This window comes from Pieris napi, chromosome 13, assembly GCF_905475465.1.
Source record: "Pieris napi chromosome 13, ilPieNapi1.2, whole genome shotgun sequence".
In the NCBI taxonomy this organism is placed as follows: Eukaryota; Metazoa; Arthropoda; class Insecta; order Lepidoptera; family Pieridae; genus Pieris; species Pieris napi.
Window position 1 is genome coordinate 2,742,222 of NC_062246.1, and position 229,067 is coordinate 2,971,288.

The 229,067-nt window shown below is 33.6% G+C and overlaps 10 protein-coding genes, 1 long non-coding RNA gene and 1 other non-coding gene across 14 annotated transcripts; 3 read left to right on the top strand and 9 right to left on the bottom strand.

Annotated features, from left to right (window-relative positions):
- Positions 1 to 4,397: 4,397 nt before the first annotated feature.
- Positions 4,398 to 4,470, bottom strand: Trnak-uuu. The gene has a single exon. It is a non-coding gene; the product is annotated as a tRNA-Lys (tRNA).
- A 31,363-nt stretch (positions 4,471 to 35,833) lies between these two features.
- On the bottom strand, positions 35,834 to 49,476 carry LOC125055243 (aldo-keto reductase AKR2E4-like). The gene is made up of 7 exons (XM_047657617.1): positions 49,346 to 49,476; positions 43,153 to 43,245; positions 42,567 to 42,749; positions 41,878 to 41,994; positions 38,647 to 38,814; positions 37,552 to 37,749; positions 35,834 to 36,321 (listed from the first exon to the last, which is right to left on the bottom strand). Exons 1-7 carry the CDS (start codon positions 49,394 to 49,396, stop codon positions 36,082 to 36,084), a joined length of 1,050 nt encoding a protein of 349 aa, XP_047513573.1. The 5' UTR covers positions 49,397 to 49,476; the 3' UTR covers positions 35,834 to 36,081.
- A 1,993-nt stretch (positions 49,477 to 51,469) lies between these two features.
- Positions 51,470 to 52,884, bottom strand: LOC125055629. The gene is made up of 3 exons (XR_007117935.1): positions 52,149 to 52,884; positions 52,001 to 52,069; positions 51,470 to 51,684 (listed from the first exon to the last, which is right to left on the bottom strand). It is a non-coding gene; the product is annotated as an uncharacterized LOC125055629 (long non-coding RNA).
- A 19,118-nt stretch (positions 52,885 to 72,002) lies between these two features.
- Positions 72,003 to 131,837, bottom strand: LOC125055214. Its single transcript, XM_047657557.1, has 8 exons — positions 131,377 to 131,837; positions 115,742 to 115,842; positions 79,719 to 79,872; positions 77,419 to 77,604; positions 75,468 to 75,691; positions 74,256 to 74,472; positions 72,728 to 72,931; positions 72,003 to 72,207 (listed from the first exon to the last, which is right to left on the bottom strand). The coding sequence occupies exons 1-8, from the start codon at positions 131,548 to 131,550 to the stop codon at positions 72,070 to 72,072; spliced, it is 1,398 nt and encodes a 465-aa protein (XP_047513513.1). The 5' UTR covers positions 131,551 to 131,837; the 3' UTR covers positions 72,003 to 72,069.
- Positions 131,838 to 133,498: 1,661 nt separating this feature from the next.
- On the top strand, positions 133,499 to 134,821 carry LOC125055492 (NADH dehydrogenase [ubiquinone] 1 beta subcomplex subunit 10). The gene is made up of 4 exons (XM_047657955.1): positions 133,499 to 133,681; positions 133,753 to 133,888; positions 134,144 to 134,283; positions 134,650 to 134,821. Exons 1-4 carry the CDS (start codon positions 133,597 to 133,599, stop codon positions 134,754 to 134,756), a joined length of 468 nt encoding a protein of 155 aa, XP_047513911.1. The 5' UTR covers positions 133,499 to 133,596; the 3' UTR covers positions 134,757 to 134,821.
- Positions 134,822 to 135,073: 252 nt separating this feature from the next.
- LOC125055488 (meiosis regulator and mRNA stability factor 1) lies at positions 135,074 to 163,329 on the bottom strand. Of its 3 annotated transcripts, none has more exons than XM_047657950.1 (17): positions 162,924 to 163,329; positions 162,635 to 162,792; positions 162,087 to 162,230; positions 160,973 to 161,133; positions 160,185 to 160,302; positions 155,115 to 155,302; positions 151,750 to 151,918; positions 150,746 to 150,878; positions 149,762 to 149,952; positions 148,486 to 148,700; positions 147,853 to 148,022; positions 145,767 to 145,887; positions 144,414 to 144,519; positions 143,143 to 144,175; positions 142,368 to 142,549; positions 137,706 to 137,808; positions 135,074 to 136,938 (listed from the first exon to the last, which is right to left on the bottom strand). In XM_047657950.1, the coding sequence occupies exons 1-17, from the start codon at positions 163,072 to 163,074 to the stop codon at positions 136,901 to 136,903; spliced, it is 3,381 nt and encodes a 1,126-aa protein (XP_047513906.1). In that variant the 5' UTR covers positions 163,075 to 163,329; the 3' UTR covers positions 135,074 to 136,900. The 3 variants fall into 3 exon arrangements, with proteins under 3 accessions (XP_047513906.1, XP_047513905.1, XP_047513907.1); XM_047657949.1 differs by having other exon boundaries at positions 148,486 to 149,066; XM_047657951.1 differs by lacking the exons at positions 155,115 to 155,302; positions 160,185 to 160,302; positions 160,973 to 161,133; ... (1 more) ...; positions 162,635 to 162,792; positions 162,924 to 163,329 and adding an exon at positions 154,158 to 154,333 and having other exon boundaries at positions 148,486 to 149,066.
- Positions 138,690 to 142,160, bottom strand: LOC125055490. The gene is made up of 2 exons (XM_047657953.1): positions 141,763 to 142,160; positions 138,690 to 141,478 (listed from the first exon to the last, which is right to left on the bottom strand). Exon 2 carries the CDS (start codon positions 141,476 to 141,478, stop codon positions 139,223 to 139,225), a length of 2,256 nt encoding a protein of 751 aa, XP_047513909.1. The 5' UTR covers positions 141,763 to 142,160; the 3' UTR covers positions 138,690 to 139,222.
- Positions 163,330 to 163,901: 572 nt separating the features above from the next.
- LOC125055491 (26S proteasome non-ATPase regulatory subunit 12) lies at positions 163,902 to 168,970 on the top strand. Its single transcript, XM_047657954.1, has 10 exons — positions 163,902 to 163,952; positions 164,054 to 164,128; positions 164,258 to 164,374; positions 164,636 to 164,748; positions 165,114 to 165,342; positions 165,600 to 165,749; positions 166,382 to 166,605; positions 167,194 to 167,350; positions 168,186 to 168,349; positions 168,792 to 168,970. The coding sequence occupies exons 2-10, from the start codon at positions 164,069 to 164,071 to the stop codon at positions 168,928 to 168,930; spliced, it is 1,353 nt and encodes a 450-aa protein (XP_047513910.1). The 5' UTR covers positions 163,902 to 163,952; positions 164,054 to 164,068; the 3' UTR covers positions 168,931 to 168,970.
- Positions 168,971 to 170,381: 1,411 nt separating this feature from the next.
- On the top strand, positions 170,382 to 176,598 carry LOC125055537. The gene is made up of 9 exons (XM_047658000.1): positions 170,382 to 170,609; positions 171,231 to 171,344; positions 171,752 to 171,859; positions 172,868 to 173,022; positions 173,934 to 174,092; positions 174,300 to 174,406; positions 175,233 to 175,344; positions 175,760 to 175,890; positions 176,416 to 176,598. Exons 1-9 carry the CDS (start codon positions 170,454 to 170,456, stop codon positions 176,580 to 176,582), a joined length of 1,209 nt encoding a protein of 402 aa, XP_047513956.1. The 5' UTR covers positions 170,382 to 170,453; the 3' UTR covers positions 176,583 to 176,598.
- An 8,909-nt stretch (positions 176,599 to 185,507) lies between these two features.
- On the bottom strand, positions 185,508 to 194,406 carry LOC125055581 (inositol polyphosphate 5-phosphatase E). Its single transcript, XM_047658037.1, has 10 exons — positions 193,633 to 194,406; positions 193,448 to 193,564; positions 193,006 to 193,134; positions 192,367 to 192,524; positions 191,305 to 191,577; positions 190,883 to 190,983; positions 190,660 to 190,785; positions 189,372 to 189,489; positions 188,182 to 188,320; positions 185,508 to 186,117 (listed from the first exon to the last, which is right to left on the bottom strand). Exons 1-10 carry the CDS (start codon positions 194,286 to 194,288, stop codon positions 186,003 to 186,005), a joined length of 1,932 nt encoding a protein of 643 aa, XP_047513993.1. The 5' UTR covers positions 194,289 to 194,406; the 3' UTR covers positions 185,508 to 186,002.
- A 4,755-nt stretch (positions 194,407 to 199,161) lies between these two features.
- LOC125055094 (ionotropic receptor 75a-like) lies at positions 199,162 to 203,682 on the bottom strand. The gene is made up of 6 exons (XM_047657333.1): positions 203,398 to 203,682; positions 202,691 to 202,784; positions 201,852 to 202,039; positions 201,194 to 201,304; positions 200,173 to 200,339; positions 199,162 to 199,525 (listed from the first exon to the last, which is right to left on the bottom strand). The coding sequence occupies exons 1-6, from the start codon at positions 203,629 to 203,631 to the stop codon at positions 199,282 to 199,284; spliced, it is 1,038 nt and encodes a 345-aa protein (XP_047513289.1). The 5' UTR covers positions 203,632 to 203,682; the 3' UTR covers positions 199,162 to 199,281.
- A 14,740-nt stretch (positions 203,683 to 218,422) lies between these two features.
- LOC125055093 (ionotropic receptor 75a-like) lies at positions 218,423 to 225,546 on the bottom strand. The gene is made up of 7 exons (XM_047657332.1): positions 225,365 to 225,546; positions 223,600 to 223,772; positions 222,716 to 222,957; positions 221,917 to 222,013; positions 219,507 to 219,694; positions 218,949 to 219,056; positions 218,423 to 218,593 (listed from the first exon to the last, which is right to left on the bottom strand). The coding sequence occupies exons 1-7, from the start codon at positions 225,538 to 225,540 to the stop codon at positions 218,423 to 218,425; spliced, it is 1,155 nt and encodes a 384-aa protein (XP_047513288.1). The 5' UTR covers positions 225,541 to 225,546.
- Between the last annotated feature and the right edge of the window lie 3,521 nt (positions 225,547 to 229,067).

Sequence of the window (229,067 nt, forward strand, 5' to 3'; positions counted from 1 at the left end):
GCCTATATAGTCTGTCTCACACTAAAGCGTATCGGCTGCACCAGCCGCGCTTACGTTACATCACCGATCTCGTCAGAGAGATGTGAATACGCAGTATGCGTTCTGTCCCGCTCTAACGCGTTTTTATTTTCGTTACGGAATTTCTTGATTCGGTCGCCGCGCTCAAAGTCCGCGATAAAATCTATGCAATAGCTTAAAAATACTTTCGTAAGAATCTTACTACTAATAAACAACTAACGTAAAATCATACATGCTTATTTGCATATATTTTTATATAGTATATAATTAACGTGACAGGACATTAAGTATTTTATCTGTGTGTGTGATTTCTAAATTAAATTAGGTACCTATAAGGAATATCAAAATTCTTAAAACCAATTTAGCAAACTTCCCCTTCCTTTTAGTAGGGTCTTCATAGCACCAGTAGCGCAATTCTTGAAGCAATATGTTCTGAAGACGGCCACCAAATCTATAACAGTACAATAAATCGGTTGTATCGCCGCCGTAACGGCTGCACGTAATGTGCGTAAAGCCTCCAAAACCTTATATCAACACTAACAAACTAGTTCAGACTCATTTGTACGTATGTCATTCGATATCTGTAGTCTTTAGGTAAATATTTGCTTGTGTGGCCACAGAATCTACATTTATCGAATGTTTGTTAGAAATTCTGATGTGTTCTGTTAAGACGTTCTATTCTGTTAACATAAAAGTACTTTAACGTACATAAACGTGAAATTTAAAAATTTACATAACTCGAGAACTACTAAATCAACTTCACATTTAACTATTTGATGATATGAGGTTATTGAAATGTTTCAAAATTAGCGCCATCTATTGTCGTGTCCTTAATATAAACAAAAAAAGGGCAGGAACGAAAGCGGTGGAGGAAAATTATTCGCGCCCGACACCATGATATTGTAATGAGTTACCGACTCAGGGATTGTCTCGAAGTTTGTCTTATGAGTCCTTCTATACGGATAAACCAGGGCAAATTGATATTGGAATGGTGAAACATGACATTTTACAAAGCTGAATTTCTTCTTGGATCTTTATCTGGTCCGCGTGTCCTTTAAGACCAGTTTCTGGGTATCGAATTCGGGTTTGTTCTTGAAAAAATTAACGAACAAACAAAGGGTTGGATAAAATGTTACTTTTTAAAATATGAAATACATATTGTCTCGTTTTCTTTGCAACCCGCAAACAAAACCGGAAATGCAGATAAGGCAGATGAGATAAAGAGAGCCGGAAAGACTTGGATCGGAATACGAAACTCAAGACCGAACGCGATGTAGACTCACTGTAGACTATACAATCAAGTTGGCCACGATTCCGAGATATATATATATATATCCTATAATAGACAATTATAGATTTTATTCATAGACAAGCCTACTTAGAATGAAACCTAACCTTATATTTATCAGTATTTGACAGATAGATTAAAATCCCTTAGTCTATTCACTAGGCAGTCACGTTCGAAATTCGAACAGAAAAACACCCCTCTTATAACTTGAAAGGCAATAAGGGGCGCACAGCGAGGGCTGTCACCAACGTCGTTTATATACTCGTGTCCAACGTTTCAAGTGTCATCCTTAATGTGGATCTTGACGGAGTGGATAAATTATATGTCCAACTGTTTCGCTATTTTCTGAATATAATGTGGGTGACATTGATAATAATGCAGGTGGTTTTAATTTCCAGCTGCGACTTCGTAATATAATTGAATTGTTGACAAATGTAATAATTTTCTGTTTTTTTTGTAACAACCTGAGATAAAAAAAAATTTATCCTATTTTATCGCCCACAAAAATTTTTGGCTCACTTATTAAATGTTCAGTACATTAAATACGTATTTTCTGTAAACTTTATAAATACAAGCGTAGTAATCCGGTAAACACGCTTTCCTACAAATTTCTACATCTTCCAATAAAGTACTCACCTGTCCCTTTTCATCACGGTGTTAATATAATTTGACAGAATGAGACGATGTGCTTTAGTTAAAAGAGTGCAATTAGATTCTTTTTTAAGTCAACTATTTTACATGAGTTAGTACTTTTTACCATAAAGTCTCTTGAAAGAAACAACAACGAATAATTTAAAATTCTAACAAAATCTTAGTAGATGTAATCTAATGTAGAAATTACGACCGCAAAAACGATACCATTTGTCACGATATATCATTGAAACACACCTGAACAGTAATAACAAAGAATGATTGTTACGTTTTTATTTCCTCTTCATTGTCGCATTTTATGTGTATTTTGCTTTGATTTAAGGCGGCCCAAGTGCTGTAACTAATGTTTGGTCGGATTTTATTAATTTTTAAAGGACCTCGGTATTTTATGATGATTTGTTCAGAGTAGTTCAGATTAAAATCTACAAATTCCGTATCACCTCGACGTTTTTATGACAGTTTTTACAGCGCACCACAACTGTGTGAAACCAGCTATCCACTGAAGTATCTCCGAACCAATTTGACTTAGGGTGCTTAAAGAATAGAGCGTACCAATTCTTTAAAGGCCGGAAACACTTGCGAGCTCTCTGCCATTGAGAGTGTCCATGAACAGGTATAACTTAACATCATGTGAGCATCCTGCCCGTTTAACACTAGAATTTACGTGATGGCAGCAGAGATCAATTACTAGCAATTAGTTCATTAAAAGATACCGCAGGTCCAGGCGAGGAAGGCAGAACAATCACTGGAATGCATTGGCACCGGTTTCTGTCAGAAGGCGCATCGACGTTGTTTATAAATAAGTCTAATTTATATAAAGTTACTAGCTGACCCGAAACGTTATTTTTTAGTTCAATATAAATAACTATCTACAATAATAAAAAATAGGGGTTGATTGTAGATAGATGAAACAAAAACAAAAATAAAAAATTATATATTTATATGGGTTGGACAATGAACACCCCTTATCACTTAGTTAGGGGTTTGAAAGATAGATAGTAGCCGATTCTCAGATTTACTGAATATGCATAAAAAATTTATAAGAATGGGTCGAGCCTTTTCAGAGGAGTATGGGAACGAACATTGTGATACGAGAATTTTATATATTAGATTTACCTATTACGCCGCTGACGCAGAGACCCAAAGTGAGCCTTAGCTTCCAAAACTAGAGAACATCACCTTTGCTGATCACACAATGATCAGCAAAGGTGATGTTTGCCAATCAGCCACTTGGAGCTTGCATTTAACCCATCATCGCGCATTGGCCGGCCCAGAAAATTAGTAAACTCAAACTCAAAATAACTTTATATATATAATATATAATACCTATTATATATATAATAAAAAAATAGGTAACAACAAGTACACTTATGAACATCAACAGAAAAGATGTTAAATTGGTTCTAAATTTACATTTACTACCAGTTGGCAAATCAAGGGCGTAGAGCGGGCAAGAAGAACTGGCAATAAACTCTCCGCCACTCTTTTCTCTCAAGCTAAAGCCCAAAGACGGACTGGTCATGCTGAAAGAAGCGTATAGTTTGTCAAAAGTCAGATTACCATTATTTTATTAGTTACGATAAAAGTTTTCAACGATTTTATTTATAAGGTTAGAATATTTTTATATGGATAGATAAATTGGGCATATTGTTCCGATGGCTTAGCTGAATCTAAAATTATTACCGGGCTCTCGTATGTATGTAAAATAAAATGTGCATGGAATTTGCGTTAGTTTTACGTTCTTGTATATTGTTTTTTACTATAAAGAGGTAGTTTATTTGTGTAAAATCTCAAAAACTACTGATTGTATAAAATATTCGTGCATTTTAAAAATAATTTACGAAAGTTCTTAGAAGATTGAAACTGCTTATGCCTACTACGTATTAAGTTCTATTTCACCATATTTTGCAATGTAAATTTTACTTACAAAATTTTAAGAATTCCCTTTAATTTGTAAAGGCCGTTCCTGACCTCACCATCGGGAAGGGCCGGCTGGGAAGTATACAAAAAGTCGAAATTGATCTAGGCGTCTTTTAGTAGTTCAGTTAGTAACATAAAAATGTTCCGGTAATTGAGAAACTCCTTTTTGGAATCGGCTAAAAATATGTAATGACTATGGAGTTTATAAATTACTACATTTTTTAATTGAATACAAATATAAAATAATGTAACATGTATAGATACTATCAACACATAACTAATTTTGAACTCTGGAGAAGACATTATAATATATTTCATTTATTATTTAAAAGTTAAAACTAAGGATACACAATATGGTAATTACCAATTTAAATGACTAAACGCTTTTTACATAACAACTGACAACCTTCAAAAATATTTAGGTCGATTCTTCGAAAATCGTTTTAGTAAAACATCGTATTTCATTAATATTGTAATATTAAAAACATGTTTATTTACAATTATTAAATTAAAAAAATAACGCCCGAACAGGGACTTGAACCCTGGACCCTTGGATTAAAAGTCCAATGCTCTACCGACTGAGCTATCCGGGCTCTGATAATTATGTTTTATTTATCAAAATGTATAGAAATTTGACCTTCAGCGCCACACACACACACATTGACATAGTCAAACAATCTTATTGAAGTTTTATTTCTGATGAAAAGAATATTTGTTTAATAATTGTAAGCTAACCAACTCCATAGACGCAGAAATGTGTTATAATTCCCTAATTAGGGGTAAAAACTTACCATTATATTCATAAAACTAAATCAATCAAATTGTACTCTCGTAACTAAACTCTGTCTCTTTTCGTCACGGCATAAACATATTTTTATAAAAAGAGACAAAAGGGTACAATTACAATTAATGTAAAAGATATTTTTAAATAAATGAGAAATTAACTATTCAAAAATAATGCAATGCAAAGGACAATCCGCCATCTTGTTTATACATTATGATACGCCATTTCAAGTATTAAATTAATACGTGCACTTCCCAGAAGATCCCACAAAGATTAAAATATTTCGCATAGAACAGAATCGAAATCTGAGATAACTTTAATTCCGTTTTATACCGACGTCACTATTCCATTCATTTTAGATTTTCATTACTGTATTTTATAGAGCTGAAATTTAATCTGCTTTTTGTTGAAATAACAAAAGAATTGAGGTAAAGGACGGAATAATGTCGATATAACTAACTATCTCACCATTTAAAGCAGCTATACTATCACTATAGTATACCATACAGTACCATAAATACACCATAACACTTCATATGTCTATGGTTGTTATCCGGTCTTGAATAATAACTGCCAAATTACGTCTAACCGTTATCTCGCTTAGGACCGTGTTTCCTACCACAAAAAAGATATATAAGCTTGGAAGGGAATTTGACGACTCATTGGTCTAGTGGTTAGTACCCCTGACTGTGAATCCATGGGTCCCGGGTTCGATCCCCGGCTGAGACGAACATGGATGTGATGAGTATTTGGTGTTGTGCTTAGGTCTTGGGTGTTTAAATATTTATTTATATGTCTATCTATCTATAATATGTATGTATATCCGTTGCCTAGTACCCATAACACAAGCTTCACCAGCTTAGCATGGGACTAGGTCAATTGGTGTGAATTGTCTTTAAAAAAAATAAATCATTTCATAGATACAAAATCTATGAATCATAATTGATTGAGCGTGCTCCATCCATTTTACGCGATCGACATAGTCTTTATAATCCAACTTTCATAATAATCGAGTTTAATTAAATATCGAAGCATACGAGAAAACATTATTATACTATAAATGAAATTATCGTCGTAAAAGAAGTGTGTGGCAACATTTTTCATTAATAATACATACCTTTGATCAGCGCCTTGTCAAACGCTTGTCAAAACACGTCAATTTCTTCCCCCGATAGATATTCCGTTGTTATTGGATTGCGAGAGACATTCCGTTTCAATAAAACCTCTTTGCTTCGTGTCTTAATAGTTATGAGCCTACTTTTTATTTCCTGTTATCATAATGTGATACCTGTATTGTATGTGTATAAAGCATGAAACATGAAAAAATCACCTATGTAACATTAAAACAATTTTATTACAAAAGTAGTAATTTTTCATCTATAGTCATCCTACTAGGCTAGTTTTAAAAACTATTTAAATATGGTGTGTAATATTAATTACAAATATATTAATAGAACATAAGAATCTTTAATTGGGACTCAATAAAGTGGGTAACCACCGAAATGTATACAGGTACCCATTGTGTAAAATATTATGGGGTTATGTATAAAATAATGTCAGGCATGAAGAAAACGTGTAGAATTATCACAAGTTTGCATTTATTTGTTTAGAGTTATTACGATTCCCGAGTGCTCTCTGTAAAATATGCGAACAGAAAATATTTCTGATAAACAATAAACTACAAGCTCCCACCTTTTCAGAATGCCAAATCATAAAATGACTGCTTCACGACTGATTTGAGAGCGACCGCCGATGCGAAAACCGCTGCGTGAGTTCGAAAAGTGAGTTACAGAATCGCTGGGCAGACAGTTAAAATTGTTCTCATTACACAAATAAAAGACAACCTAACAAATACTTATCCGATTCCACGCAATGCTTTAATCTTAAGAATGTTATAAATTACAATTTACAAGCCAAACTCACCGCCTTTAAAAGTTTAGCTGAGGTCAGCATTAGCACGTCGGTTTATTCCTTCTTTAAACACCGGTAATTCCCTTTGACGCAAAACGCGGACTGCAGACAGTCCAAAATTGCACTGCCAGCAGTAACCGCCAGAGACAACGCGAAATCTAAGTGACAATTACGGGCCACTGTCTCCTAAATAAACATCTCTTTATCCTTGGCGCATAAAATCTATCAGCGCAGAATAATCAGTCACCCATGTAGTCCTGAAATGCGTGGCCTTTTCAATGAGTAGAAATTCTTGGAGCATTGAGGTCCCTCCGTCATGTGTATTGTGTAGTGCTCAGGAAATTTCGGAGCGTCTGGAAGTTGCTATGCTGGCTAAATTAGCCAAGACGCACAACGGACCAAATGGGCATCCAAGTACGGAAACTGTGAACTACTATAACACCGATTGACTGGCTGTTATCAATTATGGGCGACTTATAGGCTCGTTTCCCTCCGATAAAAGTCTAGAGAAATGATTACAAAATCCGTTTACTCATGCTTCAATTTTTCGATAAGCTCCACTGAATGTAATCATTATGGAATTTGAAATATATCGATATTGTTCAAGTGGATTATGGCTTTAATATCCCGAGGGATTTAACTGAATTCTCTCTATCCGTATTACATCCCTTATTCTATTTCGCTATGGATTTGCAAATGCAATCCAATAAACTGGACTGCGCTACACATGCGACTTAAGATTCATTCCGATGCTCATGAAATTAAATTATTCTATTGAGACGTGCGTTTACTTACTACAAATCAATTCTTTCTGATATGTAATTGTATGAAATTTTTCCTCATGTGTGATGATGAGAAACAAATTTCTGTTTGTTTCCTTAAGCCTTTCACGAAGTTTTTATAAAAACTAGCTGACCCGTTGTTTTGCCATGTTTATAATATTCTAGGAAACATTTTTTTAGTTCAATAAAAATAACTATCTACTATAATAAAAATTGGGGTTGATCGTAGAGGGGTGAAAATAAGGGGTGGTATGTATTGTTATATGATGTATCATAAAAAAATAAAAATATTTTTTTTGGGGTGGACACACCTTATCACTTAGTTTGAAAGATAGATAGTAGCCAATTCTCAGACTTACTGAATATGTATAAAAAATTCATTTGATTCGGAGGAGTATGGGAACGAACATTGTGACACGAGAATTTTATATATTAGATAGACCGACATGCCGCTATTACGAGTATACATACCATATGATATATGTTTTACGTACTATATCTTTTTGTTATATTAAGTTCTTCTTTATTATTGTGTTAATTTGTGAATGGATGTTTCTTTCTTTTATTACGTTATTTTTTATCACCTTACTAGTCTTATCATTGCGTATATAGAGATAACATTGGAGCGTTTATTGCCCTGCAAGGGTTAAAATGCTTAATTCACAATATTAAAATTAAGCTGTCACTTTCAATTAGGTTCTAGACAAGTTAGAATATAAACGCAAATTTATTAAAAGACTACATGAATGAAATCTTAAATACTAGGATAACATATAGATATATTATTATAATGGTCTTGTTATAATAGTCTTTATCAAATTAATAAACACAACTGAACAAATAAAAGTATGTAATACACTGGTTCCAGGAAAAATTACATATACAGTCAAAAATACAGTTTTTGCTAACTCATTTAGATGTTGTATAAAAACAGTCAAAATTCTAACGATAAATAATTGTTCGTGTAAAATTAGTGATTCGTCTTATCAAGACCATCGCATTATTCGAACATTCAAAGCGTTCAATATTCATGAACTAACTTAAACTCGCCGTACTGCGTTTAAAACGGCTATTACTATAATGGAATCTGTGTTTGTCTATTACGAGATCGCAACTATGGTAACCAGTATTACAACAACAAACTAGCCATGTTGCGGTTGCAGCAATTTGTTAACACGTTGATAACTATTTTATTCAACATTCCCTTGGCTTGGCGTACACAAGGGATATTTAACGATACAGCTAAAAAGTCTGTCTCCTTGAATGTATCGCGTATTCAGGCATGATTTTGAATTGGTATAAGACTAATATCGTCGGTACGCATTCTTTATTCTTACATATTTGACCGTAGTTTTTGGTACCGGCAAGCTGTAGTTATGAACGTTTAGTTAATAAAGGACGCTGTTTACTATAGATAATTTACACAATGTAATTAAAAGTCTTTTAAAACCAGGAGTTGTGCTACAACCTTTTTAGGTCCGGGCCTCAGATTTATGTATCTGTTTCATGATCATTTTATAATCTATTATGCATGTAGATGATCAGCCGTCTGTGCCTGACGCACGCCCTCGACTTTTTGGGTCCAAGGCATGCCGGTTTTCTCACGATGTTTTCCTTCACCGTTCGAGCGAACAAAGAAAAACTGTCATCTATAAAACAAAAGAATGGCTATTGTTGCAAAAACGCGGTTTTGAATAGTTACAAATACAATTTGTAAGTAACTTGTTTGTCACGCTGTTTCAACTAAATTGTTCACTGTCAGTAGTAATTTTGTAAAAATTTACAAAATATTTTTTTGTTTTTAATAAAAAATTTGATGCAGTGTGATAAAATACTATAATTTTAATTATATTTGCAAGAATATGGTACAAAAATGTTATTTAATGTTATGTTCTCCGCACATAATGGCGTGCAAGGATTTTACATTTAAGTTATATAGTCATATCAATTAGTCAATTCTTATATTATTTTTAGTGATATATATAGATGTATTACAACTTCATATGATTCTCGTGTATAAATTTAATATAAATATACTGTATGGATTAGTTAATATTTAGTAAACCAGCACTGAATATGCCACTAAAATGCTGTGTACAGATGTAATTGGACTTCAGGTTTACAAATGTTGTTTAGTGTGTAACTTTATGTATTTAATCAATCTGTTTTCTGTTTCTGTTCCAAAAATGTAAAAATTACGTAAATATGCGAAGTAAAACTGTTGCCATATTTAGAGGTTTACAGAAAGTAGGTTAGGACATTTTAGAAGAAGCGCATCCCACTAAACAGTTTAAAGTGCACATGTAGCAATTTACATCCGGTACATAGATTTCACAGGAACTTTAAACATTTCGCTTTAAATCCCCTTAAACCTCTTCCTTAAAACTTTCGGTTATTTTATTTCGCAATAAATTTAGTGAATGCACGCTATCTATCCAGGTCTGTTGCTAATTAGTAATTACCTTAGCCGCCATTTACCTAAGCATAACCACGCGATTCAACAATAAGCCACGGTATTCCGCTTAATCTACTCAAACAGAACTGACAGTATAATCATTGTTATTACTAACATTACATTACAAATGCTAAATACATTTGACAATTAGGCGCTGTTAACCGAATAATTTTTGGGGTTGCCATATCAATAATTAAAGGCTATTTCGCTTATAGGCAAGCTTTTATGCATTTTTTAAAGATCTTTTTATTTATATGATTTATGGTTTTATGTAAACATAAAAAAGGTTTAATGTTGAATAGATTACAAATAATCTTGCGAAAATACATAGAATCGACGCAGCGGCGCGCGGCTTGCTGCAGACGGAAACTAGAAAGTAATATGAATCCTTAAAGAACCTTAATATTATTTTAAAAGGATAACAAAATGTGCCGAGCCGTGTTGGCTTAATGGCTTCAGCGTGCGACTCGTATCCCTGAGGTCGTAGGTTCGACCCCGGCTGCGCACCAATGGACTTGTTGTCTAAGTGCGCGTTTAACATTAGCTCGAACGGTGAAGGAAAACATCGTGAGGCGTGTGTCAGGCACAGGAGGCTGATTGCCTACATGTCTATTATATTTACAAATGATCATGAAACAGATACAGAAATCAGAGGCCCAGACCTAAACAGGTTGTAGCGCCACTGATTTATTTATTTTAACAAAATGTGCCAACAACTATGGAATTTATATAATTTATTATAAATATAACACGAAATACCAACTGTATCACCTCGACGATTCCCACTTAAGTAATTCCGAACCAATCCGAATTAGGGTGCTTCAAGAAAAGAGTGTACCAATTCTAAAAAGGCCGGCAACTCGCGAGCCCTCTGGCATTGGCAACATCTTGCCCATTTACCCTCTGTTCTTTAAAAAAACTAAATTGTATCAAAGCTAAGTGATTAAACCCATTCATTGTGTTTTTCATGGGTAATTTTACTGAGTAAGTTTTACAGCGAAACATGAATAGTTGTTTTCGATATGCACACAGAATCGATAAAGAAAGAGACACCAGCCTTGCGATTCTGTAACTCACTTTTCGAACTCTCACAGCGGCGGTCGCGCTCAAATCAGTCGTTTTATGATTTGGCATTCTGATAAGGAGGGAGCTTGTAGTTTATTGTTTACCAAATCGTAAAATGACTGTTTTACGACTGATATAAGCGCGACCGCCGCTGTGAAAACCGTTGTGAGAGTCCGAAAAGTGAGTTACAGAATCGCAAGGCAGCCCACGTATGCAAGAAAGTCGCTCGAACAAATAAATTGAACACGCATGAAAACTTAAATAGGCAACGGAACATGGAAGGTAAAATTTCCGATTTTTCGTTTTATTCTTAAGTTTATTCTATTACAGAATCGAATATAAGTTATCGTGTAACAATGTTGGCTGCACTCCCCGGGGCGTTACACTACGATGCAAACGTATTTCAATCCTTAAGACCACCTGACTTATACAACTTTCTGAATCAATTTAAAATCCACGAACTTGCTTATTTTCGTCTTCATAGAATGTTTCTTGGAAATTTCGCCTCAAGTCCCGAGAGACAACAATAAAACATTATATTTAATTCAAATCTACATGAATTTTTCGATACTTTCAGTTCTATGAGAGTCAGTTCTATGTGATTAGGTTTTTCAAGTCAAGGTGCTTCTATAGCGTAACTGAATATTTAGAACATAAGTTTAGAACATAAATTTAATAACGTATGATATGATATGTACAATAATATAATGATACAAATAATATAAAAACTGACCAATTCATATGACTAATAATGTAAAATGTAAAATTCCTTTTAATACAAATTTGCGCGCCATTGTGTGTGGCAGAATATGCGAACTTATGATTGACACATCGTCTTGCAATAAATTATTATTATTATTATTTTAGTGTGTTTGTTTTATATTCGTTTTTTTAAGTAATAGGAGGCAAACAGGCAGGAGGCTCATCTGATGTTAACTGATACCGCCGCCCATGGACACTCACACTGCCAGAAGGCTCGGATGTGCGTTGCTGGCGATTCGAGAATTGGTACGCTCTTTTCTTTTCGAATCGATATGAGATAAGACCGGGTTGCCCAGCAATAATGAAAACAATCGCACGCATTTCTAACGTTGTGGAGAAGTAGCTACTTATATTTGTGCCCACCTTTTTAATTACATTGAATTTAAAGCAGGTTTATATTTGTGTATTTTTATTAATTTTGCTTGAATATTTGCTATCTATAACACTTTTAAACCATTTTATGGAATAGACAGATTAATAAATAACATCTTAATTATAAATAAATTCATCAAGTAATTAAAATTCAACGTTATTGTACTAAAGGTAATGTAATACACCAGTATGTTAAAATATATGTATTTTGACACAAGAATACTCTTTATCTTACCCTTAGCTATATAAGCTTACTTATGTAACTAATATAAAACTGCAATGCTACAATTATTCGTCGCGTAGAATAAAATTTAGGTTGTCGGATAAATTTTACTGTATAAAAAGTTGTACGAACTTTTCAGCTTAGCATTCATTTGAATTCGGGTCTCGTGACGTGATATAACGTATGGCATTCCTAAATTAAAAATGGCTATACCACAGAAGCAGAGATTAACTAGGTATTGGAAAATGGGAATCGTGTATATCTGTATTTTTCTGTGCCTTATACAACTATATCAAAGGAGTTAAAATGTGTTCAAACTATGAAGTGACGTTCATACACGTTTAGAGACCATATCAAAACGCAAGCTGTTGTAAATGACAGGTAATAAATAGATTAATAAGTTTTTAAAACCTTCGTTTAAATAAAGAATAATTTTATTTAAGGAGGTGTTGCCATATTTTATAGATATCTGGGTTATTACAGTTAAACCCGCTTAGTACGATTAAATTAAGCAATAAAAAGATTTGGCTGAATAAACGAACTATTCTCACTTGGTAATAATTTATTAACTTCGATTTTGATGTCCAGTGTTCTCTCCATAGTATATTTTAAACTAGTTTATTTTAAAATCCGATTTTTGAAGTTATACTTCTTTAGGCGCGTTATGAAAAATTGATGAGAGTGAAATTTTACAATGCGCGCGCACCGTGACACAAAATTATCAGAATGAAGTTCACCACGGAAGATGCTACGGCATTGGACATAATTTAAAAAACAACATTCGAATAATAATATAATTTATGTTACACTTAATGTAAGAGAATAATAATAAATATTTATTTAATTTTTCAAATGTAAACTGAACTTTATTGACTATAATTACTCGTTTTCCAGTCTTTGATTATTTAATTGTAATTAATTATTTGCATGCAATCAAAAACTATTTTTAATAATGCCAAAGAAGTATAACTTCTTACACGTGTACATAAGTACACGCACCCTTTTTTAAATCTAAATTAAAATAGTCAAAATTGCTTAGAACTTTTTTTTCTCAGGCAACAAAGTGGTATGTAACGAGATTATACAATTACCCATTCAATCAAAAAATGGTGGATGTTATTTCTATTTGTAATATTATCTTCATTTTTATTCTGCTATTAAATCACATTAAAGTGTTATTTTAGATTTAACAAACCCGGAAATGAAACACAATACAACCGCTTGCCTAGAATACATAGTCATGCAACAATATATGCCACGACAAAGGGAATTTGAAGATCTGCCAAGTCGTCGATTGCTGGCTTTTCGCAATAAAAATTGTCATCTCCAATACACTTTTGCTGCCATAAGTTTCATTGTCTTCAGTTCATTAATTCGGATCCCGTATTAAAGCAAACAGTGGCACAATAACAGCTAATACACACTTATCGTTGACAGAGTAGTGGAGTCTGATGTAGTTTACGTCATACCCTTTCGATGATGCTTCTAAATTATAACCTATTCAGAATTATAGTATATATGTTAAGGAAATAGTAAACCACTGTGTGGAACCAACTGCCCACTAAAGCATTTCCGAGCTAGAGCCAGTTCTAAAGAGCCAATTCTAAAAAGGCCGGCAGCGCGCTTGCAAGTCAGAAGGCAGTGTGAGTGTCCATGGGCGGTGGAATCACTTCATCAGATGAGCCTCCTGCCCGTTTTCCCCCTGTCCTACATTAAATTTTTGAGTTTATTGCTAGTTCTTCTCTTCCGTTCTACGCCCGTTCCGTTCTACGATTTGAGAACTGGCAGTAAAGGTAAAATTAGAAGCATTTAATGTATATTTCTTTTTTGACGTCCATTGTGTTACCTACATGAATAAATGATTTTTGACTTTTGACTTTTTGACTTTCAGGATCTCCTTGATCTCGATTATCCTTGTCCATCTGGACACAAACACTGAGAGTTGAAACTTACGCTAAGTGTGACTCATATATGTCAAAAATGTAATTGATTACTACTTAGTCAAGGTATGTTAAGTAGACACGCAATGTCAACTTAACATTGCTTGACTAAGTCTGAATCAAATGTTAGATTTAGAGCTGTGTCTCAGTATTTCAATAACGTATTAGATTTGACACACAAGATTCGAACTTAACACAAAGTGTCGACTTCCAATATTATCCCCAGAGCAAGCTACGGACCGCTTCGCCTACCTCAATCGGAATGCCACGCTGAAAATCGGATTTCATTGACATAAGTATTTAAATTTGTAACTGCCAGCTTACCGGATATTGCTTCTATTTGTTGTTAATATAAATAAGTACATTTTGATTTTGCAGAAAAGCGAAGAAATTAAATTTTTTCACCAAATTTTGTAGGAATTTAGTATGAAAAATAAATTAACTCTTCAACGGCAAGGAAAGCCTGTATGTACATAAAATTACTTTTACTTATCACATACAAAACGTAATGTAAATAATATAAAAAATCTGGAACATAAATTTAAAAAATATATATTGGTAGGTATGGTTTGTGGACTCAGTTTTCGCACTGAGACGCTCAATAGGTCCCGTTGTACATAATAAGTATAATATATTTTTATGTAAACTTTTGACTGAAATACGTACAAAGCTTATTTACTTATATACGTAGTATAAGTCCCAAGCCTCAATATCCTCATGGTATTCCGCCGTGTTTCAAACAGAATATATTTATCTTCGCCTAGTTTTTACCTATACTTGATGGATTAGTCTTTGGATGGATTTCGAACGGTAAAATTTAAATTTCGAACAAAACTCAACAGTAAACCTGTGATAATATTACGTATTTGGTAACAAGCTTCATAAGTTTAACGTTCATAAGTGTACACAATACCTATATCAATAAATGATTTCTGACTCTCTTGACTTAACATGATATAAAAAATAAGCCATAGAGGTATTTTATTTATGCTGAAAGCTTCACGTAGCTTTTACTATATGCTTTCTCACTGGCATTGCCTGATAATAGCTATGAAAGCTCCCGCACAGGCGATTTAACTCAATCTGATGTTGACTCACATTGAAAATTCATTAGCCCTTCGTTATTAATTTTACGCTCGTTGAATACATTTTTGGGTAATTCGAATACAAACATTTAGTTATTGAACTATTATTATATTTGCCATAGAGGTTATTTTTATTCATGCAATATTATTGCTTGAGCAGTGTTGGCCTAGTGGCTTCAGCGTGCGACTCTCATCCCTGAGGTCGGAGGTTCGATTCCCGGCTGTGCACCAATGGACTTTCTTTCTATGTGCGCATTTAACATTCGCTCGAACGGTCAAGGAAAACATCGTTAGGAAACTGACATGTCTTAGACCCAAAAAGTCAACGGCGTGTGTCAGGCCCGGCTGATCACCTACTTGCCTGTAAGATTGAAAATTGATCATGAAACAGATTCAGAAATCTGAGGCCCAGATCTAAGGAGGTTGTAGCGCCAATGATTTATTTATTTAATATTATAGCCCACAAGCGACTTTTCTACTTACTTAATAACTTTTTCGAAGAAAACTTAGTAACAAACGAACGCACTTATTTGAGGAAAGTTAAATAATCCTAAACTTAGAACGCCACAAAGTTCGAAAATATTTGTACGCTATAGATTATTATAGACCACGGCTGATATTCCTAAATGTATTTCAACCATAACAGCGCTGCCATAAATTACATGTGCATAGATAAAACATCGTTTGACAGCTCTTGACAGTCCTTCCCTATTCTTGAATTTGTCAGATGTCATGTCTATGGAGCTTAGTAAAAATATGAAATTTCTCATATTCACAACATTTTTTTCCTAAACACATTCTCACGTAAACATTAGCAATAATCACTCAACGAAATTCCCTCGGCGGTTGTTACCAAGAATAACAAAAGAACGTAACAACTTAAACTCTTTTCAATCGATGTTTCGTCGTTTCCTACAGTCATTTGTTTCTGTCCAACTCGAAAGAAAATAAAAGTGGAAACTTATTTCTCGGTGAATACATTATTTAGGTTTCCATTCAGGTACACTATATCAAAGTCGGTGTAAATAATGCGCTCGTATGGCTGCTATTCATTGCGAAAGTCGAATCCACGTAAGAGAAATTTAATTGTCGGATTCATGAATCGAAATTAGCGGCAGATTTAAAATATTTCCTAACATAGATTATCGTGCGTAATGCGTACTTTTTATAATTTGCATTTGTTTAAGTTGTATTTTTTTTTAAAGACAATTCACACCAATTGACCTAGTCCCATGCTAAGCTGGTGAAGCTTGTGTTATGGGTACTAGGCAACGGATATACATACATACTATAGATAGATAGACATATAAATACATATTTATACACCCAAGACCTAAGCACAACACCAAATGCTCATCACATCGATGTTCGTCTCAGCCGGGGATCGAACCCGGGACCCATGGATTCGCAGTCAGGGGTACTAACCACTAGACCAATGAGACGTCTTTCATTATAGTTATTATATATTATCTGTAACTTCGTACTTCTTGCTCTTTACAGTATTTTTGTTTATGATGACCAAGATAAGCGCTTTTCAGCTATAAGCTATCTTATGTTGTATGCTCTACTATTGTTTCCGAACTAAATTTTGCATCACGTCACAATAACAAATAAAACGATGCGGTATTTGACGCGGCTCGAAATGTGTTCATAAAAACTGTATGTGTGTTTATTACTGTGTGTTTATAAAAGCTTATAATAACTGGAGTTTAAAAGAATGTTTTATAGAATGTCATATTTCGAAGCTATCATTATTTATGTACTCATTTCAAGTTCTCCCGAATTAGTTATTTTTACTTATTTATAAACTTACTGAGAGCTTATACAATTATACATACTTGATTGTACTTATCATTCTTAAAACACATTAATGTAAAACGGGACCAATATTCTTTAAATATTTGATCAGTTTATTAGCTTTTAATTTGCATAAAATAGTCCGAAATCGATACTTAAAGCAGTTTAGGGTAAATTTGTGTGCCTGTGTTTATTCTTAAACCACTTAGGATATTCTTTAATATTCCTTGAGCCCAAACCACGAAAGAACCTACTTCTTCCTCTTAACGTCCGTATTGTATTTAGAAGGACGAATTCGAAAAGGAACTGCACTTTAGTGCCTCTGTCATCTGCATTACAATTTCCATTAGAATTTGCTTCTTTGTGCCCTAAGAAACACGTCTAAGTAATCCCAACATTAACTCCAATTTGCTTGGTTTCAGTACTGTTTGTTATTTGAAACAGGAGCTTTGAGACGACACTATCAGACTACAAGGAAATGTGAATACTAGTGCAATATAGGTACGTACATAGTAATAAAAGATTAAATTTAAACTACTGCCTGTGGCATGGGTAGATATTATTTATTTATTTACATTGGGAATTAAAAATAGACTATACTCCAAAGAGAAGATAACTGTTCAGTCGCTTAGTTAAGTTCATTCGTTACATACTGACAAAAACTTATCTTTCTAATATTATAAGCGAATAAAATATTGACTTAGCCCACATAGTAATAATAATGAAAAATTGAAAATAAAAACAAATTTAAAAAGTTTGGTACCTCTGACAGTGTACCCTATAATGGTGGCAGCATTTCCTCGATTTATTGAGATACTTATTCGTTGAACGAGGAAACCAGCTCTGGGCTTACCGGTACTATCTACCAGGCGTCAACTTAAATCTTCAATAAAAGCGAATAAAACGTAGTTGATTATATAGTGTGAATGTGTGCAACTCTCTGGCCCAAAATGTATCTTGTAGGCACCGAAACCAGATATTTCCATTGCTTCCTGTCGAGATTTCCCACTAGTTACCACGGGGGAAGCAAGATAAATCTTTAAAAATATCAATCAAGCACTATGGAGTTCAGAATTACATGTATAAAGTTTCTCAAAATTATAGTCATTTATATATCATTATGTTTAAGACGCGGCATTACTACTATGCGGAGTCAGCTGCCTAATGATGTATTTCCGAACCAATTCGAATTAGGGTCCTCCAAGAAAAGAGAGTACCATTTCTTAAAAGGCATTTGCGAGCCCTTTGCCAATGTGAAGTTCTATACTACTATGCAGTTCAGAATTACATGTATAAAGTTTCTCAAAATTATAGTCATTTATATATCATTATGTTTAAGACACGGCACCATCACTATGTGGAACCAGCTGCGCACTAAAGTATTTCCGAACCAATTGGAAAAGAACGTACCATTTCTTAAAAGGGCGGCAGCGCGCTTGCGAGCATTCTGGCAGTGCGAGTGTCCATGGGCGGCGGTATCAATTAGCATCAGATGAGCCTCCTGCCCGTTTGCCCCCTGTTAAATAAAAATTGTAAAACAATTTAATATGCTTTATCTTAGTGATATAAATAAACATACTGATCAGTCTTCAATGTAAGCATATTCCTATTCCTATATTTGTATCGAGTATCATTTAAAGACAACAGATATATCTACTGTTCGCTTTACATTGCGCATTGCAATAACATCGCTTAGATATCTTTATTGACGATAAATCAGTAGAAATCTTTTTGTATAAAAGGTTACATTTTACTACAAATAAATCTGCAAATCAAAATGCTAAAATAAGGGTTGATAATGAAGGTCTCCTGCTGAAATTTTAAATCAATTGTATCTATCTGATGTAACAAATCAATTGGTTAATTTTGGTAAATTATCAATAAATAACGAAAATACGTTCAGAAAACCTAAACGTACCAGGTCTAAAGGGCAGAAACCTTTCATGTATCATTATAATAATTTTATTTTTATCGAAAATATTTCCTAAAGTAACAAAAACATTCGTCTTAATATTATCTTTTATTACCAAATTATTTATGTTGCTTACGTTATTATTACATTTCTATCTGTGCCTTTTATGAAAACCAGTTTTCGCAAGTAGATATAAAACCATCTACTGGTCACTTTTATACTTAGTTCCTATAAAATACAAAGTATTTTTTTTTATTATTTCTTTAGTTTTTAATGTTTTGAGTTTTTTTTTTGTTGATTATTTATACACTTCTAGTACTTTACCCTCTGTAGGTGTTTCTCTTTTATTGTTCCATATTAGGGTTGCCTGGAATAAATCGCTTGTTAGCGATAAGGCCGTCCGTTGCCTTATAACTTATGTAACCTGCTTTTTTATTATGTTTTTTATATGTTTGTTTTTGTATAAGGTAACAAAGTGTAAATAAATAAAAGTATCACACATGATAAAACTTTTAATATGTACCAAGGTCTTTTGCGACACTACTTATTAACACTTATTAGATCATGGTGGGTACTATGATTCTTAAATTTACTACATAATAGATGGTCTTTAATCAAGTAATAAACATTAAGACTGAATTCAAGCTTCGACCAAAAATAGCGCTTAAGAATCTTCGTAAAGGTCCTGTCAAGCGTGGGTAGATCTTGATGTTTTTACGTCTAGAATAATTATAACAAAAATATATTTAATTTATAAATAACAGTACTAAAAGTTGTTATATGTGATACGCCGTAAAGTTTTAATCCATAAAGAGATTAAAATGATTGGACCTAACAATCGTAACTTATGGTTTCAGTTATCTGTAAGAAATACAATGTGTATTTATTTTATAAACTACGGACAGAGATACATTGTAGGCATGTTATGGTTTGAGGTTTAAGAACTACACAGTTTGTATGCTCATATTATGACTCCATAATTTTTATGCATTATAATACTGTTGGACTTCCTAAATACTATGAAATACAAACTGAAATATAACTTGTGCGTCCAAACACACGCTAAGCATACTGGGCCGAGCTTGGCACATTAAACTCTACGTAATTAATGTTTGCTCCAATTATGGCATGCAAAACATTAAAATTTTTACATTCTGACCCTTTTTCTCACACTTTCACCGACAATAACCATATTGTTATAAATTATATTTATCTTTGTAATATAAACTTACTGAAACATATATATCATAAGATGTATAAAAACAGCCAAAGTGGGGGTATTTTGATGATTTAAGTTAATAGTTTAATTTTTATTATCTAAACACTCGATATCGATAAACGATATTATTTTTAGGAAAAAAATATTTTTTCCACTCGTATAAAGTGGACAGATATACGACACTTGATAGATGTTTCTAACGTAATAGGAATTCTTAATTTTTCATGATCATCATCATTAGCCTCCTCAAGTATCTTTATCCATCCCAATCTATCGCGTTCTTGTTGCGTCCAATTTCGAACACCTATTATTTCGAGGTCCTTGTTAACTCCAACACACCAACGCAGCCTCGGTTCACCGCCTTTTCTCTTGCCACCAGGTAAATTTAGTACATTTTTAGAAAGTATCATTCCAAATAGGATTGTTTTTCACAACTTTACTAATATATACCTATTGTAAAACAAAATGTCTTGACTCTAATTAGTCTAGAAGCATGTGGTACACGAGACAAATTTAAGTTGGCGTCTGATGCGGGTGCCACCAGTATATACGCATTGCATTTAATGAGGACAGTATAAAGTCAAGCCGCAGGGACCAGATTTTTTGAATTATTTTTGGTATTTTAGTTTTAACACACCAAATACTTTATGATTATTATTATGTTATAGAAATAAACTGTTACAAATTTAATTGCTAACCTTCAATTAATATATTTTGTAAAGGAAATAGTAAATAAGTAAGTTTTTCAACACGAATTTTCAATCTCATGCAGACAGTCGGTGTGCGGTACGTTTTATCGAAACATAGCATCCCGCTTAGCTTAATGGAGTTTATAGAGAGGTTTCGCTTTAAACTCCAAGAGAGTACACTTAGGAAATTTTCTCGACTTATGTAAACGTCTAGAAATTCCATTCTCAATTTACAAAAGTTTAAAGTATTTTATATTAGAGGGCTATTTTAAACAATATAAAACACAATCTACGAAGTAAGAGCTCCGTGAGTATGTTGTTGAGACTGTTATTAAAACAATGCGCTTAAGGAGTAGCTGGTGATTGTCCAATTACTGAATATGTTACAAGCTACATACATTTACGGATCTTGGCTTTAGATTTCTGCATTCATGTGCCTTAACAGTTGATCAGCCGTCTAAACTCACGTAGTCGATTTTATGGTCTTAAACGCTCACAGTCAAGATTCACCGCAAACTATGATTCTTACCTTTGGAATTAAAATACTTCGTAGTAGATTGTTATATATACCAAGCGCACTTTAATACGATTTTATATATATAGAATATCAAGTAAAAATCATACAATCTTCAATGGATACGCATTTTTGAGGTATTTGGTAGTTTTGTAAGGCAAACAGCGACAGTGTCAAAACAATGATAATTGTTTGAAACTTGGACTCTGGACTACACCTTGTGTGACAAAGCCACGGATGCGGTCAAACTATAACTATAGTACACTATTTTCTATACACACTATTATCTAAAGGCCGATTTACATTATCTTAGTGTTTAGGAGAGTGCTTTAGTACAACTTGAAAGGCAAGTTCTTTAGTGCTTTAGTGCGTTGCGAGTGAACGTTTACATTTCTTCCAGTAGAGTATCATTACAGCGCCATAATGAACGCGCAACGACGTCGGCAAATACGCTCTATTCTACGCAAAATACTAACTGTAGTTATGCAACAAATAGAAGACGAGATTTTATTCGAAATAAATAAACTAAATATAAATATTAAACAAAATAGCTTCTTTTAAGGCAGTGTATGCCGAATGTCTAGCCGGTTTGTTTTTGTATAAATTGTTTTTAACGTTCCACAAACATTCGTGAACAACATATTCAGACACAAATTTGATAGTTGTATCTTCCGACCATTTAGCCATCTTTAAAAATCAAAAAACACGCCCGCGTTTCACGGCACTTATGCACTCTCCTAAAGATTTTACTAAATTACGTGTTTACACACAACGAGGGAAGATCTCGGGGGGTGCGCGTGCGCGGGAGGGGTATCACTTGAAACAAAAATAAAAAGCGATTCTATTTTGATTCAACTTGAAAGTCAAGTAGAACTGTACTAAAGCAAGTAGCGTTTACATGTTTCAACTAAAGTACTATCCTCAAGCACTCTCCTAAACACTAAGATAATGTAAATCGGCCCTAATACACACTGTATCATAAGTGACATGAAAGCTATATTTATATCACTTATTTTAAACTCAAACCTTTGTTCCTTAAAGCCGTATTTCATTAAAACATGGCTAATTGCTCCTCCTTTAGTCAGAGTCCTTATCGGTCAAGTGTGAGTCAAGTCACGCGTGCGATAGTGCTTAGCCAAGATCTAGTTGACCTAACAAGATAGCCTATATTACTGTCTTGAAGTGGTACTAGATTCTTATAATGTTAAGAGAAGAGTCTAATGTTTAAATTAGAATCATTCAATTGAATGAAGTTTTTGTATCATTCATGCCTTGAAAAAGAGGAAAAATAGTGGCTCGGTTTTTAACCTTTTAATTCAAAAAACGTGTGTTTACTTATGTTTACGCGTTAGAAGATATACTTCTTTGGCGTAACATGATAAAAATCTTTTCGAAAATTTTATCTTTCGCCTTGTTCTAAGTTTCTAGAAAAACCACATTAACAATAGAAAAAACTCATTGGTCTAGTGGTTAGTACCCCTGACTGCGGGTCCCGGGTTCGATCCCCGGCTGAGACAAACATCGATGTGATGAGCATTTGGTGTTGTGCTTAGGTCTTGGGTGTTTAAATATCTATTTATATGTCTATCTATCTATAATATGTATGTATTTCCGTTGCCTAGTAACACAAGCTTTACCAGCTTAGCATGGGACTAGGTCAATTGGTGTGAATTGTCTTTAAAAAAAAAAATTACTCCCATAATTTTTCCCTAACGCGCCAAAAGAAGTATAACTTCAAAATAACTAAAATGTTGACTATAGCTAACTTGAGAGTGTCGGCTTTTGTGACGGTGTGCGCGCGCACCGTAAATATTCACTCTCATTTTTCCCTACCGCGCCAAAAGAAGTATAACTTCAATAACTCATTGATTGTATTGATTTTATGTCCTTTGTCGTCCTAGCTGGGCGAGGGCGTCTACAATGATTCTCCATTGCGCTGGGTTTTGAGTTTCGTGTTTTATTTCACAGTCCGGACCTCCTTGCCGCATCTGCAACTGTACGCCTAGCTTGTTAGGGATGTTTTCGCTTTCTTTGAGCAACTCATGAATTGTGGAAGACTGTATTTTAGGATAACCTATCCTATACTTGTAAATAATCATCCTAACTACATTTGCACTACTACTATTATTCGTATCTTTGTGTCACATCGTGCCTCCGTAATAAAGGAGGTAGATAGTGCTAACTTGGAAATATATGTTTATGAATATGGAATTTGTTGTTTATTGCACGTTGCCCAAAATATGTGCACACTTGCTTCAAATATCCAGAATATGCATCACAAGAAATAAAGCCAACATAATACAAAAAATACTTAAGTTACTGCCTGACTCTTACTGCGTACAAAAAACACACCAGAGCTCAGAGGCGCTACAACCCTTGATATCGGCCTCAAATTTCTGCATCTGTTTTGATAAGTTTTTTCTGAATAGACAAGTAGTTGATCAGCCTATCGCGCCTGACACTCGCAGGGATTTTTGGGCACGACGATTTCCTCGGGTCTCTTTCACCGATAGTGTTAAAAGCGCGCTTACAAAAAAAAACATTGTAGCCGAGATTCGAATGCAAGACCTCAGTGTTGAGAGTCGCTCGCTCAGGCCAACACTGCTACACATAACAATAATAAATTAAGTGTAACTATGATAAATATGTGGGGAGCTACATGTGACTCTAACAAAACTAAAATTCAAAGAACACAAAACTACATCCTTAAACAAATAAGCAACTCGCCTTGGTTCATAAGAAACTCTGAAGTACATGAACACCTAGGCATACCTACAGTCAAGGAGGAAATAAAAGTATACGCTCAGAAGTACAAGACTAGACTGGAATATCATCCTAACCACCTAGCTGTTCAACTCACCCTACCGGAGTATATAAACCGACTCAAAAGACGAAGAACCTTGGAGCTCAGCCGCATTGACTGAGCTAATATTATTATGGTAGATATTCCTAATGAGGAATATCTCCACCCGCAAACCATCCTACAACTCATCTGCTCATAGTCAGAAGACTGATTGCACGATGCGCTTCATTAAAAAAAAAATAAAAAAAAAAACTATGATAAAAAGAAAATACAGAATATTACTGCAAAGTAACCAGGGTATTATATAAGCAAAGTATTTTAAGAGATTTCGTCTAGATCGACGAAACCCGAAAACATCAAGAATTGCGTGGGCTTTCTTAATTAGGTTATATTTATAGAAAATACTTGCAAGGGGTGCTTAGCTAGCCTCAGTTTCGACAGCAGATCCATAAAAGATCCTGCTAGCAGTCAGTTTAATCTAATAAAATTATTTCTTAAGTATAATTTTATCGCAAAGAAAACTTTGTCCCTTGTTTATGAAAAATATCTTGAGAAAGCTGTTTGAAAATGGTCCATCATTGAGTAAAATTAAAAAAGACAAAAAATAAATAATACCATTCGTGGTTAACTTAAAACATTTAAAAGGGTCGATTTAAAGAGATTAATATTCTAAATACACAACCCTCTCAAAGGAAAGATCAAAGAAAACCCTTTGAACTTACACAGACACAAAGATGTTAAAATTACAATATTGGATAATTACTAAGCGAAATTTGATAACGAATTGAGTTTTACGTTATCTTTCAAGTATTAACCTAATAACAAATATGAAAACAAGAAATATCATTCTACGACAAAAACGATTTTCTGTGCGTTATTATCAATCAAGAATTTACGATAGTTTTGTATTTTTGATCCAACTGTATCATAATGACTATGTATTTGCGTGTTGATCCCACCATTCCTCCTGCTGATGACAAATCTTTGTTTTTAATTTATATTATTATTATTCATTACTTTAGATGTCATGTGGAATATGGTGTAATGGTTGCTTCTCCTTACAAACGTTGTGTAAAACAAAAAACTTGGCGATTAAAAAGAGTGGCGGAGAGTTTATTGCCAGTTCTTCTCTTCCGTTCTACGCCCTTGATTTGAGAACTGGCAGTTAATGTAAAATTAGAAGCATTTAATGTATATTTATTTTTTGACGTTCATAAGTGTACATTGTGTTACCGATATGAATAAATGATGTCTGACTTTTGACTTTAATGAGGGCAGAACATATTATGATGTCTTATTTTACAAAAATCTTCGGTGATACACGTGATCGATTTTGTGGTCTACGACATGCCGGTTTCTTCACGTTTTCGTACGAGCAAGTTTTAATTGCGCACGTAGATTTCAAATAGCTTAGCCTAGTTTCGGATACTTAGTCACTACTGTGAGGAGTGAGCTAAGCAGCTCCATACAGGAACCGCCTAACGCCTGGGGTGTGGGGTTTGATTCCCGGTCAAATTATAATTAAATGTTCTTCTTCTTGATGAGTTGTGTAGACCTTATTAGGACCTCATACAGAGAGTACATGGTATATCGGAGACCAAAGATGGATTGAGACCTTTCTCCTTGTCGGTATGACCACCACCAACGGCAGAATGACTGATGCTACCTTTGAAAGCCTCTTATAAAGTACTTGAGCTTTTTGCCTAGCCTATAATAATCTTACAGCTAGCTGCTAGACTATCTGATATAAAATAAAAATAAAGAGCAAGTGCATATCTCGAAAAGTCACAGTTAAAGCTGAAAATGTTGGGAAGTTTCTACAAGAATAATCATAGGGAAGTGAGTGAACAGTTTCGTTTTATCGAAAGCGGAGTGCTTCAGTGAATCCCGGCAAATATCTCTGTCGTACAACATACGAGTGCACAATGAAGAAACAGCGCAAGGATTTTTCCAAATGGACGCTCAGGAAGTGCATTTTAAACTCGTAAACGGTGCATTTTAGCATATATTCGAGAAGCTTTAATATATCGTAGTCTTTGGGGAGATCGCACAAATTGTGTATGGCTATTGTTTAAATTGTTCCATAATAATGATTGTATAGTGTAGAGACGTAGTACTACGTCTAACTCTTATCTAACTAATATACAGAGAGGACTTGGTTAAAGACAGCTACAACATACACATTGCCATACTTGATTCTCAGTCACTATATAATATAATATAATAATAGTATCTTTCGCGATTGTTTTCACTTAGTCCATTACATTATCATGAAAGAAATTAAATTAATTTATTGTATATTGAGTCAAGAATAATTGAAAAGTTCTATGTCTATGTCTTGATAGAAATAGCAGGAAAAGACTGGCAGACTATTGGCTAAGTTAGAGAAATTTGAAAAGGAGACCTTTACTCAAGAGGAGTCCATATCCACAGGTGACTAACATTTAGCTATAAGTAAATACTAACATGTAGTAACACTAGTAAGAACATATTTTGAAGTGTAACTTAAGGATAAGGAAATAAAAAAGGCTTCTTTATTATTATTATTAAAATGATATATTATTATTTATATTGAGTCAAGACGAAGTAAAAATCTAAAAAGTTAAAAGTGTCAAGAATCAAAAAATTATTCGGTCTTCAATACTCTTAAAAACGGACTGTTACCACATACATGTATAACGCGAAATGTAGAAACTTGTATTATATCAAAATAAAATTAAATATATGTTGAAATGGTACTTTGTCACATTGAATCGTTTAATGAACTTAAAGTGCAATTTATATTCTTTTTCTCCGATATTCTATTTTACACCAGCGTATTTCTAATATAATGCGAAATGTAAAGCTTTTTGGTAGCCGCGCGAAATTAAAATGCGAGGGCAAAATGAATTCATAATATTAATTAAATAACATCTGTACTTACTGAAATTTGCTTTCCGTATTTCACTTTGACGTACGTGCCTCACGTTTAACTTTGATTTAATTTTTAAGTCTACAAAGTCGGGGTCACCGTTCAAAAGTGTGAACCCGTACAACTTTAAGACGCCAGAAAGTTTTTCATACTTAATTTTGTTATCTAAAAGTAAGTGAGAACTCGGGTGTATTTTATAAACTTTGACACGACTTAATTAACTCTGTACCTAGCGGCATCTAGCGGATAATATCGTTTTTTATAAAAACTAGGTTAAAGAGTAACTTGCCTTTTACAGTGCTGTTGAATGTTGCCTACTTAAGACCAAAGCGTAGCCTATAAATAGGAACAGCCATTATTAAGGCCAGAAACGAGGTAAGGTTTTATATTTTTATGCATAGTCCATTGCGGTGTTGGGATCTGACCGGTTGGAAAATTGTGAGGTTTTTGTTAAGGAGAAATTGCCAATACAGAAATTTGTTATTCATTTCTTTGTTACATTTCCAATGTAAGTCAAGTAATTATAACAATACTTATACTTAAAAATACAAAATATTATGTTTGACTGTGATTAATTTTTATATAATAGGAGGCAGAAGGACAGGAGGCTCGACTGAAGTTGAGTGATACCGCCGCCGCCCATGGCAAGGGCGTTGCCGGCCTTTAAATAATTAGTACACTCTTTTCTTGTAGGAACCTAAGTCGAATTGGTTCGGGAATACTTCAGTGGGCAGCTGGTTCCACGTAGTGGTGGTGCGCGTTTCTCATAGTGTAGTCTTTCAATCTTATGAGGAAAAATATGTTATCTAATACTTTGTTTCAAAATCTGAACTCAATGTAGACGTAATCCCCTAGGATGCATCACTATGGCCACTGTGGCTACAAGGTTTCGTAAAGAAACTTCCAATCCTAGTGAATCGGTATCGATTCCCGGTCGAAGCTAGGATTATAATTAAATCTCGAACTTTCTTCCGTCTTTGGTAGATCTACCTACTTCTATTAGAAGACTGTGTGGGTTATTTTTAGGTACAAGCAAGTTAAATTAATTTTAAGTACTTAAAGTTCATAATAAGTCAAACTTTGGATTGTCTTTCTATTACAGTATCCGTATGTGTTCGAATAGCAAACATTTGCCGAACGTGATCATACTCCAAGGGCGGAGTTTAGGAATGTTACCCACTAAATTTTAAGCTTCAACACACACTATCCTTATTATCACCATTTCAGTCTATAAAGTGTCGCCAATGGGTTGTATGTTGGATTTTTTACGGTTATCAAAAAGTTTCAGCTGTTATTTTATTCATTCGGGTTTGGTACTAAATAATTCTCTTTTTTTATTTTTATGTAATGATAAAGAATACTGTTGCGCTAATGTCACACTATTAATGTTTTTTTTTGTGTATGTATAAGAATTTAAGACCTATACATACACAACAAAATACATAAATGCAAAGTATGACGCACCAGTAACATTGTTTAACGCTTTTGCGTTTACGCTATGAGAAAACAAAAATAATAATAATTTAACAGTGCAACAAAAACAGTACAACCTTTTAAGGTGGGAACTGACCAACGTTACGAGGTGTAATGTAACATGTAATGTAATGCTACACAGCGAGCATTCGTGCAGTCAGTACGTCGTGATACGTCGTGTTTCCCCGCAACACGACGTACTGACTGCACGAATGCTCGCTGTGTAACATTACATTACATGTTACATTACACCTCGTAACGTTGGTCAGTTCCCACCTTTAAGGTGGGAACTGACCAAAGTTACGAGGTGTAATGTAACATGTAATGTAATGTTACACATCGAGCATTCGTGCAGTCAGTACGTCGTGTTACGGGGAAACCAGCGAGCAACGAGCCGCTCGTTGCTCGCTTTGAGTGCTCCACCCGGCTGTCGGTTTTTTGGCGAATCCTTTGAGTGTTACGCAGTTCGGTCAGTACGCTCTTTGTCAAAAGTCGTCCCGAGCGCACGTGCGTAGCGAGTAATCACACGTCAATCAATCAATCAAACATTGAGTGGGACAAAGAAAAATCTCTGTATTTTTCTATAAAATAGAGAGGAAGAGGAAGTGTTGTGGAACCCAGCTCATCCAGAGCAAATAAATTCAACAGTTCGGAGACAATCGGAGACATGCGTACAAAGTTTTTATACTGTCTAGTAATCATTTGGTTTTTCAAAGTTGCTATCAAAGACAAACCACCACATACGCCTCTGTTTTTGAATAAGTTTAATGTCCAGTAACGTTTTTTCTTCTTCTTAATTTGTATGAAACAATAATTAAGTAGAATCAAAGATACCAACGCGTCCTCGCTGTCGGCCATCTCGTGAACACTGGCGGCGAAAGCGGAGCACAGACGTTTGACGAGCATGTTACGCCGATTTTAAAACACAGCGTCATGCTCGATGCGTTACACGCTCGATGCGAATGCTACATTACACATCGTAACTTTGGTCAGTTCCCACCTTTAGGTCTCAGATTTCTGAATCTGTTTCATGATAATTTATTTTTCTTTTATTAGGTGATCCGATTTATGTGCCTGACACTCCGTTGACTTTTCCCGTCAAAGGCATATAACATCCTTCCAGGTCTGTGCTTCAAATTACTGTATCTATTCGTGATCATTTGTTATTTTTTTCTATCAGCCCTCTGTGCCTTACAAACGCCGTCAACTTTTGGGCCTAATCCACGCCGATTTCCGCAGAATACGCAAATAGACACAAAATCCATTAGGGGTCAAACCTACGACCTCAGGGATGAGAGCCCGCTGAAGCCACTAAGCCAACACTGCTCTTAAATACAGTATTTATGCGTCACATTAAATTTTTATCAAGTACTTATTTAATTTATATAGGGATATGATTAAATGTTATTCCTTCTAAGAAATGTTCTCACAGCCTAATTAGAAATAATATGTTGCACAAGGTAGCTATTCCATTTTTAAAAGTATACGAAACCTATCTACCCAAATTTTCCTTTATTAACCTAAACGTTCTTTGGGATTTGCTACTGAACCGTACTAAAATAGACAAATATTTACGTCTGCGGATAGATTGTACCTAACTAGATGTTGTCTAGTGCCTCGTGAATCTTGAATAGAAGACGGAACAACAAAGGGCATCCTGAATTTTGAGTAGGTTCTTGACGAGCACAATGAGGGGGGAAATAAAGAGAATTCCAAAACTATTTGTACACTTGTGTATCAACAATATACGTTTAAAGATATTGCGATGATTGCATATACTATGTATGGATACGCTAAGTTACCTTCATAGTTGTACTCTTGTATTCCAAAAATGAATTGGAAATTACTTATTTATATCGGTTTTGGATATGCGTCGCGATCTTTGTCCTTCATTATACTCACAAGAGTCAATCTATAAACACTACGCTTAACCAGTGCACAAACACCAATATCGACTGAAAAGAAAATACAGTTCTAATGCACTAAAAACAAAACAAAATTTCAGCAAAACATTTAATGTTGGAAAACATTTTCTATTTCATTAGCTCAAGCGCTAGATTATCCGACGTATTCCGTAACCAGTACGGTGTATAGCGTAAGTCTCTCGTAATAAAGATAAAATATAGGAAAAGAGCTAAGCTTGATTATGTAACTATTTGAGACTGGGGGCCTTGTGTGATTTGTTAACATGGGAGTAGAAAAATCGCTATTACATGCGTGCTATTGATTGGAAATCTTTCTATCTATCTATTCTTCTTTTGTTGGCCGAAGGGCTAGTGGCTCACCTTTCAATGCCAGAGGGCTCGCTAGTCTGCCAGCCTTTTAATAATAATAATAATAATCATAATAATAATTTATTGCAACAATATGGTACAAAAATGTGTAAGGTGGTACAATCGTAAGTTCGCATATTCTGCCACACACAATGGCGCGCAAATTTTATTTTTGAAGGAATTTTACATTTTACATTATTGGTCAATTCTGATATTATATGTATCGTACATATCATATCATACGTTATTAAATTTATATCTACTACAATGTTTCATGCAAATAATCATTTAACAAGTAAGTAAGTCAATACATTTTAATAAGTAATACACCAAGTCGATTTTTAAGGACTCTAGTCGGAATATCTTTTAATTCTTTTGGTAAATTATTGTAAACCTTAATTGCCATACAAAAGGTGTTTTTCCTAAACAGTTCCAAATTGATTTTTGGCACAGTTTAAGTAATGCTACGCTCGTTTCTTAAAGGACCCTGAGTTGAATTGGTTCGGAAATGCTTCACTAAAAAGTACTTCATCTTTCGATGACAAGTCCTTTTGTAAAGTATGTCATACATCCAGTAATAATGTAAAAAGATCACGTTTATGATACGTTAAAGAAGTTTTTAATAGTCATATAACCAAATACCTGTTAACCAATCACATTGAAGGAAAACTGATATAACTCCCCCGGCAGAGTTCCTGAAAATTACCTTTTATGTAATTTTATTTTTTTACTTATTCATATATTTTTGATGTTTTGCCCTTAATACCCTTATTATTTTACACATTAAAAGTTTTACTATAGTTAATTTTAAGTGATGAGAGCGTACAGACAGATACATTTTGTGTAAAATAAATGTTTCAGGTTGATAAACCTTTAAAAATCTCCCCACACGTCAAATTATTAACCGTCTCTTTCAAAGTAAAATAATCAACATATAAACCACGATTGATACATAAATTCGTTGATACTCATTAACACAAATATATAACGCATTTATTCGTATAACAATATAGTACTAATAGAAAACAAAACTGTGTTATTGATAAAACAAGTGAATAGCTAATATATACGACGTACAATTTATACAACAGCTTAGTACAGAAGATTACAAGCTACAAGTAGGTGTATCATTTATATGAGGCCACAGTACTCCTGAGCTCCGACATTAATACGGCAGCCACGCGCCGGCAACACATTAGTTCGGCTCAACACTACATATTACGCTAGAAAACAATAGAGTACAATATTAATTAGATTAAAACAAATCTTTCGATCTTTTATTGCAAATTTATCTCATTTATTTATGTAAATTTTCAATGCTTTCAAATGCTTGCAAACCTAAGCGTTGTGGTAATTTAATCAATCCTGTAAAGTTTATCATTAAACTATTTTTTAATAAGATTTGTGCAATGTGCTTACAAAAAAATATTATTGTCTTGAACTGTGTCTCCGGAAATCGCTCGGAATAATTAAATATCATGTAAGACACGAAGGAGGGAGAAGTATTACATATCTAGTAAATGGTATATACGTGTATAAATTATTTTGTAATTTATTAACGTTATACACATATTATATTTAAAAAAAGGGTGCGTGTACTTATGTACGCGCGTAAGAAGTTATACTTCTTTGGCATTATTAAAAATAGTTTTTGATTGCATGCAAATAATTTATTACAATTAAATAATCAAAGACTGGAAAAGGAGTCATTATAGTCAATAAAGTTCAGTTTACATTTGAAAAATTAAATAAATAAATATTTATTATTATTCTCTTACATTAAGTGTAACATAAATTCTATTATTATTCGAATGTTATTTTTAAATTATGTCCAATGACGTAGCATCTTCCGTGGGCAACTTCATTCTGTTAATTTTGTGTCACGGTGCGCGCGCTTCATAAAATTTCACTCTCATCAATTTTTCATAACGCGCCTAAAGAAGTATAACTTCAAAAAATTGCTCATACCTGAAAGAAAGCTAACTTACTTGTGAGCCAACATTTTTAATGTCTAAGATTCAGAAACGTGATTTAATGCAAAGTTTGATGCCCTCAAAATGCAGTACCTACGTCTTTGACGTATGGGAGTTTAGCCCTAAGTTTCTGAATATCTCATTAAGAACAGCAATCTTCACTCACCATCCGGTAATCCTTTCTACCTTTGCCCTCGTTTATAAATAACAGTTAAACCACGTACCGTATTTAATTAAGAAAACAAATCCATAGAAGATGATCTATCACACGTCCGGCAAGTCCAAGCACCCGAATGGAAAAGAAGGCATGCAATATTCCTTCCCATCAAATATGATGATGTCAGTACGCAAAATTTCTCTAACAATTTATATTTTTATAATTACTCGTCATCGCAAAAAATATCTTATATTTAACAGATTTACGTAAATGTCGATAAAAGTAGAACATCAGAGGAGACAACAAATTAGCCAATTACATCAAAGAATCAGAAACTCCATTGATACACGCCCCACAGCCAACATTAAGACATTCAATCCGTAAAGGCATCCTCCTAATTAATACACATTAAGAATTCAGCTTGGATTTATTCGCTACGAATAAAAATGCGATCGATTCCCTTCCGAATACTAATATCCGAATGATTTTACTTTCATTAATATTCCGAGACGAATCCCGCTTCGGAAGACTAGAATCATATTGCGGTTTCTCAGAAGAGCTTATGTTACTTTAAAAGAATTGTATTTTTAGTGCTTCGCTGTGAATAAATGAAACGATAGCTCAGGGCATTATAAAGCAATTTGGAATGTGAACCTCTACGGTCGAGGGAAATATTGTTCGCCTCAAGTGTGGGACACTTACACTTATTACTTGGATTGTATTGTTTTATTATTTAATAATGACAGAGATGAGATTATTTCTAAAGCAATGAGGTTATATATTATCAAAGGTTTATCCTTGATTTTACCGGGTCAGTAACGCTCTATAAGATTATGTTAAAGATGTAGGATTAGGACTCCGGTATATCAGAAATGTACTGGATTTTGACACATGGAATCCATAGTTCACGCTAAGTCACAACTCAAATCTAAGTAAGACTCAAACCTATGACTACGATAAATATTGCTTTACGAGACTGAGCCATTTATTCTGAAATCTTAAATGAGATCTTACATATTCCAAATTTGAAACATATTTTTCGCTGAGACTCGAACCGCCAGGGTAATAAACAAAAGCATTTGACGATTGCAACGGACGCGGTAGAATATTAGAATAAACACGCGGTACCTTTTTCTAACAATTAAGCGACGAGTTTCAAAGCTTTAAAGAAAGCGGCTCTCTTTATAAGCTCGGTTAAAGGAATTCAATTAGTTTGTACATAGACTAAGAAGATTAAAAAGACTAAGTCAGCTCCTTTAAGGTAAGTATTTAATCATTCTATATTATGTCCTACCCTACTACTTCAAAGGAGCTATTTCATTTGCTATTAATTCGAAGAGACGTAGCTTTTATATACAACTAAAACATTGGTAATGTGTATCTCGTTTTACCTACGTTGTATTTTTTATCTAAAATTTTTAGTCCCGTTAGTAAAACCTCATTGAATGTATAGCCATTGTGCGTTTAGAGCACTGGCTGGTAAAAATAATGATTCGATTTTCAATTTGTTCTTGAAATACCCAGGCTGATTTAAATATAGTTTAAGGAATATGGCATTTAAAATTACCGTTCTAGACTTCGTCAATTTTCTCGCTATGCAATCCAGCCTACGTCTGACGGGATTTTATATATTTCTTTTTCATTTTCAAAATATTATAAACTACAAGAGTACTATATATATAATGTATAAAATTATCGGATAGCCACACTTGACTTACTACTATTTATTACTAATTACTAGGATATTTAGGACATAATATACTTAAAAAATCACGTTGGTTAACTGTGGTTGGTCAGTATCTTTAGGTCAAGCAAAATCAATAGACTGAAACAGTAATTCATTTTTGAAAATACAGCGGCGCTTCAATACTTGGTATTGGCGTTTTATTGGTGACCTTCTGTTCTTTTCTTTCCGCCGTGATTCGGACGCACGACTTCAGGCTTTGAGACTGACACGCTCATGAATCTTGGCCTTGGATCACTCATTCATTTTAGAATCATACACTCAAACAGTTAACAACTTCGACAATCAAAATTTTTTTACAATATGTTAGCTGACGTGAGACTGATGTGTGATGTGCACTTTTATTTTTCATGTATCCTTTTTTTTAGTTTACGCTTTTTTTGTTCCTGTTAAGTTTTGTCTTAATAACTACATATATGTATTTTTTTTAATAAACATTAAAAGTAATTATCAACGTCGCGTATATAAGGTAAATTACATACATCAGTTATTAAAATTTTCCACATACACTATAAGGTTTTGAATTTAATAAATATTTCTTTCTTATTGCTTGGAAGGTAGCTTGTAACTTAATTAATTTTCCAATAATTGAATATTGTTCAAACGCAGACGTTAGAATAGAGGGGAAAAACTGAAAGTAATTAAAAATTGATTATATTAATGAAATTACATTCTGTCAATTTTAGTGATGGATAAAATAAAATCCCGCTATTAAAACTAAATCAGTTTAATTGCACTGTGTTAACTAAAGTACCTACTGCATGTTTTTCTATTGTAATTATAAATTGATTAGCTGAGGATAATTTATTCGCCAGATTAAAAGATTATATTATATTATTATATATTATTTCCTGAATACTTCGCTATATTAGCGACGTGATTGTTCACGAAAGAGTATACGAGTTTTGCTACTTCTAAGTTAATTTATTTTTAATTAATTATATCTGAACGCACTGCGAGTCTAGTTTGGTCGCTTATATTAATCATCTGTGATTCTGTATTGCATTGATGAATTAATAAGGTCTAGAGATATTTCACTGTTCAGTATTCTTTTTTTAATCTTAGGCGTTGCGGGGAAGAGTAACAAAAACTTTAAAGTAAAACCACATAACTCAATTTAGAAAACATTAATTACCTACAAAATTAAACAGAAATCTTATTATGATAAACGTCACATAAAACAAATTCATTAAACACAAGGAAAATCTCGAAAGTACGCTAACAAAGGCAAACTTTGTAATATTTGTGCTCGTAAAATATAAGACTGCTTAATGGAAATTCCGGGTTCAATTATCACCAATCAAAACTTTTTAACCGCAATATTGTAATTCGAATGTGGAAATCAAAGATTTCTTTTATCTCAGTCATCTTTACTGTTCGCGATTATGTGCTTTATTTCAATGTCAGTAAGGTTCTTTTTCTCGAATGGGAAATGTGGGTGCGGATACCACTTAGCTGGTGTCCGGAGTCTGTAATTACTGTTAAAGCTTGACAGCTCCTCAACTTCTTCAGAAGTGAGTGAAAAATCCATTAGGTCGATGTTTTGCTTGATACGGTCTTTGTTCATCGACCGTGGAATAGCCACCAGCTTTCGGTCCAACTGAAAAAAATTAACTGTTAATGACTTGGCACTACGTTAATCTTTTGTACGTCGATTTTCTATTGAGTCGTTTATTTATTAAAAATATAATAAGAATTATATTTCTAGTGTAGGTAAGGAACCACAATACTACTATTTTTAATGAGATATTATTTTAATATCTTAGGTTGCGTGCTGTGAATTCGCTGAACGTTGAGCATAATCGTTTCGTTTTATACTAAAACTATATATTTTTTTTTTATTATACCTAGCCTATATCCGTAAGATCAGAGCTTCTTCCTGTTCCTATTTTAAAAATTCTGTTACGTCATTAGTTCTCAAATTAAAGGGGAGTTTAAGTGGGATCTTCTCATTTGATTCTTGTATAAATATATGCACCCGAGCGAAACTAGTAAACCTAATATTAAATAAATAAAAAAGCCTTTTCTAGTAAAGTAACAATACAAATACTACAAGAGTCATATTTTGAAATGTCTTTTATTTTTATTCCTCCGAATGCTTGAATTTAAAGTAGGTTGAGGCGAGTTCAAAATTCGGAAATGTGAAATTAGATTTTTAACATATTCAAGAATACGATGTAATCAAATTTAACTATAAATGTGTTAAACTCTTATGTGTGAGAGAGCACTTTGCTTAATATACTTTTAAAAAATATGAAGTGTAGTTTACCAGTTCCTTAATTTTGTAAAATAGCATACATTTTTCTCAGAATATAATTATTGGAAAATTTATTAATCGTCCAGAACATTTTTGCGTCACAAAGGTGAGGCATTATTAAGTTAAATATTAAAAACTTTCACTTAACGTGTATTTTTCATCTGATAATTAATGAATTGGACCCTGGATTGGTCGTGAATTGGTTTTCTAATGCGAAACCAGCTATTTAAGTACTAAACTTTCTCCTCTTCTAAGCATTCGTGAGTACATTGCAAATTTATAGTTATAAAAATCACCGAATGATTAATATTAATGATTTTGTCTGGTTTTCCAGAATTTGTTATTGCACTTGGTTTCAAAGTAAAAAACAAAAAAAAATAGTTAGACGTAAAATAAATTACATTTTTAGCTAACCAAGAATGATATTCAGATTGTGCGAAGAGAAGTTAAAATTTGAAATGAACATAAAATAAGAAATAGATTGTGCATCTTAAGTCATGGTGTATCATCTCCACTTGCTAAGGGCAAGATTAAAAATGAAGAAGCTTGATTATATGAAACATAAAATCTCACCAAATATCTGAGTAAAACTTGAGGGACCGTTTTATTATATTTCTCTGCAACTTTCATCAATATCGGATCATCCGCACGTGGTGGCGGGGCATCTTTCTTTCGACCCAGTATCGCACCAAATGGGCTGTAAGCCATCACCACGACTCCATGATCATTGCACCAATTTACTAATTCATTTTGGGTTATTGTAGGGTTTACCTGTAAATTTTATTAACCTGATTCTACGAAAACTTATTTTTCTACGTGCATAATTAACACTCAAATACAGAAGGCTAATCACCTACTTGCCTATAAAAAGTTATCAGATAAAGATGCTGAAATTTAAGGTCAATAAACTTTTTAATTAAACCAATTTCTTTATTAAAATCGATTATAAGCCCTTCGAGAGATGAAACATTTACCTCCTGACGACATATATGAAAGTATATGTAAGTATACAAGTTAACGTAATAATACTACTACTAATACTTTCAAGGTTTTTGAAAGTATTAGTATTAAATAATAAAGATTCGTTTAAAAAAAGTTCGTGCATGTAAATTACACATGTCAGAAGTGAAACTTCTTTGGCAAACTAATTTTTAAGTCTTGTTCATATTTATAAAAATTTAAAATATTAGATTTCCGAGACTTAGAGTGAGGGCAAAAGTAAGATATGTTTGGAATTTAATGATTTTAATTGTCATTAAAATATTAAAAGTGTCGAAAATTAATACAAATTATATATTTAATTTATTTCTTCGATAACAAATGTTCGTCATTTGAGATTTTAATAAATTATTTTGCATAAAATATAAAATACTAATATTTCATAAATTCTCTTTACGAAATTTTAATTTCAAAAAAAGAATTTCTATAAGGTAATTCGCCCTTCTCACTCTCTCTCTCAATCGGTCTCAATAGCTCTCTCCCTTTTCTTCGACAAAAACGTTGCACATCTTCGTGACGCTAATATTATCAAACGCTAAATTTCAAAAAGTTTTTGCAGTTTATTCAACTCTTGGTTACTTGAAGTGTTTAACATATGCGGAATTACCTCTATGTTAGCAAATGAATAAAAACATGTTAACAAAGAAGAAATTACTAAAGAATTCATACCTCTATTTGTAAAACGGCTGGCTTAATTCTACTACGATCCCAGAGTCGTTGCATTTGTGACAAGTTGAAATTTGACACGCCAATAGATTTGGTTAGATTAGCTTCCTTCACGTTTTCTAAGCCCTTCCACGTCTCCACGTAGTCTGTTCGACTAATATTACCGTCTTTCTGTGAATAAGAGTTAAAGTAAGCGTCATTTCATTGACTTATATTGTTTAATTTTGTTACTTCTCATGCCGCTTATATTGCTTAGCTTATAATTATGATTGCCCGTGCGGTATTTATTTATTGTAAAGACATGACTTATAGAAAAGCGTGTCAGGTGTAGAACTGATAACCTAAGAGATAAATAGAGAAACCTGAGGCCACGACCAAGGGGTTTTTTTTCTACTGCCATTTTCATGCTGATTCGTGTTATGCATCTCGCGAGATACGCCGCGGCTGTAATAATATTATTGTTTGCCTTCTTCAGATATTTAATATTTTTTTCGCTGAACAGTTCCAGGCACGGTCTGTTACGGTCTACTGTCATCTGTGTTTCGTGTCTGGACGATGCGAATATAGAGCAATGTATAACATGTTCTACAGTTTGTTCGCCATTATTGAAGATACAGGGCTTGTCTTAATTTTAAACCTATGCACGACCAAGGTTTATAGTGCCACTGGTTTGCGTTGTGTGTCTATAGTGTACAAGACTTACTTATATATAATATACACAAAACATAATAAACTTATATTTTATTAGACTTTGTTAGACTTTATCAACTAGCTCCAACATTTCTTATTATTAAAACGATAATTTTTAAACTTAAACGTAAAGATTAATAAACCAAGTTGATAAACAATATATGTACCAGGGATTGAGTGAATATTGTCTTTTAAACGCAAATTTATTACATTATTTAAATCCCTTCCAATAAAATAAAAAAAAACTTAGTCTAGTAGTAAATTTAATTAAGCATGATTATAGCAACACTAAGTATAGTCATGGCATTGAACACATTTTACATAGAATCCATTCCTTCAGACTTACTTTCCGACAAATATTTCGTTATATTATAAATAACTTTTCAAACCTGGCTTTGTATAGTTTTCGGAACTTTAACGCACTTATAATTAACAATAACACTTGAATCGGCACGACACCACACTTTGACAGATGACAATAATGACAATCAATAATGCAACCTTAAAGATTGTTGTCATTTGAAGAAATTCGTTCCACTGGTTTACCGCAATATGGCGGGGTTATTCATTTATTTTCCAGGCATTACATAACTCGACGTTTCGCTTACAGCAATCGAGGTTCTATCTCTCATTGATTAAATGTAATAAATCCGCGTTTATATGCTCTAAAGAAATTTTATTTGCTTTAATTAATTGTAATAAATTAACTGAATTACGATAAATTTGGTTCAAGACTGTTCCATAGAAAATGCTTCTCGGAAATTGACTATGATATAAATAAGAACATTATCTTCCCATATCTCAGTGCAAGACGTATAAATTTAAAAACTCTTTTAAAAGAATAAACGAACAACTTGGTAAAATTTAGTGCATCTATTTAAGAAATTTATTACGCACAATTTCAATTTTGCGGAGTGCCTTATCTAGTTGAGAACTCTTGTAGTCGCCATGAAATATACACAGTTGTGCTTCATAAATTTTTCATATGATGCAAGTATAGTATTATTATTGTGGTCTGAAAAATGTTTTAAAGTTTGCACTGAAGTTGCCGCATAGATAATGGTCTGAAGTTGCCGATTTTATAAAGTTAGTTTGGTCCAACTATTCCTATTAGAGATTTAAATTTTTTATTCATATAGTATCCACAGTTTACTATAAATTTAGTTTAACATTTTAATGCAACATTAAATATTTTATCTATATTTTTTAAAAGTGAAGCGTAAAAGTCCTAAGCATGAGGTGGTGCATTCAAATTCAGACTGTGCACCAAGACCGTTCTCTGCAAAATCCACATATGTATGTACGGTGAAGCAAAACCTAGTCGAAGGTCTAGTCCTTTGTCTATTAGACCTAAAAACTTTAACCCGTGTAAACAATTTATCAAGAAATTAAAGAAAAATTTAAAATAATCTTTAACTTTTCAACTTAAAAAAAGCTCTATTGAGGGGTTTCGGAACGGGCTCATAATTTATAGTCAGCTGTTTTTGTATTATATCTTTGTTAAAACACACTTTTAAACACATATAAGGCTACACATTTCAGCCTTATGTAAATCATTTTTCTAATCAAAATTTACACTTCTTTCGCGCTACCATTCCAGGTATATCCAAACCTTTAAGGTTTAAAGGTCTTTAAGAAAAGAGCGTACCGATTCTTTAAAGGCTGGCAACGCACTTGCAATTCTACAATTGAAGGTGCCCCCGAGCGACGGTTCGCACTTACCTCAAGTGACCGGTCTACTCGTTTGCCCTGTCCCATTACAAAAAAGATACATGAATATTATGCAGGCGTAAAATATTTAATTTCAATAAAAGTATGGAAAACAAAGAGATGTAACATTTCATATGTAGGTAAGTAAAACACGACTGACATTGAAAAACTCTTTTCATTGTCAACTGCCGCTTCCGCTCGAATGCGAAGTTTTTCATATTAATAATAGACTAGATTCTAGAAAATGTAAAAATGCTTTCACTACGTTTGTATAGTGCAATGTGTTTTTGCATTATGAATGGGAAGTAAGATGCTTAAGTAGGATTTTATCTGTATTAATATTTATGTGAATCTTAATTTACGGTTGAATTTGTTTAATAAGTAGGAATACGACGCAAAAGACGCAAAGACGATTAGAACGAAAGGAATTTCGTTCTAATCGTCTTTGCAATTAAAGTAATTATAATTGTATAATAAACTAATAAAAAAAGTAATGTTACAATACATCGCTAATATATAATATGACTATAAGACTACATACACTTCCTATATCGTGAATTTTAATTAAAAAGTTATCTACTTTTTCGATATCCAACTACGTTAAAATAACCCAATTAATATATTGAATTAATTAATTTCGACAATTTTAACCCACTAAATTAAAAATAACACTTAGAAATCATTCTTTGTTTTTTTTTTCAATATTTATTGTTCAAACGTTAATTCTCATCTTATTAAATATTACCATACAAATCGATTTTACTGCATAATTTGTACAGCACGTGAAATTTATATTGCGATAAATATAACAATATTGCATATAACATAACTTACCTTATAAGCCATCGGATAGTGCATTAAATAAAGGTCAACATATTCCAGTCCCAGCTCTTCCAAAGATTTTCTTAAAGCGGGTCTAACCTCATTGCGCTCATGGGCATCATTCCACAGCTACAACATTATTTTAATATTCCTTATTAAGCATGAACGCATGGTTTTAAAACAGTATTGATTTTAATTAAATTTAATTGTATTTGAATATAAAGATTATAATAACGAATGAAATCTCAAAGTAATAAAACGTCTGAATGGCGCCAAACGTGCAAAGCGTGCGAGTGTGGCCACAGATAAGCAAAATTGTAATTTGTCAAAGACAGTAGAAATTGCGCGCCACTAAAAATCGTGTCATAATGACGCGCGTGTGCATACACTACAGATAATATTGCTTAAATAATTAAAGTATGCATTTTTTTAAACACATTACAGAACAAATCGTTATTTTTAAAGCTTCAATGGAAATAGATTACTGAATTTTTGAAATTGTATAAAAAATACGAAATTGCCACATGAAACCAAATCAAGACATATTGGGAATCATTAGAAATGCCTGTAACAATGAATCCATTTTCTTTAACCTATGTCTGAGATAAAAATAGAGGCTTTTGTTCGTTCGTATTCAAATTATATGTAAAGAAAATAATTTACGTATATTTTAGCCGCTAGAATTTCTAGTTGTTACTCACTTTAGTAGTCACGTATATGTCTCGTCTATCGACGCGGGAATCTCTGACATAATTTCGTATGCCAAGGCCGACCTCGTCTTCAACTTTGTACAGGGACGCAGTGTCTATATGTCTATAGCCATCCTCTAGAGCCCATTGTACGGCTTGTGCCAACGAGTGATTCACAGGAAGAACTCTCGTACCCTGAATATAATAACGACTATTCACACTTTACATATATTATGTCTTTGTCCTGTGTATTTGGTCTCGTAACAAACGGTAAGGGACAAAACACAATGATATACCGATTCTTTGGTGGATCGCTTTGCTTGATAATTATTTAAAGAATTATATGGATTTACGTTGCTCTCCTATTTTTATGTAACATTTGACAGTTTTAGTAGGTTAGTAACAACAATTATGGTTCCACCGGGAATCGAACTCTAAAAGACTGGAAGATTGGAGTAGGTACCCTGATGTACAGGTCTCCCTAGACTTAGTTCGGGCTTAGGGCTCCAATATCTGTTAAAATTGTAACTAATTTAATTTAATAAATTTTTTTTTTTTTTTTAAAGACTAAGCCATCCAAGTGACGTTTGATACGTACGTCTGCCAAATGTCCTAAGCTGGTTCCCAATGCTACAGCCGGTATTTTGTTGCCATCATTTAAAGAATACAACAAAAGTTCTCTTGAGCATACCTGCAACGAAGATAGATATGTAGAATATCGTTCGCCTTTGGTGCAAGACTTATCATAACTATAACAATCAATCAAACATTATACCCCGTATCAACTGCATAACCCGTATCACCTCGTCATCCGTCGTTCCATTTTTTTTTTTTTTTTTGTGTTCTTGTTCATCTGCAATCGGCTATCAGCCATGATCAGATATTTTCCGAGGTTAAATTTGGTTGGGTGCGATTCCATTGAATGGCACCGTACGTGTTGGCAGAAACCGGACTCTTTACTTTAGGTCAGCTTCTCCGGTCCAGGTCCAGCACTTGCCATCTCCTTAGGCGAGCCACATCATCTCCCGGGGCCAACAGACTCCTAGCCAGTTCATTGGTGTGTTTGGTTAACCTTTCCCTGTATCTAGTACTGTTCTTGCGGATTACTTCCTTAATGGTTGGCATCTCCAGATATTCATGTATTTCCTTGTTTCTCACAAACCAGTGTGCACTTGAAATAGTTCTCAGTGCAATGTTTTGAAATCTTTGGAGGATTTCGATGTTAGAATTGCTTGCACAGCCCCAGAGTTCTATTCCATATGTCCACACTGGTTGTATGATAGCCTTGTAAACAAGCAATTTGTTACTCAGGGTCAACCTAGATTGCTGGCCTAGAAGCCATGATAGCTCTTTGAATTTCAAGGTGGCTTCTGTTTTCTTGGCTTTTATATGATTAGCCCAGGTCAGTCTTCTGTCCAGATGCAGTCCGAGATATTTCACGCTGTTTTTGCTTGGTAACGGTTTGTCTTCTATATGCACAGGTGGACAATCGCCCTTTCGCAGTGTAAATGTTACTTGTATTGATTTAGCTATGCTAGGCTTGATTCTCCACCTCTGCAGCCAAACGTTCACCTTGTTGAGCTGTTCCTGTAGTTTCAGTGAAGTGTTATTCGCGTTCACATCGCTTGCAAGGCAAGCAGTGTCATCTGCGTATGTTGCTGTTACGACATTTTCTGTTTCAGGCAAGTCTGCCGTATATATTGAATAAAGGACTGGGCCAAGCACTGATCCTTGTGGAACTGAGGCAGTGATGTAATAGAGCCTTGAAAGTTCTTCCTCGTACTTTACTTGGAATCTTCTTTGATCTAGATAAGATTTTAGGATCATATAGAATGAGTTTGGTAGGAGGGTTTTCAGCTTGTACAACAATCCTTTGTGCCAAACTCTATCGAATGCCTGCTGGATATCTATGAATACTGCTGAACAATATTCTTTTTTCTCTAGCGATTGTCTTATTTTGTGAACCACTCGGTGTACTTGTTCTACAGTAGCATGTTTTTCCCGGAAACCAAATTGGTGATCGGGTATAATTCTGTTTTGGTCCAGGACTGGTTTTAGTCTCCGAAGAAAAGTTTTTTCAAAAACCTTAGATATTGTTGGGAGAAGACTTATAGGCCTGTATGAGCTAGGTTCTGTTGGAGGTTTCCCTGGCTTTACAATCATAATTATTTGTGATATCTTCCATAGCTTTGGGTAGTACTGTATTCTAAAAATGCCATTAAACAACATTGTTAAGAATACTACTGCTTTTCTAGGTAGTTTTTTAAGGATTTCACCCGTTATTAGGTCGAAACCAGGAGCCTTTTTGTTTTCTAGATAGCTTATTGTGCGCATTAATTCTTGTGGAGTGACAAGTTTTAGCGGTAGTGATAACTGCTGGTCACTATTGATCATTCTATCCACTTCCTCTTCAAACTCAGTCATGGATGATAAGTTTGGTTTGAAGACTTCGCTTAGGTGTCTAGCGAAAAGTTCAGCTTTTTCACTGCCGCTCCTAGCCCACGGATCGTTTGTAGATATCCTTATAGGTGGTATATGGTTATGTGGTCTTTTAAAGTTCTTAGTTATTTTCCAGAGTGAGTAATTATCCTTCTTATGAGGCGAGAGTGTACAGAGTTTTTCTTGGAAGGTTGTGTTTTGATTTTCTTTAATTAATTCTTTTAGTTCTCTAGATATTCTATTGAATTCCGACCTGTCTACATCTGATCTGCTAGTGTGTAATCGCCTTCTTTGTCTCCGTTTTTCTTCCAACTTGTTGCGTATTTCCAGTGGTATGTTACCTAATTGATTGGAAGAGCTCAGTGTAGGGGTGGCACGCCACGCAGCTACTTGTATGAGATTCGTGATGTAGAATGTTGCCTCATCTATATCTTCTTCTGTCTTGAGCTTAACCTTTAGTTCAACTTCATCTTCTAAGTATTCAGCAAATGCGTCCCAGTCTGTTTTATGATTATATAGCGTCAGTCTCTGTGCTCTGTGTATAGCGGAAACGCTAAATGTTGCTATGATAGGGGTGTGGTCAGACCCACCATCAGACGATGATGGCACGTCAAAATACACATCAGACAGTCCCTTCACCACAAAAAAGTCCACTAGGTCGGGTATTCTGTTGACATCTGTTGGCCAATAAGTTGGTTTTCCTGTTCCCAGTGTAATAAGTTTGTGTTTATCGACACCTTTTTTTTAACTCACGTCCTTTGCTGTTTGTCAATCTTGATCCCCAATGAGTGTGTTTACAGTTCCAGTCCCCACCACTTATGTATCTGTTTCCCAAGCTTTGAAAATAGCGGTCAAACATGTGTTGTTTCGGTTTATGCTTTGGTGGACAATATACAGCGCTTACATTGATGGGGCCCATGCTTGCATTTATAGTAATGGTAGTGGCTTGCATCCAGTCTTCCCGAAACTCGCTATGGAGGTGGTGTCCGATGTTACTCTTTACAATGACTGCCGATCCTCCGTGTGATGTGGTATCGGGATGATTAGTATAATATACGTCATAGTTGTCTATCTTGATATTATTACGGTCATTTAGGTGGGTTTCAGATATTAGACCAATATCGATTTTGTTATGTTTTAACATTATTTCTAATTCTTTTTTATTTGGCGTTAGGCCATTGATATTCCAGGTGGCGATACGTAACGACATCATCGTGGAAGCCTACTGATGATTGTCATGATGAGGTTCATCATTGTGCTGAGTTGTGAAATGAGTTGGTCGATTCTTTCAGTCTGTTTCACTATAAGTGCTTCTAGACTGAATCTATTTTCTTGCCCGAGTTCAATTTTTCTCAGGTATGTTCTTTGTGACTCATGGTCAACGTGGTTTTCCGTATTTGTTCTCTGTGAATCTATATGGTCAACTTTGTCTTTCCTGTGTATCTGTTGTTTCGTTTGGTCAGTGTTATCTCTCGTGTATGATTTTTGTGTCTCTGTATGGTATGCTACAGTTTTGGTTGAATTTTTGGGAGCTTCACTATAGGGTCCCAGGGATTCTTTTACGCTTGGTAGCCGATGTTTCGGTTGGGTAGTCTTGGAGTGATTATCAGGCTCAATGACTATCACATCCGTGTCATTTGGGGGCTCATTATTTTCAGAGTTCTTAGTACGCACTTCTAGAGTGGTTCTTGATTTTGGATATGGCTGAAACTTGTTTCCAATTTTCTTTCTTGCTAGGACTTCCCTATACACCTGGCATCCTTTGTAGCTAGCAGGGTGGCTTCCTGAGCATAGTGCGCATACTGCTGGAGTGTTATCATTTATTGTGCACGTAGTAGTTTTATGTGCCCCAGCACACTTTATGTGCCCTTTATGTGCCCCCCCACAACACACCACACACACCGTCGTTCCATAACTGAGCGTTTTATAAGGCAGTTTTGCCGCGCACCATCAATATGTGGAACCAGCTGCCGACTGAAGTATTTCCGAACCAATTCGACTTAGAGTCCTTCAAGAAAAGAGCGCATCAATTCTTAAAGGGCTGGCAACGCACTCGCGAGCCCTCTGGCATTGAGAGTGTCCATGGGCACTAACATCAGATGAGCCTCCTGCCTGTTCTATAAAAAAAAATCTGCACTATTTGAGCTCTTTTTGATACTCATGAAAATACGTTACGGGTGTGAATTAATGTAACAGGTTTTGTATAGTCCTTTATTCTGAATTGATTCAAGAGGTAAACAAATGTGGCGTACTTTTATACCAGAGACAAGGTGAAGATATGGAAGTGATGTGTAATCATAAATCATAGCATGAATGAAATAGTAAGTTATGAAGGTTGTGAAGGTTGAAATGTTTATAATAATTTATTTCCAACACACAAATTTACATTGTAAATGGTTATTGAATGTTATGCAAACAATAATATATACTTAATATTTACCACACATTTTATATTATTAACATCTAGGTAGGATAGGTACTGTATTCTAAAATATACCCTAAGCTGCATAAGTACGAATCAAAGATTACTAAAAAATAATTTAAAAGTTTTAAATTATATTTTAAGAACATTCACAGATCACAAATTATTATCTACCCTTTAGTGGCTCTGTGATTACATCCTTACGATGTTTCAACGGTAATACAATATTGAACTGTCAAACTGGCAGTTTATTTTGAATCTGTGTTTTTGCATGGTCGTTTTTTTTTTAATGATTGGACAATTTACACCAATTGACCTAGTCCCATGCTAAGCTGGTGAAGCTTGTGTTATGGGTACTAGGCAACGGATATACATACATATTATAGATAGATAGACATATAAATACATATTTAAACACCCAAGACCTAAGCACAACACCAAATGCTCATCACATCGATGTTTGTCTCAGCCGGGGATCGAACCCGGGACCCATGGATTCGGAGTCAAGGGTACTAACCACTAGACCGTCATTGTTGTGGGACTAGTTTGTGATGTTTACCGTAAAAACGTTAAAATAAGTTATTTGTTAATGTATTAGATTAATATATCATTCAAGTTCCTAAATCATACGTATATAGAAGATTGTGATTAGTAATAAAATCGTAATTTTCCTTCACGCTAAAGTTTGTTTACACTTTAAATCAATTAAATGGACTTTGCGATAAGTGAGTGTAAACACATGAGGTCACATTTACTAAAATAGATAATTAATAATTAATTATATAAATATATTGAGTATAATTTTATAATAGTGGTTTTAGAAAAGTAACAATAAGGTACTTAAAAGCGTATTTTTCCAAGAATATTTTTTTTAGACTTTAAAACTCCCATATCTTTGAATCTATCCACTTCCGAGCACTAGTTTTAGGACATAACTACTTGCAAATAACCTTTACTAACCAACCAAGCAATTAACCTTTCAAGAATTTTTTTTTAGAAATGCTAAAATAGTATCGTAAAGGGAATATCAACAATGTACCAGACGTATTTATTACTATTATATAAAGTATTGTTAAAACACTGTGAAGAGTATTATTTTAAAAACATAAATATTATTCATTTATCAAGGCCAAAGTTATTATCGAATGATTTACATAGATTGCATCTGAATCTAAAGGTCAACATACAAAAAGTTAATGCGTTTTTACTACGTTTTACTTAGATTGTACGCTCTAGGTGTTTTCTTGCTGACCATGACGCTCAGACAAACTGAAGATAGGGGATCTTTTGTATTTGCAAAGTACTAATACGTACTACTAAAAAATAACGAATACTAAAAGTTGTTTAATATTAAAATTATTTATGTAGTATCGATATATAAAATAATAATAATTTATTTTCAAACCTAAATATGAGCATAGAAGTTTCATTGTTTTGAGTTGAAAAAATTAATATAATATTAGGTTAAATACACTTTAACATTTAGGAATCATCATTTGCTTGTCAGGTTTTGGTTTGTCCATCGTTGGACATAGGCCTCGTCCATCCGGTTCCACTCGTATCTGTCGTGGGCCAGGCTGCAGGCACGGCGGATGACATCAATAACGTCGCCGGGGTTTTTATATATATAGTACAGAAAAATCAAAAGTTTAAATACATGACCTCACCTATATGACAAAAAACCATGATCTACTCACCCATTACATTCAGTCAATTAGAATATAACATCTAGAATACGGTACTTAAGATAAAACAACCACTAAATTGAAGTCACTAACAAAACAGTTTACAACCAATTTAGCGCACAACTTAACTGTAGAGTTGACTCGTAAAAACGATAAACGACGAAGCAATTACACATGCTATACAAAAACACTCAACAAAGTGGCCATTTATTCACAAAACAAAGCTAAATGTGATTTATTCTCACCGAAACAAGTTTGTGAAAAACAAGCACACAGTAAAGCCAGTGTACGTCCATTTTCGTCGATAATCTTACACGAACTAAAACAATTTATTATACAATAGTATTGGTGTCAAATTCTAATTAACTCATTATCATATTGTAAGAAATGCTCAGAAAGGAATTGCGCCTACTTATTGCTATCTTGCGTCGATATTTTTATATATTCACGGAGCGTAAGAGACATGTTTTGTGTACGAGTATGTAATTATTTTTGAAGTGAAACTTGTTTAGGTGAAATTTTTAAAAAACGTCACTAAGCAGCGTGCAGCGTTTTAGTTGAAGAAAAGGGAGAGAGCGATTGAGAGTGAGTGAGAAACGTGAATTACCTTATAGAAATTCTATTTTTAAAATTAAAATTTCGTAAAGAGAATTTATGACATATTAGTATTTTATATTTTAAGGGTCTGTTTCACAATGTCCGGATAAGTTCCACATAAGTTCCAAATAAGCTATTTATTACTTATTGGTAGGATAAACACTATTGTTGCGTTTCACAACTGTCAGATAGCGCTATTCGTCACATAAAGTCCATCATAAGTTATATGTCGGATGAAGTGGCAAATAGCACAATTTATCTGAAACATAAGTGTGTTTGACTGATGTCAGACAAGAAAACGTTGTGATTCAATAATATGATGGACGTTTTTGAAACTCTTGAAGATGAGTTTGATGAATACTTTGATCGCATCACAACACCGCGCAGGAATCCCGTATTTCAGAATAGAACCAACTATATGGAGACATTGGACGAAACAGACTTTAGGACACGGTTCAGACTTACTAAAGGAGCCGTGATGTTTGTTTATTCAATGATTGAAGAAACAATTTCTGCTCCTACAGAAAGGTAAGTACATACATACATACAACCCGCAATGATTGGTTTAGCTACCAGATGAGCGCTGCTGGATCCACTTAACAATAGATTTTCTATTGTGTCTGGTTTTCCTAGACAAAATAAGTAGGAATAGGAATCTATTTACCTAACCAACGAATTCCTTATGTACCAAATCTAAGCCATGTTTGTTTCAGAAATCATGTTATAATGCCGATTACTCGTCTACTATTGACTTTGAGATATTATGCAACAGGAAGTTTTCTCACAGTAGTCGGTGATTTCTCTGGTGTCAGCAAAGCTTCTGCCAGTCGCATTGTCACCTTGATTTCACAGGCTATTGCACAGCTCCGTCCTGAGTTTATCAAATTTCCAACCGATACTCAAGAAATACAGCCAGAGTTTTACAACATAGCTAAATTTCCAAGACTCATTGGCGCTATTGATTGTACCCATGTTCCTATAAAATCTCCAGGTAAAAGATCCAATAACCATATAAAAACATAATATCTATTAAACTATGTAGTTTGTACTTTGTTATTTATTCGATTATTGTTTCTAGTTTGTATAATATAACTTTTGTCATTTTAGGTGGAGACAATGCAGAAGAATGGAGAGACAGAAAGTCACAGTTTTCTTTTAATGTTCAAACTGTAGTGAGTGCAAAGTTGAAGATTTTAGACATAGTGGCTAGATGGCCAGGAGCAGCACATGACCAAACAATTTTCAACAATTCATTCCTAAAACAAAGACTGATAAATGGAGAATTTGGAAACCTTTTGATTGTTGGTGATAAAAGCTATGAAAATACTTCATACCTTCTAACTCCACTCCAAAACCCCACGACTCCAGCAGAACATCTATATAACGAATCTCAAATTCGAAGCAGAAATGTGGTGGAAAGGACATATGGTGTTTGGAAAAACCGGTTCCCCATTTTGTCAAAAAAGATTTTACTTCATGTATCTCGTGTACAAGCCGTGATAGTGGCATGTGCGGTGTTGCACAATATTGCTATTGATATGCGAGATGAACATTTTGAACTACTGCAACAAGTAGATGAACCTGCTGATGATATTGATCAAAGCGCAATTGACAACGTGGGAAATGCAAGTGTGCGAAGTAATCTTATTAGTGATTATTTTGCTTTATTACTATAATATTTTATAAATTACAAAATTTTTGAGATAAATTAAATAAACATTCAATGCTTTTATTAAAATAAAAATACAAATTTTTATTACAATACATCCTCGCTCCAGGCACAAAATCGATTATTTTTCTAATTTATTTAACAACATATTTTTTTCTATGGCCCATAATTATCTTTTATGCTCTCTTTCTTCCTCTTCAAATGCCCATTGCTTTCTCTTATTTAGAAGCTCTACCTCCAGAATCTTCTTTTGCAGATCCGCAATCTCTAATTTTGAATCAGCAACTTTTTCGAATGGCCTTTTCATCTTCGGAGTAGCTGAAAATAGATTGATTGGTTAGCCGTGTGGTGGCAGCAAAGACGAGTAGTACCACCCAATATTTGCTTGTGGGTGTCGATGAAAGCGACTTAGGGCTTATCCGCGAGTTTTAGATATAGCGTGGTGACTATAGGCAAAACCTAATAATGAAATAAATCTACTTTAATACAAATAACTTACATAAAGCGGGATGTTTTTTGGGACGTAGAGATTTTGGCTTCCAGTTGGTCCACTTTTCAATTGACAATTTTTTTGGGGTAGCACTACCACATTCACCTGAAGTGAAACATAAAAGGTAAAGTCCGACTAACTTACCAACAACTCAATTAGAATCTTCCTTCTGTGTACAAACGTCTGCCTCAACTGAATGGATAGATTCTCTTTCTAAAATTATATCATAATATGAATGTAATATTGTTTCATTTGTGAGAGAAAATAAAGTAATTTGTATTGTATATCTTACCAATGCGATCGGAGTCAAATTGACTTTCAATTCCTTCGACAGACAACAATATCATGTCTTTGACTTTTTCCTCGATAGGGGTAAGAGGAGTAGCAGCACTAGGGCCACCTCCTTTACGTTACGTTTCAGCATGTATCAAGGCAGACTTTTTTCTTGTAGCCCTCTTTAAGCCTTCGTATTTAGCTTTCAAAGTTTTAGCGCTGCGAAAGTTTTCCCCACTTGTGCTATTAAACAGCGCCTCTAACGTCTTCCAGCACTGCTCTTTCTCCTGCCAGGTGACTGAGTCACTTTTTTATTTTCTAATATATTTTTATGATCAGCAACAAGCGAAGTTAGAAGCTCAACTTCTTCCCGGCTGAAATTGACGCTTCTTTCACGTTTTTGCGGAGACATTTTTTTAAGTTAAAGAATCCACCTCTAATCACAAAAACAACGGAAAGGTCAAGCCGAAGGCACCGAACTAAAATATGTACTAAAATACTCAATAACCTAACAAACAAAAATACCATGTGAAAATGACAGCCCGTTTCATTACAAGTAATATTAAATGACCAATAAAAAGGTTAAGGTTCTATGTTTTTCTATAGAATTTTGTAACTTTATTTGTTCGTAACAAAAAAACGGAACATACGAATTTGGTGTTGCCACCACAATCTTCTTTATGTGTCGGATAGTTATGTGCCGGATAAAATATGATTGTAAAACGCAAAGTTTCTTATTCGGAACTTTTATCTTCCAAATAATTTATCTGTTGCATAGCTATTTGTTACTTTAACCATACATTGTGAAACAGACCCTTAAGAATTGTAAATTAAAATGCCATGTGTTTTTATTATCGAAGTAAAGAAATAAATAAAAAAATTTTTTTATAATTTCTATGAATTTTTGATATTTGAAACTTTTGATATTATAATGACAATTATATTCATTAAATACCTAACATATCTTCCTTTTTCCCTCCCTCTAAGTCTCGGAAATCTAAAGTTTTAGATTTGTATAAATATGAACAAGGCTTAAAAATTAGTTTGCCAAAGAAGTTTCACTTCTGACATGTGTACTTTGTACGCACGCACTTTTTTTATTATTAATTTTACTAGCGTCACTACTGAAGTGGTAGAGAAAGGATAGTTTCGAATGTATTTAATGATTCAATATATTCTCATATGCAGGTGAATGTTATGACTCTTCGTTGTGGTTTTGTTATCATTATCATTGTTTTGAATTTATAATAAAGGCCAACTATTACACGTTCTATGAAATGACCTGGGGGTATTGAGTGTTATTAGTATTTAAATAGAACTGTTATAACAGTAAAAATAAATTAATAAAGATGACATCAAATTTCTTTGCCTACTTTAAAACAATTGTGTCCAGTTCATATTTTAATCTTATTTATTTAATTGTTTTTATATCATATCATAATAATTGGTGTAAGCTTTGTATAAAATAAATCAATGTTGCATTTGTTTTAAGCCTATTAAATGTTTTCTGCCTTTATTCACCCTGATACTACGTGTTTGCGTGTTGTTCCCAAAGTAATGTCAGTGGATGCTCCTAATTCAACGCGCCTTGCTATAAGTGAAACGTTTGCTTTTCCTAATTATTAATTGACGACTCATTGGTCTAGTGGTCCCGGGTTCGATCCCCGGCTGAGACGAACATCGATGTGATGAGCATTTGGTGTTGTGCTTAGGTCTTGGGTGTTTAAATATGTATTTATATGTCTATCTATCTATAATATGTATGTATATCCGTTACCTACCCATAACACAAGCTTCACCAGCTTAGCATGGGACTAGGTCAATTGGTGTGGATTGTCTTTAAAATATATATATATATATATATATAGAATATTGTGATTAGTAATAAAATCGTGCTTTCCTTCACGCTAAATTTGAAGTGAATTTGAGTGAATTGTCTTTAAAAAATATATATTTTTTTATTTAATTACAATAATTAACTGCGCTAACTTGTTATGAGGAGCTTGATGTATCAAAAATGGCAATTTAAAGTGACGGAGAGCTTATTGCCAGTTCTTCTCGTCCGTTTTACGCCCTTGATTGAGAACTGGCAGTAAATGTAAATTTAGAACCCTTATTTTATTGTTCATGTACATTAAGTTACCTACATGAATAAATGATTTTTGATGTGATTTGTTGTATAAAAAGGAATATTATTAATCCAGTAGCATCCAGTCCATATCCAGTAGCAAATTGCATCCGTTTCTCGATCATTTTTATAGACAAGTAAGTGATCAGTGATTTTTTGGGTTTGGGCCAGTTTCCTTACGATTTTTACGTAAGAGCAAATTCTAATTGCGCACATAGAAAGAAAATACAATTGGTGCACAGCAGTTATTCGAACGCACGATTGCTTCTTTGTTTCTGCGTACAGACCCTTGGGACTCGTATGTTTCGGGAAGACCGTGTATGTATTGTTATATAGAAGGATTTCATTTGTTTCTAAAATGTTTGTTTTTATCATTCACGAATGTCTTTGTGTTTTCTATATAGAACTGGGGGCAAACGGGCAGGAGCCTCTCCTGATGTTAAGTGATACCGCCGCCCATGGACACTCAATTCCAGAAGGCTCGCGAGTGCGTTGCCGGCCGTATAAGTCAATATGGCAACATCTCAAAATACTCTAATCATAATATCAAATAGTTATCTGTCAACTTGACGTGGCAGTTACTCGCAGCTATTATGAAAATCTTTCGAAAAGTTTAATTATGTTAATGTAAAGCATGTTTTACAAAAAGTTGCACACGAGAAGTAAACTACTTCATCTTTATAAATAATAGAGTCAAAAACTAATACAATTCGATATTAAAAACACGTGGCTTTTTAATTTACAATTCGTCATATGAGATTTCAATAAATTATTTTGCATAAAATATTTCATAAATGCTCTTTAATTAAATTTAATTTTAAAAATATAATTTCTGTAAGGTAATTCGCCCTTCTCTCTCTCAATCGGTCTTAATCGCTCTCTCCCTTTTCTTTGACAAAAACGCTGCACATATTCGTGACGTTTCCGTAAAAATGTACCCTCATGCACCTAAAGAAGTATTACTTCAAAAAATATGTTCCCTAATTTCGAAACAAACTCTTAATAAATTTTAAATTATTATATAGTTTCCATTATTGGGCACAAGAGAGCTAGTATAAGGACCTTCTATGATTACTTTGTATTTCTATTTAATAAAAACCTGCATTTAATACGTTATATGCAACCGAATAGGTATCAACCATACAATTTAACTCAACATATTTTAACATAGATGTCGCCACGACGCATAGAAAGTAGAACATCTTTTCCATTTTCTAAACTAGCAATCTCATAAATGTCATATCAAAGTTGAAATCTTCAAATGAAATGCAATTCTGTTCTGCAGCTTACGAATCCGAGCGAAATCCGTTATATTTTTGTCAAAATCGATACCAAAGCACAAATGTGTTGGTCTAATCACGGAACTAGACCGATATTGCCACTTATATCATGTGAATAATAAATTACACCCTTTCGTGGTTGAGCTTCTATTGGTTAATGTATCGTTTCGAACAGAAATTGGTCTGTTTTACATAACTAAACTATCCGGCCCAGCTCCCTCGCAATTCGTTTAAGCGAATACAAAAGTTAAAATCTATTGCTCTCCAGGGGTCACACTAAATCGTGTTCATTCAATAGTTTCTTTTATGTGCACATCTTAACTTTTGTTATTAGTTTCTCTGAAACCATATTCTCTATATACTTGTATAATGTACAATTGGATTTATTGCTTCATACACATTGGTAAGTGAATTTCTTTTCGTATCTAGTAATAAATTAATCAGCGGCACAACCTTTTTAGGTCTGGGCCTCAGATTTCTGTATCAGTTTCACGATCATTTGTCAATCTAATAGGAAATAAGGTCATTAGTCTGCTGTGCCTGAAACACGTCGACATGTTAGGTCGAAGGCAAGCCAACATCCTCACGATGTTTTCCTTCACCGTTCGAGCGAATATTAAATGCGCGCATAGAAAGAGAGTCCATTGGTGCACAGTTGGGGATCGAACCTATGACCGCAGGGATGAGAGTCGCACGCTGAAGCCACTAGGCCAACTCTGCTCATTTCGTAGTGTATACCGATTACTATAATGTAGGCTGCTGTAACTTTTACAAGATAGAAAATCGAAATTTAGCTAGTTTATTTTTTTTTAAATAAATTACATTATGCCCTAAAATAGAAGTGGAAATGGGCGGGGCATATAGCAAGATACACCGATAATAGATGGACCTTAAAGACAACTGTATGGAAAGGACCAAGAGGAAGAAGGAGAAGAGGTCGCCCAAAAATGGTGGATAGAAGAAATAGAAGCAGTAGCAGGAAACAAATGGAGAAAGAGAGCCATATACAGAATCAGTTGGAAAAAGCTGGAGGAGGCCTTTACTCGTGAAGAGGTTCCGATTGACGGTACTGAAGGAAGCTAGATTATAGAATAACAAGCAAAAGAAAAAAAATATGTATAAAAATGTAAAATAATCTAAGCTGTGTATTATAATTTGTTTTTGTCATGATTAGAAATAAAACGGGCTTTATTATTATTATTATTCATAAATAAATGCTGAAAAACCTTTAAAGGTGAGGCGCCTCAGATTTCTGTATCTGTTTTGTGAACATTAGTTTTTGTTAGCCAAGTAGGTGATTATCAATGCCTTCAAACACACGTCGACATAGAACAAAAAAATATTTATGTTAACGAATAATAATAACGAAACGAATCGAAATAAAAACTATAACCTCAATATTTTCTCTATATTGTATAAAAGATTTTCATAAGTAAACACTAAATAAAATATTTAATGAAAAACAAACGATTCAAAGACAAATAAGATTCCAACTACACTTTTAATTTACCAAATGTCTAGCTTTTTCCGCGTACTGAATTCCTGCTTGCTCCATTCATCAGGCCACTGTCACTGTCCTACGGCCAATTAGTGATGTAACACTTCACTGAACACTGGCGCAAATTACACGAACAATCTTATATGTTCATAAAATGCCCGATCACCTTTTGTTTATTTATAGGCCAAATGTATGTACAATATGGGGTATGCAAATACCCGTATCTCCTGCATTAATCACTTCTTAAGTAAGTTTTCGTTGATTTTTGTGATTTCATTTTTTTTTTGTAGGTATGTAAAGCACTAATAACTAAATGAGCTGTCTCATTTTGGCATAGCGTAAACACATTTTACCGAAAGAGACAGCGTAATTAGACTTTGTACTGAAGAATGGGCCTACAAAATATAATAATTTTAATAATAATCATACTAATAATCCAAAAACCATTACTACTTTGTCTACTGTAAATATTAAATAAAGTTTTCTCAAAATTTTTAGCTTAAACAATCATTTCATACAAAAATAGGATAGTTTGCATCATTGTGTAAATTTTAGCTATGTAAAAATCAAATACCGAAAATAACAAAATTAAATATCAACGATGTTTTTAGTAATACAATAACAATCAAATAAACAGTATTTACAATTTTCTTAACCTACAAAATAATAATAATAATAAATTATAAAAAGAAAATTAAAAAGTGTCTTTCTGTGGCAGTGTACCCTTAACGCTGGCAGCATTTCCTCGCTGTATTGCGATACTTAATCGTTGAGCGAGGAAAGCACCAGATCTGGGGTCATCGGTACTTTCTACCTGGCGGCAACTTAAATCTTTAATTAGCACCTGTGCACTTGAACCTGAGGAAAGACTCTTATATTTGAGCCGTTTATTATTTTCCTCTTAATTAATTTAATTAAATAATATATGTATCCGCCACAAACCTTCAAGCTTCATTATCAAAGTAGCTCAGCGTACATGGAAGTAAACTAAGGTTGGTTGGTTGGTTTCTGGTTGTATAAACCAAAGAGCATCTGTTGAAAACTATATCAATCAATCAATCAAAATACGTTTATTCAGTTTAGATACGTCGTAGGGCATGCTTATGAATGTCAAAAACGTTTACTAAATTCGCGAAAGAGCAAGACTACGCCATCCGTTCGCAAAACTACCAGGAGGCCTTGTTCCGAGAAGAACAGGCAAGACTCTCAACGCAAGACCTTCTACATTACAATTATTCAAAGGAAAATGTCAGAAACCATAACGTCATTAAAGTTACATAAGTCAAAAAAATAAAAATCTGTTCTGTGATTTACCGCATTCACCATTACACACATATTCACAACACTTTAAAGATAACAAAACAAATTATAACAATATAATTAGAACTATTCCCAAGCGTTTTTGTCATTAACTGTGTACTACCTTTACACATTAATGTTTTTTTTAATATGGAAAATATATAAATTAAAAATAAATGCCTATTGTTATATTCATCGCTAAACTGCAATTATCCCAGAAATAAATTCGTGCGGCCCTTTTGTCACTCAAAATCTCATCCCTCATCGGGCGTGCGATAACGAGTCCCGGGATAACAAAATATTTTTCATGAAAAATTTCTTTGATAAATACGTCATTCAATTTCAGAGGCATAAAAAAGACTGAACGCAGAGTCAACAATGTGGAACGAGTGAAACGTTCCAATAATAAAAAATGCAGAGTAAAAAGAATCGGCCAACGGATTTTCAATATCGCTTTACAGGTAAACGAGGTTGTTATTCATACGGGGCGTGCTTCTTTCTCCGAATGTATCCAATTGCTTTCCTAAGTGAATGCCATTTCAATTGAAGGAACTTTTCGCAAGTATTAAAATGTCAAAAATAGAATTCCAGATCACTTGCTTTGCCTTATAAAAATGGCACTTTAGAAAGTCAAAAATATTTAAAAGATTGTCTAGAATAAAAATGACTCTAGTTGCCCCTTCCAAAATGTAGTTTATTATGGTTATGGAGAAGAGTGGGCAAAAAACTCCATACTTTTACTAACTCTTTTAAAATAGTTTTACAATATTTTTTATATATTGATTCGATAATTATATGTAAAGACCATATACATAGAACAAAAAAAAACTACTAAAGTATAATATACGCTATCTTTTACACTATGTAATGGATTTAATGCGTTTTTCATTATAATTTAATAAAATAATCGTTAATATCAATAAGCTATTTTAATTCGGTAAACTTTTATTATATATATATATAGGGGGCAATCGGGCAAGAGACGTGTCCGACGTCCATGGATACACTCAAAGAAATAGGGCTCGCGAATGCGTTGCCGGCCTTTTTAAAAATCTCTCTTAAAAGGCCCTAAGTCGAATGAATTCGGTATACTTCAGTGAGTAGTTGGTTCCACACAGTGGTGGTGCGCGGCGGCCGAAGTCGAGGTGATACGGTGAAATTTCGAAATCTCGAGGTTCGATGACCTTTAAAAAATAATTATTATGTTTCTAATATCCCAACATATAATTAATTCTTAGTAGTTTATCACTTGGCTAACAGCCAGATCTATTAACTATTAAGTTTGAACTATATATGTGATACAAGATCAAACAGTAGTGGAAAGCGCAGTCAACTCGGTAACATCAGACTTGCATTTAACCGTGAATCGCAAACTATTTACAAATGTACCGGCAACTATGTAGAATGCAAGCTGACGATGCAATTTGCAAGATCTGGGAAAACGCTTACATTCGATGAAACTTGATACATATAGCTCGCATGTCTAGTAAAGTTAATTCTAGATTCACTTGGGACTTAGTTGAACGTGATTTCTGGAAACTAGCTTCACAATATTTATGAGGTAAAAGCATAGTCAAATTTGCTTATCAAATTATCTCCTAATTTAGTTATATGTTTATACAACGGTACAACTAGATTATGAAATGCCTAATAAATTGTACTTATTTAAATCTGACTCAAAAATTACATACATTTTGACTTTGTGCAAATTTAGTCCTAATAACCCAAGAATTTCTGTTCTAATTAGAAAACAAATGAAAAAAACCCCTCGAACCGTTTCATTGATAATTTCTTTATAGCATTTAGATATAGAAGAACTCTGGAGTTGCACACCTCCGTTGTTCACATCATCATTTCCGACAACCCCAGGAAACGCACTGCAACAGCAAAGGACTGGACGTCCTTGCTCCCTTCCATCTTCCTTAGTCAGTTTAATATGGGCTGCGGTTAAATAGCCACAGGATAGGCGTGCCCTCCAATAGGCCGCATCTCAAAGTCAAGACAAAAGTCAAAAATCATTTATTCATATAGGTAACACAATGTAAAAAATAAATTTACATTAAATGCTTCTAATTTTACATTTACTGCCAGTTCTCAAATCAAGGGCGTAGAACGGAAGAGAAGAACTGACAATAAACTCTCCGCCAGGGGGGAATGTGGCCAAACGTCTGTCCAGTTATGTATAATAAAAGATGATAAGTCTCACACAAGGTCCTTGTACGGCTTATCATCTTTTAACAAGCAAGAGATAGATATAGATAGAGAAGATATAACAAGCAACTATTGATCACTTAAAACACTACAAGAGTACCATTTTAATTTTCACACACTGTTTCTTTAGTCACATTCCTTTTGATTTGGATAATGATAACGTCATAATACAAAAGTATACCTATTCAATGTCGTTAATTGAAAAGGTACGAAATGCAACGCTATTTGGTAGAGGAATCACATTTCAGTATTGCTTTAGGGGAAAATGGCATAAGCAGTGATGTGTATTAATGGATGTGACAGGGAGGGATGGAAGGTTTTACTGAATTATAGATCTGGTATATAAAGCCAACATACGTTAATTTTAAGGTACCATGTGTAAATACAGTTTTAGTATAGTATTCTCAATGGGGTTTTCTTTATGTGCCAAATTAAACGTAGAGAATCCGACATGTCCTAGAACAAGCTTCAAAAGCTTAATTCGTTTTTTTAAGCGATATCAAACTCTTGAATCGAACATACATCTTACCTTTTGTCCCACAAATCTACCTCATGTTCATATGTAAGAAATAATATCTTTACTTGAATAATAACTTAATGTGTATAACATTATTATGTTTTGAATTAGTATTGATTATATTGCAATCACGAACAATGCTTTATATTCCCTGGAATCAAGATCTCTAAGGCTAATGTATACTTTGCTTCATACTGACTTTCGTTATGAATAATTCTTCTTCTTCTCCCTCATGTGCCAATTTATTATATTACTAAAGCTTGGGTGTTAACAACTTTAATTGCCGGGTATTTTGCGCTAGTCTTAAAGAATCTCTTTGGCAGATGCCGGTCCACTCCCGTAGGATCCGCAACCGCGACTTCTTCCTTCTACCAGCCCGTCTCTTAACTTGAATTTTGCCGCAACAAGCTGCAACAAGTCGTATCGATGATAACGCAAGACGTGTTTGAGATATGCAACTTTCCGTATTTTAACAGTCTGCAGTCTCGTGGCTACCCGTGAGTTCAATCCAAACATGAGTAGATAAAATAATCATTGATATAAATCAATATAAACACGTGTATAGACATGGAACAAAAATCCTTTGTATTACAATGTTAAAACCCGGATACGGTTATGAGAAAGCGAACGGCCTGAATCAACATTAGGAGCTGCCAGCTGAACTCGAAATAAAAAAGTATTTCACTGATTTCACAATTTTCTTTTAAATAAATGTGTTAGCTAAAACTGGCAACAAGTGAAGGAAATATTTTATAATAAATATTGACTGTATATGATGCTTAACGACACCAACTTTGTTATCAGAAAATTTGTTATCATATCATACATAAGTTTAATTTACACACCCTTACACATATTCAAACACAACCACTCATGCTTTAGTTTTATTTTGTTTATTTTATTGTTTGTTTGTTACTTAGTTTAGTCATATTTTTGTATATTTTCTGTCCGCAATGGAAGGCTGGTAATATGTTACCACAGGACTTCTACATTCCTGTTACAGGCACCAGCCTCTCACAAAGAAGATCTATGCAGCATGTGAACCCGTAAAATGCAATATTGTGAAGAGGCAAATTAAATTTTATTATTATTATTATTCATTGAAAGTCTACAATATTGTGAAGAGGCAAATTACATTTTATTATTATTATTATTCGTTGAAAGTCTACTAAATACTGGACAACACCAAGATGCTCAATCTTGGTGCTGTCCAGTGGTGGTTAGGTGGCAAACAGCTAAGGACTCAAAATTTCAAAACTGACGAATAAGAGAGGCCCATAAGAGGTGGAAATCGATTGACGATGATTATATTTATACAAATTCATAATAAAACCAAAAGTGTAATATAAAATCAGAGATGAAATCATGTCTAACTAAAGTTACTACTAAAATTTCCAATTTCTCGCGTTTATTACGAAGCCTCAGGTGAAACTGTGCATCGCGTTATGAATTTACGTTCGCATCATATAATTCAGAACGTTCACCGCATAGTAATTATCTCGTAACAATCAAAGGAATGATTGACGTATATGTTCGGTCCGCCCTGCCTTTGACCTGAGATATTGAAAACCGAGTGGACTGGTTGACCTTTTTTTATTGGCTACATATCACTTGTTCCGCATTGTTAAGCGTTACACTGAAATAAGCCGCGTTGTCAAATTGATATGATATTTCAGTGGTAGTGATGTTCTTACCCCCTTATTAAATCTCCCGTTTTATTAAAGCGAAATGTACGTACGATTAATAAAGATGCGATGAATGATACCATATTGTATGGCCAGTATTAATCCGTGGCTTTGTTCGTTTTGTATGAGTTATTATATTGCAACACTGCGAAAAAATTATCAAGCGCTCTATTTATTTTCGCAGATTCGAGAACAATGAATGTAGGTCAATTTTCAAGGATTCAATTTGATTTTCTTATATTTATGAAGGTATTTCTAAAGCAAAGTAATCACAAGTTAAGCGCTCAAAGAAAATGCAATATTAATTTTTAAACTGTATACTCATTTCAAGTAACAAATTCTCGTGGAAAGTTTTATTAAAAGCAAGGTGAGCGCAGTTAAGAGGGTCACCGATGTTTTATGGCATCAGCGCGATACTTGCGAAGTAGTTTACGAGGAATCTAGCAGACATTACTGGTGCCTGGAGGGTGCACTTCCAACTTGTCTCAGGGATATTACTTTAATCGCAGACGGCCTGCGTTATGGTCAAAGTTTCATGGACGCAACTGAAGCCACAACTTCACCGCTTATTGCTAACGAGTTATAAGGAACATTTATTTTGATTGTACGCTTGTAGTTATTATGAATCTATTATATTTCTGGAATCGTTCGAGGCAACATCTGCTTGTTATTTTCAATTCAACTACATAAGGCACAAGTTGCTCAACAATGTTTATGTTTTTCTTTAAAGTTTCGTAGAGTTTATTCGTCGTTAAATTGTATGTACGAACGATTTATTAAACACATTTTTAAGTAATTTTATACATCGTTAAAACCCCATAGCCACGCATCAGTAAGTACTTACTGCTTAATTACTTAAAGCGTAATGTTTAATGTACGCAATATTAATTTATTAACCATTAAAATAATATCTAGAATCTGATTTAAAATAATTAAAACCATGAAATCACTGCGATTAATTAAAACTTGCTCGTAAATCATAACATTTTTCATTTACAATGGATCGAATGGAAAATGTATGGAATAAGTTCCGAAAAACTTTAACGACATTTTCATTGTGAATACATTAATTAGTTACGTGTTTTTGTTGATATGTTTTTCATTTGCAGAAATAATTCCATATTTCGATTTATATGAACGGTATTCTTTTAAACAACCAATTACTATAATAGTATATTTTAAAATAATAAACTATATTTTATAAGATCATTTGTTTAACAACAACTTTTTTTTGTTAAGTTTTCTAATATATTGTCTGTCAAATTTCTAATGGACCATAGGATAATTCGACCAACGATGTTTTCTAATATTTCCACCCTCTGAGAATCTCTACTCTTAAAATAAAACAAAACCGTATTTTATTTTTAGAATGATAAAACCAATAAATGTATTGGTATTACCAGATACATAAGTCTACCTCGTGGTGAAAAAGTTGAACGAAAGAAGAAATTATAGTTTCAGTCGATTGTGATTATTAACAGCATGTCTTGATCAATCACGACCATGCGATACAATCTATAAGACTATTTGACCAATCACAATCAAACGATTTTCATAAAGTCAACGGTATCTCTAATGATATCGTAAGGTTGTAGGCAAAAATCTAAAAACAAAAACAATATTCAGATTGCAACAGAATAATAATTAGACGTATTTGTATAGTTGGAAATCCCGTTTTAATTTCGCGGCCGAAATTTTGGCTAGGCATAAAGTAATTAATTCTGAAGCGTTTGTTCAGTATATGATGTAAGTAAATATTTGACTAAAATTTAATTCGATGGCCGCGGTTAGCTGAAGTCTGTTATTGATGTGTCAGTAACACGTTCTAAACTACATTTTACATCGTGTCACGTGTGGAAAATATTATATTGAAGTAAAGTATTTTGTGCTTGCCAATGTATAAATCAATTTAGAAGTGGGTATTCGTTTATGTAATATAACTTCTTTGACAATATATTATTTATTTCATTCAGATTTAAGACAATATTATTGTTAGCATTTAAGTGAACCGGATCCTTCAGATAATATCTGCGTCGTTCTTTTGTTGTTTTAGCAAAATGTACGTAAATACAACAATTTGCTAGGGCTGCAACATATTCTTATTATAAATAATCCTTTTTTAATTATATAACGGGGCAAGCGGGCAGGAGGCTCATCTGATGTTAAGTAATAGAAACTAGCATTGCCATAGGGCTTGCAATTGCCTTGCCAGCCTTTGAAGTGTTGGTACGCTCTTTTCTTGACCCTAAGTTGAATTGGTAAATACTTTAGTGGGCAGCTGGTTCCATATAGTGATGGTGCGCTGCAAGAACTGCCTTAGACAACGCTCAGTTGTGGAACGAAGGACGTCGAGGTGATATGGGTGGAATTTTTGATGCCTTAAAAAACTCTGCTGCAGATTTTAATTAAACAACTCCTCTGAACACTCTCAGTGGTAAATGCGGTAGAATATGCAGAGAGTTCCCAATATAACATCTATGTCAGAAGATGACCTTGAAGACAAATGTTACTACTACGAAGACGCCTGTGCGACATTTCCTCTAGAATATATGTTTTTTATCAAAAACTAGCTGACCTGGCTAACTTCGTTCCGCCCTACAACCTTATAATATCGTTGTTACTTTAATTTAACTTATTTTAGGATTTTATTAATGTTAAGTATTACATTAATACAACTTTTTTGCAAATACAGAAATGTTTTATTGCTTGCCATTGCGAAAGAAGAATGGCAGTTTTACACATTAGGCATCTTCTCTCTAGCGTCAATATGGCGATACTGCATGTTAAGCACTTTCTGATATCCAACATCTTTTGATCAGGATCAAAGCATGGTTATGCATCTCCTCATTCACCTCAAGATCGGAATTTCTTGAACTGACACGAATTCGACGTAAAATGATGCGTAGTTTTGTCAACAGATGGCACCATATGGTTTTTGCATTCGTAAAATTAATTTATTTATTTATTGTTATTCGTTAACTTATCCGATATTTTATTGCTTATTCTGCTATTCGGGACGGAAACAAATCCAACAAATCAAAAACCATGGCAATCGGTCCAGCCGTTCTCGAGTTATAAGTGTTGTAACAAACACGACTTTCTTTTATATATATAGATTTAAACACATTGCATCGTAACATACCTACACATATAAATGTATGCAGTGATATCTGCATCTGTTTTATTCATAATATAAATAAATCAGTGGCGCTACAACCTCTTCAGGTCTATGCCTCAGATTTCTGAATCTGTTTCATGATCATTTTTAAATCTAATAGGCAAGTAGGTGATCAGCCAGAACCTGACACACGCCGTCGACTTTTTGGGTCTAAGTCCTAAGACATGTCGTTTTTCTCACGATGTATTCCTTCACCGTTCGAGCAAATGTTTAATACGCACATAGGAAGAAAGAATGAAGAAGAAAAAAGAATGTTTTTGTTATATCTTTTCTTTTTTTTATTAAGATTTGAAATTTGGGTGAATTTTGATATTGAATGGGATATTTTTATAATACTTCATGCAAATAATAACTGAGACAAATTTAAAGTTATAAAATACTTTCAATGTTATTCAAAATGTTCATCGAAATGTGAACATACGATAATAATTGAGGTATTTATTAATTACATAGCGTGTCACTGATAATCTAGATAGAATATTTATTGACTTTTTCCGACCTAGAAAATATATGTCGCATTGAAAACGTTTTACATTTGATTCGTATCGTAATAATACATTTTTGTTGTATGACAATTATTAACATTCAACATTAATGTTCATGGGTATTATTTCCGATACTATGTCCTCCATAAATGATATGTTAAAACTATAAAGTTCAAAGGAGTGAATGAAAGTTCAACATAAACCAATATTAAACATTTAAAAGCGAAGCGAATTCGCATAGACAATTTAATGGGTATAAAAACAGTCCATGCTCTAGCGTCAGTCAGGTATTGCCAAATATTAAAAATTAAATGCTACAATATTAATGAAAATCAGCGCATTGGCAATTTGGCAATAAAAGAGGTCTTGTGACCCAATCCCGGCCTAATTGTGTACATTACTCACGCCGGCTGTACGGTCACTTGGCCCGTTATCATATGATTTGTGACACCGCACCAACATTATTATTAATACATAATGTATATGTTATATTACAATTTATGGATCGACGATTATTTTAATATATTTTTAGCAAAACAATGGTAATATCATCTCTATAAGTAGAAAACTGGGGCACAAATATGAACATTGGATTTTGGTAAAATATTTTTTGACGTGACAACGTCTTATATGTAATTCCATGGAGCCGGCTGCTCGCACGAAAAATCATGATGCGGCGTTACCTCGTTCTGAGGCGTTCCATTTAAGGCTTGAAGTGCAAGCGAGAGCGCGAAGCGACAGAGAGGCACAATCGGACTCCGCGCTCTTCAGCGTTCGACATCTGTCTCTCTCCTACTTGAGTGAGCGATTCGTGACGTTGTCACGTTCAACTATCGTCAGTAAACCGACTTTACAGACAACCGATTTTTTTTTACAATATAAAAGAGAATATATTATATAATATGCTAAGCGTTTATCATTTTAATATTATGGCAGTTTGTTTCAATTTGTTAAGTGGAGCATGATGCTCAACGATAAGAACCTGGTGACAATAGCTGTAGTTGACTGTCCTTGTATTTGGGAACTGGTAGCAAATTTAAATTAAGAACTGCATTTTAAATATTGTTGTTCATAAATGTACATTGTTACCATATACAAATAGAATCTACCCTGAATTATTCAAATTTGATTTGATTTGAAACGACATTAAAACAACAATCGGCATCGTACGCGCTTCATTTGTTATATTTGTCGTTTTGAAATATATAACGATGTGTTTAAGGCCCTATTCCAGCCCATTGTTGCGTCAGTGTCTCGGGGTGGACTGCGGGGCGCAGTGGACAGCTGGAGCACCGAGGCGCGCCGGTCCGTAATAACAATTAGTTATGTAAAACATTAAATGAATGTAATTTTATCAATATTTTTTTCTGAAATGGATTACTTTACTTGGCTTGCTATAAAATATATCGTGTAAATTTCAAAATCATGTTCTATATAGTCATAAAATGAATTCAAAGTGTCAAAAATTGGCTATGTTTGGCGGTATATTTAAATCGTGTTTTCTTTCAAAATGGATACATAAAATACTCAACTCCACCATATATTTTTCTCCATTCCCCTTCTTCAAGAACCGACGACGAAAAATGTAAAGAAACAATGTACTTTTTTGGAATTTGGCGACCAGATAGGTCTTAATAAATATTTTTTAACTGACAGATTTACCAAACCGTTTTTACTTTTCGATATTAAGACTAAATATTTCGAATTACGTGACTTTATTGAAAGTAGACGTGAAATACACGAAAAAATCAATGTCAAGTTTGCCATCCATTATATGGGCTAGCCAAGCCACTTTAATATTGTAATGAAATTGCTAAATGATGCATGAACTGAAGTCAGCCTGAAAGTTGGAGTGGCACAGCGATCGATCAAGGACTTATCTTAAAAGCAATTAGTTTTTGTCTCAATTTAAACTATAGTAAATTTACTATTTTATTAAAAGTTATAGAAATTGCATACAGATTTTTTATGTGATATTATGCTACTTATGTAAGCGTACCTACCTTTGATATAAACTAAATCAGCCTCATTGCACTCTCTCAAGTGAGTTTAATAAACAGAGACAGATTAGTACTTTGTATAAATCGCAATAAGACATTATTTTTTTAACAATAAAAGGATTTAGAAAAACACTTTTTAACGGATTTGAAGTTATGTTTTATTATAAATTTACAATTATTTTACTTATTTTTAAATTTAACCGACGTTTCGCGTGCATTACAGCGTGCGTGGTCCAAATACTAGTAGTAGTTCCTGCGATTAGTAGATTTCTTGAGAAAAGAACCTCTGTCGTGCATGTCTACTGGATGAATCGTGACTACTGTTAGAATATATCTTATATTGCCACATATTTTATTTCCGAACCAATTCGACTTAGGGACCTTCAAGAAAAGAGCGTACCAATTCTTAAAAGGCCGCAACGCGCTCGCAAGCCATCTGGCATTGTGAGTGTCAATGGCGGTATCACTTAACATCAGATGAGCCTCCTGCACATTTTCCCCCTGTTTAAAAAAATATTTTATAAGGGAGCGTTCAAGTATTGCGTTACGCAGTTTTTGGAGATTATTGACTCCCCCCCTGCCCCTATTTAACGCGCCGTAACGTTTCGTGACCACCTAGTGACTATATGTATACCTAAGTGTAAGAGTACTGAAAAGTCGAAAATAATATTAACAATTACGGCTTAATTAAACGAATAATCGTAACGTTGTACAAAAGGACCCCCCCTGCCCCCAAAATTCGTTACGTAATACTTGAACGCTCCCTAAGGTCTTGTTTTTGATTTCACGTCTTCATTTGTTTATAAATACAATAATACATTAGCTAAAGATAGATAATCATCCTACTATGAGATCTTAAGTTCGATTCCTTTATTGTTTTGGTTGGTAAAGGGGCTAAAGTTAACTGACCGCTTTAAAAAGCTATCTGCTGCTGCCATCTATTTAACTGTTACGGAACTACAAACACCTTCCAACAGTAAACATTTCTAGTTCATCGCCTTATGAGCACAACATGTCCAGGATGTGGATAATGATACTCAACTGTATCAACCTGGTTTATAATATATATATGTAATAAGGCAAAAAAAGAGAAAGAAAAGTGGAAGAAGATCACTTGATAATAAAGATCCACTTTTTCTTCTTCATTTATCCGTAAATATGCTGCTCTTTCTCCGACCTAAAGAAAGCATCATCGACAAATCTAACCGGGGTTGATATAACGCTAACTCGTTGGAAAAGTTGCGCGCTTAGTTCGCTTTGCCTCATAAAGCAGCTTTGAGCTACCAAAGAAAGTCTAGAATAGGCCTACAATTGATCTCTGGTAAGAGTTGTAAGACCAGTAACGCTAAAGGATTAACATTTCTATAAGAAAATAGTGGATTTAAAAAAAACAAATTATTTTAATATTTTTATTTTAAAAAAGTCACCTGCCAGCGTTCAACCTACAATACATCAATTTAATTAGATAAGTTACGCTCACTTTTATATAGACATCACAGGTAAAATATAGACACAAAATATATTTACTAAAATTATGTTAAGACAGCTATTTACAATTTTAATGCCTAGAAATTTATGTATTGTAATTCTATTATAAATATTTATATTTAGTTTTTGTTTTATTGTTATTTATAAACAAATTAACAATGGCGAAAACAATTAAAACAATTGAAATAGGAACATTTGCAGCGACATCTAACGTTTCGAAAGCAAAACATTGTGAAGATTCATAATAGTTTTTACTTTTGCGCTCCGAATTTGACAGCAGTTCCATAAAAAATCGTAGGAATTATGACTAGAATTTTGAACATGGAACCCGGGTATAGACAATAACGACACTAAATAAAATTATATAAAAAAATACCTTATGAATAGTAATTTGCGCCATCTAGTTATAAAGTACCGAACTATCGCATAGGTCTTGGCATTTGATGATAGTTTTTAATATATAATTTATAATAGTTATACGTAATTACAATACTTGGCGCCGTTAATGGTATTTCAATATTACATTAACTATTGATTGTATTTACATAGAATGAAATAGCAAATTATATTTTATAATAAATAAATACATAAAAATAGTGTATAAAAAGTTTCATATAAAATTGAATTTAATACTGAACAGTTTCACGGATTGAGCAAGAAAATAGATTTACAAAAGCGATATTACCTAAAGATAGTACACGTAATTAAATAATGTTTGTGAACAAACGTTTGACGCGTTTAGCAATTAAGAATTATGTTAATTCGTATAACTGCCGTACTTGTTCTTTGTCCGTTCAGAGTTTAACAATGGAAGGCGCCGTATAGGTAGTTCCGATTAAAATAATAAAGTCAAAGTGATACTTGTTCCGATATAAAATGATCTTCCAACCTTGATGTATTTATACCGAGTATGACACTTAATAAAAAAATAAAATTATAATATTTGTGTACCCGTTTGTGTATGAAGTAGCCCGCCATTATGGAAGATGGATAAGTTTGCAAATTTGGTAATGTTTTTTTTGAGTTCCTAAAATTACTTCTAAATATCTCGAAGATTTATATAACAGTTTTACGAAATTTTTAATGTAATATATTATAATTTTGAAATGTTATGTTAGTCATAATTAATGTGTTTACCAATATTAAAATATATAAGAAAATGGGACTCATTTTAAAAACTGAAAATTTCGTTTACATTTACGCCAAATATTTGCAGTCAAATTTTGTTTTTAAACGATTATTGTATTTGCAATTGTGCGTCGTTACATTTTCTATGAAAATCCTTAACACTGGTCAACATCCCGTCACAATAATAAAATGAGAAACCTTTTTGTATTGTTGTACTTGAAAATTATTGTTGTACTGAAAAACTAAATATGGAAAATAATAGTTCTGTAATCTGCACACATTTGAAATAAAATATTTACGTATACTTATGCTAAGTTCACAACAGAGTAGGAAAATTTACACTAACATGAATATGACTACAATTTATTACAAACAATAAATTTTGTACATTTGGGTCTAGGTCTGATGCTTTGTTGAAGATTTCTTATTTATTTCGTTTAATACGTTAAAGGTCAAGGATCATGAATTTGTGGGGCTATTACGGGGAAATATTAAGGGTATTCCCCGTTCCATTCGATAGACGAGCATCGTGGCTTGATTGGTATCAGGGAATCCAACCTTATTTTTTAAATTTTCAGATTTTTTTTTTTAATTTAAAATATCGCCTATTGTTTTCAGTGACCGACCCTTGTATCCTCGGGGCCCTGGTCTGAAGCCCAAAAAGCCCTTAAGTAGATCCTCCCCTGCGTAAGGTGTAGGAAACTCTATACAATTTCAAATAGTTGACGCCTGATTTATTTTAAATATTTTCGTATGGCTACATAAAAATCTCTGTATCCTAAATATTTCATATCTCACTTAAAATATGTCCCGATACACAAAACTTCTATTTAATTAAAGAAAAACGAGTAAATTCTTAATCGTGTATCTTCTATGATACTTCTTGCATTCTAAAAGTAAATTTGTTTTCTTGCAATACGACAATGCACAGATTAAAACACAGAACACAGTTGTCAATTTTAATCTGTACATTGGAATACAGTGGAAAAATAACACTCTGTGGTCTATGATTTCTTCAACAAAGCATCCACATCTGATATGGTTTACGTGGGGCATGTCCGTGATAAAATCTCTTTTTCTGCGGAGACTCGCTGCATCAGTTCCTCAGCCCAGCGATGAGCTGTCCGGTCTACTGTTGAAGGGACTGTTAGGCATTGCATGCCTCCGTACTCACAGGCGATCTGAAAAAAGTTTTTATTTTTTCAAACAATAAAGGTACTATCCCCTTTATTCATATTTAATAAATCAAGCCTAATTGCATTCTTTTGACTAACGTACTCATCTCTTATTCACAGCAACGTAAACGCGATTTGACAGAAAGAGACGAAACAGTACTCTAGTTAATTTAAGATTTAAAATTTCTTTCAGATGTAATCTTTTAATCTATGTTAAATTCCGTTATTTAAAAAATAAAATAAATCAGTGGAGCTACAACCTCTTGAGGTCTGGGCCTCAGATTTCTGAATCTGTTTCATGATTAATGATTATTTTTAAATCTAATAGGCTAGTAGCCTTGACATGTCGGTTTCCTCACGATGTTTTCCTTCACCGTTCGAGCAAATGTTAAATGCGCACATAGAAAGAAAGAACATTGGTGCACAGCCGGGGAGCGAACCTACGACCTCAGGGATAAGTTGCACGCTGAAGCCACTAGACCAACACTGCTCTAAATTCGGTTATTTACTGCACTGTAATACTCACTCGGTAGTGATGCAACAATGCCCTTTCAGATGGGACGCCCACGGAACTGGCACCAGGAGCGAGTTCCCATAGAAAATGGTTCCCCAATTCAACTGCGTCATGAGGTCGTAACGCGTACTTGCTCCGATTCTTGAGCGCGTGTGGCGCCGCCCAGCGACGTGTTTTGCGAGATGTAACTAATGGCGCGGGGGCTTCTACGTCGTCCTGTAATTAAGACATTTGTTATAAGGAAATTTAATTTCGATTAATGAATTTTTTAACGTCAATCTCAAATACTCCGCTGTCTAATATGTATTAAGATAAGTCAGCGATTAACTTAAAGCATCGAAAAACTCTAACAACCTTGGTTTACGTAGTTCGCAAGTGCTTCTGTAATCTTTATATATATAATTCTTCTGTGAGCGTGTATGTCACTGAACTTCTCTCAAACGACTGGACCGATTTTGATGAAATTTTTTGTGTGTTTAAGGGGATCTGGGAATGGTTTAGATTCACAAATCAGCCCGCCAGATGGCGCTGCAGTCGGTACTTTCATACTTAGCTTTACTAATCGCTTGAAATATCATGCAGGACAATGTTTGTCGGGTCCACTATTCTTTTAATAAAATAAAATAAAAAAGATACTTTTATTTCTTACAATATATATACATTTTTAAGAAAATAAATTGCACTAATTTTTTTTTTTTTTCTATTTTTATATTATTTTGCAAGAACCCTTCCGCAGGTGAAGGCCTCCTCCAAGGAACTCCAGGTATCTCGGTTTTGGGTGAGTTGCATCCAACTCGAACCAGCCGTTTTACCGTTTTTAAAAAAAGTAATCTTTTATTGGAGCATAAATGATATTCTTTTCAAAATATGCTCGTAATCCGTACGCAGCATAAAGGTCATATTAATATAGTTAAAGTTCAACGCTTTCTTAGTACCCTGTAATGGTCTACACTTAAATGCTTGCCTATCGCGAATTCTTCCTTTATTCATTTAAGCTTGGTTTCTAGTACCAAGATACTAGTCGTAAATGCTACAAGTCGTATATTTTCTGTGGAGAGCGCATTTGGTCGTTCTTTTTTGAAAAAAACATTTCTCATAGTTGTAGTAGTTCCTAGATATTTACGTATCGTATTTCAGTGTAGGCCGAACGATTTCTTAAAGGTCTAAGGTTACACACTCATATGAAAACTTCTCACAACATCTTTCCTTCCAGTGGCTCCAGAGTTACTAGAAATAATTTTTTACGCCCTAAATGCCTGGTAATATATTATCTACCTATAATAATACACTCTTAAAAATTAAATAAAGATTTATTACATTTTTTAATAGAGGCAATATTAAGAAATAAGCTTTACCTAATTTAAATCTTTTTAGTACTTATTTTAGCTTGTGCTATAAATTTTTGTTATTAATGTGTATACAATACTTGTGAAAACCTTCCTACTAAAGTTCATAAGCATAATTCTTAGTATAATAAAAATAAGTTACGTGTAAAATTAAATTCTGTAAATACGATAAATGTAAGGCAATACTAAATTACCTCCCATCGTAGATAGAAGAACGCGTTCCTAAAGAGGAATGCTGAGGGCGCCTTTGAGGGAGGGTTGTACGCGGCTCGAAGGGCTGTTAGGAGGGCTACAAGAGTCCTTTCCCTTCGAGGCAAAATCACTTCATCAACATCAATCACTAACAGCCACCCCGCTGATGACATTGACCGGTAGAGACAATCGTTGAATGCGGCGAACTGGCCTTCCGTCCTGAAATTTATTAAACCTTCTTAATATCAATCAATCTATAAGAAATACATTGAAGCAATAGAGAACATTAAAATAATGTTTCTTAAGCTTTAAATGTTTCCGAAAGTATAGTGGATATATGGATTTCTGCAAGTACAGACAAACCGTTTACGACGTTACGTCGTTCGGTTCAAAGATACTTTATTTCTCAAATTACATTCACTTAGCGAGGAAATTTAGGGTAAGTTAGTTATGTACATCGTGTTATGAAATGATTTAAACAAACTATTTATAATATAAAATATTAGTTTCTAACAATATATACAATATTTTTTACAAAAGTGCAGGTAGGCCACAATGAATAGTAATAATTTCTAAGACTCGTTCACAGATAAATAAATGCTAGATTTTTGATGTTTTGTTTTACATAATATTTATTCCATTAATTTATATTCAACTTTTACGATTGTTACAGATATTCTATATATGTGTGTTTTTATTTTTGTTGTTTTATAGGTATTTTGTTAATTATAATATGTACTTTTAAAAGTTTTTTAAATTTGTAAAAAGGTTTTATTTCTTTTAAACTACCGGTTATATTGACTAAAATCAAAGGTCCTGGCTGAATTCTATTGTATTACGTACTTAATAACAACGTCATCGGCTGTTATTACTTTCGGTTTTTTACGACAATATGAGTAGTCCCTTCGATATATGATTCGATATAGTCGATAACATGATTTAGGTTTTCGTTATAAAACACACTATTACGCATAATTGACACCAGACACCATTTCTTTATATTATTATCAAACAGTTTAGGCATCGTTTAAAAAGTTAATATGTTTAATATTTATATAATATATGACAGATAAATTATTTTTTATATTTTCTGTGTCCAAGACCGACTCCAACTAAAATGCAAAGGATAAACAAAGTGTATCTATGTAAATCTTTTGTTTAAAACACTGCTTAAATATGAGTGTTGGATGAAATGAGAAATTCAAACTACGTACCTGATTTCAATTTTGGAAACAATAGGCAGTTTCCATGGCAACAGAGTGACCAATCCTTGTTTTCTATAATGCTCGAGTAGGCAAGCGACTGGTGCGCTTAACGACTCGTTGTACATATAGAAGTGACTCGCACCAAGTAGCCTGTTCAACTCAAACCATTCCATGAGCCACTCGTCCCGCGAGTATGAAAAGTGGAATGGTTTAACGCAAACGTGTAGTGTCTCCTGGAAAAAGAAAAAAATATATTCGATAAAAGTATTTTGTCGGTCGTACTACACCTGTAGCTCTACCGTATATTTAAACAGGTATTTGCGCGTTTTAAAGTGAAACTTTTATTACATCGTCTCAAACTTTTTCGTCTGTGTGTTGCATGTCGCGTGACGGTCGGCCGCGGATAAAGTGATAGGCGCTCGTCATAGCAGCCAAGGCCAATATGGCGTCGAATATAGTTCGCAGCAGCTGACCGTGTAGTGTATAGACTATTATTTAATATGTGTACATAATCTAAATAATTGTTAAGTTTTATGTATGTCGTACTCTCTAAGACACAGAGTTCAATAAAAATATTAGTTGGAGACTTAGTCTACTTTTATTATTTCCCATTATCATTCCAATTTTCCAAGTATAAATTTCCAATATCCAAATTTTTTTAGTTAAACGTCTATAATGTGAAAAAAGTTTCACTTTTACCGTGGTCTCATAAAACCACACAATCCTTTTTTCTTTATAGAAAATATGTTGTTTTGTATATTATTTTCGTCTAACATAAACTTATAATATACTTTTTTGTATGTAGTGGTTAAATCAATATTCATTAAAACAAATTTATATATATTATAGTAATTATATCAATAATAATTACTGCATATAGTATAAAACAATATTAAAGTAGATTCTTTGATAACACAGATAAAAATCATTTAGTTTTATGGCTAACAAAGGACGGAAATTTAAAAACCGTAATTAAAACTGTCAGAATAAATTGGGGTAATTAATTTGGGCTGTCACGTACTTTAGGGTTACCAAAAATTGTATTTTTTATATTTATACCTTTATAATAGAGGCATACAAAGCTCGTGTGCTAATATTCCAATGCCTTCAGACTTGCTTCAAAAATCTCCAAAGAAAAGGACTTATAAAATATGAACCAATTCGACAAAGGGTCCTATAGTCCCTGGTCGTTCTTACCTGTATAGGGGACACACACAGAAGAACTTTCAGATTTTATTAAATAACGAAGGTCTGGCCGTCGTGGGCTCTTAGGCTAGTAGACTTAAATCTTAGCAATCTTCAAATAGATGGCAATGTTTTATAGATTTTTTTGGGGTGCAAACGCGCCTATGGGACGCCCATAAACGGCATTCATCGCAGTACATGGATACCCATTCTTATTAGGCACGTTGCCAGCCTTTGAGAGGAGAAGATACACCCAATCATTCAATTAAGTTTGAATAGTTGGGTGTATCTCTCAGGGAAGATCCCCACCGAGAGTCGATTCCATAGTTCGTAATCCTAATTCAAGGCTTAATAATCGAATTAATGTCTGGCAAATTAATTTTTAGTTTTTCCTATCTTTAAATAACATAATATTAAAATTACAGACATTATAAAATACTTTGAAATTTTTATAAAAAAATACAAAAAATCGCGTATGGCACATAGCATTGTCAAAAATGTCTGGCAATAAAAAAAGTATGTCAGGTAGACTTATTTAAAAACGAAAAATTACGCTTCTTGAAATGCTTTTAAAATCCAGGATTATTATCTGGACAGGTAGAATGCGCAGTAGTGAACGCAACCGCTACCGCCATCCAGATAGCCCAGACTCTTACCGAAAGTGCAAGAAGGAAGACATATCACGAAATCAGCTGACCTGAAATTCTTTCTCGAAAACGTTGCTAGCTCCTGTACTATAAGCCCAGTACAAAACACTACTATAAACCATAATCACCTCAATCCCGCTCTTAGGCTCCGTGTCAAGTACAGTTAGAAGGTTGGTAGGAGCTCTGTTAGGAGATACGGCAGCTGCTATTGATATAGACGCGCCAACTGTTTCGTGCGGCTTCACTCCTGTATCGCGAAGAAGACAGAGCACGTACGTGGCGCTGTATTTCAGGTTCCAATTTTCTCGGATCGGCTGAAAAGACATTTCGAGAATTGATTTAACGAGCTACTTACTGATTTCGTGACAAACCCTGGGTATGAGCCAATTATCTCCGAAAGATTTTTCAATTCACTATTGCTATTTTCTCGTACGGAGAGGATTTCGTGAGAAAATAATAAAAATAAACACTTTATTTAGTGACAGTGTTGGCCTAGTGGCTTCAGGTCGTAGGTTCGATCCCCGGCTGTGCACCAATGGACTTTCATTCTATGTGCGCATTTAACATTTGCTCGAACGGTGAAGGAAAACATCGTGAGGAAACCGACATGTCTTAGACCCAAAAAGACGACGGCGTGTGTCAGGCACTGGAGATCACCTACTTGCCTATTAGATTTAAAAATGATCATGAAACAGATTCAGAAATCTGAGGCCTTGGCCTCAGATTTACCTAAAAAGGTTTTAGCGCCACTGATTATTATTATTATTATTTAGTGACACGTGAAAAAGGGAAAAGGTTATAAATGAGCGGTTATATTACTAAGAGTAGTTTCTTCCAACAACACACTTGGGCCGCGAGGTGAATTATGGTCCTCTCGATTAAAGTTGTTGCAGAAGTTCTCATAAATGCCTTTAATTATACGAATACCCTACTTGGTCTGGATCTAGTAGAACAAGGTTTCTGGACCCAATCCAGGATAAACTTAACACGCAGTAGGTCAAGAGCACTCGTTGTGTAACTTGTATATGAATTTTTGTGAGTGGAAAAAACGAAAAGGTATGTATCAAATAAAGTTAAAAGTTTAATTTGTCGAGATTTTTTTTAAATTATACATTTAACATACTGTTAATACATGGTTAAGATTTTGTGTTATATTGCTAAAAAAGTAATCTTTTAGTAGCAGCACCGGTGTCGTAAATATTGTCGCACTGGCGTCGGCAATATTGTCGGTAATGTAGTAAGCTTGTAAAGGTGGGTATTTAGTTTAAAATACATATAAGATTAGAATAAAGGGCGATAATGTTGGCGCTTATGTTGTGCTTCTAAGCCGGTGTTTATGATGACGCCTGTTTGGCTTACAGCGGCCCTTATGGATTAGTGATTATTAGTCGAAGCTCCACGGTATGTAAAATGTAGTAGCAATGTGATAGTGGGCCTTTATTTTATTAATTTATATAATCACGCATTTTTCCCGAAGGGACACACTCTTTCTACGGTCGTCACATAACTCTCGCGGTCATCCACATTCTTAACATTGACCATGCATGCTCGTGGCTTAGGGAGCGTTCAAGTATTACGTAACGAATTTGGGGTCCTTGTAAAACGTTACGATACGGGGCGGGGATTCAATTACGCGTTATTGTTAATATTATTTATTTATTTATTTACACTTTGTTGCTTAATGATATAAAAATTTAACAAAATTACAAGTAAAGGAAAGGTAACTGGCGGCCTTATCGCTTTCGAGCGATCTCTTCCAGGCAACCACTGTGAGAAAAGAAAATGGATTAAATTACATGAGGTAGGCAAAAAGTGCAAAAATACATGTATTACATATACTTGTAAAAGAAAAAGAAACTAAAAAGGAACAAAAAAAGCAAACTAAACTAATAAAGGATACATTAAAAAAAACAGATTATACTAATAATAATAAAAAGTGCACATGAATCATTTTTATTTAATTTAAGATCAGTCTATCTATCTATCAGTATTATTTTCGACTTTCCAGGTACTTTACACCACATAATGGTAATTTTTAGGTGTAAAGAGCCACTAGGTGGTCACGAAACGTTTTACTATACTTGGGTACAGAAAAACGTCACGGCGAGTTACAGGGGGGGAGGTCAATAATCTCCAAAAATTGCGTGACGTAATACTTGAACGCTCGCTTATGAGTACTTTTGACCTGTCATCTGGGTCCTCTATTACCACGATGACTAATGTATAACTAAATAGAATATAATACGTATAAAACAATTGACAATTTTCTACATATAAAAATAAAACACGCGTAAAAATCTCTGTAAAATACCGCATACAAGAAACACGTGCGAAGTAACAAACACTATATTTATGTTAATAAAATTAATGCCGGAAATGTCAACCCAGGAAAAAAACATTATGGAAAAACCGGGAAATAGGTACATACCTTAACTCTAGCTTTGAGCGTAAATGTGCGGTTGTCTGACAGCCACATTCGACAAACAACAGGATCAGCGCCGCGCGTTTTCGTAGCAGCAATGACGCGTACTGCTGGTACAGTTCGACGCTCCACGTAGGCGGAGTACACGTAGAATCTAAACCTGAAATTATTAAGGTCAAGGTCAAGGTCTAAGTAAAAACAAAAAAAAAATCAATGGCGCTACAACCTTCTTAGGCTGTTTCATGATATTTTTTTAATCTAATATGCATGTAGGTGATCAGCCTTCTGTGCCTGACGCACTTTCGACTTTTTGGGTCTAAGGCACGTCGGTTTCTTCACGATGTTTTTCTTCACCGTTCGAGCGAATTTTAATTGCACATATAGAAAGAAAATCCATTGGTGCACAGGCGGGGATCGAACCTACGACCTCAGGGATGAGAGTCGCACGTTGAATAAAATACACACTAATATTATAAAGTGGAAATATTGTATTGTCATTTGCTTTGAATCGGCTCCAAAAGTACTGGACCGGTTTAAATTCTTTAGAAACAAGTGATGTACTACAGTTTTATAGAAGACATCTATACGTCTACAAACCCACGATCCCATATGTGTGTATGAACTAAATCGTGCGTGGTAGTTAAAGTCCTTCTAAACGGCTGAACTGATTTTTATGAAGATTTTTGTATAGTACAGTACCTACACAAATAAATAACCTGTCGTGTGAAACTGGGACCGAAGTGATATCATACCTATAAAATGTAATACAGATAATTTTTTAATCAACATAAAGTAAATCTTACGTTTATTTAATGAAAACTTGAAGATTAGCGCCTTTGCTTTCTCTCTGGGTTTTTATTAAAATCCTTAATGAATTAATAATTTCATATTTTATTAAGCTTGATACTTACTACCAAATGACTACTTTAGCCTTTCTCATAATATATTATATTATCCGACCTAATTAAATAACAGTGCCCTGGTGAATTGAATTAGTCACGCCAGGGCACGTCTAAGGCTAGACCTAAATTTAATTAATAATAGAAATAATTAATGGGGTTCTGTCGTCCGCCATTCGGTGCACATGTTCCAACCACTTGAGCCTGTTGCATTTTATGAATTATACGATTTGAGCGTCGTCAAGGATGTTATAAAGTTCGTTGAAGCGTATACGCCAAACACCGTCTTCGCAAATATGGCTTAAAATTATTTGAAGAATCTTCCGCTCGAAAATAAGGAGAGCAAGCTCGTCCTTCATCCTACGGGCCCGGTAGTTACCGGGCGAGTACTTTTATCTTTGTGCCTAGTTAGGCACAAAGATAAAAGTACTCTAATCGTATGTATAAATTAATAATCTAATACCTCCATAGAATTAATTAATAACAAATTACTTGTAAGGCCTAACATCATCTATTGGAGAATCACATGTATCTAAATTGTATAAAGATACAAATATTATATAATCTGTATCGGTATTTTTTTACACTGTCAGCCTTCCGTGGCTAACAAGTTTTTATGGCGAGCCTTTTTAACATTTGTGTTTTTATGTTTTTCGCGAATTCGAAATTGATAGTGAATAAACTAATTAAACATTTGTGCATATTTTTGGAAGTATTACCATATATATAAATATTATTTAATTTCTTAAGTAGTAACTTTTTGGTGTGTTTCGTTACTGTACGATTTTGATAATAGAACAAATAATCTACATAAATGAAAATTCATCGCAAAATATGTTGCTAAGCAAAACTCGAAGACGACTGGACCAATTCGATTTTTTATTTTCTAATCCTTGAACTCTGAGGAGAAGAAGTTGGAGAGAGAAGTTGTAAACATAACTTTAAAAAAATGAATGAAATAGTAGTTAGTAGTAGTTTATATAGTACTTAGGTTTTTATTCCGGAAAAGCGAACAGTCTATTTGGTAGTACAGCAATATGTTCCATATGTTGGTGTTGGTATGTAGCTACTAAAAAGCGAGACTAAGTAAAAAAACATATTAAGACGAAACAAATTATTTAAATGAATTTGTTATAGTTAATTTATATTTGAAGATAATGCATTGGTCGCGGCAATATCGGCTACTAATAATACTACTTGCCATTTAGTGTATACTTGATGGAATAAATGTAATATGAAATAGTAAAGAAGCACGTAATTGAATTTCCCTCATGGGGTTTCAGTATAATTAGTACGCTCTGAAGTTTGATTACTTCCAATAGTATTGCATCTGCATTTGCATCTCTGATTTCTTCAAGTCTTGATATTTAGGTCCTCCAAAATTATATATAATATGCATGTCACACACCGGTTTTAATATTCAAAACACCACTCGTAATTAATAGATTTGTCTTAAATGGATTTATCAACCTTTTGTCTAAAAAACACCCTTAACTTTTAGTAATAATCAGAGCAGTGACCTCTTACAGGATATCAAAATTGTCGTCCCTTACTCATTCCCTAGGTTTAAAATCAACAATATCTTCCAAATTCCTTCTGCCGAAACCAACCTAGGAGTTCAGGCACCTCTCGTTCGAATTCTTCGCGATTTTAACAAATTGAACACAGCTTATCCGGAGCTGAATATATTCGGTAGTGGGCTGATCGGTTTTAGAGAAAGCATTGTGGGGTGCCTTTCTCGAACCTAATTTCGCTGTTTTGCTGATGATTTTTCTTTTTTTTCTGCTTAGTGCCAACAAATTTCTGTAATTTTATTTTATTTTAATGTGTGTTTGTATTATCGTATATGTTTTAATTGTATTTTTTTAATTTCTATTAAATTTTTTTTTTTGAGAAACTTATGCTAACATTAATTGTCACACATTTTTGATGTAAGATTTTGTAAAATAATTAGTAAATTTAGGACTGTGTGTGATGTCGTAAACTTAATAACTAAATAAATAAATAAATAAATAAATGGTATTTAGGAATTTGGAATCGGAAGTAAGTCGCTTCATGACTTAGTTACTAAACAATGGCATGAATCAAAGGATTTATTGTAGTTTTTAATTAAAAATCTAACCGAATATACTACAAGGTCACTGACAAATATATTAAAAACTGTGTGAAGAATAAAAATAAATAAAACAGTATTAATTTAATATATTTTTATATTACACATTCAAATGTTTTTTTTTTAAATAAATTTACGTTGTCAATCATTTGCAAGAAACCGTCATAGGTCATCGTCAGATCATTTTACGCTCCAACTATTTTCCATTAGATGACGTCAAAGCGACGGGAAATGGAAAATACGCCATCAAATGATAGGAAACTTGGAGGAAATTGTTGTTTTCAACTGAAAATGAACTTCTAAGCATAAGAAAAACATAAACGAAACTTTTCCGACGTCAGCATTTCCTAATATCCGAGTTCCATTGTTGCTTGTTGGATTCTTTCATTCAGGTCGAGAACACTTGGGTTATAATGAGACTACTGACGAATATTAAACGCGGAAAAAGACGCTGTATAGAGCTCGTTAATTCGGATGCAATTCATTCATTGGCAACAACTCAATTTCAGCAAAAACAAAAGAATGGGAACTCTATACAAATATTATATACTAAACGGCTTTATAATACGAATTATATAGTATCGCTTTTTGTTACCATGGTTACGTATAAAAAGGTAGAACCCCTAAGAGAAGATTCAGTCAAGTCTCCTAATTACACCCATCAGTCAACTCCTTGCTAAGCTCGGCTCGTTTTATAAGGCTCGAAAAAATTGTTCGGATGCGCTAATATCTTAACACAAAATATAATTATGTAATAAACCAGGCTTAGTTTTTATATAAAACTCTTATGTCTATTTCTATGAAATCTTGCCAACTCTTGGCAAACTTATACATTGATTATGAAGATTATAATAAAATTGCTACTTAAATGTCACAGGCACACAACAAGGCACAGGCAAATAAAAAATAACATTACAATGAATATAAAACCTTAAACAAGAAAATAATTAATAAATCTGAAGTTCCATAACGTATACCAAATTGAGTTTGCGTAACTGTTAATTCAACGGTATATGCCAAAATTATAATTGCGCAACTTTCTAGGTGTTCACTTTGTAGGCACCTTCGGACTTTTGTTTCACCACCAATAGGTATTTTCAAAACGGCCTTTAATAGAACAAACTTTTGTTGGTTGGGACGATATACCTCTACATAATAGCTACTCGTATAAGTATATGAATGAACTTCCTGTGAAATAAAACCAACTGATACGATCTGTATCATGTCAAAAGATAACATAAAGCGTGACAAAGTGTCATATACAATGTAATTACCTATCATTAGTTGTATGTAATTATAGATTTTTATAATTAAATAACGCACGGAGAATATGTAGCTGCCGGTAGAGGTATTTTCAAACCAATGTAACTTAGGGGCCTTCGAAAACAGCGCACACTGAAAAGTCGGCAATACAAAGACAGTCCATGGGTGGCGATTAGATCTTTATTCAAACTGCCAGCTCGTTTACATTCCCACAAAAAAATATGGCTAATGTAAAATGTTTTTAGCAAAAACGCTTAGTGTAACAACTATATATAACGCTATATATTAACCATGTGCCGTTGAACAACAATGATTACACTCCTTACAAGCGTTTTAAATATCTTGCCAGTTTTCATTTTTTCTATTGCCGTAATTTGCAGTAAATATTTAGAGTTAATTAATTAAATCTGTCGTTCATAACTTAAACTTATTGTACAATAAGCAACACACTCTAACTTTGAATATTCTTTTATACCCATAACGCAGTTATAAAATCTATTAACCACAAAATCTATTAAAAATGATGAAAAACATTTCCGTGATTTTTCAGCTTTAATAAAAGCCCCTCTCGTCACGTGTAGAGAATAGATTGATGGCTGCCCGCGTACACCGATAAATCCTTTTATAAAAAAACTCCACCGCAATATTGATTTCAGTTGAACATACGAATATAGAGTTTTTATCAAGGGCTTATAAGCTCTGTGAGCCATATCGTAGTTTTTTTCAGACTTAAAAGGCCGTGTGAAATTCCTTCGCTTGATGTTTTAACCTGTGCAATATTTAATCGACTGTTAATTCGAAATGAGGCATAGGCATATGTAATTAATGATCCTATTTTATAGGCAATTAGGTGTCGACGCTTACCACTATGATTTGGCATTCTGATAGGGAGGGAGCTTGTAGTTTATTGTTTATCAGAATGCCAAATCATAAAATGACTGCTTCACGACTGATTTGAGCGTGACCACCGCTGTGAAAACCGCTGTGTGAGTTTGAAAAGTGAGTTACAGAATCGCAAGGCTGTATGTGAAAAAGATATTGGAGTTGCAGTACGTGAGTCGTCGCGCTAATCTAACCGTATGGTTATTTCGATGAGCACTTTGTGAGAACCTCATAATTGTTGAGCACAATCGAGCACTTCATCATACATTGAAGTAGAATTTATTAATGCACAGCCGGAGTTCTAAGGCACTTCAGTATGTGAATCGTACGATTAGCCTAACACGTCCTAATTAATGACAGGGTTGTATGTGCTATTATTAGTCAGATTCATATAAAAGTTGAAAAATAAAATACACACTAACTAACCTAACCTAACCTAAAAATTTCAATAAAACAAAATAAATAATCTAACTCCAGTGAGGAATAACCAAAAGAAAGGGTCTATTTTAACACTCGCCATATATAAATTAGACATAATATAAAATACCTATTTCCTATATGTGATCTAATAACTTCAAGTGTGTTCGATTGTCTTTCGCATAGCAACGTATAAATGTAATATTTTATACATCAGAAGGGTCGGGAAACGGCATAAGCTACTTTTATCCCTGAAAATATCTCAATCCTTTGGGAACACCCACGTAGTTAATATCCGTCGGTTAAGTTCCCTAGTTCCAACACAACTAAAAATACTATTTCATTTGTATAGGGAAACGATTGTTGTCACAAAAAAATCTATCACAATATTAAATTATACACTTATAATAATAGTATTGGCCTCAGATTGCAACTGTTTCTTTGCTCATATTTATTTTATGGAAGGTGATCAGCGTTCTGTGCCCAATACATGTGGTCGGATTTTGGTTTTTCTTTAGTTGTATATTGGAACCCCGGCATCGTGTGGAAACCAGCATGTCTTAGACCCAAAAAGTCGCAGGCTTGCGTCAGACACAGAAGGCTGATCACCGACTTGCCCTTTAGAAAAAACAAATGATCCCGAACCACTGGTTTTTTCTTTCTTTTTTTATTAGTTGCATGTAATTACAGGTTTATTCTCGACCTCAGACCAACACAGCTCGCTAAAAATACTACATTATAATAATGTTCAAAATATAGCAAAGGTCCATACCTACTATTGAAATATATAAGTCCATTGAGGACGGCTAATTTCACAACGCTATGACCCAATTAACGCGGGCGAAACTGCGAGGTACATCTAGTTTGTCAATTAAATTATGGTTTACTAGATTAAGACGCCAACGTTCAACACGCGAAACAAGACATATTTAATGATTGTGTCTCGTATCGTATTTATGTTTTAATTTCCTAAAGTACACTGTAAACTCTTTATAACAAATTTCAAGGGAGCGAGCATTTTTGTTAGTTATAGGGAGCGAAGAATTAATGTGTATTGAGTTAAACCTAATAAATTTAACTCATTTTACGTTATAGAGAGTATACGTTGTAACGAATGACGTTATAAAGAGTTACTGTATTTAAATAATTATTATTATTATCTAGTGGTACAACGCTATTTGGGTCTGCTTCGGATTGCATCCGTTTCGATAGCCAACGTCGTTTCGCCTTAATATGACTTTTGCGTGAAAACTTCTTTAGGATCGTCGTTATTTGAAAGTCGATGGAAAGAAAAGGAGACAGACACATCTGTCTGTCGCTTTTTCATCAACTTTCAAAATTTAATTACTTTAGTTTTTATCAAAATTAAAGATTGATCTTCTTAATTATAAATTTGAACTTAAAAGTTTAAATTTATAATTAAAAAGAAAAGTAATACTAATACTACATTAAGATAGTGAAAAAAGTCTAATTTACATAGTATTATTTATAAAAACTTTTTAAATCATTGTAGTTTTTATCAACATTGATATAAATTAAAATTTAAAAAAAAATTGTTGTTCGTCTCATTAATTTTAAAAACCATAATTTTTGAAGGTTTCACTTCTACCACGTGTGAATTGCACACAAGTTTTTTGTATTAGTTTACTCACCTACCTTTTTAGTATACCAACATATGGAACATTTTGCAACTCTATAGAGACTAAGTTTTTTCCAGCTCTTCTCACCATAAAAACCTTCCTCAGAGTTCAAGGTATAAGTATGTCAAAGGAATAAGTCAACTTTAAGCCGTCTTCAAGTTTTGCGCTTAGCAACGTATTTTGCAATTCATTTCTATTTATAATAAACAAAGGTAATCAACCTATTGTGTCTGAGACAACGAGTCAAATTTTGTTTTAAGGCACGATTATACACTAGATGTTTTCCATCAGAAATAAGGCACATAGAAAGAAAATTCCATTGGTACACAGTGATTCAAACACCGAGAGTTGAAAGTCTCTTATAACACTAGGCCAAAACTGCTCGAATGATAATAAAAGATCAGCAACAAAATTATTTGCGTAATAAAATAATGTAGAGAATATACTGTTCCCAAAGGGTATTCCTCAACCATAACACGAATTCGTACTTAACATTGCCGAGTAATGTCATCGCTCTCACGTCAAAATGATTACACCCGGATGTAGCGAGGGAAAATTATTTTCTATTTTCTCGATATTGGACGGGGAAATTACAATAGGGATGGCAAATGTGAAGATAACGTTTGAAGGTCACACGATATTGGATTTTGAATAACCCTTTATCACATGTTTATTTTACATTGATACTTGAATTTCCGAACATAGTAGAGCCATTAAGCATGTAAGGGAGCGTTCAAGTATTGCGTTACGCAATTTTTTAAGCTTATTGACCCCCCCCCCATGTAACGCGCCGTAACGTTTTTCTGTACCTAATAGTAAAACGTTTCGTGACTACCCAGTGGCTCTTTATACCTAAAACTTACCATTATGTGGTTAGCGTACTGGAAGGTCTAAAATAATATTAACAACGCGTAATTCAATCCCCGCCCCGCATCGTAACGTCTTACAACCCCCCCCCCCCCCCCCCCCCTTCCAAATTCGTTACGTAATACTTGAACGCTCCCTAAGCCACACGATGACATTAAGCAGAACCTCGTTTTTTTTGTTTCTGGTTTGCACGTGGCGTATAGCGGTTCAGAATGTGACCAGCGCAACAATATTAATTACGCGTAGACCGCTAATGTTACCTTCAAATGCCTATGGAATACTTGTTGTTTCAAGTTGTACGGGGGCATAGCCTCTCCCTATGCAAACATTTCACCAGCATTTAAGCCCGTGTTCTAAAAGGTGAATAAAGCTTTTAATTTCAAATCCGAGGAAATGTATTTACGCATCCCCTGCCCCTGAAAGTTTCAGGGTCAGATCAGAATCTGCTATTCAGAGACTGGGTGAGCAATTTCCACTAAAACCACATGTAGTTCCTACAAGGCCACGTTACAGGGGCTCCGGGGTCGCTCTCGCATTCTACCGGGGCCTCAACGAAAGTTTGAAGAGCTGTCATACCCTTGTTTCCGTATGAAGTTTGATGTATTTGACAGCAGTGAAGACTTGATTGTTACTTGAGATACGGAATAGAATATGGACCAGAAGAATAAAAATAGATTTACCATAAAGTATAGAACTGAGCCACAGACTTGTGTCAAGTGGGTAATTAGAATGATATGACACTAAACATAACCTTTGTGGAGCAGTCTATTTTAGTACAAAAATTATTAAATCTTACGACGATTTAAATAAAATGTGGCAACGCGTTTCTCTCGAGTTATCGTCTAGGCACTTTAGATGCAGTCAGTCGAAATGCATTGAGATGTTTTCGAGAATATATTGTATATTAAAACTATGTAGTCACATATTTACATTTAAAATCTATCTCCGACTAATATAGTAAAACAATTTGGAATTAAATGTAAGTTAATTCAAAATTCAAAAGTCATTTATTCATCGAGGTACAATTTGTACACTTATGCATGTCAATTTACGCTATCTCTCTATCTTATAGCGGCATTAGTGCCTGCACATTATTATCGTCTATGTATTCTTGAACTGTGTGATATCTTTTTTTATGAGGGCTAGTTTAATGTAAAGTTTAAACTTATGTAGCGGAAGTTTGGTTACATGATCTGGAATTTATAATAATGTAATTTCAATAAACTCAAATAAAAAACTTTAATAAAATACAATAGTACGAGTACGTGTTTTATTTAAATTGTTTCTTTCACACATTTTTGTACAAATAAAAAAATAAAGTTTTTTTACAAACATTTCATAATCTTTGTACTAAAATATAATACAGTAGAACCCGATCAATCAATGTACTTACTTCGATATTGTGATTGATGGCGTATCTAAAAATATGATCCCGGTTTGCAACAAATGCGCGAACTTTCACTCACTATACAATCTAAGTTAATTAAATTCCAAAAAAAAATTGACTTTTGACATTTTTAACAGGTTTTAAGTCCAACAACGCTTTATATTTATATATATAAAATTCTTGTGTCACAATGTTCGTTCCCATACTCCTCTGAAACGGCTCAACCGATTCTTATGATTTTTTTATGCATATTTAGTAATCGTCTGAGAATCGGCTATTATCTATATATTTCAAACCCCTAAGCGGTGTCCAGCTCAAAATTAGTTTTTTTATTCTTTAGACAATTTTTTTGTTTTTATTTTTTTATGATACATCATACAAAAATACATACAACCCTTAATTTTCACCCCTCTACAATCAACCCCTATTTTTTATTTGTAAATTATGACTTGAACTCACACACTCAATTCACAGAACAACCTTAAAAGTTTTCATTCCGGAAAACCGAACAGTCTCTGGGTCATGTTGGTATGTGGGTCGTTCTTCTTTTAAACCTACAATTTGATAAAGCTTTAACTCAATTTTTAAAATAAAAATATAAAGCTTTCTTGTCAGTTTATATATATATTCTGATAGCGGATTTTCTATTCTATTGGAAAAAGTGATTTGCCGAGATGTTTACAAATTTTTGTACGATTTTCTAGGCCTGAAAGAAAAATTCGACAAAAAAATTTACTATTTCGGCACGAAATCTTTTATTTTATTCTATCGAATACTCTTTGTCAAATAACTTGTACGTTTGTAATACATTAATTAACTAAATGAGCTTTTAGAAAACATATTAATATAATACATTTGTATGTATAAAATATGTTTTATTCGTGACCTAATACGACTCCGTCACATTTTCTGCTAATATAAATGTATTTTTTGCTATAAATCAATTTTTACTATCATTTAAAAATAAATACCAATATCACAGATAGCAATATAATCAAATAATATAAATATAAATTTTAAATGTTGCACTAGTCATAACAAAATATATAAAAGACAAAAATAATTTTCCTATCAGGAGACAACATCGTGACGGAGTTTGATATTCTAGGGGATACCAGGCTGCGTTTTGGTATAAAACAGGTTTATTGTTCTAAAATAATTTATTTTGTTGTACATCTTTTCAGTCTTCATCATTGTCATATAAAATAACATGAGATCGAACTTAGATAATTATTGAAATCACATTTGAGAACCTTTAGAATAAGAGATTCATATTTTAGTAAATTAAATGACTACTCATTCGTTTTAAGTAATTAAAGTCTAGTATAGCTTAACATCAAATTAACGTTTCCAAAAACATAAAATAAAATAATCATTAAGCCATTGATAGAAAGTCTTATTTTTCGAATATTGATAGTGGCTCTTCGAACTAGAAATATTGTCTCTTCCCTTTTTATTAACATTCGGAGCCTGGAGTGTTTGGTAAGAAGTACCGCAGACAGCAGTTTGATCAGTTGGATCTTTCGTTTTAAGCGTGGCGAAAGGCTGATCTTCATTGGTTGATTCATCTGGGCTGGATTATGTATACATAATATCGTAAAATCTTTTTCGGGGCATTTTAATTGTGTTCATAATATCAGTAAGCATGAAATCTTCCACATCATGAATTATATCGTCTTCTTTTTCGTTAGATAAGAACACGCCCACAGTATATATATATATAGGCAGAGGCTGATAAATTTAGAATAAGAAAACAACGTCGTAAGAACAGAATTGTTCACAGCAACAACTAAATACCCTATGGTTTAAGACGAGTTTCCGTGAACATTTGGTGGACTTGCTTTGTTCCTTTCAGGGGCACAATATTATTTGGAATCGTTGTTGCTACCTTTTCTAAGTCTTAGTCTGTCAAAATGAACCGTTTAAATTTGTTGGCATCTTGAAAGTGGATAAGAATTGGAACATCTGCTATAGTTTCCTCTACCTACTATGGCATCACCTTGGCGTTTCATTGTCCCTCCAACCATCAGAAGCTCCTTTTCCATGCCCTGATTCAAAGAAGTTCCAGGATATTTGGCGAAACCCATAATCTTCGAAAAAATTGTTTGCCATTAGGTAAACGTGTGACAGAGTTGACATGTGACGTAGGGGTAAAAACTTGTTGCTAAGTCGATAACATTTAAAAGCTGACATATAATTTATAATTTACTCATTGACAACAAAATATTTCTTATAACGTAAGAGTAGACAACAAAAAGTAACAATAATAACTATATTTTGAATCCATTACTTACGTGACGAAGCGGTAGCCGAATAAAAACACACACCTTCTGTCACAGCTTTCGAGCGATTGACGCGCTGACTTTTGATCTCAAAGGGGAAAGTGTACCAAGGGGGGGAAAGAGGTCTAAACCTTCAATCACAGGCCACAAAGACGAGCGGCACAAACGCGTATTTCGAAGGACAACCCACGTGACAGAATTTACAAAATAAAACACCAGGCAGTAGGAGACAAGTATTTGATATTTTTTAAATATTTTATTAAAAGTGATAAAAAATAATGGTTGCTATTGCATGATAGGCAATATATTTAGGAGCTATAAGATATTTTTATGTTTTGTGTCATCATATAATTTTTTCGTAATATTATGGATTAAACGCAAGCTGAGGTAGCGGGAGACATAGGGAATTTGTATGAGATACACTTCTGTCACGCGGATTTACTACTTTGTCACGTACTTTTACAATTAAATTATTCAATATATTTGTTATTTGATCGTGCATAGCCATTATGCATATAGTACAGTGCATGTTGAAATACAATTAAGAAAAAAATAATAGTAATTTCCTTGTTTATTTTCTCACTGATTGGTGGAGACAACTAATTGTAGGTTAAAAAGAAGAATGACCCATGTACTATAGAGGTAGGATAAGTAAAATCAAACAAACGAAGTTCGCGGGAGCAGCCAGTATTATAATTATTTTCACAGTGCTGAACATATACTGTCAACCTTGGTCAACCCATAGCGTAAATAATTATTAAACGTAATTAAATTAATAATTGTATTCACGCCATATATAATATAAAACTACTCAAACTAGGTACCATTTAACCTTAATTACCTGAAGTTAATCTAAACCCAGCCCGACTTACAGCTTTAATTATAAGTTTAACTGTGTTAATTCCAATTGAACGAATACTTAAACGAAACTAAATTGTATTTATTTTCGGATCTCTTTATAAAATTAGCCACGTGCTTTGAGACGGAACAGACTTCTCCTATTAAATACTCATTATGTAAATCTGTTGACTGCTTCTTTATATATTTTAAGTAACAGCTTTAGTGTTTTATTGAAACATTCCAAATTCAAATTCCTAATTTTTAACATCTGAGAATTCTGAATAATCATTATAATTTTGTCGAACTCTTAATGTTCTTGTTGAAACTATCATCGCATCGCGCTGTACGATAAAACAAAGCAGTGACGCTACAACTTTTTAGGTCTGGACTTCAGATTTCTGTATCTGTTTCATGATCATTTGTCTAATAGGTGATCCGTCTCCTGTGCATGACACACGCTGTCGACTTTTTAGGTCAATGGCAAGCCGGTTTCCTCACAATATTTCTTTCACCGTAAGACCGAATGTTAAATGCGCACATAGAAAGAAAGTCTATTGGTGCACAGCCGGGGCTCGAACCTACGACATCAGGTATGAGAGTCGCAAGCTGAAGCCACTAGGTTAACAAAGCTCCTCAAAGTAAACAGTTATTAATTTACCGAAAATCGTACTTGGACATCCGGCATACTGTCCAAGTTTTTTCAGACACATGGCTACCGGTATAATAAAAATAGTAAAGATTTGTTGGCATCTTTATATTCACGCACACGAATTCACGATATCATTAGTATAAATTACAGTAAATAAATACGAAATAGCATGCAGTAATAGCCATATTTACCAACGTTATTAATGTTTATTCGCTTTGATAGAGTTTGTTTTATTAAATTCTGAAGTTTTTTGCTGTTACTTAGAGTATGTGTACATATATGACAAAAACATATTATGTTTATTTTTTGTGTTTTATTGCTTCGATAGTTTTGTTCACTTATTAGCGAAGTCACTAAAGCTAGTGTTATGTAATCGCGATTAAGTGTAATATCTGATCTTTGTTTGCATTTTTGTGATTGAACAAAAATGCCATTAAATTAGATCCTTGCGAAAGTCCATTCTAGAATTATTACAAAGTAATCAAATAGTCTTTACCTAATTAAAAAATGCGACCAATAACAATGTTGATCCCTTTTCTCAAACACAACAAACTATACAACGATTTTATCGATGTCCACGGTACATTTATAATAATAAAGAAATAGACTTCTTGTGGTTTTTGCTTACTCAGCTGAGATACACATCACTTTGTTTAAGATAGCCGTGACTATAAATATAATGTAAGAAAAGATGTGCTATTTTTAAACTGACGTTTTATACCAGCTTACATATTTTATACAGCCGCTGCCTTCATAAAGTAATGTGGGCTTTTGTTTGTAGCTGAGAATCGTGTTTCATTTCGTCATTCGGTCCACAAAGATTTAATATTTCGGATGCGAATTTTCGTATTGTGATAGTAAAAATACGGTTTTCTATTTTAGGGAGAGTACCATCCTTGTAGGACTTATGTAAAAAAGGGGGCTGCTTTTGAATTGTTCTGTCTCTGTTTAGTATAAGTTGGTGGTTAGCTTTCTGTAGGTATACATTTAGTCGACTTTTGGTTCTAAGGCTAGGATTCGCACTCTTAACTACGCAGATTATCACAAATTAACACTTTTTATACAGTCTTTCGATGCACTAAAGCTTAAATTAAAGCTTTAAAAAAATACCAATGAAACATACAGAAATTTTGAGGTCAAGATCTAAAGTTTGTAGCACTAGATATGAAAGTTCACGAAGAAAGTACCAAGTGGCCATGAATAATTATTACTATGCGCACACACGTTTATATCTCATGTAATAGTCAAGGGTACTTAGAGCCATAGGATGTTCAATAAGATTTGCTGTCTCAATGGAATTTAATTAGTGTCTTGGAATTTGCATTTGACTCAACGTAGTTCACTGTTGACGAATATTGCCTCTCCCTTCATAATAAACGCGTGGGGGTACAATATCAAATGTGAATTTAGAATGTACCCAGTATTATCTCTTTGAGTATTCTAAGCTGAATATTAAATGAAAGTGGTCTTTGGTGGTTGTCTAATCTGTTTTGTACATATGATACTACTATTATGCACTAATAAACTGTAACTGATAGAAATGTAAGGGTGCGTAACATATTATATAACTTGTGTTTTATAACACGTCCACATTATGTAACCTTGTTATTCAACATTAAAACATAAAACGATACTGTACACATTAGAATAACAATGCAATATAACAATGTTATATAACCATTTTAAATAACAAAAGAAAAACAAAAAAACATAGATGCTGGGTTCGTCCTAGCATACGTATCAATAACATGTTATTATAACATGTTTTATAACATTCAGTGTCCACATTATCCGAAACATGTTGTATAGCAATGTTGTATAACATGTTATGTTATATAGTCTGTACGCACCTTAATGAAGCTGTAAATGAATAGGTTATTATTAACTGCAATATAGAGAGTGATTCTGTTGTAAGCGAAATGCTTATCGAGATCTACGACCACGTAGGTAGAAAAGATTTTTAGATACTTAAATGACTTAGTATGTTCATAGCTAATTTTAAAAGCATTATCATAACTTTTTGAAATATTTTCTTTATGTTGATTCGCCCTCGGAGAATTGTTTTTTAAAAGTTATATTAAAAAAAATATTTGTATGAGAAGAGAGTTGGCCTAGTGGGTGCCTCTTTGAGGTCGTACCTTCGAATCTGATCACCAATGGATTTTCCTTTTGGAGAAAAATATCGTGAGATTCTATGTAAAGTAGTAATAGTATGAGTATCTCCGTTCAATATTATTTTCTTATTTTTATATGTAGGATACTATTCTGACACTGGAATAAAGTAGCAACATGCCTAGACCCGAAAAGTCGACAGCGTGTCAGGCACAGTACGGCACAGGCTGCTCACTTGCTTGCCTATTATAAAAACAAATTACCACAAAATATTCACTGATTAGGCCCAAAGCTGGTAGGTTGTGTCTGTGGTTGTTTCTTTATATGTATTTACTTAACAAATAATAGCAGATATCACTTCAAATATGTATTTATTATTCTGTTTTACATTACCAACATGTGAACTTCACAAATTTTATCTATGTGGGCTTAACATCGCAGATAACATTTATCATCAAAAACGTTTATTAATTCCATCACCATGAAAAACATATTTATATCATAAGGTAGACAAATGTTGTGCCTTTTATATATGGATTTTTATATATTATAATTTTGATTCAATGCCCACCTTTGTTGCTCAATTTTATTACACGCTTTATATTAGCTTCACCTGTATGTATGTATGTATGTATGTAACCGACTCCTTCGGACTCGATTTTGACCCACTTTTAACGGACAGATTTAATTCAAACTTTGCGCACCTGTCAAAGATCGATGACAATGCAATAATCCGAAAAAAAAATTAAAAATAAATAATAGTTAAAAAAAACTAAAAAACACGCTTTTAAAGCACATCAAACTAAAAGTGAAAAATAATTCCTATTTTAGGCTGAAAATGGAAATGAACAAAAAATACTGGTATTATTGTGAAAAAGCGTGGGGCGCTCTGTGCCATATTTTTCGTCTATCGAGCAACCCATAATAAATATTATATATACATACACTGCATGTCTAAATTAATTATTTGTTTAAGTAATAGATGGCGTTAGGCGTGTGTTAAAACGCGATGGCGTAACAACGTCTTGGTATTATATAGGATTTAAGGTTTATTTAATATAATGAAGTTTTTGAAGTTTTTTATAGTATAAATTAAGTGTCCCTCTCTGTAAGTAATAAATAATTAGTGAAATTGTGTTGTGTGTGTGTCATTCCGTGATAGGAATTTGTTCATGGTGCCGAAACCCGAGATGGACTTTGGACTCGTGAGTTAATGCAAAAGACTTAGAATATTTATTCATTAGTGACAACTGGACTTGTAAAATTTTATAGTAATTAGTATGGACTTAGAATAATTTCAACCAATCTTGGACTTAGAATAATTTCAACCAATCTTGGACTAATAAAAAAAAAAAAAAGTGTTGTAAATTAAAATAATTAAAACATTAGTGATTTGAAATAATAGACTTTACGTAATTTTAAATTGAAATAATGGCTTTTAACATAATAAAAAATCAAGAGGATTTACATTCAAGGCTACAAAAGGCGCATTCAAATTATAAGAAAAGTCCAAGAGTGAGAATAACAAAAGCATATGTCCAAACACGTATAAATACTTTAGATGAGTTGCTGAAGGAATTTATGGATAATCATAAGCATTTAATACAAATAGTTGTTCCAGAACAAATAAAGTCGTTTCCGTATTTTGAAGAAGACATTTGTGATTCGTTCCAAGAAATATATACTGAATATATGACAGATTTAAAAGAAAAGTTAGAACAGTTTGAGAGTTCAACATGTAGGGAAAATCAAGCAAAGGCTCATTCTGTAGATGTTATAAAATTACCACGGATACAACTACCCTCATTTTCTGGAAAATATAGTGAATGGCAGACATTTTATGATTTGTTCTGTTCTGTTATTCATAATAATGAAAAGTTATCGCCTGCGCAGAAATTGCATTATTTAAAAAGTAGTATAGTAGGAGAACCCTTAAACTTAATAGGAAATTATTCGACCACAGATCTCAACTATGAAGAAGCGTGGAATCAATTAGTAAAAAGATATAACAACAAAAGATATAATAGTAATGCAATCCTTAAGACTTTATTTTCACAGAAAACAATTAGTGAATCATCATCAGCAATTAAACAATTATTAGATACAACAACTTCTTGTTTAAAGGCTTTGGATAATATGGGCATATCTACGGCTTCTTGGGATTCCATTGTAATTTATTTGACAGTCTCGAAAATAGACTTAGAAACACATAAACAGTGGGAAAGTCACATAAATAATTTGTCAGATGATTTGCCAACATGGTCGCAATTTGTTGAGTTTCTTGAGGGAAGATTTAGGAGTCTAGAGATGGTTGAGACTGGAAAACAATTACCTAAACCTAGTTTTCAAATGAAAAAACAAGTTCCTAAAACGTTTCACGCGGCAGTTCAAGAGAATAATAAAAAAACTGAATTTAGTTGTCCTTTATGCGGAGAAAATCATTATATTAATTTATGTAAGCAATTTAGACTTCGTACTGTTCAACAAAGAAGAGATTTTGCTCAGTCGAAAGGACTTTGTTACAATTGCTTACAAACGACTCACGTAGTAAATAAATGTCGACAATCGACATGTTGTAAGAAATGTGGCAGAAGACATAATACTTTGCTGCATTTTGAGAGGGAAGGAAGTGACACACACATTAATAATGTATTGGAGGAAGTTCAAAACGGAGAAGAGAATCCGGTGCCAAGTACATCGATTGTAGCAAATTTTGCAAAACATCAAGGGCACAATCAACAAGTGCTTCTGGCAACAGCTGTCGTCAAGGCGAGGTCCAGGAGTGGAAATAGGAGCATATTGCGGGTTTTGTTAGATCAAGGCTCGCAAGCTTCGTTTATCACAGAAGCGGCTGCTCAATTATTAAATTTAAAAAAATTATCTGTTAATAGTAATGTTTCAGGTCTGGGAGATGGTCAAATGCATGTAAAATATTTAGTTATATTGTATTTAGAATCTCGCCATAATCCAGAATGTTTAATTCGAGTTAATGCTTACGTGTTACGGTCACTCACTGATATGCTGCCTTGTGACAGAATTGATTTACCTGATTGGAAGGAACTTTCTACGTTAGAATTAGCTGATCCAGGTTATACTGTACCAGGTAAAATAGATTTATTGGTAGGAGCTGAGGTATACTCAGATATATTGTTAGATGGCCTAATAAAACAACCCAAAGGAAAACTTATCGCACAAAATACGGCCTTTGGTTGGGTTTTATCGGGAAAAATGTCTGATACTTATTCCACAGCTAACATTACGAGTTTACATTTGCAAGTCAAACAGGAAGATGGTTATCTAAAACGTTTTTGGGAGATAGAGGCTGAACCTGATAGGATTCAGAAGAGACTTTCTGTGGAAGAGCAAATGTGTGAAAACCTTTATGAGGCTACGACTACTAGAAATGAGAATGGAAGGTTCATTGCTACATTACCATTTAAAAATAAGGATCCAGAATGTCAGTATGGACAATCTATGGATATTGCAATGAAAAGATTGGTGTCGTTAGAAAGAAGATTATCTAATAATTTTTGGTTACGTGAAGAGTATACAAAAGTGATTGAAGAATATTTGACACTTGGCCACATGTCTCGAGTTGCAGAAGATGATGTGGATAACAGTACTGCAGTGTATCTTCCTCACCATGCAGTGGTGAGACAAGATAAGGAAACCACTAAAGTGCGCGTGGTTTTCAATGCATCTAGTAAGGGTATGAATGATGTTTCGCTAAATGACGATCTTATGGTTGGACCGAAAATCCAGCAAGATTTAAGACATATTTTAATGAGGTGGCGAACTCATCGAATTAGTATTGTTGCTGATTTAGTTAAGATGTATAGACAAGTATTAATTGATTCTGCGCAAACTAATTTTCAGCGGATTTTATGGAGGCCACATCCAGACATGCCTGTGGAACATTATAAGTTACTTACGCTAACTTTTGGAACAGCTTGTGCTCCGTACCTAGCTGTAAAGACTTTACAACGATTGGCAGATGAAGAGAAGAGGAAGTTTCCAGTGGCAGCGTCTATTACAAATATTGATTTTTACGTTGATGATTTGATGACAGGAACTGAGACTATTGATGAAGCTAAAGAAGTATACGATGAAATGAATGCTTTAATGACATCTGGTGGCTTTCAATTGCAAAAATGGACAAGCAATAGTAAGGAGTTATTGCATTACATTGGAAAGCAAAACAATAAAGAGGAGACATCTTTGCCAATTAAAACAGATAATATGATAAAGGTCCTTGGCGTCCAATGGAATAGAGAAACTGATAGTTTTGAATACGTTGTTGCTTTACCAGAAATAACATATCCTGTTACCAAAAGACAAGTTTTGTCTAATATTGCCCGTTTGTATGACCCTCTGGGTTGGATTTCACCAGTCGTAGTATTAGCAAAGCTTTTGATCCAGCAGATTTGGAAAGCACATCTTGATTGGGACGATCCTTTGTCAAGTGAATTTTGTGAATTGTGGTTTAATTTTAGAAATGATCTTATTCATATTCAGCAATTACAAATTCCCAGATGGTTAGGTTACACCCGCAAAAGTCGAGTTGAATTACATGCATTTTCAGATGCATCTTGTTCAGCTTACTCAGCCGCAGTATACATTCGTGTAATTAGTTCAGATGATAAAATAGAAGTTCGATTAGTATCCGCGAAAACAAAGGTAGCTCCAATTGAGAAGAAAGTTTCTATTCCTCGACTAGAACTATGCGGTGCTGTACTAGCATCAAAATTAATTAACGAAATATCTCAAATTATAAAAATATCTAAAGATGAACTGTATGGATGGACGGATTCAACAATAGTTTTGGCGTGGCTTAAAGGTGGACCAAGTAAATGGATAACTTTCGTTAGTAATCGTGTCTCAGAAATACTTTCTATTATGGAATACTCTCAGTGGGGTCATGTTTCATCTGAAACAAACCCAGGTGATTGCGCGTCAAGAGGTCTGAGTCCGTTTGAGTTACTGTCTCACACTCTATGGTGGGAAGGTCCACAATGGTTAAGAAACACGAATATTCAAATTGAAGATTTAGAAATTGGTGATATAAATGAAGAAGAAAAAATAGTTTCAATGAATATCATAGAAAGGAATGAAAATTTTGAATGGATTAAATTTTCTAATTTAGTAAAAATGTTGAGAGTAAGATCATATTGTCGAAGATTTGTAATGAGAAAAGAAGATCGAAAAACCTTACCTAAATTTATAACAGTCACAGAAATCAATAAAACACTAGAAGTCTACATAAAGCAAGTGCAACAATTTGCATTTGGCGAAGAAATAACAGTTATAGCAAATGGAAAAGAAGTACCTAAAAAGAGCGTGTTACGCACTCTTTGTCCCATTTTAGACAAAAATGGGATTTTAAGGGTAGGCGGTCGAATAAGCATGGCCAACGAAAGCTATGATGCAAGACATCCCATTATTATACCTGCTAAGTCTCACCTTACTAATTTATTAATTTCGGATGCACACGAAAAGACTTTGCATGGCGGTCCTCAAATCATGCTAAACTTTCTTCGTTCAAAGTATTGGATTGTACGAGTTCGAGATCAGGTTAAGAAGTATTATCGGAAATGTATTACCTGTTTAAGGTATTCTAAAGCAGCGAGAGTACAGCTTATGGGCCAACTTCCTGATGCACGACTTAAGCCGAGTAAACCATTTTTAGCAACTGGCGTTGATTATGCAGGTCCATATCATATAAAATTTTCTCCAGGACGAGGAGCTAAGACCTACAAGAGTTATATTTGTCTCTTCGTATGTATGGTAACACGAGCTATACATATTGAATTAGTCACCGATTTGACTTCTAAGGCTTTTATTGCAGCTTTTCGAAGATTTATCGCTAGGCGTGGTTATTGTCGAGATCTGTATAGCGACAATGGCACAAATTTTGTTGGTGCCAATAAACAATTGAGAGACATGTTTGATCGGTCTAAATCAAACATACCTGATGAGATTGCAAAATTACTCACATCTGAATTAACAACGTGGCATTTTATTCCACCTCAAGCACCAAATTTTGGAGGCATTTGGGAAGCCGGAGTGCGATCTGTTAAAACACATTTGAACAAGGCAATAGGTGATAATTTAATGACATATGAAGAACTGGTTACTGTTCTATCACAGGTTGAGGCTTGCTTTAATTCCAGACCGATTTCATTGCTTAGTGACGTAGCAGATGACCCTCTTCCATTAACCCCAGGTCATTTTTTGATTGGTGAACCTCTTGTAAATATTGTTGATGACACATCAGTTATTAATTTTAATGTAAATCTTAAAGAAAGATGGAATGTCATGCAGAATATTGTTGTAAAATTTTGGAAAAAATGGTCTAAAGAATATTTGTTAACTTTAAGTCAAAGATATAAGTGGAATTCGAAACTTGAAGACCCTTGTATAAATGATATTTGTATTGTTAGGGAAGAAAACTTGCCACCGTGTAAATGGTTATTAGGTAAAATTGTAGAAAAACATACTGGTCCTGATAATATCACTAGAGTGATAACCATAAAATGTAAGAATGGCCTTATAAAGAGACCTTTAAGTAAAATAAGTATACTTCAGAAATAGATTTTAGTTTTTTTTTGTTACATCATGGTGGGCGGAAAGTTTGATTCAATTACGAATGTTATAATAATTCTTTCTTTTCATTGTTGTAGATTTTAGATTTATTATTAACGTATTTACCTAGTATAATATTCGAATTCTTTAACTTGTTTTTTCTTGATGAACTTTATGTTATGTTTAACTGAACATGTTATTTTTTTGTTTGTTATGAAAGTAATTCTATCAAAATTTTGTGCAACTCTAATGTTGAAAGGACTCGTCCTTGGTGGGCGGAATGTCTAAATTAATTATTTGTTTAAGTAATAGATGGCGTTAGGCGTGTGTTAAAACGCGATGGCGTAACAACGTCTTGGTATTATATAGGATTTAAGGTTTATTTAATATAATGAAGTTTTTGAAGTTTTTTATAGTATAAATTAAGTGTCCCTCTCTGTAAGTAATAAATAATTAGTGAAATTGTGTTGTGTGTGTCATTCCGTGATAGGTTTTTGTTCACTGCATGTTTGTAACGCCACTGATTTTATTTTTTAATAATTGTTTACGTTGTGTTTTAACCCCACCTGGGAAGATGGAATAAAAGCGATAGCGGGGAAGGATTGGAAATGGCAGCGGAGATGAGAGACAAGTGGAAGAATTTGGAGGTGGCTTTCACTTTGTCACGCGTGTTCGAGTACTAATGTTAAACATAATTTGGACTTAATGTAATTCTGATTATGTAAACCCGATGCCAGACTATTTTTTATGTACTTACTTTTAGGGCAAAGATTGTTAACCTACTTCCAAAAAAAATATTAAAGAAATAGACACAGTATAGTGCCTTTCCCATGTCCCAGTATACCCCATGCTAATCTTACCTTATACTTCATTTTATATCACATTAAAAACAAAATCGCAAAATATAAATGTTCTAACTTTGTTAATGAAGCTTTGGTGTACACATTTCCTCAATATTCTTTAAATCTTCAGAGAGTCATCATTCAGGCTCAAATAACTCAGGGCCTAATTTGAAACTTTCAGATAAGATTTCATACGTTTACTTTGATAATTTCGAACAGTAATTTTAATTATATATTTTTAAACTAAACTATTCTTTAATTTCTGCTAAATTGTGTTTACGCTGTGATTAAGAGAGAGAAATAGGGAGAAAATACTTATATTATAAACCAGTAAGATTGAGTATTAATAAATGGATAAGTTTATTTTTAATTGCATGGTTAGAAATCGTATCAAGGTATGAAAATATAAAACGAAAAATGCGATTCGTTTGATGGCAAATATACACGCTAGTCCAGTTTACAAGTCGCGAGAAATGAGAGAAAAACAAAAGACGATAAAATAATTGTTGACCATTGAATATGGCAGTCATAAAAACTTCTCATTGCTAATAAAAGCACTATATTCGATTCGAAATGTTCACAGCGTCGGAAATTTCATAATTTCGAGTGGAATTCAGATGCATTTTGAAAGAGAACGCCGGTTTCCGATGCAATTGCTGCGTCAATCGCTCTTATCCCATTTTATTAACGTGACAGAACGAAATCCTAAAAATCCGCTGAAATTCCTCTTTTCGTTATACTATTGAATTCTAGCAATTATTACTGCTTCGGTCTAGCGCTTTTTATTATGATGACGTATGATTTTTAATTGTGTTTATTGTAGTTTCAATGGTTATACGTTTATTTTAATAAAATGTGATAACCACTTACAGCAAGTTTCTTTATTTCACTGTCTCTGGATCGGAACATCTTTTTTTTTTTTAGTAAGGTATACTATACTTATAGCAGTAAGACCGGCCATTTACAGTATTGGTCTTTTTCTCTTTTTCTGCTGTTTTGTCATATGTAAATACATATACATATTATTGTCATTATTCATAGTAATCTTGTATCAATATTGCCTTGACGGTCATAATAGTTCGCATTCGGGAATCGGTTTATTTTCGCTGTTTGGACGGTTAATCAATATATAACGAAGTTAGAAATGGATGCATACATGTATTTACATACATAGGTAAAATATAAGGAGAGTTGAGTTTTACTTAAAAAATATAAGATATACAGCGCTCGCGACGTTCGACGAATTTTAATCTAAGCTTAAGCTATTTTAGTGTAAAAATGTGATCAGGCGTTGGAATGTAATGAACCGATTTCCTTGAGCTTGAACTTTCCTTGAGAAAATTTAGATTAAAATGGAGCCTGGGATATAATATTTTTATGATTAAAGAAGCAAGATTATATAAATTTTCAACTAATTTGTTTTGATGATATTTTATTACAAAGTACATATATTATTTATTTAAATTATATATAACAAGTTTAATTAGTTTTTTTCTCTTCACTAAATGTCAACACTCATTAAAAGATAGTTTTAATGTAGGTACAGATGCTATGTATTCGGTTTCTATTTTTATAATACTAAGTACTAATAATCTTTTGAAAAGATCTTAAAAACATATTTTGAAAGGATTTTCTCGTGTCTTCTGGTTAGCGTTTTGTACTATGTAACATTTTGGCAAGTTATTATTATTACCCGAACACGTAACTTAGGAAGCTTATCTGAAATTGAATGGCGGCTACAAATAGTTTGCGCGTTAAAGTTGGGAGAACTGAATATATTGTTGCGGAAACTGTTATTTTTCAAAATAAGTAGCAAAACAGTATTTTTGTCATATTTCCGGCGCGATAATTTTTATTTGAAATTTAAATGTTGGTAAAACTTTCCTAGTTTTTTCTATAGAATATTAAATGTTTCTGTTCTATTTGATTACTTAGTTTAAACTTAATAATTACCAGAATACACTACATAACTGGTTATAAACTGTGTTATTGTACCCCCCGGTAGGTACGACTAAGCAACAATATTCCCCAACCGCACTGTATACTTAATCTAATAAAAAAAATACCATAAGAAAAACTACACTTAAAATCAACAATTGATATTGTCATATCGACAAAGAGTATAAGAGTGATTTTACAGTTTTCGGACGTCAATGCAGAATACAAAAAACCATTCGTATCACCTCGACGTCCGTCGTTCCACAACTGAGCGTTTCAGTTTTTGCCGGCACCACCACAATGAGAAACAAGCTGCCTACTAAAGTATTTCCGAACATATTCAACTAAGGGTCCTTCAAGAAAAGAGGATAGCAATTCTTATAAGGCCGGCAACGCACTTGCGAGCCTTCTGGCAATGTGAGTGTCCATGGGCTGCAGTATCACCTTAAATCAGGGGAGCGTCCTGCCCGTTCGGCTTTTATTACATAAACAAAAGTGATTCCAAGTATGAATTGACCCGTCTACCGAATCCTGTTTTAAATGTGTTCTTAAACACACAGCCTCAATCGCTCGTTGTCATAGACCTCGTATTGGTAAAGTTTGATTGTAGAAGATAATTTAGAAGTTAAATTCTATGAAAATTTCAAAAACCATGTTTGTTCACTAAACACAGTGTTGCTTATTATTTTAACTTAATTTAACTAAAAAACTAATCCAGAAGCAAAATTTAATTCTCCTAGGTTTTAATATACCACCACGTTTTATTACTCTACATTTTATTATAGATATATAATCATATTACGCATGAAATAACTAGAACGACAGCCATAGTAAACAGAGTGTTGATAATGAGAGCCCTTTTGTGCCCTATGGCCTCACGGAGAGCTCTCAATATCCAAGGAGACTTGCGCAAATCAATTAACTCGTTAGCCACCATTCATCCCCCGGGAATTTCTAATTATGGCTTACTTTGTAACGATACCGGAAAATTGCGGCAAATAAAAAATCTTTAAATGGAAAAGTAAAAAGTATTTTGTACTATCAAAGTGCATCTTGAGCTATAAAACACATAACTTATAAAAAAAAAACAAGTCACATCTCAGTTTTTCTACTGTAAAAAGTCGTCCTACTTAAAGGACCTTTTGTCTATGATATTACTTAATTAGCTAATCTAATAGTGAATATATCAATATTAAAAATATTTTAAGTTTTAAATAAATAGGTTGACTTGGCAATCGCATGAATAGACAGTGTACCTCAGAAGTAGTACAAGTTATATTAAATTAGACTGTTTAGTTTAGGGGGGCCAATAATGGCCTGAACTGTTTCGAGAAAGATGGTTGGCCCGAGCCGAGTTTTCACCCGCAGATACAAACGAATAAAAGTATAACAAACGTGTAAAAATTAAAACAAGACAGAGAATTAATAAAATCATTTTGCTAATAGGCCCCTGATGCCTGAAACTTTCTCAAGTTTGTGGCATCAGATTCACGAGCATTTGAAGTAATAATGAAATAATATTATAAATAGCGGTGGTTTAGGCTCTGAATCCAGAAATTTCCAAACTTAGTTATTGGGTCTAAAACAATGTCTAATTAATTTGGAAAATTACGTAATATTACCGCTTTACCTTGCCTTAGCTATTGAATATTTTCCCTTTATCATTCTAGTGTTATTTACGAAAAAAAGTGAAAAAAAATCTATCAAATTCAGCCTTTGTTTCAATGAATACTTCATCAATATATATTGTTTTGAGTGTGCAAAAATTACAAACAAATTGAAAATATATATCTGCTATTTAGAACATATTTTTTTATTTGGCTAACGAAGGAAACATTTGCAACTGAAATAACAATCCATACTGATTGGCATTTTGGAATGTGAAAATGCATACATTGTTAAATATCTCTTTGCAAAAGTATATACGCGAATATTACATTGCAATACAAAACAAAGATTATGATTTTTTGTATAAATCAGAATATTGCAAATACTAACTTCGCGACAATACTTGGCGTCAATATAGAACTATTATTTTAACAATTTGAATTGACCAAACGTGATCATCGCGTGAAAACATTTAAAACGCCGAGTTATGTAAATAATATAATAAATTTGAATTCATTAAAAAGGCTTTATTTAAATATGTAGTCCATGAAAGGAAGATAACGTAATATACCCTTTTTGTTATTTCAACTGTTTAATTAATTTTCACGCCATTCCAAATAAATTGCTTTTCAAATAAACTCTAGCGTTATGTTGGGTAAATTCTATACAATATATATGTTAACGTAAAATTGTAAATACCGTTAGATTGTAATATATATAGTTATACGTTTATTTTAATAAAATGTGATAACCACTTACAGCAAGTTTCTTTATTTCACTGTCTCTGGATCGGAACATCTTTTTTTTTTTTAGTAAGGTATACTATACTTATAGCAGTAAGACCGGCCATTTACAGTATTGGTCTTTTTCTCTTTTTCTGCTGTTTTGTCATATGTAAATACATATACATATTATTGTCATTATTCATAGTAATCTTGTATCAATATTGCCTTGACGGTCATAATAGTTCGCATTCGGGAATCGGTTTATTTTCGCTGTTTGGACGGTTAATCAATATATAACGAAGTTAGAAATGGATGCATACATGTATTTACATACATAGGTAAAATATAAGGAGAGTTGAGTTTTACTTAAAAAATATAAGATATACAGCGCTCGCGACGTTCGACGAATTTTAATCTAAGCTTAAGCTATTTTAGTGTAAAAATGTGATCAGGCGTTGGAATGTAATGAACCGATTTCCTTGAGCTTGAACTTTCCTTGAGAAAATTTAGATTAAAATGGAGCCTGGGATATAATATTTTTATGATTAAAGAAGCAAGATTATATAAATTTTCAACTAATTTGTTTTGATGATATTTTATTACAAAGTACATATATTATTTATTTAAATTATATATAACAAGTTTAATTAGTTTTTTTCTCTTCACTAAATGTCAACACTCATTAAAAGATAGTTTTAATGTAGGTACAGATGCTATGTATTCGGTTTCTATTTTTATAATACTAAGTACTAATAATCTTTTGAAAAGATCTTAAAAACATATTTTGAAAGGATTTTCTCGTGTCTTCTGGTTAGCGTTTTGTACTATGTAACATTTTGGCAAGTTATTATTATTACCCGAACACGTAACTTAGGAAGCTTATCTGAAATTGAATGGCGGCTACAAATAGTTTGCGCGTTAAAGTTGGGAGAACTGAATATATTGTTGCGGAAACTGTTATTTTTCAAAATAAGTAGCAAAACAGTATTTTTGTCATATTTCCGGCGCGATAATTTTTATTTGAAATTTAAATGTTGGTAAAACTTTCCTAGTTTTTTCTATAGAATATTAAATGTTTCTGTTCTATTTGATTACTTAGTTTAAACTTAATAATTACCAGAATACACTACATAACTGGTTATAAACTGTGTTATTGTACCCCCCGGTAGGTACGACTAAGCAACAATATTCCCCAACCGCACTGTATACTTAATCTAATAAAAAAAATACCATAAGAAAAACTACACTTAAAATCAACAATTGATATTGTCATATCGACAAAGAGTATAAGAGTGATTTTACAGTTTTCGGACGTCAATGCAGAATACAAAAAACCATTCGTATCACCTCGACGTCCGTCGTTCCACAACTGAGCGTTTCAGTTTTTGCCGGCACCACCACAATGAGAAACAAGCTGCCTACTAAAGTATTTCCGAACATATTCAACTAAGGGTCCTTCAAGAAAAGAGGATAGCAATTCTTATAAGGCCGGCAACGCACTTGCGAGCCTTCTGGCAATGTGAGTGTCCATGGGCTGCAGTATCACCTTAAATCAGGGGAGCGTCCTGCCCGTTCGGCTTTTATTACATAAACAAAAGTGATTCCAAGTATGAATTGACCCGTCTACCGAATCCTGTTTTAAATGTGTTCTTAAACACACAGCCTCAATCGCTCGTTGTCATAGACCTCGTATTGGTAAAGTTTGATTGTAGAAGATAATTTAGAAGTTAAATTCTATGAAAATTTCAAAAACCATGTTTGTTCACTAAACACAGTGTTGCTTATTATTTTAACTTAATTTAACTAAAAAACTAATCCAGAAGCAAAATTTAATTCTCCTAGGTTTTAATATACCACCACGTTTTATTACTCTACATTTTATTATAGATATATAATCATATTACGCATGAAATAACTAGAACGACAGCCATAGTAAACAGAGTGTTGATAATGAGAGCCCTTTTGTGCCCTATGGCCTCACGGAGAGCTCTCAATATCCAAGGAGACTTGCGCAAATCAATTAACTCGTTAGCCACCATTCATCCCCCGGGAATTTCTAATTATGGCTTACTTTGTAACGATACCGGAAAATTGCGGCAAATAAAAAATCTTTAAATGGAAAAGTAAAAAGTATTTTGTACTATCAAAGTGCATCTTGAGCTATAAAACACATAACTTATAAAAAAAAAACAAGTCACATCTCAGTTTTTCTACTGTAAAAAGTCGTCCTACTTAAAGGACCTTTTGTCTATGATATTACTTAATTAGCTAATCTAATAGTGAATATATCAATATTAAAAATATTTTAAGTTTTAAATAAATAGGTTGACTTGGCAATCGCATGAATAGACAGTGTACCTCAGAAGTAGTACAAGTTATATTAAATTAGACTGTTTAGTTTAGGGGGGCCAATAATGGCCTGAACTGTTTCGAGAAAGATGGTTGGCCCGAGCCGAGTTTTCACCCGCAGATACAAACGAATAAAAGTATAACAAACGTGTAAAAATTAAAACAAGACAGAGAATTAATAAAATCATTTTGCTAATAGGCCCCTGATGCCTGAAACTTTCTCAAGTTTGTGGCATCAGATTCACGAGCATTTGAAGTAATAATGAAATAATATTATAAATAGCGGTGGTTTAGGCTCTGAATCCAGAAATTTCCAAACTTAGTTATTGGGTCTAAAACAATGTCTAATTAATTTGGAAAATTACGTAATATTACCGCTTTACCTTGCCTTAGCTATTGAATATTTTCCCTTTATCATTCTAGTGTTATTTACGAAAAAAAGTGAAAAAAAATCTATCAAATTCAGCCTTTGTTTCAATGAATACTTCATCAATATATATTGTTTTGAGTGTGCAAAAATTACAAACAAATTGAAAATATATATCTGCTATTTAGAACATATTTTTTTATTTGGCTAACGAAGGAAACATTTGCAACTGAAATAACAATCCATACTGATTGGCATTTTGGAATGTGAAAATGCATACATTGTTAAATATCTCTTTGCAAAAGTATATACGCGAATATTACATTGCAATACAAAACAAAGATTATGATTTTTTGTATAAATCAGAATATTGCAAATACTAACTTCGCGACAATACTTGGCGTCAATATAGAACTATTATTTTAACAATTTGAATTGACCAAACGTGATCATCGCGTGAAAACATTTAAAACGCCGAGTTATGTAAATAATATAATAAATTTGAATTCATTAAAAAGGCTTTATTTAAATATGTAGTCCATGAAAGGAAGATAACGTAATATACCCTTTTTGTTATTTCAACTGTTTAATTAATTTTCACGCCATTCCAAATAAATTGCTTTTCAGAAAGAATCCCACAAGAAAAGTTGAAACGTATTACGAAACATTTTTCACTTTTCTTATTAAGGCTTTAACCAACAAATTGCCGTTTTTCGTACTTTGTTTTTTAAACAGAGGTTTTTCGCAATTTTTGTCCGAGTCAAATATGGTGAAAACCACAAAAGTGAAGTTTCCACAGGTTGCGCCTCAATTCACTTGTCGATCCTAGGTCTTTTAGGTCTCGCTTCAAGCCCTTTGACATCAACATTGTATTCTACATTATTGTTGTATGCTAATAATATTTTTTCTTACAAAAATGTTAACAAAAGAGAGTACGACGTTACATGGATTACAATCTAGCCTATACAATAATTATGGCTAATATTATTATATTATATTAAATATTATGTTGACTTATTTTTCTACAATACTAGTAAATAACTTAAACTTAGGTAATGTTTATTATCAGTCTGTCTTCTATCATGTGTTGACTATGTTCGTGTATCCGAGACAACGCACTTGCACTTATATTCAATACACTTGTTTTAGTAACTCAAAAGGTTTAGTTCTCTTTAGGCGTCAGCATTCACATTTTCATGTAGCTTACGTGAGCGTATCCACATTAAAATCCTTGTAAACTTTCATTTGACATTGACAATGCCCCGAAGCTCTTTGAACTGGAACCGTATTATTTCTAAATTACTCTTTTCTGTACAGCTCCAAGTTTAGTTTTAATATAAGACATATGTTTTATTAACACTTCATTCATTTGTTTGAACTTTAGTTGAACGATTATATTAAACAGTACCTACTTAATGGTACGACAGTAGTGCCTCAGCAGTGCGTAGACTCTTAAGCCTTATAGGATTCAGTAAAAATAAAATAAAAACACTAGCGTTATGTTGGTTAAATCCTATACAATATATACAAGTTATAGAATTAAAAAAATACATTATAAAAGTTAGGAAATGCAATCTCTTAGGTTCCATCGCACTCGTTCACGTAAAATAATAAAAGTCACATACGTCCGAGTACAAAACTGGGTTAACTGGTAGCTATTGAAAACCTGAGCAAATGTACGGGATTAAATTGCATCGCGTTTTTCTATTGTCGACAAGTTTATACGCACGATAAGTTCTTTGCTGAAAACAATTGATATGTCGTTGGTTATCAAACGATTAAAACGACGAGAGAAAAATACTAGTGCCGTTTTGGGGCTGGGTCTCAGATTTCTGTATCTGTTTCATGATCATTTATTTCTCTTAATAGATAAGTAAATGATCAGCTTTCTGGGTCTGAGACAAGCCGTCGATTTTTGGGTATAAGGCACGCCGGTTGCCTCGCGATGTTTTCGTTGACCGTACGAACAAGTGTTTGGACACAGACAGAAAATCCATTGGTGCTGAACCGGTGATCGTACCTACTAACCTTAGTGAGGAGAGTCGTACGCTTAAACTAGTAGGATAACACTGCTAAAAAAGACGATTTAATACACTATGGTCTCAAACGCGTGTATCCTATCTCAAATACTAGTGATTGTAATGAAACTTGGACTATCCCTAAGTGGGTTTAAATTTAATTAAAATTGTATATCAGATGCTTGCAACTAAAGTTAATAAGAAGTTCGCTAAAAATTTAAAAAATTAAAAAAATATGATATTAGTCATGATTAAGTCATTATTAGATAATACCAATTAACACGCAAAATGGCGGGACATTTTTCCAATTTAAAATTCAAAATTGCGATAGTCTCGTACTGGGAATTCTTTAGCGATCATCACGTTTACCACCCTGTGGTCATTTTTTCGACTCCTGACTGCAGACTGATGGATGTGTCTAAATGCCTAATAGTATATAATAATAAAGAAATATTATTATCAATGGAACAAAAATAGAAGTGTGTCTGCCCAATTTCCCAATACGGGCTTTATATTCTTTAGACGCTCACTTGTTTTTTTTTTATTATTTAACTTTACATTATATTTCTGTAGTATAAAGAAGTTTGGAGGTATGCAAATAAAAACTATAAACCCCTGTCCATCGCAGTAACTAACCCACTGTACGGTTATACAAAAACTTAATTTCCCTATAAATGCAATATTTCAACTTTGCATTTAAAAGACAACCTTTCAAACAAAAAACCTTTTAATAAAATTGATCACGTCACGTTGAGCGAATTATTTTTAAAGTTTTATGAGAATGCATCCATAATCACTGCATTTTTAACACAAATCGATTTTTCGTGTAAATCGGCATTTGTAATTGAATTGTGACAATTTTCTATTCAAAGGATAATTGAACTCATCAGACTGCAAATATTTTCAATGCAACTTTGCTTTGAGTTCTATTATCAGAATGAATCAATAATTAGGCACAGAAAGTCTGATGCAAAGTTGCCGTAAATAAACCAGTAATAGGAACAAATTTTAATTATCCTATCTTTAAGCATCTTGGATTGGTTAAGCCTTCAAATATAAGATTTTTTCAACAATACTTCAACTTAAATTAGTCATATCTAAGCATGCTTGTATCTCCTAATTTTTTATAGAACAAATAGCTGACCCGCCAAATGTCGTCTTGCCATGTATATTATTTCTAGGAAACATTTTTTTAGTTCAATAAAAATAACTATCTACTATAATAAAAAATACGGGTTGATCGTAGAGGGTTGATGAAAATTAAGGGTTGTATGTATATTTATATGCTGTATCATAAAAAAATAAAAACAAAAAATGTTGTCTAAAAAATAAAAAAAAGTTTTTGGGGTGGACACCACTTATCATGCTTACTGAACATGCATAAAAAATTTAATAAGAATCGGCGACCTGTTTCGGAGGAGTATGGGAACGAACATTGTGACACGAGAATTTTATATATTAGATTTATATTTAGAGAAAAAATATAGAACACGGTTTGCCCTCAAACGGACAGCTTACAATGATATTAATTAAGTGATACCGCCACCTATTGACACATATAGACCTGCATTGCCTAAAGGCTCGGTCTCTTGAATCGGATCCCTATATTGGTGCGATATTACTTGAAGGACCCTAAGTTTAAATGTACAGAGGTACAAACACTATATTTTTGGTAGTTTTTGAATAGATACCAAATAATGCAAAAGCAAGGGCGGCCAAATCGCTGGCAACATGCCAACGCGGCTCGTTGGCGGTTTTAATAGCAATATTTAAGCTTTTCGATTTAACGCAGACACTTACGTATAAATTATTGCCTTTGTAATCTAAAGTAATTCCTAATGCGCCGGTTTGTATACAAAACTGGCTGAGCTCCGAGTATAGACGAGTTAATATAATATGTTACATATATGATATGCCTTTTTACAGTCAACGAAGTATCTAATAAAACTACATTTTCAATTCACGGGTGTGAAGTTGTTAATTAAGTTGAGTCGAGCCAATCTTAAATTTTTCATTACATTGAAGATCGATTAAAAATTTTCATTCATGCAAACCTTGTCTAGACAGTAACGAAAAAATTCAATTTAGTGCATTCGTTCGAGAGTGTTCGACGAAATGTTTAACATGCATCATAAATTAAATAGTAGCATTAAGTAAAATAAAAAAAAGCTTCACTCCTTGGTGTTGGATTTCTATGTGTTTCATATTTTCTGCGCCTGACGCGATCCGTGGATTTTTAGCTTTTGTTGTTGTTGTTGTAATGACGTTTTTTCTTCACCGTATTCATTGCTTTCCTGATGGCGTAGATTCAATCCCCAGCTGTGCATCAATGGATTTTCTGTCTATGTGCGCTTCTAACACTCGATCATATGGAAAAAACATCGTGAGGAAACCGGTATGTCTTAAATCGATAAAATGTGTCAGACAGAAGCCCGTCACTTGTCTATGAAACTAAAATAGACAAATAATAATAGGGTTGAAGCGCCATTGAATTATTATTATGATTGATAAAATTATTCGTTGGTATAAGCCAGCGTTTAACAAACATACTAAGGGCTAAGTATCGCGCACCTAGATATTAGATGAAGGGTACGATTTAAAATCGAGACTTACAGGCTGACAAGAATAACATGGCGTTCTAGCAGCACCACTTATGTATATAATGTAAATCTAAATATATGGCTGTTACTTATCATATTTTGTACACAACGTAAACAATACTCCATAGTGGTATTTCCCGTCTACACTGTAATGTGTTCACAATAATCTTAAATAATTTCTTCTTTCAACAAATTAGAAAGTCAATATTTCATAATAAGAGAAACTTTGAGAAAACGTCTGAAATTATGTAAATTAAAGATAAAAGTTGGCAACTTTGAGACGCTTAGCCAGAATAAACCAAAGTAAAAACAAAGTATTACAATAGATTTAAAGTACAAAGTATAATAAATATTTGGGATAACCCGAGACCCGGCCTGAGCCAAAATTATTTTTCGGAAGGCGTCGCGTCGTCCACTAGTTGAATTTGTATGAAAATAGTCACGTGACAATGGCAAATTTCGCCATAACTAATGAATATATTAAGGTAAGATCTAAACATCTTAGTAATTTCTTTAAATTATTAAATATCTTTTTACGTAGATAAATAAATAAACAGTTGGCGTTATGTAGCTTCGTAGGCCAAGGCTCTCTTTAGATCGCTGCGTCAGCGGAGTAAGTAAGTATGTAGGTATGATATTTCGTATTTTTAATCATAAAAAGACCATTCGATTTTTTAATAAATAAAGTTATCAGCATGACTTCACGCCAAGAAAGTAAACAAGTTAAAATTCGTAATAAATAACGATATAATCATGTAAAAACTGCATTAATTTAAATACATTAAGTATGTAAATGAACACTTAACCTCGTTTATACCTATCGCCGCAGGACCTGTTATTTCCCTTGATAAGAGAAAAATGCGTTTTCCTTTTTATTTATTAGCATTTAAACATTTTCTATTGTGCATTTAACGCAAATGATAGTCTTTGCAAAACTGTAATCTAGAATCTCTGTTCTGTGGGTATTGAATATTGCCTATTATTTATTTTTCGCTGCTTACTGCTTCATTAAAAAATAATTTAAAACAGCTATTAATGACCTAATCCTTGCATCTTTCTTCTTTATTATAGCTACTTGTATGTCTGTCGCTCTCCGGATTTATAAATTTTGTGCTGTCATGTTTTGTTTTGCATTGCTCTGTATCATATTTTTTATCGGTGAAACTTTTTGTGGATACATCCAATGTGTTTATTTTTTAACTTTTTGACGTGACAACGTCTTATAATTCGATGGAGCCGGCTGCACGCACGAAAAAACATGACTCATGCGGCGTTACCTCCCTCTGAGGCGTTACCTCGCTCTGAGGCGTTACATTTAAGGCTTGATGTGCAAAATTTACATAATTGTATTATGCGTACAAATAAATGTAACTTGATCAATTCAATTGCGATTTCCATTTACCTCCTTTTCTATATCCATACAAAATATCTATCAAACAAATAAAATTAAAATTTTCTTTTAAAAAATGCAACCATTCCATCAGTATTTTCTTATGACGTTGTCACGTTCAACTATCGTCAGTAAACCGACTTTACAGACAACCGATTTTTTTATTGTATGGAGATGTATCTGTTTTGTTTCCCAAATAAATAGTATAATATTATTGTATGTAATTAATTACATAGATGAAGGTTGTATATTTATTTACCTGGTTCCAGCAACTGGCTGCCAAACAGCGTCGAGTGGCCCGTGCGCAGGCTGTGGCGGTTCTGCTCCATCCCCACCATTATCCGTTCTTCCTTCCCAACCCTAAAACCAAATTACATATAATTAGGTGATGGATTCCACTTCTGTTGTTTATGTACTATTAGTATGTACTTGAGCATGCTACCCCGAAATGCCTTACAAATAAATTAAAAGGGTGCGTGTACTTATGTACGCGCGTAAGAAGTTATACTTCTTTGGCATTATTAAAAATAGTTTTTCATTGCAAGCAAATAATTAATTACAATTAAATAATCAAAGACAGGAAAAGGAGTCATTATAGTCAATAAAGTTCAGTTTACATTTGAAAAATTAAATAAATAAATATTTATTATTATTCTCTTACATTAAGTGTAACATAAATTCTATTATTATTCGAATGTTGTTTTTAAATTATGTCCAATGCCGTAGCATCTTCCGGGGGCAACTTCATTCTGTTAATTTTGTGTCACGGTGCGCGCTTATCGTAAAATTTCACTCTCATCAATTTTTCATAACGCGCCTAAAGAAGTATAACTTCAAAAAGGACTTTTTTATCACAAGAAACAAACAAAACACTCCTTTAATTTAAATTGATTTTCGAATATAATAAACTCATTATTTAACCACAAACAACAGACTTAACCATAAAACTGGCAAAACTGTAATCACTTCGATAGATCATTTATTATCCAGCGCATGTACGTGTCCAAAATGGATTAAGGCAATTAAAAGTCATAGTCGACGCCATCTTATGATTAAAACCAAACAAAATCAATGTGTCAACGTGTGTCACGAATGCAATTAACCTAGAACGAAATAGTCATCATCAGATCAATACCTGAATTGGTATATTTGAATTACTAATTTTGTAAGGTGGGACGTTTCTGGATTGAAAGCTTTATAATGAAATTCAAAGAAGAACAGATACATAAAAAGTAAAGCAATATTGGTTTTGGTTTTAGATTGCAATTGTTTCTTTGTTATATTTTTGCCTTTTTTAAAGCCTCCAATTCAGAGATCTCGAATTCGAGACCGTGCGCTAAGTATAACTTCCGTGTATCAAATGCAATAACCCGTTTGTTTTCTTTTCCTCTGCGAGCTATAAATTGCATGGAATCCACTAGTGCGAGACTGGGGTTGAAATTCGAATGCCTATAAACATTTATAATTTACAGAAATAGTATAAAAGGATTTATATGCAATACATAAAACAATAATGAATATAAGCTAGATAAATTAACTTTAATACAGAACAAAGTTTGAAATACACTTCGTATTCTAGAACGTAATGGAACTTCAGCTTCAAGAACTGTCAAAGCATTTCACCCTCTGAAATTTGACACTTCTGACGCAACTCGCACAGATAGTTGTGTTTTGTTTTGGTTATTGGCTTAGTAGTATTGTCGTAGGCACCTTGTATAAGATATTGTTATAGAAGCGAAGAAATATTAAAGGTGAAACTTTTTAACAGCTAAACATTTTAATTATCTTTAGTTAATGGGCGAAATCAGGTCCTTAAAAATCTCATTATTAATATTGTAACATAATCTTAAAAATAATACAAGTATATTTTGGTACAGGATATTTTTTGTTCTTTATTAAGTTTGGAATAGAGCGTCTGCTAAGATCAGCATTGTTACTTGTGAATCTTAGTGGGGATACAACCAAACGTTATGGGGATATAAACGGCCGGGGATGGAACCTATGACCTCAGGGATGAGAGTCGCACGCTGAAGCCACTAAGCTAACACTGCTCTCTGGTGTTGTTAAAATATACATAAAACTCAGGTTGTTCATCGATTTTTAAATTGTAAATTCTATGTAGTGTCGAGTCAAAGAGGTTAAGATTATAGGACTATCGTAATAACTGGCTGGTTACAACAGTTTTAAAAGGCAATATTAATAAATAACTATAAAACCTTGTTATTATCTTTCTTTTCAATTGAAAAGTCTATCTAATAGATAACATTAATCATCTCTTATAATTCAAAAATGAAATTTCCGTTGCATAATTCACTTTTCAAGCCGATTTTGGTTTAGCCCAGTGTTACCCCAACGTGGGGCCCACGCCGACAGGGGGGCAACTTGATTGTTAAGGGGGGCTATTCGAAAATTTCTTAAAATTACTTGAAATTTGAAATTCATCATAAATTTCTCTGAAAATTTACTTACAAATACAATATACCGTTAACAATATCCTAGTAATATCTTCCTCAAACTCTAAGTTACTTACGTAAACAATTATTCAATTTTTTAATATTACAAATTATGTATGGCTAAGTTGGGCTTTGGACAAAAAGGTGGTAGAGGTAAAAAACACTAGTTTAGCCATTCCCCGATAATGGCATAGATACAACACGGTTTGGCTAAGACAATCATTTTACAAATAAACGCTATCTGTTGTTATAGAGTTCGTCTACGAAAACATTATAAGCGTAATATTTTGTGATACTTAACGAGTCCTTGTACGTGTTCGTGTGGTAAAAGAAAATATAGTAAGGAAAATAAAGACTAACATATCAAATAAGTTAGATACAGAAGAAAAATAATCAGCGAATGCTAGTAGCGCAGCAACTATAATAATATTATAAATCCGAATAGTTCAAGAATAAAATAATTGTAGCAATCTTAGGATATATTTATTGAGGCAACTGTTTAGCAAGTTTTAGTGTTCATAGAAAGACAGTTGCTAAAAACGTTTCATCAATATTCCTCGCATTTCCAATTTACTCTTCAAAAACAAAAAGCGCTTGAAGCTCTATTTCGAAACTATAAGACTTTTCTGACACACGATGCCGCCATTCCTTCACGCGTTTTATCCCAGCTAAGCTGACACGACGTACAATTTCATTACCCTAGCTTTGCTGAATAATAGGTTTAGAAATTTCAAAGATACTTTGGTATGTTTTCAAAACAAGACTAGATTTTTTGTGTGGTATTTGACACAGATTCAGATGGATTTAAGATATGCCTTTAAAGATATTTTGTAGAAAATAAAATACCACCCTTTCTCGGCTTTGCAAGACTGATCATTTATTTTTTAATATATTTTGGAAAAAATAAGAGAATGTTACTATTCGATAATGTTGCATTCTAACGGTGAATGACAATATTTGAAATCGGTCCAGTATTTATGTTACTTATTGCAAACATACTAAACTAAAAATATATTACTTTAACAATATAAGCATATATATAGGCAGGAGTATATATAGATATCGACCGAGTAATATTTTGTATACCTTAAAACGATAAACATACAATTCGCAGAGGCGATGAGAACTTGGAGAAACTGATCGTGGTTGGTAACATAGAATGGAAAAGATCGGGTGGCCGTTCACCAACCAGGTGGACCTATCAAGTGACTTATCGCCCTCAAAACTATACACTGTCATAAGAGAGGCGCTGGACAGGAACCGGTGGAAATAGATAGTCCGCTCTAGATACTTCCTTGCTGACCACGACGCTCAGACATCATTAGCACGCTCAGCTGCCGATTAAAGAAAGAGAGAAAACGACAAAAACAATATGGCCGTGTGCGAAATATTTGGAGAAATAATTGCTATACATACACACTAAATTTGTTCCAAATAGTTCAAAGACAATCTTAGAAGCATTCAAACTAAGATCAAATGAATTGATCGTGAGCCTAATCAATGTCTGAAACGCTTCATTTAACGTCAAAACAACTAAGCTTATTGGATTCACAAGTTTGCAAACACTTATGCTCAGTGAGCCAAGAGCGGTTATCCGAGAATCAATACTGGGAAACTTATTCCTCTTTAACGCAGGTCCAGTTCCGTAGACGTTTTAAAAGTTTCTTATAGCTTTTTTAAAGACGACGACGTCTTATTGCTATTATTATATTCAACCCCCTAATTTGTACACGCAAAAACGGATTAATTACTTACTATTTTAAAAGAGCACCGAGAGCTTTTTACGCCGGCTTTTGAAGTGACAACGTCTTATAAATCGATGGAGCCGGCTACACGCACGAAAAAACATGACTCATGCGGCGTTACCTCGCTCTGAGGCGTTCCATTTAAGGCTTGAAGTGCAAGCGAGAGCGCGAAGCGACAGAGAGGCACAATCGGCCTCCGCGCTCTTCGGCGTTCGATATCTGTCTCTCTCCTACTTGAGTGAGCGATTCGTGACGTTGTCACGTTCAATTATCGTCAGTAAACCGACTTTACAGACAACCGATTTTTTTTCTCTAGGCCTACACCCTCTGTCTTCTTTGCCGATGAGTAGGGATGCCTACAAATTAAAATTTAATGACGTGGAATAAGTGATACATATATCTTATGTTCCATAATAAACATATTTTATTTTACTCTTTTGTCTCTGTCGCGTCGTGTTTACACTGTGATAAAAAGAGACAGATAGTACTTTAGTTAGAACTTAAATTGTGAAATTAGAATTATGTATTTAGTGGAAAAATAGGGATACTAAAAAACTGAAGCGTTTTAGGCAGAACGCGCTTGTCATATTTCATTACTTTTCAAACTAATACTTTTTCAGGGCTAGTCCTTTGTATTACGTGAGCTGAAAAAGTTAAGACACATTGAGGGCGCTACTAGTATTAAATTAATGATTTTAGGTAGGCCTTCAAAAGATACGTGTATAAATTTGATAATTGATATTTACGAAAGACATAAATGAACTTAATGTATAATTAAAGAAAACGTTCTACGAAAGGCGAACGGTATGGTCGAAAGACTATAGCCTGCCCCATGGGCGAAAACAAAAAACAATTACGATTGTCGTATCATTAGTTTGTGAGATAAAGTATTTTGAGTGAAGGAACTAATAATAACAACTTAATAACAGTAAGTATGGCAAGTGCAAGAAATAATTGACTGATAATTTTCGATTTACTCCGTGATTAAAAATGTAATTAGAAAATAATTTCATTGTGAAACATTGTAACAAGGAAAGTAATTACATACTTTGTAAAAGAAAAAACGTGTTAAAGTTAAATAAGTATTTTTGTTAATAACGAACAGATAACCACGACTTCTTTAGAATTAGAATAAAAGCCTCCTCTGTGTGTCTTTTGACTGAATTGTGGTTTTAATTAAATGATAACTACTTCGCGACATCTGATTTTGATTAAACAAAGCCTTTGTTTAAACACATTATTCTACAGAAAAATTACAACAAAGATCTTTACGTTAGAAAAATTGAAAATGTCTTCCCATTTTTCATAAATATACTCAAAATTACATTTATCTCTTTTTGTTTTAAGAAAATCCGAGATTATAATTATTTTTATAGTAAATGCATCAACTTATAGGGAACACTTTTCCATACTGGTTTTTTTTAAATTTAAAACAAAAGAAATAAAACGGCGAAAACTTATTATAAGTAGTTTCGAGCCTTCTTCGAGCTTTTTACTTGTTGTATGACTTTTCTTTATTTTTGTTTTTAATAAATATATTTTAATGTAATTCCACACGTTCACAACACAATTTCGAAACTTCAGTCATAGAGGGCATTACAAAAGCGCAAATATTGAATGTCACTTGTTTCAAAGGGCGCGGCCCAGATCGCTTTTCTAATCCAAACGTAGCAAATTGGTCACATAATATCATGCTTTGAGACATTTTAATATTAAAACTTATATTAAAGCTACGCTTTAAAAAGTGCTCATTAAACACCTTTTCCATAATTTTTCCAAGGAAAATTACTGTGTCAATAGAAAACGAAGGCTTTCACAACTCGCTCTAATTACTTAAAGAAAACACTGTACGAGCTTTTTATAAACTAAGCCGTAGTAAAAATAAAATATAACGATAAATGTATATAAATATTAAGATCTATCATGGATTTCAATGATATGCGTGTTTTATATGATAATTTCCGTCTAAATTTCGTAATATTAGCGCGTTTAACTAATTCAAAAGGGCATTTAAGGTACGTATATCAGAATGAGCCTAGTGGACTAAAATTGGGACGGCTGATGGTGACGGGTATCTGGTTCGTATATACATATTAAGTTTCTCATGTAAATAAAATTCATTTTGTAATGAGAAATAAAGTTCTTTAAACATTAATTTCCACTTAAAATTTATTTACTTTTATTTATTATTATTAAACCTTAATTTTGCACAACAGTATTATGATTTTATGAATAAAGGTTTTATTTGTCCAATATAATATATTTCACAGCAGTGTGCAGTGTTGGCCTAGTGGCTTCAGCGTGCGACTCTCATACCTGAGGTCGTAGGTTCGATCCACGGCTGTGCACCAATGGACATTCTTTCTATGTGCATTCTATGTGTCATTATTTAACATTTGCTCGGACGGTGAAGGAAAACATCGTGAGGAAACCGACATGTTTCGACCGACAATTTTGACGGCGTGTGTCAGGCACTGGAGACTGATCACCTACTTGCATATTAGATTAAAAATTATAATGAAACAGATTCAGAAATCTGAGGCCAAAACCTAAAGAGGTTGTAGTGCCACTGATTAATTAATTAATATATTTCGCAATATTTTAAACGAAAATCGTATTAGAGCTCGTTTATATTTTCCGATTCCATATATTATAAATTAGTTAATAATGTATTATATAATTCATCTTCTTGTTTAAAGGTCCTATAAGCTTTGTATAAAACTTTTAGGACAACTCTCAAACATGCTACGTTTCTTATAAAATATTAAAACTTTGTCGCTTAGGAAGAATTCTAGACATCATTAATTTACCATAAGGAGCAAGTTTATATCTTTTTCTTTTAAGTTATGGAAAGACTAAAATATTTTATGCAGTATTAAACATAAGACGACTTTCAAACTCGTAATTAGTTTTCAGATACATAAACTTAAACGTAATTACTTGAAACTTGAATATTTCTTAGTTTATAAATTGACAATTAATATACAATATATATTATCAGGCTTTATAATATTATATTTGTTTTTTTTTTTAAATCGTCTAGAGAGGAATGGAGCAAGAGGCACATTATTGTACCTATGTATGTGTTTCTTTGTTAGTAATGTCCATTTAACAGACATTTATTATTATTATTTTTATTTTATTAACGGCCTGGTATCGGACACCATATTCGTGCGTTAAATAAATATATTTATTATCCGATATAAAACTCATGATTTTTACGTTATACGCGAAAATCATTGTTAAAACTTTACGATATTCATGTGGGATAAAGCCCCATTTAGGGACCTTTAGTTTCATACTAATAAAATTAAGGTTAGTTTAAGTAATTATAATAAATCAACAAGTAAAGAAAACCCGGTGTAGGCTACATTGCTCTTACGAGGTAGTTTACTGATTGCCGATTGAGACCGGACGAAAGTTATTAAACTAGAGTATTTATTTATATATAATTTGATAATAATTGCTACACAATGAACTTTATTCATAAGATCTCAAAGAATAAACATAAGTTATTTTGTAATGAATAAACCCAAGAACGTACTTCAAATCCTTTATAAAAACTTACAGTATCCATCCGTATTTTGTAGCAGACATTTATTTACCTTGAGAGTAAAGATCAAAGAGGGAAGTTGAAACCAAACGTAGGTATCATAAGCATGCCTTTCAAAAAGGATTGATTACATAAAATAAACAATCATTGTACTCAGCGATATAAAATTTCGTAGTATGTAATAAATATGTACAAAAACCGTTTTGTCCAAATAAATTACACACGTACATTCGTAAACTGACATTACAAATATAGTAAATACATTTCACCGTATTTAGAGATTTGATTCACACCATTGTTAAAATATAATACATATTCTCATGTTTTGTATAACGATATAAAGCGAATTAGGCCTACATTTTATAGTGAGAATGTAAAAACAAAAGACGAAACGATGGCGCGTTCCTTTTGTCTGAGATGAGTCAAGCTCCACTAGTTCAATTACAGACACGCGACGCGATCTATTTGTCCTTTCGACCAATCACACGTAGCAGCATATTCCAGTTTTCATTCCCAGTTCCAGTAACTCGGTTTAATTGACTTTTTCTCCATACATAATATCTTCATACGAATTATACGTTACCCATTAAATTTTACGCATTGTTCATCTTCATCAAATATTTCCTAAACATTGTTTTTCGTATTTTTCCGAATCGAATAAGTATCTTACAGTATTTTGATAAAACAATATTTGCACACCTTTTTCCGCGAGACTTAAAGAGTTATCAGGTGTTAACGAAAACATTATTTATTATGTATAAAGAAGGGATTACAGCGCCACCGCTCAATACATTATAAGCTCACGACGTTAATAATATTTGAATTTATTTTTGTATATTAATATTAACCTTTTCCACCTGTTCCAAAATATGCAGATTAGTTAGAAAATGACCAAGGATAATTAAAGATATGTTAAGCCCTAGACTTTAATGACCCCGTAGAGGTGAACGACCCCAATTTCTGAACCTGAACAATTTTTTAATATTATACATTTTTGAAGAGTCAATATTATGTGATAGCAGAATGTGAACAATATATTTGTCTCTTCAAACCGGAAACCTCACGACGTTAAAAATACATATTTGAATTTATTTTTGTCTATTATTAAGTAGATTGCTGAGAAAATTACCCAGGATATAAAAGGATATGTGAAGCTTAAATGACGCCGTAGAGGTGAACGACCCCAATTCCTGAACCTTTTTTCTCATATTGTAAAATTTTGAGGAGTGTATATTATGTGTTAGCTGAATGTGAACAATATATTTGGCAGCTCAAAACCGGAATCCTCACTTTTTCCAGTAATATAAACAGGAAAATAATTTTAGTTGATATAAAAACATTTTTGTGTAATAAGAAGAGAACTTAAGTGATTTTATAAAAACTTTGTGAAAGTTGAGACAAGAACGCCCTAATGGGAATTTTCGTAGATTCATTTAGCACTAAATCTTTTTATAACAAAGTTGTTGTCGGAATTGCTTACTAGAGTCCCTTTACCATTGACAAACATAATTTAAATAAATAATAGTTAAAAAAAACTAAAAAACACGCTTTTAAAGCACATCTTTCACATTTTTCACAATAATACCAGTATTTTTTGTTTATTACCATTTTCAGCCTAAATTAGGAATTATTTTTCACGTTTTAGTTTGATGTGCTTTAAAAGCGTGTTTTTTATTTTTTTGTAACTATTATTTATTTTTTAGTTAAATTTAATTTATTTCTTTCTTTTTTTTTCGGATTATTGCATTGTCATCGATCTTTGACAGGTGCGCAAAGTTTGAATTAAATCTGTCCGTTAAAAGTGAGTCAAAATCGAGTCCGAAGGAGTCGGTTACATACATACATACATACATACATGCATACATACAGGTGAAGCTAATATAAAGCGTGTAAAAAGGGAATCTAAATACACAGGTCATAGTAATGATCAAATAGGTAACATACATCCGATAATGATTATTTCTATTTTTATATTTTATTATATTTACTCTTTTATTTATTAATCCTTTGAAGGCAACGGGTGATTTATGTATCTAAGTTTGGAAGAAAATCTTTTGTTAATAGTGGTTAACACATGAAACCTCGATAATTTGAGAATAACTGCTATTAATAATTGCTAGTCTGTGCGGAAAGAGAACCATCGTGAGATTTGCGGTCGCTGCAGTGCCAAAGTGTAAATTGCGCAAATTGCCTTTGTTAAATTGACAACACTGTTACGTCTATATAGTTGGACAGTAATAATTTTGATATTAAATAATTTTCGTCAATTGTCATATTTATAGTAATGCTACTTTGGTTATATAACTGTCATCTATACTAATATTATAAAGAAGAACACATTTGTGTTTTTGTATGTATGTTTGGAATGTTTTCACACAAAAACTACTGGACCGATTTCAAATTCTTTCATCATTAGAAAGCTGCATCTGCATCAGCGTTCAAGTATTACGTCACGCAATTTTTAGAGACCACCTAGTGACTCGTATAAAAGTTACCATTATGTGGTGTCAAGTACTGGAAATTCGAAAATAATATAAACAGTAACGCGTAATTCAATCCCCGCCCCGTATTCTAACGTTTTACAAGAGGACAATATAGGCTATATTACATTTTCAAAAAATAGGGATCTGTAACAAAAATGCTATAGTATAACCCAAGGTTTGAAAAAATGTTGTGTATAGGAAAATTCTAAGACACTGAAGTTCTACAAATAAATCTCTTCTCTATTATAGAATAAAGGTTTGTATTATGAATTTTTGTTTTTATTTTTAACAATTTATAATAATCAAGACAAAAATTTCTTTCAAAATCTACTTGATATCAAGAATTTTTCAATACCTGTAGAGTATATATTTAAATGTACTAATGCCGGACATTATACCTAAATGATGTTATCAATTTAAAAATGTATTTAACAATATATATATAATATGTATTAACATAAAATATATTCGTTGTCAAGTAAAATTTGTATATTGTTGTATATTGATTGATAAATTATGAATGTAAATGTGTAGCTAATAATCTGAAATGAAGTATTTAAGAACGAAGAAAACTGAATATAATAAAACTTTTATGTTAAAAAAAATATATGTATAATCCGACTTAGTAGTCTTTCCACTACCATGAGACCGTATCTACGCGAGTGAAACCGCGGGCCATTGCTAGTTCTAACATACAATTGATGTTCTGTGTTCATCGCATCAACGGCTTGAGTGTAAAATATAACTGTCTTTTACCCCATACAAAATTAAGAAATCCTTATAACCGTTAGTATAAGTAGGTATGTAGTTGTGAGCAACAGGTATTTTGCTAGTATCGCGAATTTGGTTTAAGCTTCTCACTACTTCAGTATTTCCTTTGTATGATAGGGTTGCCTTACATTCACAATGAGGTAATATTTTACCCGAATAGGCCTAACAAGTCACGAAGGCACCTTTACCTTTTCGCTCTCGCTATAATATACATGCTTCTTAACAGCGCCGTCTTCATTAAATACGCGTCATAATCATTAATGTATTTTTAAGTGAATTTAAATAGGGATTTGTCGGTATCATTACACGTGTACACCTCCTAAGTAAAAGGAAAATATGTTTATACTTTACTATCTATTGTCTGACTTCTCTGTCAGGTCAAATATTTGAAACGTTCAGTACCATATGACAACAGTTTATTTTTATGCAAATTAAAATTAAAAAAATATGTAAATTACAGTACAAGTTCCGAACATACTAAGAACCTATAAATGTATTAGAACTTCCGTTCAACTTCGACGTGCTAACTCGGCAAACTCCTACATTAGACCAGTGCAGATAGCCTTTAAAATAAATAAAAAGTGAAAAAAATTACAGTAGGATGAAACCCATTAGAAAAGCAGGGGAATATGATCAAAATGATAGGAAAAATAAATTACGGTCGATCTGAGGTCGGGAAGGGGTAGGGGGGGGAGTTTTAAGGGTAAAAAACGGTTTATCTCGATTTCCGGCAAAACTACAAGTCCTACCGAAGAAAGTTAAATGGCAAAGTTGGAGGTTATAAAAAGATCTAAAACTTTTGTATTCACACATTTTTCACATAACCTCAAAATTTATGTGAAAAATTCAAAAAACCAAGTTTTTGGTTTTTTATTTTTATCTTTAACAAAAATATTTTTTTTTTAACGAAATTTGGTGAAAACTTACCTTTCTATGTCCCAAATACACTGTAATTTATTTGATTAAAAATATTTATTTGTTCACCTTATTTTGAATTAATATCGAAAAAACACCCTAATTTTCAATCGAAAATTCTGACGTCAAAATTTCAGCTTTTTTCAAAAAGTTGGTGTGCTTTCAGTTTGTTGAAATCTCTACTTTCTTATGGTAAAAAAATATATATATATTACCATAGTAAATCTTCTCAGAAAACGTAAAAAATCGTATGCAGTAACGCCCAGACTTGTCATCCCCTTCCCTACTTCTCTATGAATCTTCTTTAAATTATAATCAGATGTCTATTTATTACTATTTTAAGATAACTTATATATACCTGAGTGACCTAAAAAAAAAATTTAGCCTTTAGATGGGCTAAAATTTTCGTATTTCATAGAGAAGTAAGGAAGGGGATGACAGGTCTGGGCGTTACTGCATACGATTTTTTGCGTTTTCTGAGAAGATTTACTATGGTAATATATATATATATTTTTTACCATAAGAAAGTAGAGATTTCAACGAACTGAAAGCACACCAACTTTTTGAAAAAAGCTGAAATTTTGACGTCAGAATTTTCGATTGAAAATTAGGGTGTTTTTTCGATATTAATTCAAAATAAGGTGAACAAATAAATATTTTTAATCAAATAAATTACAGTGTATTTGGGACATAGAAAGGTAAGTTTTCACCAAATTTCGTTAAAAAAAAAATATTTTTGTTAAAGATAAAAATAAAAAACCAAAAACTTGGTTTTTTTAATTTTTCACATAAATTTTGAGGTTATGTGAAAAATGTGTGAATACAAAAGTTTTAGATCTTTTTATTACCTCCAACTTTGCCATTTAACTTTCTTCGGTAGGACTTGTAGTTTTGCCGGAAATCGAGATAAACCGTTTTTTACCCTTAAAACTCCCCCCCCCTACCCCTTCCCGACCTCAGATCGACCGTAATTTATTTTTCCTTTCATTTTGATCATATTCCCCTGCTTTTCTACTGGGTTTCATCCTACTGTAATTTTTTTAGGTTTCAAAAATTATCGGCACTGGTCTACATGGGTCAGTACACAAATCTAGAATGTCAAACACTAAATACTGACATAAAATTAACAATTATTTCACGACACGATATTTAAGTCTACTAAAGATATTAAAAAACTAAACTAGTAGCATGCCAGAAAGCAATGGAAAGAAGCGTACTTAAAATAAAAAAAATACATAAAATTAAAAGCGAAAAATAAGACGAAGAACAAAAGTTATAGATGCCTTACATTATGCCCTAAAACAGAAGTGGCAATGGGCGGGGCATATAGCAAGATACACCAATAATAGGTGGACCTTAAAGACAACTGTATCATGTATGGAAAGGACCAAGAGGAAGAAGGAGAAGAGGTCGCCCAAAAAAAAGGTGGATAGAAGAAATAGAAGCAATAGCAGGAAACGAATGGAGAAAGAGAGCCATATACAGAGTCAGTAGGAAAAAGCTGGAGGAGGCCTTTACCCGTGAAGGGGATCCGATCGACGGTACTGAAGGAAGCTAGGATATAGAATAACAAGCAAAAGAAAAAAAAATATGTGTAGAAATTTAAAATAATCTAGGCTGTGTAGTGTGTAGCCCGTGTGTGAAGCCCGTAATCATTTATTTTAAAATGAGAACTAATGTACTGTGTTCATACATCAAAATGCATCAACATACATACCCGGGCGCTAAGAATATAAAAGAAAAGTCAAAACGACACGCATTTCTTGTGACTTTAGTTAGTCAAATGCCTAGTCCAATAACACGTGACACCTATTTTCAATTGACCAATCGTGGTCAAACGAAACCCTCCATCGTGTTGTTTTACGTGGATTAAGTTTTATTTTTCACGTCAAATGAACAAACAGGTTTATAAAAAAGCTTATACATATATTATTCACAAATCTAAATCCATTTAATAATAGGTGCGGTGTTATTTAAACTGTTTCATTAAATCAATATAAAAATACTTAGTCGTACAAATTAGTTAGGATCATTTAACTATTCGTCAACTTTATAAAAAGCTTATCTAATCAATATATTAATTTACGTTTAACGAGGGCTATGAATTTATTTACTGATAATTCTCTCATTTCGCTTGGGAGTTTGTTGTAAAAACGAAAACAATTTCCATATAAGGAGTGGTTTATCTTCTGGAGCCTGGTTGGTCGTACAAACAAATTAATTCTATTTAAATATTATACTGGTGAAAGTCACCATTTGTTTTAAAATCGTTTAAATTTTTTTGTACATTACAACAAGGCTTCAAGAATATACTCGTATTGACCAGATAGTGTCATAATATTTAATTCCTTAAACTTATTCCGTACCGACTCCCTCGGAGAAACACAACAAATACACCGAACAGCCCGCTTCTGCAGCACAAATATGGATTGAACCTCTGCAGCAGCACCCGACAGTAGAATACCGTACGACATAACGCTGTGAAAGTAGCTATGACTCACAATTTTAGCCGTGTCCTTATCAGTAGACTGTCGGATTTTCTTTACTGCATATGCTACAGAGCTCAGCCTATTCGAAAGAGTCTCTAAGTGAATGTGAAAGAGTGTGAATATCTGTCTTCTAACAACAGTGAACTGAATGTGTAAGAGTGTGAATATCTGTCTTCTAACAACAGTGAACTGAATGTGTAAGAGTGTGAATATCTGTCTTCTAACAACAGTGAACTGAAAGTGTAAGAGTGTGAATATCTGTCTTCTAACAACAGTGAACTGAAAGTGTAAGAGTGTGAATATCTGTCTTCTAACAACAGTGAACTGAAAGTGTAAGAGTGTGAATATCTGTCTTCTAACAACAGTGAACTGAAAGTGCAAGAGTGTGAATATCTGTCTTCTAACAACAGTGAACTGAATGTGTAAGAGTGTGAATATCTGTCTTCTAACAACAGTGAACTGAATGTGTAAGAGTGTGAATATCTGTCTTCTAACAACTCTGAACTAATGGTTATAGAAGACGAAGAGTGTATTTAAACTAAAAGGCGGTTGGTAGTACTCGTATACGTAATTTTTTAAATAATATTTATAAAAGGGATCTTTCTGAACGATCCAAAACTCATCCAATATTGCGTTTGGTATTCGAAGATCGAAAAATAACGCATTTTTCGTCACAGAAATACATCCAATCTGCAAAAGCTTAAAAACAAAATAAATAAACTCAATTTCATATGATAACGACGTTTTTATTATGAGTTTATCACGTAAAATGTTTTTCAGTATCTATACACTATCATACTATACGTCTTCACTATACGTCTAGTACTTCCGTCGCATTTCAAGAATTTTTATTTTTGGCGATTATTTTAGAATGCTATTGAATTCGCAAAAAGGTTTTTGCGAATTACATAGAAATAGAGCTATTTTTTATAAATCATTTTTAAATTATTGACTTAAATTGAATAGTCATAATATGTGTTAATATATTGGGTAACCTCTAACCTTTCTTGTATTTTTGTATATTGTGTAATGTTTGCGGACTAGTGTTATAAACGAATGTTTTTGAACGTATTTTAAAACAATTTCATTTTTTTTAATATATATATTGTCATGTTAGGGACATCGCGGAACAAAACAATGCATTAAAAAAATTACAGAAAAATCTTATTCTTCTGTTCTTGCCATACTTACCAGATGAAATCCTTGATAATAAAAATTTGTCTAAGTTCCCATTTATTCATTAGCCTTGGGTACTCATAAATACTTAAATTAATATCGTCAACAATGTTTAATGTTACACTTATACTCGGCGTTTAATTGTTTTACATAAATGTAATCTGTTCATAAAAACCAGTCAGGCGAAAACCTCCTTTCTTCACCTACAATATTACATTGCGGCTATATAAACAAAGGCTAGCAACAAGCGGGCTTTTGTAAATAATTTATAGTATGCATAAATAAAGCTGGAGCGTTCAATAATCTCACCTGTAAGCTTTCTATGTACCGGGATCGAGGGGCATTACTCGGGGGTCGCTCCAAAAACAGCAGTTCAGTAAGGACTATTACACCAAACACAGCGAAGAACATTATAAATATGAAAAAGCTGATGTTGGCGCGTTCTTTCGCGCGTGATGGGGCCGCTCGCGCCCGCCATCGCATCTTGCCGATTGAGCTTGCATGAGCGTCGGAATACACGACACCACTGTGTCACAAAAACAAGGAGCCACGGTCACCAAGGCTGCGGCGTCCCGCGCGAACCGCGCATCACAACAACGCACCACACCAGACACTGCTGTGACGCACTATGTAATGACAGTCTTGACACCGGGCTGGGTTGCAAGACATGGGAATTCCAAACGCCAGTATACACATAAAACTGATTACGAATTTTATCAAAAGTCTCAAATAACCGACCAAATGCAAAAGGTAAACTAATTATTGTTATTGTATTTATACTAGAAAACAGGACTGTTCATTTAAAAATAGAATTGAACTGGATGTAACATCTCGATTATAAATAGCGTGCAAGTGTGGTAAAATAGATGTAGCAACCCTCCGTATGATTCTATTGAGCATGCGCGCCGCCCGCCCTCGTTCAATGAGTGGACCAAGCGGTTTACAATCTTCGCATAATTTCCTCGTGACACCCTGATACACATTGTGATTTCGGGTTCCATTCAATAGCTTACGTCTGTTAAATATGGTAAATCATATTAAATTTATAAATATGAACGCCGAACGGTCTTTTATTGTAACTGATTTTTGATAAAACGCAATGCACGATACATGGTTAAAAATAAAGCTGGAGATTTAAGTTCCTAATTTTTATTGAAACGAATTTAGTTCTTAAAGTCCCATAACCGGCTAATGGGTATTATCCCCTGATCCCATACAATTATTGTTCTGCTGGAATTTTTTCAGGACTAAAACTGGAGTTGGACCATGTACATTGTACGGTTACTATTAAAACATGCGGTATCTAAACGAAATTGCACCTTACGTTAAATGTAATGTAATGCTTTCAAACCTAAAGCGCTGAACCCTTTTATGAAAATTTACCTATATTTAACCATAATATTTTATGAGCTTGGCTAGTTACTACTTTATATTATGTTTTATAATAAAGTTGTATTTCCACTGATAATAAATACACAGAGAAAATAAAGAGGCATTAATTATAATATCGTTTATAAGATCCAACAAAGCGTTAAGTTTTACAATATCTTAATAATTGGATACACCCACCAATATACTCAAAGAATGTATAATATGTTAAATGGGTTAGTTACACTATATATGATTATAAAAGTTGGCTTGAGAATAAAATTAAAATTAATTAAAATTTTCAAAAGTAAAACAATATCTTGAAAAATTATATCATCTACACAAATATGATACAATTTTTTTTTTCATTATTTTTTGTAATTAATAAACTATAAATAACTGAGTAAAACCAGCTACAACCATTTAGATCTGGGCCTCATACTTCTGAACTTCCGTTCGTTTGGTGAAAAAGTCTAGGTATTGGTGCACAGCTGGCGTGATTAGAACGACTGACCTCAGGATTGAAAGGCACTCGCTTACGCCACTATCAATATTCCCAAAAGGAACGGTTATTCAAGCTGGTTCCACAAACTGGTGGTGCGCGGCAAAATGTCAACGTCAAGTATTATGTATATTTATGCTTAAGTATGCAGGATTATTATTATATTATATAGTTTTAAAATTGCTATATTGTTAAAACTATAGAAAACAAGCTGATTACAAACATAAATTATTTGATGTAATTAATAAAGCTAGCTATATAAATTATACGATGAAGTCTATGTAATGTCTATTTATTTGAAATAGCTTATCTTACCATTAATGATGAATAAACAAAAAACTTAAATATTAATGTATGCTTTATTGAAATAAAGTAACTAAATTAAATATTTAATATTAATAAGTTACTATCATCATGTGCAATAGTCTGTGTGTTTGACAAAATTCATCTCACTGAACACTCACTCACGGATAGGACAATTTGACATTATCAGTCAAATTATTATATTAGTCAAATCACTGACACTGTCAAAAAAGTGAAGGATTTTTATAACTGTCAGAGTTAACTAAAGACTACAGTAAAATATGAACCCAACTGACATCGTTCCACATTAAATTCTATTTTGCATTTCCCAATTAGCTTTTTAAACTACTGCAAACATGGTCGCAGAAGATGATAACGCCTTTAGAGGTTTTTTTAGATCTTTGTATAGAACTGTAGATTCCCCAGTTACATGGTTTAGAGGTATGTTTCTTTGTAAAACAAAAATACAAATATTGTTATGTAAGCGATACATGGTTATTTTTCTGCTGCAGAAAAGATAGTCGAGCCCAACCAGAAAAAATACCCGTGGTATCATCAGCAGTTCCGTCGCGTACCAACAATAGATCAATGTTATAGCGATGATCCAGTCTGCGACTTCGAAGCAAACGCGCAATTCAAACGAGACAGGTTCACTTAAAATATTATTTTGAAACTAATGAGGGCAAGAACAGTATGTGTCTAGTTAATATTTCCTTCAGTCAAATACTCTCTTAAAGAAACAACTAAACACATCCCTAAAATTATTGCATCTTTGGATTCTGGGCTATGTTTGTTTACTTTTTGTGCCAAAAAAAATTTAGTCTAATGTTGAACCTGCAACAGAACAAAATTTAAATAGATATTGAATTCTAAACCATTATTTGAACAAACATTTATTTTTAGGATGGTGGATTCTGAAATTTTGAATATTCTTCGTATGAGATTCGAGGACTGCATGATCTATGAAGCCCCTGATCATCTTACCAAGTGCAAGCCACTTTGGGACAAATACAAGGATGCTGAAGAAGCCTGGTTCATTAAATGTATGTATATTATTAAATGGTTATTAACTAGTGTTACCTGTAACAGCTGCTTGTAATTGACAATTTCTTGGTTAGACATGCCAAATAAGATATTCCTTATGTTATAATTAGTAACAGGTGTTTTATTTGTACACTAGATACAATTTATTCAAGAACTTTTTGTTGTTTTAAAAAAGTTTTTATTTTATGTTAGCTAAAATTGATTTTCCTTTCATGTTTGGTACTACTAATGTCACATCATCATGTGCTTAACTGCTATTTCTTCATGTTTATATTATACTACCTTAAAGCTCAGACAAGATCTTCTGAAATGGCCACTTTTAAGAGTTCATATTTCATGAGGCTCATATTTCAATAAACTTCTAGATGGTGATTTGGGAGCATTTGGAGATGCCCGTAAAGCTTACATGAAGCAAAAACACCGCATGATTTGGGAGAAGCGTCATGGACCTCTGTCTGAACAGACAAAGTGATAAACAAATATATACTAAGTAGGAATGTAATATTGTGATTGCATTAATAAATTATTAAATTGCAAGTCCATTTTAATTAATAAAGCAATGTTATACACATGTAGTGATTCAAAATAATTATTTTATGGAACTAACAGGGGTATCAAGTGTTTATAAATACTAAATAGTCAGAGTTTCCAATACCCAATTAGGTTTCATACACATATTAAATTCTATAATTGGTGTATCATATAGAAATAGGACCAAAGGAAAACAGGTTTCTTGTGCTTCTTGGTTCTAAAAATTATATTGCTTGCTGCAAATAAGAACAAAATAGGTTTGTTTTTTCAAAATAAAACGCACTTTATTTAAAAATATAAGATTTTATCATGCATTATGATACACACATACACCAATGAATTTATAACAAGAAACAATAATCACAGAATATTGAAGATGTAATAAAATACAAACATCTTCTCTTGCTGTACTTGAAAAATCTAATCTAAATATTGAAATTTAAGTTTACTTGGTCATAAAATAAAAACATTGGCTTAAAACATTTTGTTCCAGTTTAAATTTTCTAACAAACTGGTATTTCGCTAATTTATAAGTACATTAATCCAAATAAGTCATGACGATAAAATCCTCGAAATTCGATTTAAAAATCTCTTCATTCATTCTCTATAAAAGAACCAGATTTAATACCCACTTACCTTGAAGAAGTTTGAGTTCATACCCATTAAAGTGGTCCAAATATTTTGAAACATTTTATTTTCTGGTTTCTTCACTTTACTTTAATGGTTATTCACTCTAAAATGCAAACTGGCAGTATACAACTTATAAAGCAAGGGCCCGCTTACAAAATAATCAAAATCCACATTTCCACCCGAAATATAATTGATGTAAATAAATGTGTAAATTACTAGTAGCAATCGAATATAGTATGTACATTTTATACATAGAGACATAAAGATGCGGTATTATAATATCACAGAATAAATTGTAGCTTCAATTCACAATTGTTACTTAATACACATTTATTTACAAAAAAACTCAAAACGTAACAAAACTGATCCTTAAATTAATTACTTATGCTAATTAGGCTAAGATGAGTCAAGAACTTATCATTATATGTACTAATTTTTTGGACGCTAACAGACAGCCATTTTGAACACATATTAGACTGTCGGCTTTCAATCACTTAAAATAACTTATTAAAAATGCTTATAAAATTAACTCAGGTGTAATGTGGAATTTTGCGTTGGATTTGTCGTAAAAATTGCACAGGTCTAAAGAGACAATCGAAACCTCAAAATGTATAATTGACTTAATTTTGTGGCAAGTGTCCAGTTCTATCCGTAGAGGCTATTAACAAAAATTATTTTCTAAGGTACAACAGAATAATTTAAATATGTACAAATTATATGGATTTTTGTGCAACAATTACCGGCCGCTAAGTCTCAAACACGCGTACAACTCATTAACAGGAAATATAAACATTTTGAACATAAAAATATAAGTTCCATCTAAAATTATAAATTCGAATGGTATTCTATATATTGGAACTTTAACAACAGTCATCGAATAAGTCATTTAAAGCCAATATTAAATAAAGCATTTATAGAAATAATCGAGATCATATTCTCAATGATTTTCTCTTATAAATAAATCATGATTATTGTACTTTTATGTGAACATTCGTTTAATGTTACCAGTGCTTATCTAAAACATTGAGCGTATGAAAGGATATGTATAGTGAGTTTAATATACAAAATATACTTAGGGTCTATCTATTAAGTCAGTGTCAAAAGGTAAAATTGATTGCCATATTTTAGAGTAGTACTTTAGACAAGTCTTTGGAACTTTAACTCGATAAAAAATTTCTTACAACTTCCTTAATTTTGCTTCTACAATTCTCAAACATTATAAATAACTATAAAATTAACAGAGTTAAGTCCAAATATGTACAGCACTGTAACACTTAGCGAATGCATTTCTTATAATTAATAAACACACAAAAATACACAATCTAAAATATTATTGTTTAACATCACATAGGAGACGTATAAGATTTGGAAATTCGTTGGAACACATGTACACTCCAGATAAAGTGTGGGAATGGAATGTGTTCTTACCCTTAATTATACATTGGGAATGATTTATCACACTGAATCAAACTGGGCTGCAAGGCGGGTGCGACCTGAAGACAAATTTAATTAAAAATATATTTTATGATATAAATAATATGTATCATGGTTGCGGCCAACGGCTTAAGCTTAGGTTTCTTATAAAAGCGGTGCCGTTATCCAACGGCCGTAATGTAACGTTGGGTAACGTCACCCAAAGGTTGTCTATAAATAACATCGGAGTAGGTTTTCTAGAGAACGTTGAGTGTCACCGTAACGTCAAATAGCGGTGCTGTCATTTGCATGACGGCCGTCATAGCGGTGATAAACATTAGTTAAACGTTAATTAATACCATGAGTGGAAACGTGACTTGGACGAGCGAAAATGATGTTTTTTTGCATTATGTTAAAAAGTTAAGATGGCCGTTAATAACAACCGTAAAATGACGGCCGTTAGTTAACGGCACCGCTTTTCAAGGAAAGCTAAGCTTTTAGGCAAAAAATAATAGGTAATAGGTTCAACTATGGTTTTAATGACTAGTCTGAGATATTATATATTGTTGTCTCTAAGACATGATATTTTTTTTAATCATCCTTCTGTGAGTTCTAACAAGTTTCTACTTGAAAACAGAAGTTCCCCGCCAACATCATTGAATAAGTGTTTTTATAATATGTAACAGGAGGCAAACGGGCAGGAGGCTCGAAAGTGTGTTGTCGGCCTTTAAGAAATGGTACACTCTGTTCTTGTAGGAAAGAAGTGAAAGGATTCAGTTATCATTTATTTTTTTTAGACACAAAGGTTTGCAATAGTAATTTAAAAAAAACTTAAATTGATACTCACGTTTGTCCTGTCCGATCAGCCCATCTGGTAGCGGCACAGAGCTGGCGGGAGGAGACCAGATGCTTCCCGCAAATCTCTTTGGCGACTCGAACACGCGAGAACCCTGAAATATATGTATTGAACTGTATCAAGGTACATCTCAAAGTACTAATCTTTACTATAGGTATCTACTTAAAAAGATGCAAAATATTTTTCTTAATAATTAAAAATGTAAAACTAGTAAACAAAAAAGTTACAAAACTCCATCACTTATAAATGTCACCGTAAAATTGTAAAAACCGTTAGATTGTAATCTATCTCGCGAGATTGTAAACTGTCGAAAGATTGTGAACCTCAACGAACTGCTTACAATTTAAGGTATTATTATTCGGTAGTTATATGAAATTGTTGGGAAGTAAAATTAATCTGTAATTGACCAAAGAAGTTTGAATGATAACTAAGTTAGTGTAGTACAATCTACCGAATAATAATACGTTAAATTGTAAGCAGTACGCTGAGGTTCACAATCTTTCGACAGTTTATAATCTCGCGAGACAGATTACAATCTAACGGTGTTTACAATTTTACGTTAACATAAACACCATATCGCACCCCCAGATCAACACTGCACTAAGTCAAAACAGGACTTATTTGAGTATCGACTAAAAACTGTTCTCTCATGTTAGATGAAAAGTTATTCCTAGGTGTTTTAGATATTGTGTGATGAATCAAATGCTTATCAGTATGGCATTAGTTAATTACTGTAAAAAGTTCACATAACGTGTTAAATCCTTACTTTTCAAGTTAATTCACTGTTGTAAAACTATTGAACCAATAAAATAAAAAATATTTCTATTTACTCCGTTCTTACTGATTGATTCTGAAATAATGCAGTGTAATCCTATCATATATTGGTTGTAAATATTCAGCAAAGAATTATCGGTTTCAATTTCAAGAATGTATCCTATATATAGAATGTATAAAACGGTAAATAAAATAACGATGTGTATGATAATCAGCATGCACTTTTATTATACACTGTTACAGTGTCATCAGCTATGTTATGAAAAAAAACAGTCTTACATGTTTGTGGTCGTAAGAGACCCATAGATCAAAGCAAAAAAAAACACAATCTTAAACCAAAGAATATACAAAGATTCAAATAAGAAAAAAAACAAAGATAAAGATTCAAAAGGTAAAAATAAAACTTTGCTAACACTCGTGAACATGGCTGCGATAATGGCTTAGCTACCCACATAAAATAATCCAAAAACTGGACTAGATGTTATTTAAATAAAAAGTTAGCCTAATAGGAACATAGAATATATATTTATTTGTACCTATGTACAAAGAACTCTAAGATCATACCTACTACTTACTTTAACAAGTCTTTTTAGTTTAACAAGTCTTATTTAAATCACAACAGTGTAACATCACAGGTTTACTTACATAATAATTATCTATGGACTGCCTTAAAATTACTATAAAAAATAAAATAATACTTAGATATCGAAATTAGGTTTCCTGTAAGTGCTGTGCTACTCTAAATTTAATGCTGTCTTGTAATAAGAGTTGACATAATTAGTAGGAATAATATTTTTTTCAATTAATTCCATTATATCTCTCTTTTTGTTTTCAGCCAGAGGTTGTTTTTCTGTATATGCTTTAAGCAATTGTGGAGAAAAGTTTTGATCTTTGTAGCGCCTTGATCGATTTCGAACACAAACTTTCTTAAAATCAGTCTCACTGTACGATGTTTTATAGAAGAAAATCAAAGGATGTTGCTTTTCAACGCGAAGTTGCTTAATGTCAATCCACTTGACTTGGTTATTGTCCTCATCCACATTAAAATTATTGCCCCAAGATTCCTGAAGGACTTTAAGGTCATAAAAGTCATTGTGTAAAAGTTCTTTTACATGATACGGCTGTCCTGTTTTTTTCGCAGTACGAATTAAAGTAGCATATTGCTGTGGGCAATAAATAGGACCAGATTTTAAGTGTCTTTTAATCTGTTTTTCTATTACACTGTGGACGTTGTCCCCTTCATTTTGAGAATGTCCGCGGATCAAAAATTTATGTGTTATGGAATTAACTCTTAGCATATTGTTAACTGCGTAAGCATAGACAGATAGTAAGTATTTGTTTTTTTGTTGCCCACAGCAATTGTCGCTATAGAATATGATATCCACGTCATTATTAGGATCACTTTTTGCAAGAATCAACTCAATGTATGCAAGGACACAACTACCGATCTCATTTGCACCACGCTTCGCTTCGGTTTCATCCCAGAAAAAACAAACAACATCCTTTGCATTTAAGTCGCTTACAGTCAAGTTAAGACAGTTAATACGTGATTTATAGAAAAACAGGGAAACTTGTCCTTTAGGAACCTGCATAACTGCTTGGAGGTCGTACACTGCTACAACGACATTTTTATTGTTTTTATCAGCCTCCTTTTCCAATCTGGCCAGTCCTTTTTCTTTCAGGTGGTTTTCATAATTTTCACTTAACCTAGCATTGTCTTCACCATCGGCATTTTTATAACTTTCGCAAAGGTCACATTGATCCTTCTTTGGAACATAAAATGAAATGTTGAACTCCTCATTGAATATCCTACTAAAAGTTGAAGCTGATGCAGGGGGTAAGTTATTTTGCTCTCTGAGGTTTTTATAATCTCGATACAAGTCTGCTAGGCATTTCTCGCATGAGATATATTCTCGTGTGGTTTGAGCTCTTAGGTAATGAGACTCTATTCTTGGGATAGAGTTTATAAAATTGAACACACTATCTTTTACTTCAGAGTCTATTTTGCGCTGATTTCCATGCTTCCCACGAGCATCAGCGTCTATAAAACCGTCATCTCGTTTCTTTGAAAGGGCTGTCTTAATGTATCTGTCACATACGCTCAGTGTAGCCTTAAAAAAATCTTTGCAGACCCTAATCTTCACACCATCTATTTCAAAATAATACGCCGAATTCAAAGCTCTTAATTTTTGAGAAGTAATGTACCTATATTTTGGTTTTATTTCTTGCGTGTGCCTGACAATGTATTCTCTTTGCCTCTCTAGATCTCCCAGAATCCAATATTTTTCGAAAATATCTTGCCTTGCCTCTTCGTTTATTTTAATTTTGCATTTTAATTTACATTTATCGCCACAAGGTGGACGGATTCGACGTTCTGCGATCTTTTTTGTGGGGTTTGATAGAGAAACATAAGATTTACCTGTATTGCGCAATGTTTTAGCAATCTTTGATTTCCAGGCAGCAGGGTTTCGTACTCGTTTTCTTCTTGGCTTGGGGTCTGTTGGAGCAGGTTCAATGGAAACAACTTGGGTATCTGCTGCAGATGGGCCTGGTCTATTGGATTCATTATCAGATGAACTGTTCGAGCTGCTAGAGCTTGATGACGATGAGCTGGAGTCTGAAGAGGTACTTGAGCAGGAAGACGAAGATACTCGTCTAGGTATTACAGGTGGCCGGGATTTTTGTCTTTTTTGGATAGAAAAAGTAGGATCCGTATCCGAATCATCTATAAAATCACTTTCATTACTCTTATCAGGTGTTAAAGACTTTTTTGAAGCTACAATAGGTGATACCTCGAGAGCTGATGCTGCAATAGGTGATACCGTGATAGCTGATGATGTGACTGGTGATACCACGAGTGATGATGGTGATGCATTTGCTTCATTTTCAGCACAAATTTTTATTTTTCTTTGTTGAGCAGTTGACCCAGCTTCTTTTGAGGTTGCTTCCATTGCTTTTTCAAGCAACAATAGACCCCGACCCTTCATCATCTGCCAAATAACATAAAATATTAAATTTAATTCATTAATACTGCATTATCTCAAAAAACATGTTAGATCTTCTTTTAAATAAATTAAAAAACAAATTTTCAAAAGTATTCTTTTAGTTTAGATAATAAGTAGTAATTCTTAGTATTAAAAAATAAAATATTGCTCTTTTTACAGAAATTATAACATTATTCAGATTTACCAACAATAGTGCATCATTGAACTAATTTTCACCTTTATCAAACAACACTGTACTATTTTGGAATAAATAAAAAAATATAACATACCTTCGTCACCAATACAGTATTATTTAGAAATACTATCAAATCAGCAGAAACAGGAAATTCACCAACACTGTATTAAAACTAAATAATTCGGAGTAATTTTCTATTTGCATTTAACAATACTTAATTATTACGAAATAATTCACTGTTTCGTAACGTCACTACATGCTGCTTCCATAGACGAACATGTCCCAACTGGAATTAGATTCATATTCGCGGTACGACTCGGTAGTTATTAATTCACTAATAGAGACTTAGCGCGACATCTGTTGGCTGTTTTTGCAAATATAGATATGGCTGTCTTAGTGGTATGCGCGGACAAAAATTGCCTATTGTTCTAAATAAATAAGTCGATTTTGGGATTTTTAGACTTAATTCAGTATTGTTCTGGGTGTGCGATATGTTAGACAAAATTTTGTTTTAGAGAAAATTATGTTAAATATTATGGAGCACTACTTACAACTGAATTACAAAATATTAAGGAAAAAAACAATCAACAACACCTCATCAAGTCGCAAGATTTTATTTTAGAAAAGTAATGAAAGCATTGTATATTTAAAAAATTTACAAATAAAATTATACGAATTTAATTTTAAAAAAAATATTACCTTCTGTCCAGGCGGAGTATCATATTTAGAGTAGTCCTCAGAGACCTTGCTATGTTTGATGAGCTCCCTCATCTGAGGAGGGAAAACCCCCTCACCGAGGTGCCATGTTGGACCCTCCACAGAGGACACTGGTTTGAATACGGCTTCGTTTTCCTTTAGGAAAGCTACTACTGCTTCAAGACCTAAAATTTAAATCCCTTGATATAATTTTTACTATTGATATTTTGATAAGTTTAGTATCTGTAAAAAGTAGGAAGAGCTGTTAAATTATTTTGAATATGGTTTTGTTTTCATAAGTTTCTGGCTTATTTGAGTTAAGCCATAATTTATGGGCTACATTATATCGACAATATAGTGTTAGAATTGTGACGTACATAATTGTAACAAAAGTAAAACACCAAGATCACATATCGATTGAATACATTATTTTTGGAACGAAGTTCCTTATCGCGCGTTGTGAAAGGGGGCTAGACGGAAAAATTCTTACGAAAAGTTGTCACGACACTTTTTTGCTATTTGCTATTCTAATACACCGGTTCTCGTCCGATCACCGAAGTTAAGCAACGTCGGACGAGGTCAGTACTTGGATGGGTGACCGCCTGGGAACACCTCGTGATGTTGGCTTTTTTTTTTTCGTCGTAAGATTGGTGTCGAGAAAATCTATCATACTGTTATGATACCAATTAACATATAAATTAATCGAAAGGAATTTCGTTTCATCCGGGTGTCCCTTGACACCTCTAAAGTTTTTTTTTTCTATTGAAAATGGTCTCACCTAACTCGGCCTTTGGGAATGTGGGTCCAAATTGCTTAGTATACTCCAAGAAGACCTCCATAGCCGGAACTGGGTGTTTGTGATCTGCGAGGATCATCACAACTCTCCATATAGTGCGCCACAAGGGAGCCAGGCGCACATAGCGGTCTGACACTTCCAATACCCCCATAACTTGGAGCTGAGCCACTTGCGGAGGTGACCCCTTCAACTGTGTATAGGCCGTAACAAAATACTCTTCGGACGACCCACGCGCCACACTACGGTCAGCAGATAAAACGTAACACGCCATCAGCGCTGCATTCACCCAAATAGCGTTATCGCCCGTGGAATAAATATACCCCCATTCGATCCGGCTCGATGCATCTAAAACCATATCTTCAATACTCTTAACTTCCAAAATGGCCGGCTGAGGGGGAGCCCCGTACTGAGCCGTATAACGCATCGGGAAATTGACCAACTCCACCGGTGTCATAGACTTCAAACGCTGCGAGAACATAGGACGGGCGATGTGCGTGCCCAATTTCAGCGTACGTTCGCCAGTTGGCCCGTTGTATACGGTCACCACTTGGGATATTATTTCGAAGAGATCCATCAATTTGGCACAACTGAAATGCGATACACGCAACTGTTTGCCATAGTACGTGTGGTACATGGGAACGAAGCGAGAGAATTCCATCTGGAAGTTCGGCGTGTGGCAGAGAATTTCCACAGTTTGGGCGGCGAATTCGAGGATTCTAGAAGCGTCTTGCGGTTCCCTCACGTGGGGGTGCACGGGGAGGGATATCGAGCCATCGGGGCCGACGACGATACAACCGGGTAAGGTTTTCTGCAAAAGTTCATCGAAAGTGCAAACGCCGTAGTCGACCGGAGAGAAGGGCCTAGATATGACGGCTTGGTAGTACTGGGCGAAGTTGTGGACGTAAATCGCTTGACCCAAATGTGAGTTCAGAATTTTTAAGACATCAGATGTCCAACGACGACTTTGAGCGGAGGCGGAAATAGTTATGATACGATATGACCCCGAACCGAGGACCTGTAAGAAAAAAAATAATATCATTTATTCATATAAATAACACAATGTCAATAAAAAAAGTAAAAATAACAGCATGATATTTACGTTAAAAATTAAAGTATTTTTTTATCAGCTAATGTCAAAGCACAACATTTCCAACACAAAAATTAATTCAATAGAATTACTAATTACCTCAATACAGCACCAAACAAAAAGCAACAATGTATTGAAGAAATAAGCTCATATGAAAGTTACATACCACAATACTCTTATTCAAAGCTGCGAGGAGATCAGGTAGCTTGGTGAATCCATAGTCAGCTACTCGACATTGACGACCAAAATGGTGGTGGAAGGCTGGAATCAACCTGTAGACAAAAAACAAATATTATATTTAAAATTATATTTTTATTTTTACACATAAACACACACCTTTATTTCTACTGACTTCTAACTAGTTGACTGTTTTGTTTTTCTTTCCTTATTTAAAAGGTTAAATTTATTTGCCTACATCATATGTATGTACTTTTTGTTACCACTCAGTATGACTTTGCTGTGGAATGGAAGCCTGTTTATCCATATCACAGGTTCTTACCTAGTTTGGAAACCAGTCGCCCAATACCTTCTCAACTGTAATCTTATTGTTTTGTAGCATACACATGTATAACACATAAATATCATATTTTTATCGACATTTTACATCGATATCATAATATCGTCACTCGCACAGAACTACACAAAAACTGGTCTTGCGGGATTCGCGCGTGAATGTGTGCGTGTACGCAGGTAACCAGTAGTACGTAGCCAGTGCGCTTAGTGGCTTGGTATTTGACGCACATATGTTTATTTCTTTATATTATATTAAGTGAATATTGTAACCAAACTGAAATTAAATTAATTCACTTTAAAATGGTGGTTAATTCATTTACCCCATAGTTTGTTGCAAATGTTGTATGGGAGAAAATAAATTATTATTATTATTATTAAATAAACACTTAACAAACTTATGTAGTTTAACTTTGGCAGCAAAAGACAAGAAGATGGTAATACGGAATAAGTTTTGTAAGTATGGCTTGGCCTAGCATTTAAATTCAGTATTCTGTGTATTGTTTAAATTTAAATACAGGAGTAATTTGTTGTACTCTGTGTTAGGTTAGTAACCAGAGATTAATTATTTATAATGTATTGTTTAGTTCGAAGAACCAAAAATAATAGATTGTAACCACCCCAAGTATTATTAAAACTTAATATGTCACAAATGGTTTGGTGGAAATATATTAAATATTCAGTCCGTCAAACTAAACACCTATATTGGTAATATTATCTACACTAAAACCAATTCTTGTTCCAATAGAGGTTGTTACTAAAGTGAAATTTTGAAATAAAATATAGTTTGGTATTCTGTATTTTATATGGTATTATTTGATTTTATTATACATACAGGATGTTCCATTGATCATTGTCAAACCGAAAACGAGTGATAGGCATGTTGGCTAACCCCAGAAAAATTCTATATATATACGTAAGTATTTTTTTAATTATGTCCTTTGATAAAAGTAAAAAATTATTATTAATAATTATTGACATTTAGTAATTATTGACTAAAGCATCTTACTTGCTGAATTGTATAGAGCACTTGGGTTGAGCCCGTAGCAGGTCCAAGAGTTCCTTTTCAATTAAAGCCAACATCGGCTCCAACGCCGGCGCAGTGCGTCCACGGACTCGAGATATATCACCTGCAAATATAAAAATTTGAACCACAATCAGAACTATTTTTGTTTACCAGTGGCGCTACAACCTTTTAAGTCTGGTTGGAGCCTAGAGGAAGAGATTTTAATTGGCAAGTAGGTGATCGGCCTTCCGTGCTATGTGCGTATGTATATGCCGTGTGTGTGTGTGTGTGTGTGCGCCCTCAGGGATGAGTCGCACGTTGAAGCCTGATTGGCAAGTAGGTGATCGGCCTTCCGTGCTATGTGCGTATGTATATGCTGTGTGTGTGTATGTGTGTGTGCTCCCTCAGGGATGAGTCGCACGTTGAAGCCTGATTGGCAAGTAGGTGATCGGCCTTCCGTGCTATGTGCGTATGTATATGCTGTGTGTGTGTATGTGTGTGTGCTCCCTCAGGGATGAGTCGCACGTTGAAGCCTGATTGGCAAGTAGGTGATCGGCCTTCCGTGCTATGTGCGTATGTATATGCCGTGTGTGTGTGTGTGTGCTCCCTCAGGGATGAGTCGCACGTTGAAGCCTGATTGGCAAGTAGGTGATCGGCCTTCCGTGCTATGTGCGTATGTATATGCTGTGTGTGTGTATGTGTGTGTGCTCCCTCAGGGATGAGTCGCACGTTGAAGCCTGATTGGCAAGTAGGTGATCGGCCTTCCGTGCTATGTGCGTATGTATATGCCGTGTGTGTGTGTGTGTGTGCTCCCTCAGGGATGAGTCGCACGTTGAAGCCTGATTGGCAAGTAGGTGATCGGCCTTCCGTGCTATGTGCGTATGTATATGCTGTGTGTGTGTATGTGTGTGTGCTCCCTCAGGGATGAGTCGCACGTCGAAGCCTGATTGGCAAGTAGGTGATCGGCCTTCCGTGCTATGTGCGTATGTATATGTCGTGTGTGTGTGTGCTCCCTCAGGGATGAGTCGCACGTTGAAGCCTGATTGGCAAGTAGGTGATCGGCCTTCCGTGCTATGTGCGTATGTATATGCTGTGTGTGTATGTGTGTGTGCTCCCTCAGGGATGAGTCGCACGTTGAAGCCTGATTGGCAAGTAGTTGATCGGCCTTCCGTGCTATGTGCGTATGTATATGCCGTGTGTGTGTCTGTGTGTGTGTGCTCCCTCAGGGATGAGTCGCACGTTGAAGCCTGATTGGCAAGTAGGTGATCGGCCTTCCGTGCTATGTGCGTATGTATATGCTGTGTGTGTGTGTGTGTGTGCTTCCTCAGGGATGAGTCGCACGTTGAAGAATGTTGGAATACATTCTTCAGAATGTATTCCAATCTTGTTTATATTTCTTTAGCTTTTGAAAAATTTCAATAAGTGAATTAACTTTTAACCAAGAGTTGTGATTTTTGATGTTATACTTCTTTAGGCGCGTTATGAAAAATTTATGAGAGTGAAATTTTACGATGCGCGCGCACCTGTGACACAAAATTGGGAGTGTGATTATAGCCTGCGCGAGCGAGATAGGAATAAGACAATCTACAAGTAAAAAGAAATAGAATATGCGTGAAGTTCGTATGCCAAGAATTTTGAATGACCATAATGACATTAATTGTCATTTACCTTTTAAACAAATAAAGGAGTTTTGATTATTTTTTCAAAGAAATTTATGAATTTTATATTTTGCAATACTGCCAAAGCTACAACATACCTCTTAGTGTTTGGTAGCGATGTTCTAAATATATAATAATATATACTTTTAACTAAATAGAATTTATGTTACACTTAATGTAAGAGAATAATAATAAATAATTATTTATTTAATTTTTCAAATGTAAACTGAACTTAATTGACTATAATGACTCCTTTTCCAGTCTTTGATTATTTAATTGTAATTAATTATTTGCATGCAAACAAAAACTATTTTTAATAATGCCAAAGAAGTATAACTTCTTACACGCGTACATAAGTACACGCACCCTTTTTTTTTTTTATACTTGTTTTACCGGCTCATTAATGTTTGGAAGGTTGTCTATTAACTTACAACTATCAAACGGTGGAGGCAGAACCGGCGGTTCGGCCCAGGCAAGGTGTCGTGAGGGACTGTCCTTCACAGCAACACAGGGAATGCTGCGCAGGAGCAGCTCTAGGGGTACACCGTACCGTGGGTCACATACTAGCGGTGGGAACATTGACTCGTAACACTCCACAAAGCTGAAAAATAAACAAAACATTTAAAAAAAAATAGAATTAAATATAAATCATTTAAAAAATTTGTGATGTCACTATACTCATATACGTTCTTTGTTTTGAAAATGATGATCAATGTTATCAGGGAGCGTTCAAGTATTACGTCACGCAATTTTCGGAGATTATTGACCCCCCCCCCCCCCCATGTCGTCGTAATGTTTTTCTGTACCCAAGTATAGTAAAACGTTTTGTGACCAAGTGACTCTTTATACCTAAAAGTTACCATTATGTAGTGTAAAGTACTGGAAAGTCGAAAATAATATTAATTCTTAATTCAATCCCCGCCCCGCAAAAGACTCCCCCCCCCCCAAATTCATTACGTAATACTTCGCTCCTCAGAAGTAGAGGTCCATAAATATTTCAAAAACAAATCCATAGTGACACGCTAAACATCTCAAATATATTAATGAGCAAATGAAAATCTCACCTCAAAAGAGGCAAAATGCCATTATGCCCCTCCATCAACATCCTTATATTATTGGTCAGCACCGATATCTTCATAAACACCGGTTGCAGTATCCTACTCCCGTCGTCGTGACCCGTAAACGTCGCATGTACGTTGCACCTCCACGGCGCTTCCTCCATTTCGGCACTGGACGCCGGCGAGAAGTCCACCAACTGCACCATACGCCCGAAACCCTCCTGAATCACCACCGTGTCACGAATCTTAGCTATATCCGATGTGGTTATTGCACACGAATGCCTGCTTGCGTACGCGTCACGTAGACGTACGAGTGGCAGCGTATGTCCTCTGTGCTCTAGGAGGATGGCCCGTAGACGCGCCCTTAGGACGTCTAGACTGGGAGCCGGGGAAGGCCTGCCGAGGGAAAGGTCGAGCCTGCGACCCGCCCAGATGTTATCGAGCCGGCGTTTGTGGATACGGGCTATTGCGAGACGTGCGTCCCCCTCGGATCGGAGGAGGACGGTCGCGACTGGCCCTTCCCCGCTGGACCAAACGGTTACGCGTAATACGGGCACGTGTTGGTTTAGTAGCTTTAGAACCATGTCCTGGAAATGAAGTTATGATGGAAAACTGATGTCATAAAAGCTAAAACTAAGATTGAAATTTTCCAACGAACTGAAAGACCAGAAACTTACAATACATTACTTTTAAATCCTGAGAATGTATTCTATTTAAACAAAAGCTGTTAGTCTCGCACGTAGCTTGGCAAGATTTTTCGGGGTGGGAGAAAGTTCTTAAGTTTTGGTTTTCCTTAGTAGGAGAAAACCCAAAAACTACCTCAGCTCAACCCACAGTGGCCAATATAATCTTACTTTACAACTTGTAATTGTAAAGTAAGATAATACTCACCCAGTTTATAGAATGCGATATATTCGAGTGCCGTACAAAGAGATGACATAAATTTGCCTATAAGAGAGCGTTCAAGTATTACGTCACGGATATTGGAGATTAAACCCCCCCATGTAACGCGCCGTAACGTTTTTCTGTACCCAATAGTAAAACGTTTCGTGACCACCCAGTGACTCTTTAAATACCTAAAAGTTACCATTATGTGGTGTAAAGTACTGGAAGTCGAAAATAATATTAACAATAACGCGTAATTCAATCACCGCCCCGCATCGTAACGTTTTACAAAATTCGTTACGTAATACTTGAACGCTCCCTAAACGAATCTCAGATAAAATCAAACAAATCATAAATAAGCAAGCTGGTTAGAGAACAGCAAAAATAAATATCATACCTGCAATACATTCGGATCATGGGGTGGAAGATTGGCCACAGTTAACTCTGTAACAGTGTCCTCAGTCTCGCTCTGATCGCTGAAGCTGGCTGACGAGTTCCACGGAGACATCGAACGACCGATCCCAAGACGGCTGTCTTCAGCGCTACAATTGCTTGAAGAGCACGCTGATTGATCCAGGCTCGCTGTTCCTGCGATATTTAACTGCTTTACCCAACATATCCAAACCGGTTGCAGTTTAAGCATTTTACAAATAATATTTATCAGAGATAAAAAAATCTGTATCTGTTTCATGGTCATTTGTCAATAGGCAAGTAGGTGATCAGCCTCCTGTGCCTGACACACGCCGTCGACTTTTTGAGTCTAAGGCAAGCCGTTTTCCGTTCCTCCACCGTTTTAATCGGTAGACATCCCTCCTCATCGGCAAAGAAGACAGAGGGTGTAAGCCGAGAGAAAAACCCGAAAAAAATACTCGGTACTCTTTTAAAAATAGCAAATCATCAAACAACACTTATTTTAAAACAAATATCGCAAATTAATTAGAAGTAGCCTGACTAGCACTAGTCCCAGGCCCTTTCATAACTAGATAATCGTTAACTTTACAGTAAGCCTTTTTACACAGCTTTTCTTTAATACATTTCTTAAATTTATTAAAAGGCAGAGATAAAAGAGCCTCTGGGATTTTATTAAAGAAGAGTATCCCTTTTCCCAAAAAGAATTACTAACTTTAGATAGTCTAGTACGGGGAAATTGTAGCCTGCGTTTGTTTCGAGTATTAACATTGTGCGTATGTTCTATTCTAGTAAACTTATCACTATTTTTGTATACATTCATAATATTTTCATAAATATATTGCGAGGGAAAGGTATATTAATTTCCTTGAATTTATCTTTCAGAGAGTCCCAACATTTTAAATTATAAACAATAGCCAAGGATGACGACAGATATTTAACACAAATACATAGTTTAAAACATTTCACTTACCATGCCTGCCTCTAATCTTCCTAGGTTTGGGAGGAGGGCAATACTCCAATGGCACGGCATGCACCGGTAGTTGCTTCAATGCTAACGCCCATTCATTCGCCACCTGTTCCCTCTCCATGGCTACTTGTGGTACCTGCAAGTAAGTATGTAATAAAGTCTAATGAAATTAACGTGTTTAAAAATTGTATGTCAAGACTTTAAATTGCTTTTTTTTTTCAATAATTTTCTCGAAATATTCATATTTGTCTTCATAAATTGACCATCAAAAGCTATAAAGTATTTTTAGTTATCAGTTAACGATTCAATCTCAAATCAAAAGATTGGTTATAAGTCATTTGTACACAAAAAATTGGGTCCTAATAATAATAAAATCTATTGGTGTTACAACCCTGTATAAATCTTGGTGTTTCTATTTTCTCTGTTCTGTTCAATTTTTATTTATGTGCAAGTAAGTGAAGATTTACAGTATTTTAACAGAAGGTAAACTATGATTACAATAAAATAAAATCTATAAATAATCCATAAATACCTTAGGGAGATAGGAAGAATAAAATTAAACATTATGAAACTACGAAACATTTAAAAGATTTTAAGTATGAAAAAGCAGAATATTTAAATTTATAACTATTCTAATGGAAATAGCTGGATGTGAGTGTGCGTCTCATAGAGTCAATGGAAGAACAGAAAAGATCGATGTCAAACTGGGTTGAATATTGGTTGTAGGTCTGTACATTTCGAATAATGAATGTATTTTTCCTATAGTTGGTATTAGGTGGAGGCATTTTGAAAAGAGGGCGGTGTCTGAACCATAATAAGTCAGTTCACAAGTTGAGCTTAGCTAACATCTCCAGACAAAGTTTCCCCTAACAGTCTGTAGTAAATAACAGACAATAGTATTATTGTCTAATACCATCAGACTGCTGGTTACCATCACTTGTACACTTGTACTTATAAACACACACACACAGTACATACAAAATTTGGAAAGTTTAATAGATATTTACCTGAGGGAGCACAAAGTGAGTTGGAGGCTGTGGTAACATGGTAGGCTGACTAGGAGGCGCAGTGCAATAGCCCTCGTCACTGGAGTACGCGGGTTGCAACGCACTGCGTACGTAACGCGTACTAATTTTACGTCCGAAGACGTCTTCGCCCTCCATACGTTTCAATGCACTGGAAGAAAATTAAAAAAAATGTTGGTTTGCCATATTGTTTTTGGTGTATGTACAAAATATTTAAATAAAACTGTATCGGATATAAATGCAAATTTATAACAATATTTACATAACTCGATGTAGAAATCTTTTAGTATTGATTTTTGAAAAGCACTCGAAACGCCTTGTAAATAGTGTAATAAATTCGCGTTTAGATCCTATAAAGATTTATTTTAAATTTTTATAAACTTTTGAATTTTCATCAATCTTACAAAAACAGCTACTTGATAGAATAACAAATTATTTCTCAGACTGAAAATTAATGTTCACAAAGGTTTTGTTTTCTGGTTAGACATATCAGTATTGTGGTTCAGATTTTTAATGTTCACCTCTACAATCAAATAACTCACCGAGGTAGTTTACTTAATATAGATAGTCTATCTTATTAACGCCTTTTTTTTCCCTATATTAGGATTTTTTTATAGAACAGGGGGTAATCGGGCTCATGTGATGTTAAGTGATACCACCGCCCACGGACACTCAATGCCAGAGTACGTAGTGGTTAGCTGGTACCACATAGTGGTAGTACGCGGTAAAATCTGCCTTAAATAACGCTTGTTTGCGGAACGATGGACGTCGAGGTGATACGGAAAAATTAAGTTTAAAAGCAAATAAAAACTTGAACACAATAAACGTTTTAAACGTAGTATGCTATAATAAATCCGATAGCGTTCATATCAAGTATTAGTTTACTAATTCTGACTGACAGCAAATCATTTAGTTTAAGATACTTTAATTATTAAAATCTTTGTTTATATTAAGAACTTCTTATTCAAAAAATATATATTTAACTAGTAGACGTTGTCCTGCATGATATTTCAAGCGATTAGTAAAGCAAAGTATGAAAGTACCGACTGCAGCGCCATCTGGCGGGCTGATTTGTGAATCTAAACCATTCCCAGATCCCCTTGAACAAACACAAAAAAATTCATCAAAATCGGTCCAGTCGTTTGAGAGAAGTTCAGTGACATACACACTCACAGAAGAATTATATATATAAAGATATGTCGAATTGATAACCTACTCCTTCGTTTAAAAATACATATAACCCTTAATTTTTCCTATTTCTACTCATCTTAATCTATACGTGGCAAAGCAACGTCAACGTGTAATAGATACTCGCTGAACGTGGAAACAAAAACATTACTAATTAACTCATCGAAATAAATAAATTACATATATTATAATCGTATGCAGTTTATGTTGTTGAATCATCTATTCTTATAGCATATATACATATATATATATTATTTTTAATTTATTAAGTTTTTAACGGATAAAATTTAAATCATACTTGGTTTTAATTAAATTCAAATACCGCAAAACGACCTAGTTTCTTAAAGAATAAGTAAAACAGCGTAGCAAATGCATTTTACGGAACAAGTACGCCACCTTGCCAATACTTATTTCCTACTTCCTCACTATTACCAACAACCTTGTTTAACAAAAGAAATATATGTTAAGTATATATAAGTTATAAATGCGATAGGTTTACACTTTCAGGTTTTTATCGCTTATATTTAATATAAACTGACGGCCGTATTCAATCAAAATTATAAAATGGTGTATAATTTACGTAACTATGTCAATCAACAAGATAAAAGTTCAAAATTTAATGGCCGATATGTTCACGGCTGATTTAAGAAAGCAATATAAACCTTTTTTAGCTGCCAAGGATATATATAAATGTTTACTAAACGTAACCGTACCATAAAGACTGAAAACGACTGTAAAAATATCATCATACTTCGTGTAAAAATAATGTAATCTTAATAATAAAACGTCTTAACATAATATTTTTAAATGAAACAAAATATTTAAATTATTTAACATCTAAAATCATCTGCCATTTTTCGAAAGGAAATATTGTGCCTACGTAGGCTTTCACTGACCGTTAAATTATGAGTCATCGTAGAACAAAGAAAAATCGTAAAACGAAGTAACGATAAGCTTGCTGCTGACATCAAGAATTGATTCACTCAAACGTATTCAAATGCACGTAATAAATAAATCAATTGATATTTATCTAAACTTTTTATATGTACATATAAGCAAATTTTACTAACAAATTTATAGGGAATTTAGTATTATTTTTCGCGCAATTTTTACGTACTTGTGTATAATTTTAAAACCGAACTCAAAGTAATAAAAGAAAGAATAAACGCGACGTGGATTCGTAATAAAATTTGAAAACTCACCTGCTTAGCATCATTTTTACTATATTATAACACTACCTAACATTAAATGCTTTCAAAGCTACAAATAATATATAAATTACTATTTATTAAAAATAATTAAATTATAATTAAATTAAGTTAAATAACTTGGTGTGTGCCTGTTAGTGCCTGACATTGCAATGAGAGATTAAACATATGGAACGATTTATTTACAAATCTTAACGAAATTGAAGGTAGATGTAAAATATTAACGAAACGGCTATAATTGTAAAATCGGATACACTATTAGTTATGAAACTCCCTACCATAGACAATGAAAACAATAAACAAAGCTAGATGTTTTGGAATAAAAACAAATTGAACTAAGCTTAAAGTTAAAATGCATCGTGTAATTTAGATTTATATGTACGTCATTCGCTGTCTATATTAAATCTTAGGAACTTAAATCTAATTGTCTATAAAATCTTGTCTAACCAGACATTTTTAAAGAAATAATTAAGATTTCAAAGAGATTCAATATTTAATAATCTGCTTTAGTGTAGTAAGTCTGTCGCCACGATAGTATCTCTGTCACAAAATCGATCGAAATACCATGTCTCGGTTACATTGATAATGATTACATTATGAGTACGCTTAAATTGATAATTTTAATTAATTAATAGTATTATGAATTTATTTATATTTGATAATAAATATTGTTATCATTTATTTACGTCGCAATACATACATATTATTTGTGTAAAAGTAAATGAATGTTGATAGACTGATCCTCCAGAAATAGCTTTAAAATAAATCCGGACTCAAAAATATCTTTGCAGAAAGGTACTAAGGTACCATATCCTATATTATTTTATACTCCGGGTTTATACAGATTATTTTCCATGACCCAAATAAAAACATTTATAATATGTAATAGTATCAACACACAAAATCGCAGAGCGAATTAATATAAAAGACTAATTAATGATAGAGACTTACCGGGATGTATGATCTGGAGTAGGAAACTTCATCATTGCTGTGGATGCTGTCACTCTTAGGACTTTACCCCCACAATTATCCGCCAGTCTCCTCAACCGTCTTGACACTCTTTCAGGTGGTTGGTCAACTGGTAAGTTTATAACTTCCATTTCGCATGTAGGCTCCTCATCTTCTTCTGTTTGGCTTACCTATTCAAAATTCTTATTAATTATTTATACCTAGGTTTTTTTTATATATATCAATTTTCAAGATTCAAGATTCAAAGCCTTTATTTTTAACTAATACAAGAGAACAAAATATAAATGTATATAAAAAAAGAAAAAAAAGTTTAACAAGCACAGCTGTCCTCTTGTATAGCTTGCCTTTGTGGCACAAAGGCCTCCTCCAACTGTTTCCATTCCTTCCTATCCCTGGCAAGTCTTTGCCACAGAGGACCAGTGGCTTTTTTAAAGTCGTCAGCCCACCGGGCACATGGTCTTCCTCTCTTTCGCTTGGTGTTGTAGCGAGGTGTCCATTGGGTGACTTTTTTCGACCATTTTGCTCTCTGGCCTCTGAGCAGGTGTCCTGTCCATCTCCATTTAAGCCTTTTGGCTCTGGTCATTGCATCTTCCCAGTTGGTGATCCTTCGGAGATCTACAGCTCTTTTCCTATCATTCCGTGTGTACCCTAGTATGCTCCTTTCCATACTTCTCTGGCAAGTCACAAGCTTTTGACTTGTGACTTGCTTAGTGGTCCAAGTTTCGCAGCCGTACGTTAGGATAGGTAAGATACAGGTGTTGAAGATGCTCCTTTTGATCCTAAGTGGGTAATCTTTATTCTTTAGGATGTGTTTTAATGACCAGAATCTTTTCCAGGCATTTGAGGTTCTTCTCTCTATTTCCTGATGGGCTTGTTCTGTCATGGAGATGAGTTGTCCCAAGTATATGTAGGTTGTCACATATTCTAGGTTTTCGTTCTCTAGGATAATAGTATCTGGTGTTCTGTTTGTCATGGCTTTTGTTTTTGATTTGTTCATTGTTAAACCCACTTCTTTGCTTTTGGTTGCCAGTTCTTCGATCATAGTTTGTAGTGTTCCCGGGTTGTCAGTTATGAGCACAATGTCATCTGCAAATCTCAAATGGTTGATCCTTTCTCCATCTATGTTTATACCGCAATCTTCCCAGTGTAGGTTTCTGAAGACTTCTTCCAACACACTAGTAAAGAGCTTAGGCGAAAGAGGGTCTCCCTGTCTGACTCCTTTTTTGAGTGGGAATGATTCTCCCAGCATCTCCAGCTTCACCCTGGCCGAGCACTGGCTGTAGACATTTCCGATGAGTCTAATGTATTTCCCTTCAATGCCTTGGTTTTTTAGCGCTCTCCAAATGCATGGGTGCTCCAAAGAGTCGAAAGCTTTGCTGTAGTCGACAAAAGCCAGATACAGGGGATATCCATATTCCTGGCACTTTTCGACAATTTGCTTCAAGGTGTGCATGTGGTCTATTGTGGAGAATCCAGACCGAAATCCGGCTTGCTCGATAGGTTGTTGTTCGTCAAGTTGTTTGGTGATTCGGTTGAGAATGATTTTTGCAAAGACTTTATACACGTTGGACATAAGACTGATAGGACGATAGTTGCTAAGGTCTTCTTTGTCTCCTTTCTTGTGGATTAGGATTATTGTGCTTTGTGTCCATTGTGTAGGTATGTATTCAGTATCTAATATTTCATTGAATAGGTTTGTTAATGTTGTTAGTGTGTCCGGAAGTGCAATTTTGATTGTCTCATTTGTTATGTTGTCGGGGCCAGGGGATTTTTCATTTTTCTGTGTCAGGATTGCATATTCGACTTCCCTTTCTAAAACAGGTGGGATAGGTTCTTCGTGTTCTGGGTCAGGGTTGGCATATGTTTCGGAATTGTTGTTACATGAGTACAGTTCTTTAAAGAAGGATGTTGCAGTATCTAGTATTGTTTTTCTATTTGTAACTAAGTTTTTGTCCTGTTTTTTGAGTCTTGGTATCCATTGTTTAGGTGGTTGTAGTTCTTTTAGGGCTTTCCTTATTCCTCCTGTTTTAGTAATATGATTTATTATGCAGTCCATTGTTTTTTTTGCTTTATCCTTTTTTATACTCTTGTTAATTTCTTTGCTGATCCTTGTTATTTCTTTTAATATGTCTTTATCCTTTTTGTTCTTGAATAATTCTTTTCTTTCCGAAATTAGTTGTTTGGACTGTGTGCTTAATATTTCCTTCGTCTGTTGTTTTGGTTTTTTAGCTTGATACATTCTGTTTATTTCTTTATTGTATCTTTCCTGCATTGCGTTCGGCGATTCTAGCAGATGGTTTGCGTCTAATTTGGTAGTAAGGGTGTATTCCTCAGAAGGTAGCACTCGTTTGTAGCGTTGCCTAGATTTAACCTGGTTTTTGGAGTGTAAGGTTGCTCTGACCATTCGGTGGTTGGTGTAGAAGTTGAACTGGTTGATTACCTTTACGTCTTTGAAAGCTTTGGGTTGATTGCTTGTTATGAAATCGATTTCGTTATGGTAGCTACCGTCTGGTGACTTCCAGGTCCATTTTTTGCTAGGTTTTTTCTTAAAGAATGTGTTGAGGATAGCCAGGTTGTTTTTGTGACTCAGATTTACTAGTCGTTCTCCGTTATTATTTCTCTTTCCTATGGTGTATTCGCCGATGATATTTTCTTCTCCTGATCTTTGCTTGCCAATTTTCCCATTGAAGTCTCCCATAATTATTAAGTTTTTTTCTGTTACATCTATTGTTTTGGATAGTTGATGATAGAATGAGTCTTTTGTGGCTTCTTCTGCTTGTTCTGTTGGTGCATACACTTGTATCAAGGTCCAGTGTTCTCTGTAGCCTGTTATCTTTATTTTTAGGATTGCTATTCTTTCTGAGATGCCTGTGAATTCTAGTATGCTGTTCTTGAGTTCCTTTCTGACCATGAAGCCTACTCCGTAGTGTCCTTTTGTCTCTCCAATAGAATATAGAATGTAGTCGTCATGTTCAGTGATTTCTGTTCCTAGTCTTCTGACTTCGCTAAGGCCTAGAATGTTCCATTTAATGTTCTTGAGCGCCTCTTCCAGTTCCATAAGTCGATCGCATGTTCTTAGTGTTAGTACGTTGAGCGTGCCAATATAAATATTGGTGTTTATTTGACTTCGTTGCTTAGACTTTAGTAGGTTGGGCTTTGGTGGGTTTGGATTTGGTAGGTTGTGTTTTGGCCGGTTCGTTTGCTCCAATGTGATTTTCAGAGATCCCTCTCGAGGGTCAGCTGGAGGGCTGCGGTCGCGCTTCCCCACGGAGACCGCTGTCCGGCTTGGGGAAAGGTATATTTTGTTGGTTGTTTGTATTTGTTCTTTGGTTTTATTTTTGTTTTGATTCCGGGGACCGCTGTGTACTAATTGTTATTGGTTAGATGTTTCTGAAATAGAATTTGTTCTGTGGCGTATCATTTTTTCAAATGCATTGGTTACAATCATTTTCTTTGGCTCCGTCTGCCTTGTACCTTCATAGCAGTCAGATTGCGTTGGTGTTTTAGATGGTGAGCGCTTCCTTTTCTCAGTTGCCTTGGTTGAGTTTGTTTCCTTTATTATGAGCCGATCATATCGGATGAGAGCCAGATTTCCTTTCTTTCTTTCTTCTTGTTGTAGGGACTTTAATTCTTTTCTCTTCTGCAGTACTTCTTTGGGGTAGTCTTCAGACACGTATATGTTTGCAGGGAATCTTTTGTTGTTTTTTAAGATTTCTATTTTTCTCCATGCTAGAGTAAACTTTATGAGAATAGGCCTGCGTTTCTGGTCGACTTTAGAGCCAAGTCTACGAGCTTCACTTATTTCCCATTTATCAAAGTTGTCCAACTCGCAATCTTTACCCACCTCGTTAAGGACCTTCAGGACCAGTTGTAGGAGTTCTGCATTATTGCTTTCGTTTTCCTCTACTCCGTGGAGTATTAAATTATTTTTTCTGACTTCTCTCTCCAGATTTTGCACCTTATTCTTCATAATTGCCACGTCGTTTTTAAGTATTTTATTCTCTTCTACCAACGGTTTCAGTTTTTCTTCTATTGTCGACGCCATACTTTGGGTAAGGCTTTTGGTAAGGGCAGTTGTTTGCTCACGAAATTCGTCCCTAGTATCCTTTTTGTTTTTATTCAGCTTCTCGTCAATTTCCATTATTTTTTCTAGTAGACGTGCCAGCTGTTTCTCCATGGCTGTGAGTTAGCGTTAGTACGTGTGTGTAAAATCGATTTTTAGTTGGCAACACTAAGTTAGCAGCACTGGTTGGTAGTTGGTATCACCGGTTGAAATTTTTTTTTTTTTTTTTTTTTTTTCTATGTAATATTTATTACATTAATCTTGCGGACACTGCCCTCTATTGACAATTAGTTAGATTAGTTACTTTATATTATTATTAAATATGTTTCCGTAATTGCACAACAATAAATGCTCTCTTTAAAAGTGTCTCAGTAAAAATTGCACTGCAATAAATGCTCTTCACAGTAATGTACGTTTCAGTACTTATACTTTATATTTAAGCAACTCACAATAACGGTCGTTGATCCAAAATAAACACGTATTAGACAGAAAAAACTGTAAATCTGGGATCTCAGTTCACTTACACAAAGTTTTTTTTTTTTTTTAGTTCACAATTTATAGTCACCAACACAAAATCAGTTTTGAAAAGTCGAACTATTTGTATATATTCCGTACTCCACAAAGCACCTATCACTTCCAGAGATGGACAATTCACTAATATTGCCTTATTATTGCTATTTATGATATATTTCTACTTTTAACTATATTTAATTAATTATGTTATGAGGACACGATGTGTCTGTTATGACTACCCGCCCCGGAATCCAAATCCAAATATATATCAATAGTATTAAATAAATAATGCATGTTTGTGTAGTATGAAAGTGTAATAAATTAAAAATATAACCACAGGTCGCAACTTGTTTGTTTGTAAATGTATCTTGTATAAGTAAAGTAAATCAATATATAAGATTATAACATTAGTTTTGGTTAAATAGGTTTGATATTGCTACAAAATTAAAAATTGAATAACCATGATTTGATGATACCTTAGGATTCCTTGGGAGATGTGCGGTCAGCTCATTATAACAAAAGTGTGAGGAGGCACAAGTAATTAATGCAGCTGAGGTGTTCTGTTTATGCACCAATATCACTTCCATATTTTTCCTAATGACCAGTACATATTATTAAAAATAGCTTTTAAAGATCTGATTTTTCAACCATAAAAGTTACATTGAAGTTGGTGAAAGCAATGCACTACAAATCATATGATGTGCTAATTTTTTACAAAGTTACATAAATATATTTTAGACATTTTACTTTTTTCTTACTGGATTATACCAACTAAGTTGTTTGCAACACTTATTGCTGACATAATCAAAATTATAATGCAAACTTCAATCCAAGTTTTTGCAAATGAATAAGTTAATTTACAATACTCTAAAAAAATTCACTTATCCATAAATAGAACAACGCAAGATAAAGGCCTCCTATGTATAATATATATATGTTTATAAGTCAGCCAGTCTGTTTAAATAATAAATACCAATGATATTTAAAATAAAGTTAGTATAAAAAAAGTACTGGACATCAGACATCAGTCTTTCAAATTAAAATTAGTAAGATGGTTGAAAAATCTGAGTTTAGTTTATAATTTATTTAGCATAGATCAAGCAATAATGGATGATACATATATAAATGCCCCAATTCTGCTATTTCAATTATAAATATTGCTCTTACAGATTTATTATTTTGTTTTCTCTATAAAATTAATCAAAACACCAGGGGGTAATTAAGTGTAATAACAGAATTTAGGCCCCATGTTTATGTTACTTACCTATGTCTAAAGTCACTTAAATCAGCTGCAAAGTTAATATCCCCAGAGATTAACAGTAAAGAGGCTGGGGCAGGGTGTAATTCTCCAAACCGTCGCATACATTGCCTCAATTTTTCGTCAGCTGCATTTTTTTGAGTTCCACATACATGTATTAAGTTGACCTAAATACAGATTTTTTTTAATAGTTTGAATCTAATTAGATTATATGAAACCATCTACTTAGATGATATCAAATATCCTTATTTGAACTTTAAATGTTTTCAATAAAAAAAAGTAGTTCTGACCAAACTATTATCTATCTATAGAAAAAATTTAAGCTAAAGTAAACATTATTTTGTAATTAAAGTGCAAGCAGAATTCTGATCATTAATAATATTAGTAGCATACATTGAAATGAAAATCTTAATTTCAAATTACAAACTTGCTTTTCATAACATAACATGTCTCTTTGTTAATTAGTGTTTTATTTTGACCTACTTAATTATCACTATATAATTAATTTTCTTTTATTATGATTAAACTACAACAGGGATATCACATACATTAGCGATTATCACTAATTAATTTACACAGGAAACAACAAGAAAATCATTATATAAATTATAGTTTTTTTATCAGTGTAAACAATTCTCAATTTTTAAATATTATGTACTTGTTGATTTCAAATAAAGCATTATATTATGTACTTTGATGAATCAACCTATAAATGACAAATGGAAAAGAAGGTAGACAAGGAAGATTTTCTAATTTGATTATACAGTGTAAACTCTATACAACAACACTCCTGGCGGCTTAGTCAAGATGCTTTAACAGTGGTGTATGTAGAAAGTCGAAAACTAAATTTGTATGGAAATGACAGTTCATGTTGAAAAGTTTTCAAAGGACTGTGCATATTTTGATGTATCAAAGAGTTGTCATTGAATAGAATGAAAAAATCTGTATTAGAAAATGTTTATTTCCGACTAGTGTTAGTAATTACATAAAAACTATTGATATCCATGACTCGCGCTAACAACAGTCAGTCACTTTTTAAGGGGGGTTTGTTCTTAAATCAAGGTATGTTACATGGAGATTACACTGTATATTAAATACATTCTGTAGCTCTAACACCCACCTGAGAATCATTGAGTTCCTGTAGTCTATTTGGCAATTCTTTCCTTACATCACATACAACAACAAAGTCAGCTTCCCGTCTGCCAACTAAGAATTTTGCTCTTATTGCTGCTACCACATCAATAGCTGAACATCCACGGGGTACCTGATACAAAAAATAAATTAATAAGACCAAGAAACAATCTTAAGATCTAAAATATAATGTAGCAATATATTCTTTAAATATGTTGTATCTATATTTTAAGAATATATTGCTTAATTACAAGTCTATTACATCTAATTATAATTATGTTTGACTCAAGAATTATTGCATAGCAATTAGTTTAATAAGCAATGGATAAGTTTTGTAAGCTGTGTAAAGATAATTTTTAATATATTAAATAGATTATTTGGAAATGGCAAATGGAATGAAGTAAACATATAATTCAATTAATAATAATAATAAAGCTTTAATTTTGTTTTTAATATCAGACTAATGTTATAATGATTGAAGCCATTTCTTAATTTTATTAAATATATCAAAATAATATTAATGTATAATCTGCTTACTTGACAATTTTCAATATCCCAAAATATTCCAAGGGGTATACAGTTAGATGTCCCTCGCTTATGATGCCTAAAACGAGACCGCATTCGTGATCTTTCCACATGTACAACTCCATCTTCATGAGAACTACTCATATCATCTGAAGACTCATCTTCTATATCTATAGACATAACAAAAGCTGAAGTAAGTTCACCAAAGTTTATAAAATAAGCAATATTAATGTCATCAAAATATTTATGTACAAAATTAGAAACTCTAAATAGCATATGTTCATTGCATAATAAGACTTACCTGTTATCCATAATCGAGGTGGCAACGGTATTTTTAAAGGACTAGAATTATTGCCTAGGCCTTGGGCTGAATGACTACGTAGGCCTATACAGTTTTGAGAAGATGTATCCTTATCCATATCGTCACTTATTAAACTCATTGCACACAACATTGTCTACGGTAATAATAATAATTGCTGCCTTTACTCATGGACTTGTGAAATTTTACCATGGAAAGTAGGCTACCGTTATATTCAATAGACACTAACACACAACAAACAATCAATTGCACAAAATGTCACACTTAAAAATAAATGCTTAAATCGAATAGATTTGCGTCGGATAAATATCAAAATTAGGTATTTACAAAATGTAAAAACAAATCAACACATCTACGCCATATTCCCATTCTTCTACTTCCCACCAAAGATAACAAACAAATCACATCTTGAGAATCTATAGACAATAGAAGTGTAGACAATAAGGTTATAATTACTCTGTGGTCTAAAAACATTTAAGTCTATGTGCATAATTATTCATATAAAATAGTGAGTGTCCATGGGCAGCGGTATAACTTAACACCAGGTGAGCCTCCTTCCCTTTGGTCGCGTTATACTAACAAAAAAAATACGTTTTAAATCATAATAAAATGTAAAAATATTGAACCAGCAGATAGCCAATTGATTGTAATTGATTGGAGGGTTGCAGTTTGATACATATTGTATATAAGGGGCAATCGTGTAAAGTCCGGGCTTATTACTTAGTTGGTAGATTATAGTCTATCAAGTCTACAGACTGTTGGCTGATCTGTACTTGTAGGTGTATTGACTATTACTGTTTGGCCTAAAGGTCTAGATACCAGGCCATAAACTCCAAAAAAAAAAATGACTATTACTGTCGTCAGTATAGAACGGTCTTGCCGCTTGCGTCAAATTTTAATTTGTCAAGAAGAGTGAGCTTGCATTTACATTCAAAATCTAATTTCGTGCAAAATATAAATATTTATAATTTAAGTATATTGTACTACTATTTAAATATAACAATATTTGTGGTAAGTGTTATCAAATGCAATACATACACATATTGAATCGTGCCTTATAAATCCATTTGTACGTACATATGAACCTCTATAATTTATTTCTTTTCTTACAGAATTAATACCTTAAAATGACTACAAACGGTGATTTGGAAAGCCTGGATGCTAGCGGCAAAATTGTTAAAATGGAGGTATGGGATTTATTGTTCAAAGAAGATGCTCACTGACATTTTCATTGTAGTATATAAAGTCTTTATTTAGTAAAATGAAGTAAATTATAATGCATTTGTATGCAGGCTATTAATTATTTATCTCTATAGGTCGACTATAGTGCCACTTGTGATGAAAAAATACCACTATGGAAGTCCTGGGCATCTAGTGGCAGGATTCAAGAGGCCATTGATCAATTATTGGCTTTGGAAAAACAAACCAGAACGGTAAGTTGAAAAAAAATGGAGTGCTCATTGTAGTTGTAGTAGCTTAATTTTATTTAACAGTTATTACAAACTTAGTGTGAGAAGTGACAGCTTCGAGGCATTAATGGGAATATTAAATATTAACTTTTTGTTCGATTTAATCAATTTAATTTATAAATGATTGTTGAGTTTAAAATTAAACATAATTTTTGAGTGTCTTGTCGAGCTTATTGACCTTGCCCTTCAAATTAAGTTTTACTAGTGTCCTTTGTTTTGTAACAGGGTGCTGACATGGCTTCCACAGCAAGGATTTTAGTAACAATTGTCCAAATATGTTACGAGGCTAAAAATTGGTCAGCTCTCAATGACCACATTATTCTGCTATCAAAGAGAAGGTAATATTTATCTATTTACTCTCTGGTTCAGCATGTATAATAGTCATGAAACGAATGATTTATCTGGGATCGCAATACTCAAGTTATAGGTTTTAACTTACCAGGACCTAGAATTAGTTCATTGTGAAATAATTATTTAAAGGCCAGACAAGACCTTGTATAGAAGATAAATCATAATTTAACCAAATAAATTAATTTATAGATATAAGATTTTAAATCCTTTAATTTTTATATGCAGTATGTCTCTGTTTGTTTTGGGTTCTGTAACTGTTTTGTTACAATTACTGTCTTTTGAGTTTTCTTGGTTTTCATTTCAGCTCTTGTGTAAGCAACTGATTCAAATTATTGGTTTATTTGATTTTTAGGTCCCAACTTAAGCAAGCAGTGGTAAAGATGGTTCAAGAGTGTTGTACTTATGTGGATAAGACACCAGATAAAGAGACAAAAATTAAGCTAATAGAGACCTTAAGAACCATAACCGAAGGAAAGATTTATGTGGAAGTAGAGAGAGCAAGGCTTACCCATATTTTGGCTAAAATTCGTGAAGAAGAGAACAATGTTGCTGAAGCTGCTAAAATCATACAAGAACTGCAGGTTGGTTCCTATTTATATTGGGAAGAAAGAATACAGTTCTCTTCACTCCTCAGCACAGAAATTATTTTCGACAAACATATTTTAGTTTGACTCTCTCAAGGTTTCTTAAAAAGTTTAATTATTATTAATTTATTACAAAATTAAACGTAAATTTAATTCTGTATTTCATATAATTTTTAAAATCGCCAGAATGATCAGATAGATTTGGTAATAAGTATCTGAAACATATTATACTTATTTAACATTTAAAATTACAGGTTGAAACATATGGTTCAATGGATAAAAGAGAGAAAGTGGAACTCATTCTAGAACAAATGAGGCTGTGCCTTGCAATAAAGGATTACATCCGTACTCAAATTATTTCCAAAAAAATTAACACTAAATTCTTTGAAGAAGAAAATACACTGGTAAGTTTCCAATGATTCTATTATCTTAGTACTTTTCCAAGTTTGGTACCAAATTTATATGAATAATCTTTATTTTCTCAATAGCATATAGGGAGCGTTCAAGTATTACGTAACGCAATTTTTGGACACTATTGACCCCCCCCGACCCCCCCCCCCACCCCCGTGTAACTCGCCGTAACGTTTTTCAGTACCCAAGTATAATAAAACGTTTCGTGACCACCTAGTGACTCTTTAGTTACTAGTATGTGGTGTAAGTCGAAAAAAAATATTAACAAAAACGCGTAATTTAATCCCCGCCCCGCATCGTAAAGTTTTACAAAAGGAAACCCCCCCCCCCCCCCCTAAATACGTTACGTAATACTTGAACGCTCCCATAGTACTTGTTGAGCTTTTCACTATATAAACAAACATTTATTACAGTAATGTTTGAATCCATATTGTCGTTGTTTACATCCACACCAATTATTAATACCGCCTCTGCATCGTGATTAATACACCTATTCAAACCAGAGAGTCTAGATTCAACTTCCAACAAAAGAATAATTGTGTATGATAGCAATAGCAATGAAAAAGATGCCATGTGCTTCCAAATACACTCATAGCTTAAAATTAAAAAGTATTTTTATTTACAGGAGCTGAAAGAAAAGTTCTACCGCTTGATGATAGCTGTTGACCAACATAACGGCGCATATTTGTCTGTGTGCCGTCATTTCCGGGCGTTGGGGCAAGAAGGCGGAAATGACGCGCTAATCGGAAGTGTGGTGTTCCTTATTTTAGCACCATACGACAATGAGCAGGCTGACTTGACCCATAGACTCAAAGAGGATAAGGAACTTGATAAATTGCCTGAATACAAGTAAGTTAATTTTATTTAATGACAGCTTCACATAAATTTATGCTTAATATAAATACAGGTCTTCATTAAGTTAAAGTAAAATTTATTAAGTTTACTTTAACTGTTTTCTTTTGTTGGAATTGGTGATTTTATTAAATAAAATTTAGGTGCATGACTGAATTTCCTATACATATCTTCTAATATTATTCTTTAGGCACGCGCGCTGGGCCAAAAATTGTGGAAGTTAGATTTACATAAAAAAAGCTAAATTATATTAAAATTTATTGTTTGTAAAACTTGTAATACTCCGACATTGTAAAAGAAAGAAACTAAAAATGTGTTGCCTAAGGTGGTTGCCTGGAGGAGATCGCTCGAAAGCGATAAGGCCGCCAGTTGTCCTCGTTTGTATTTAATTATGTTAATTATATTATATTTCTGCACCAAGTGTTAATAAATAAATAAATAAATAAACTCCACTACATTATAACAAACAATAAATATTAATATTTTATATTTTGAGAGAACACACAAAATTCTAAACTCAGGAACACTGGATAATTTTAAAATGTCATAACTGAATAATGAAATAAAAATGAATCTTGTTTTCAGACAACTGCTGGGTCTCTTCATGAATCCAGAGATAATAAGATGGAACACCTTGTGCTCATCGTATGAGAAGATGCTGAGAATGACACCATTCTTCAACTCTTCCGATGAGGTGGGACAAGAGAGATGGAGTGACCTGAAGAATAGAGTTGTGGAACACGTAAGTAGGCTTAATGTTCTTCTGCTTTTGGATGTATGAAAAGGTTGAATTTGAAAACAATTTTTGTCTCTTTTGGGTTGTGAAGACTCCCAGAGCTATCTATATGTTTAAAGAAGATGTGAGAAAGTATTTGAAGAGGCGGGACCCCCTGATTTTGTTTAAGCAGTAATTTGAATTATTAAGTATTATTTCCTGTTTTAAATGTTAAATTTCAGTTTACTTTATACAGTTTTGTCTATTAATGTACTTGTACATTTGTTTTTGGTTTCGTATATATTGTTTATCTATGTAATATGTTTTGGCTTTCTGTATTTTCTAAGTGTTTTGATTTATAATATGTATGTTAGCTGTAAGATTTCTTAAAATTAAATAGATAAATAAGTTTCTAAATCGATTTAAAAAAAATTACAGATTATATAGGGGGCCGTTCAAGTATTACGTAAGTGAAGGGGAGGGGGTAACAGTTATTATTTACTTTTTTACATATATTACCTACCCATTGTCCATGCTTGAAAACGAAATGCATTTTCGAGGATTCATACAAACAATTAATATGCTTATGTACTATTATTTTTGAGAGCTTTGCTTTTGCTGACAAGAGGAGAAAGGTGGGGGGGGGGGAATTGCAGTAAATCTGCTTACGTAATACTTGAACGGCCCCTAGGTATAGGTGTATAAACAGTTTAAATTCATAATTTAGTTGCCATGATAAAATCAGACAGGTTTTTTGTATCAATTATAATTGAACTATGAAATTCAACTCGCTAAACATGATGATATGTATGGAAAGTAAAATTTAGTTGAACAAAGATAAAAGAGTTTTATTTTGTTACAGAATATCCGTATTATGTCAATGTACTACACGCGTATAACGATACAGCGAATGAGCGAGTTGCTTGGCCTAAGTGTGACTGAGACGGAAGAGGCTCTGAGCCAATTGGTCGTTAGCAGCGTTGTACGAGCCAAGATTGATCGACCAGCGGGTGTTGTTCATTTCAGGTGAGATTGATTTTTATAGTTGAATAGGTAAAATGGAATAGTAACGATTTTAAGCTATTGCATAGATTTTATCGCGGGCTTTGAGCGCGGCGACCGAATCAAGAAATCCCGTAACGAAATAAACCTAACACACTATGACGTAATATAGGTGCCAATACGCATTAGAGTGGGACAGAACGCATATTGCGTATTCACATCTCTCTCTCTATTATAGTTGGGTACAGTACTGTGCTTAGGTACAGAAAACGCGTTATGGCGCGTTACATGGGGGCGGGGGGGATGTCAATAATGTCCAAAAATTGCTTGACGTAATACTCTACGTCATTGTATAAATACTACTGTATTTTTTAACTCTATACTAACATAAATAGCAATAAAAGACGCAGAACGGTCTGCCATGCTCTATTGAGGGGACTGTTTAATGTTTTTTTGTATATTTCAGATTAAACATGGACTCCTCCGACCGACTGAATGAGTGGTCTTCGAACTTAAATACGTTGATGCAACTGGTGAACAAGACAACGCATCTCATCAACAAGGAAGAATGTGTTCATAAACATTTGTTGGCCACGGTTGAATAAATTTTATTTTAAGTCTAGAAATACATATTTCATATATTAATAAGGGTTTTATTTCGTCAAATAAAAAATAAATAATCAGTGGCGCTACAAACTCCATTCTAATAGGGAAATAGGTGATCAGCCTACTGTGTCTGACACTCATTTAGGAAAAAAAAAGGCTGATTTTCGGCGGTTTGGCAGCCATTGGGAACCGTCCGAAAAGTATGGCATGGTGATTTTCGTAAATGGCTGCACGACGATGATGTGACTGTGCAAAAATTAGCCTGGTACAAATGGTTGAATTTTTTTGAAGTGAAACTTCTTTAGAATCGTTGTGATTTCAAACCGGATGCAACGGAAAAAGAGACAGACACATAAATTAATAGGATTTGGCGTGGGAGAGAGTGAGATAGGAGGCATTATACAGTGTATAAACTTTAAATTAGTGTGTGTTTGAAATTTTCTAAAATAAAAAAACAGATTTGATGAAAATTAAATAAGTAAGTCAAGTAAGTAGTTTAATTATAAAATTAGATTATTTATCAATTTTATTTACAAATCATTAGTTATAGAAACTTTTTGAAGTGAAAACTTCGTACTACACTTAATTAAAAGTTTATACACTTTATAATGCTTTCTATGTCATTTTCTCCCACGTTGGATCTTGTGAATTTATTTCAAACTTTTATTATTTTAGTTTTTACCAAATTAAAGAATGATATTAAAGTTATAAATAAAAATTTAACATTAAAATATATATTTTTTTAAAGAAAAGATCCTACATTTAGATAGAGAAAAAGTCTAATTTACATATTTTAATTATAAAAACTTTGTTTTTGAAGGTTTCACTTCTACCACGTGTGAATTGGACACATGTTTTTTTTCTTTAAATCAACGCAATCGCGTTGGTGTATGGCGGGCTGTAAGTCACAACAGAGAAGTATGGAATGACACTGCCGCCTCTTATTTTAATTAATTCGTAATTAATCCGACGAGTTCGACTAACGCCCCCGGTACCAGCGCTATGACCATCATTTTTCTTTTTTTAATTTCGTAATAAGACCCCTGAAGAACCGCCATACTGGTACAAATGACCCACTATTTTGTGTCTATCTCCCGGCCTATATAAGTTGTTTACAGCAGAGATTGAAAAGGTTCCTAAAATCCGGTAAAGTATCGATAGTTATATAATACACAAATGAATCCCGACTTTTTTGTAGTAGTAATAATACGCCCAGGTACTGTCCAATATAATGTGATATTAATTAATTCTATAAGTTAAGGCGTTTTAGTTTGTATCTCTCGTGTCTTGGAATTATTTTATCTAATTAAAAATTGGAAGTAACATATAATTTATTCAAAAGTTTATAAAAAAATACCTACGTGTGATAATAAATTGTGTAAGTATGATTTAGTATCTGCCTACTGATTGAATAACTTTAGTCGTTGAATCTAAAGGTCACTTCCAGTTAAAAATGATAAGATAATTGTTTTAGTATTTTTAATTATTCAGTTGTTAACGAAATCTAGAGTGCACGTCAAAAATGTTACATCTAATATTTGTTATTATACCAGTGTTTTTTGTTGTTCGTTTCATAAATACGAAAAACAAACCGGCGATTTTTGGGATTTATCAACAGAAAAATAAAACTTATTGGCTTAAGTTTATATTTATGTATGTTGTATTAAAGTTAAGGCAGGTAAGTGACAAAATTAAATTTGTATTAGATGTGAATTAACAAAAAGTCCACACTTATGTATGTTTAATATCGATCTGCACGATTCCATCAATAGATACTTAAGAGGAAAGTTATATGTAAAATAATATCTATAATCTATATACATAGTACAATATAGTCGCTTCCCGCCGTCTATACGCTAGGAAAATCAGGGCTACAGCCCCGGAGCCCCCACGAAAGAAAGCTTAGAAAAAACCTTTTATCATAACTTTCTCTCTTGTGCATTAAAAGTGATTTACTTTGGAAACGAGATTTAGTCAAATAATCAATGAATTTTCGGAGAAAATTTCCTTATATTCGTTACTTGTTGTCTGAAAACACTTACATTTTATAAATTATTTTAATGTTTTTTTTAAGATCAACACTTTTGTTTCCCCGCCTCGCTTTGTTGCTCCACTTAACTCTTGTATATTATGTGAACGAAGTCGCAAGCAAAAACAAATTCACAGTTTCAAGTATATACCTATATATATACTATTAACAGTAGGTTAAATAAGTAAAAATAGTCACCTATAATAACGTAATAATGGGATTATTCGTAGAATCCATATTCTTATCACAACTAACCTCAATATTTTTTAGTTAAAAGTTTATCTGACGCGACTACCGGCTGAATTAAGGAGTGAAGGCGAAATACACGTTCAAGACCATGACGTGAGCATTGAAAAATGTTATGATTTAGGTGATTATCCTAAGGTAAGCACTAAGTAATTCTTACTAAGGGTAAGAATAATACAAAATAACAATGTCTTACGGAGTAATCTTAGGGTCTATTCAGAAACGACGCTTCGGTATGTCAAAAACGTACCTTTTGAATTTTGATATACGTTCCGGAAGCGTTCAAGTATTACGTCACGCAATTTTTGGAAATTATTGATCCCCCCCCCCCATGTAATACGCGCCGTAACGATTTTCTGTACCCAGTTTTATAATATCAAATAAGATAAGTAATATTTTGTATTTTATTTTTGATTGAATTTAGCTAGTTTCGAATGTTTCGAATGTTGACCGTAATTAGGGCTGCGTTGTAATATTATACTTTTTTTATTATGTGCAGTTTCTGTGGGCTTTCTCATTCAGTAAATAATGATGTTTGGTTTCAGTCAGTTGATGGGGTCTACTTCAATGGAATGTCAGAGACGGGTGAGGCTCTGATTTGTGGGTTGGCAAGACGGCCTCAACGTTCTTGTGACGCCTTCTTATACCTTAAGGTAATTTAAATGCATATTCTTCATTCAAGTCGTACTGTCTTTGGTTTAATAACCAATGGTCGTTTTAATATCTTAACTGTTGTTATTATAACATTAAATTGTTTATGAATGAGGGGTGAGTGATAAATAGTAGTAGTGCGACCGTATTTTTGAAGTGTTATTCCAATTTCGTTCCACAAATTTTGCTTAATCTGAGCTTGTCTGTTCGCTTTAGATTTGATATTGTACAAAGCATTATGATTTTAAAAAAATCAATTAATTGTTCATCACTTTCGCTTTTCCAAGTCAATGTATTAATTAAATATGCGCACCGCTACACGCGAAAAACGTTGAACTACTGTTTATCACGGTTACGGTGACACTCAACGTTCTCTAGAAAACCTACTCTGATGTTATTTATTGACAACGTATGGGTGACGTCACTCAACGTTACATTACAGCCGTTAGTTATCGGCACCGCTTTTCTAGGAAACCGTAGCTTTACATGGCTATAGACGTCCGAAAGTCCTCCCAGTCCCAGTCCCAATGACTACTTTCGACACCTACATCGCAGTAATTATAGGTGTCGCTATACTAGTATAGGTACTCTGTCTTCACATATATTCGCTTTAAGACTTAAGATTCGTATCAGTAAAATTGTAATTTAATTAGATCATATATTTGACAACTGTATTCAAACTGTATTAAAGAAAGATTTCAACTAGAAGTGGAACGTCCTTGATACACAATTAATTAAGAATTATTAGACAACATATTATGTTTGCCAGTACGGATGTCTATTGTCTGTTTTATTTTACTTATAAACTTCCTTTAACAATAAAATTACCACTGTAACTTCATAGTCGATAAATTTTATAAATAATTCTGTAATGAAATATTTATTTTCCTTTTGCCATTTTAACCACACAACTTTAGGGTTGAGACGCTCACGCTTTAACACCGTGTTTATCACTGCCATGCGCGGAAAAATGCTAATGTATGATAATCTGTATATTATTTAATACACAGCTCGACGGAGAAGATGTACTGTTAACTCCAAGTCTTCCAGATACACATTTAAAGAAATCAAGCGAAGATGATGAAGGTCATGATATACAAGGTTTAACAATTACGAACTTTGTACCGATGCGAACTTGGAAATTGAAATACAACGGCGAAATGAAGTAAGTTTTTTATTATCAACAATTAGCTATAAATTATAAATGTAAGCTTCAATTTGTTAAATGGTTTGTCTCGCTTATTTAAATTCAACGTGATAAGGACAAACATTTCCTTTAATTCGTAGTACGTTTTTGAACGAGACACAATTTGTTTGCATACAATCGTACTAAAAGTACCATTTGTCTTTCTCGACGAACGAGCACTGGGTTCGTTAAATTTATATTGCTGAAATTGCATAAACAGATGAAAACTAGCTTCGTATGCAACTATATATTATTATAAAAATAACTAGCTGACCGGGCAAACGTCGTTTTGCCATGTATATCATTTATAATAAAAAAATAGGGGTTGATCGTAGAGGGGTGAAAGTTAGGGGTTGTATGTATTTTGTAATGCTGTATCATAAAAAAATAAAAACAAAAAAATATCTAGAAATAAAAAAAATAATATTTAGGGGACTACCCTTAACATTTAGGCGGATGAAAAATAGATGTTGTCCGATTCTCAGACATGCCCAATACGCACACAAAATTTCATGAGAATCGGTCGAGCCGTTTCGGAGGAGTTTAACCACAAACACCGCGACACGAGAATTTTATATATTAGATATATCTTATTTTAGCTGGGGTTCTGATTTTGATCGAAATAATAACTGTGTTATGGTGGCATTTGTTCTATCTGTTATTTATAACATTTATTCTATATATCTAATTAACAATAGACGGCAAAAATTCCGAAGCATAAAACATGTAAAAAGTTTTCATTGATAGTCACGTACGTAGGCAACATTTTTGTTTCGTAGGCCTGATTTTGCGTGGTTGCGTTCTGTTAGTCTTTTAAAATAAATTTGACTATAATAGCTCCGACCAAATTATTTGTAGTTATTTTGTTTAAATAAATACTATTATTTCAGGCGACGTGGCGACGAAACTAAGATAAAGGTAGAAGCGAACTTAACTTGGAGTGCTTCCTCGAATCCATTCAACTTTGACATACAGATGTCTGCTTCGAGTATGGCTAACGATATGGCAAGGGAATACTGGTCAGCTGATTACTTTAAATTGCTCAAGAAGTAGGTATATTGAAATATATTATGTGTTACAAATATTATTATATGACAGTCAGCAGCATTATAATGTTAAAAACGTCTAAATAGTTTATTAATACACAGTCATATTGTGTTAATAAATATTTCGGTTCAGCCGAAGCGACGTAAAATCCCACAGCTTATCGAACGTTCTTAGCTAATGCGTGAAAGTTGTTATTTTTTTTATTATAGATACCATCAAACGCATTACGAACAAGTGGGTTACATAGCTGGCACTGTAATAGTCAACCAAAAAAAACATGAAATACACATGCCTTGTGTGAGGGATCACAGTTTTGGTAAGTAATTAGTCCATAAAAATATATTTAACAACCCCATGGGGGTGGTGACATACTCACTTTTCGACTGGCGTGAAAGGCAAGGTGATTGACAAGCATTTAGGCGAGTATAGCACGTCAATTAAACTAAAATTTAGTTTTAAGATCTATCAAGCCATTTTTTCTGTTTCAAATTTGACATATTTGGCGCTAAATACATTATTACTTGATTTACGAATTGGAATCAAAGTTCAAAATCAATCAAAATTCATTTATTCAGTGGAATAACATGATCACTTTGAATTGTCAACTCTACCGCCTGTTCGGAATCGCGACCAGCACACAAGGAGAAAGGCAAGAACCTCGGGCTAGTTTTTTTATCGTCTTAAGTTATTTGCTTATATTAGTTACAGTTAAATTAAATAGCTGGAGCAAATTATTTTTAATTCCAAGCTTCCTTATCTGCTCGGTAATCCGATATCTTATAATAAGCTTTCCTAGAGAGCTTCGTGTTTTATAATATGGGTAGTATCCTCTTAACTTTTAAGAGGTTCATGCAGAGGGATTAAACTTATAACCTTAAGCTTCATCGTCAGTTAGTTCACTGACGCAGTACCTATAAGTAAATATATTATCTAAAAATGTTAATACAGAATAATAGAGATGATTATTTGACAATATATAAATATTACAGTAAATGTGCGTTCCACTTAATCAATTTGTAATGCCTTCTATTTTATTTTCTGTAGGAATTCAGAATTCCGGATACAATGAGAGGATTTAAGTAATAATAAAAAACTTTAATTACTTATCAATTGTATTTTAAAGTATGTTTATGTTAATACAGGAACATTACGCGAATGGCGTAACTTTCACCGATATGTGTATCACTTCATATTTCTCGATAACGGCGACTTTATCGCTGCCGGAAGTGTTTCACAACCGAGTATTTTATCTCAGTAAGTATTCCTATTATTACTTTACAGGACCAATTTCTATACAGCTGTATAAATGATATGGATGCGATCTCAGAGAAAACATTTTTAGTAATCTTACGCATAAACTGTTGAAGTCAAAAATTATCTATTCGTCACGTTTCATTGCTTAAAATTTTACCTTTTCTATATATTTAAATGGTCCAATAAAATTCATCCGTGTACTTTTTTAAATAAAGAACCTTTTCTGCCTTTTTTTGCGCACCGATTAACCGTCTGGAGTTAGTTGCACTTTTCTAGAAATTGTTCTGTAGATATTATTCCTTACCAGGTTTGGAATGTATGAAAGCAATAATGACAGCTAGTTGCAGTCCGAAAAAATGTATTACCAAGTTAAAAAATAATCCTTAATAATTCAAGAATTTCTTGTCTTTTCCAGTCTTACTATTGGCTATTATTACTCTAAGGCGAACCACTCTGTGACAGCTATCGACTCTTCCGATTTCCAGTTATATCAACATGCAGAAAATCAGATAATTCCCAAGGATTATGGATTTAGCTTTGAAGCAGGTAATTCTTTAGCAAAACAGTACCAAGTAAATAATGTTATTGGATATATAATGTAATGAAGTTAGCGATTATACTAAAGTTGCGATTTCTTGAATTCAGTTTTGCTGTCGAATACTATAATAGTGAGATTGGGGATATATATATAAATAATTTTTGACTTTAGTTCTCGAAGTTATATATAACAGACCAGAACATTCTTATATAATATGCTAAAAGACTGCGGAAATTAAGTATAGTTTAAAATTTAAGATTTGTATATCTATGGCAATTAGCACACGCGCGACATGTTCTAAATTATGGCGCCATTCTTACGTGTAATAATTTGATTCTGCCTGACGGAATTCCGTTTTCTTTATTTTGACATTGACAATGTAGGTACTTATTTCTCGTTCAGCAGGACTTTATGACATCACAATACAGAATAAGATTAATGACAATCGACAGTAGTATATAATGTAACGACTCCACTTGAACTATTTTCATAAACCATCTGTCATATGGGTTTTTATATTTTTACTGTTTTAGGTGACGTATCTTACGCCGTAAAAATACAAGATAAGGATGAAGTTAGTTTTTACATTGGAAAAGACAGGGAAGCGAAATTTTATGAGAAATGGTGTGATGTAGAAGTAAACGGATTGACTGGCCGCGCTTGTGTTGAATGGCATTACAATAATGTCGTACCAAAATAAAGAAAATAACAATAAATGTCTTATTATTTACTCCCTATTAAGAACTGAATGTATTTGTACATTACACATATTTTCCTTTAAAATACTAAAAATTCGGTACAAAAATTCATACCTCGAGAGATATTCCTTTGTTCAAAACTACGAGTCCCGTTTGTCAAAATCCAAATACACTTTTTATGTACGGAAGTCGACTCAAAGCGAATTCTCGTCCCTAAATTTAAGATTCGTTCGTAAGAAATAAAACAAATTTACAGCATCAAAAGTTTATTTCAGCGAAACATTAAATTGAAACAACTTATTAGTAATAATGGACTAGTATGCTCACAACATTGCTTATAAAATATGCTATAGTAGGTAATAGGTATTTAAAAATATATTTCTTTCTCCTATTTGAAAATATGTCAAAAGCGATTACATGAAATAGCCATGTACGCATAGACGGAGTAACTAATTTATTACTCTCTCTCTCACAAAGATAGAGAACGCAAATATCTACAGACAGAGACAACGACACTACATTCCTTGGTTACCATGGCAACTTATTCTCTTTGGTAGCCACAGCTTAACATCAATTAACAATTGAAATAATATCCACATAGTTATATTTATCATTACATACTTCATAGATGTGCTACTTATACTAACTTTGAAAGGTACATAACAAAAATAGAATAATCTAGTGTGCTAAGAAAGTGAAACAGCCCCATTACTTATCAGGGAATTGTGGCCGTCATGTATAAATATCATTGTCTATTCCATTAGATTACGATGGACCATAGACAATAGTACTTTTCGTCGTGATCGAACTGATCATTTTTCTATTCAAAAGGGAATGTAGGATAGACCATGAAAGGTGCAAAACAATTCCTAATTTCGAAAAAGAACATTACGATATTTTATAAAGATAAATAGATATTTAAACCTTTTTGGGATTTAGGTCGTAAAAATACGATAATTTATACATGTAGATTTATTTTCTATATACGAACAACACTTTGAAAGAATTTACTGTTGAAACATTTAATACACTAGTAAAGCGGTTATAGTCCTTATAAATATCCTGTTAAAAGTGTGAATTCCTTGTGGAAGACGTATGATTTGAAAAACTGCCAATAGTGATAGGATTTCTCAGTACCCTTGGGTATCCTGTCCGTATGAAAAAGCAGGTTTAATTTCTTTCTCTGATATTTGAAAAAAAAACAGATTAAAACCTGCGCTTATTCAACACCGCACTAGGGCGTATTGTTTAGAAGCCCTAGACAAATATAGGTTGCGGTATGCATTAAAAATTATGGGATCACGGGAGTCGCGGGAATCGCAATGTATAATTAATTGTCTAGAGACTAAGGTAATAAGAAATTTGATCAAATCGGTCCATATTTAAAATTACAACTCTACGCACATTTTAACTTTCTAGTACACTGTCATATCTTAAATCGATCTATTTTATGCATAGTATAAAAGTATGAATAATTTTAAATATACTAGAGTCACAATAAGTCTTTGATCAATATCCAAATAAAAGGATTTTGATTACCAAAATAAAGTTTCTAGTAGCTACTATGAGTTTGGCAAAGTATTAAACGCCAGCGTAAAATACGTGTCTACGAAATATTTGTATGAGAATACTTAGTCTTGCGCATAACCACCAGGAGGTAAATCTTCATACTATTTGACTCGCACAATAGCTGTTGTCGATCACATTGCTCTTTTCTTATACACTCGTCGTCAAAAAAATCGCACCTTTCTTAAAATTCGTGTCAAGCGATTATAACTTCTAAGATCCTTCCTGTACCCTATCATTATTAGTATCATTTAAAAGCTCAATTAATAAGCTTTCAAAAAAATAATCATTTGTTTACGGAAAATCAAAAACCACAAATCGCCACCACTTTGATTAAAAAGTGGCGATGTACGCATTTGGAGGCTCACTAATTGTACCACCCTGGACGCGTATAAAACGAGGGGGTAATAGTCAATTATGGGTTATTCGCTATCCAGACGTAACAGAGGTCACACCTGTAGAGCTTCGACAAGAAAAAAACCCAGTGAAAAGGGATACCATGACAAAGAAGCAGCTCAAGTGGTGGCCCTACAGCTAATCGGCCTGCGGCAGGTTGAAGTTGCTCGGCAACTGAAAATCAGCCGATTTCGAGTGCAACGGGTATACCAACGGTTCCAAGAGACTGGAGGTTACATCAGGAGACATGTATCTGGGTGACGTCGCTGCACTACCGTCAGAGGTGATCGCTCCATTGTGTCGACGTCTTTGTGGAATCGCTTCTCCAACGATGTGGAGCTACAGCAGCGGCTTTGAGCTACTCGAAGGACAGCTGACAGCGTCTCCACTATCAGAAGAAGGCCGTGAGAGAAGAATTTGCTGCCCCGGAGAGCTGCTACAGGCCCCCAATTGACTGGCATCCACCGGACAAAAAGGAAGCGATTTTACGAAACGCACGTGCCACGAACATTCGACCAGTGGAGGAATGTCCTGTTCTCCGACGAAACCCGAGTGTTCCTGTACACCAACATCATGCGTAAGAGAGTCTACAGGCGACCAGGGGAGCGTTTCACACCAGCCTGCATCGTGGAAACCGTCGGGTATGGAGGAGGACCCTGCATGTTCTAGGGCGGCATTTCTTACGACGGCAAGACAGACCTCGTGTGCATCTCCAGAGCTGGAGATGGTCGCGGCCAGGGGTCTCTGACTGCCCACCGGTATATCACCGAGGTTTTGGAGGAGCATGTGCAGGTTTTGTCGGCGCCAACTTCGAGTTCATGCACGACTACGCCCGGTGCCACACAGCCTTGATTGTCAAGGACTACCTACGTCGAGTTGGCATCAAGGTTATGGACTGTCCAGCAAGAAGCCCCGACCTCAATCCTATCGAGCACCTCTGGGACGAGCTGAAACGGCGAGTTCGGGCCCGTAATCCAGCTCCTGCCACTCTCGATGAGCTTCGAGATGCCGTCATCGAGGAGCGGGACACCATTCCCCAGGAACACGTCGTGATGCTCATAAGGTCCATGACTGACCGCTTGGAAGCTGGTCGGAGGGCTAGAGGAGGCAACACTAGGTTTTAAGACAAGTTTTTAAGGATTGTCATTGTTTATTTTTAATTTTTGTATTGTTCCTTTTATTTGTAATTTTGATCAGAATACACATTGTTTCACATTTTCCCAGAATTTTCTTTTTTTATGGGGGTGGTGGCCAAATTCCTACAGTTTTCAAATAAGGGATTTCATTAGCTTTCAAATAATACTAATAATGATAGGGTACAGGAAGGATCTTAGAAGTTATAATCGCTTGACACGAATTTTAAGAAAGGTGCGATTTTTTTGACGCCGAGTGTATAAAACGGGAGACTCACCTGATGTTAAGTGATACCGCCGCGGATGGACACTCACTTTGTACGCTTTGAGAAGGCTCGCCAGTGGTTTGCCGGCCATTGAAAAAACAGTACGTACGTAATTGTAGGCTATTCTCTTGATGTACCGTAAGTCGAATTGTTTCGGAAATACTTTAGTGGGTAGCTTCTTGGTGATGCGGGGCAATAACTCAAAATGAGTCTAGTATATTTAAGTTTTTCTTTATGACAGATGGTTATAAAGATAATTGACACATTTTTGGCAAATGTTTAATGTGTTTTAGGGCTACATAATTTTCATTTAGTCGACTTTTATTTAAGTATACACATGTTATTGTAAACCTTATTTATATAAAAATTATTTATGTAATAACGGTTGTTGAATGCCATCTACCAATTCATAACAATCACTATACAACTACAAGTAGTGTTTTATCTCTTTCTGAAATAAACCTATGTACACTGAGAATACGAAGAGGTCAGAGTGAGGTCTATTTAAAACGTAGTCTATGCGGAAAGAGAACTAATTTGGCAGTTATGCGAACTAATACAATTCTTATTTGCTTCGCGTCAATGCTTTTATCCACAATTTTTTTCCTCTTCATTATAAAAATCCGGATACTAACAACGCAGCTGTGTTGTCAATATACCAAAAAGGTTTTTTAACATAAAAATTAATATTTATCCTGCTCCTGTATTCCTACGACAGTTCTTTTTCCGCACAGATTACAACAAGACTCATTTACTGTCTATGAATAAGTTTAGGTTACAGGTTACATATAACAGACACGTACATAGATTATTTTGAAAACTTGTCTATGAATCTTACTTCTAAATGACAAATAAAGCTCCTTAAAATGAAGCTAAATAATGAATTAAAATGTATCTTTTTTAATTCCAACATCGCATTTAATAAATAACACTCAAGCTCTTTAAAAATCCACATTTGTACAGAACAAATCCATACCATATTTTTATATAACAGAAAATACAATGAATAATTTAAATCAAAGTACTTCATTGCTAAGTGTAAGATATTTATTCATATACATTTTCCACCTTGACATTTCCTGAAGCCCACATGCCATAACAATAAATTTTAAAGCATCTATACATCAGAATTGTAAAATACACCTTATTACACAGCATTAAAGACACAATTTTGATTGCCGATACACCAAGAATTGGAATGATTAATCAGTTTTGCTATAAAGTTCTTGGTACAGGCCATTACCAATCTGTGACATTTGACATTGACAAGGGATTGACATTTTTTGTTTTTTTTTTGACTACGACGTTGTATCTAACAACAGTGGGTAGAGACAAAATCACTTTGCGACAGGCGTGACCCACTACCGCTAAAGGAATTTGTATGCATAGGAAATACCTCCTTATACAAATACTGTCAATAGTAGACTTGTGAGTTGTCAGTGTCAAAAATAGTGAATCACCTTGTTTATTAAATATTTTACATATTTATAAGTATGCGGCCGTAAGAATATATCGATATTTTTTACCTATACCTACATCACATAGAAATATTCTACGCCTAATTTAAGGTCCCATACAAATCTAAAATCTATTTGGAATGAATAAGACTAGAATACTTTTGTTATTAATTTATTTTAACGAAACGCAATACCCAAGTTTTTTAAGTACATTATAAGTACTTAATCCTAAGCGATATAAGTTTCACTGAAGAAAACGCATAGTATTATATATACTTATATATACTAATAGAAATTCACTAGAAAAATTAACGTAACTATTTGAAACAGCAACGATGGGTTATATAGCATGCAAGTGCATCTAGAGTTTTACGATACATACAATAGTTTTCGTGTAGTTAATGAAAATAATATTTAACTGAACTGACCCATTTAATATGAATAAAATCGTAACCATGGTAACAAACGCAGTACTAACTTTTTTCCAGATTTGGAAAAAAACTATACGAAAACAAGTGAATGCCGACATGTTCTTTTTTAAATATAACGCGCCACAAAAGATTATAAGTAGGTATAGGTAAATACTTCATTATCGTTCATGTCACGTTATAGTTGTCTCTTGTTACGCAAAGACAATAGATTAAAGTCATACATCAGAAAATATATTTTCTTTTACTATTTCATATAAAAGAAATATGATATTGACTTAAGGCCAAAATATGAAAAGTAAATACCGAAAACAGATTCAAACTCAAACTCAAAATATCTTTATTCAAGTAGGTAACCAAGTACACTTTTGAATAGTCAAGTTAAATTAATCGTAAATTTACATTTACTACCAGTTCGCAAGTCAAGGGCGTAGAGCGGGTAAGAAGAACTGGCAAGAAACTTTCCGCCACTCTTTTTAATCGCCAAGTATTGTCATACAAATTGTTTGAACTGGAGCAATTCAATCCCAAGGATTAGGATCATTTAAGTAGTCCTCAAATTTATAAAAAGCTTTGTTGATTAATTTTCGTTTAACGAGGACTTTGAATTTATTTAGTGATAATTCTCTAATTGCGCTTGGGAGTTTGTTGTAAAAACGAATACAATTTCCATATAAGGAGTGGTTTATCTTTTGGAGCCTGGTTGGTCGTACACTCAAATTAGTTCTATTTCGCGTATTATACTGGTGAAAGTCACCATTTGTTTTAAAATCGTTTATATTTTTTTGGACATACAACAAGGCTTCAAGAATATATTGACCAGATAGTGTCATAATATTTAATTCCTTAAACTTATTCCGTACCGACTCCCTCGGAGAAACACAACAAATACCCCGAACAGCCCGCTTCTGCAGCACAAATATGGATTGAACCTCTGCAGCAGCACCCCACAATAAAATGCCGTACGACATAACGCTATGAAAGTAGCTATGATACACAATTTTAGCCGTGTCCTCATCAGTAAACTGTCGGATTTTCTTTACTGCATATGCTGCAGAGCTCAGCCTATTCGAAAGAGTCTCTATGTGTGGGCCCCATTGGAGTTTACTATCTATTGTTATGCCTAGAAAAACAGTTTTGTCAACAAAGTTTAGTTCACTGTCCTTAATTTTCAGGTTACCAATATCTCGCTTTACGCTAGTAGTTGTAAATCTAATACATTTTGTTTTATTCTCATTAAGCAATAAGTTATTTACATTAAACCAGTTAACTATACGAGAGATAGAATTGTTTACATCGTCCAATAATACGTTATTCCTATTCACTTTAAATAGAAGTGAAGTGTCATCAGCAAACAATACCATCTCATGAACTTCGTTGACAAAGAATGGGAGGTCATTTATGTAAATCAGAAATAAGAAAGGCCCGAGAATCGATCCTTGGGGGACGCCCATTGATACCTGCGAACCCGGAGAGGTGACTCCATTGACATGAACTCTTTGGATCCTTCCCTTTAAATATGAATTCATCAGGCTGGAAGCTTTGCCATCAACGCCATAGTGTTGAAGCTTTCCAACGAGTATATCAGGATGAACACAGTCAAAGGCCTTTGACAGGTCACAAAAGACGCCGACTCCATCATATGATTCTTCCCAGGCGTTAAATATGTCCGAAATCAACTTCACACCGGCATCGATTGTGGAGCGACCCTTAGTGAAACCATACTGTTTATTATGTAAGAGTTTATTTTTATTAAAATGTAAAGAAAGCTGGTCTAGCATTATCTTTTCAAAAACTTTGCTCAACGCAGGGAGCACGGAAACAGGTCTGAAGTTTGACGGATCAGACTCACTACCTGCCTTGAACAACGGTGTAATCTTACTTAATTTCATTTCGTCCGGAAAGACTCCACAATCGATACAGCTGTTAAAAATTATAGACAATTCAGAGCTTATTACATTAATAACGGAATTTAAAATGACTGTTGACATACCCCATATATCTTTACTTTTTTTTAAATTAATAAGCTTAAAAGTTTTAACGATATCATTACAAGTTATATGTTTAAACTGAAATTTAATATTACATTCAGGTACACATTTTTCTAGCAATGAGATCGCAGCAGCAGGTGAAGAATCTAGGGACTTGGTCGTATTTAGTGGTACATTTGTAAAGAACTCTTCAAAAGAAGAAGCTACCTCTGGGTCAGATTTTATTAACTTCCCTTTAACTTTTAACATAAAATCAGTTCGTTTGTCAGACGTTTTACCTGATTCTTCATTTATTATTTTCCAGGTAGCTTTTACTTTATCCATGCTATTTTTTATTTTTGAACTTAAATATTGAGACTTTGCAGTTTTGCAATCTTTTTTGAAATTATTTGAATACAACCTAACATATTCCCTAAATTCCACACTAGTGTTATATTGCATTTCGTCATAGATTTCATATAATTTTAACCTTTTCCTATGTAACTCCTCATTTGCCCAGTCACAGAAACTTGTTTTCTCAGAGACCAATAAAGTCTTTTGAGTAAATACTTTCTTGAATTCATCAATAAATGATCCAAAAAAAGTATTGTATAAATTATTAGGGGATGAGTTGCCACACAGAAATGGCATTCTATAGACCAATGCTTCTCTAAATCTGTCCAAACGGTCATTTGTAATAGGAGTTATCACAATTTTCTTCTTTTTACATGTTGTGATTGTACTAATACTGTCAGAGAGAAAAATATAAAACAGAATGTATACCTACTTTGATTATGAGGAAAATCTTTTAATTTAAATCATATTTATCTGTCCATATATTGGATATTGAATATATAATAATAACATATATATTTAATGTTGTCACAATAAAAAGACCCATTCAATTTGTAGCGTTAAGTCTGGTATTCTAGAACCTCGAAGTTAAATCTAGTTTCAAGGAGCAGACCTTAAGACGACATTCTGACGAATTAGATTCCTAAGATTCAAAAACAAGACCTAGACCGAATTATCACTTCCATATGTCGAAATCGAATACATTTTTGACATACAGCAGTCAGACCCTATACCGCAATCTTATCCCAAGTTATACATAGCGCAATTGTGCGAAAGACCAATTAAACAACGAAAAATTATGACGTGCAATAACAACAATATAAGTGCAACTTATTTAAATAAGCAACAAAAATCACAACCTAGCTTAGGGAGCGTTCAAGTATTACGTCACGCAATTTTTGGAGATTATTGAGAACCCCCTCCCCCCATGTAACGCGACGTAACGTTTTTCTGTACCCAATAGTAAAACGTTTCGTGACCACCCAGTGACTCTTTAAATACCTAAAAGTGGTGTAAAGTACTGGAAAGTCGAAAATAATATTAACAATAACGCGTAATTCAAGCCCCGCCCCGCATCGTAACAATTTACAATGAGACCACCCTCCCCCAAAATACGTAATACTTGAACACTCCCTTACTAACGCCAAGGGCAAACTTAAGTGCGATACACTCAGTACAACGTAACCTACAATTAAACTATTATTAAATCAAAATATACTACTAATACTGATGTAAGCTGATATTTCTATCCTTTTCTCATTGCAAATAAACGAGCGGGACAGAGAATAGACATTTTCAAATGTAACTTATGGGTAAAAGAGTTCACATTTATCTTGATTTGATGTTGGTTGTATTTATTGTTGGTATAATAACTGTATCTACTAAAAACTTTTTTCTCAAGAACCATAGACAAGCAAATTCCTCTGACATAACTGAGTTTAAAAATAAATTATTTACATACTAAAATGTCCATTCCATAATTTTTTAAATAAATATTATTCTAATGACTTTTTCACGCTTATTTAATACTGTTAACTTGAATCTTGACTAGATAAATATTGAACATTCAATAAATGAATATTTTTTGTCTATTGTTATTTATAGACTGCATTGTCTCTTTAGTATAAAAATATAGATCTGGCAACACATTTTAGTTCTGTTGAAGGAAAGCAAAAAATATAGTCACAGTTAAAACTAAACTTAGGGTCTGTACTTTCCCGACGGTACAAAAAAAATATGAAAATAATTATTATTATTAATTAAGTTGTATATGTATGTACTGTCATGACAATTATTTCACATTTAAAAAATTATACTAAAAGTAAGGTACAATAAAATATCGTATGAAATGTCACTGTATGGAACATACTGCTGATGTACCCGGGGCGTGGTCTAGAAGCGCCCGTCGGCGTTTGATTCCCTCGAGATAGACTTCCCGATTGAAAAGACCAGCTGCTAAGGGCACTCTGAAAATTACAGAGTTTTTGAAGTGAAACTTCTTTATCGGGGTTGGAAAAAATTTAGTGTAACATTTTTTCGTTACGCGTCACATTTTTCCATTACGCGCCATCTTTTGAAGTGAAACTTCTTTATCGACGTGTGGGAGAAATTTTGTAGCAGGTTACGCGCCATGTTGCTTTTTGAAGTCAAACTTCATTATCGGCGTTGGAAAAAAATTTACACACATTTGTCACATTTTTCGGTTACGCGCCATCTTTTTCTTGTCCCTACCACGGTTATAATAATTAAAATATATAATAACGATAACAATGATAGTAATACTAATAATTCTATTACAATTAATGAAATTATGTAATAATCTTAGTACTACATAGTAGTACAGTAATAAGTTAAAATGAAATAATTGTATTTGTATTCATGTCTATGATAATAAAAGCCTTTTGTTAAACTTTATCTAATTTAACTTTATTTAACCAATTTCTGTAAAGTTGCATATAGTAGATCATTTTTCGAAAAATAAGGTCTTATAGAAGTTTCACTTCTTACGTGTGTACACCTGGTACACGCACACATTTTTTTTTTTAAATATACTCTGTCATGTCTTATTCATGTTTTTTAAATCGGTTAATCGAAGTCGAAAAAAGTCATCAAATCGTACAAATGGCCGGCTAGTTTATTAAATGTTGTAACAAATGCTACGACTTAATATCATTCAGGCCGCTAGTTGAACGCTGTTTAGTAAAGAGTCTATACTCTGATTATTAATTCCGTAGAATTCTGACAGCTATCATTTTTTGACATGTCAAAGATTACAGACCTTTTTGGCCGGGCATATATTCAATTTCAATACGAGTCTGAACATCTGAGTCTATACATACATTTTAATTGTTAGTGAATGTATATAATTTATTAAGTGCGGTGCTCACGTTAATAGTGGTTTTACGGCGAGTGATAATTGCGTCCCTTTTCATCACAAACAGTAAAAACGCACAAGTAAAGATAACAATGCTAGCAATAAAATTAAGTAATTAAAGTTAATATTGTTCGTGATATTGAACTATTTATTATTTTTGTATTAGGTCACTTTGAGTAAGTAAATATTTAGATTTACCTTTTTGTAGGTAAAACATAAAAATACGTAGCATTTTATTTATGATTGCCCTGAAATGGATCAAATTTGTCCCTTTTTCGGTGGAGAACTTTGTTAGTAGCAACACTTATGAAATGTCAGAATTTTACGGAATGAAAAATCAGACTATAGACTGTTGATTGAACGGATAACTAAGCTAGTTAGCTGCGACAAATACATCATATAAAGTGTTCCAATGTAATGTACATTAGTTTTTATCTACAAATGGCATTGTACGTGTAAGATCATTGTTATCTTACTGTCTGAAAACCAATCACACTTTTTTAAATGTTGGTTTGTGTACGCTTCAAAAACTCAAAAAGTTCTGCACCGATCAAGCTGAAATTTTAGCATGATATATATAATCCGCATCAGGTATTGTTTTTATCTACTTTGTTTTTATTTTTGAAGTTATACTTCTTTATGCGCGTTATGAAAAATTGATGAGAGTGAAATTTTACGATGCGCGCGCACCGTGACACGAAATTAACAGAATGAAGTTGCCCAAGGAAGATGCTACGGCATTTGACATAATTTAAAAACAACATTCGAATAATAATAGAATTTATGCTACAATTATGTAAGAGAATAATAATAAATATTTAATTTTTCAAATGTAAACTGAATTTTATTGACTATAATGACTCCTTTTCCAGTCTTTGATTATTTAATTGTAATTAATTATTTGCATGCAATCAGAAACTATTTTTAATAATGCCAAAGAAGTATAACTTCTTACGCGCGTACATAAGTACACGCACCCTTTTTTTTCCACAAGTACTTATTGCAAAATTAAACATGAACTGTTTTTTGTTTTGTTTCTCATTTCTGAACCATTCAATCACAATATGTCACAGCAAAGCGTGGCAGGGAACAGCTATTGTTATATAATTTTTAATGTTAAGAATTGATGAAGTTAATTTATGTTGTTAATACTTACACATCAGTGCCAGGTCTAAGCGCAGCCGAGAACAGCCCCCACACAGGTTTGTGGTCGCTTGTGCATATTGATTGAACGGAATTGTATGCTATACATTTCAAACTAGCTGTAACTGGCATTGCACTGAGGCGTCGAAGACCTGGAAAAGATTAAACTTAGAACCAGTGGGTTCTCTAGGTTAGACTAGATAGGCATGTAGGTGATCAGCTTTCTCTACTTGAGGCACGCAATTTTGGGATTAAGTGATTCTATTTATCTCAATGATTCCTTCGCCGGAAGTGGGAGTGTTATTTGCGCACTTAGAAGATCGTTTGGAGTAAATTATTGTATTTATTTCTTGAACTCTGAAGAAGATTTTTATCTAGAAAATTGGAAAAACAAAAGTTTTTGTTTTATTTCGTACATTTTATTCCGCGAAGTATCTATGGGGTAGAAAACCAAAATGTTTTATAAGTATGTTACCAACAGACTACTTAGAAAAACACCTTTTTAACGGTTTTGAAGTTATGTTTTAATATAAATTTACAATTATTTTACATAATTTTAAATTTAACATACGATATAGACGACACACAAAATCAGCAGTCTGTGAACACACACTAGATAGGCCCAATCACTACATACGCTTTGGACCAACCGAAAGTACTTGCGAAAGAAAAAAAAATCTTCCCAAGATTGGAACGCGAAGCCATTGAAATCAAAAAACACCCCAATTTCAATAGAGAAGACGGCCTAAAATTGTCAAACACCTGGGATCCAATAATATCCAAATTAAAATCCCAAGATAAACAATCCGCGAAAATAGAGGACACCGTGAGCCATTTCTACCAAAACCCTCCATCTTTTAGTCGATACCAACTCCGGGGAAACAAATACAGATAATACAACTTTTTCTACAGCTGTGATACTTTTTGACATTCAACATCTTTTGTCTTCAGTCACCGTGACCACGCACGCTGTAAAGCACGCGAAACGTCGGTTAAATTTAAAATTATGTAAAATAATTATTGAAAATTTATAATAAAACAAACTTCAAATCCATTAAAAAAGTGTTTTTCTATGTCTAATAGTTATGTATAAAAGACAATACTATGAACAGACTACTTACGAAAAAGGTGGGCTTAGTAAAAAATAATTATAAGGCGAAGGGAAGTTCGCGGTAAAATATAAATTTAGATATACGATGTAACCTGCGAAACCAGCCGACGAATTTCCAGCCATAGACTTTGCTTTGAACAATATTCTGTCCGTGTACGCCGGTGCCCGTTGCTTACTTGACGTGTCAAACTTTTGACTCCCCGGATCATACTGGAAATGTAATTATTAAATATATAAACCTTTTTTTTTAATTTACTATAATGAAACATAAAAGTTATAACGAGACCCGAAATATTGACGTAAAAAAATTGTCTTTTTAATGCTAAATACTTGAGTACCAGCACTATGGGTAGCCTTAGAACTATTACGAACCATTTTGACTTAAGCTTAACCATTTTTACTTTTTACTCTTTCAACATAAGTGCGTAACAATTCCTAAAAGGCCGGCAACGCACTTGCGAGCCTTTTAGCAGTGTGAGTGTCCATGGGCGACGATACCACTTAACATCAGCTAAGCATCCTGCCCGTTTACCCCTTGACTAAAAAAAAATTAAGGATTTCGACGGGTAAAATTGTGATAAAAAATTAATGATTGTATAATCATCAAATAAATTTGATATATACCATTATTTACTGACAATTTATTTTATTTCATATAAAACAAGAGACATTATAATAATCACAACATTGTGGAACGGATAACTTTAAACCGATAGCTCTAGGCAACACGAAAGGGGAACGTACAAATCATAAGTTTATAAGCAGTAAGTTGTGAATCTTATTAGCTATTTATTACATTAAATTAGACATCAACAGTGGCGCTACAACCCTCGGTCCTGCCCTCAGTTTTCTCTTTCTGTTTCGTGAATTTGTTTCTAATACGCCAAGGTATGGTACAGCCCGTAAATTTGTTGGTACATATAAGAAATACCGGTTTCCTTAGGGAGCGTTCAAGTATTACGTAACGCAATTTTTGGGGATTATTGACCCCCCCCCCCCCTCATGTATTGCCGTAACGGTACCCAAGTATAGTAAAACGTTTCGTGACCTATACTTCACAATAGTACCTAGTGACTCTTTAGTTACTATTATGTGGTGTAAGTCGAAAAAACGCGTAATTAATTCCCCGCCCCGCATCGTAACGTTTTACAAAAGGACCCCCCCCCTTCCAAAATTCGTTACGTAATACTTAAATACATAATACCTTACAGCGCACGAGCGAGTTTTAAATGCGCACATATAATGAAATGTCCATTGGTGCAGAGACAGGTTTCATATGACAAAAGAGTCAAACTAAAGCATAAAAGATTTCAGATCATCTTGTCACAACGATATTTTGAACAAAGATTATTAAAAATATAAAAATATTAGTTAAAATACCTTATACGTAGGCGGAAATCTGATAGGCGCCTCTCTAAAGTCCCTAAAGGCAGCCCCATCTTCTAAAACAACCGTAAGTTGATCTGCGTGTAATAGCCCGTGGGGTAAGTGAGGTGGGAGGGGAAACTGAAATAATTGTAAATATCAATGAAACCGTAATGCCTCATACCTCAATATGGAAAATAATCTTTACTTTATTTTTAAGTAAATATGGAAATATTACCTGTGTTTGTTCAATCCATCTTAAAACAGCTGCTCTCGGCTCTCCCAGTCTGAAGTTCAAGTCCCCACACCAAAATACATAATCAAAATTGTTGGTTACATCTGAATTAAAAAAAAACCACCTTAGTTATGCTTTAACGATTAATTGCAGTAATCTTAAAACAAGACGCTTATAAAAATTTAATAATGTTCAAAAAATTCAAAAATAACTTTGACCAATCAAGTCGAATAATACTTTAAATCTTTTAAATGCCGAGGGAAGTAAGTATTCTAGAAAGGACTATTATAATGATTAGTACAATTAAAGAAAACACAAAAACTAATATTTTTACAAAGACATAATTAAATAATTGTCAAATTTCTGTTTTAAAATATACTCTTATTGAACTCTTAATAATTTATTTTTATTGAACAATGGCTTACCTTTACTTCTATGCCGACAAGGCAAATTCTTTGGTAAATCTATCGAACGTATAATCCTTTTTATGTCTGACAATCTCTCTTTCACTTTTTCCTGATGGGCCGTCAAATGGGCGGTTACAAAGAGAAAAGTGGAGCCAAAAAGCGCAAACGATATCGCCACAGCCCCCTTGGTACGAAATGCTGTTCCAGGACGGACAGAGAGACTAGCATCTTCAGGCAACGAACAGAACCATATAAGGTCTCTTCGTATAAAAATTGTCAAGTGTATTGTACCTGAAAAGCAGCAAAAGGTTATCAAACATATTGAGTGTAAATAATCTTCCAAAAACACAAACAATACAGGCTTATAATTTTTTTATTATTTTATTAAAAATTGAATATATATTAAAAGTGTAATTTAAATAGAGATCCTCTTTTTATTTCAATTTTTTATTTTATGTATTTTTTTTTTACATTGTCGGTACAAAAACATACAAACGATTCATTAAATACATAAAGTTATTACAAATTAACAATATTTGTAAACCTGAATCCTGAATTTTAGTGGGATCTCCAGTGCTGGTTTACTAAATATTAACTATTACATACATATATTAAATGTAATGTCAAAAAATAGAAGTTATTCAGATTGCAAGTCTTCACCGCCAATAATCTTTTTAAATTCAGAAATACTATTGTGAAAAATATCAACATGAGGACACACAGAATTTTAGTACTTGCACATTCTAGAGAGCGGACCATTCTGGGATACATTGTTGTTACTTGTGGGTATATGAAACATACTAGTAATTAATTTAAAATTATTTAACATGAAAAATATTTATTTGTTGTGTGTACTAAAAAAAAAAATTGGTGATTTCAACACTTCTGTATGTGGGATGAGCATGTCAATTACAGAATAAGCTGTGTGCCATAATCGGTGCCACATAAATGGCTAATCTCAATAGAAATTAACTGAGATTCTTTATGCAATTTTTTTATAATAAATAGAGACAGAACTGAAGTTTGTAGAACTTCTAGATTTTTGTTACAAAGTGTGAACGCCAAAACCATCACACTTACCTAAGTAATAAGAGTGTAATAACAAATGAGATGGACCCAAAACTTCTTGTATAGTAATTTCCCATTCAGTTCTTTCTGAATATGATTCTTGTGTTCCAATTGCAAATATGTCTGGCACATGCTTAACTTCATCAGGAAATATAAAATCTGCAAGTTCTCTGTAAAAATACCAATAATTAATTAATACATTGGATATTGTATTATATTAAATTAAAGACATCTCATCTTGCATGATCATAAATGACATAAGTTGACATATTCTTTTTGCAACATTTTATTCCAAGGGCTGTTATTATTTACTGATACGAAATTATAAGAAAATATGTATTTTATATTTTTCTGTGGTTTTATAGATATTTAATTATACATCACCCACTTTTATTCAAATTAAAAATGTGCTCTTCCACATTAACAAAAAAAATTAAGCGCACTGATACATTGGAAGAAAATAATATACAAGATTGAATGTGATAAGCACTTATAGGCAAACATAACAAACATGCATAGTAAAAATTAAAAAACATAAATCAATTCTTCAATTATAAAAACTCTTTTGCATTACATTTTAAAAATTTAAATTTAAAAATACTAGCAATACTTCAGTTAAGACAATAGTCCTACTTAAGTTTAATTAGTTACCTTGGTGGAGATTGCCCATTCATATTCCAAGTTCCAACAAAAATCTTTACCTCTCTATCTGGAAATACATGCTCCAATTCTGCTGTGCCTAAAAGTGAATTGGATGCAAACCTTCCATATAAATAGTTCCTGTAAAATTAAATTAACAATTACAACACACTACTATAGTACTACTACTAGCTAGTCCTATGTATAATACGCACAACGGACCCAATAAGCATCTAAGTACAGTAACTGAGTCCACCAAACAGTTGTATGTATATAAATTTATGTTGCGTTCTTTGCTTACTTTATGTAGCTCATACTTTTCACAAGACTAGGCAATTTTGAAAATTATTAGATAAAACTACTATGTCATAGATATACTATGTCATCAAGGTTAAATGTAAGTGTTATGTGCTAAAGGATTACATTCAATTAAATAGATCAAGAAGACCCAAACCTTTGCTTTGCTTCTTGTGTTGGTATGAGACGTAGCACTTGTGCAGCAAGCAATGAATTACGAGCCAAGCTATCTGTGCTTCCAGTGTGTGATGACCTTGTGATTGTTGACTTGGCTCTGAATAAATTATGATACATTTTAAAATGGATTTAGTGCCCAAATGATAACATAAAAAGAGTACATACCTCCTTTTACGGTCCAAAGAACTGCTTCTATCACTTTCAGGTGAAGAAGAATGGTACAATGGTTTTGTATCACTTGATATTAAGTGATCAGCTGACAATCTTTTCACAAATAACTTACTTTTAGGCTTAATACCCTCAAATGAACCTGAATGTTCAAAGCTTTTCTTTGAATCATCACATTTAGAAAAACACACAGTTGCTTTAGGTATCTCCTCACTTTTAGTACAAGATAGAGTATGGTCACTTAAACTATTACTAGAATTATTAACAGGACTCTCTGGTCTTGAATGCGTCTCATCTTTTAGGGAATGAGCCTCGACAAGACTTTTTGGGCGGGAACGTCTAAATAGTTTTCTGCAACATTTCGAGTTTTTTTCGTCGTCGTTTTGGAGATCATCAGGGTTTATATGAGCTTCAGGAGAAGATTGTTCACAGCCAGCTGTTTTACAACTTTTTAAATTCTCTACGTTAGTCTCAATATTGTTAGCACTTTGTGCAAGGAATGGATCTGCTGGAGACATCGGACGTGATGACGACTGATTGAATTCATCATTAGAATCAGTATCAACATAGCAACCAACTTTTGGCGATTTTTTAACAAATAACCGCTTTCGAAGAGACAATTTTTGTTTTGTCCTGGTCGGAGAAGTTGTCATATTTGGTTTAAAACCACTTAGATGATAAATTTAAGTTAATAATTACATTTTTACTATTTATTTTATATGGAAAACATAACCTAGAATTCATTGAATTACGAATATGAAAAAAATGTCAATATTGCTATAGATAACAGCTAACGTCAATGTCAGTGGTAAATAATTTTAGCACTTTTCTGTAAAACTCATAATCCAAAGAGTATGTACATACATGCACTATGTTATTACTTTTAAATAATTTTAATCAATGTCTTTTAACCAAACAAGAATTTGGGATTATTTCACAATTAACAAAGAAAATACAAACATTGTAACTATGACAACAATTTAAATTTTGATGGCGGCCATTTCAAATTTATAAGTGTTTGCCAATGGCGCGAAATAATTGAATCTTGTGGTTTTAATTATATTTAAAAAAAGTACTTACTGTATAAAGTAATAATTTATTGGACTCTTTCCTAAATTTAGACAACCATAATTACGCTTTTCGCTTTCATAACTATTGAAAATTAAATAAAATTCCAAGTATAGTGAGCATTGTCACCAGATAGTTAGATTTCAGACTGAAAGACCCTCCGGTTCCGGGGACTAGTAAATTAGTAGCATTTGTTTCCGGTCTTGGTGATAAATTACTTCCCGTCACAGACTGTATACCATCGCCTGAAAAGCATCAATGTAAATGTGAAACAATACTACAAACTAAAAAGCTATAAACAACCAATTTTTTGTTTATAGATTTCTAATTCCACTACTTCAAATAATGTAATTGTTGTACATTTTTACTTACCTATATTACAGCGGTTGATGGTGCAAGCTCTATAAAACGTTCTAAAAGTTGGGTCCTCTACCTCGTGATTTAAAAAATCGGGTGAACTTAAACAACTACGGGTGAAACTTGCAATTACTCCAGATGGATCCTGAAACATAACATTTGCTTGATTTAATATTTTCCTCGACAACAATCACGATCACAGAACACTTAACAAGAGACACTACGACTATAAAAACTTTGATAATCTGCAACAGTTGTTTTCGCGGGTTATCGATATTTTTGCTTTGGGATTGCAATTGCATTATTGAGAAAACGATTCAAAATACGCATATTTAAGTAGCGCGTTCATTGTTAATTTAATATCTCACAATTTATAATCCTAACTAAAACACTCTTCGTAATATTTAGAAGCCGTAGGTTACATACCTACTTATAGACTTATATTTTTTAATGAAATAGTTACCCGAAATTCTTGTCTCATTATTGTGCAATATTTATGAATGCAATTCACGACTGGAGTGCTATTAGTTATGGTCATGCAGGACCTGTCCGTGTCAACTGAAGAAAAGCTGCAGGCGTAGCATACTAGTTGAGCTGAAAGCATTGTTGATAAATTTAATTTTATTACTTAACTTTAATTAACTTAACACTGTAAATACAGTGTTAATAATTAAAACAAAACACATGATTGCTTTAGTAATATTGAAAAAATTTGCTTGATTAATGCACAAAGAACGATAGTTGATAGACCTTTACTTATTTTTATTTTTTCCTACGTAATAATTCTGTATACGGCTATGACTAATGCGATTTACGTCTATACATCTTTTGTTGATTAACATATAAAACATATTGATGTATTTGAATATTGTATATGACAACAATGTCTATAATGCATATAGACAAAAAACAAAAACATTACTATACTGCCATTTGTTTCTTCTAACGCGCCCTGGGTTTTTTTTAATTACAATAAACTTATGACGCCCAGGGTTCGATTCCTGGCAAACCAATAATTGTTTTGTACAGAAGGCCGATCGTCTACTTGCTTAGAATATGTCAATAGGATAGTATTGTGGTTGTATGCAGGTTTTATAGAGTACAAAATTCCAAAGATTCTAGGTTCGATTCCCAGGTAAACAATCGTTTCGGGTATAGTAGTCATGAATCAAACGCAGTACTTCGAGCCCTATTACGTAGAAGTACGAGACTTAAAATAATATTGTCTCAATATTGTCATTGAGCATGATAGTTTTATTATAAGATCTTTTGCAAGCATTAGAATTCCCGACCCTATAACAATACCTGCAGTATATTGTAGACATATTGATACAATCACAAAGAGAACTTTTAAATACATATTGCGTTATTCACTGAAAAACAAAAACTGAAGTAATAATTATCATTCCATTCGTCGAATCGATATTATCTTATCTTTATTAATCGACGCCGCACATTATCATATAGAAATCACGGTAAAATCCTTTGTTTAATAATTCGAATTTATCGATATGACGCGATGTGAGTGTAAAAAAACATATTAAAAACAAATCGATCTTTCTATATTCAAAGAAACACAAATTGAATATATTTTTGTCTTCATAAATTTAACACTTATTAACAAACATTATTTTATATATTGACACTTACAATCTACGAGTACAGGGTCCTTCAAGAAAAGAGCGTACCAATTCTTAAAAGTCCGGCAACACATTTGCGAGCCTTCTGGCAATGTGAGTGTCCAAAAACAATTAATGTACAATTACTTTGCTTTAGCCATCGGGGCCTTCGGGCTGTCCAGTTGGAGGTAAGACTGTTCGAGGATCCTTTTTCCACACTATTTTATTTATAAACATATTAAAATATTGAATATATTTAATAAAGTATTAAAAATAGTAGTAATAAATGTATCTAGCAAATTACTTAAAAAAATATCCAGCTTAATAGTATTAAATACCTTTCTGGTTAAAATTCTTCGTTATTTCTGTAAAACAATAAGATGATGATCATCAGTCATAAATTTAGGCTGATTTAATTACTTCAGCTGATAAATAAGGAACACAATTCGCGTTAAGAAACATAATTAAATAGATGCAATAAAAAAACCATTTATTTCAGTTTTTCTACATCACGAGTTAGTGTTGTAAAAGAATATTATAAAATTAATTAGAATATTCTTATTAATTAGTAAGGTTTTATTATGCTTGGTTAAAGTTTTTGATTATAGGTACCCAGAAACATATGTGTCCCTCCCCATCATAAACCTTGTTTAATCCTCAGGAACTTATGAAGGAGGTTGTTGTATTTATGTTTTATTACTTATTATTATATTTTATTGAAAAAAGGAGATTAGGACCTGCATTCTACAATTACAATACCGTCACTGCGATGACGTCACACTCTGAAACGCCCTAACGAAGTTATTCCAGCCGCTAAGGATATGTCACCGTAAAATTGTAAAAACCGTTAGATTGTAATCTATCTCGCGAGATTGTAAACTGTCGAAAGATTGTGAACCTCAACGAACTGCTTACAAATTAACGTATTATTATTCGGTAGATTGTACTACACTAACTTAGTTATCATTCAAACTTCTTTGGTCAATTACAGATTAATTTTACTTCCCAACAATTTCATATAACTACCGTGTTTACAATTTTACGTTAACATATTATATATAATTCAACCCTGAGGTCGACCAGTGCCTAACCACTGGGGGCATGCATGACCTACGTGTAGTCTTCGCCCATTGTGCCTCCTCCCATATCCACCGGCTACAGGCGCTCCAGACGCGATTCATGAGAATCGCGACCACCGCGCCCTACGTGAGGAACGTCGATCTCCACCACGACCTGGAGCTCCCTACCATTGTCAAATGGATGAAATTAGTGTCCACACGCCAAGTAAAAGCATCAAGTGTCACCCCTTCCCGACAAAAAAGGCCCGTTCGAGGCCCCGACACGTCTTAACGTCTTCACTCGGCCCTTTCATTCAGATGCGCCCAATAAAAACTCAAGCAAGGCATACTATAAGTGATGCTGCACTTTTGTGACAGGAGTATAAAAATTATAAAACAGATTACTAAAGGATATTATAGTATAGGTCATTCCTGTTTTTCCTTACATCATTGCCTAGCCTAGGCTATTAGCCTATGTAAGTATATAAGCCTATCTAAGGGTAAGGACTGACGTATTTTAATGCAAAATCAAATAAAATTTATGACATGGGACTCATTAGCGCCAAGTCTTATCTTTGAAAGACGTAGAAACGCATCATTAACTTAAAATTCGTGAGGTTAAATATAACAACCATTCTTATGATAGTAATCATTCTTATTTTATTGTGTTGAGGAAAACAAAAAACAAACACCCAATAGAGTTAAATGTTTATTACTTAAATACATCACTATGTCAATAAAGTATGTAAAATATTGACGTGTTGTAATATTGACTTGTGCTTGTGAAAAATATATAATTAATTGCTTTCAATGATTAAAATAATGTATGTATCTTTTAACAGAAAACGTAAAATAAAAAAAATAGAATAAAATATGTTTATTATGGAACATAAGATACAAGTATCACTTATTCCACGTCATTAAATTTGAATTTGTAGGCATCCCATACTCATCGGCAAAGGAGACAGAGAATGTAGGCCGAAAGAAAAAGCCGGCGTAAAAAACTCTCGGTACTCTTTTAAAACAGCAAATCATCAAACAACACTTATTTTAAAACAAATATCGCAAATTAATTAGAAGCAGCCTGTCTAGCACTAGTCCCAGGCCCTTTTATCAACTAGATAATCGTTGACTTTATAGTAAGCCTTTTTACACAGCTTTTCTTTAATACATTTCTTAAATTTATAGAAAGGCAGGGAAGGGATTTTATTAAAGAAGAGTATCCCTTTCCCCAAAAAAGAATTACTAACTTAAGATAGTCTAGTACGGGGAAATTGCAGACTGCGTTCGTTCCGTGTATTACCATTGTGCGTATGTTCTATTCTAGTAAACTTATCACTATTTTTGTATACATACATAATATTTTCATAAATGTATTGCGAGGGAAAGGTAAGTATATTAATTTCCTTGAATTTATCTCTAAGAGATTCCCTACATTTTAAATTATAGATTGCACGAATAGCCCTCTTCTGCAGGATGAAAATAGTTTCGACATCAGCAGCATGACCCCATAATAATAATAGCATAACGCCTCCCATTATCTTCTATTGGGTTTGAATTACGCACATTTTTTTAGAAATACGCATGACTCGCTTGTGATAAAGAATTTCTAAAAGAAGAGAGAGGATCGCAAACATCATTCCATACAGCAGTAGAAGTAATGCTGGATAAAAGTCGATCATGTTGACGGAATCGAAGCTGCTACCGCGGTAAGCGCAGGCAGGTTTCTTCGTGTATATTAACCGATTAACTCGATCGTTCAGACCATGTTCTTGATTCCTGATCAAACTGAAAAAAATAGTTATGTGACCTAACATTATTTAGTTAAGTCAGTTAATAATTAGACGCTTAAACCAAATGTTAGCAATCATCGTAGACTTGAAGCCAAAATGAGCCCTTTAGTTTTTTCAAAATTATTAAATTATAAAAATTATAATGTCCAAAGAGGTCGACTACAATTATATTAAAGTGACTCTTCGATTTAAGAACCCTTAATTAGCCAAGTTAGTTTTTTGTTAATCCACCATCGTAACCCCAATACAACTTATTTTATGTAAGTTATAAGTTCATGTATTAAACGAGTAAAGCCAGTTGACACCCAGCTTCAAACATATCTACAACCACCGCCACCGAACTGAACTCACGGAAATAAGGATTTCCTAATCGAGAAATAATGTTTCTTGTATATGAAAAAAAGCCCTGGATTCCATTAACATACATAGTCAAGTCTAGATCCATTTGTAGAGGCTTTTGTTTTAGTTTAAATTCAATTTGTATAGGACTATATTATAAGGCTGTATACTGACATCAACTTGAAATTAGAAATAATTGTGTCTCGCACATTATATTATTTGACAATTATTTAAGCGAAAATGATAGGCAAAACCGTAGGAAATAATGTGAGTGAATCGAGCCTAAAACCACGGTGGACTTACCCAATTTTAAAAATTTCTTTGTACGGCGAATTTTTTCGGCACGTTTGCCAAGCTTTTGATTCCTGAATGTACTGAATCTCTTGAAGACCACACTTTTCGTGTTCGTGAAAATATCTTTCAACCAGCTTGTAGCCAGTTCCCAAGTTCATATTAAAGGCGAATGGTTTCTACAGTAAGAAAACATCCAAAATGACATAACATTCTAAACAAGATCAATAAATAAATAGTCTATAAACATTTTTAATAAAAGATTCTAAAAATCCTACAAAAATTATTGCAACCTAGCTAAATAATTACGATTTATTAATTTATTTAACAGATTTTTCATTTATATGAATAAGAAACAATTACAAACACAGACGTTACTCAGTAGGAGCCTTATCGCAAATAGGTGATGACCTCTTCTAAAATTTCAGTTTAGCATATTATCATCATTCTTTATTCTACAATACTAATTACAACTCTTTCGGCTTTCACACATGCTCCATCTGTCAATGCCATAGCATAGCAATGTCATTGTCATTTTCGCAAATGAAAAAGTTATTTCGCGGTTAAACCTGTCTATGAATCTTGTCCATAGCCATACTCAGAGTCGTCCGTTAATACAATAATAATAAAGCAATTAAATACTCGATCACGACTAAATTAAACATAGAAAAGCCCTTTTTATTCCTATTGGTGTTACTTTAATCTTATTTTAATCTCTGTTAAATCGTAACCATATAGGTACCTACCTTTATATAATAAACCTTAAGTAACCCTTAACTCATATATTATTTAGGGTCTTGTTATATATGTTGTACTTTGTTGTTTGTGCACACACTGTACTAGAGTAAAACATACATTATTTATACCCTAAGTCCACTCGAAGCTCAGGCACATTATTAAGATATTGTATGCATTTAAAAGACGATTATCATTATTTCATCTAAACAAACAACATATTCGTCGGAAAAAGGAAAATGTGTAAATTTTCCTGTGTTTACATATTTTAGCGGAAGTATGACTATTTATTTATTACCGTTTGTAACTTTTTAACTCCTTCCTCTAAACTCATAAAGTTGGCGTCTTTCGATCCTTGAGGCGCTATTTTAGTTTGATATATGGCTTTCCTTATTGGGTCAGTGGCAATCTGTAAAAAAAACATGTGTGAGCACTTATGTACACGCGTTAGAAGTTATACTTCCTTGGCGTAACAAGATAAAAATCTTTATAAATTTTTTATCTTTTGCCTTATAGCGTTTGTAGGAAAAACTACACTAACAATAGTAAAAAGTATCGGTTTTTTGTGACGGTGTTACTCTAATAATTTTTCCCTAACGCACCAAAAGAAGTATAACTTCAAAAAATACATTGTTCACCTCGTTTCGATTTTTGAGTTCTGCACATCTTTAAAAGACTAACCAAAAATTAGAGAAAAGTAGTTTTTATATATAGTACCTACTTGGTTTTATCAAAGCAACATTACGCATTAAAACATAACTTAAGGTGATTTCAAAATTAATATAGAGTTATTAAATCAAGAAAGCGGTTTTAATTTCAATATTTTTCCTATTTCTTACGATTGTGTGTCTTATAGGGCACATACAAAATTAAAAGAAAACCCGTTTCGAAAAGGTCAAGTACCTTTATATATTATGACTTAAGAATCTAGCCTCAAATCTTATATTGATATTTACCGAGAAATGATATCGATTGTACGTCGTATCTTCGACGCCCAGTTCAAGTCGGGAGTTCAGAAGGTCAGATAGAGTCCTTATCTTGTTAGAGTTGGACTGCAACAAGGCTACGATATTTGCCGAATAGGAGGTATACAGGAACACAAACGCGAAAAATAATAGGAGCATTACCACGCGTCCGAGGGTACCTGTAATCATTAATTACGCAATTATAATTGAATATAGAGTTAATATTGTGACGAAATACACCTTGAGAGTACTAATTAATACATGTACACAATATGGTAGATTACAAATAGACACGATTATAAAGACTCGACAATTTAATCGAAGTTTATAAATTCTCCTTAGATCCATTTGGACGCTAAAAAGGTTTTTCACTGCCCTGTATTGTCTAATCTAGTTTGTTAATAAACTAATCGATAATTTAAAAATTGTCTGAGCTGCGTTGTATCTAGACATTTTAGTTGATTAGTAACTTAGTTCCATACTCGGCTGGCGTAACGACTGAAAGAGTCTCGATCTTTGAAACAAGAGTGATCATCAACGATCTTGCGTGCAAAGATAATTACTTTAGTTTATTTAGTTACTTACTAGTTACTTGATTAAGGTAATCTACAATAAAACATTACAATTAACTATATACTCTTCAAATCACCGTGTTTGTTTTTTGTAGTTTTGTATAACAGATAAACAATGCCTAAACCGTCAACATTTCCTTAATGTAAAGGAAGCTGAGGAAACAATAAAGATGTTGTAATATAACATAATTATTACCGCTTTAAAAATGACCAGAGGAAAATATAATAATTATTAGATTAATGAGATAAGTAACTAACCTTTGAGTTCGGTGAAGCTTCCTTGTTGAGAAATAGCACTTATAACCAATATAGAAATATCGCTTATATTTGGTCGCAACACTGTTTGATCGTTCTGGAATATGATAGGAATATGTTTAATTACGTTTACATTGTAAAGTATTTCGTAAAGAAATAAAGTAATTTATAAGAAAACATCAGTTTGTGTATGGTATATATAATATTTGTCATTCGAACGGGTCTCGCAAAGAATTGCGCCCCGGCTCGCCCATGAATATTGTAAATAAAAATACTACCGATGTAGCTAGGACATATCACGCGAAATGCGTAACGCGTCATTCGTGAACTAGTTTATTGTAATTAATATAATATTGTATCTTTTTAGTACAAATTTGAGAGATAGAAAAAGTCCCTGGACACAATGTAGAGTACTATTATAATAAAAAACATTTGGCATTTATATTATTCAAACTCAAAACTTGACGCGATCTTAAGTCGCTTAATATTATTCAAACTCAAAAATTGACGCGATCTTTGGTCGCTAAAATTGGTAATAGGTACCTAATAGGTCATGGTATAAAAGTACCTAACGTGTTTATTTTATATCCAAATATCCTAAGAAAAGAGGAATAAGCTATTAGATTTCTGAATTACTGAAGGTATCTTTTATATCTAGTAGCTTAATATGTATAATATTGCTACATAATGAACCTTTAAAAAATACATACATTGTTCCGGATGTCCAATTTCTCATATTCCCAGTACGCGTTGATGAGTAGAATAGTTGTTAACAGTATAATGAGTCCAAGAATACATAACCACACTTTGGGCCTGAACGGTAATATGAAAAGATTGTTTTGATAGGACAAAGGCGGCTGACGAAATACGAATTTGGTAGTGGGTGGCGAAGGGTACGACAAATATTCTAGTATATCCAGCCGCGATTTTGTTATGAATATCATTGTACCTGTAGAAAAATTACTTGTCGCTTGTCAAATGTATGAGTTTTTGCAAGCCCTTTTAATGGATGGATGGTCTATTTTAACTTAAACATGTGTGCGTGTTGTTCCCACAGTAATGTAAGCGCATGTTCCTCATTTACTAATAATAAACTGTTTTAAAGTGGTTACAAACATTTTGTAGAAAGCCTTGGCGTTTTAAAAGAGGGACGGAGAGTTTATTGCCAGTTCTTTTCGTCCGTTTTACGCCCTTGATTTGAGAACTGGCAGTAAATGTACATTTAGAAGCATTAATTTTTTCTGACAGTCATAAGTGTAAATTAAGTTACCTATTTAAATGAATTATATTTTGATTTTACTTTATCGAATGTATAGATTAATACAGCAAATGTTACCAGCAAGTTCTGCTTTTCCTTGAACCAAATCTCCGACCATTCCGTTAAACGTCCCGTCAGTTTGATATCCCCAAGTGTCAGTATACAAGGTCACCATAGAGGCGTTCAAGAAGTCGTACAGTGGACAAATTTGACGGTACCCCGATTTTGCTACTGTATCCACGAAGATGTTCCTGTAATAATTGAATATGAGAAACTAAATACTCAAAGCACTAATCTGTCTGATTAAATCAAAATTCACCCATCTACGTACCATCTATTTTAAATTCACAAAAATTAATTTGCAGCGTTGCATTTACAATACTTAGACCCTGGATCATCACTTTTTTTATAGAACAGCCTTGCGATTCTATAACTCAATTTCGAACTCTCACAGCGGTTTTCAGAGCGGCGCGGCGGTCGCTCTCAAATCAGTCGTAAAGCAGTCATTTTACGATTTGGCATTGTGATAAACAATAAACTACAAGCTCCCTACTTATCGAATCACAAGGCAGGGGGCTAACGGTATGGTGACGGATATGATGTTATATGATGTGACGGATATGATGTTATATGATGACCAACGCCCAGGGACAAACACTACCGGCTCGCAAAAGCGTCGCAGAACTTTTAAGAATTGGTATGTTTCTTCTTGACGTAAGTACTTCAGTTACTTAGAGTTGAATTATTCGGAAATGCTCCAATGGACAGCTGGTTTTACATAGATGATCAAAATTATACGATCAGAATTTCATATTCATCTTCGACGTCCAATGATGAAACTCAGTTGCAGGTATTTATCCGAATGAATAGCTAATGACTATGACTAAAGTCAAGTCTATGTCTACTGTGATCTTCTTCAATCGTGCTCTTCATTTCTGAAAGTCGTTACGTTAAGTCACGGTGACACTCAACGTTTTCTAGAAAACCTACTCCGATGTTATTTATAGACAACGTATGGGTGACGTCACCCAACGTTACATTACGGCCGTTAGATAACGGCACCGCTTTTCTAGGAAGCTTTAGTGACGCGACACTATTTCCTTCACACCCCCCTGTCTTTGGTAAGCCTCACCGTCTGGGTCTTGGAATGACTTGTAACCGCTTTCACTGGATCGGTCCAGCGAGTAGGGAATCGGTTTAGAGATCTAGTTCTTCAAAATTTTCTGGACCTCTGTGGGTTGGGGGAGAGCAGTATTGGCCTAGCGGCTTCCACGTGCGACTCTCATACCTGAGGTCGTAGGTTCGATCCCCGGCTGTGCACCAATGGACTTTCTTTCTTTATGCGCATTTAACATTTGCTCGAACGGTGAAGGAAAACATCGTGAGGAAACCGACATGACTTAGACCCAAAAAGTCGACGTGTATCAGGCACTGGAGGCTGATCACCTACTTGCCTATGAGATTTAAAAATGATCATGAAACAGATTCAGAAATCTAAGGCCAAGACCTAAAGAGGTTGTAGCGCCACTGATTTTTTTTTCTGTGGGTTGGGGGTGGTAAGTCCAAAAAACTTAAAAAACAATCAGACGCATTCAATAAGCAGTTTAAAGGTATACCTATTAGTGATTTAATTTGTAAAAACTGAAATGTATTTTACTAAGAAATTTAAGCGTAATAAATTAAAATAAAAATGTTTTATTATTTCAAACATAATAATTTTAAAAGGGAATAACTGAGAGTTTCCTTATACTTTACTGTGTATATAAAATATAAGGAAATGTGATAATAATAATAATAATAATAAAGCCATTTATTCCAAAACTTGCTTATGTTTTACAATGTTGTTAGTACTTAATTGCTTAAATTTAAAATGGTTACTTATAATTTCCGTTAGTATTATTATTTATGTACAAGGTTTGGATCCCTGTTGGTTAAAGGCCTCCTCCATCCTTTTCCATGACTCCCTGTCTCTGCCTATTTGTATCCAGTCGTTTCCTGCGACGTGTGTTATATCATCAGCCCACCGTCTTAATTGTCGACCAACATTTCTCTTCCCCATGGGTCCTTTCCATCGTGTGGTTTCAATGGTCCATCTTCTGTCTCGGTATCGTGAGATGTGTCCAGCCCATCTCCATTTGAGTAAGAGTGCGTGCCTGAGAGCATCAGTTAATTTGGTTTTTTGACGAATTTCTTCGCTCCTAATTTTGTGTATTCTCCTAATTTTCAGCATACTCCTTTCCATTGCTGTTTGGTTACTTTTAATTTTTTGTTTTATTTTATTTGTAAAGGTCCAAGTTTGGCAGCCATACAGCAAGCAAGGTAACAGGCATGTATCAAATATTGTCCTTTTCATGTGTGAGCTGTAATTGCCTTTTAAGATTTCTTTTAATGCCCAGAATTTCTTCCAAGTTGTGTTGATTCTCCTTGTCACTTCTTCTTCGTTATTTGAAGTTTTGAAGGAAATTTGTTTGCCCAAGTATATGTATTGCCTGACGTATTCTATATTATTACCTTTTATCACTATCTGGCGCTCCCGATTGTTCGTTAGTATCTTCGTTTTATTTACATTCATTTCAAGGCCGATTTTGGAACTTTCGCAGTCCAGTGATCTCATCATTTCGTCTAAGTCTTTTGCAGTCTCAGCAATAACAGCAATATCATCTGCGAACCTCAGATTGTTTAAGTATTGTCCGTTTATGTACACTCCGCTGTTCTTCCAGTCTAGTTTTTGGAAGATAGTTTCAAGGACTGCTATAAACAGCTTCGGGGAAAGAGGATCACCTTGTCTAACTCCGCGTTCTATGTTTATTTCGTCACCTCTAGTTTCTAATTTAACTCTGCTCGTGCTTTTTGTATAGATATATTTCAAAACATTGATGTATTTCTGGTTGATATTTGAATATTGTAAAGCGTTCCAGATTGCACAGTGACTAATGCTATCAAAAGCTTTGCTATAGTCAATGAACGCCACATACAGAGGTCTATTGTATTCTCTGTATTTTTCTATGACTTGTTCTAATGTCTGTATGTGGTCCATTGTGCTGAAGCTTGATCTGAATCCTGCCTGTTCTTTTGGTTGCTGCTTATCAATATCGTCAGATATTCTCTTTAAGATTATGGATGAAAATACTTTATAAATACTTGCCAGCAGACTTATGGGCCTGTAATTCCCTATATCTAAGGGATTTCCTTTCTTGAAGAGAAGGATTATATCCGATGTACACCACTGTTTTGGTACCTTTTCTTCATCTAGTATCTTATTGAACAATCGCGTAAAATGATATGTTAAAATGGGTGCTCCTATTTTAAGTGCCTCATTGCATATTCCGTCTGGTCCGGGACTCTTCTCGGCTTTCAGCTTTTTCATATGATCATAAACTTCGGAGTATTCAATTTGTCTGATGTGATCTGTCGTGTTCGTATGGGTTGTTTGCGATATGATTTCGGGGTTATTTTGTTTACTATATAAGTTTTTGTAGAAGTTAGTAGCGTGATTTATTACATCTTTTCTGGATTTTGTTTTTAGTGAGTTATTTTCAAGTTTTTGAATCCAGGACTTGTGTGTAGTTAGTTCTTTGTATGCTTTTTTGGCACTTCTAAAATGTTTAATGTTCCTTGTAATAATCTCGTATCTGTGGTTGTTGTAGTCCTTACGGATTGATCTATTAGTCTCTTTGTATATTCTGCTTAGTTCTGTTTTCATATCTTTAGTTTTGTTCTTTGTGTGTAGTAGTTCCGTGCGCCTTTTTTTTTTTTTTTTTTTTTTTTTTTTAAAGTTCCATTGTGTCTTTTGAGAAGATATTGTGTTGGTGGGGATACATATTGGTTTTGTATTTTAAGCTCTCTGTTATGCCTTTTTCCAGGATATTGTAGTATGTTTGGATATCAATGCTGTCTGTTTTTATATTTTCTGTATGTTTTTGTAGATTTCCGATGTAGCACTTTATTTCTGTTTCTGTCTTGGGGATATTAGCTGGTGTTGTATAGGTTTTTCTGCTCTTTACTGGACTACTCAAAAGTAATGTTGCTCTCACTAATCTATGATCGGAAGAGAATTCAACTTTGTTAAGTACCTCAATATTAGTTATAAGTTTGTTGTGGGTTATCATAATAAAATCTATTTCATTTTTAGTTTTGTGGTCGGGTGATAACCATGTCCATCTAGAGCTTGCTTTCTTTTTGAAAAATGAGTTCATTATGGATAGTTTGTATTGATGAGCATAAATTAAGAGCCGTTCCCCTCTATCATTCCGCACTCCGTAACCAAATTTTCCCATTACTGGATAGTAGTTTGTTTTTGGACATCCTATTTTCGCGTTGAAATCTCCCATGACAATGACCTTCCCTTCTGTCTTTGTGTGAGCAAATTCAATGTCTTTGTAAAAATTTTCAATTTCTTCTTCTGTTGATCTCTCTGTCGGTGCATATGCTTGGATTATTGAAAAAGAGAAGCAATCAAACTTCATTTGTAGAAGTGCTACTCTTTCAGAGATTCCTATAAAGTTGATGATGTTATTTTTATACATTTTCTTGATAAGGAATCCCACTCCATATAGTCCTTTAGTTTCGCCAATATAGCAAAATATAAGGTCGCAGGAAATGTGATAACAAGATCTAAATAGTTTTGGTCGCGAGCCGGATGGTAAATATTTTCAATATCAAGGTGGTAATATGAAAAATACATTCAACTGAAAATCTTTTAATTTACTTTAGTGGAATTATAACTACATAACGCCTAAGTGCTATAAGTATTTTTTCGTTGAATGTCACTTTATTTTGCATTTAGCACCCACTAGTAATATTTTTTGCTAACTTATAAATGAAATCTAATAATTTTAATATTATTATCAACATTATTAAAGTACTCTTCCAGTTTTTATCAAAGATCAGATATCTCATCTCATAATATCAGATAAATAAAATAAATAAATAAATAAATATTAGAATAGGGTAAAAATCAGCCTTCCCCGGACCGTTACTTCGCACTTCGCTCACTCCAGTGAGCTTCCGTCCCGCCCTTCAGGCGATTGACAACCCCGCGACGGCCCAAGCCCAGGTCCGAGTCTCGCAGTAGACGCCCTTACGCTAATCGCGTTAAAATCGCCCATTCCGGCCGAGCTACGTCCACAAAACTGCCCGAGCTAAGCTGTTTACTTTAGGCCCTGAAGGCCAACAGCGAGATCTCGAGAGATATCGAGATCAGCGAGAAGTCTACTACCACTAAAGAGCTAAGTTCAAGCTTTTTAATATTCGAGCTACGTAAGTAAACACTGCGAAGCGATCCAATGTGATAATATAAGTTAGTATTTATATTTCTATATTATAATTATGGTTTGGCATTTAAGCTGTAAATAGATAAACAACACGCGTTTAATGCCGCACCACGTCACAGTGGGATGTGTGAATTATATTCCTTGCATTTACTAATAACAAGTTAGTTTGAACGCGCTATTCTTCAAAACTAATAACATTTATCAAGGAAGGCATATAAAATAGACGACCACGCTACGATGGAATGAATGTATGTGAACCCGTCGGCCGCAGCTTGCAAAATATATGGTCAATGATAAAAAATAGTCTATATTGATTAAATATTGGCAATAGACGAAAATAGCTAAAAATATGACCCACATTTGTATGTCAAAGCCAGTTACATACAATTACCGTTTACTTTAAAACAATGAGTAGTTACGTAAATAGCCAATACACAGCTCAGCGGGCAGAGCTCATGTCCTCAACGTTGATATATTTTATGAACTGCGATGCATGTTATTAAATTAAATATTATGTAAATATCATGATGACATACATATTATTGTATGCACTATATTTCGTATTTTTTTTTAATTTAGTTTTTGGTATTGGAAGCAGAGCAGTGTTGAACCAGTGGTTTCAACGAGATGCGGACAAGGCTACGCTGTTATCGTGTCCTGCCTCGGGCGATGGTGGCGCCGTGGGGTTTTGGGTATGCACAGCCGCGAGTCCCACATAACCCTTCACCATCAGGCAACCGTACCACGGGGGTTATGCGTAGCGCATTTCCCCACGAAAAAAAAGGGTTTCAACGAGCGACTCTCACCTGAGGCTTCGTTATTGGCAGTGCATTAACCTTCTGTTTCCAATCGTACGATGAGATGAAAACATCGTGAGGAAACGACTATTTGGGTACAAGGCATGCCTAGCCAAACAGTCGCACACTCGCACCTAGCACAGCATGTGGCTGATCACCTTGTCTATTACGAAATCATGAAACAGGTATTATTAAAAATGAAGTTTCTACAGGCCTGTAAAACATACAACTTGAAGAACAAGGATAAATTACGAGCTAAACACCTAGGATTAAAATCACAAGGTCAAGAAAATATCCCTGTCTACGTAGCAGAACAGCTGACCGCCTCCAGGGCTCGGCTGTACTTCCTTGCTAGAGATCTAATGAGATCAAAATCTTATAAGTTTTGCTGGACTTCCTATGGCCGTGTCTACGTCAGAAAATCTGAAAATTCACCCATTATCACTATAAATAATGAAGCAATCGTCCAAAAACTACTAGGAGAGCAATGACTAGACTTAATTCTTGAACCTTGTTATCTCTCTCTGTCTTTGCTTGCTCGGCCCATTTTATATTTTTGTTTTACCATATTATGTTATTTCATACTAGTTTTACATATTGCCCCAATAACACCCAAACCACATCTTTTTAACTACATAGTAAAATATCTTATGTTATTCTTTTATCAAATTTTGTTCCCGATTGTACACACATTACTCATTACTACTACCAAGACACATAAATACTTTATTAACAAAGGCTTGGATTCGGCCCTACACTACTACACACACACCTTCTCCAAACATATTCACACATTATCAGTACGCGATACTTTCATAATAAGTAGACTATTTAACACACTTCATAACCAACAAGCTAATAAAATGAATGGTTTATTTAAAATTCCATCCAATTATGGATAACGTAATCTCATTGATAACAGAAATTGACAATAGTGAGGTGGCTAATTCTAGCTTATGTGATGTTCATGACATATGTAACCAATCCCCTAAATTTCATAAAAATGATTTAAAAATAATTTCTCAGAATATTGTGTCGGTATACAGCAAGTTAGATGATTTCCAACTCACCCTTGCCCAGCTTAATTTTGAAGCAGATTTGATAATTTTAACTGAATGTAGAATAGATAGTGATAAACCAATACCCCAAATGGAGAACTACACTTCTTATTCGACTACAAACCATATAAACCAATGTGATGGTGTTGTTATCTATGTTTCTAGAAAACACAGTGTCAATGTCAAAGAAATTATTCTAACACATGCATCCTGCCTCCAAATTTTATTTTGTGGAGTTACCGTGCTAGGAATATACCGGTCCCCTTCACATACTAATTCCGAGCCCTTCACGGACTCATTAGACCGACATTTAACATCTTTGAAAAATTGTATTAATTTAATTATAACCGGGGATATTAACATTAACCTGATTGACAGAAATGATGCTCCGCAGCAGGAGCGTAATAACCGGCTTTACTATTTAAACATGCTGGCTATGCACGGCTTGCTACCTGGCCATGTACTACCTACACGGTATGGTAATTGTCTGGATCACTTTATGCTGAGACTAGACAAAAATAAACATTCCGCAAATATAAATGTAATAAATACTTCTGTCACTGATCACTCCACCATATTCTTAAGGCTCTCCAATATACCAAAGTCAGGTGCTTCCACTAAGACAAAAACATTCATTGATTACGATAAGGCGATAGCTACTCTAAGAGATAGCACATTGGTGGCTGACTTAACTTCATTAAACAACCCCAACATGATTATAGAGCTCTTACTAAGTAAAATAAGACAAACCTTAGATTTACATACAGTCACTAAGATCATTACATGCAAATATCGTGTAGTTAAGCCATGGATGACTTTGGGCATTCTACGATGTGTCAGAAATAGGAATAACATGCAGAAAAAGCTAAAATTAGACCCTGATAATGAAATTTTAAAAATAACTTACCGTAGATATCGAAATTATTGTAATAAATTAATCAGAAACCTAAAAAGAAATTATAATAAACAGCAACTAATTCTAAATAAAAACAACTCAAAAAAATTATGGCAAACTGTCAACAATATTACAAATCGGAATAAAAATAAAAGCGACAATTACGAACTGCTCCACTGTAAAGAAACAGCACAAGAGTCTATAGATCATTGTAATCAATATTTTACCCAAGTTGGCAAATCACTAGCAGAAGGTATCCTTGCACAACAACCCGCATACAATTGTTCTGACAAAACTACTTCGAATTATCCTCACTTAACTTCATTTGTATTAAGAGATACTGACAATGATGAGGTTCTTAATGTCCTGATGGGGTTAAAATCAAATAGTGCTCCAGGCTGGGATGGCATTCCTACCCAATTCTTAAAGCTAACTGCTGATATAATTGTCCCTATTATTGTTCATTTGATCAATCTATGCTTTGCTCAAGGTGTCTTTCCAGATGCACTGAAAATCGCTGTAGTTACCCCAGTGTACAAAGGAGATGATAAAACGGATATAAGCAATTACAGGCCTATTTCTGTTTTACCACCTATTGCCAAAATACTGGAGAAAATAATTAATAAACGTTTAATGAACTACCTTAATACATTTAATATCCTCTCCCCAAGTCAATATGGCTTTAGACGGGATTTATCGACAGAAGATGCCGTGTTGGATCTCACATCGCTTATTACTAATGCTGTGGATAAAAACAAAAAATGTGCTGCAGTGTTTTTGGATATGAAAAAGGCATTTGACTCAGTATCAATTACAGACCTTATCGACAAGTTGGAGAAAATAGGCATAAGAGGAATTCCCTTGAAATTATTCAAAGACTATTTATGCAATCGAAAACAGAGTGTAAAAATAGGAAAACACCAAAGTGAACAATGTGAAATCACCTTCGGAGTTCCGCAAGGAAGTGTATTGGGGCCCACTCTATTCCTTGTATATATTAATAATTTATGTAACATGGATATAGAAGAGGGAACAATGTTCACTTATGCTGACGACACTGCTGTCGTTTTTGTAGCTGACACCTGGGAGGCTGTTAAAAATAATTCCCAAAAGGGCCTTGCAAGAATAGCTAAGTGGCTCAGCGATAACCTTTTGACCCTCAATACCTCTAAAACTAACTATGTATGCTTCTCCAATTATAACTCCTCTCAACCACCTCCGACGTTTGCTATTCAAATACATACTTGTGGCTCACCTCATTCTATAATATGCTCATGCGATTTTATTAAGCGGCAAAACTGCGTAAGATACCTGGGTACTATGGTAGACCAACGCCTATCATGGCGCGATCATATAGAGCTAGTTATGGCTAGAGTAAGAAAACTCATATGGTTATTTAAAAATCTAAGACACGTAGCTGACTCGGCCCTCCTAAAACAAATTTATACTGCTCTTGCGCAGTCAATATTAATATACTGCATTCCGGCCTGGGGTGGTGCCATTAAAACAAAATTCCTGGAACTGGAGAGAGCACAAAGGTCACTACTCAAAGTTATCCATTTTAAGCCATACAGATTCCCTACGGAAATGTTATATGCGGTTAGCGATCTTCTGTCAGTACGTAAGTTGTATGTACTGCAAACTACTCTTAGAACCCATCGACATATTGGATATGATCCTAGTATTTTGAACAGACGTAGAAGGCATAATGTGGCACCTTTACCAACTTTTAAAACTAAATATGCTCATAGACAGTACTGCTACCAGTCTGCTAACTTATATAATAAATTAAACAAGGAATTAAATCTATATAATATGAATAAATATAAATGTAAAATAACTATAAATTGTTGGTTAAAAACTCAAACCTATGAAGAAGTTGAATCTACTATCTAAGAATTACTATTCTAAAGTCTACTTTTATCTTACACTCTAAAAGAACACACACACTCAAACATATGATACAGACATATACACACATACCTCATACACACTCACTCACACACACTTACACTCTCACACATCAACATACACTTAACTGAATACAACGAACACCCCTCAATTTATCACTCATACACGATGCATCTTTTAACTTGTATAAATATTGTTTTGTTTTTGTAATATTATTCCCTTTTGTCTAAACTTACATACCTAATTAAGTGTACCTAGGAAGAGCGGATACTCCAAACACAAGTATATTATACATACTTAAATGGAGGCTCCAGCCACATGTTGTTATCATTGTAAGTGATTGAATAAATATTTTTTCATTTTTCATTTTTCATTTTTTCAGGTATCTGAAATCTGAGGCCCAGATCTAAAAGATTGCAGCCGCACTGGTTTTTTTTGTATTATGTGTATGTGTATTGTGTATGTTTGCAAACTTAGAATAACGTCAAATATTCATGTAAGCATTATTTTGTACCTATTAACAAAACAATAAAGCAGATGATTTTGAGAATAATTGCTGATGTATATTATACACAACATAGGTTCATATACACTGTATATGCTTTTGTAGACTTAGGGTCTGTTTCACAATGTATGCATAAAGTACCAAATAGCTATGCAACACATAAATTATTTGTAAGATAAATTGTGCTATTTGACATTCATCGGACTCATAGCTTATGATGGATTTTATGTAAAGAATAGCACTATCTGACAGTCGTGAAACGCAACAACAGTGTTTATCCTACTAATAAGTAATAAATAGCTAATTTGGAACTTATGTAGAACTTATCCGTACATTGTGAAACAGACCCTTAACCTTACCTTAAAGTCATAATTTCGTTCTTTGTTCTATTATCAGTTATAACAATTGAAGCCGCTATTGGTAGGCCCATGAGATTTTTGCGTCGTATTGAAGCTGGTTTATCCATTTCGCTAGTTTTATTTAAGCCATTCGACGCTGTCCAAGTACCAAACGATTCTTTTATAAGCGCGCCGTAGTTATGTGTTTTGTAAACTATAATATAAACTTTAATTAGTGGAAATTTTAGAGTACACATATATATCTGTTTAAAGAGGTCTAATCATTTATTATGTATTTTCGAAATTTAAATCATATATCGAAAATATCAATTATATAATTACGCTTAATACATGTGCTTTTTGCAATAAACGCCACATTCATATGAAAAAGTTTAGAAAAAATAATAAAAAGTACTGTGTAGTAGTTTTATGTGTTACACTTTAAACTAAACGGAATTCATTAACAAAAAGCTTTAACTTTACTTACGAATGAACAAGCTATAAAGATTTTCTTTCATTTCAGCAACGATAACATTAGAGTCGAACAAAAAGTTGTAATTTTCCAGTTTCTCAGCTTGTTCGATGATAAACCACCGTGACGGGTTTCGGAATTTATTTGTATCATTTGCCTAGAAAAAGGTAGTTTATACAAAGCATAGGTGTTTTTTCTTAAAAAGAACATCGGACGGGACAGCCGAAAAAAACGGCTCGGCCATACCATCCATTTCTTCGAAACAGTTCAGGTTTCGAGCCCCCTAGGTAGCTAACTCATTAAATATTTTTATGCCTGTGACAGCTACTACAGTACTTATTTGTGCGTTTTTCTTACAACGATAACATAATTTGACAGATAGATGAAATATTATTTTAGTTATAATAGTGCAATTTATAATAATACATAACCTTTATCCGGTTAAAAAGTTTTTTCTTTAAATGTGTAAAGGTTATGTCAATAAAAGACAATACTATATGGAATACTTACCTTTTGTAACAAAGCTTTACTTGCGGGACAGTTCAATTCGACTATTATTAACACATCTTTATTCTGAGGAATTTTGTTAAAATCGTCACTATTAAATACGTAATAGACTGAATGTTGCCTCCACAATTTTGCCATCTGTATAATTTCATTATCTAAATTTTGAAAAAGTGAAATTTAAAAAAAGTTAATTTAAAAAAAGCTGATACACAAGGGTTTTGAAACGTTTTGATAAGGCAAACCTTATCAATAAAAAAAATTAGGCTAATGCTTTATGCTCCTAGTAGGATATCTAGTAAAATATAATATATGATAACTACAACACCAGCTTAGTAAAATAAAAAAAATCCAAATAATATAGCGAATAGCAAACTAGTAAAAATAAATATTTTTTCACTATTTTTAATGTAAATTATAATTTCTTACGTTTATATTCACAAATGAAAGCAAAAATTGCGGTAGGTTTGTTAAAAGAGTTTACTAAATCCACTGTCATATTAATCTCATTCAAGGCGATAGACAAACTACTTTTAAAAAATAATAATAAAAACAATGCTTTGTATTGCATTCTTAGTTTTGATTCTATTTAACTGTTCCCTTTGGTGGACAGTTAAGGAGTGGTTAGTTTCTATTGACAAGCATAAAAGCAATATGCCTGGTAATTGCACATATGTGTAATTATCTAATTAAAAATTAAATTGCTCGATGTATATAGACGCTAAAGACCTGTAAGCGGCATAAGTTACTATTTAATTTGCAAAGATCTGAAGGCCCAAAACTCCCTTATGAAATTTTAGGCAAGTTGGTCAGTGCCTCACGCACTGTGGATATAATATGAGACATGACAGTTTCCTCATAATGTTTTTCTCGACCGTAAATAGGGAAAAACCTGTTGGCACACAGCCAAGGGATTTCGACTTAAAGGATAAGAACGGGCGCTTAGCACAGCTCGAAAAAAAAACCTTTTGAATGAAATCTTGTTATCAAATTTTTATTTATTTAATCGTAATTATTGAGCAACAAGACCTAAAGACCATGACTGAAGAAGAGTGTATTGTGAATATGATAGTGGAAGAAGCAAGAAGCAAGCTGTTAAAATCGTAGTCAATGATCTTTGCCTACTCCTTAGGGAAACAAAAATGATCTAGATAAGCAAATGAGAATGCTTCTTTATAAAATTTCCAAGTTCGCTCTCAACTTACCAGTGACCACGTGGAACTGCTTTAAATAAAACACATTCATTTTAAATCGACTTTTATTTCGAAAGTATCTTATGCAGATTGAAAATGCAAAGTCGGGGTGCGTTGCGATCTAATAGGTACAATAATTGAAGCTTGCCATATCATTAGCAATAATAACTGGCTCATTTATTACAGAGGGTATCATTGTTAGCTAATAGTTATACTAATCGGTGTATTATGTGGCTTTCTATGCTAAACGATAATTATTAGGTTCGTTAATTTGCTTTGTAGCCAGGGATGTGCTAGGAACTTGTGTGAAAAAATCAATAAATTAATAAAATTTAAAGTTTTACGCAGCATCAAAGTACAATTTTGTATGTCTGTTATATAAATAACAAATAAGCCAATGAAAAGTTTTTCATAGAACGCTGCAATTCACAGGCATCAAAAATATTTAATGAGTTAGCCACTTAACAATTATGGTAAAAATTACAGATTTATTTCTCCATATAACATTTAACTAAGGGTCTGTTTCATAATGTACAGATAAGTTCTACATAAGTTCCAAATTAGCTATTTATTACTTATTGGTAGGATAAACACTATTGTTGCGTTTCATGACTGTCAGATAGCGCTATTCGTCACATAAAGTCTATCATGAGTTATGAGTCGATTAATGTCAAATAGCACAATTTATCTCCCAAATAATTTATGTGTTACATAGCTATTTGGTACTTTATACATACATTGTGAAACAGACCCTTAATCTACAGTCTTCCGCTTCATATTCAACTAACTTTCCACGTAGTATTTTTGAGCAAAAATATATTCCACATAACTTGTAAAAAAACTTGCAACTTAGTTTATCTACCGTAAAAAGTTATTCGAAAACATTGTTAGGACTATTCGAGAACTACTATGTTTTTCTATGCAAGACATTTTTTTTTTTGCATGAAGGTTTTACGCGATCGTTTCTCTTTTTCGTATAAGATTTCGAAAATTAATAATGTCAACGCCAATAGAGATCCATAGGATAGAATCAGTAAAGCCGGATAGCAATCGACCATGCTCACAGATACAAAATTATCTTGTCTGCTTAGACATTTCGGACGTTTCTCGTAAAGTAATCGATTTTCCCTTTGTTGCAGACCGTGCTCCTGAAGTCGTTTTGTACTTGAAAATAATAATTTCAATTAAAATCTCGAACTTTGTTAGATTCGATTGCCGATGAACGAGTATTTCGGGGCAGAATAATAATACAAAGTTATAAATGACTACTATATTCCCTTCGTATTATGGGATTTATATTCTGGTTACATTGATTAGAATTCATTCGTTCGTTAGAGAAGTTGTATTTTTAGTACTAAGCTTACTTTATTAATTTTAAAACATACATGTTATGTACTAAACTATTGGTATATAGGTTTGTATGTATTGTTTCACAGATTGATCAATTTGGATTGACACTAATGTGCTATTTGTAACCTACGTAACATGAATACAATATTTATATACATAGCAATTATTATGCCAAATTAAATTACCCAATTTTAAACAACTCCATATACGGCGTATCCTTTTGGACTGCAAGCCAAGGGTCAATCACTTGTAAATATTGGATCTCTTCGAGCCCACATTTTTCACCTTCTTCAAAATATTTGCTCACGAACTTGTAACCTACACCGGTTTCCATATGGAAGGCGAAAAGGCCCTAAAACATAGAGTTATAATCTATATTCCTAAATATTTGACTAATTCATTGATACAAAGCCACAAGAGTTAGAAATGAGTGTTGGTAAATTATTTAAATAAAATAATAATTTTCTATGTTGTTGATATACTATGAAATGTAAAGACCTAGGCCATGTGGATGAATATTTACAACAAACAACAGATCCGACAGACGTTATCCTGCATGATATCAAGCGATTAGGATATTAAACCAAGAATGAAAGTATCGACTACAGAGCCATTTGCCGGGTTGATTTGTGAATCCACAAACCATCCATTTGCTTTCTACTAATTTTCATTAAAAGATTCCTCATTTTTAGATTTCTGTTTAATACCATCTGCATTTTCTTTATTCCTTCATCCATCGTCATGAAACGTGTTTTACCACCAGATAGCGTAATTTTTGTTTCATATATCGCCTTTCGAATAGGTTCGGTCTCTATCTAAAATCAATAAAATTTAAGTCTAACTTTACTCAATTTTTTCTTATAGGACGAATAATTTGTATTATAAAACTAGTACAATGAAATTAAATTATTAGGATAACGGCGACCCAATTGCTTTCTAGCCATCTCTTTCAAGACTCCGTGGTACTATATTTTTGTATTACATTTCAGTTATTTTTTAAGCTATCTAACCTAAATCCATTTTCAATATTTTTACTAATTATAATATGCAAATACATATCGACCAATTTGAATTAATGAATCATTGAATATAAGCGATAATATATTTCTGTGAAAATAATAAATGTTTGCCTTGAGTTTGACGAACTTTTGCATATTTTTTTATTCAAATACTTGAGGCAAACACAAAACCGCGTTAGCTCAGATCAGATATGTATTATTATTTTAAAATACCATTTTATGTTTCATGATAGAAGTTTAGTTTACCGAAAAATAGTATCTGTTGAAAACAGTGTCATGAACGCCAAAACTAAGTCTGGAATGTAATAAGTCGTCCAAACTCCTTATCTGTGAGGAGCTGGACTGCAGCAGAGCAACGATGTTGGCTGAATACGATGTGTAAAGGAATGTTAAGGATATAAAAAGCAGCAGTAAGACAATACGGCCGAGGGAACCTGAAATGGAAATAATATTAGTGTACATTTTTAACAAAAACGCGTTTAATTTTTGGTATTATAAATGAACGGTTACGATTTTTTATATAAAATAAAAGTAGTAGAATATTTTATTAAATAAAAGTAAGTGAATTTTAGTGGCTATAAATCTAGCAGATTTCGGGCAAATAATAGCGAGGCAACACTGAATTTGTCACTGCAAAGATGTTTACTGCCTTGCGATTCTGTACCTTACTTTTCGAACTCTTACTGCCTGCTCACCGCCGCTGCGAAAACCGTTTCAAATCCGTCGCCCTCAAATCAGTCGTGAAGCAGTCATTTTACGATTTGGCATTCTGATAAAGAGGGAGCTTGTAGTTTATTGTTTATAACTACAAGCTTAGCTCGGGCCTTACGATAGTACTATGCGTATTTTCGATTTTTAGTTAACTTTTAAAAACACCTGATCCAATCTAGGTTTTCCATATAAATCTATAGCTACTTTTCTATTACGATGGCTATTCAATTTTACGTATCGTTCGTGCCTTATAAATGATCAGGAAAATGATTGCAGTGATCTTTTCATATTAAACTGCTACACTAAAATAGATAACTAAAGCTTAAATGGTCGTTTAGTTGTTTCCTTGCTAATAGCCGAAGTAATAACACGATATAAGTTGTTCGGAAAGTTCCGATAATTAACGATAACAAAACAAATCGCTTTAAACAAATATGGGAGCTTGTGCTCGGTGAAAACCAGCCTAATGACGAGCACTTAATTATTTCCTGCCCATGTGTTTATTCTGTATTAGGTAGATGCTATTCCACTTAGCAGACTGCGAAACAAGTTTTCATAGAAAATCAACGCAAATCGCGTCGTTATCAATAAAAAACGTTAGAAAAGATAATGATGAAGAAGGTAATGTAGAAGTATGCATGAAGGCATAGATTAGACTCTTGTGCATTGATAACATTTATAGGAAAGTTTCGTGTGTAATTACGAGCCGTTCAAGTATTAGGTACGTAAGCACTTTAGGTGGGGGGCTTCTTTGATTGTCTTATTTGGTGATTACGTCAACGGTAATTATTTATTTTTATACACATATTACCCACGCATTGTCTATGCTTGGAAACGAAATGCATTTTCGAGGACTCCTACAAAAATTAATACTTTTATATACTATTCATCATTGCTTACTTTTGCTGACAAGAGGTTGGTGGGGGGGGGGGGGATAAATTGCAGTAAATCTGCTTACGTAATACTTGAACGGCCCCTTAGCTTTCTGAGCTACACGATATGGATTCTTGAGTAGGACTTGTTCTTCACGATGTTTTCATTCATCGTATGAGTTTATTGCGGAAAGAGAAATAAAAATCGCGCGGCCTTCGTCCTTAGAGATTCATGGCAAACAGCTTTTTTATAGATAAGGTACAATTTAAAAATAAATAGGTCTCCTGGTCACGTTCTCAAATCACTCTCCTCATCAACATCCTATAGTAATGAGGAGAGAGGTTAAATTATATAATTTATTTTTATTTTTATTTTATTTAATGATTATAATGTAATGTAATGTAGATTATATATATATATATATATATATATATATATATATATATAATGTAATGGATTAGACGCAAAAACAAACTCGCACGTAGCGTAAATATTTCTTCGACAGTAAACTATCATTTACAGTGCTATTTACATAATTACTCAGATAACGCTGTGTCCCACGTTTTATTCCAATGACCTAGATTTAAGAAGCGTGTGTTATGATACATTGAACCACCTCAATATTCTTTATTATAGAACAGCAAACGGACAGCGGGCTCACCTGATGTTAAGTGAGCCCACGGGCATTACCAGAGAGCTCGCGAGTGCATTGCCGGCCTATTAAGAATTTGTACGTTCTTTTCTTGAAGGACCATAAGTCGAATTAGTTCGGAAAGTTAGTGGGTAGCTGGTTCCACATGGAGGTGGTGCGCAGCAAAAATTGGATTAAATAACGCTCAGTTGTGGAACGACAGACCTTTTTCCAATATAACAACAACAACAACATAAGTCTTAACATCAGGAATGTCTACTCTTCTCTTTCAAAGCTCTTTTTAAATGTATTTGATCTACACCGGATTCCTTCAATGGAATTTTCACTTAAATGTGTGGTTCATACTTTACAATATAATGTATGACGTAAGAACGTCTACTTTGAATCACGCAATGGGTTTTATTGAGTTCTTTTAAATACCTTTTAGTTCGGTATGGCTACCTTGTTGACAAGTTGCTGCAAATATTAAAATTGCAATGTCTGATACATTTGGACGAAGCACGGTGGAATCCAGGTTCTGAAAAGTGTTGTTTTAAATAAATACTAGTGGACCCGACAGACGTTGTCCTGCATGATATTTCAAGCAATTAGTAAAGCAAAGTATGAAAGTACCGACTGCAGCGCCATCTGGCGGGCTGATTTGTGAAACTGAACCATTCCCAGATCCCCTTGAACACACACAAAAAATTTCATCAAAATCGGTCCAGTCGTTTGAGAGAAGTTCAGTGACATACACACTCACAGAAGAATTATATATATAAAGATAAAAAATCGAATTCTCCGTGGACTTGCGGTGATTATAAACAGACGAACACACTCTCCCACACACACTCACATTCACCCTCTCACCTTACTCACAGGAAGACCACTTCAACACACCACACCATAGTATAACTAATTGTTAAATACATAGATTGTACATTTTAAGAGATTAGTTTATTTTTAGTTATTTTTTTTTCAATGAGCTATTGTACTCGATGCGAGTTTTATTTTTTTTGTCTGCTATATTTAAGGGTTAGGCGCTGTATGCTGAAATATAGGTTCACACCTAATTCAGCTTCAGATAAACGTGACTATTTTTGTTGTTTTGTTTAAAATAAACGGACTAATAAACGTGACAAAGTTCATTCGTGGAGCTCATATTATATAAAGGCATACGAATACCTACGCAGCTTTAATTCTACAGATGATGACAGATGGAAACAATTATTCTACTTACCATTGAATTTTCCAGGCGTGTCTTCTTCCATTCCCAAAACGTGATGAAAAACAAGGCAATAAATAAAATTACTAACAAAGAAACACAACCGTACCATAGATATTTATGAAAGGATAATAAAAAGAGATTATTTTCGTAGGATAGTTTTGGCTGTCGAAAAACAAACATCGATCGAGTTGGAGTCGGACTGGATATGTATTCGACCACAGACATACGCTGGGTCGTAAAAAACATTGGAGAACCTGTAAAACATATTGAAGAAGTTAACTTGGAAATCATTAGAAATATTGGAGTTGGATTATATGGGTTAGAATCAGATACTTTAAGCAGTGTTAAAAAAACCATTGGTCCTAGTTGTTGGTCTAGGATTTCTAGGGTTATTCTAGGTTTCGTGATTTGTTGCCTTCTGTGCCTGACATGCCATCGACTTTTTTTAAGTTTCCTTACGATGTTTTCCTTCATGATACGAGCGAGTGTTAGATGTGCACTGAAACCACTAGGCCAAGACTGCTCTTTAATGATGTCATGATGCAATGTGAACCTTCATTTAATAAATAAGTAAATAAAAATAAAAAAGCCTTATTGTTGTTAACAAGTTTTACACAGAGTAGTTTCGTGTGCCTAAAATTAATTTACTTATGACAAAAAAACACATTTTGACTATTAACTAGAGTTTAACTAATATACTAACAATTTTACTATCTATTGATTATCGGCAAACGGTAAAAACCTTCATTTATAGAACTGAAAATGACTTGGTAACATGTACAGTGGCTGCAAGTACAGGAATGACTTCTGTACACCCAAAGAAACTTGCCAATTTATTTTTATTGAAACCTATAGCTTTAGGTTTAAGTAACCTAATTCTTCCATCGGTTCTTTACCTCCGATATCAACTTCGCCTCTCACTATGTATCCAGTCATACCATTCCACGAATTATTATTTTTGTATCCCCATGTATCAGTAAATATATAATTCTTGCTGGCATTTAAATAATCCAATAGATGATTTATAGTTGGATAGTTAACTTTGGTAATTGTATCAATGTGATCATTCCTGAAACAGGTTTATATTGCCAATATATCTAAAAAAATGTTTTATCTCTCTATAAGGACAGAATATAGACATTAGACATTCTACCTAAGGCGAATGACCAGTGTTTTCCAATGTAGGGTTCCAAGCCCGAAATTCGTTGAAATTGCACGAAAAATAGTTTTTGGGTCTGATTTTTGAGCACAAATTTATACACAAACCATTCAGTTCGCAGCCTCCAACCAGCAATAGGAATTATATGTCTGGGTTGATAGGGGAATACATTTCATGCAATTTTTTCACTCGTACAAGGTGTATGCTGAGAGCGCAGAGGTCGCTTACTCGCTGGGGTCGAACTAGCTGTTTACTCTAGAATATTGAAGTTTGCAACACCGAATGTACAATGACAAGTTAGAAGGGAAAGTCATGGGCAAATTTGTTGCATGTTCTGTTGCATTGTATCTGTAAAACAGCAGAAATCTTTTTGGTTTATACGGGGTAGCAAAAAAAAATTGGTTTCGCAAATTTGTCGCCCTAGGTTAGGCCTACTCAGCCTGCTAATAGATCCGCCACTAATATAAATATTGAACACTACAAAACAGAGATATTTATAGATTGGTGTATAAAAAGTAGGGAAATAACCTTATGATTGCGATCATTTGAAATCTAAATGCACTGAAGCGTTGCAATGCTATTTGTGAATTTGCGTAGTCATTTAAAAATAAATTGTTATGTGAAATAACAATTTATTTTTAATTAAAATTTTTTTTAAATTACTATTTTTTTATTTTTTTTATTTTTAATAAAAAAAATAAAAAAATAGTAATTTTATTAAAGAAACTTTATGTTCTTTGAATAGCTAGTCTTTAAAACCAAGTTAGCTTTGTTTCCAACATAAAAAAACGTGTGTGTACTTATGTACACGCGTTAGAAGTTATACTTCTTTGGCGTAACAAGATAAAAATCTTTTCAAACATGTTACCTTTCGCCTTATTTCTACGTTTGTAGAAAAAACGGCTCTAACAATAGAAAAAAATTACCCGCATCATTTTTCCCTAACACGCCAAAAGAAGTATAACTTCAAAAAATCAAAAATGTTGAGTATAGCTAACTTCAGGGTGTCGGTTTTTTGTGACGGTATGTGCGCGCATCTTCAAAATTTACTCTCATATTTTTTCCCTATCGCGCCATAATGTGTATAATCTTAAAAATTGTGCCAGATTGGTGTAGAACACTTATGACAGAGAAGACTTACCTTAACAATGATCATTGAAACACAAACCAATGTGTCTGCATACACTGGAATTCCATAATTCTTCAATAAAATATACATAACTATCCTATCGTGATCCCCTGGTACACCTGAAACCATCGGTCGTTGCAGGTGTCCTCGGATGGCGGTTATCACTTTATTTAAAGTGACTGGCTCGTATAATTCTTGTTCCATAATTTAACGAATTCCCGTATTCGTTATGTAAACTGATATACCCTACAATGGGTATATCAGTTTACATAACGATGTAATAAACATGTTTTTTTTTGTGTACGACTACTACTACTACTACTTTTGTGTTTTCACCACGACACGTAGTGAATAATACACAAATGTTACTAACTTTCCATCCGTTAGATGATGAATACTGTCGCTGTCTGTTAGCACAAAACACACATTAATAGCATTTAATCCTAAATTTTTTCGTCGTAGAGATGTAACATTTACCCATTCTTTGTTTTTTATTAAACCGAAATTAGCGCTCCATTCTCCGAATCGCTCAATTTGCCAGTTTGACATGTTGGAGATTTTGTAAACTGTAAAATAATTAATTCTATAATTATGACAATTCCTGCGATGACACGTAAGAATTAAGGTCACAATGTACGGATAAGTTCTACATAAGTTCCAAATTAGCTATTTATTACTTATTAGTAGGATAAACACTATTATTGCGTTTCACGACTGTCAGATAGCGCTATTCGTCACATAAAGTCCATCATAAGTTATGAGTCCGATGAAGTGTCAATATCACAATTTATCTTCCAAATAATTTTGGTACTTTATCCATACATTGTGTAACAGACCCTTAGTATTATAAATAAACAATTGTCTAGATTAACAGTACTTTAGTAGTAGTTCTTTTTAATGTGGTTTGGTCTCTAACAATGTCATAGAAAATTATAGGTGAGTTTCGTAACTTTACGAGTGAAACTTTATTTTAAAGGAAGGTTAAAGAAACTAGAATTAAATCGCTTAAATATTATTTTTGTAATTAAATCGACATATAAACTTACCAAAGCTGATTTGATATATGTCTTTCCTTTTAGTTACCATCACAACGTCTTCATCTAGATGAACGTTTCCAGCTTCAAAAAGAACCGAATCGCTTAGATTTAATTGTTGCTTATTTAGAAATATCCATTTGAATGGCGGTCGAAATATCTTTGTCGCTTCATCCTTAATACAAACAACTTGTTAGTACGACTACTTTGGCCGATTACGATATGGAATATATAATATTAACATTATATTTGCTTAAATATATTTCTTTAGATGTTTCTAATGTTAAATGATACCGCCATAGACACTCAATGCTCGCGAGTGCATTGACGGTCTAGTTATGTTTGATCGTCTATCTATCGAATCTACACAAAAAATCGGTTCAGAAGTTTGCAAGCAACTGTGACACGAGAATTTTAAATAATGTTTATAGAGAGTAGTGTTGGCCTAGTGGCTTTGGAGTCAGTCGCACGCCAATCATCCTTGAGGTCGTAGTTTCGAACCCCGAATGTGCATCAAAAGACTTTCTGTCTATGTGCGCATTTAACATAAGGTCAAACGGTGAAGGGAAACATCGTGAGGAAACGGGATTGCCTTAGACACAAAAGTCGACGGCGTGTGTCAGGCACGGGCTGATAACTTGCCTATAAGGTTGACAAGTGATCATGAAACAGATTCAGAAATCTGAGGCCTAGACCTGAAAAAGGTTGTAGCGCCACTGATTTATTTTCTTTGTCTATATATAGAGAATACAGTAAATATATTAAATGAACAAGTTTATTGTTTGTTAACTAATAATTTCGTTAATTTATTTAAGTTAGGTAAAACGTAGTAGGGAAACGATATTTTATATGCAATTTATTTTAACACTTACCGTGATGAAAGATTGTTTTATATTTGAACATCCGACATCCGCAATAAACATTATATTTTGTTTGACATTGTTCATTTTTCTGTTCATAAATTGTACCATTATCGGTTCATCCGTTTTCTTAGTAATGTCCAAACTCATTTTACGTAGTTCATCTGAAAGATTGATGTTACGTACGTTACGTTACGTACGTTACGTTACGTATGTTACGTTAAAATTAAAGACTTTTTGATCAGCACAAGTGTTAGCCCAATGTACTTGATTCTTAACTTAAAGGTCGTAAAACCCAGCTGGTGGTACGAGCGGTGAAGGAAGGCGGCATTATCTTCCCAAAATGAACGACGTGTGTCAGGCACAATACGATTCCGAAAAAAGCGGGCCTTGTCCCCCTGTCACCGTACTCGGTACGGGTACCTGTACTGTGAAAGCCAGATGTGGAAGTTTCTCGTCCCGGAGGCCAAGACACATATTGGCTCGCAGATCTTAGCGGAAAGAGTGTCATACACAGAAGGCGGATCACCAAGTTGCTACACACCACTGCAGTGGTGCACTGCACTGGAGTGTCAAGGTCATTCTGGTTCTTGACTTCATGAAAATCAAGAACCTGTAGTAGCGTAGTATTTGTGGAGCTACTATCAACTACAGTGTAGTGCGAAGTTAATTTAATTAAAGTAAAGCTTTAGTGCAAGAGGACGTTATTAGAAGAAGAACTCTTAACCTCAAGTGAAGATAAGATAGCAATTTAAAGGTACCATTGGGAGGATTTTAAGACATTATTACGAAAAAAATTACTTGCTTATAAAAAAAATATCAAGGAAATACATATACGGTACTTCACTTTGCAGTGTTGGCCTAGTTGCTTCTGCGTGCGACTCTCATCCCTGAGGTCGTAGGTTCGATCCCCGGCAGTGCACCAATGGACTTTCTTTCTACGTGCGCATTTAACATTAGCTCGAATGGTGAAGGAAAACATCGTGAGGAAACCGACATGTCTTAGACCCAAAAAGTCGACGGCGTGTGTTAGGCACTGGAGGCTGATCACCTACTTGCGTATTAGATTGAAAAATGATCATGAAACAGATTGATATGACATAAAAAGGTCACTGATTACTTACTTCACCTTTCAATAAGCCATTTACTCTCCATGTATGTTTAAATTTAACAATATTGTATTCAAATACCTACCTTCTTTATAACAATCCAAAAATACCAACGAATACCGTTTCCCAAACTCGTTTCTCAGATCTAAAATTAAGTCTGTATTCAAATGTTCTGCAAAACATTTCTTTGCTATGATTAATACAACTATCAAAAGAAACCCTCTCATGATTCTCTTGTACTGAATTTTCATAGTAAGCCAAGAAATATGTTTAAACAATAAATTGGCCAATCTTGTTAAACCACTTTCACGAATATTCGCTTCGTTAATAAATTATGGGAACCGATGGTTTCACTGCAAATTGTAGGCTGAATTTATGATTTATGATCAATTTTCTATTATAACGGAAAAGTAATCAGAATTTTGGTATATTATTTGATTTATTATGAAACTAAATATGATAAATTCTATAAGTTGGTAGCTAAGGGAGCGTTCAAGTATTACGTAACGCAATTTTTGGAGATTATTAACCCCCCCCCCCCCATGTAACTCGCCGTAACGTTTTTCAGTACACAAGTACAGTACTGTACCCAAGTATAGTAAAACGTTTCGTGACCACCTAGTGACTCTTTAGTTACTATTATGTTGTGTAAGTCGAAAAAAAAAATAACAATAACGCGTAATTTAATCCCCGCCCCGCATCGTAACGTTTTACAAAAGGACCCCCCCCCTCCCAAAATACGTTACGTAATACTTGAACGCTCCCTAAGCTAAAAATAAAAAGTAATGTTATTTAATGAAAAAAAATTAAGAATGTAGATATCTAAGCTGAGTTTTATTTAATATGTATTGTATATTATAAGAAAATCAAGAGAAAAAGTTTCGTTTAGATTTGGACACAGCGGGTGCTCAACCTTTCATTTTACTTTTTTTTATTTTTTTTTTACCGTTACACAAACCATAAATACTAACTAAAGTAAAGGCTGATGGTGTATAGCCCTATGGCTCTTGGCTACAGCTGGGGGGGGGGGGAGAGCATAGAAGCCATAAAAATGTCAACAAAAGATTGTGCGG

Bases quoted from the DNA above. Each gene is read 5' to 3' on its own strand.
- LOC125055243 (XM_047657617.1), bottom strand. From the start codon at position 49,396: ATGGACGTACACTGGCTTTACTGTGTGCTTGTTTTTCACAAACTTGTT. The intron at 43,246-49,345 runs GTGAGAATAAAT...TCTTCGTTGCAG, and splicing joins TTTTTCACAAACTTGTTTCG to GTATGCTCAAGAGAACTTTT. The intron at 41,995-42,566 runs GTGAGTAACAAC...ATAATGTTGTAG, and splicing joins ACATATACGTGACTACTAAA to CTGTGGAATGATGCCCATGA.
- LOC125055214 (XM_047657557.1), bottom strand. From the start codon at position 131,550: ATGCGATGGCGGGCGCGAGCGGCCCCATCACGCGCGAAAGAACGCGCC. The intron at 115,843-131,376 runs GTGAGATTATTG...ATTTGGTTTTAG, and splicing joins GGTACATAGAAAGCTTACAG to GGTTGGGAAGGAAGAACGGA. The intron at 75,692-77,418 runs GTGATTATGGTT...TTCTTTTTCCAG, and splicing joins AGCCTAAGAGCGGGATTGAG to GAGACACTACACGTTTGCGT.
- LOC125055492 (XM_047657955.1), top strand. From the start codon at position 133,597: ATGGTCGCAGAAGATGATAACGCCTTTAGAGGTTTTTTTAGATCTTTG. The intron at 133,682-133,752 runs GTATGTTTCTTT...TTTCTGCTGCAG, and splicing joins CCCAGTTACATGGTTTAGAG to AAAAGATAGTCGAGCCCAAC. The intron at 134,284-134,649 runs GTATGTATATTA...ATAAACTTCTAG, and splicing joins AGAAGCCTGGTTCATTAAAT to ATGGTGATTTGGGAGCATTT.
- LOC125055490 (XM_047657953.1), bottom strand. From the start codon at position 141,478: ATGATGAAGGGTCGGGGTCTATTGTTGCTTGAAAAAGCAATGGAAGCA.
- LOC125055488 (XM_047657949.1), bottom strand. From the start codon at position 163,074: ATGTTGTGTGCAATGAGTTTAATAAGTGACGATATGGATAAGGATACA. The intron at 162,231-162,634 runs GTAAGCAGATTA...TTTTTGTATCAG, and splicing joins GGGATATTGAAAATTGTCAA to GTACCCCGTGGATGTTCAGC. The intron at 160,303-160,972 runs GTAAGTAACATA...ACTGGTCATTAG, and splicing joins TTAAGTGACTTTAGACATAG to GAAAAATATGGAAGTGATAT.
- LOC125055491 (XM_047657954.1), top strand. From the start codon at position 164,069: ATGACTACAAACGGTGATTTGGAAAGCCTGGATGCTAGCGGCAAAATT. The intron at 164,129-164,257 runs GTATGGGATTTA...TTATCTCTATAG, and splicing joins GCAAAATTGTTAAAATGGAG to GTCGACTATAGTGCCACTTG. The intron at 165,343-165,599 runs GTTGGTTCCTAT...TTAAAATTACAG, and splicing joins AAATCATACAAGAACTGCAG to GTTGAAACATATGGTTCAAT.
- LOC125055537 (XM_047658000.1), top strand. From the start codon at position 170,454: ATGTTACATCTAATATTTGTTATTATACCAGTGTTTTTTGTTGTTCGT. The intron at 171,345-171,751 runs GTAAGCACTAAG...GTTTGGTTTCAG, and splicing joins ATTTAGGTGATTATCCTAAG to TCAGTTGATGGGGTCTACTT. The intron at 174,093-174,299 runs GTAGGTATATTG...TTTTTATTATAG, and splicing joins TACTTTAAATTGCTCAAGAA to ATACCATCAAACGCATTACG.
- LOC125055581 (XM_047658037.1), bottom strand. From the start codon at position 194,288: ATGACAACTTCTCCGACCAGGACAAAACAAAAATTGTCTCTTCGAAAG. The intron at 193,135-193,447 runs GTTTGGGTCTTC...TTAATTTTACAG, and splicing joins ACACAAGAAGCAAAGCAAAG to GAACTATTTATATGGAAGGT. The intron at 190,984-191,304 runs GTAAGCCATTGT...TTTTTAATTCAG, and splicing joins TTGTCGGCATAGAAGTAAAG to ATGTAACCAACAATTTTGAT.
- LOC125055094 (XM_047657333.1), bottom strand. From the start codon at position 203,631: ATGATATTCATAACAAAATCGCGGCTGGATATACTAGAATATTTGTCG. The intron at 202,040-202,690 runs GTTAGTTACTTA...TAATGATTACAG, and splicing joins AAGCTTCACCGAACTCAAAG to GTACCCTCGGACGCGTGGTA. The intron at 200,340-201,193 runs GTAATAAATAAA...TTCTTACTGTAG, and splicing joins GAGTTAAAAAGTTACAAACG to AAACCATTCGCCTTTAATAT.
- LOC125055093 (XM_047657332.1), bottom strand. From the start codon at position 225,540: ATGTCAAACTGGCAAATTGAGCGATTCGGAGAATGGAGCGCTAATTTC. The intron at 223,773-225,364 runs GTTAGTAACATT...AACCTGTTTCAG, and splicing joins CATCATCTAACGGATGGAAA to GAATGATCACATTGATACAA. The intron at 219,057-219,506 runs GTAAACTAAACT...TATTGATTTTAG, and splicing joins TCAACAGATACTATTTTTCG to ATAGAGACCGAACCTATTCG.